This window comes from Eumetopias jubatus, unplaced genomic scaffold, assembly GCF_037043125.1.
Source record: "Eumetopias jubatus isolate StellerSeaLion01/CBP00866 unplaced genomic scaffold, mEumJub1_p1.0 scaffold_11, whole genome shotgun sequence".
In the NCBI taxonomy this organism is placed as follows: Eukaryota; Metazoa; Chordata; class Mammalia; order Carnivora; family Otariidae; genus Eumetopias; species Eumetopias jubatus.
The window spans coordinates 121,457,257-121,745,614 of record NW_028274817.1 but is presented as its reverse complement, the minus strand read 5'-3'; the positions used below and the strand labels follow the sequence as shown (position 1 = coordinate 121,745,614).

At 44.7% G+C, this 288,358-nt stretch overlaps 1 protein-coding gene, 1 non-coding gene and 1 pseudogene across 2 annotated transcripts; 1 reads left to right on the top strand and 2 right to left on the bottom strand.

Annotated features, from left to right (window-relative positions):
- Positions 1 to 70,536: 70,536 nt before the first annotated feature.
- ANOS1 (anosmin 1) lies at positions 70,537 to 258,360 on the bottom strand. Its single transcript, XM_028114947.2, has 14 exons — positions 258,154 to 258,360; positions 222,805 to 222,852; positions 155,223 to 155,285; positions 137,480 to 137,702; positions 129,045 to 129,229; positions 126,667 to 126,796; positions 115,610 to 115,815; positions 112,280 to 112,424; positions 103,100 to 103,246; positions 80,727 to 80,821; positions 78,112 to 78,283; positions 77,070 to 77,290; positions 75,142 to 75,283; positions 70,537 to 74,146 (listed from the first exon to the last, which is right to left on the bottom strand). The coding sequence occupies exons 1-14, from the start codon at positions 258,358 to 258,360 to the stop codon at positions 74,088 to 74,090; spliced, it is 2,043 nt and encodes a 680-aa protein (XP_027970748.1). The 3' UTR covers positions 70,537 to 74,087.
- On the top strand, positions 147,000 to 147,072 carry TRNAR-CCU (transfer RNA arginine (anticodon CCU)). The gene has a single exon. It is a non-coding gene; the product is annotated as a tRNA-Arg (tRNA).
- Positions 258,361 to 270,877: 12,517 nt separating the features above from the next.
- LOC114218055 (heat shock protein HSP 90-beta pseudogene) lies at positions 270,878 to 273,932 on the bottom strand (annotated as a pseudogene).
- Between the last annotated feature and the right edge of the window lie 14,426 nt (positions 273,933 to 288,358).

The window sequence follows — 288,358 nt, the reverse complement described above, 5'->3', positions numbered from 1 at the left end:
GCTGTGGGTACAAGGAGCAATGGGAGAGTGGAGAAGCCCGTGCTGTGGGTACAAGGATCAGCTGGGGAGAGTGGAGAAGCCTGTGCTCTGGGGTACAAGGAGCAGTTGGGAGAGTGTTGTGTACGTCAACCCCAGAGGGACCTGTGTGAGGCACGTGTGTCCTCAGGAGCATGGCGTCAACCATAGTCCTCACACGATGCCCCACTGTGGAATAACTGCCCTTCGTCCGTTGTGAAAGGTAGCCATTGTTTCGGAAGAGATTTTCCATGCCAGACCCCTTCCCGCGCCTCCCTGGATATCTCAGTAATGATGTAACAAGGAGTCTGACAGCTCAAAGCGCCATATCCAAACAAGAAAAGAAAACAAGGCAAGGCTTTTATAAATTATTTCAATAATGTGTTGAGTTCAAGAAAGAGAGCTCCATTTCATGGCGGAGACTGATCCATTCTAAACCTAGTGGTAAGTTGAGAATCTGCTTTGGGAAACCTCTTGTTGGAAACAGCCAGGGACCGTGGCAGCTAGATATCCAAAAAGCTACCCTCAGTTCACACCTCATCATGTTTGGGGGTTAGGGTCTGGAAGCAATGATGAGTCTAGCAGGTTCCTACACTGCGCTCAAGTGTTCTGTGTGGGCAGGAAAGTTGGATCCTATTATATGCATTTCTCTCAAAGGATGAATAAGCCACATTGAAAACAAGTCTAGTTAAAACGTGTGTTATGTCCTTCTTTGCTTCATAAAGCTTAGTGTATTAATAACAAATAGAGAAAGCTGGAAAAGGGAGGAATTGTAGGAAGAGCAAAGAGGAGGAAGATGTGTTGAAAGAACGAGAGTGTAAAACATTACATCTGAAGAAAAGAAAATTGTTAAGAAGAAGAAGAAGAATAGTGCTTTCATGGAAAACCTGGATGCGGATCTTAATTATGCCACTTTCTGGTTGGGTAGATTTTTATTAGTGTTTATTATAAATGCTTTCCGATCATAAGGTATTTTTTAAAGATTTACTTATTTGAGAGAGAGAGTGAGAGCTTGGGGTGGGAAGGGGCTGAGGAAGAGGGGGAGAAAAACCCAAGCGGACTCCACTCAGCACAGAGCCTGACACATGGCTCGATCTCATGACCCTGAGATCATGACCTGAGCCGAAATCTTGAGTCGGATGCTCAGCCGACGGTGCCAACCAGGTGTCCCATAGAATATTTTTTTAAACATACAGAAAAGTATAGAGAATGTTATAATGCACATTTTCGCACCTTGCATAACTTTTAATATTTTGCCTTATTTGGTTCTGATACTTTTTTTAACTCTTAGAATCATTGACCACATATATTGCTCCCCATTCCCTTTCTCTCCTGCCCATCCCAGATGTAGTTATTAATCCTTACTTGGTTTTTATTATCCTCATACAAACTCGTATACCTTTATTAGGCACCCCTGTGCATCTGTAAACAATATATGGTTATGTAAATGGCATCTTGTCTATATTCTTTTGTACTCTTTTTTTTTCATACAAAATTATGTGTTTGAACTTCAGTCATATTATATAGATGAATGGTATAATATATTTTAAGTGCAGGGCAGATTTCATGAAACTGTCCTGTACTTAAAATATATGTATATAGATATAGATATATAGGACATATTTATGCGTTCTCCTATCAGTAACTATCGAAGTCGCTTCTGGTAATTTGCTGTTACATCCAGTGCTGGAATTCGTTTATACATTACTCGGGGCTCAAAACCAGAGATACTGAATCGCAACCCGGGTGTCAAGATTTTCAAGACTTTTCACAGGAGAGCCTGAGGGGCAGCCCAGGCTCCTCATCAGACCTCTCCCAGACCAACTTAATCAGATATGGGCAGCAAGTAACAGGCATTTCTCTTTGTAAAGAACTTGTGAGATTCTCACGGGCACCTGGGATTGGGGGGAATCCCTCCTCGAGAGGAACTCTTGCATTTGATAGATAAGGAATGAGGCACAAGAGCATTTATTCTACTCTGTCCTGGAACAGGGATTCTAATGTGCAACCAGGAAGGAGAACTTCTGCTCCAGAATACACACCTGGAGGTGCAGTTCCCAGGTGGTCCTGGTGGAAGGAGTAAATGCATCTTTAACTTCGTTCAGTATTGCCAGTTGCCCACCAGAAGAATTAGATCAATTATATATGCTCTCATCGACACATAGTAATACCGCTCTGGGGACAGAAATGCATGCCTTTGTGATATTTTGTAACTTCTTTTGTAACCTCACGGTGAGGCCAAGCTCTTTCTGGTCATTGTCCATTTGGGTTTGCTTTTCAGTAGATTGCATGCCATTTAATTTGCACATTTTAAAATGTCTTGAGGAGGGATGCCTGGGTGGCTCAGTTGGTTAAGCGTCTGCCTTCGGCTCAGGTCATGTTCTCAGGGTCCTGGGATTGAGCCCCGCATCGGGCTCCCTGCTCTGCGGAGAGTCCGCTTCTCCCTCTCCCGCTCCCTCTGCTTGTGCTCCCTCCTTCTCTCTCTGTCAAATAAATAAAATCTTTAGAATGTCTTGAGGATTTTTTAATTAGTAATTTGTTGCTTTAAAAAAAAAAAAATCCAGAAACCACCTATGTCAGTAAAATGAATGGGCATATGTGTCCTCTTCTGTGTCTTGGGGTTGTTTTTTTTTTGTATTTTTTTTTGTTTAATCTCATTTATGGTATCTTTCCTTTTGCAAAATAAGAGAGAACAATGTCAAATTATCAATGTTTTTATAAGTTTCTTAATGATTTGCATAGTGTTACAGCTTGAGGAATTCTGTAAAACGCAGGCATCTTTGCAGAACGCACCCCTGTCCAAACAGAACATGCCATCACCTCGGAAAGTTCTCTGTGGAACGTCTGAGGGAAGCCTCATTTCTTTTTTAAGATTTGCAGATGTTTTGGGGCTCCTGGCTGGCTAAGTCAACTAAGCGTCTGCCTTCGGCTCAGGTCATGGTCCCAGGGTCCTGGGATGGAGCCCCGCATCAGGCTCCTTGCTCCGCGGGAAGCCTGCTTCTCCCCCTCCTTCTCTCTCTGTCTCTCTCAAATAAATAAATAAAATCTCTAAAAAAAAAAAAAAAAGGTTCGGAGATGCTTTAAGAACAGGATGGTAAGAACAAGGCGTGGTTCAGACAGTGTAACTGCAATTACTTTCCTCTCTTTGGTATTTTCACGTTCCACTTTCTTAAAAGTGTCTTTTGATGTGTAGAAGGTGGGTTTGTTGTTTTTTTTTTTAATTTTGAAAAGCTTAATGTATTAACTTTTACTTTATGCTGAATGTACTCTGTGTCGTGAGAAGTCTTTGGCTGCCTCAGGATCGTACATTCCGCTTTTCCTTTATTCTAGAAGTTGTTTATGGTTTCAGATTTTATGGTTTCATCTCGGGTGCATTCCCGTTTGATGTTCTTCCAGTTAGTTATCCACTTGTTCCATCACCATTTTGTAAATCTGTATTTTTCATTGGCAGAAAGTCAGTTAGGTTCAGATCCTACCTTCAGTCCCACTTTCTGTGGGTGCCAGTTCCCACATCACATGAGTTTTCAAAGCCTTTGTCGGCCGCGTGAGTGTGCCCGATGCGTGCGTGTGCCCGCTGTGTGAGTGTGCCCGCTGCATGCATCCTGGAAGCGGGTTAGAGAGTGGGAGGGCGCTCTGCTTCCTTGTGTCCGTTCCACGTGGTGCACGGTTTAGGAGGAAGACTTGAGACCGAGACTTGGGTCGGCTCACACACACAAGTAGGGGCTGCACTTCTCCAGCTCGCCCCCTCTGCGCTCAGCCCCATGTAGGCTCGCCAGGAAAAATACAGCATGCCCAGTTCCATATATGATGAATATTTTGTTTAGTATGGGCACATCCACATGCCTGTATTAAAAACATGTTCACTGTTTATCTAAAATGGTGATTTTAGTAAGAATCCTCTATTTTTATTTGCAATCTTGTTGTTAAATCTGCCAAACATACCCCACACTCTGTGTCTCCTAGGTGCCTCTTTACGTGATTCCCTTGGCCAGAAAGACAGGTCTCTATTGGGTTTCTAGCTGCACGCACGTGCGTGCACGCGCACACACACACGCACACACACACACACACACACCACTGTTGTGCGGTTCTGTGTGACCAGGCCTGCATTTGGGACGAAGCAGGGAGAGAGGAAAGGTCCTGATTCACCCACAGTGCACAGTCAGCGAGGGCTCCTTTTCCTCCTCTGTCTGGGCAGAAGAAGCCCGATGGGTCTCCTCTGGGGGCTTTCACTGCAGCCCTAGGGCCGCCTCCACAGTGGTGCAGTCATTCAGCCTGCACCAGTCCGGAGAGAGGAGAGAGAGAGAACCACCAAGCACAGAGACACAGGGATTCCCATCATGTTCCCCGGCACACAAGGCTCTTGCCCGGGTCTAGGGGCGAAAACCAGGGAGTTTCTCCGGCAGACGTGCTGTCCCTGCCCCCTGCCCGATTCTGACACCCATGCAGCCCTCTGGTCGAAGCTGGGAAACCAAGAAGGAAAAACCTGGGAAACTCAGTTCTGTTATGGGACTTGTTCAAGTCTGGATTTCAGTCCCCCAGATGCCTACTGTTCACTCTTTAGGGGTCCCATGTGATTGTGTTTGTGTGTTGTCCCCAGGTTTTAACTATGCTCAATGGAAGAAGGGTGTTTTAATTGTCTTACTCCATCTTGTGCCCATTATTATGCTCAGTGGAAGAAGGAGGCTTTAATTTTCCTATTCTGCCTTGTCCCCATTATTATAATTTGAAGTAGCTCTTCTTTCCCCCACAAAATTTCTTTGGCATAGTTCCTTCTCACCATAGATAAATATAGGTGTGTGTCTCTTTCCCATCACTGTTGTGACCCCCTGATCGATGTGTGTGTCTTCCTAGGACCATGCAGTCCTGATTTTTACTCTGACGTATGCTAGCTCCAGAAGAACTATCAAAAGCAAGCAATGAGAGGCCTGCAAAGTTGCTCATGTTTTTCAAGGTGGTTTTGGCTATTCTGAGTCCTTTGCAACCCCTTTAAATTTCAAGCATTGCTTGTCAACAAAGCTTGCTGGAAATAGAATTAGAACTGCATTCCATCTATAGATAATACGCCTGGAATTGAGATCTTAAGAAATGGAGTTTTCGAATCCATGAGCATGATTCCTGTGTTCATTAATCTAAGTCTACTTTAATTTCTCTCAGCAATGTTGTGTTGTTTCTGGGGAGAGGTCTTGCTCAGATTTTGCTAAATTTATCCCTGATCTTCTATATTTTATGATGTTGTTATAGATGGCATTTTGGTACAGAAAATTCCATTTTTTTTGTTATTACGATGTAAACATAGGACTAATGCATTTATATTAACCTCTTAATTCTATCCGCATGCGATATGCATCAGTTAGGTGAATTAGGATTAATAGTTGTTTGTATATTGCAGTATTTTCTACACACAAAACCATGATTCTGCAGTGACAGACTCTTGCCTCTACCTTCTTGATATCGTCACTTTAAATAACGCAATTTACAGTTGACCCATGAACAAAACTGGGGTTTGGGTGCCGACCCCCTGCAGAGTCAAAAACCTGCCTATAACGTCCGATTCCCCAAAAAGTTAACTAGTAATGGCCTACTGTCAACCGGAAGCCTTACCAAAAACAAGGAGTCGATTATCACATATTTTGTATGTTCTGTGTATTACATAGTCTGTTCCTACAATAAAGTAAGCTAGGAAAAAGAAGATGGGATTAAGAAAGTCCAGTCAAATACACGACACTACTGTCCTGTATTTATTGAAAAAGAAAACTCACGTGTAAGTGGACCATCCCAGTTCAAGCCCCGTGTGGTAATAACTGTATTGTTGGGCTTACTGTGACCTTCGGTACAATAGAGAATAAAATGAAACTAAATATTCTTTTTTTTTTTAAACTGCGTTTTAGTGGAAAGTGTTTAGTCTTTCACTATCAGACTCCCACAATGATAACTGGGACTTAAATTTTATCACGAGCCCTTTCTACTTCTACATTTACTGTATTTTTCTCTTATATTAATAAAAGGAGTTATACTGATTGGTTTTTTTACATGTTAATGCGGCCCTGCATTTACGGAATGAAGTTCCTTTGGCCATAAGGTATTATCTTTTTGTCCCTGATGAGAGCTGAATTTTATTTTGTTAAGGATTGTTGTGTTTATATTTTATTTCTTACACTATCCTTACTTGTTTTTGGTGTCTGGCTTTATCCAGTCATACATACTGTGCCTTCTGTTTTTTTCTGAAGGAGTTTGTGAAGTTTTCCTATTATTTCTTCCTTTAATGTTGCCTAGAATTCATCAATTGAGCTGTTTGACCTCAAATTTTCTTTGGAGAAAGGTATTAGTTATAAATTCAAAGTCAGGCCTATTCTGATTCTTTTTTTTTCCTGCATATGTGTGCTCTGGTAAATTATGGGGTTTTTTAGTGTCAGCTTTATTCAAGTGTTTAATTTTATTGGCATGAATTTTTTCATAGCTTCCCCCCATAACATCACATAACACGTGCAGTGATGCCCCTTACTTCCTTAGGAAGACCAGCAGTCACTCTGTACACCCCTTCTTCCTCCGCTGCCCCCGCACCACGTTGGATCAGGTTTACCCCTGCTCCTGACCTCTTTCAATGCACCGTATTGTGCTTTGGTTGACACTCGCTATTTCTTTCCTTTTTATTTCAGTGCTTTCAATGCTCTCTTTGATACTTCTTGTTGTTTGTTTGTTTACTTAATTTGGGATTCATTTGCATTTCCATTTCTAGTTTAAGTGGAAGCTCAATGTGTCAGATGGGAAACTTTCTTTTTTTTTTCTTTTTTTTTTTTTAAGATTTTATTTATTTATTTGACAGAGAGAGACACAGCGAGAGAGGGAACACAAGCAGGGGGAGTGAGAGGGGGAGAAGCAGGCTTTCCGCGGAGCAGGGAGCCCGATGCGGGGCTCGATCCCCGGACCCTGGGATCCTGACCTGAGCCGAAGGCTGACGCTTAGTGACTGAACCACCCAGGTGCCCCTAAACTTTCTTCTTTTCTAGGAAGAGCCTTGAGAGCCGTAAACTTTCTAGGACATACTGTTTTCCTTATCGTTGAGTTTTTCATGTTTTTTGACACTGTTGTCATTTCTTTCTTGTCCTATAAACACATTGCTTAATTTCCAAGTACATTTACTGGATTTTTATGTATATTTATTTCTATTTACATATTTATTGGGATTTCCTAGATATCTTTGTTCCTTATTTCTAATGGTCTTCTTATTGCTGAATACGTGTGTATGTTTTCCATCCTTTGGAAGTGAGGTGTTCTGTGACCCTGCAGATATCCTCTGTGTGGATAATTATTCCATGTGTCCCTGTAGAGGAACATGTACTCTGCTACTCTTGGGCAGAGGGTCCCATAAACGTCGATCAGTCAGGTCCCATCCTTGAGAGTGTTCAGAGCCTCCGTGTCCTTCATGACTTTTGTCTATGTTCCCTAAACATTCTGGAGAGAACAGATTTGTTGGTTATATATTTTTCCCTTTGGTACCTTCTGACCTGTTCTTACAGGTGAGAAATCTGCTGGCAGAGTAATTGGTACTCACTCCAACCAAGTTGTGCTTTTTGTTTGGGACATGCTGTCATTTTATCTCTATCCTGGAAAGGGTGCCATTTCCCTGGGATTGTCTAGGGTTTGCTGGTTTTACTGATCCTGCTTATTATTGGATTGCACTTTTGATTGGACTACTCCCTTGCCTTTCTTAATTTCCATAAGGGTCCGTAAAACTATTTTGTTCTTAAAATGTTTATTTCTTCTGGAACTTTAATTAAATGTATGTAGTAGATTCTCAGTCTATTTCCCAAACTGTTTAACTTCTTTCCTATTTCTTTCCTCTTTCTCTGTCTATGCTGACTCTGAATAAATTTGTAAATACTGCCTTCCCAGTTAGAAAATCTCTTTTTAGACTTCAAAGTCTGCTGTTTATCCTATCCCTTCAAGATTTTTTTTTTTTCATTTTGGAGAATATTTTTTCAGTCTTCAGTGTTTTCTTTCTTTTTTTTTTTTTTTCAATCTTCAGTGTTTTCAGTTGTCTCTTTTAAAATCCATTTTTGGTCTATATCTGGCTTTTTTTATTTCTCTTTATTAATATTTAGCTTTCACTTACTGTTTGGGGGGATCCAAAATAGTTATTTTTTAAAAGATTTTTATTTGAGAGAGAGAGAGAGAGCACCCAAGCAGGGAGAGTGCCAGTCAGAGGGAGAGGGAGAAGCAGGCTCCCCACTGAGCAGGGAGCCCCATGGGGGACTTGATCCCAGAACTCCGGGATCGTGACCTGAGCCCAAGGCAGACATGTAACTGACTGATCCACCCAGACATCCCCCAGAATAGTTACTTTAAAATCTTTGTCACGTCTCTATTTTGTTTGTTTTATGTGGACCAGACTTTCCTACAATCATTGGTTTCATGACTGTTCACCCCATTTCTCTGTACAGTCATTGGTTCCATGACTGTTCACCCCATTTCTCTGTATGGGTATGAGTTTGCATTGCATGTACATTCAGAGAAGGAGACGTGCTAGTCCACCTTGTGTCTTCCAGAGCGCCCCCCGGCCCTGCCCGCCCCGCGGGCTCCTTAGTACCTCCACCAGACCCTTGGCGGGTGTCCTCAGGGCAAAGGGCCATCATGCTTGGCAGTCCTGCCCTAGTGAGACTGGGCGTGTGGCTGATCCTCATGTCACTAAGCCCGTGCATGACATGGTTAATTTGCCTTTGAGTTACTTTGTAGCGTGTCTACCTTATCTGGGGCCCTAAGCCACAGCTTTACAATAAGCTAGAGCCTCCAGGCTGTCCACAAGATAGCTTCCTCTCCTGAGTCCCCAGTTTGACGGAGGTAAACCTGGCTCCAGTCTGCCAGCCCAGGTTGGGGAAATGCAGTCCTTGCCACTTCAGTGCAGACTCCCAGGGAGCCTCGAGCCCCGTCGGCAGACCCCCCGGCTTTATCCTTTGACACTGAAGTCTTCTGTTAATGACTGTCTGCACTGCTGCCTGTTTGAAACAGAGGGGGTTCCTCGTACAGAGCTATCTTAATTGGAAATCAACATTCTGTTTTGTTTTCATTTTTGTTTTGTTTTGCTCCAGTGAAAAGGCTTTCATGTGTCACCAGAAAGGAGCTGTCGCAGAGGCCCTAGCCCTTAGAGACTCTCGTCTTGCTCTTGAGTTAAGGAGTCCTTAGCTGCAGAGCGGTGGTGCCCCTCCCTGTAGAAGAGGGTGCAGTGCTTTCATTCCATTCTCTTCTCACTCCCCCCTCGGCTCACCCTGCCCCAGGGACGCACAACGTGGGCTCGTACACAGCAGCAGGAAGCAAGGACTGACCATTCCCATCCCACCACCTTGTCAGTGCACTGGCTGAGCCGTAAGCCCCTCCAGCTGTACAGATTATACTGACCCTCCGTCTGCTCTCCTTGGGGTCCAACAGGAACCATACAGGTTCTTGTTTGGGTCTTTAGCGAGAGGGGAGGGCTGCCACCCAAACTTTGGCTGCTACTGCTCTTCAATCTGGCCTTTTTCTAGCCATGGAAATGGACTGAACCACATCTCAGGAAGCCCTCACATGAGCGTGGTTGACCCTCCAATGAGAATAGTAATAGAAAGAGCAAGTATTACAGAGAAAGCTGGCTTGGTAGAACCCATCGAGGATTCTTTTGAGCTCTTACCGGAAGCCCTATTACAGGTGGGAGTGGGAAGGGGATTCCCTGTGCAGAATTACGACGTTATGGTTAATTGCTTACAGCCAAGGGCCGGGAAGCTCATTACGTGACAAGGCAGGATACTTCTCAGTGACCGTTCCTGTGTAAATAATCACATCGAGATCCTTTGAGCTTCTCTTAGGGGCCAGAAGCTACGAGCTTTACGTGTAGCATCACATGTAAGCCTCACTGCTCTCCAGTCAGGCAGGCACGTTGCTGATCCCTTGTACTAATTGTGCAGCAGAGTACACAGATGACGGGCAGCCCTGAGCTTGACCGAGGGTCAGCTCATCCCATTGCACTACGCTCCCTCCTCTGCAGGAAACAGGGCAGTTGTCTCTGCTGTGATAGTTCGCGCAGAGCAGGAAGGAGCGGGTATAAAGGCCCTGGCCCAAAGCACACATGCAAAAATTAGTTCACCAGCCATGTGGAGGTGACATCTAACAGGGTGAAACCCATTAAGAGACGTCCATCAAATTTTCCTGGGGTCTCCTCTTCTTGACATCTCCGGCTAACCCGACAGCCATATCATCCTTGGCACGGCTCCGCGCGTCTTGTTGTCTTCCTCTGCTGGTGGACAGTTTTGTAACACTGGCCGTTAGCTGATGGAAGGGTTCCGTTGAAAACCTTGAGCTCTTCAGAGGCAGTGTTTTCTTTTCAGACAGAATGTCGTGACTTACATCAGGGGTCACGGTGTGGCATCGGCAGGTTCCGGCGCACGTAATGCAGTCCAGGACCCTGCCTGAGGAAGGGGGAGGCGTTGGTCTCCTGGGTTGTTGAGAACATGATGCTTGGGACAGAAGGTAGGGAGACAGGGCTGAGGGGCATGCTACATGCCTACGGCAGGTGACAGAATACAATGAAATCGCATGCTGATTAGTGGGAGAGGCAGCTCTTCCTCTGGCCACAGCATAATCTCTACCAGCAGTGCCACCAAATCCAGGAATTAAGTACCACCACCCACCTCAAGGCGTCTGCCACCTCCTCATAGCTCCAGTACAATTACTGAATGAAAACATTTATTTAACACCTTTTACAGGGGCGCCTGGGTGGCTCAGTCGTTAAGCGTCTGCCTTCGGCTCGGGTCGTGGTCCCCGGGTCCTGGGATCGAGCCCCGCATCAGGCTCCCTGCTCGGCGGGAAGCCTGCTTCTCCCTCTGCCACTCCCCTTGCTTATGTTCTCTCTCACGCTGTGTCTCTCTCTGTCAAATAAATAAATAAAATCTTAAAAAAAAAAAAAGTAACACCTTTTACAGTTTAAATACCTCTCTCTGAAAGATAGACTTTATATCATGAGTGTAACTTCAATCCTGTTATCGTTTGTCATCGACAGAAGGTTCCACTGAAATACATCCACCACTGTTAAGAACCACGTGTCTGCAACCCGCACTCACATCAGGGACCACACGAAGGGAAATAGAAAGGAAAGAACCCTCCATGCCTGCTGATAGCACTGATCCCTATGCCCGACTAGAGCAAATCCATGTCGTTCCAATTACTGAGAGCTGCGTAAAAGATCAAAGATGTGGGAAGAAAGCCTGTAGCTCGCACTTTGTAATGCTAACAACCTTTACAATAATCATAGACGAGACCAAAGGACGTTTCCCCAAAAAATCATGTGGAGTTTGGAGTGAACCTCAAAATGAGAAAACCTGATAAACCTCCAGTGTCTTCTCAAAATTATTAGGAGCTCCCCTAATAGTTGCCAGCATGGGATTCTGTCACCGGTCCCTAGCGAGGAGCACAAAAACCAGAACAACTTCTGGTTGTTCCAGCTGCAGGTTTTGCCGCACTCAAAGGAAACAGTTACCTGGGCCAGACCACAAGGACATGCCCCTTTGTCTTCTGGCTATAGCCTCCAGTCCTGCTTCGCTTGGGGAGCTTCCTTATCTTCAGCTGTTCCCATCAGCTAAATCAAGCCTTTTACCTTGAGTCTCTTAAACTAGCGTCATCATGACGGTTGTAACCAGTGGCCTCAACGACACTGATGTGGGCTTGTAATCAGAGGGTCTAGGCACAGGAAGCACGTGTGTTCCCTCACCTTCTGACCTTTCCTCACCCCTCTCTGAGGTCCCCCACTCTACCATCTTCACCTTAGCAACTCTCCCAGCCTTCAAAACCCATCCACTGTTACAGACAGAATGTGTGTGTCCCCCCAGATTTCGTATGTTGAAGCCCTGACCCCCAGTGTGTTGGATTTTGGAGGTGAGGCCTCTGGGAGCGAGTAAGAGTTAGATGGAGATGGAGTCGTGAGGCTGGGGCCTCATGATGGCATCAGCACACTTACAAGACAGACCCCAGAGAGCAAGCACACACAGAGGCCATGTGAACACACGGCAAGACGGCGGCCACCTGCAACCCAAGAGAAGAGACCTTAGAATAAAACCCACCTTGCTGGCACCTTCATCTTGGACTTCCCCACCTCAGAACTGTGAAAAAATAAACGTTGCCTATGGCATTTTGTTATGGCAGCTATAGCTAACTAATACTAACTAATACTGCTCTATAGTTTAGATAATCCCCACAACAGGAAGTGGTAACCTCTTCTCTGAATTTAGTATGTTACTGCTATTGTCATAACCTGCTTCCAGATACAATCACACATGCACATGGGTGTTTACCCTTGTAGATAATAAGCTATGTAAGGGCAAGGACCATATCTCATCTCAGCATCTGCCGCTATGTCTTATCTACAGTAGGTGATCTATAAAGTGTATTTCTCATTGCTGAAATACACAGTTAATAATCAATGGGGTTTTTTTGGTGAAGACTTCCTCACTTACTATAATATTTCATTTCTGACTGTATTCATTTGAAATCCAAGGGAAACACAAAGTGAAGGATGTAACATCTCAGAGCAAATGTGAGGAAGGAACGACCAAGGGATCCATTTAAAAAAACAGTCTGTGATTAGAGTAACAAAATCGTTCCAAAATGTTTATCCGTGCAAAAGGCTGGCCTCCCTCTCTTTGACTTATGTTCTATGCATGCTTGCCTCTGCACTCTTGCCCCCACCATTCCAGACTTGGGTCTTCTCTCATTTTCCGTTGAATTCAATCCTTTTAAGCCCCATTGAAGCCCATTTCCTGGAAGGAAATTTCTGATCTCATACTGCGTGCAGTAGAGATCTCGTTTTTCCCTTCCTCTCAATTGAAATAGAGCGTAGCAGTGAGGCTCCCATATGCCCCATATTGCTTTTGTGCTTCTCATGGATAATAAATTCTGTATCTCCCACTGGTTGATTGTTAATTAAGGGCAGAGACTGAGCTCTCTTCTTTCCTCAGAACCCCCGTCGAACTGCGTACCGAGCCTTGTGCACAGTTTAGGGTCAATATTTTGCTATTGATTTTTCATTTGTTAACTTAATTTTAGGATAATGTGGTTCCTGGTTTCAGCCGTATATCCTTTCCAAAATTTTCATTAAACTATTTTGACGCATTCATGTTGCAGATTGGATACCAGAAGTAACAAAAGATCCATCCCCCATTGTCTTAAATATTAAATCTTTGATGTCACATAGACGTCTTTGTAGGCTGTCAGACAGAAAAATGAGGGCCCTGGATCCAGTTGTGTGCAATGCTGTTGGTTTTTCTGACCTTCATCCCCCTCATTCTGGCCTCCGTCCTTACCTCTTGCCTGTGTTGAAATCCATGTCCAGGAATTTCCAGCATAGGGACAGGCGTTGGTGTGCATGGTATCATCTGTGAGTCAATCTCAAGGCCAGGGGGAAAAGAGCTCCTGTTTTTCTCTATCTGGGGCACATCAGTCAGCCACTGAGGCGAAGAGACCAGGATTTGCCTGATTGGTGCTTGCTATGGAAATCAGGACCCACCCCCAAGCTGGGTTCGTGATATCCAGTGGGTAGGGTGAGGGTGGACTGCGCACTATGGGGGAATGAGGATGCAAGCATCGTGCTGACTACAGCGCTAACGTTACTTAGGGCATAATGCGTAATATTTAATTTGGCATTTATAAGAGGCCAGTTACCAAATTTAAAAAAGTAACAGTTCATCCATTTGAAACTCTTCAATGCACCTTATATCTCCCTAGAAATCTTAGGAAGATTTTGTCATTCTGGTTTGGACTTATTATTTGTATTACAATTTTAAGTATTATTTAAGATAAATAAAAGTAGGGCGCCTGCGTGGCTCAGTCGTTAAGCGCCTGCCTTTGGCTCCGGTCATGGTCCCGGGGTCCTGGGATCGAGCCCCGCATCGGGCTCCCTGCTCGGCGGGAAGCCTGCTTCTCCCTCTCCCGCTCCCCCTGCTTGTGTTCTCTCTCTCTCTTGCTGTCTGTCAAATAAATAAATAAAATCTTTAAAAAAAAAATAAAAGTAAAATTTTTTGTGTGTATGTACAAAATAAAAATTCATTTTGTAGAATCCCATTTAACTCAACCATTAAATTATTAGATATACCTCTTTATAATAAAAAAAATTTTATGATGCTGCGCAAGTGTTTATAATGCATCTTTAACACCTTCAAATAATAGTGTAACACCTTTAAATAATGTAAGAAACTCACACCAGTGTACTTATCCACCCTGTCTAGTGGTATTTTTTTTTTTAAGATTTTATTTATTTATTTGACAGAGAGGGCCAAGCAGGGGGAATGGAAGAGGGAGAAGCAGGCTCCCCGCTGAGCAGGGAGCCCAACGCGGGACTCGATCCCATGATCCTGGGATCCTGACCTGGGCTGAAGGCAGAGAAGCTTCACCAACTGAGCTCTCCAGTCTCCCCTAACCTCTTAATTATTTCTAAAAGACGTTTTAAAATGAGAACATAAAAGTCTTATGTTTGCCCACATACACTACCCTTTCACACTCTCCACTTTGTATAAATTCAGTTTTCCTTCTGATCATTTCCATTTTGCCTGCACAGCTGCATTAAGATTTCTTGCAAAGCATCTCTTGGAGACAAATTTCTCAGGTTTTGTGTGTCTTACAGTCTTTATTTCCCTCTCGTTTTTTAGTGATATTTTTACTATCCACAGAATTATAGATGGACAGTCTTGCGTTTTTCTGTTTTGTTTTTTCTTTTAGCCCTTTGTAGATGATAATCCATTACGTCCTGGTGAGCACAGTTTCCGTGGGCTCAGAGTGTGTGTGTCTCAGTTCACAAAAAGAAAAAAAAAGGCTGCAGAGCAGTTAACAGATTAACCCACGTTGATTTATACACTCCTCAGAATGGGAACCTCAGCCCATCAACTCCTACACAAGTTCACATCAGTGAGCTAGACCCCCATTACCCACCCGCCTGGGAGTTCGTCCACTGGGCACGTTTTGGGGGATGATGGACACCATTTCCTAGAGTACACTGGACCAGCTTTGAAGAAGGAAACTAAGAACTTAAATGGCTAATGCGTCCCAATAAACAGTGCAGGTGGCCCCAGAGAAATCACTGCCTCGTTAAATTACTGCTGCACGTTGTTGGCACTGGTGAGACAATAGCACTGTGTGGGTCCCGGTGTTTTCAGCCATGAAGACGTTTCTCCAGAACCCACTGGTCACAGTTTTGACTCATTTAACTAGTTCCACTCAAATCCTGTTGGTTAGTGAGCAATTGCTTAATGTTTTTCCTTTATGTATTTATTTTTAAAGATTTTTATTTATTTGACAGAAAGAGAGTGAGGGCGAGCACAAGCAGGGGGGAGTGGGAGAGGGAGAAGCAGACTCCCCCACTGAGCAGGGAGCCCGATGTGGGGCTCGATCCCAGGACCCCAGGATCATGACCTGAGCCGAAGGCAGACCCTTAATCGACTGAGTCACCCAGCCGCCCCTATTTCTACTTTATTTAAATGGGCAAACAACCAATTTGCTAGAATCAGCTGATTTTTTCTAACATTCTATGTACACACTCTAAAAAATAGCATTAAATGGAGTAAGTGTCATAGGTTTGTATTGCCAGTATTTGCAGTGAGGAGTTTCACGTTTTAACGGCAATTTTCACTTCTGGGAGTCACATTCAACAGGGTCAGTCAGAGGCAAACGTCAAAGTCTTCATTTTGTTTCCATTAAGTAACAAAGAATTGACTGGGGGCCTGTTGACCTGTTTGCGTCTGAGAGGAAAAGATGTGTATAATCAGGTTGCTTGGTTCTTTTTCTTTCTTTCTTTTTTTTTTTTTTTTAGCTTTTATTTCATAGTGAGCACTGCAGGTGAATAATGTGTGAAATTTATTTAAAGTGACAAATGAATTCCATACTAAACAGAAAGTCTTTGTCTTGGTTTTATTTCTCTTGCATTGTCATGTTAAAATCCTCCCTTGTTATCAAAGGTAATAGATAAAATTATAAATGATAATTTATACATTATGGAACATTAAATCTTAGAAGACAATGGGATGAAAAATAAAACCGTAAACAGTGGAGGCTGGTTGCTTATGAAGCAATGACAAATCCTTGGAACACAGAAATCATGTATTTCTCCCAGGGAAAAAAAGTGAGATGAAAAACACCCATAGCCCGTAAAATACCACTCACCGTGCCAAATTGCCTGCAAATGCGTTCCTCTGAGTACAGAATGGAACACGGTTTTGTTCCAGATTGACTTTGCAGTGTGCTTAAGGGCAAGTGCTAAGGAAGGTGCTGGTTAGTAAATAGTTATAAGCGGCCTGGGCTGCAGCCGACAGTGCAGCCTGCAGGTCGCAGGGGCTTCCAAGTGCCTGAGCCGAGGGCGGCCTCCCTGCTGATCCAGGGTGGGCCGGAGCATGGCATCTCTGTCCTCTCTCAGAGCTTCTAGCCACCACCAGCCTCTCTGCTGCGAGCTGTCACGGGCTTTAGAATTCCTGCAAGATGGTGCGATACCCAGTACGAGCTTTAAGGGAATTCAGTCAGCCATGCATGAAAATAATAAAAATGAAAGCAAAGGACGATAAGCTGAATTCACCTGGAAAACGTCACCTTTGTAAGCAGCCCGTATGATGTGAGTGATGACCTAGTCAGGCTATTACCAAAAATATCAGAAAGGCAGAAAAACACATAGAGTTTGCCGGAACCGTGCATTTTTTTATTGAGTAATGTTAACTGAGCATCCACTGTGTGGCAGGCCACGATCAATATGCTGTGGGTAAATAGAGATACGGAACACACGCTCCCCGTCCGGTGAGGGAACCAGATGCGCACATACAGGGACACTAGTAGGTACGGTCACTGACGTGCGTTCTCTGCAGCATGTTCTAAACACTTGGCAGATGGTGCAGTAGCACCATCAATTCCTGGGCGTAGATCAGGTTAACGGTAACACAGGGACTCTCGGTAGATAATTTTAAAAGAATTTATGTCTTGGAAGCTGGAATGACTTATTTGCAAACTGTTTGCATTATCCTAAACTGGAAGTTGTGCCTCTAATTTTTCAGGGAGGGTTATAACTCACAGTGTCTACGCTTTGTGACAAAGGGACGTCTACAGCGTGTAATTATGTAAAAAACTGACAAAAAAGAGCACAGACATTTTATTCTCAGAACCGTGTCCTTAATCTTACTGGTTTCTGAAAGCATTGTCATCATTTCAAACAAAAACGAAGGCTTGCAGAATATAGATTTCTTTCTTTTAAAAAAAAAAAAGATTTTATTTATTAGAGAGAGAGAGTACACGAGAGGGGGGAGGGTCAGAGGGAGAAGCAGACTCCCCGCCGAGCAGGGAGCCCGATGCGGGACTCGATCCGGGGACTCGAGGATCATGACCTGAGCCGAAGGCAGATGCTTAACCAACTGAGCCACCCAGGCACCCAATCTTACTGGTTTCTGAAAGCATTGTCATCATTTCAAACAAAAACGAATGCTTGCAGAATATAAATTTCACGTTGTCGTGATATTAACATCACCTTTCACAAGTTTGTATTTACGCATTTTTCCATTTCTAAAATTGTTCATCTCTCCTGCTCTCTGTTGTTCTAGCTCTAATCTATTCGTGTTATAGTACATAAAAATAAGCTTTCTTCGAAGACGCTATTCAGAATGATTTCTCCTGCTTGGTGTAATGCCAATGCTGGAATGTTAACCCGGAGATTGGTCCAGGCCAGTGCTTCTCAAACTTTGATGTGCCCGAAAAGTACGTGGGATCTTGTTACAATGCAGATGCTGATTGGGCAGGACTGGGTGGGGCCTGGGAATTTGCGTTTCTCACTGTCTGCCAGGTGATGTTGACATAGCTGGTCCATGGGCCACACTTGGGGCAAGTGATCTAAACCACCGTGTCTGATCCGTTTTGCTCACACCATCTCAGAACCGGTCCTGGGGACTTTCCCTGGAATATTCAATCACATGACCCTTAGAGTTTGCAGCACTGATGAGCTCACTGTCATAAGAAGCACAAGTCCCATTTTCTTACACCAGTTTGTCGTGAAGGGATTTCTTAATTTGATAAATCATAGGCAACTTGGAATGATTTGCCATGCGTTGTCATGATCTTTATGTCTGCCATTAAAAAAATAATCTATCCAAAATTAACGTTATTCCTGGAAATGGATTGGAATGTTCTGTTACTTGTTTTGTGTAATAATTGTTGTATGCTAATCAGGAAAGATGATGGGCACAAATTATTCTCATCCAGTTAGATTCAGACACAACGATCATGGTGAATGACCTGCATCACAGACTTATTTTTTCTAACAATTACATGATAGCAATCATGATATTGCCTACAACTTATTGGATACATGCTTTGTGTATTCACTGTGTAATTGCATCACATCCTACCATCGACCTTGAAACTTAGGTATTATTTGATCCCTGTTTTGCTGCAGGAAAGCTAATTTCTGAGAGGTTAATTCATTTATTCTTTATGTCATTTATAGCAAGTGAAAAGTGGAACCAACGATTCAGATGCATGCAGATTCTTTTTTTCTCTGTAGCTTAGCTCCCAAACCTGCATCATGCCCATCCGAAAGCTGCCTCTTTCTGGAGGTAAATTTGCCAGTGCATTTTCTGTCTTTTGAACTCCTTTCTCTAAGAAAAGTCTTCATTTCCAGGGGGTTACCTGTTCTTGTCAGCTGAATATTTAGAACCCTCTTGGGGCCTCACACCTCTTCGGTCCTAAAGCTCCCCTGTATGTCTCTGGGGCCCCCAGAGAGTCAGAAGAATGCCCCTATCCCTCTTTGTTATTCTCCCACAAGTATATATATATATATATATATATACATATATATATATATATATTTTTTTTTTTTTTTCCTTTTGGAGGAAGGGATTGCCTCTTGCAAGAGTTTCAGGTGGGGAAAGGATGTGTAAACCTATCTTGAGGTTTCATCTGCTTCTTGATACAAGGCAGCCATGAGCCCCGACCAACAGGCTAGTGCTGAGGCATCCATTTATCAGCTCCTTTCTCCCCGGACTCTGCTTTCCCTTTGCTTGGGGAGGTGCTCATCTCATGCTCTCACACCAGGGGGTTAAAGCCATACCCTTAAGGTTTTGAGATCTCCAAGGATCTGACTCTTGATATTTAAATGAGATATTTGGAATTTAAAAAAAAAAATTACCTTCTCAAGTAATAAATGCTTTGTTCTCAAGACCAGTACTTCTGCTGTGAACAGAGAGCTCAGGTTTGCTACTCAAAGCCACAAATTTGACTCGGACCTTCCTGCCTCCTTCTGTGCTCATCCTCTTGTGGGGCAATGAGCTTCAGCCCAATGGCTCATTTCAGGGGCAAGGATCTGCAAAAGATAAAAAATGACCAAGAAGAAAAAAATACAGCAGCTATTGCTTCCAAAAATTTTTAAAAAGTTACATTCATTTGGTTGGAAATAAGAGTACAAAATATGAGCAAGATGCTTTTGGACAGTGAGTATCCAGAGAATAATCAAGCGGCCAACACACATAATTTTCTTGTACACATGCCGCTCGCTGTCAAGGTTGAGTCAAGAAACTGCCCTTACCGGAAATACTTTGATTTCTGTGACTTTATGTGAAGTCAAAAAGAGAAGGGATTTGTCTGAGACTAAATTGTCACCAGTTTTATAGAAGTCCTGAATGAGTCTCTTGAAACACTTTGGAAGTGTGAATACAACGAATCAAAATTTTGTTTTGTTGGGTTTGGTTTTGGTTTCCATTGTCTTTCATTATAATCTTCCTATCTGCATAGAATCACCCAAATCTAGGATGAATCTCTTTTTTTTTTCTCCCCAACCCCCGTCTTTTTGAATTGCTGAAGAAGGAAAGTATCAATTCTTAAAAAACTGAAGTGTTTTCCAGACGTTCTCATAATCCCAAGGCAGGTAAACTGATACAGCTTATACTGATAGTGTAAACACTGACCCTCTTTTTTCCCCACAAAGTCAGTTTTTTTTCTTTGCCGAAGTTACAACTGATAAAAAACAGATATTTGGCTAAAATGGAGAGGAAAATGATACGCATACCTGAGCCCATGCTGACGTGCTTGCAGAAAGTGTAACAGGAAGCCAAGGGGACAGGCGGAACGGGGTCTCTGCTGAGTTGTCCTGGGGGAAAGCCGTATCCTGTGACTTGTAACACTCCTTGGACGCCAGTGTGAGCTATTGCGCGCACATGTCTGATGGAGCAAGCAGACCCCGAGAACGCCCGCCGCTCATGAGATCTCCACACGAGCCTTTGCAACTCGCTCGAGATTTATGGCTCCTGAATATCCAAAGACAGGCACACAACCCTTATTCCTCCAGATACTTGTGTAAGACAACACCAGGTCAGCCATGTTGTCTGGAGGCGCCGAAGGCTGCGGCCGGGCTCTCAGTGGTTTAAGTGCTTGCCTCTGCATTGGCGGGAAGGATGGAAAATCCCTTACCGGCCCCAGATGTCCAGGGTCCCCTAGGGATGTTTCCAGCCAATGCATGTGAGGAAACAGGACCCACATAAAGCAGTGGGCTGACAAAAGAGCACCTCCACTTGGGAGTTCTCCGTTCTTTATGCACTAGGAAATGCATACTGTTCACCTTGTCGAGCCATGTTTTCGGGGTTATGTAATGATGTAGGTCTCCTCATGGATAATTGCCTTAGGAATAAAACAACCTCCACTCTTCTGTTTTACCAAAGGGTACACCATTCAGTGAAGAATTCGGTGTGCGGTTCTTCATTTGCCCGTCTTTGCGTTATTCGCGCAAGAGACGAAAAAGTTTATCATAACCTAGAAAGAGCCAAGATGCAAATGACATCACGAATCATTTCTCAAGTTTTCAAGGAGCATAATACAGAATAGGCAGGCGGTGTCACCACTGGTCTTTGCGGAAAACGAAAAGTACTCTTAAGTCCAGATTCAGGGCACCTGGGTGGCTCAGTTGGTTAAGCGTCTGCCTTCGGCTCAGGTCATGATCCCGGGGTCCTGGGATCGAGTCCCACATTGGGATCCCTCAGGGAGCCTGCTTCTCCCTCTCCCCCTCCCCGCTGCTCGTGCTCTCTCTCAAATAAATCTCAAAAAAAAAAAAAAAAAAAGTCCAGATCCAGTGGGAATTTAGCGTCTCTGAAGGTTGTTCTGATGTTCCTCTTAAATGGATTAGATTTCTGGGATAATGAATTTAGTTGAAGACTGTACAGCATGAATGTGGTACGGCCTCCATAAACAAATGAGTTTCGTAACTGAAAAAAAAAAGTTATTTTATGCCCTGCTACTCTTAAAATCTGGCCCTACTTCACAGAATGGAGCATGGGTTTGCGGCAGTGATCAGGGAGTCGGACCAGGTGCAAAGATAAGGTGTTTGAGACCGCTTCGTATTACCCTTTACGTAAGACTGACACGTGGGCACCTGTCAGTCTCCAAGGCTGGATGGAGCGGGTCATGATGGAGGTGACCTTCACATGGGAGCCGCCACCGGTCGACGTCCACACGAATGCTCCACAGTGGACTGAGTGTTTTCTAGGATCAGGCTTTCATTCTAACTTGATGCCATGTGGATTCAAGAGGCCACCAGTAACTTGCTGGTGGGAGGAACAACCATTTCCTCCTTCCTCCGTCGCCACCCAAACTGAACTTGTAGAACACGTGCACTTGTTCTCCCTCCGGCTGTCCCTGGACACTGCTGTTTCCTTGAGAGCTGCCATCCAGCAGAGCTCGTCCACATGTGATTTTCCACCTCCAGGAGGCTCTGGTGCTAGGACTTCAAGCGCCAAAGAGGAATGCGGCCATAGTGCTTTACCTTAAATCCCCTCGGCCAAACGCTTTCTGATCATTTCCCATCTAAGACTCTGGGCTTCGTGTAGACAGGCTCTCTGCTTCTTTCCAGGAGAGAAGGAGAAACCATTTCAGACAAAGCTTCACCTACCACCGTGATTTGTCACGGAATATTTTGACATCTGTTCTTTTCAACGAATGGCTCAGAACTACTTATAATATTTTTAGATGTATAATAAACACAGCATGTTGTGTTAGTTTCAGGTGTTCAGTGTAGTGATTCAGCGGTTCTGTACACTACTCAGTGCTCATCATAAGTATACTCTTCATCTCCATCACCTATGTCCCCCATCCCCCCACCTCGCCTCTGGTCACCATCGGTGCGTTCCCTGGAGTTGAGAGTCGGCTGCTTGGTTTACATCTCTCTCTCTTTCCTTTACTCGTTTGTTTTGTTCCTTAAATTCCACATATGAGTGAAATCATGTAGTCTTTGTGTTTCTGGGACGGACTTATTTCGCTGAGCATGATACCCTCTCGATCCATTCCTGTCATTGCAAATGGCAAGACTTCACATTCTTTCTTATGCCTGAGTCATATTCCATTGTATATAAATACCACATACCTTGTTTACCCATTCATCTGTGAATGGACGCTTACTTATAATATCCTTAAAACGCATTCGAAATTCAAACAATGAAACTAATCACAGTTGATGATATTCAACCAATTTTCTCCCTCTACTCCTTCCGCAGACAAGGGAAACTAAACGATGACTTTTCCCCATAGATAATGGTCACTAAAGATTTCCGGCCTCAATTCCTCAAATATATACGTCGGGTTGATACTGTTCCTGAAAAATCACTGGTGGCCTTGAACTCCGTGAACAGTTCAAGCAAATTGTATACATATAATTAAACTTGGATTCTGTCACAGGAAGCTGTTTGGATTAATTCTTTTTTTCATATTTCATTTAATAATGTTACTTCTGAGAACATTTTACATAAAATTTGGAAAACCATGGGATGAAGCTTACACCGCATTATATTACAGTTCACCATATATAAATAAACACATTGTAAAATGTGTACTGTTAAATTCAAATCTAAAAAAGCATGATAGTTTCCAGCTTTCACATTTGGCATGAGGCTTTGCAGAAATTTTGCAATTGGTGTTAAGAAGTTCGGGCATCCCAGACGTTCCACAGGCTCAAATAGTGCTCTCCCAAACAGCGTAAGAAATCTAAATATTATTAGGTGTGTTTCTGGTTAAACATGTTAACTGCACTTGGTGTTACAAGGTATTCTGCTTAAAGAGAATATAAACAGGTATTCTTGTTAAAGTATACCGTAAGTGCTCATTCTCCCATTTCTGCTTTCCTGGAACCTGGTTTGTGTGCGTCAGATAGCTGATAAGACAGAGCAAACCTGCCAGAAAGCAAGACCCACCACGAAACTCAATTCATCCCACAGTTGAGTCAGAATGCACTGACTTGCCAAGTTATCAGTTACTCAGGGATGTATAATTATTTAGATTTTTACAAAATTTTATTACTGAGGCCAGTTGACATACGATTTGATTTATTTTTAATTCTGATTTTCATCCTTATTTATCTTTCTTGTCATTTTTTATTCTGATGGATTTTCAAACATACAGAAAATGTCTTAGTATAAAATTGACTAAAAGCTGTTACCCAATTCAGGGTAGGCTGTTTGCCACATTTTCTTTGCTATATTTTCCTTCTTTCTTTCTTTTCCTTTCTCTCTCTCTCTCTCTCTCTCTCTCTCTCATCTGTCTGTCCGTTTTCCTTTCCCCCCATGTCTTTCCTTTCCCAGGACCCAGTCCACAGTCATGAACGGCATTACTTTGTCACACATCTTTGATTTCTTTCCATCTAGAGCAGTCTCGTCTTGTGTTTCATGACAGTGATATTTCTGAAGATTGTAGGGCCATTCTTTTATGGAATGCATGAGTTTGTCTCACGATTCCTCATGATTAGCTCCAGTTTATTCACTGTGGGCAAGAACACCACGTAAGGGATGGGGCGCTCTCTGTAGCGCCTCGCGTCAGGGAGTGCGTGATACTGCTTTATCCTGTTACTGATGATGTTAAACTGCGTCACTTCGTTAAGGTGACGTCTCCTTGATTTTCTTCTCTGTGAAGTTGCTAATTTTCCCTTTGCAGTTCCTAACAAGTGTGTGGTAAAGATAAGAAATCAGTGAGGTATTTTGAGACTGTGTGTATATCATCTTGTTCATCAAACTCACTTTGGCATCCGTCAAAAAAAGATGAAATCTTGCCATTTGCAACGACATGGATGGAACAAGAGGGTATTATGCTAAGCGAAATAAGTCAGTCAGAGAAAGACAATTATATGATCTTACTCGTGTGGAATTTAAGAAACAAAACAGAGGATTGCTGGGCAAGGGAGGGTAAAATAAAACAAGATGAAATCAGAGAGGGAGACAAACCTTGAGAGACTCTTAACTCTAGGAAACCAACTGAGGGTTGCTCGAGGGGCAGGTGTGGGGATCGGGTAACCGGTTGACGGGCATTAAGGAGGGCACATGATGCAATGAGCCCTGGGTGTTATACACAACTGACGAATCACTGAACTCTACCTCTGAAACTAATACTACACTATATGTTCATTTATTGAATTTAAGTTTTTTAAAAACCCCTCCCTTGGGCATCTAATTGCCACGGATGCCAGTGTCATGGTTGTGAAATGGCGATCTCCTAACTCCATCTATTAGTTGGCATCTTCCTCTGCGGTTTCATCTGCCATCGGTATGGACCCATGGGTAATGCAAAAGCGTATTATTGACGTGAGCCCTTGCAGTCTGGCACCTCTGCCCTCATTCATTGTTTGTTAAATGTCAAAATGAAGAGAAAAATAAATCGCAGTCCCCACCTCTTAGTTCATTAAGAAAATGCATTGACTTACGTGATGATGAACACCTTTATCTCCAATGAATGCTTTCAGGTATTTGTAGCATCCAGAAGTGATATGCATAAATTATGCCTGCAAAACAAACTCAGCAAGCATGCCGTGCGGAAATTGAATGTAGTGAGGCAGAGTCTGCTGTGCATAGTAGCGGAATAATTATTTTCATGAAAATCTATGAGTGTTTTAATGTCATAATGTAGCCTTTGGATGCTAGTTGTTTCAGGCTCTTCTTCAATACTGATGCTTCAGCTAATTTTGAATAGTTCCAGTAGTTGAGAGGACCCGTTATCGGGACGCCTGGGTGGCTCAGTTGGTGAAGCGTCTGTCTTCAGCCCAGGTAATGATCCCAGGGTCCTGGGATCGAGTCCCACATCGGGCTCCTTGCTCAGCGGGGAGTCTGCTTCTCCCTCTGCCTGCCACTCCCCCTGCTTTTGCTCTCTGTCTCTCTGACAAATAAATAAATAAAATATTTTTTAAAAAGAGTACCCGTTATCTTTTTTTTTAATTCCAGAATAGTTAACATCCAGTAGACTGTCATGTAAATTTAGATGTACAGTATAGTGATTCAGAAACTCTGTGCCGTGGGGCACCTGGGTGACTCAGTGGGTTAAGCGTCGTCCGACTCTTGATTTCAGCTCAGGTCATGATCTGAGAGTCATGAGATCAAGTCCCACGGCTGGCTCCGTGCTGGGCTTGAAGCCCGCTTAAGATTCTGTTTCTCCCTCTCTCTCTGCGCCCGCCTCCTGCATGCACACGCACACACGCTCTCTCTAAAAATAATAATAATAATTCGGCACATTACTCAGTACTCATCATGATATGTGTACTCGTAATCCCCATCACCTATTTCACCCATCACCCTGCCCACCTCCCTTCTGGTAACCACCGCTTTGTTCTCTAGAGTTAAAAGTCTGATATTTTATTCATTCATTGCTTTTTTTCATCGTTCATTTGTTTTCTTTTTTAAACACCACCTATGAGTGAAATCATATGGTATTCGCTCTCTCTGACTGTCTTATCTCACTTAGCATTATACTCTCTAGCTCCATCCGTGCTGTTACAAATGACAAGATTTCACTCTTTTAAGCGAGTGAACAATATTCCATTGTGTGTACATACACACCACACCTGCTTTATCCATTCATCTACCAGTGGACACTTGGGCTGCCTCCGTATCTTGGCTGTTATAAACACTGCTGCAGTAAACATAGGGGGGGGATATAGCTTCTTGAATTAGTGTTTTCATATTCTTTGGGTAAATATCCTGTCATAAAATTACTGAATCATACAGTAATTATATTTTTAACGTTTTTTTTTTTTTTTAAAGAGTTTACTTACTTGACAGAGAGCACAAGTAGGGGGAGCGGCAAGCAGAGGGAAAGGGAGAAGCAGGGTCCCTGCTGAGCAGGGAGCCCAATGCGGGGCTCATTCCCAGGACCCCAGGATCACGACCCAAACTGAAGGCAGCCACTTAAACGACTGAGCCACGCAAGCGCCCCTATATTTTTAATGTTTCGAGGAACCCCGTATTCTTTTCCACAGTGGCTGCACCAGTTTGCATTCCCACCAACAGTTTGCATTCCCACCAACAGTGTGACATCCTTACCAACGCTTGTTTCTCGTGTTGTTGATTTTAGCCATTCTGACAGGTGTGACGTGATATCCCGTTGTGTTTTTGATTTGCATTTCTCTGATGATGAATGATAGCATTTTTTTCGTGCGTCTGTCTGTTGGCCGTCTGTAGGTCTTCTTTGGAGAAATGTCTGTTCATGTCTTCTGTCCATTTTTTAATTGCATTATTTGGGTTTGAGGTGTTGAGTTGTATAAGTTCTTTATATATTTTGAATACTGACCCCTTATTGGAAAAGTCATTTGGAAATATCTTCTCCCATTCAGTAAGCTGTCTTCTAATTTTGTTGATGGTTTTCTTTGCTGTGCAGAAACTTTTTATTTGCCTGTAGTCCCAAGAGATTATTTTTGCTTTTGTTTCCCTTGCCTCAGGTGACATATCTAGAGGCGATGTCAGAAATGTCTTCCTGTGCTCTCTTCTAGGATTTTTATGGTTTCAGGTCTCACATTTAGGTCTTAATCCATTTTGAGTTAATTTTTATGTATAGGTGTAGAAGAGAGGTCCTGTTTCATTCTTTTGTATGTTGTGGTCCACTTTTCCCAGAGCCATTTGTTGAAGAAACTCTCTTTTTCCCACGCATTTTCCTGCCTCCTTTGTTGAAGATTAACTGGCTATGTAATCATGGGTTTATTTCTGGGCTTTGTGTTCTGTCCTACCGATGTATGTGGCTGTTTTTGTGCCAGTACATTACTGTTTTGATTACTACAACTTTGTAATATTTCTTGAAATCTGAGACTGTGATACCTCCAGTTTTATTCTTGTTTTTCAAGATTGCTTTGGCTACTCAAGGTCTTTTGTGGTTCCATACAAATTTTAGGATTATTTGTTTTAGTTTCGTGAAAAATGCTGTTGGTATTTTGATAGGGATTGCATTAAATGTGTAGATTGCTTTGGGTGCCTATGGACATTTTAACAATATGTGTTTTCTTCTAGGGCGCCTGGCTGGCTCAGTTGGTTAAGCGACTGCCTTCGGCTCAGGTCATGAACCTGGAGTCCTGAGATCGAGTCCGGCATCGGGCTCCCTGCTCAGCGGGGAGTCTGCTTCTCCCTCTGACCCTCCCCCCTCTCATGCTTTCTCTATCTCATTCTCTCTCTCAAATAAATAAAAAAAAAATCTTAAAAAAAAACATGTGTTCTTCTAATCCATGAACATGGAATGTCTTTCCATGTGTTTGTGTCATCTTCGATTTCTTTCATCAGTGTTTTATAGTTTCCAGAGTACAGGTCTTTCACCTCTTTGGTTAAGTTTATTCCTAGGTATATTATTGTTTTTGGTGCAGTTATATATGGGATTGTTTTCTTAATTTCTCCTTCTGTTACTTCATTGTAACTGTATAGAAATGCAACAGATTTCTGTATACTGATTGGTATCCTGTGACCTTACTGAATTCCTTTATGAATTCTGGTAGTTTTTTGGTGGAGTCTTTCTGGTTTTTTTATATATAGTATCTTGTCATCTGCAAATAGATGTTTCCTTGAGAGCTGCCATCCAGCAGAGCTCGTCCACATGTGATTTTCCACCTCCAGGAGGCTCCGGTGCTAGGACCTCAAGCGCCAAAGAGGAATGAGGCCATAGTGCTTTAGCTTAAATCCCCTCGGCCAAACGCTTTCTGATCATTTCCCATCTAAGACTCTGGGCTTCGTGTAGACAGGCTCTCTGCTTCTTTCCAGGAGAGAAGGAGAAACCATTCCAGACAAAGCTTCACCTTTCTTGAGGGGTTTTATCCTTTCTCTTGTCCATGTGATTCGTGACTGATTTGATTGATTTGTGAATATTGAACCACCCTTGCAACCCAGAAATAAATCCCACTTGATCATGATGAATGATTATTTTTTAAATGTATTGTTGGATTTCTTTGCTGATTTTTTTGTTTGAGGATTTTTGCATCTGTGTTCATCAGAGATACTGATCTGCAGTTCTTTTCTGTAGTGTTTTTCTCTGATTTTGGTATCAGGACAATGCTGGCCTCATAGAGTGAATTGCGAAGCTTTCTTCCCTCTTCTGTGTTTTTGGAATAGCTTGAGAAGAATAGATATTAACTCTTCCTTAAATGTTTGGTAGAATTCACCTGCGAGGCTGTCTGGTCCTGGACTTTTGTTGAGAGTTTTTTGATTACTGATTCAATTCATTGCTGGTAATTGGTCTGTTCAGATTTTTTGTTTCTTTGATTCAGTTTTGGGAAGTTTTATGTTTCTAGGAATTTATCCATTTCTTCTAGGCTGACCAGTTTGTTGGCTTATAATTGTTCATAATATTCTTTTATAATTCTTTGTATTTCTGTGGTGTTAGTTGTTATTTCTTCTCTCTCGTTCGAATTTTGTTTATTTCAGTTCGTTCTTTCTCCCTCTCTCTCCCTCGCTCTCTCTCTCTCGATGTGTCTGACTAAAGACTTATCAATTTCATTGATCTTTTCAGAGAACCAGCTCCCAGTTTCATTGAGCTGTTCTATTATGTTTTTAGTTCCTATTTCATTTATTGCTGCTCTCATCTTTAATATTTCCTTCCTTCTACTGGTTTGGGATTTTGTTTGTTCTTTTTCTAGCTCCTGTTAGGTACAAGGTTAGGTCATTTATTTGATATTTTTCTTTCTCCTTGAGGTAGGCCTCTACTGTTATAAATTTCCCTCTTAGAACAGCTTTTGCTGCATCCCAAAGGTTTTAGATCATTGTGTTTCATTTTCATTTGTCTCGTTGATTTCTTGGTCGACCCATTCATTGTTTAGTAGCATGTTATTTAACCTCCATGTATTGGCGTTCTTTCCAGATTTTTTCTTGTGGGTGATTTCTAGTTCCATAGTGTTATGGTCAGAAAAAATGCATAGTATGGCTTCAGTCTTTTTTAATTTGTTGAGGCTTGTTTTGTGACCTAATAAGTGATTTATTTGGAGAATGCTCCATGTGCACTTGATAAGAATCTTGTATTCTGCTGTTTTAGGATGGAGTGTTCCGAATATACTTGTTCAATCCATCTGGCCCAGTGCGCCATTCAAAGCCACTGTTTCCTTGTTGATTTTCTGTTTGATGTAAGTGAGGTGTTCAAGTCCCCTGCTACTATTGTATTACTATCGATTACTTCCTTTCTGTTTGTTATTAACTGCTTTACGTATTTGTGTGGTCCCACGTGGATGCATAAATATTTACAATTGTTATATCTTCTTGTTGGATTGTTCCCATTATGATTATGTAGTGTCCTCCTTTGTCTCCTGTTACGGTCCTTGTTTTAAATCCAATTTGTCCCTTGCTACCCAGCTTTCATTTCAATTCCATTTGTATGATAAATGCTTTTCCATCCCTTCACTTGCAATCTGCAGGTGTCTTTAGGTCTGGAATGAGTCTCTTGTCGGCAGCATAGAGATGGGTCTTGCTTTTTTATACATTCTGTCACCCTGTGTCTTTTGATTGGGGCATTTAGTCCACTTACATTCAAATTTTTGATCGGTATGTATTTATTACTTAGTTTATGGTTGTTTTTGCAGTTCTTCTTTGATCCTTTCTCCTCTGGCTGTTTTCTTTCATGGTTTGCTGGCTTTCTTTAGTGATAAACTTGGGTTCATTTCCCTCTCTCTCTCTCTCTCTCTTTTTGTGTATCTGTTAGTGGTTTTTGATTTGTGGTGACCATTAGATTTATATACAATGCATATAGCAGTCCCAATATTAAATGGATGGTCACTTAAGTTTGAAACCATTCTAAAAGCACTAAATTTTTACTCCTCTCCCCCCACATTTTAGGTATATGGAATCATACTTACACATTTTTATTTTGTGAGTCCTTTGGCAGATTTTTATATATACTTAGTTTTATTGCTTTTATGCTTCCTACTTTTCTTACTCCTGCTTATGGTCTTCCTTTTCCACTCAAAAAGTCCCCTTTAATATTTCCTGTGAGGCTGGTTTAGTGGTGATGAATTCCTTTAGTTTTTGTTTGTCTGGGAAACTCTTTATCTCTCCTTCTATTCTGAATAATAGCCTTGCCAGATACAGTATTCTTGGCTCAGGGTTTTCTTTCAGCATTTTGATTAGATCATGCCAATTCCTTCTGGCCTGCAAAGTTTTGCTGGGAAAAGAAAAAAAAAAAAAAAAAAAACAGCTGACAGCCTTAAGGGGTTTCTCTCGTATGTAACTGTTTTCTTTTTCTTGCTGCTTTTAGAATTCTCTCTTTATCACCGCTTCTTGCCATTTTAATTACTGTGTATCTTGGTGTGGATCTCCATCGGTTGATTTTCTTGGGGACTCTCTGTGCCTTCTGGATCTGGATTTCTTTTTCTTCCCCAGATTCAGGAAGTTTTCAGCTGTTGTTTCTTTAAATACACTTCCTGCCCCCTCTTCTCTCTTCTTCTGGGATCCCCGTAACAAATGTTACTATACTTGATGATGTCACTGATTTCCTTTAATCGGCTTTCATTTATTATTTTTCTCTCAACTGCTCAGTTTGATTGCTTTCTATCACTCTGTCCTCCAGGTTGCTGATCCATTTTTTTTTAAGATTTTATTTATTTATTTGATAGAGACACAGCGAGAGAGGGAGCACAAGCAGGGGGAGTGGGAGAGGGAGAAGCAGGCTTCCCACAGAGCGGGGAGCCCAGTGAGGGACTCGATCCCAGGACCCTGGGATCATGACCTGAGCCAAAGGCAGACGATTAACGACTGAGCCACCCAGGCGCCCCTCGCTGATCCATTCTTTCTGCTTCCTCTACTCTACTGTTTATTCCATCCAGTGATTTTTTTTTTTTTTCAGTTATTGGGTTCTTCATCTCTGATTGGTTCTTTTTTAGGTTCTCTATCTTTGTTAAAGGTCCCACTGAGATGTTCCACTCTCTTCTCAAGGCCAGTGTCTTTATGAGATTACTTTAAATTCTGTATCGGACATATTACTTACCACCGTTCATTTATCGCTCTTGCTGTGACTTTGTCCTGTTCTTTCATTTGGGACATATTCCTCTATGTCCTCATTTTGTTGTGACTGGGTCCGTTTCTGTGAGTTAGGAAAATCAGCTACATCTCCTGCTCTTGAAGGTAGTGGCTTTATGAAGAAGAGGTCCTGTAGTGCCCTTGCTGTGCAGTGTCCCCTGTTCATGAGAACGTGGCCCTTCAGGATGACTCCTATGTGTGTTGCATGTGCCCTGCTATTTGGTTGAGACTCATGTGTCTTCAGGCCAGTCACCTGCAATCGCTCCCTTTGCCTGTTGTAGGCAGGGTTTGGTCCCTGTGTTGTTAGTGGGACAGCCTGGGGCTGCCTTGGGCTTGAGTTGAGTCAGACCAGGCATTTGCCAGAGCTGCATCAGCACCAGACTGCAGGGCATCCTCCCTGCTTATACCCTGAGGAACTTCCATTTGTGGGCAGAGACCACAATCAGACCAGATTTCTGCCTGCCACCCACTGCTGCGGCTGCAGTCAGACTGGTGTGTGTGGTTATCTTCCCCTCTCCCCGGGGCAGGAGTCACTTTGGAGTGGTGCTGGCCCATTTCAGAGCTGCCTGCACAATGCCTTGCTTGTGGCATCACTTTGGATGGACTCCTCCCAAGGGCATGTTTGGGGGTCAGTGACACAGGAGAACCACGGGGTTGATAGTAGCTGTTAGCAAGCCGGGTGGAGAGTGTTCACACTACTTGCCCATGTATCTAGGCAGGGGCATGGGGGGCAGGAAATGGTGCCCACCAGCACTTTTATCTTGAAGACATCTCCCAAAGATCCCTGCCCTTCCAGCTCTGAGATGAGTCCATAAGCCTCCTTTCCGTATAACCCAGGCAGTTTTTGCCCCCTTATGTCCCAGTATGGCCCAGGCATTTTCTGCCCCTGTGCTGTATCTCGGGGGTGGGGGGGTGGGGGGCTGTGTGTTATACTGTCTCTTCAGGGGCAGAGACTCTAGGTAGTCCTTTTACCCTCTGGCTCTCCCAGAGCCGAGCCTGCTGATTTTTTTGTTTTGTTTTGTTTTGTTTTTAAGATGTTATTTATTTGAGAGAGAGTGAGAGAGAGAGCATGAGCAAGAGAGGGGGCAGAAGGACAGGGAGCAGCAGACTCCCCGCTGAGCAGGGAGCCCGATGCAGGGCTCGATCCAGGACCCTGGCATCGTGACCTGAGCCGAAGGCAGATGCTTGACCGACTGAGCCACCTATGTCCCCTGAGCCCACTATTTTTTGAAGTTCCATGCGTTACATCCCACTGATTGTAAGAACTGGCAAAATTAAGCCCCTCTGGTTTTCAATGCCCGATGTTATAGGGGCTCCTTTTCCCAGTTAGATGCCTTAGGGTGCCCAGTGTGGGGTCAGCTCCTCTCCCTCCTCCGTGCTTGCAATGTCCCTCCCTCTCAAGGAGAGTCCTGCAGGTCTGCCTGGCTCCAGACCACGTCTCCACCTTCCCACCCTCTTCGATGTGGCTTCTTCTCTACACTTAACTGTGGAGAGTCTCTTCTGCCAGTCTTCAGGTCATTTTCTGGGCTATTTACTCTGATGTGGGTGTTTTCTCGGTACATCTGAGGGACAGGTTGAGCCGAGGATCCTCCTGCTTCGCCATCTTCCTTGGACATTCTCAAGAGTACCTATTATCTTTTAACAGTACTTATTTCACTAATTTCACTAGTTGGCATTTCCTGTGTATTATGAGCAGAGACCCTACCTGGAGTTCTCTACATTGTGCTTTGTTTTTATTTGAAGAAGTGTAACGGTGAGTCTCCTTCCTCTTCATACAGCAGCCCTTTAAGTCTTTGAAGGGAGTGCTCTTGCTCTCTTGGATCTGTCATTCCGGGCTAAACATTCCCTCTTCCCACCTCTGTTTTCGAAGATGCAGTTTCCCTATTGATTGGCTCTACTCAGCACAATCTGTGCAGTCTGTATTACAAAAGGTACCAATTCCGATTAATTATTACGACTACGTGGATCACTGTGCCTGAGGGAAAAATAAGAGATTGCACTCAGGCTCTTGAAGGAGCAATGCCAGTGACTGGAGTCTGCCAGGATCACACGAAGACCCTAGCCTTTATTTATTTCCCATCCTATATTATGAATAGTGGCTATGCTTTGGTAGGATATTTAGATGTGGTCTAACCTGGGTAGCATACTTGACATTCTACACGAAATGAAATTACTCTTCTAATATGCCAGTCTCTAAAAGTAGTTAAATTTTATCCCATTCCATCCTATATTATGAATAGTGGCTATGCTTTGGTAGGATATTTAGATGTGGTCTAACCTGGGTAGCATACTTGACATTCTACACGAAATGAAATTACTCTTCTAATATGCCAGTCTCTAAAAGTAGTTAAATTTTATCCCATTGTTAGCCTAGAACAAATTTGTAGTCGATGAAAGTGTCAGGGCTTTTATTTCCCCATAACATGGTTTTTGGATCATGGTTTATTATATAATGTACCTATTGCTGGAAGGCTTGGAAAATCTCCCGACGGGGCAAACTGAGAATAAATATAATGAGGTGAGATTAAGGATATAAATGTCAGCTTTCTATTTAGCTTTAACAGAATTACCAGGCAGCACTGAAGTATAGGTGAGAATTGAATTTGCTTTTGTTCATATGAAAATTATTTTGAGTGTGTTCAAATGCAGGAAAATATGTCAAGATTTTCAAGGGAGAAAGCTGTGTTTACATGTTTTATTTTCAGCTTGTGCTTACCTAGCGGAAAACATGAAACAATTGTATGCTAACATTTTTCATGAAATTTTGCTGTCCTGAAACACATATTTATTTTTCCTTCCATGTGCTTCTCCAGCCCATACTGCGAATGAAGGCAATTTCTAGGGAGAAATAGCAAACTGTAAACGTTTAACCGAATGGAAAAGATCTTTCAGGGGCTTATTCTTTGATTAAATAAGTGCTTGCTTCGGGTGTGACAGATGCTTGGAAGCCTTTCAAAATGTTTCAGAGAGCACAAGAAGCTGAAGCCATAGCAGCCCTGTGGTCTAAGATGGTAACTTTTGAAAAGAGAGAAGCTGCTACAAAGTAGAAAATCAAGGTGGACATTGCTGAGGGGCGGGGGAAGCAGAATAGCACTGGTTTCCACAGATCAAAACACTCTCTCATTTCAGTGCCTTCCAAGTCATTCCTATTCCATAAAGCATTTTGCTCAAGAGACCGTCATCATGCTCATCCCAAGAACACCGTCTTCTTAGAGATGGGAAATGAATACTTTGGACAGCTGGCCACAGATTTTTAATGAAAAATATTCATGTTGGGGGCACCTGGGTGGCGCTCAGTCGTTAAGCGCCTGCCTTCGGCTCAGGTCATGGTCCCAGGGTCCTGCGATCGAGTCCCGCACCGGGCTCCCTGCTCCGCGGGAAGCCTGCGTCTCCCTCTCCCTCTGCCTTCTGCTTCCGCTGCTTGTGCTCTCTCTCTCTCTGTGTGTCAAATAAATCGATAAAATCTTTAAAAAATATATTCATGATGATTTTAGAAAAACCATAAAAATGCCAATATTCTTTATAGAAGAGTGTCTGGGGATAGTTTGCCCAGGCTGCATCCATGCTGCAATAATGTGAATTCTACCGGAAAAGAACGAACGCTTGCCTACTCTCAGTGGCCCTCCCTCAAAGGAGTGGGCAATTAGAACTCTTCCTCACAACTTCCTGCAGTTCTGACGGAGGTGAGCAGACCGTAGCCAGCAGCAACACCAAGAAGAATGGAAGTTTCCATTCATGTAACAAACAGGAACAATAGCATGCCAAGGAATAGCATTCCTTTGAGGGCGCTTCCGGTGCATTCAGACCCCGAGGGATGACAAGACGGGCCAAGCATCTGAGTGACCCCACAATTCTGCTTTGCACCTTTTCCATCAGAAGACTCCAGGAAGAACCAGAGGCCTAGCCCTCCTCTTGCCAAGAGCCACGGGTTCTAAATGAGTTCCTTAGGAGCTGCATTGGTTCTCCTCAGTCTGTTGAAGAAGCTTGGTGTTCTTTCAGACATTGCAGTCCAGCTGCCAGACCAAAAGCAGAGACGAAGGTCCATCTTCCCACTATGTATGTGTCATGGGTTTAGGTGTAAATGCAAATATCTAGATATCTGTATTTTTGGAAGGAGCTAGAAGGTGAGGAACTCGGGCAGCCCAGTGAAGCTAAGTAAATACAGGTCAGTAAATGCTAATTGAACATTAAAACAAAGCACTTTGCAATTAGACATTTTTATGGGGTATTTTTATGGGGTCAGACACTTAACTGACTGGGCCACCCAGGTGCCCCAGGACGTTTTTAATTATTTAGATGAAGGAGTGATTGCTCCTTACCTTGTATTCTCGTTATGCATTGAATCTCCCTCTATTAAAACACATACCTTATTCTTCTATAATCATTTTTGCCTTCCTTATTAAATTAAGAGCTCTTTGGTGATTGGGGACATAAGAAGAAATATTTCTGTTGGATTAAGTCCCTTTCAATGTCATATCCTGGGGTGCCTGGGTGGCTCAGTCTGCCTTGGGCTCAGGTCATGATCCCAGGGTCCTGGGATCGAGCCCCGCATCGGGCTCCCTGCTCGGCGGGAGGCCTGCCTCTCCCTCTCCCAACCCCCCTGCTTGTGTTCCCTTTCTCGCTGTGTCTCTGTCAAATAAATAAATAAAATCTTTTTTTAAAAAAATAAAATAAATGCTACATCCTCCACACACATGATTTTAGCCTCACGAGAATGGTGCATGATAGGTTTTATCATTTCCATTTGGTTAATGAGACACAGACTTAAAAAGACCACATCACCTGCTCAAGATCATACCACAAATGCGTGGTGAATTTCAGACTCAAAACCAATTCTGCCAAAAATCACCAATGGAGACTTTTCCACCACCACCATCAATCATGTATATTCATCCTAGCAATATTTAGTAACTATCTAGTTAGTTTTTCAACATATGGAAGGATAGGACACAGCGCTTTCTATTTATTTACTCATAATTGATGTAGTCAAGGAGTTTTTATGAAGTTTCAGAGACGGTACCGTGATGCATTAGTTCTCTATGTCTGTGTAACAGATTGTCCCCACATGTAACGGCACTCGGGCAGCGTCACGGTTTCTGTGGCTCAGGAATCCTGGCATGGCTTCTTTGAGGTCGTCGGGCTTAGGCTTTCTCGCGAGGCCGCCCTCTCCCTGCACCTCAGGCCCAGACCGACCTTCCTTCTCATGGCTGTTGGAAGAATGGCGGGGTTCAGCTTCTCATGTGCCCTTTGACTGAAGATCTCAGTTCTTTGTCAGTGGCTGGCAGGAAGCTGCCCTCAGTTCCTGGTCATAGGGCAGTCTCCATAGGGCAGCTCCCAAATTACATCACTGGAACAAGCAAGTGAGAAGAGGCAGACAGAGAGGGTCCACGAAAGTGGAAGTCAGTCTTTTGTAACCGTCTCCAAAGTGTTACATTAACACCTGGCTGGTCTGTTCCTTAGTAGGGAGGAGTTCCTTCTCGCCCACACTCAGCAGGAGGGGGTCACATAGGCCTGAAGGGAGGAAGCAGGGATCACCGGTGGTCATCTCAGAAGGCTGCTTGCAACACTGAATCTGAGAAGAGAGGGTTTGGAACACGACAACTACAGTTCACCATACATGAAAGACTTGAATGAATTTTTTCAGATTGTCACTCCATCTGACACCCAACTGGCAACATTAAATGTTGCCTCTCAAGCAGAATTCTGTGAATTCCTTTAAAAAATACACAAGCATATTCCTTGCAAGGTCTTTTTTTTTTCTTAGACATTTACTATAAACCTGGACGTTATGCAAATTAAGGAGGCACTTTGATTGCCTGGCAGCGTTGAGAGGTCAGGAGTATGAAAGGGCTCGCTTTACGTCCTGGCCGGCAGCTCTGAGAACGTTAAATAAATGTGAGAAAAATGTGTGTGTGTGTGTGTGTGTGTGTGTGTGTGTGTGTCTGTAGAATATAATAGAAAATAAACCACCTCGTTTTATATTTTAACACTGCACATCTCAGACTTTTATGTTCAACTATGTGAACATTCACTTTTCATGAGTGACAAAGAATATTAGACTAGAAGGTTTTAAAATATGTCCCCCTGAGGTTTTCAATAAGATCAGCCTAGAAAGCACACACTAATGATGACAGAATCAAGCCTTAAAAGATCCATTTTAAAATAGTCTGACTTTTAGTCAAGTTACAAAGACAAGAGCCTCATTATCTTTTACCGTTTATGTTTCTGGAACCACTAATGTACGTATTACTTTTCTATACATTATTAAATTTCATTTTAAATGGAAAACGTTAATATTTTAACTCAACAGTTTAATGGTATTACTACTAATGCTGTGATTCTACCTTTTTAAAGGGCAAACTTTTCAAGTTCTATCTGAATCTTGTTAACTTTTATTTCTGCACTGTTGGGAAAGAATAGTTTGGGGGCATGGGTTATCCTAAAAGGCAGGTAACGAAAAGCTAACTTATGTCAAACTTCAGGGCGTTTGGGGATTTCTTTGAAGATGCATCCCGACTGTGTGAGAAATTCATGACAGTTCAGACACAGGTGTGACATGGAGCAGGGAACACTGCACTCCAGCAAGGCATCTGTTTTCCACCTTTCCTTGGCAGACACACCCTTCCTACTTTCCCTTCTTTGTTTTTTTCTCTGCAGCGGACACAAGGGTTTGTCATAAGAAGAGCACTTTGAACTCCTTCTGTGTGTTTTGCACTTCTGCGTATTCACCCTAAGAAAGCCAGTGTAAATGCACTAGGCTGAAGGAATGAATGAAACTTGGGTACTTTTTTTTTTTCTCTTTAATTCATAAAGAGAAGGTGCAAACCAGTTATTTAAACCTTGTGAATCCCAAGGAGCGGTTACTGCATCTTTCTTCACAGCTGCCTAATACGCAGTGTGTATTGCATATTATATACATAACGCGACGCACTAGCATTTAACACTCTTCGTGGGAGCTGTCCTGTGTGCCTGTGTGTCCAGCCAGACACCTGGGGGAAGAGGTTCAGCATCTTTGTGCCCCAGCACGTAACACAGGGCCTGCCACCGAGCAGATGCTCAAACACCGTAAACCACCCCACCACTGCCAACCATGCTTATGTCATTGACGATAACAATAATACCACCCATCATGCCTAGGTTTCCAGAGCCACTGGACTGATGTTTTGAGCTTGCGAGGAAGTTTTCTTTTTCTTTTCTTTCTTTTCAACTTTTTATTTAAATTCTAGTTAGTTAGCATACAGTGCCATATTGGTTTCAGGAGTAGAATTCAGTGATTCACTTTCATACAACACCCAGCGCTCATCACAAGTGCCCTTCTTAAAGCCCACCCCCCCTTTACCCCACCCCACCCCACCCCCCACCTCCCTCCCTCAGCCCTCAGTGTGTTCTCTGTCTTTAAGAGTCTCTTACGGTTTGTGCAAGGGAGGTATTTTCTGGCATTAACATTAATATAGGGAGAGCATTAGCAACGTGACAAAGCTACCTCCTCTTGGCAAGCATGCTAACTGGGTTTTCCCAGCTTTAAACACAGAAAGTCCCTCCATTTACTTCAAACAGTGAGAATACACGTGAGAGTGAAGAGCCTGCAGAATGTCCCTCAGGAGACCACCGTGCTGCAGAGGTACCCAGCTGGGATGGCCCGTGGAGATCCCCTGGAAGAACGAGACCCAAATGTAGCCAGAACTGTGGAGAAAAGAAAGAGTTAAATGCCGTTCTGACCAGCCCTGTCTCTGTTGTGCTCCTGGGTCTCCAGAGTTACTAGTTTTCACTACTTTTGTTTCTGGTCGCTCTGTTACATTTTCCCTTGTGTCCAGCACAATGGCTTTCTCCTTTGCCAAGACGTCCGTTTAAACTGTGGGTCGGGAATTTGTGTATAAGAAACTGCCTGAATTCTCTCTCTCTGTCAGGGCTATGGCTCTGTCAGGGCTATGGCTGAAGAAGCGTTCTTCACAAGGGGACGTGGCTGTGTGCTAACACCCAGAGTTTGGGCCAGATAATGATTTTGTTGGAACTCTTTCTTTAAGGCAAGTTGTAGTTATGCAGCCAAGCCATGGTTATGTCATCTGTTATGGAGCTATTGCCACAATAATGCTAAGCAAAAAAAGAGAGAGAGAAACAAATCGTCCAAAACCTAGCCATTGACAACAGCAAACACTTGAAAGCTCATGGTTCTGTAAATAAGAAACTATGTAAAATTATCAGGTCTATTCAGACAGATAGTTGATGCAGTCTCCATAACGTCAGACTGAGTTGGAAACTGTTCCGTTGAATAAGCAAAGTACTGTAAATATTTGAAACACCTGCATGACCCTAAAGAATAAGGCTAATTAGTAATTTTGACTAATTTTCATGGAACCAAGTAAATCCAGTGAGTAACTTTGTCATAGTGCATAGTTTGACATACGGGTGAACTCATGACCTCTGAAATCATTCTTGAATAAGAACTTTTGAAATCCTTGTGTATATACACTGGATGACTAGATTAGCCTGAAAGAGGCTTTGATGATTTAATGGAGAAATGCTTTTGTTATTCTTTCAAATGCCATTTGAGAAAGACCAGATAGAATAATGTGGGTTCCATCTCAGTTTGTATCTACTTCCTTTCTAAGCATTTAATCTCCGATAGCCCTTTGTGCATCACCGGATGTAGGGTCTGTGTGAGTAGATTCTGTGCAGCAGATAGAGGAATAATGTACCCATCCTCTCTTAAACCTTCTCTGGCTTCTTACAGCAGGACCCCAAACCATTATTTGACAACTTTAGAAAGGATTATAGTCCAGGAACCCCTCAGTTTACATCAGTTTGAACAGGACAGGGTGAAGAACCACTGATGGATGTTTGCCCACTTTAGCTGCATCTAGTGTGAAATGATTGCAGGACTGTAATTCAGCAGCACGTATCATATTGACATTCTCTGTTTTAGTCAGGTTTTTTTCTCAAACCAGCCACTGCATGTAGACTGCGACTAAGCATACCGCATACCATGGGATAGGCCAAACTTAATGCTAGGGTTTTTTTTTCCTCAAAACAGGTGTTGGTCAGGTACTGATCTGGGTTGTCCCAACTTGGGTTTCTGTTGTTGTTCAGGAAGAAGGTACTGAACTGAGATCAACTCAGCTTCCAGCCAGGTCTCGGTCGTCCTGCTCTTGAAGGTGTGGGTACCTAACACCTGCTGGCTATTGCTTGCATTACAGACAAAAAGTGACCCCGTCGGCAGCTACGTACTTCACAGACGGGGCCGAGCCTTTTTTGCCCATAGCATGCCAAGCTCGATGCCCCATCGCCTCATCAAAGATACTAGGTTGCAATCCACACTAGAATACAGATTCTAAATTCTGTAATATATGTATTACCCACCAAAGAATGTTACCAGAACATGCCACATCTTTCTGTTCTGGTCAAATTAAGTATTGAAATTAGCTGCCCCGTGTGTGTGAGTGTGGTGTGTGTGTGTGTGTGAGTGTGAGTGTGTGTGAGAGTGAATGTGGTGTGTGAGTGTGTCTGAGGTGTGTGTGTGTGGTGAGTGTGAGTGTGTGTGTGTGTGTGTCCATTACAGGAGCTGATGTTGAGAGATTCAAATGTGAGCAACTGATGTGGGATGTGATCTTGAGAAACATCAGGGAAAGAGAGGGGAAGTAAGATGAGGGAAGAAGCTAAGAAAGGGTGTTTTTTCCCAGCAGGTTCCCAGGTGGGGCAACTGAAGCGTAATTCTCCTAAGGGTGCCTGGGAGGTAGTGCTGAACAAAGCTTTGGAGCTCTCCCTCCCATGAAAAGCGGGGGCTGATGCCATGGGCTATCGGCGCCCGTCAGCCATTGGGTGGGGCCCATGTGGGAGGCATTAATCCCCTGGCCCCTTCCGGCACCGAGTGCTCAGCCAGACTAGCTCTGGTGGCCAGAGAAGGCCCTCGGCCAAGGAGACAGGTGCTGGGAGCTAGGACACGAAAACAGACCAGAGCAGGGTGGGTGAAAATCAGAAGGGCTCAGGGAATATGTGCAATTATCTGTTTACATCTCTATTTATATCTGTATTTATGTCTAGGGGCCCGTATCTCTTATCATCTGGATCAGTAGGTCTCTGTGTCTAGGAGTCTGTATCTCTATCGTCTGGATCAGTAGGTCTCTATGTCTAGGTGTCTGTATCTCTATCGTCTGGATCAGTAGGTCTCTGTGTCTAGGTGCCTGTATCTAGATCGTCTGAATCAGTAGGTCTCTGTCTAGGTGTCTGTATCTCTATCATCTGGATCAGTAGGTCTCTGTGTCTAGGTGTCTGTATCTCTATCATCTGGATCAGTAGGTCTCTGTGTCTAGGTGTCTGTATCTCTTTCGTCTGGATCAGTAGGTCTCTGTCTAGGTGTCTGTATCTAGATCGTCTGGATCAGTAGGTCTCTGTGTCTAGGTGCCTGTATCTAGATCGTCTGAATCAGTAGGTCTCTGTGTCTAGGAGTCTGTATCTCTATCATCTGGATCAGTAGGTCTCTGTGTCTAGGTACCTGTATTTCTATCCTCTGGATCAGTAGGTCTCTGTGTCTAGGTGTCTGTATCTCTATCATCTGGATCAGTAGGTCTCTGTGTCTAGGTGTCTGTATCTCTTTCGTCTGGATCAGTAGGTCTCTGTCTAGGTGTCTGTATCTCTTTCGTCTGGATCAGTAGGTCTCTGTGTCTAGGTGCCTGTATCTCGATCGTCTGGATCAGTAGGTCTCTGTGTCTAGGTGCCTGTATCTCGATCGTCTGGATCAGTAGGTCTCTGTGTCTAGGTGCCTGTATTTCTATCCTCTGGATCAGTAGGTCTCTGTGTCTAGGTGCCTGTATCTCTTTCGTCTGGATCAGTAGGTCTCTGTCTAGGTGTCTGTATCTCTTTCGTCTGGATCAGTAGGTCTCTGTGTCTAGGTGCCTGTATCTAGATCGTCTGGATCAGTAGGTCTCTGTGTCTAGGTGCCTGTATCTCGATCGTCTGGATCAGTAGGTCTCTGTGTCTAGGTGCCTGTATCTCGATCGTCTGGATCAGTAGGTCTCTATATCTCTGTATGTCTATCCATAGCCATATCTGTGTTTGCAGTTGGACCTGTATCTATAGAGTTATATGTATAGACACATGTGTATGCATATATTTATCTACATACTGATTGTGACTCTGTGAAACAAAAAATCCCAATTATATCTAAAACATCCAGTTTTGACAAAACATTTCCATCAACAAAGCTACGTATCCACAATACAAAATAAGCCCCACAACCTAATCACTTGTAAATTGATGGACTCATATGTGAACTGAACAACAACTAAAAACGTAATGTGTGAAACAATACCCAGACCAATGAGAAAATCACACCAGAGCTCTCAGTCATCTAGCAAGTAATGCGAAGGTGAACTCCGTATGCCAAAGCTCAGGACAGACTTATTTACATCCACCTAAGCTTTCATTGTTAAAATGAAAAAGACAATATAAATGAATTATCTCTTCAATATAAGAAACTAGAAAAAATACAATTAAAAAAGAAAAATAAAGGGCACCTGGTGGTTCAGTTGGTTAAGCATCGGACTCTTGATTTCAGCTCAAGTCCTGATCGCAGGTTGCTGAGACCGAGCCCTGCAGGGGGCGCCGTGTGCTGAGCATGGAACCTGCTTCAGAGTCTCTCTCTCCCTCTTCCTCCCCCCCACCCAGCCCCGCTTGCACACACACTCTCTCTCTCTCTGGGGGGGGGGGAAAAAGGAAAATAAGACTTCTGGTTTCTTGGATAAGGAGAAAAATCAACTCTTCTTAGATCCATAAGAGAATGCTGCCCCCACGACTGGAGGTACAGACAAGCAAATCCAGGAAGTCCTAGCCAACCAGAGCAGAAACACAACAGGAGGCTGCCAGGCAAACCCGTGTCGCAGTAGGAAAACCTGAGCTGTAACTGATGGAGACTCAGTGTAAACTACTCTGTGTGAACAAATCTGAGAGCTAAAAACACCAGGGGACTGGTGAATCCTAAACTTTTGGGTCTTTTGCCTCCAGGAGCACGACTAGGTTCTCACAGTAGATAGTGGAGGAAACTTCCCTCCTGATTCCAGCAGAAGGGGGAAGGGAGCTCAGCATCATGAGTCACCTGGGTATCACTGACATCTGTAGGCTGCTCTACCCAAAACACAGCAGAACACACATTCTTCTCAAGCTCACATGAAACATTCCCCAAGAGAGACCACATTCTGGGCCATAAAGCACACCTTTACAAATTTTTTAAAAAGTAGAAACCATACAGTGTCTTCTCTCAGACCATAACAGATTTATTAAACTAGAAATCAATAATTAAAAGACAGCTGGAGGGGAGGGGGGCGGGGGGACGGGTTAGCCTGGTGATGGGTATTAAAGAGGGCACGTACTGCATGGAGCACTGGGTGTTATACGCAAACAATGAATCATGGAACACTACATCAAAAACTAATGATGTAATGTATGCTGATCAACATAACATAATAAAATTAAATTAAAAAAATAAGATATCAGAAAAGGGTAACTGGAAAATTTCAGAGTATGTGGAGATTAAACAACACACTTCTAAATAACGCAATAGGTCAAAGAAATTACAAGATATTTTGACCTCAATAAAAATGAAAAGAATGTGTACAAAAAAGCAAAATAAAAGAATAAAGATCAAAATGAAAGTTGCTAAAATAGCATACATGATAAATCTATCTAAACATTTCCTTGAAATTAACGGTATATAGTTACAATTATATATATATACACACATTTACACTGATATTTGCATCTGTATATCAAACTATATATATGCATTTACAGTAATACATATTTATAATGATTGATATAAAATGAATTAAATGATTATATGTTATGTAGTTATTGTGATTGGTATATATGCATTTCTAGAAAAAATGGATTAGGGAAAATAAGAGGAAACAAAAAATGAGATTATGGAAAAAACAACAATGTGATCGCAGACACTAAAGGGATTAAAAGAATTACAAAAGCCTATTAGCAGAACAATACATATGAGAATTCTTAATGGATAGTTGATTTCCTGCAAAAAATCCAAACTTGCTTTCCAAAGAGGCAGAAAACTGAATCTACAAATAATTAAGGAGGGTGTTGAAAAGCTAATTTAAAGAGATGCTAGGTTACAAAATAATATACATCAGGCTTTACAGCTGAGGTTTAGTTGGGCTTTAAGGTACGAATCATTTCTATGAAATGAAAACTTTTCTAGGCTACAGAAAAAAGCTGGAAAACTGCCCACTTTCATGATGTTAGCATAATTTTGGTGCTGAAACTTGCTAAGGTACAAAATAATTGGCAAAATATAGAATAATTGTATATGATTATCATGCATAACTAGATGCAAAAATTCTAAATAGATTTTTAGTCAATAGAATCTAACATACTCAAGGTGACTATTTTTATTCCAGGATGCACAATGATTTAAGATACTTTGTTCTAACACATTGAAGGAGAAAACCATCTGTTTATATTCATGGTGGCTGATGATGGAAAGGCCTTGGATGAATTTGGCAGCTACTCCTAAAAAAGTCTAAGAACTAATATAAAATGATGTAATCATGAAATGGACTAGTTACTAGCAATTATCATGACAAAGAAGCGATAAACTATTTTTTTTAAGATTTTATTTATTCATTTGAGAGAGAGAGAGAGAGCAAGCATGAGTGGGGGGCGTGGGCAGAGGGAGACGGAGACTCCCTACTGAGCAGGGAGCCCGATGCAGGACTTGATCCCAGGACCCCAGAAATCATGACCTGAGCTGAAAGCAGGGACTTAACCCTGTGAGCCACCCAGGCGCCCCCCCCCCAGCCCGATGAACTATTTGTATTAAAATTAAGGAAAATACAGGAATACATACCATCCCCACTCATATTTAACATTGATTTGGAAGTTCTCATTAAAGCGCAAAGACCAAAGAAATTAAATAATCATTATACATTTTTTTTTAAAGTTACAGAAATGCTTAGTATGCAGATGCTAACACTATATATCTAAAAAATCTGGAAGTAGTTAAGAATTCACAAGATAGGGGCCCCTGGGGGGCTCAGTCGTCGAGCATCTGCCTTGGGCTCAGGTCACGATCCCAGGGTCCTGGGATCCAGCCCCGCGTCGGGCTCCCTGCTCGGCGGGAGCCTGCTTCTCCCTCTCCCGCTCCCCCTGCTTGTGTTCCCTCTCTCGCTGTGTCTCTCCCTGTCAAATAAATAAATAAAATCTTTAAAAAAAAGAAGGAATTCACAAGATAAATTAGTAAGGTAAACAATACAAGTCATAAAAAGTACAAGTCGTATATAATAATTTTCTCCATACTCTAGCCATATCCAGTAGGAAATTAGAAAAAATATGTTTATTTCTTAATAGCAGAAACTACAGGATGAAGAAAAATACATTATAATATATAGTATACAAATACATGTTTCTTTTTTTGTCGTTCTCTGTGTTATTTGTTCTATAATATATAGTGTGTGTATATAGTGGAGTCTGGCATTTCTATAGAACTATAGTTCTGTATATTCTGTATTTATACTTATATAGACGTAAAATATAAATTCAGGAGCTTTGTGTTCATATTGAAGGAAAAAGCCTCGTCCTTAATAAATATTCCTCATTGAGAGGATGGAAAAAAATGATGCTTCAAGATCAACATATGAATTTGATACAATTCCAAATAGCATATTTTTTAACAGAATAGAAAGAGAGTAGCTACGGAGGCCGGCAGCGTGGATGTGCTGTCTCCGTCCAGTCCTCTGTGAATGCCCACGGAAAACATAACCGTGTTTGCACGTCTGCTCCCCTCCCTGCCCAGTACTGGGAAACCTTCCTGTTTCCTTTCTTCCCAGGCACCAAGGGGAAGGGGAAGAGCAGGGTCACAGCAGACGAGGCAGGAGGGCACGTGGCCCTGAGAACACTCGGGTCGTCTGCTTTTCCCAAAATGAGCTCACTGGGACTCAACACGTCTCGATTTAAAACACTTGCAGGAAATCAATCGAAACACGGAATGTCGAGAAAACCGTGGCACCTGACCACATCATTCAAAGAGGGCCACCCTGTGAACCTCTAAAAGGTGGTATTAAGATGCTCTCACTCTTGTCGCGGCTTTGATGCACTCCTGTTTTGCGTTGTGTGGCCACAGCGTTGGTGCTTGGCGGCCCCATTTTCCTTTTCCTTCGGCAGTTGGTGGAAGAAAGCAGAAGGTGGCATCCGTAGTGACGGACGGTGAAATCGGCTGTGGTGGTCCACAGAGTTTCCTTTTGAACTTAGTAGACTGTGACTTCCTCTTCACTCCCTTTCCTCAATCCTGAGGAAGATTTGCACTTTTGGAGTTTCCTGTTTGTTTCTTTGTTTTTTAGGTAATGCTGTGATTGATCTCCTGTTGACAGGTCTACATGAGTATTTTTTAAGGAGAGATAGACTGCATCTGTTAATCATTTGGCATTGGGCACAAGACAGTGTGTTTCAGGAAAACCTGATGATAAACATTTCCCCCTGAAGCTCCATACTCTGTCTTCCTCATTCTAAACTGTGACGTTTTCCTCAATTCTTAGCAGCGTGATACATCTCCACAAGGTGAATACTAATCCCTTTGTATTGGAAATAACTGCAAATCAAATCCTTGATTTATTCTATCTTTTCAGTGCACATAAGTGTTTTCTTAAAATATCATTCTGGATTTTGTATATCAGCAAAGCCAGATATTTCCAACCCATTATTGTACATAAATTAAAAAATACACAAACATTGAAAGTTCTCAACAATCACTTTGATACTCTAGCTTGAACTAATATGAAATAAATGGATAAAATTTTTAAAACCACTATTTTTGTTTCTTTCATTTATTTTTTTTTAATTTTAATTCCAGTGTAGTTAACATACCGTGTTACGTTAGTTTCACGTGTACAGTATAGTGATTCAGCAATCCTATACATTACCCAGTGCTCATCATGATAACTGTACCCTTCATCCCCTTTACCTGTTTCACTCACCACCACCCCCCCCCAGCTGCCCTCTGGAAACAATTGGTTTGTTCTCTATAGTTAAGAGTCTGTTTCTTGGTTTGCCTCTGTTGTCCATTCTTCATTTGTTCTTAAATTGCACGTATGAGTGAAATCATGTTCTATGACTGACTTATTTCACTTAGTGTTATACCCTCTAGATCCATCCATGTTGTTGCAAGTGACAAGGTTTCATTCTTTTTTATGGCTGAGTAATATTCCATTGTATATATAAAATATTCCATTATATATGTGTGTGTATGTATATATATATATATATCACATCATATATGTGATGATGTCGTATGTGTATATGCTATCATAGGTGTGTATATATATGATGATACAGCTATGTGTACATATTTATATATACATATACACATATACACATACACACACACACATATATATATGTATATGGGGTATCACATCTTTTTCTTCTCCCTTCAAATGACTGTTGAATATATTTGTTTGATCAGTAATGGTCCTGGCAAAAATTAGTTAATGACACTGAGACAACTAATGAAATACTAATTCTATAAAAATCCATGACACCTTGAGGGGCACCTGGCTGGTTTAGCTAGAAGAGCATGCTACTCTTGATCTCAGGGTTGTGAGTTTGAGCCCCACATCGTGTGTAAAGATTGCAGTAAACATAGGGGTGCATACAGCCTTTCACATTAGTGATTTTGTATTCTTTGGGGTAAATACCCAGTGGTGCAATTGCTGGATTATAGAGTAGTTCTATTTTAACTTTTTGAGGACCCTCCATACTGTTTCCCACAGTGGCTGCACCAGCTCACATTCCCACCAGCAGTGCACAAGGGTTCCTTTTTCTCCACATCCTCACCAACACCTGTTGTTTCTCGTGTTTTTTTATTTTCGGCATTCTGGCAGGTGTGAGGTGGTATCCCATTGTGGTTTCGGTTTGCATTTCCCTGATGATGAGTGATAATGAGGATCTTTTCATGTGTCTGTTCGTCATCTGGATGTCTCCTTTGCAGAAATGTCTGTTCATGTCTTCTGCCCATTTTTTAATTGGGTAATTTGTTTTTTGGGTGTTCTGTTGTATAACCTCTTTATATATTTTGAATACTAACCATTATTGGATATGTCATTTGCAAATATCTTGTCTCATTCAGTCTTTAGTTTTGTTGATGGTTTCCTGTATCGCACAGGAATTTTTATTTTGATGTGGTCCTACTAGTTTATTTTTGCTTTTGTTTCCCTTGCCTCAGGAGATGTGTCTAGAAAAATGTAGCTCCAGCTGATAGCAGACCTAAAATTTATGCCAAAATCAGGACTGGAAAGACACTCAAGAAGGACGTCTCACTTTCCCACCATGTGGCCAGTGTTTGCTTTCAACAGGTTGTGTTTCTATGTGATTGATCAGTGGCTTGGGGTTGACCAAGGATTCAAAATGAAACTCACTGAAGTCATCAAGGGGAGTCATCAGAACATCAAGGGGCTTCCATCAACACAGCACTTAGATAGTGATCTGGCTCTTTTGGTGTTGCATATACCCGTTCAATGAATCTTAAATAAGACTGGTCGGACTGCAGAGGATTGCTTAAAATAGAACCATTGCAATCAGCAGGCTTTCTTCCAAGGCGGGATTCCGAGTCCCTCTCAGATGACACTCCTTAGGGCATGTCTCTGGGCTGCACCTGTTTGTACACGCCTGCCCGCCCCGTGCAAGCCCAAGCCGCCAGCGAACTGTGAGACTCTGCTGACATTGCTCTCGTGCGGAAACTCCCAAGAACTGAGCGCCAAAAGGAACATGGGTTCTATGTGCCGGGTTGGCAGTGATGCTGTTGTAATTCAACTAACTTTTGGAGAATAGCACCAATATTCAGCGTTCTCCTTACATAACAGCTAGCAAAGAGAAGTGGGGGCTTTTAATGCTGTGAATTCACTTGGCACATAATTCCAGTCTTTGTGTTTTGTTGGATAGCTTGTATCTGTATCTATGGTTGCTTCAGAAGTAAAACAAGTATATTTAAACAATAAAGCACTTGCAGGGAAAAGCTGGAGAGGATTTATTTCTACTCAAGACAAATTGTTCTGCCTGTAACAAGCATGTCCAAAGAACTTATGAAAGTGTCCTTGGTTTTACAGTGATAAATGAAAAACATTGAAGTCCTTCAGTCAAACAGGGTATCAACATTGTCTATAGTGGTTGCTTTCCGTGTTAACCAATGAATTGCAATATAAGTTACGGCAGTATCCAGATCTCACTGGAATAAACGTGCCACTAATGGAGAAAGGACATATTTTTCCAGAAACCAATGTTTTACTCCTGTTCATTTTTATCTAATGTTTATCAGAACAACCTTCTGGAAAATATTTTTTAAAGATTATTTATTTATTTGACAGAGAGAGACACAGCGAGAGAGGGAACACAAGCAGGGGGAGTGGGAGAGGAAGAAGCGGGCTTCCCGTGGAGCAGGGAGCCCGACGCGGGGCTCCATCGCAGGACCCTGGGCTCGTGACCTGAGCCGAAGGCAGATGCCCGACGACTGAGCCACGCAGGCCCCCACCCCCTTTCTGGAAAATTTAGTTTAAAAAAAGACTGTGTGTGTGAATAGATAGATATTTATAGATATATCTGCTATGTTATTAGCAGTAAAAGAATGGGAAGGTGGAAATCAGTCCTTGTCAAAACAGTCCTTTAGCAAACTTAGTTTTTTAAAAGACCATACAGATATATTTGTATACAGATAGGTAGGTATAGGGGTATAGATGTATAGAGAGGTAGAGATATCTAGAGATACATATACATACATAGATAAAGAGGTAAATACTATATATTTCTACAACTTTATGACCAATAAAAGAATGAGAAGACAGAAATCAAACCTTGTCTTTCACTATAAGCTTTCATTAGCTTTCCCTTGTAGTCTGTGTCCTGGTCTTTAACTGTACGTCAGAAACCTCCCGTGTCCACCTTCAAATTAGCATGGTCTTTGTTCTCGGTCTTTAATGCTTCCTCTGGTTTTCCTGGGCCACGGAGAAAAATCAGAGCTCCCTCAAATCTTGCTTGACACGTGCGGTACCAGGTCCACTCTGAACCAGAGGGCAGTGGTCTCTCTCATTCTTAATTCTTCACTGGTCTCCATAAGCGTCCCTAAGAAATATTTCCCCTTAGTTGGCACTCTGTAACAGTTCAGCGTAGAAGAAGGAACAGAAGAAAAAGACGACCAAGGGAACAGCTTTCTGCACACAACAGAGCTTTTTGCTGCTGTATCGCGTGTTTGAATATCCGATCGAGGAGACCCCTCAGTGCCCACCAGCACCAGGCTCAGCACTGACGAGTTACCATTTCCTGGAGTGGATGCTGGTGGCCGCCATCTTGGAGGTTGGAATCCCAGTATGGGTTATGTGACAATTCAGGCAAAATCTCTCTTATGTCCCCATGAATCCTGAATTCATTTTCACGTTTATTCATTCATTAAATAAACATTTCTTAAATGCTTATTTCCTTGCATAAGTGGCTGGAGGATTGTGTTAATGAGTAAGGCCCGCGCTAGATAACTCTCATGTCCGTGTACTGCAGTTGGTATAAACTGTGGAAATGAAAATGCTACTAAAATGTATTTCCTTTCTTGGTACCCCAAGAAGTGTCCTTCCGTCCACAGAGTGAATTGTAAAGTGTGGAAGAATTTAGGTTTTATTTTGTTTCTTGTGTTTTGCTTTGTTTTTTTTTTTTTTTCAATTCCCTCGTGGAGGTATTTTCACAGGCAGCCCCAGTCTGGCTGTATTCCAGTGGTTGTTGGCACATCTGATGATCTTCACCATAGGGTGGGATTCATAAAACAACCCATTTGGATGTAGGAAGAAAGTACGAGAGCTTATATTGATATTTATGACTACCTGAGTAATTAAGAGTGTGATTAAGATGTATTGATTCATGACAGTTGGCTTGGTGTTGGCTCCTCACATGACAGATGGGATGTGTCATGGGCTTGGAATGCAGGATCTCCTGAGGGTAGGTTGGGAGTTTGTACAGCGTGGAGGAGCCCAGAGCAAGCTGCTCCTTAACTGCCAACTTCTAGCATGATATGACATACGCACAGTTAAGTAGATTTGCTGATTATTTCCTGTACGTTGAACTAATCGGGCCCACACAAATTGACATGTAGGTTAAAACTGTCCTGTAAAAAAATTGTGGATTGAAAATATTTATGCATAAATCAAGTCCAGGAGAGCCCTCTTCTCCTGTCTAGTCCTAGTAGAATCTTCTCGTTATGAAGCCATATGATGAGGTCCACACAGTGACCATCTAATGATATCAGACAAGCCAGATCTGAAGTCATCAAGAGCATTATGTGAAATGTGAACTTACATACAATATTGTGAGCTACAAACCTTCCCCGAGTGTATATTACACATTGAAATAATCACTAATTGTATTACTAAACCATCTTAATGAGCAAGACAGTTGGCTATTAGAGATAGTATTTCTCTTAATGAGAAAAGTGAGTATGCATCATTTATACGTAAAAATACATGGAAAAATATTTTTACCTTATAACTTATATGACTCTCATCCTTTTTCTACTTCTGTGTTGGTTTTACCAAGAAATAGTATGTGAATACAATCATGAATGCCCGTAATTTGCAGAGTCATAAATAGCAACAAACTGAAGATTCGAGCTTTAGAAATCTCTACTTGTAGGAGTAAGTGAGCAACAAGTGACTGGAGGCCACAGTTGTGCTTGCTGGAGTAGGGGGTCTGCGCAAGTCAAGCCCGCCCCTGACCCCGGTGTTTCAGGTGACGTCATCTCTGACAGTCCCTCTCTGTGAAGCTACTGCATTACAGCTCAGAGGAGCCTCCCTTGGGTTCTTTGTAAAGTCTAAGAAACATTTCCTAACATCCTGCTCTGAGGTTTTCTAAACTTGTGAAAAGAACCGTCCCTAATGATGCCCTATTTCAGACACGAGGGGGGCCCCATCGCAGACGGGGAAGCTAGTCCAAACAGAGAGTTGTGTTCCCTTTTTATAAAAACAGGCCTTAGCTGTTTAAGAAGAGTCAGCACGTCCAGCCTGCCTCGTTTGAAACTGGGAAGGCTCTTTATAGACAGCAAGGCCTCTGTCTTCGAGATATTTCCAGATACATTTTCCAACCAAAAAAAACAAAAGGGGGCGGGGGATGCGTCTGGGTGGCTCAGTTGGTTGAGTGACTGCCTTTGGCTCAGGTCATGATCCCGGGGTCCTGGGATCGAGCCCCACATCGGGCTCCCTGCTCCGCGGCGAGTCTGCTTCTCCCTCCCCCACTCCCCTCACTTGTGCTGTCTCTCTCACTCTCTCTCAAATGAAAAATAAAATCTTAAAAAAGAACAACATAGGAACTCCCTCTGAGAGCTCCCCTCCACTCATGCTACAAAAATCCCCCCAAATCCTCAGTCCCGTTCCATCCCTTGCTCCTCCACCCCCATAGCTCCACCGTGAATGTGACCCGCACCCCCGTTCCAGTCCCTGGCACTTAGAAGGTGTTGGTCTCTTTGTAATCTGAGTACAGTTGGCACACGCTGTTACATTAGTTTTAGGTGAACGACTTAATGATTTGACAGATTTACACATCGTGCTGTGCCCACCACGGTAGAGCTTCTCTGTGTCCCCTTACGTCACTACTACGGAATCATCTCTTGTACTCCTCATGCTCTGCTTTTTATTCTCGCAACTTACTCATTTCACAAGCGGAGGCCTGTAACTTTCTCTCCCTTCCCTGATTTTGCCCAGCCGCCCACCACCCCTCCGCACCCGGTAACCATCAGTTCTCTGCACTCACAGCTCCGATCCTGCTTTTTGTTTCTCATTCTTTTTTTTAGATTCCATTTATGAATGAAATATCATAGTATTTGTCTTTCTCAGTCTGATTTGTGTCACTTAGCATAATGCCCTCTAGGTCCATCCGTGTTGTCTCAAACGCAACAATCTCATCCTTTTTTATAGCGGTGTAGTATTCCGTTGTGTGTATACACACCACAGTTTCCTTCTCCGTTCATCTACTGGTGGACATTTAGGTTGCTTCCCTGTCTTGGCTGTTGTAAATAATGCTGTGGTGAACACAGGGGGCATATAGCTTTTTGATTTAGAGTTTTTGTTTTCCCTGGGTAAATATCCAATAGTGGAATTACTGGATCATACGGTGTTTCTATCTTTAGTTTCTTCAGGAACCTCCATCCTGTTTTCCACAGTGCCTGGAGCAGTTTGCATTCCCACCAACAGTGCATGAGGGTTCCTTTTTCTCCACATCCTCGCCAACACTGGTTTCTTGTGTTGTTCATTTTAGCCATTCTGACAAGTATGAGAACTCGTTGTAGTTTTGCACTTCCCTGATGGTGAGTGATGTTGAGCGTCTTTCCGTGTGTCTGTTGGCCATCTGGATGTCTTCTTTGGAGAAATGTCTGTTCATGTCTTTTGCCCATTTTTCATAGGATTATTTGCTTTTTTGGTGTTGAGTTGCGTAAGTTCTCTATGTATTTTGGATACTAACCCTTTATCTGGTATGTCACTTGCAGATATCTTGTCCCATTCAGTAAGTTGTCTTTTAGTTTCATTGACTGTTTCCTTTGTTGTGCAGAAGCTTTTTATTTTGATGTAGTCCTGATAGTTTATTTTTGGTTTTGTTTCCCTTGCCTCAGGAGACATAGCTAGAAAAATGTAGCTCCAGCTGATAGCAGAGAAATCACTGCCTGGGCTCTCTTCTAGGATTTTTTATGGTTTCAGATCTTACATCTAGGTCTTTCATCCATTCTGAGTTTATTTTTGTGTAAGAAAGTGGTCCAGTTCATTCTTTGCCTGTAGCTGTTCTGTTTACCCAACACCATTTGTTGAAGAGACTCTCTTTTTCCTACTGGATATTCTTGCCTCCTTTGCTGAAGATTGATTGGCTGTATGCTCATGGGCTTATTTCGGGGCATTCTGTTCTGTGCCACTGATCTATGTATCTGCTTTTGTGTCCATAACATACCGTTTTGATGACTACAGCTTTGCAGTATATCTTCATATCTTGAATCTGGGATTGTGATCACCTCCGCTCTTGCTCTTCTTTCTCAGGATTACTTTGGCTCTTTGGGGTCTTTTGTGGTTTTGTAAAAATTGTGCGATTGTTTGTTCTAGGTCTGTGAAAAATGCTGTTGGAATTTTGATAGCGATATCATTAGAGCTGTAGATTGCTTTGGGTAGTATAGACATTTTAACAATATTTGTCCTCTCAATCCATGAGCATGGAATGTCTTTCCATGTGTTTGTGTCATCTTCAATATCTTCCATCAGTGTTTTATTGTTTCCAAATAGAGTTCTTTCTCCTGCTTGGTTAAGTTTATTCCTAGGTATTTTTATATTTTTGGTGTAATTGTAAATGGGAAAGAAATCGATAATTTCTCTTTCTGCTACTTCTTCATTAGTGTATAGAATTGGAAACAAATTGTTGTTATATATTGATTTTGTATCATGTGACCTTACTGAATCATGGATCAGGTCTAGTAATTCTTTGATGGAGTCTTTCAGGTTTTCCATATGGAGTATCATGTCATCTGCAGATAGTGGAAATTTTACTTCTTCTTTTACCAATGTGGATGCCTTTTACTTCTTTTTGTTGTCTCATTGCTGTGGCTAGGACTTTTAGTACTATGTTGAATAAAGGGGAATAGACATCCTTGTATTGTTCCTGATCTTAGGGGGAAAGGTCTTGGTTTTTCACCATTGAGGATGACATTAGTAGTTTTTCACCATTGAGGATGACATTAGCTTTTGGTTTATGACCTTATTATGTTGAAGTATGTTCCCTCTCAACCTACTTTGTTGAGGGTTTTTATCATGAATGGATATTGTACTTCGCCAAATGCTTCTCCTGCATCTATTGAAAGTGCATCTATCCTTTCTCTCATTGATGTGATGTATCATGTTGAGTGATTTGCAAACGTTGACCACCCTTGCATCCCAGGAATAAAATCCCACTTGATGGTGGCGAATGATTTTTTTCAGTGTCTTGTTGAATTCAGTTTGCTAATATTTTGTAGAGTATTTTTGCATTTATGTTTATCAGAGAGTATTGGCATGTGGTTCTCTTTTTTTGTAGTGTTTTTAACCTGGTTTTAGTATCAGGGTAATGCTGGCCTCAGAGAATGAATTTGGAAGCTTTCCTTCTTCTTCTATTTGCTTGAATAGTTTGAGAAGAATAGATATTAACTCTTCTTTAAATATTTGGTAGAATTCACCTGTGAAGTCATCTGGTCCAGGACTTTTGCTTATTGGGAGTTTTTGATGACTGATTCAATTTCCTTGTTGGCAGTTGATCTCTGATTCGAATTTCCTCTCTCTCCTTGAATCACTTTTAGGAGTTATATCTTTCTAAGGATTTATCCATTTCTTTTAGGTTGTCCAATTTGTTGCCAAAGTCATGCTAGACAGTGTTGACATGGAGGTGGGGAAATGGGATGTCACAGAAAATTGTGGAATGACTGTATCAACTTCTGAAATAAATTGCACATATTCTGGAATCTGTTTTAAATGTCCACTCCAAAAATACTCGCATGTCTACCTTCAGATATATATACAAGGAGAAATATATATATTCATATGTAAATATATGTTTAAATAAGGTTATAACTTAGAAGTACATTTATCTTTAAATATAAAGTAAATAGTAACATACACACACAAATTGTGGGGTGGGGATCTGCATGCACATGAACACAGATATATGTACAAGGTCATATATAGGAACAAGAACACAGAGACAAATTAGGGGAAAATCAACCCTCAGACTCCGTCCATAGGAACACGGTCATACAATTTATGGTTTTCCAATGTGACATTCTAATTACAAAGAACGGCTGGATTTATGTGCATGGATATGGAAAGATCAATAAGACCTTCATAGACCAGAAGGCAGGTTGGAGAATAATGCATGTGGTTTGACTGAATTTTCATACAACAAGAAGAGGCTTCCTCTGTAACTGTGTTTATTTTATGAATAGTATTCCTTATGGCTGCGAGTCTTACTTACTTTTAAGTACTCCTGAAGTTTAACCCTTTTAAAAACACATTGTTCAAACAAGATAAAGATTGCCATTACCTTTTTTTGAATTTTGTTTTTAAAAAGCATTGTATACCACCTTAGTTCATTCATGTATCCTGGTAAAGCATCTTAATCGGACTTATTTTTAATTAATGAACATTTCTTAGAAGTTTTGGGACAAATTTTATGTAATCTTTATAAAAAGTATGGTTTATGATGAAAAGCAAATGCATTAGTATGTTTGCCTTAAACTTGTAGACTAAACCAACTATTATCGAATAAACAGTGATAACAGTGAAAAAAAAAAATAAGAGGCTTCACTCAGGAGCATAGCGGGAAAGACACAGGGGTACACGGAAAATGTCAGTAACAAAGAGCTTCCGGTAGCTGAGGTAGGGAATTAAGAAATGGGAAGTTCTTATGTTGAGTTCGTGTTTTTCTCCTATGTGAATGGTTTCACCTGAGAACATTTTCCCGTACCAGGGAAGCAGATCAGTGGCCTCCCACACATGTCCACATCTGACTCCCTGGAGCCTGTGAATGTTACCTTACACAGGAGGGGAGAATTAAGATTACACCTGGGTGGCTCAGATGGTTAAGCATCTGCCTTTGGCTCGGGTCGTGATCTCCGGGTCCTGGGGTCGAGCCCCGTATCAGGCTCCCCTGCTCAGCGGGGAGCCTGCTTCTCCCTCTGCCACTCCCCCTGCTCACGCTCTCTCTCTGTATCTCTCTCTCTCAAGTGAATAAATAAAATCTTAAAAAAAAAAAAAAAAGATTGCAGATAGGATTGAGGTTGCTTATCAGCTGACTTGAGAATAGGACATTGTCCCGGATCACTAGGATGGTCCTGGTGTAAATACTGGACCCGTCAGTGGAACAGAAAGGGAGACGAGAAGACAGGAGTAATGTACTCTGAGAAGCAGTCAGTACCCCATGGCTGGCTTGGGCGCGGGAAGCGGGAGCCTCCCACCAAGAATGCAGGCGGCCCCAAGGAGGGGAGAAAACACATTCCCCATGACTGGCCTCCATTCCTCAGGTTTTCTGGGCCCCATGGGTCAAGGACACAGGCTGGTCTTTGCATGGAGTTTATGGCATGGCAAGCAACAAAGGTTTGGCTGCAGTTAGAGAGGATGGAATGGGGGTGGGGAGAGAGAGAGGGAGAAGTCACTCAGACTATTCTCCTCCAATTCCGTGCGTTGTATAGGAAGTTCTGGAAGACCACGGAATTGTGAGCACCGGTGTTTCAGCAAGTTAACAAGGAGTCCATACAAACTTCAGATGGAATGATGAAGTGTAGCCACTGAAGGTGACGCACAGACTTTGGCTTTCTCCAAAAAAAAAAAAAAAAAAAGTGTCGCTTGGGGAATGATTCCTGGATTAGTCACCGCGCTGAATTCTCAGACATCCCCTGGGTGGCCGCCAGAGCACACTGCTGGGCCATTTGCATGCGGCACCATGGCCTGCCTTCCCAAGTGGGCTCCAGCTTCAGACTGAATTGCTGTGTGTCTGTCAGCGGATATACCCCACTTACATCTCCCACCCCCACCCCCAGTTAGTGGCTCATCCCTGAACTGGGCCACCAGCCCGCACAGGCATCCCTAGGTTGACAAAGGTTTATTTATGGATGCAGATAAACTCTCTTCCTTTCTGTCAGAATTGACTGGAAGGCCCCCTCCCAGCTGCAAAGCCCAGCCTTTGTCTCTGTGACTAAAGATTTCTTGCCTTCACGGAATCTGGACAGACATCAAGAAATCTGCCTCCACCCAAGTCCTCAAAGTTCTGGGGGAAGAGGGGGAAATGGACAACGACTCCCCCAACAAAGAGCAGCCTTCTCAAATGATTCCTCATGGCGGTAAAACATTCGTGCAAAAGATGCACCTTTGCAAGACTTGCCAGAGACTTCACAGGTAGCGCCGTGCATCTTCCTAAAATACACATTTCAGGTTCTCGGCTGCACTTTGGTACAGTGCAAGGCATGCTGACTGAAGCTGATCTCACGTTACACGGTGGGGGGGAGGGGCGGGGAGGGGGGCGCAGGCTTCCCAGAGCCGCCACCGGCCCATTGGCAGGACACAGACTCTGCTCTCCGTGATTCCCCACCCACCCCCCAGCCCCGGTGCTTTCCTTTGCTTTTCACAGGTGCTGAGTTGTCATCAGCTGGAGAGATGTTTGGGCTTCGGGCCTTCCTTGAGGGAGATGGCGTTTGCCCAGGTGATAATACAGCACGTGTGAATGCTCAGCAAGGAAGGTACAAAGTTGCTTTTGTGCGCACAACGGCGGGGCGCTGACACCTGCACTTGGGGGGCAGCTGCAGGGCCCGCCCGCCTGCCCGCCCGTGCCTTTACTGGGTGTGAACAGAGTCTGGCCTGGGCTTCGGTTTGGTAACATTTCTGGGAACCTCTGTGAGGGTGCCAGGGGACAGTCTGATAGACGATGCCGGCAGGGCATGACAGCTCCTGGGCGTCTCCTCTCTAGCCTGGAACCAGAGTTATACCCGGCATTTTGGATGAAGGAGGTGTTGTAAGTGAACTTGATAATTAAGAAGGCATTAAAATGCTTTGCATCTCTGGTCCTGCAAATACAATGGCATCGTTTATCAACCGCTCCCTCTAGCATGACCACCTTTGGGAACAGTGTTCCAGTAAATACTTCCATGATTAAGTCTTAAGTCATTGCATGCAATATATTTGGAAAAGAAGTGTAATTATCTTTGTGTGGACAAACAATAATATGTGGTCTTCAATCGACTCATCAGTCAATAAACCTTTTATAAATTAAGGAGGGTAATTGCTTAATGATATTTACATTTACCATTTGACATAGTTCATCCAGTAACCACTAATTTCTATACAAATGTGTCAAAAAAACTGGGAAACATTTGCCCACGTAAGATATTCCCCAAAATGCATCTTCACTTTACAGTCTGATTCGACCTGGCAGATACTGAGTGCTTGGCAACGTGACCCAGAGCCAGACATGCAGACATCCCCACTAGTCTTGTCTTGCAAACCCAAACATTTCATGAGATCTAACCTGCACAAGGGGTTTCTTTTTAGTTCGCTTCTTAAGCCCTCCAGCCTAGACTTCCAGATTTACCATCCAACTGGCCTTTTGACCAAGAAGTAATGACAAGGGGGGACCATGCATATCTTGGCCAACCCCAGCATGGTGAATCATGGCAAACAAAACAGATGACTACATAAATACAGTACTTTTCTTTGAGTCTTGACTAAGTTGTCAAAAGTATGCCTCCCGAAGTTTCCCCAGTGTACTCCAAAAGTAAACAGTAAGGATCATGTCCTGCGTAAAATTACTAAACAATTAAGATTTCTGTCCTATCGGAATAAGGGCAGGATTTTGTAGAAGACTTAAAGTGTTCCCATATTGTGATTCGTATACATGCCAGTCGGCAAACCCAAGTCCTGTTTCGAGAACAGCCAGTTTGCAGGCAAATTGCAGAACGATTCAGTTCTGCACTGAGAATTTGGTTAACCCTGTATGGCAGGGGTGGTCTCTCTGTCTGCATATTAGAATCAATCCAGAATGTTCTGCCATCAAGATCTGATGGAATCAGTCAGGTGTAACTCCAAAAACAAAACACTATAAGCAGAGAAGACTCTTGTTTGTATCTAGTCACATTAACATTTAACTGGAGCTCCATCTGTACATAAATAAATGTACTTAGATACACTCAGAATCATATACATCTCACACATAGATACACACACACACACACACACACACATCTGTATGTGTATGTTTCACACACACACATACATATAACATCATGTGCTTACTTACAGGCTTACATAGTAGTACCTTTTTTTTTTTTTTTTTAGTTTCAATTCCAGTATAGTTAACATGCAGTGTTCTGTTAGTCTCAGCTATATCATACACTGGTCCAACAGTTCTGTACATGACTCAGTGCCCATCTTGATAAGTGTGCTCCTCATCCCCCGTCACCTGTTTCCCCCATCACCACCCTCCTCCCCTCTAGGAACCACCAGTGTGTTCTCTAGAGTTGAGAGTCTGTGTTTTGGTTTGTCTCTCTATTTCTTTGTTCATTCGTTATATTCTTCACACTCCACCTGTGAGTGAAATCCTATGATATTTGTCTTCTCTGACTGACTTATTTCACTTAGCATTACATCCTCAGGATCCATCCATGTCATTGGACATGGGAAGACTTCATTCTTTTTTATGGCTAATACTCCATTGTATATATATTCCACATACCTTTTTTATCCATTCACCCACTGAGAGACACTTGGGCTGCTTCCATAATTTGGCTATTGTAAATAATGCTTCATTAAACATAGAGGTGCACGTACCTTTTCAAATGAGTGTTTTTGTATTCTTTGGGTGGATACCCATTAGGGGAATTACTGGATCAGATGGTAGTTCTATTTTTAATTTTTTTTTTTTTTTAGGACCCTCCATACTGTTTTCCACAGTGGCTGCACCAGCTCACGTTCCCACCAACAGTGCACAAGGCTTCCTTTTTCTCCACATCCTCACCAACACCTGTTGTTTCCCGTGTTGTTGATTTAGCCATCCTGACAGGTGTGAGGTGATATCTCTTCATGGATTTGATTTGCATTTCACTGATGATGATGAGTGATGGTGCACATCTTTTCATGGGTCTGTTGGCCATCTGTATGTTTTCTTTGAGGAAATGTCTGTTCTTGTCTTCTGTTCATTTTTAATTGGATTATTTGGGGGGTTTTGATGTTCAGTTATATGTTATTTATATATTTTGGATACTAAGCCTTTATCAGATATGTCATTTGCAAATGTCTTCTCCCATTCCGTAGGTTGCCTTTTAGTTTTGTTGATAGTTTTCTTTGCTGTGTAGAAGCTTCTTATTTTGATGGAGTCCCAATAGTTTATTTTTGCTTTTGTTTCCCTTGCCTCAGGAGACCTACCTAGAAAAACGTTGCTACACCCAACGTCAGAGAGATTATTGCCTGTGCTCCCTTCTAGGATTTCTAATGGTTTCAGATCTTGCATTTAGATCCTTAATCCAATTTGAGTTTATTTTGTGTCTGGTATAAGACAGTGGTCCAGTTTTATTCTTCTGCATGTAGCTGTCCAGTTTTCCCAGCACAATGTGTTGAAGAGACTGTCTTTTCCCCATTGCACATTCTTGCCTCCTTTGTCGAAGGTGATGACTGTATAGTTGCGGGTTTATTTCTGGGCTCTCTGTTCTGTTCTACTGATCAGTATGTCTCTCTCTGTGCTAATATCACATTGTTTTGGTTACTACAGCTTTGCAGTATATCTTGCAATCTGGGATTGTGATACTGCCAGTTTTGTTCTTCTTTTTCAAGATTGCTTTGGCTATTTGGGGTCTTTTGTGGTTTCGTAAAAATCGTTGGATTGTTCTAACTGAAAAATACCGCTGGTATTTTAATAGGGATTGCATTAAATCTGCAGAATGCTGTGGGTAGTATGGATGTTTTAACAGTATTTGTTCTTCCAATCCATGGAATATCTTTCCATTGGTTTGTGCTGTCTGCAATTTCTTTTATCAAAGCTTTATAGTTTTCAGAGTACAGACTGTTCACTTCCATGCTTGTGTGTGTTTTTTGTTTTTTGTTTTTGGTGTTTAGTTTTGGTGCACTTGTAAATGGGACTGTGTTCTTCATTTCTCTTTGTGCTATTTCATTATTAACGTACAGAATTGAAAAGGATTTCTGTGTATTGATTTTGTATCCTGTGACCTTGCCAGATTCTTTATTAGTTCTAGTAGCTTTTTGGAGGATTCTTTAGCGTTTTTCTCTGTATAATATCATGTCATCTGCAAATGGTGAAAGTTTTACTTCTTCCTAGGGCACCTGGGTGGCTCAGTCGGTTAAGCGTCCCACTCTTGATTTTGGATCAGGTCATGATCTCAAGGTCATGAGATCAAGCCCTGCATCGGGCTCTGTGCTCAGTGGGGAGTCTGCTTGAGAGTCTCTCTTTCCCTCTCCCTCTCCCTCTGCCCCTCCCCCCAGGCTCTCCCTCTCTCTCTTTTTGTCTCTCTCTCTCTGAAATAAATGAATCTTTTTAAAAAAAGTTTTACTTCTTCCTTACCTATCTAGATACCTCTTATTTCTTTTTCTTGTCTGATTGCTATGGCTAGGACTTCCAGTACTATGTTGAATAAAAGTAGTGCGAGTGGACAGCCACGTATTCCTGATCTTAGGGGAAAAGCTCTCAGTTTTTCACCATTGAGTATAATGTTAGCTGTGTATTTTTCATAGATGGCCTTTATTATGTTCAGGTATGTTCCCTCTAAACCTGCTTTGTTGATGATTTCTGTAGTGGATGGATGTCGTACTTTGTCAAATGCTTTTTATACATCTACTGAAATGATCATATGGTTTTCATACTTTCTTTTGTTGATGTGATGTATCACATTGATTAATTTGTGAATATCAAACCACCTTTGCATCCCAGGAATAAATCCCACTTGGCCATGGTGAATAAATTTTTTAATGTATTGTTGGATTTTGTTGCTAATATTTTGTTGAGGACTTTTGCATCCTATGTTTATCAGAGATATTGGCCCGTGGTTCTTTTTTTGTAGTGTCTTTCTCTGGTTTTGGTATCAGGGTAATGCTGACCTCATAGAATGAATTTGGAAGTTCTCCTTCTTCTCTTTTTTGGAATAGTTGGTAAAGAATAGTTATTAACTCTTCTTTTTTATTATTTTTTTTCCTGTCATCCACTTCCCCAGCCCCCCACCCACCTCCCCTCCAGCAACCCTCAGTTTGTTCTCCATATTTGAGTCTCCAGTTGTTAACTCTTCTTTAAGTGTTATGGTAGAATTCCCCTGTGAAGCCACCTGGTCCTGGATTTTTGTTTATTGGGAGGTTTTTTTGTTTGTTCGTTTAATTCCAGTAGAGGTAACATACAGCGTTACATTAGGCTCATACTGAGAGTGTTTTGATTACTGATTCAGTTTCATTTCTGGTAATCAGCCTGTTCAAATTTTCTGTTTCTTTCTGAGTCACTTTTGGGAGGAGGTAGATGTTTCTAGGAATTTATCCATTTGTTGGTAGGTTGTCCAATTTTTTGGCATATAATATTTTATAATATTCTCTTGTAATCCTTTGTATTTCTATGGTGTTGGTTGTTATTTCTCATTTCTGATTTTGTTTGAGTCCTGTCTCTCTGTTTTTGTTTTTTTTTTTCTTTCCCTTTTTAAGGTATCTGGCTAAAGGTTTATCAGTTTTGTTGATCTGTTTTTTGTTGATCTGTTTTTGTTGATTTTCTTCCTTCTACTGGTTTTGGGTTTTCTTTGTTCTTCTTTGTCTAGATCCTTTAGTTTTAAGTTTAGGTTGTTTCTTTATGATTTTTCTTGCTTCTTGAAGTATATTGCTATAAGCTTCCCTCTTGGATCAGCTTTGGCTGCATCCCAAAGGTTTTGGACTGTTTTGTTTGTCTCCATTTTTTTTTAAATTTCCTCTTTAATTTCTTGGTTGATCCATTCATCATTTAGTAACATGTTACTTAGCCTCCATGTATCTGTGGTCTTTCCAGATTTTTTTCTTGTGGTTGATTTCTAGTTTCATAGCATTGTGGTCAGAAACAATGCATGACATGACTTCAGCTGTTTTTAATTTGTTGAGACTTGTTTTGTGGCCTAATAATGTAATCTATTCTGGAGAATGTCCCATGTGCACTTGAAAAGAATGTGTATTCTGCTGTTTTAGGATGGAGTGTTCTGAATATATTTGTTAGATCCATCTGGTCCAGTGTGTCACACAATGCCGCTGTTTACTTATTGATTTTCTGTTTAGATGATCTGTGCATTGATGTAAGTGGGGTATTAAAGTCCCCTACTATTATTGTGTTATTATCCATTTCTTCCTTTATGTTTGTTATTAGCTGCTTTATGTATTTGGGTGCTCCATGCTGCGTGCATAAATATTTGCAATTATTATATCTTCTTGTTGGATAGGCCCCTTTATGATTAGATAGTACCCTTCTTTGTCTCTTAAAACAGTCTTTGTTTTAAAGCCTATTTTGTTCGATGTAAGTATTGCTACCCAGGCTTTCTTATTACTTCTATTTGCATAAGAGATGTTTTTCCATCCCTTCATGTTCAATTTTCATGTGTCCTTAGGTCTGAAATGCGTCTCTTGTAGGCAGCATTTAGATGTGTTTGGTTTTGGGTTTTGTTTTGTTTGTGTTTTTTTTTTTTAATCCATTCCTCCATTCTATATCATTTGTTTGGAGTCCACTTACATTCAAAGTATTTATTGATAGGTATGTATTTATTGCCATTCTGTTACTTGCTTTATGGATTTCTTGTAGTTCTTTGTTCCTTTCTTGCTCTCTTCTGTCCCAGTTAGTTGGCTTTCTTTAGTGCCATACTTGGATTCCTTTCTTTTTGTTTTTTGCCTGTTACTGGTTTTTGATTTATGGTTACCCCTAGGTTTATAGATAACATCTTATGCATACATCAGTTTACATTATGTAGGCGGTTACTTATGTTTGCACCCATTCTTTAGTCCTACCCCACCATGTTACACTTTAAAATTTTATTTTTATTATTTATTTATTTTAGAGAGAGAGTATGAACAGGGGGAGGGAGAGACCGAGGGAGAGGGAAAGAGAGAATCCTAAGCAGGCTCCACGCCCAGCACAGAGCCCAATGTGGGGCTCAATCTCACGACCTTGAGATCATGACCTGAGTCAAAATCAATAATCAGACGCTCTACTGACTGAGCTGCCCAGGCTCCCCTCTGGTGTCACACTTTCCGTCCTTTCGTTTTGTGAATCCCTTGACTGATTTTTAAAGATATACTTAATTTTACGGCATCCCTGCTCCTACTTTTCTTACTCCTGCTGATGGCCTTTTCCTTTCCAGTCAAAGATACCCCTTTAACATTTCTTGTAGGGCCGGTTTAGTGGTGAGAATGGTGCCCTCCAGCTCTTTTGTTCTTGGAGAAGTCTCCCAAAAATCTTTGTCCTTCTGTGCTATGCTCCAAGAGTAAACAATCTCTCTCCCATATACTGCGGGTGTTTTTCAAACTGCTGCTTCTCGGTTGTATCTCAAGAGCGTTGTTTGCTGTGTTGCCTCTTCATGGGCAGAGACTGAGTTTCCTGTTGCCTCCTGGCTCTCCCAGAGCCAGGCCTGCTGATTTTTAAAGTCCCAGGTGTTAAGCTCCACTGATTGTAAGAACGTGGGAAGTCAAACCCCTCTGGGTTCCGGAGCCAAGTGTTACGGGGATTCGTTTTCCACATGTGGGTCCCCAGTGCTGGGGTGCCCGCTGTGGCTTCTGCTCCTTCTCCTTCTCTGTGTCTCAGTGTCCCTTCCCTCCATAGACAATCCTGCAGGTCAGCGTGGTTCCCAAACGCATCCCCACTCTCACTCCCCTTTTGGATGTGGCTTCTACTCTACATGTGGTTGTGGAGACTCTTTGGGTCATTTTCTGGGTTATGTACACTGCTGTGGTGTCATGTGGTTGAATCCCTGGGACACGGTGAGCCTAAGATCATCCTGTCTGCCATGTTCTACATCGTACCTTTTGTAACGTGAGTTTATGGAGAACAGGCTGGCCGGCAGAAGAGTCGCGGTTTGCCACAAGGATTCTGGCCTGATAGTCATTTTCAGACTTTGTCCCTGATCTTGGGCTGACTTAACAACTTCTCTCTCCCTCTCCTTAGCTCTAGGATGCTGCCATCGCATCTTGGGATGGTTGTAGAAATGAATGAACTCATGCAAATAGCCCACTTAGCCAAGTGCCTCACCGTGAGTTGGCCCTCAGGAAATGTTAGCTCCAGGGGTTAATTCTATTAGCTGTTCCCTAGCAAACTACAGAGAGGGCCTTGTGATCGACCCAGTGGATACCCAGAGGGTCCACTCAACAAAGGAATGAGGGATGGTTTCCATTATTCGTAATGATCCCAGTTGCATTTGATGAGCTGTTGTTTGAGATGAGGAAGGAGTTATCTGGGACAAAAGGGTCAATCAGCATCAGTTTTGGGTTGCACACAATCTGGTGCTGGAAGTCCACTGTCTTTGACTTCATCTAAATCACGCCAAGCTGCCTCTCTGAAAGCCATTTCACCAGGCCAGGAAAGACTCTAATTTCCACTAATAACACGCTAAAATATCCAAACTCGATTGGACTACCCATGTGTTTTCTCAGCTTGCCCCACAGTAAATTCCCAGTTACACCCCAGAGAGGACTGGGTGGGCGATGCGTGCGTGTACATGTGTCCCTTCAGGTATCCACATGTGTGCATTTGCCTGCACACCCACGTCTGCGTCTGAGCTTAGGGAGGCAGAGAGTACGCTGAGGACACCTCACTCTGCTGCACTCAGAATGTTAGGCTTCAGCAGGACGTGTCACGTCTTCAGCTCTGTGAGCGGGAACGTTTATGCCATTGATCATTCATTGGTATCTCCTTATCGTCTGGAAGAGGGGTTCTTCACACCAGGCACATACTAGAATTCGCTGGGGACGCTTGAAAACAGCCCTGCTGTCCACACTTCACTCCAGATCGGAAGGTGCCTGAGACACTGGTCTTCTTCAGCGCTCCCCAGGGCTTCTAGTCGGCAGCCAGTTTTGAGAGTGGCTGACCCAGGGTCATGCTGATCACCAGAGGCAATCATTCAAAACCCAGTGTTTAAGGGTTGCATTAATCTGAAACCGGAATCTCTTTCCTACGTTGGGCAGCGTTTACCGTTCTAAAGAATAAAGAAGTTCACCTTCCTTTTTTTCCTCCCTGAAATCCACTTCTAGACCATAGATATGCACCCAGATTACTGTTAGTCTGTAGAATGACTTTTCAAATCTATAGATTTTAATTAAACTTAAATGTAGTTTCATGAACACGACAGATTTTGGGGAGACAGACTTGTCAGACATGTAGCCCTTTCACAATACAGTTCATGGACTGAAACTCAAGACAGTATACAATGCATATTGAGTTGATCATTTCCATAACATTATAGTTAAAATCAGCATACGGCAAATGGCATTCGGTCTTAGTGAAATGTGCAAAAATATACAATACTTCCTTAAAATTGATTTAAGTCATTGCATCTTTTGAGATGTTCTGCTTCGCACACAGTGGCCCGTACACACATCATAGGATCACGTAGAATTCTACACACACATATGTGCAGAGACAGCCAGGGAGATTCGGGTCGGCACCGTGGCCGGGACTGACGGCATGTTCCGGGCTGTGCTGTCGGGCTGTGGACGGTGGGTGGAACTGGATGAAGGTCCAGGGTGATCGTGTCTCTCTGTTAAGTCTTACAATTGCATGCAAATCTACAGTTTACTCAAAACAAAAAGTAAAAGCCGATAGGACACGGTGAGAGCTGGGGAGCAGACCTCGCCCTTGCTCGGTCCCAGCTCTGCAGCCCGCTACATGCGCGACGTCACACGGTGTGCGCGTGACGTTCCGCAGCCTGTGGTGGCGTCTGAGTTGGACCTCGGAGCCGTGATTACGGTGCAGAAGGTCATTGTGGCCTCCAGCGATGGTGCCCTGGGCTGCACGCTCTGTCGTGCGTCCTCATGCCACACACACCACTCCCTCCCCAACCCCCGTCCTCGGCTTCTGCTCCTGGCGTCACGGCTCTCCTACAAGGTGAGCTTCTCAGTACCTCCTCACCTGCCAGTGACCTCTGAATTCTGTTTTCACTCTTGGTGTGTTTTGGTGAATTCCCGACTGTATTATCTGCAGATCAACACTTTTCATGATGGAGATCTGACATACGCTGTGTCCGTATGTTATTCGGCAGCTCCCACGGAGCTGATGTCACAGTGTTGGAACAAATACAGCCAAGCCGATTCCTGTTACTTGCACTACGTTGTCAGACAGATTGCAACCCCTGGTGACCTGACACACACACACACACAAGCACTCCTGCATAAAACAAACCCAACTTCCCAGTAACCGTGAAGTGGCGAAATCCTCGCTTTGAGTTGGCAGCCGAGGCGGGGAAGGGACGGGCGTGCTCCCCGTGCCACCCACGAGACAGGACCCAGTTCTTGCTGGTGTAGAGGTCTCTCCATCACCCACAGCTGCCCCTCCTTACGTGACATGTTCCATTAGGGGCTGCCGTGTGTACGAGTGTTGTGCACGTCCTAACCAAGACACCGCTGTGTGAAAACATCTCCCCAAGGGAAACAATACGGAAACGATTCGTTGGGTTAGGAGTCTCTGCCCTGGCATCCCGACCGCCCTGACCGCGTGCAGACCCCACAGTGTGGCTCGCCGACTGAAAGAGGGTGGCAGGAGTGGAGTGGGAAGTGCTTTGAAGGGGTGGATGGGAGGATGGAGGGTGAGGAGGGAGGAGTAGTTGGAGGTGTGGCCACACAGCTCACTGGGACGGGAAGCCTCAGGCCAGGGAGTGGACAAGGGCCCTGGGCAGTGTGAGCATCAAGGGCAGGAGGCATCTGGGGTGAGGTCGCGCCTGTGGTGACAGTGGCCCCGGCAGCTGGCCCCGTGGGAATTCTGGCCACCATGTTTAGGGATGGCGTCACCCGATGTTCTGCGCTGTGCTCAGGAGGCCCCTGACACCTCCTGTCCAAGGTCGAGACCAGTAGAGTTCTCTCTCGGGCACCAGGTTTGCTGACTTTGCACTACAAGCTCAGAGAGGCCGTTTGCCCCGCACGTAAGGACCCGGATCCCCCCCAACTGCTGTGGGCCAGGCCGTTGCGCTTATGTGACAATTCATAGGGTACATACCTGCGTTGCTCTTGGGAAATGAGGAGGTATTACTCATGTTTTTTGTGGAAGGCAGACTTGCGTAATAACACAGAACAAACCGTTTTCAATTGTGCAAGTCAGTGGCGCTTGGCACCCTGGCTATGTGTGGTTGCAGAGCCTGGCCATTAACTCCACAGGCACACGCCGCACCCGCGGAGCAGACACGCGCATCCCCAGCTCCCGGCTGCCCCCCCCCCCCCCGCGTTGGCTGCGTCCGCAGACTTGCCGAGGGCACATGTCGGGTAAAAATGCAGTCCCACCGTATGTGGCCTCAGGGGTCTGAATTCACCCATGGTATTGCTGATTGTGCCTAAAGACCCCGTCACCATCGTAACTGGAACATGACTGCGTGATTAGAACAGGTTTTTATTCCTGTCTTTGCTCACCTCCTAGTACAAGTCTTACCAATTCAACTTCCAAAACTTACCCCCCACCTGTTGGCCTCTCTGCACATCTGCTGTGGCCACAGCATTTTAATCTGCTGTCCTGGGTTCACCTGCACAAAGGCCTGATCTTCCGCTCCCGTGTTTGTGCGTCCACAGTCTCTTCTGCCCACGGCAGCCACACTGATGTTTAAGAACGTGCCTGAGCCCTGAACGTGGTTTCCTGGCCCCTCTCTGACCAGGGTTCACAGCCCCCGGGCTCCCTGCCTCTCAGTGTTTCCATTTATCACTTAACGATTCATTGGTTGTTACGTCTAATGGGTCACATCTCCACCTAGTAGAATGAGAACCCCTGCAAACAGGGAGCTTTCCTTCTGTCAGCGATGTCCCCCCTCCAGGACGGGACCAGGCACACAGCAGAACCTTAAGGAGCTGTTGCTTGAATAAATGTATAAATTAAGTAGGTGACTGTGGAGGAGAAAAAAGATCCAGGTTCCCCTGGATCACAGCATGTTATCCCTCACGCTTTCTGGGGCGCCGTTCTACTCATTCATCAGCAGATACGCTCCGGGCCCACTGATGTCCCAGCGGGAATGCAGGAAGCTCTCGAAACTCTTGGGCGGGGGGCTGGCGGGGGCAAGGCCTGGGTGGCTCAGTCTGTTAAACATCGGACTCTTGGTTTCGGCTCAGGTCGTGATCTCAGGGTCGTGGGATCGAGCCCCACATTGGGCTCTGCGCTCAGCAGGGAGTCTTCTTGAGATTCTGTCTCTACCTCTCGCCCCCCACCCCCGCTCACCTCTGTTCGAGTGTGCACACTCTCCATCTCTCTCTCAAATAAATCTTTAAAAAAACTCCACCAAAGCCATCAGCAATACGGTCCTAAGTGAATGTAATGGAAGAACTCTTAAGTGTTGATTTTCAAACCACAAAACACTTTCACTAGGATGAAGTGCTGTCTCGTTAACACCCACCACACCTCAAATTCCATTCATACTGACTTTTTCAGTCTCCCTGGGAATGTAGGAAAAAAATGGGAAAATGAAATTTTTTTTTTTTTTTTTTAATAAATGAGTCTAGTCCACTGGGCAGGTTTAAGGATGTTTTATTACTGAATCAGTATGTACAAACTCTAACATGAAAATAATGAGTCACAGAATATCAGACTATTTACAGTACTTCGTTTTTACAAAATTTTTTTACAAGATTACTTCTAACATGACAGACACACACAAAAATCACTGTTTTATTACATACATAAATAAATATTGACTTGAAGTGACCAGAAGAGATGTGATCTCTATAGGCCATTGGGATGAGAAGGTAGCTGTTCTGTTATCTGCATACTACAGTATAATTAAGGAAAGAAAGAATAATTACATACAGACCTCTGTTAATTACTCTGTAAATTGTGTAACTTGCTAAAATACTCAGTAGAGGTAAGAAACGGAGTCTGGCCATGCACAACCATAGGTAACAGTCACCATCTTTATGCATTTATTATTTTAAATGAATTATAAGAACATGCAACAGATATTCAGCCTTTGTGTGCTGGTTACAATGTGAGGGTTTGTGTAACAAGATTGAGAGCTATTTGCAGTCCTGGGAACGAGTGAATGTAATTAGTAAATCCATGGCCCAAGGTGTAAGAAAGGGCATTAAATAAATAAGTCATTATCACAAGTGATGCTGACCGATAGGAAGGAGAAAAATATCTGCACTCGGATGACAGAGACACACGTCAGAATTCAGTCTTCCCATCAGGTGTTTGAGTGACACAATGAAAGACACAATTCAGGGCTTTGCAGTCCAATTTCCCGGCTGTTGCTCGGCTCCTGCAGTTTCCCGGGTCCCGCAGACGAGGCAGATTCTCCCGTGTTTAGTAAAGATCACTCCCTCTCTGGTGCACGGATTCTCAACCAGGGGAGGCTTACTCCCCCAGGTGTGAGTGGGCAATGTGTGGAAGACTGTGGGCTGTCACAACTTGGGGGCACTGGCGTGTGGTGGGTGAGGCCAGGGCCGCCGCTGGGCTCCCTATGGTGCGTGGCTGGGGCACCCCTGCCAGCCACACAGACGTGGACAAAGCCCGCTCTGCGTGATTACTTAGAGGTTCGTTCAGGTTCCTAGCATGCAGACGTACCTTTACACTTGAACTTTGGGCTCAATTGGGAAAAGTATATATCACTGAATATATATTTTCTCCTATGAGAGACAATGCGTCTCCTATGAGAGAGAGACAATTTTAATGAGACATATTAGAGACTTAGCCACTAAAACAATGTTTAAAGAAAAAAAACCCATAGATTGTATCCCTTTATTAGGGCACTCAAATTTTTTAAATTAAAAAAAGTAATTATATCTTGGCTGATTTGCATATTATTGAAGGTCGTTGAAATTCATAAAAGAAAGTCCTGTTTCCTTAATCATCTAATTAACAGCATTTTTCTTCCAATGATGTGAATAAAATTTAAGTTTTGTTATTGCAGAATGAGATGCTCACAGGATCAGCTTTCGATTTTGTAAGGAAGGTGTAAGCTTCAGAACCTTCATCCAAACTAAAAATGTATTTGCTCATTGTCTATTGCCCAGACAAAAGACACATAACTAAACCTTATAAAATCAAACTTCCGTAATAATTTAATATTTCGTATCTATGTGTACACTCCTGCATTTTGAACTATACAACAGTATAAAAATTTGCTGGCACAAATACTGGATTTGTTTGTGACAAATTCAGGGTAAACTTGTAGCCAATATTAGACGTCTTCATTTGTGAAAATTTGAGAATTTGACATTCAGATGCAGCTCATGACACTGGTATAAATCCTAGTTTCCGCGGAGATATCTGTGGTGTTGGGTCAAGCTTGGGGCAGTTGGAAACGAGGGGTGCTTCCGGTCCTCTCCGTGAGAAACCAGGGGACCTCGGACCACATGGGGCTGAGTCTGTCCGGACGGCGTCAGGAGCCGCGGACAAGCATTTGGAAGCCCATGCACCCTCACGCTGGTCTTTCCCACGAGGGTCACTTGTACGAAGCTACAAAACATTGCCCGCATCATCATTGTAACTCTTTGCTACCCAGGAGACAGTTTTTACTGTTTCCACATATCCATGCGTACAGACCGCGTTTCCTAAAGATACGCATCCATCTGATAATAAAAATACTCTGTCTCCATTTTGTGGCACGTTTGCCTTCAGACACTCGTGAAGTGAAGGCGTTCGAGCTGTCTCTGCATCTGCACGCTTCCAGAAACCCACAACACGGCAGGTACCCAGTGCCACCATCGTGACCCAAGAAAATGGTCCCAGACGTTTCCCCGATTGAGTTAGCTGCACAATGAGAGGAGGAAGCCGTTCCTTTAAGATGTTGAAATGCTGATAAATTGCTCTTTCCTCACAGAATAAACACCGACGGGAAAAATACATGACCCTTCCCTTTACAAGAACCGGATCTTTCTGCACCACTGGTGAGCCGTGAAGAGAATTTCCGCAGTGAGTCACACTCAAGGTGTGTGTGTGCGTGCGCACATACGTACATAGACACACAAACATAGATGCCTATTCCAAACCACATCCGTGGCTATTCCCTCAAGAAGAACTTGGATGAAACTGAATGTTTCTGGGTTGAAGGCTGCCCCAGTGCTCGGCAGCACCATGGACTGATGATGGGTTCTGACCCGAGTCCATGCTAGGAAGGGTCGTTTGGACCCAAGCAGTCCTACAGAATAGATTTGAAAGAATAAAGGCAAGCATATAGCTGTCCTCTATCCGTCAAAGCCTCTTGTCCGACGTTACCGAGAATATTCTAGCATTCAGATAGCTTACTTTAAGAAAAGGCAAATCTTAGTGATTGGAAAATATTCAGCGGTTGGGATTCTCACTTTAAGCAAGAGGCTCTGTAAATTTTGAGATATGTGACGTGGTAGAACAAAGTGTACCAACAGCTCTTTTCTGCATGGAGGGAAAGAGGAAAATATAAATAAGAAAACGTGTCGGGAAGGTCTCTCATTTTGTAGGATGAAGCATGAAAACGTATCCCCAGAAAAGCCTTTTCATTTCTCCGAGGCAGACTGTGGATAGCAGCGGATTCGCTGAATGCCCCCTGCTTTGGGAGCCTTTCGTAAAGCACACCTCACACACGCGATGCTCGTTTGCTTTCGTGTGAACGGGGCTCAGGGGCTTCAGGTGTGGACAGTCATAGATGGAACTTAATTGCTATATGTTTGAGGTTAAGAATAAATCACACATTATATAAATCATCTTACGAAAGATTTGAATACACAGGGCTTACAAACTGCATCACCTTATTTGATTTTGCAAATCAAAGCAATTATTTAATTTAAAAATGTTTTATTGATATACGTTATGCTTGGTATGTGTATGCACTGCGTATTTGTTACACTGATTTGTTCTGAGAATTTGCTGCTCCGAATCCAGGGAGATCTCATCTGTGCAATCATTCAGTAGAGGTTCATTCGTGGATATTCCGATTTCGGGCTCGATGGGCCTCCATTCTGGGAAGTGGGTGCCCACCCCCACCAGCTGTGAGTCACTCCTTTCCAGCTGCGTTGAGATGGGCAGAGGGACCCAGAGCACAAGGTTACACGGGAGAGGGAGGTCACGCAGGGCACCTGCTGGCTTCGTAGCAGCACGTCCGCACCGTGAAGCTCAACCAGCTTGCTCGTTCTTCGATTCTCAGACATTGAGCTGTTTAGTATCTCTCTGGAGAAGGCTTGTAATGATGAGGATGCCGAGGTTTAAGATGGGGTCCTGAGGGGGGGACAGGACATGGGGTATCAGTCATGTTGCCCTATGGGAAGCCGGGGACTGGTGGTGAAAGCATCAGACCCACAGAGCGCTCCCTCCTACATCTGCGTCTTTCCTGCTCTGAACCCCCCTCCCCTCTTTTCCCTCCCTAAGTCCATAGAACCACCGGAGGACTAGGGCAAGCTCCTTTCCTGGGGCATACAGTTCGAGAAGCAAGCCAAGGCCTTCCTCTCTCCTGGGAACGTAAACACTTCAGTACGCATACGAAACCCAGTTTGAAAGGAGGAGCATCAGGAAAGCATTGACCCGACCCCGACGAAGGTAGGGGCCGCTGCGCTCTCCCATCCCGAGCGCTGTCTAAATTCTAGGCATGAAAACTGATTGGGGCAAATGTGCTTCTACAATTGTAAAGGTAAAACCAGGATTACTTCTCCATTTTCTTATCAACACACAAACCTTTAGGCACTGCTTTATACGTGTAAGCTGGAAAAAGATGAAGCACATAATTTAAAAATCAGCAAAAGCCTGACTATTCAGAAACAGTGGGTGACATTTAAAAAAAAAAAAACAACTAGTTGACTTAGCAGTAAATCCAGTAGATTGATTTGGGTCATGTTATGAAGCAAATTTATATAGTGTATTATAGCAAAATGTGTGTAATAAAATAATCCTTAGCAAACTACTTCCTATATCGTCATATTTGAAAATCTTAAATAATTTCAGACTGATAGGAAGTTACAGATTTTTTTCCCCCTCGTAGGTATTTATGGTGTAAAAGACGCGGGGAAAGCATGGTACCAACGATGGGAAGGAGAGCGAGGCCGGCAGGGGGCATTTAAGCGGCCACCGCGCACTCATGCTGACACGGCTGGAATACAATCCCGTCCGCAGATACTCGTGGCGAGGACGAATTTCAGACCCAGAGAACCTGGGGCACAGGGATCGGTGAGAAACTTAAGTGTTTCACGCGGACTGCTGCCTGTGTGCCCCACACTCACTGTCCGCTGAGGGCAGCATGAGGTCGGGCGTCCAGAAGGTTTTGATGGTGGCCGGCCCTTCGCCTCCCGCGGTCAGCACCTGCACTTCCAGTCGGTACAGCGTGGACGGCCTCAGGTTGGGCACCGTGAGGACGTAATGGTCCTGGGAGAGGAGATGCGCATCAGTGACCTTTCAAAAAGAAAAGGCACAGGGGGCACGCGTCCTCTGAGCGGCTTCTGCCCGGCGGAGAGCCGGTGTGACTGCACGCGGAGAGCGGCAGGGGTGCGTGCGCGGTAGGCGGGAGCGCGCGGAGAGCGGCAGGGGTGCGTGCGCGGCAGGCGGGAGCGCGCAGAGAGCGGCAGGCGTGCATGTGTGCGTCAGGCGGGAGCGCGCGGAGAGCGGCAGGGGTGCGTGCGCGGTAGGTGGGAGCGCGCAGAGAGCGGCAGGGGTGCGTGCGCGGCAGGCGGGAGCGTGCAGAGAGCGGCAGGCGTGCGTGCGCGGCAGGCGTGAGCACGCAGAGAGCGGCTGGGGCGAGCGTGTGGAGAGCTTCAGGGGTGCGTGCGCGGCAGGCACGAGCATGTGGAGAGGGAAGGGGTGCGTGCACGGCAGGCGGGAGCGCGCAGAGAGCGGCAGGGGTGCATTTGGAGAGTGGCAGGGGTGCGTGTGCAGCAGAGGGGAGCATGGGAGAGCAGCAGGGGTGAGCGGAGAGCGACAGGGCTGCGTGCACGGCAAGCGTGAGCACACGGAGAGTGGCAGGGGTGCGTGCATGGCACGGGTGAGGCAGGGGTGCGTCCACAGGAGGCAAGAGCGCGCGGAGAGCGGCAGGGGTGCGTGCACAGCAGGGAGGAGTGCGCGGAGAGCAGTAGGGGTGCGTGTGCAGCGGGGGGGGGGGGAGCATGGGAGAGCAGCAGGGGTGAGAGGAGTGCGACAGGGCGGCATGCACGGCAAGCGTTGAGCGCACGGAGAGCGGCAGGGGTGAGCGCAGGAGGGCAGCAGAAGCAGTGGCTGCCGGTACTCCGCGGGAGCCCCCTGCCGCGTCCTCTCCCCCTCCGCGCCCCGTCTGGGCAGGCCCAGACACTTGGCAGAGTAAGGCTGTGCCGAGGTGCCAGTTCTCAGGCTCACCCTTGGGATTTCATTTTTTACTCCCCAACCTAGAACTTTCCCATGGCTTAAAGTTTTCATCTGCACATCTTGTGATGTGAATTCTTGATCATCCCGATTTCAGTGAACGAGCCAACTGTCTCCCTTAAAACACAGTATCTGTCAATGCCCATAACTGAAAATGTTTATTTTTATGCCAACACATTCTTCTCAAAATTCAATAAAACCTAATACATTCATACTACTTTCTAATTCCAAGGAATTTTTCCTTCCGGACTTAAGGTTTTTTTCTTTCTTTCTCTCTTGCTTTCTTTTTAGAGCCAGGGTTGGATATCCTAAGGGCATTTTTAGAGAGGGTAAAAGCCCACACATGGGTTGTTTTTGTTTTTTTTGTTTTTTTTTTGTTTTTTCCCAAGCAAAGGAATTAAGTGGCCTGGAAGACAGGCCAACTCATTATGGGCTCTAGCCAAATTTGAATGGGGAAAAGGGAGAGAAACAACAAGCTTCTTTTAGCTATTTTCCCCCCAATTTAACACTTCAAACAGGGTACGTCCACTTGGACCAGAGGGACACGGGGTTAACAAACAAACTGTGAAATCACCTGCATGCAAGAAAGGACAGGGGCTGCTGGAGAATCAGGGTTTATCGAGCTGACCGTGTACCCTGCTCAGAGCAGCGCTTGTGATGGGTCATTAATCCCTGCAAACTCCTACGTGGAGAAGGAGAAACTGCCCCAGGAAGGCCCAGTAGTTAGCAGGCAGCCTGGCGGGAGGGCCCCCCTCTGGCGGCAGGCGGCCGTGTGCGATGCACACAGCCGCGGGCACGGAGGAGCTGAGCCGGCACCTACCGAAGGCAGAATCTGGGAGCGAGAGATGATGCTGTTGGGTAAACTGTTCTGTCTGCTCTCGGTCGTGACCTCAGCCCAGGTCACTTGAAAGCCCGTCATGGGCTGGTAGAGGTTGGCCTTGGCCATCTTCCAGGAGAAGTGGGCCGTGATGTTCACATCTTGGACGACGAACGAGGCAGAGAGGTTCTCGGGCTTGGCGAGCACTTTGACCGGCATGTGACCTGGAGCCAGGCAGACAGAAGCACCTGCTGAGGCTGCTGGGCAAGGAGTGGAAATGGGGCCTGTCTGCACGCATCATGGGTACTCCGGGCGGCCCCTGGGGGGTAGTGGGGGGAGGCACAGGCAGGCTGAGCTCGGTCTCCACACACGGCTCCCGGAAACCACCTCTTTGCCCTACGGGGACGGTCAGTGAGCAGTGAGCCAGAGTCTCTCTTGTCCCTGCAACTTGTTGCTGGGCGCTCTGGGGATTCTTTTCAGGACGCTGCTTTGGGGGTGGAAGACGGAGAGGGAATTCTGCAACGTGGCAAGACCCAGCGGCTGCTCCAAGAGCAGACATGACTGCCACGCCAAGGGCAGACAGTGAAGTGATCGGCCGTCACGCTCAGTCACTCGGAGGAGCTCAGGGGGCCGCGCCGACCAAGCCCTGGGTGGTCGTCCCGCTGCCCGACAGAGGCCTCGGCCAGGAGGGGGATGGGTGCGGACATGGGGTCTGCGGCACTGTTGTGCGAAGCGCATGAAGGTAGCTCGCATGGCAAAGGGCCGGGATAAAAATGAAAGGAGGTGCAGAGAGTGTGCCGAAGCACGAGCGGTGTATAAATCTTTGCTTCGTTTCCCAGGGGGTAATGCTGTGAGCAGAGGGCCTGCTTCCAAAGCGGTAACGCCTACAGCCGCACGCACATCACCGCCCCAACGGCGCCATCGGACTGCAGTTTAGAAGGAGGGCTACTTTAAGCTTCTCCGGCCTCGCGAAGTCCGGTTTGGACACGTTTTCAACGTGTCGCCAACGCCCTAGACGCGCACTTGGAAGTTGGGGTGAACGTACCTGCCTCGCCCGGGCAGCTCACGTGCTTGTAGCTTTTCCCCTTCAGGGCCGAGCACGGAGGCGTCGTAAAGAAAACGGTCTCTGCCTTCAGGCGGCCCGCGGGCCGGGCCGGCTGGACGGTCACCTTGTATTTGCAGGAAAACGATAGATCTTGAAGAATTATATAATTGTCCTGGAGCAAGAGAAAGAATAAGCTAGCAGTAAGTCTCATTAGGGATAAAAAAAAAGATTGGCAGGACTTGAAACCCTCGTGCCACAAGGGTATTTTCCTATATGTTCAGTGTGTGCAATATGGCTTTTATAAAAAGCACAAAGGAGACACGGTGCATGTTCTGAGCATTGACCATCGTGAGCCTCCCCCTCCCCCCGCGCTTCCGGATGCCGGCCGCACAGGTGCTGCCCAACTGTAAGCACAAATCTGTTTTTAAAACACAAGAGAAAAGGGAACTCGGGCTTCTCTGCGACACGGGCTTAGTAGCCCCTGTGTAAGTTTCCCTTTGGAAAAATGACAAGGCTCGGCAATATATTCTTTCCCCTTCTTGGAGGGCTGTTCTTGCTTCGTGCCACACCGGGTGTGGTCACACCCCGCGGGCGGAAGGAGGAAGAGGCTGAGAGCAGAACTGCGTGCTAACATGGAGCCATGAATTTGGGGCTGTCCTAAGTGTGCAACTCTGTTTCCTTTACATCTGCCTGCTCTGCTTCTCCAGCCTGGCCGGTGCGTGTCAGAGCCTGATGCCCTCGTGTAAAGGGTGCAGAAGGGACCTCTGTCCGCGGCGGTCTGGGTGCAGGATGGGGTCCCCGCCAGACAGCAGCGTGCGTGAGGTGGGAAGCACAGGCCGAGGAGAGCGGTAGAAGTACAAGCTCAGGCTCCGCCCATCCTGCCAGTCGCTGGAGTCGGCAGTGGGGGATGGGGGGGCGGGGGGATGCGCATGGTGCGGGGGGACGCACACCGCGGGAGGTACCCGGGCTGGGGGGTGCGCACCGGGCTGGAGGGGAAATGCGCATGGAGGATGCGCACCCGGGAGCCACGGGCCCTCTCCCCAGAGGTCACAGGCAGGCAGACAGAAGCAGGGCACCGTGCACACCAGAGAGTGAGCAGGGAGCCTCGCAGGCCTGCTGTGTCCCCTTGGGTGGCTGAAATGCTTCTCTGCAGGGGGGAATGTACGCTTTACACGGGAACACACTGCAAGCCCACGTGAGCCACCAAGGACACCTCTTGGCAGCTCTTTCAAGAACGCTTTCATGTGGCGTGGAACAAAGACATCTGTAGCAAGAGGTGAGTTAGCTGATGCTCCATCCTAACTTCAAAATAAGTGGGTCTAAAAGCTGTTTACAAATGCAAATAGGCTAGGTCCATGCCCTTAGCAGAGTGGTTTTTGATTCTTCTTTCTACCGGACACATTATACAGGTTCAGCTTCTTCTTACCTTTCAGAGTTTGCAGAGATGAGAAGTCAAGGGTTGGCTGGGCCCCTGAAAATAAGGCTGATTTCCTACCATTGCAAGGCATGCCTAAGTAAAACCACTAAAAGCCTCACCCCTGCCCACAAAAAAATTTAATAAACCCTGCTTCTGTTCATTTCTTTCTCTGATTTTCAAGTAGGTTTCCCTTTTTAAAAATGCTTCTTTTTCTTTCTTTTTCTTTACTGAAGGCCCCCAACTTTGGAGGCAGCTTAGGGAAAAATAAAAGGAACAGCGTTGGCGAGCATGCGTTGGGACAAGTCAAAGCCAGTAAAAAACTATTTCTGCAGACCCACTGACTTGTTTTATCTTACTATCTTAAAGTTAAGTGATCACATAGGATTCTAAAAATGCTGTACTTGTTGCTTTAGGAAATATTCAAAAGAAAAATGTTCTCCTTACAGATCACAGATCAGCACATTAGACAGCTGGGGCCATGCCTTTGGGTGTTTTAAAGTGTGCTGCTATATTATAGACATGTCACTGGCATCACCGCCGTGGACAGGTCACCACCGTCTTAACCATTCTTTGTTGCCACCACTCTGTAATTCACTCATTCGGCCTGTTTGGAAGAACGCGTGGAGGAGGGGACTGCCAGAGTTCCTACCCCCCAGGAGTTAATGTTCTTTCAGAATCAACAGGAAAGTGTCGGTGCCGTGAGTCGGGTAAGGAGTCGTAGCATGCACTGCACGAGGAGCTGCTAGTCAGGGACATGGCAACGCAAGGCACTAAAGGATCGCCAGGGGCGTATAGAAGTCGGCAGAGGAAACATTACGTCGTGGTGCCAAGATTCCGAAAATAATGCAAACCTGTCGTCCAGTTAAGATGAGACACACAGCAACTCGGAAGCATTTCTGACCTGGGAGTTGCCTACGAAGCACGTCTTTCATCTCTGCGTTCTGTGAGCTGCGTCGTGCGGACAAGGGACCGAGCTCCCAGGGAAGGTTGTGAGCGGAGGAAGGAACGAGTGAGCCGAAGGAGCATTCTGCTTTCCCAGGTATGTTGTTACTACTCAGTAGCCGGGGGGGGGGGGGGGGGGGGGGGGGCAAGCTCTGGGTGGGTCGTACACCTGGCCCACCTTCCCGTGTGTCTTGTGCGCGGGCCCAGTGGAGCCCGGGAGCAGCGAGACGCGGGCAGTGTGACGGCCGCCGCTCACCTGGGTGATGCCGGACGAGGTCTCGGCGCCGCTGCTTCTGTTGTGGGCACAGACCTCCGGGAGCCACCGCACGTGGTATCGGCTGACGCTGGGATCTGAAAGGTCAGAGAGAGCACAGGCTGGGGCCACAATGCACCTGGGCCGCTGCTCTGGGGGCGGGAGGGGGCACACTGCAGTTCCACGGGTGACAGGACGAAGGATGCAGGCCGGGCTGCAGGACCCTGGGCATCGTCAGGAGGACATTCTAGGAGAGAACCGGGTACGGTGCAAGAAAGTGCAGGAAAGTCACGGTAGAACGCCCGCAACGAGGTGTTGAGGGGAACCTCGTTCCTGGTTCTGGGCCGAGCGCGCCCCGACAGGAGAGGGTGGCCCTTGGCCAGGGAGTGTCCGTTCCCGCAACGGGGAGTCCTCACCGCAAGTGTGAGTCCTACAGTTTGCGGCGAAAGCTGAGAGAGCGTGCAACCCGTGCAAAATCGACAGCCTGTCCTCAGGCCAGGATGCACTCCCTTGTGCAGGGGAGCGTTCCTGCCGCACGAGGCCCGGAGCAGCCCCTGCCCTGGCGCCGAGGCCGCGTGTGTGATCCCCCCGAACCCTGACTTGCTGGGGAGCTCAGGCCAGAACGCTGACGCTGCAAGCCTGTCCTTCCCGGGCCGGGCAGCATATTCCCTGCACAGCGCTGGACTCTGGGCCATCCCTCAGATAAACGAGGAGGAGCACCTCGCCGAGTGTGGGAAGGGGGAGGGTCTGGCCAGTGTCAGGTTTATTCACCGACCCGCACGTCCAAGGGTGTGACAGGGCGCCACTCTGACACTAACATCTCATCCCCCGTGTTCCCACCAAGTGCTGGATGGAGCTTTGCTGACGGGAAGACGCTTTGATGCCATGGGTGGTTCTGGCGGGAACTTGCTTTGAGCACTTTGGAATGAGAAAAGAAGTTTGAATCCGAGAGGATGAGCGGTTATCAAGCAGGCCCCCTTGGTGTTTACTTAAAAGGGGAACCCCTTCCTGGAGGCTTTAAGATTTACACAGCAGGCATCGGGAAAGAAATGTACGTTATACGCAAGTATGAGGCTACTGAATGAATCCATCTGCTTGCATTCAAGTGGTGCTCTTCCCGGCATATAACAGAGTAACCACGCAGAAACAGCTGTTCCCGGGGATCTTAAAAACTAACAGGGCTATAGAAACAACAAACAATGTACATAAGCAGGGTCTGCGGTAGGCTAGAAGGTAATTTGGCTACAGATTAATACGGAACGTAAGGGGGCAGGTGTATTGCCAAAGGTTACAATTGTGCAACAGAGGCTGGCTCTGAAGATCTTTCTTTTTTTTTAAATATTTTTATTTATTTATTTGAGAAAGAGAGAGCACAAGCGGGGGTGGGGAGGTAGAAGTAGAGGGAGAGGGAGAAGCAGACTCCCCATTGAGCGGGGCTCCATCCCAGGACCCTGAGATCATGGCCTGAGCCACAGGCAGACGCTTGACCACCTGAGCCCCCGGTTGTCTCCAGGCAACCCCTGGAGATCTAACTTTCAAGCGAAGACGGGGATGATGCCTGGAGGTTGGCGTGGGCAGTGTAGATGGCTGTGGGCAGACCTGGCGGTGGCGTGGACAGAGTAGATGGCCGTGGGCAGTGTGGATGGCCATGGACAGTGTAAATGGCCGTGGGCAGGTCTGGTGGTTGGCATGGGCAGTGTAGATGGCCGTGAGCAGACCTGGTGGTGGCATGGACAGAGTAGATGGCCGTGGGCAGGCCTGGTGGTGGCATGGGCAGTGTAGATGACGGTGGGCAGTGTAGATGGCCGTGAGCAGACCTGGCAGTTGGTGTGGGCAGTGTAGATGGCCATAGGCAGGCCTGGTGGTTGGCGTGGGCGGTGTAGATGGCCGTGGGCAGGCCTGGTGGTGGCGTGGGTGGTGTAGATGGCCATGGGCGGTGTAGATGGCCATGGGCAGTGTAGATGGCCAAGGGCAGTGCAAATGGCCGTGGCAGGTCTGGTGGTTGGCATGGGTGGTGTAGATGGCCGTGAGCAGACCTGGCAGTGGCGTGGGCAGTGGAGAAGGCCGTGGACAGTGTAGATGGCTGTGGGCAGTGTAGATGGCCGTGGGCACACCTGGCAGTGGCGTGGGCAGTGGAGAAGGCCGTGGACAGTGTAGATGGCTGTGGGCAGTGTAGATGGCCGTGGGCAGACCTGGCAGTGGCGTGGGCAGTGTAGATGGCCATGGGCAGGCCTGGCGGTTGGCGTGGGTGGTGCAGATGGCCGTGGGCAGTGTAGATGGCCGTGGGCAGACCTGGCAGTGGCGTGGGCAGTGTAGATGGCCATGGGCAGGCTTGGCGGTTGGTGTGGGCGGTGTAGATGGCTGTGGGCAGACCTGGCGGTGGCATGGGCAGTATAGATGGCCGTGGGTGGTGTAGATGACTGTGGGCAGTGTAGATGGCCATGGGCAGACCTGGCGGTGGCATGGACAAAGTAAATGGGCGTGGGTGGTGTAGATGGCCGTGGGCGGTGTAGATGGCCGTGGGCGGTGTAGATGGCCATGGGCAGACCTGGCGGTGGCATGGACAGAGTAAATGGGCGTGGGCGGTGTAGATGGCCGTGGGCAGACCTGGTGGTGGCATGGACAGTGTAGATGGCCATGGGCAGTGTAGATGGCCATGGGCAGGCCTGGCAGTTGGTGTGGGAGGTGTAGATGGCCACGGGCAGTGCAGATGGCTATGGGCTGTGTAGATGGCCGTGGGCAGACCTGGTGGTGGCGTGGACAGTGTAGATGGCCGTGGGCAGTGTAGGTGGCCGTGAGCAGACCTGGTGGTGGCATGGATAGTATAGATGGCCGTGGGCAGTGTAGATGGCTGTGGGCCGTGTAGATGGCTGTGGGCAGACCTGGTGGTGGTGTGGACAGTGTAGATGGCCGTGGGCAGTGTAGATGGCTGTGGGCAGACCTGGCAGTGGTGTGGACAAAATACATGGCTGTGGACAGTGTAGATGGCCAAGGGCAGGCCTGGCAGTGGCGTGAACAGAGTACATGGCTGTGGGCAGTGTAGATGGCCATGGGCAGGCCTGGCGGTTGGCGTGGGCAGTGTAGATGGCTGTGGGCAGTTAGATGGCCATGAGCAGACCTGGCAGTGGCGTGGGCAGTGTAGACGGCCATGTGCAGGCCTGGTGGATGGCGTGGGTGGTGTAGATGACTGTGAGCAGGTCCTCTGGCCAGCACCGCCCATACAACTGTCTACGATGTTGAAAATATTCTACATGTGGTGGCCCCTAGTCACTCCTGCCTGTAAAGCAGCTGAAATATTGCTAGTGTGACTGAAGAATCAAATTCTTAGTTCACTGTAATCAATTTACATTCAGACAACTACAGGTTGCTAATGGCTACCATAAGGGATGGTGAGTTCTGGCTGCAGGGAAGCAGGTAAGAAAGCCATGAAGTAGGAACGGATTCTTGTCCACTGTGGGGCTGACGTTCCCTGTTCAGGGGATTGATTCCAGTTTGCTGTAAGACAGTGATATATGGTATACAGTTGATACCTGAGGACTCTAGGGACTCTAAGAATCCTACGCATTCTTTACAACATGGTCCTGTTTTCCTAAGAGGAGGCACTGTGACATTCGGTCACCTCCCTCAACTCCATCCGGTGACACCGGGTTACCCCCTTCAACTCCATGCAGTCACACTCAGTCACCCCCAACTCCATCCAGTAACACTTGGTCACCCCCTTCTACTCCATCCGGTGACACACGGTCACCCCTTCTACTCCATCCGGTGACACGTGGTCACCCCCAACTCCATCCGGTGACACTCGGTCACCCCCTTCTACTCAATCCGGTGACACACGGTCACCCCTTTTACTCCGGTGACATGTGGTCACCCCCCTTGACTCCGGTGACAGGCGGTCACCCCCCTTGATTCCATCCAGCGACAGGCGGTCACCCCCCCTTGACTCCGTCCGGTGACAGACGGCCACCCCCTTCTGCATCAGGTGACACGCGGTCACCCCCTTCTCCATCCGGTGGCATGCGGTCACCCCCCCTTGACTCCGGTGACAGGCGGTCACCCCCCTTGACTCCGACCGGTGACACACGGTCACCTCCTTCTACTCCACCTGGTGACACTCGGTCACCCCCTTGGCTCTGGTGACACGCGGTCACCTCCTTCACCTCTGTCCAGTGACATGCGGTCACTCCCTTCAACTCCACGCCCCGTCAGCTCTAGACGCTGCTTTGCCCAAGTTCATGGCCCTCCCATCTCTGTATACCCCACCTCTATGAACAATGTCATTTATCCCCACGGCGTCCAGTACCATTTCCTTGGACTTGCAGGGAAGATGGCAGAGTGGGAAGATCCGAGGCTCACATCACCACACAGATACAGCAGGACTCCCCCTGCAGTGTGTCAGCGTACGTAACCCAGAAAACCTCCTGAAGACCGGCAGGACAGACTATGCACAGCTACGTGCAGACAAGACGCCACTTCGAAGAGAGTATACGAAGGGTGGGGACACGGTTGGCAATGAACCCAACCTGCAGGAGTGTCCCCAGAGAGAGGGACTCCATGGGCGTGGAGACGGAAAGAAAGAGAGCCTCACCCCAGCCTCCCGAGGCACAGGGCACCCACGTAGGGAAGACAAAGCCCCATCGCATCTGGCTCTGAAAAGCAGAGGGATATAATTCCACAAATTCCTCCATCCGTAGGGCTGAACACCTGGAACTCTCAAACTGAGCGGGTATGACTGGAGAGCTGGAGGGTGAGAGGAAATGGGGTCCCCAGCCTTAAAGAGACCGCACAGAAGCAGCACTATGCAAAACACCCGGGCTACACAGCACAGAGATTTGTTTCCTAGTCTCAAAATGTGTGCTGCAGGGGCAGGGATCTTTGGGAAATTTCCCCAAGAACAAAAGAGGAGCAGGCACCATTTCCCTCCCCCCACCCCCACCTCGATACACAGACACCTGCTGGACCCATGCAGCACAAATACTGTCCTTGCTAACACAGCCCCGAAGCCGGAGCTCAGCTGCAAGCCCACCCCTACAGGAGGCCCTCAGGAACCTCGCCGATGGCACACACTCTGCCCCCACATGCTCCAGAGCTACCCACCCACTCCAGCACCGTTTTGGCCAGAGCCCATCAAAAGCGGTGTCACAAGCCTGGCACTGTGCAAACATCACCCCCAAAGTGACGCCTGCCCTGGGGACAAGGGAAGGGAGCCGACATGCTGTCTGACTGCAGCCTCATTAATGGGCTGGGGGCCCACATCGGGGCTGACTGCAGGCCGACCCACCAGCACACGCTTCTCAGAGGACGACACGGAGCGCGGAGAGCATGCCCTCTACTTGGGAGCTACTGCAGCTCTGGCAAATGCCAGGTCTCACCCACCTCAAGTCCCTCGTGGTCCCACACTGGCCCATCAGCACCACAGGGACCAGTCCCTGCCCAAGACGGGCAAGGAGAGCAGACGCCTGGCCTGAAGGCAAACGCAGCTCAGCCACAACAGTAGGGCTCATGCGACACACACAGGAGACACCTCTGAAGGCCAGGCCCTGGTGAACCAAGACACCGCACAGCAGGACATGACAACCCTTCATAAGGCCACTGCTTTCAAGAGCAGGAGACGTAGAAAAGAGGGGGAGAGAAGGAAAAAGAACTACAAAAACAACTGTAAAACAAGTAACCAAATGGCAGTAAGTACATACCTATCAAAAATTACTCTGACTGTAAATGGACTAAACACTCCAATCAAAAGACATCCATCATGCACAGGATAAAAAAAGCAAGCCCCGTCTACGTGCTGCCTGCAAGAGACTCATTTCAGGCCTAAGGACACATGCAGACTGAAAGTGAGGGGATAGAAAAACATTCGTCATACAAAGGGAAGTGATAAGGAAGCCTGCGTAGCAATACTTAAATCAGAAGAGTCTTTAAAACAAAGACTGTAACAAAAAACAAAGGACGCTACATAATCATAATGGGAACAATTCAACAAAGATACAACAATTGTAAATATTTATGCACCCATATGGGAGCACACAACGACATAAACCAGTTAATAAAAAGGAAGTAATTGATAATAATACAATAATAGCAGGGGACTTTAAATAACACCCCACTCACATCAGTGGATAGGTCAACTAAGCAGCAAATCAACAAGGAAACAGTGGCTTCGAATGACACACTGGACCAGTTGGATCCAACAGATATATTCAGAACATTCCATCCTCAAACGGCAGCACACACATTCTTTTCAAGTGCACATGGGACATTCTCCAGAGTAGATCACATATTGGGCTACAAAACAAGTCTCGACAAATTCAAAAAGACTGAATCCTGCTATAGGTATCTTTCCCAACCACAGCACTATGAAACTAGAAATCAACCAAGCACAAGAAAAAAATCTAGAAAGAACACAAATACATGCAGGTTACATAACATGCTACTAAATAATGATGGGATCACCCATGAAATCAAAGAGGAAATCAAAAGTACATGAAGACAAATGAAAATGAAAACACATGCTTCAAAATCTTTGGGATGCATTAAACCTGTTCTAAGAGGAAAGCTTAGAGCAATACAGGCCTACCTCAAGAAGCAAGAAAAATCTCAAACTAACCTTACACCTAAAGAAGCTGGAACAAGAAGAACAAAACCCAAACCAGTAAAAGGAAGGAAATAGTAAAGAATAGAGTGGAAATAAATGAAACAAACAAACAAACAAAAACAACAGATCAGTGAAACCAGGAGCTGGTTCTTTGAAAATAGCAACAAAATTGATACACCTTTAGCCAGATTCATTAAAAAAGAAAGAAAAAGAAAGAGAGAGGACTCAAATAAACAAAGTCGTGGGGCGCCTGGGTGGCTTAGTCAGTTAAGTGACTGCCTTCAGCTCAGGTCAGGGTAACAGGGTCCTGGGATCGAGCCCCATGTTGGGCTCCCTGCTCAGCTGCTTCTCCCTCTCCCCTTCCTCCCCGCTCGTGCTCTCTCTGTCAAATAAATAGATAAAATCTTAAAAAACAAAAACAAAATCAGAACTGAAAGAGGAGAAATAACAACCAACACCACAAAGGATTAACAGAGAATATTATGAACAATTATACGCCAACAAACTGGACAACCTACAAGAAATGGGTAAGTTCCTAGAAACATATACCTCCCAAAATTAAATCAGGAAGAAATAGAAACTTTGAACAGACTGATTATCAGAAAGGAAATTGAATCAGTAATAATAATAATTTAAAAACTCCCAACAAACACAAGTCTAGGACCAGACAGCTTCACAGTCAAATTCTACCATTTAAAGAAGAGTTAATACCTATTCTTCTCAAACTATTCCAAAAAACAGAAGGAAAGCTTCCAAATTCATTGTATAATGCCAGCATTACCCTGATACCAAAACCAGATAAAGACCAAAAAAAAAAAAAAAAAAAAAGGAACTACAGGCCAATATTGTTGATGAAGATAGATGCAAAAGTCCTCAGCAAAATATCAGCAAATAAAATCCAACAATACATTAACAAAATCATTCTCCACCATCAAGTAGGATTTATTCCTGGGACACAAGGGTGGTTCAATATTTGCAAGCCAATCAATGTGATATATCATATCAACACGAGAAAGGACAAAAACCATATCATTTCAAGAGATGCAAAAAAAAAAAGCATTTGACAGAGTACAACATCCACCCATGATAACCCTGAACAAAGTAGGTTTAGAGGGAACATACCTGAACATAATAAAGGCCACCTATGAAAAACACACAGCTAACATTATACTCAATGGTGAAAACCTGAGAGCTTTTCTCCTAAGGTCAGAAATAAGACAAGGACGTCCACTCTCACCACTTTTATTCAAAATAATAGTGAAAGGCAAAGCCACAGCAGTCATACAGGAAAAAGAAATAAAATGCATCCACATTGGTAAGGAAAAGGTAAAACTTTCACTATTTGCAGGTGACACGATACTATATATAGATAAGCCTAAAATTCCCCCCCCAAAACTAATAGAACTGATCAGTTAATACAGTAAAATTGCAGGATATGAAACCAATATCCAGAAATCTGTTGCATTTCTATATACTGATACCAACATAGCAGAAAAATTAACAATCCTTTACAATTGCACCAAAAATAATAAAGTACCTAGGAATAAACTTAATCAAGGAAGTAAAAGACCTGTACTCTGAAAGCTATAAAACATTGATGAGAGAAACTGAAGAGCCTGGATGGCTCAGCTGGTAGAGCATGTGACTCCTGAATTTTAGGGTCAAGCCCTATGTTGGGCATGGAGCCTACTCGAAAGAAAGAAAGAAAAAAACTGGAGATGACACAAACAGATGGAAGGAAATTCCATGCTCTTGGATTTTGGAGGAACAAATATTCTTAAAATGCTCATACTATCCAAAGCAATCTACACACTTAATGCAATCAAAATACCAAGAGCATTTTTCACACAGCTAGAACAATCCTAAAATTTATATGGGACTACAGAAGACTCTGAATAGGCAAAGTAATCTTGAAAAAGAACAAAACTGGAGGTATCACAATCTCAGATATCAAGATACAGTACAAAGCTGTAGTCATCAAAACCGAATGGTACTGCCATAAAAACAGACACGTAGATCAGTGGAACAGAATGGAGAGAACCCAGAAATAAACCTATAATTATATGTTCATTAGTCTTTCACCAAGGAGGCAAGAATATGCAATGGGAAAATGTCTCTTCAACACATGGTTTTGGGAGAACTGAACAGATACACACAAAAGAATGAAACTGGACCACTTTCTTACATCATACACAAATATAAGTTCAAAATGGATTAAAGACCTAAATGTGAGACCTGAAACCATAAACATCCTCCAAGAGAGCACAGGCAGTAATGTCTCTGACATCAGCCCTAGCAACATTTTTCTAGATATATCTCAGGAGGCAAATAGCAAAAATAAATTATTGGGACTTCATTAAAATTAAAACCTTGTGCACAGTGAAGGAAACAACAGAACTAAAAGCCAACTAAATGGGAGAAGATACTTACAAATGACATATCCAATAAAGGGTTAGTATCCAAAATATATAAAGAACTGATACAACTCAACACCAAAACCCCAAATAACCCAATTAAAAAATGGGCAGAACAAATGAACAGACCTTTCCCTAAAGAAGACATACAGATGGCCAACAGACCCATGAGAAGATGCTCAACACCAGGGAAATGCAAATCAAAACTATGGGATACCACCTCACACCTGTCAGAATGGCTCAAATAAAAAACCCAGAGGAAACCAGTGTTGGCAAGGATGTGGTGAAAAGGGAACTCTCATGCACTGTTGGTGGGAATGCAAACTGGTGCAACCACTCTGGAAAACAGTATGGGAGTACCTCAAGTAATTAAAAACAGAATTACCACATGATCCAGTAATTCTGCTACTGGGTATTTACCCCAAAATACAAAAACACTAATTCAGAAAGCTATATGCACCCCTATGTTTATAGCAGCATTATTTACAACAGCCAAATTATGAAAGCAGCCCAAGTGTCCATCAGTTGATGGATAAAGATGTGGTGTGTACACACACACACACACACACACACACACACACACACACACACACACACGGAATATTATTCAGGCATAGAAAAGAATGAAGTCTTACCATTTGTAACACCATCGATGGATCTAGAGAGTATAATGCTAAGTGCAATCAGTCAGAGGAAGTCAGAGAAAGACAAATACCATATGATTTCACTCATATGTGGGATTTAAGAAACAAGCAGCAGGAAAAAGAGACAAACCATGAAACAGACTCTTAACTCTAGACAACTGGTGGTTACCAGAGGAGGGGATGGGCCAGTCAGTAAAACAGGTGAAAGGGATGAAGAATACACTCATCATGATGAGCACTGAGTAATATACAGAAGTGCTGGATTAAATATTAAATATTAAATACAGTGGCATCTGTATTGGCATCAGAGGCTAATAAGACACTGTATGTTAACTGCACTGGAATGAAAATAAAATATAAAAACTAATTAAAAAGGATACATCCACCCCCTAAAGAACTGCTGAATCACTAAATTGTAGACCTAAAAGTACAGACCATTGTATGTTAATTATACTGGGATTTTTTTCAAAATGTAGACCATAAAATACTCAACGCCTGTATGTTAGCCAGGTTGTATCCATGTAACTCATTTATACAAATATCTTGTCTTTAGTTTCATCCTGGCAGTTATGAAAATCCTGCAAGTGTGTATTTAGGATATGACTTCAGGACCCAATCTAGAACTAGAATATTAAAAACAGCACCATCAAATCAAATGTTTCCTAAGGGGATACATGTGAAAATTCTATGCCAAATGCCTTGTGTTGCTCTGGTTCTTGAAATTAAGTTCTTCCACAAATAAATTATAAAGTACTTGAGAGTATTTTTAAATTCTGAAATTTACTTTCAGTGTGCTTCAACTGCGCTTCAAAAAGTAGATGTATCTAATTTGTTTCTAAAATGTACTTAACTCACAGTGTCTGGCATAAGTTAAAGGATGCAAAAAAAATTTTTTTAGGATTATTTTAGAGAGCGAGCGAGCGAGCAAGTGAGCAAACATAAGCAGAAGGGCAGAGGGAGAGAGAGAATCCCAAGCAGACTCCCCACTGAGCGTGGAGCCCGACATGGGACTCAATCCCAGGACCCTGAGATCATGACTGGACCCCAAACCAAGAGTCAGACACTCAACGGACTGCACCACCCAGGCGCCCCAATGCCGCAAAATTTTTAATTAAATGTTAATCTCTAAATTCCAAAAGTCTAATGATCAAGAGTGCTGGGGTGACTGAAATCAGAGCTCTGAGAAAGAGGCCATCTTGGAGTGCCACGGGACAGCCACCGTCACCAAGAACGGGAAGTCACAACACTGGCGGCCGGGCACAAACACTTGGAAACGCATCAGAAAATGCCAGTTCCCCAGGGCAGGAATTTCTGTTCTTTGCAGCATCTCCGACACCAGAAATAGCACCTGGTATGTACTAGGTGCTCAATCAATGTTAGTTGAATGACATCCTTTCACGAACTAATGCTTTGTTGCCTTTATATTTGTAAAAATGCTTTTGTCAGACAGACTTTCTGACTTTGTACAATTTTGTAAAAGAAAAATTTTTAACATCTACTACGCAGAAGGCATTTCTACTCAACGTAGATGTATGAATGTTTTCTGTCTCTTTCTGAGCTAATTTTTCATATTTTTGGAGTGCAAACACTAAGTCTAAACCAAAAAGCCTAAAAGAATCAATTGTGGATTCTGTTGTCACACAGGAAAACCAAACTGTTGTCTGTAGAATAAAATTACTAATTAATAAAAGTAGCTCAGTGAACTGTTCCTTTTAGAACTACAAATTCACTGTTGAGGATATTTATTTCCTTCCAGAGCATTCACTATTATAACCCAGCTACCATAGGCACTCAGTTGGGCTAACATGATGTTTGAGTCATTCCCCTACAAAATCATATGCTGTGTCATCATAAATAATACAAAAAAAAAAATGGAAGTTCTCTCTTTGGTAAACTTCAGGGGAAGTGAACAGATTTGTGCTTTTGAGTTCCTAGCTCCAAGTCCAAAACCAACATGCTGGCCACCCTCACTTTTAGGAAATGTGACAGATATCCAGAAACCAATTTCTACTTAGAATTTTGTGTCAGTTAGTGAACAAGATTCTCGTCTACTCCGATTTGTCACAAGCATTCAGTTTTTTTGAGGTTTTCAACTCAGTGTATCCACTGGTGGAAATTAGTTACGATTCAAGAATATACAATTCAGGTACTTGTGTCAGACTGTAAAACCACTCGAGATAGGTCTATCGAGCTGCATACGATGCACACAACATATGATTCTACAGTCAGAAAGTCCAGAAAAACCAGCCAAAGTGTCCTTTTCCAGGACAGAGAAAGATCTCATATTCACATTCTACACAGAATTTGTAGAAGAGCAGGACTCTGGGTTGACTTAAAAGGTGTCTCGTTTCCTACACTTGTGATAGTTATGAAGAGCACATGCTTCATCAATGTCTGGAGAAACTCTGGTTTGGGATTCTGTAGGTCCCGTGGTGTCTGCCTAACGGGCTTCTGGAAGGAGAACAAATGTGGGATGAGTTTGGACCACATGCTCTGCACCCTGGTGAGCGCTAGACCAACCCAAAGTTTCCACAGTCTCCTTCTACGGAGCACACAGGGACGCTCCACTGAGTTTTAGATGTTAATTTGGCTTTCAAATTTAAAATCAAAAGGGAAATGGGATGGATATATTTTAAGGTAAAGGGCTTTTATGGAAAAAAGACAAAACTCTAGTTAGAGCATGACTTGTTCTTGGTCCCTAAGTGGCCATGTGATGTGGTGGAAATCAACCTCTATGCGCAGACTCCAACAGCAAAGCAACTACCTCACTGCGCCGTGCTTCCAGTTCAATCCGCATTCTGACCACATAACTAAATCCTGAGCTCCAGGGTTATGTACAGAAAGGAATGTGTAGATACAGTGCATGTACGTACACACAACCACACACACACACACACATCATGCACACACACCACACGTGCACACACACACGCACAATCTTTGAGAAAAACAACTCCTTGGCTGTCATGCACTCCAGTCATTGCTGTATGGGATTACTGACCATTTCCTGCTACTGACAGAGGCAGTGATGGTTGACCCCGTTTCATCTGCCAAACTGAATGCTTAGAATTATCGCATTTGGACTGCAAATTCAATCTAGAACATTTGTGAAGTATCACACTCTGCTGTCTGCAGAGGAGGAAAACAGAGTTGGTCCTAAAGGCACAAGAAGCCTCTAGCTCAGAGGCACTCACCCTCCTTCCTGAAGTCCTGTCTCCCCTCTGCCCTTGGGCCACTCCAGGGCTCCACCTACAGGAAACCCCATAAGAACCCTGACATTTATGGGGTGATTAACTTTGTGCTGGGCACTGTCCCCAAGCATTTGGTACGTATACTCTCATTTAATCCCCACAACAAACCTATGAGGTAGTCTATCATTATCCCTTTAGTTCATCATGTTAATAGAATAAAGGAGAAGAAGTCACTGATCTTGTCATTACTTTCAGGAAGAATATTTGATAAAAATCAATATGCATCCATGATAAAAACATTGTAGATAAGAGCAGGAGGGGATGGGATGCCTGGGTGGCTCAGTGGGTTCAGTGTCTCCCTTTCGCTCAGGTCATGATCTCAGGGTCCTGGGATCGAGCCCCACGCTGGGCTCCCTGCTCAGCGGGGAGTCTGCTTCTTCCTCTCCCTCTACCCCTCCCCCTGCTCGTGCACACTCTGTCTCTCTTTTTCTCTCCCTCTAAAATTAATAAAATCTCAAAAAAAAAAAAGCAGTAGGGGATGTTCTTCATCTGGTAAAGGGTATCTGCAGAAATTACAGTTAGACATCATGCCTGGGGTTAAGGTGCTCAATAACCGTATTGTGCAAATCATATCACGGTAGAAATGTACATCAAACCATCACATAGTGCACCTTCAATATGCACAATGTTCTAGGTCAAGTCTGTCTCCATAAAGCTGGGAAAAATAGCAGCACAGAAATTTTCATATAAAATCCGTTATGTATTGCACACACTTGTAGTCATACACACATGCACACAGATCCCATTACATCACCCACTGCCCCTCTGAGATGGGCACTGTTATTCCCATCTTATACATGAGAAACTGATGTGCTGAGTGGTGAGTGATTTGCAGGACATCACATGGTGAGTGGTTCACCTGGGCTTTTAAACAAAATACATCTCATTTTAAAGACTTAAACTCTGTGTTATTGTGGTTCAAACAGTAGTTTACAAGCATGCAATGTTTTACATATAATAATTCCCTACAGATGTTTAGTACAGTGACTTTTCTCAGCAATCAGTACTGTTAACTTGTTTCCATATAATTAGTCAGAATCACTAGTACATCATCAACCAAGTAACCAAGAAGAAGGAAAGAAAGCGGCGGTTCTGTTTAATCTCTACTTTGAATAAACAGAAATGAAGGAGTCAAAAATAAAAAAATAAACATCACGTCTGCAGTGATCACCCCTACTCCACCCTGTACTGAATGTCGCAGCTAGCGTTAAAGAAAGGGAGAGAAGGAAAACGTCAAAGGTGTGGAAAGGAAAATATAACAATCTCATTATGTACATGCTACACGATTGCTTTCATAGACAAATGGGAAAGGATCATCATATGAAATACTGTAATGAGCAAGGGAATATAACAATATAGTCAGATTTGCCATCAAGGCATAAAGAGAAGATGTAAATATATGACAGCCAAAGTTAGAAAATAAAACTGAAGAGATTCCTTACATACAGAAACATCAGAATAACGTCAGACCTGTCCACAGAGACCTGGCAAGCCAGAAGGGCCTGGCAAGACATATTCAGGATACTGAACGAGAAGAACATGCAGCCAAGAACACTTTATCTGGCAAGGCTGTCATTTAGAATGGATGGAGAGATGCAGAGCTTCCAAGACCGGCAGAAACTGAAAGAATATGTGACCACTAAGCCGGCCCTGCAAGAAATATTAAGGGGGGTTCTATAAAAGGAGAAAGACCCTAAGAGTGATATACAACAGAAATTTACAGGGACACTCTATAAAAACAACATCTTCACAGGCAACATGATGACAATTAATTCATATCTTTCAATAATCACTCTTCAGTGTGAACGGCCTAAATGCTCCCATAAAATGGCACAGGGTTGCAGACTGGATAAAAAGACAGGACCCATCCATATGCTGCCTACAAGAGACTCATTTTGAACCTAAAGATACATCCAGACTGAAAGTGAAGAGATGGAGATCCATCTTCCATGCCAATGGGCCTCAAAAGAAAGCTGGGGTAGCAATTCTTATATCAGACAAATTAGATTTTAAGCTAAAGACTGTAGCTGGAGACACAGAAGGACACTATATCATTCTTAAAGGATCTATCCAACAAGAAGATCTAATAATTGTAAATATCTACGCCCCCAACATGGGAGCAGCCATCTACATAAGCCAACTGTTAACCAAAATAAAGAGTCATATTGATAACAATACGTTAATTGTAGGAGACCTCAATACTCCACTCTCAGCAATAGACAGATCATCTAGGCAGAAAATCAACAAAGAAACAAGAGCTTTGAATGATACACTGGACCAGATGGACCTCATAGATATATACAGAACAGTCCACCCTGAAACAACAGAATACTCATTCTTCTCGAGCACACACGGAACTTTCTCCAGAACAGACCTCATACTGGGTCACAAATCAGGTCTCAACCGATACCAAAAGACTGAGATTATTCCCTGCATCTTCTCAGACCATAATGCTTTAAAACTGGAACTCAAGCGCAAGAAAAAATTTGGAAGAAATTCAAACACTTGGAAGCTAAAGGCTACCCTGCTCAGGAATGTTTGGGTCAACCAGGAAATCAAAGAAGAACTTAAAGAATTCATGGAAACCAATGAGAACGAAAACACATCAGTCCAAAACCTATGGGATACTGCAAAGGTGGTCCTAAGGGGGGAAATACATAGCCATCCAAGTCTCACTCAAAAAAATAGAAAAATCCCGAATTCACCAACTAAGTTTACACCTTAAAGAACTAGAGAAAAAGCAACAAACGATGCCTAAGCCATGCATTAGAAGAGAAATAATTAAGATTAGAGCAGAGATCAATGAATTAGAAACCAGAAACACAGCAGATCAGATCAACAAAACTAGAAGCTGGTTCTTTGAAAGAATTAATAAGATCGATAAACCACTGGCCAGACTTATCCAAAAGAAAAGAGAAAGGACCCAAATTAATAAAACTATGAATGAAAGGGGAGAGATCACGACTAACACGGAGGAAAAAGAAACAATTATTAGACATTACCATCAACAACTACAGGCCAATAAATTGAGCAACGTGGAAGAAATGGATGCCTTCCTGGAAACCTATAAATTGCCAAGACTGAAACAGGAAGAAATTGACAACCTGAATAGGCCAATAACCAGTAACGAGATTGAAGCAGAGATCAAAAACCTCCCGAAAAACAAGAGTCCAGGGCCTGATGGATTCCCTGGGGAATTCTACCAAACATTCAAAGAAGAAATAATACCTATTCTCCTGAAGCTGTTTCAAAAAACAGAAACAGAAGGAACACTTCCAGACTCCATTCTATGAGGCCAGCATTACCTTAACCCCCAAACCAGGCAAAGGCCCCCTCAAAAAGGAGAATTTCAGACCAATATCCCTGATGAATATGGATTCCAAAATTCTCAACAAAATCCTAGCTAATAGGATCCAACAATACATTAAAAGGATCATCCACCATGACCAAGTGGGATGCAAGGGTGGTTCAACATTCGCAAATCAATGTGAGAGAACACATTAATAAGAGGAGAGAAAAGAACCATATGGTCCTTTCAATGGATGCAGAAAAAGCATTTGACAAAATACAGCATCCTTTCCTGATTAACACTCTTCAGAGTATAGGGATGGAGGGGACATTCCTCAAATTCATAAAATCCAATCTGTGAAAAACCCTCAGTGAATATCCTCCTCACTGGGGAAAAGCTGAGAGCCTTTCCCTTAAGATCAGGAACACAACAAGGATGCCCACTCTCGCCACTATTGTCCAATATAGTACTAGAAGTCCTAGCAACAGCAATCAGACAACAAAAAGAATTAAAAGGTACTCACATTGGCAAAGAGGAAGTCAAACTCTCTCTCTTCGCAGATGACATGATATCTTATGTGGAAAATCCAAGACTCCACCCCCAAATTACTAGAACTCATACAGCAATTCAGTAATGTGGCAGGATACAAAATCAATGCACAGAAATCAGTTGCTTTTTTAAACACTAATAATACAACTGTAGACAAAGAAATTAGAGAAACGATTCCATTTACAATAGCACCAAAAACCATAAGATACCTTGGAATAAACCTAACCAAAGAGGTAAAGGATCTATACTCTAGGAACTACAGAACACTCATGAAAGAAATTGAAGAAGACACAAAAAGATGGAAAAATATTCCATGCCCATGGATCGGAAGAATAAATATTGTTAAAATGTCTATGTTACCCAGAGCCATCCATACCTTCAATGCCATCCCGATCAAAATTCCAATGACTCTTTTCAAAGTGCTGGAACAAACAATCCTAAAATTTGTATGGAGTCAGGAAAGACCCTGAATCGCCAAGGAAATGTTGAAAAAGAAAAACAAAGCTAGGGGTATCATGTTGCCTGATTTCAAGCTATATTACAAAGCAGTGATCACCAAGACGGCATGGTACTGGCACAAAAACAGACATAAAGACCAATGGAACAGAATAGAGAACCCAGATATGGACCCTCAACTCTGTGGTCAAATAATCTTCGACAAAGCAGGAAAAAATAATGCAATGGAAAAAAGACAGTCTCTTCAATAAATGGTGCTGGGAAAACTGGACAGCCACGTGCAGAAGAACGAAACTCGACCATTCTCTAACACCATACACAAAGATAAACTCAAAATGGATGAAAGACCTCAACGTGAGACAGGACTCCATCAAAATCCTAGAGGAGAACATAGGCAGTAACCTCTTTGACATCGCCCACAGCAACTTCTTTCAAGATACATCTCCAACGGCTAGTGAAACAAAAGCAAAAATGAACTTTTGGGACTTCATCAAGATAAAAAGCTTCTGCACAGCAAAGGAAACAGTCAACAAAACAAAGAGGCAACCCACAGAATGGGAGAAGATATTTGCAAATGACATATTATCAGGTAAAGGGCTGATATCCAAGATCTATAAAGGACTTCTCAAACTCAACACCCACAAAACAAATAATCAAGTCAAAAAATGGGCATGAACAGACACTTCTCCAAAGAAGACATGCAAATGGCTAACAGACACATGAAAAAGTGTTCATCATCTTTAGCCATCAGGGAAATTCAAATCAAAATCACACTGAGAAGATGTGGTGTATATATATATATATATACAATGGAATATTATGCAGCCATCAAAAGGAAGGAAATCTTGCCATCTGCAACGACGTGGATGGAACTGGAGGGTGTTATGCTGAGCGAAATAAGTCAATCAGAGAAAGACATGTATCATATGACCTCACTGATATGAGGAATTCTTAATCTCAGGAAACAAACTGACGGTTGCTGGAGTGGTGGGGGGTGGGAGGGATGGGGTGGCTGGGTGATAGACATTGGGGAGGGTACGTGCTATGGTGAGCGCTGTGAATTGTGCAAGACTGTTGAATCATAGACCTGTACCTCTGAAACAAATAATATATGTTAAAAAACAGAAGAAGATAGTAGGAAGGGTAAAATGATGGGGGGGAACCGGAGGGGGAGACGAACCATGAGAGACGATGGACTCTGAGAAACAAACTGAGGGTTCTAGAGGGGAGGGGGGTGGGGGGATGGGTTAGCCTGGTGATGGATATTAAAGAGGGCACGTATTGAATGGAGCGCTGGGTGTTATACGCAAACAATGAATCATGGAACACTACATCAAAAACTAATGATGTAATGTATGGTGATTAACATAATAAAATTAAAAAAAAATCACATTGAGATACCACCTTACACCAGTTAGGATCGCAAAAATTGACAAGGCAAGAAACAACAAATGTTGGCGAGGTTGTGGAGAAAGGGGAACCCTCTTACACTGTTGGTGGGAATGCAAGTTGGTACAGCCACTTTGGAAAACAGTGTGGAGGTGCCTCAAAAAATTAAAAATAGAGCTACCCTATGACCCAGCAATTGCACTCCTGGGTATTTACCCCAAAGACACAGAGGTAGTGAAAAGAAGGGCCATATGCACCCCAATGTTCACGGCAGCAATGTCCGTAATAGCCAAACTGTGGAAAGAGCCGAGATGCCCTTCAACAGATGAATGGATAAAGAAGATGTGGTCCATATATACGATGGAATATTACTCAGCCATCAGAAAGGATGAATACCCAACTTTTACATCCACATGGAGGGGACTGGAGGAGATGATGCTAAGTGAAATAAGTCAAGCAGAGAAAGTCAATTATCATATGGTTTCACTTATTTGTGGAACATAAGGAACAGCAGGGAGGACGTTAGGAGAAGGAAGGGACAAATGAAGGGGGTAAGTCGGAGGGGGAGACGAACCATGAGAGACTATGGACTCTGAGAAACAAACTGAGGGTTTTAGAGGGGAGGGGTGCGGGGGGGTGGGTTCGCCTGGTGATGGGTATTAAAGAGGGCACGTACTGCATGAAGCACTGGGTGTTATATGAAAACAATGAATTGTGGATCACTACATCAAAAACTAATGATGCATGGTGACTAACATAATAAAATAAAATTAAAAAAAAAGAAAACTGAGGAAAAGTATACATGTATGTAAAGGGATCAAAATAAACACAAACGCCTTAGAATAATCATAATAAAAGTATTATAACCTCTGCATTATATATTATAAATCACTGTTCAGAGAAAATTTGAAAAACCTGAATAAAGTTATACGTCAAGTGGAGATTTTTAAGATGTGAATTTTGCAGTCATTACCATATAGATTGATTGTAATTTCAACAAAGATCTTACAAAGGTTTTGTGGAGATTGGCAAATTGATGCAAATACTGATATAAAAATACAAAGGGCCAAGAAGAGTCAAGACAATCTGAAAATGAAGTAAAAAAAAAAAACAAGAACTATGATTAAAAATATTTACAAATCGGGCACCTGGGTGGCTCAGTTGGTTAAGCGACTGCCTTTGGCTCAGGTCATGATCCCAGGCTCCTGGGATCGAGTCCCGCATCGGGCTCCCTGCTCAGCGGGGAGCCTGCTTCTCCCTCTGACCCTCCCCTCCTCATGTACTCTCTGTCTCTCTCTCTCTCATTCTTGCTCTCTCAAATAAATAAATAAATCTTTAAAAAAAAATCCAAGCTCAGACAACACGGAGTTATCAAGACGCAGGTGCCAGAAGAGCTCAAGTCAAAAAGATGGGAATTCCACATGGCAGAGAGAGTGGGGCGCACTGGGACAATCGTGCCCTGCAAGTGGGAATGGCCGGTGCAACCACTGTGGGAAACTGTCGGTGTCTTCCAAAGCTCCGCATGCTCGAATCACCCAAGAGTCCCCCCTCGTCCGGGAGAATATGTATATCAAAGGCCTGTGTTCACAGCAGCACTGTGCTGCAGAGCCCATCAGCAGGACAAACCAAATCCCCCAGCACCGGCTGAAAAGAGCCATCAGTGGAGCTCTACCAGGGGCTAGGAGCAGCACTAGACATGGATGAATTAGTGCGTCCTGCAACAGAATGCGTCCATTTCCCATTTCCTATATCGTGTTCACTGCAAGAAGCCCAGTACACACTGTATGGGTTCAAGTTGTACACATTTCAAATATCGGCAAAACCAACCTTCACGTTTAGAAGTCATGATGGCAGTGCTTGCTCTTGTATGCTTAAGATGTATTCTCAATGTTTATATTTCTATTTCATTATAAAAGATGTTTATATTTTCAATATTATGGCAATGTTTTACTATTGATATATCAATGATATACAGTTCTAATCTAAAATTGGTAAATAGAATAAACTTTGTAATTTAATATTTATTCTAAAATCTATTAAACTTAGGAATAGGAATATATATTAATAATTTTTAATTTAATAAATAACACTGAATAAATACAAGTTAGTTTTAATTAATATATGAGAGTAATAAAACATTAATATTCATTGTAATATTATTTTAGCTGCAGAATGCATGTTGGCAGCTTGGAAGAAAATTCTGGAACAAGAACTCCAACACCAATATTCCTTTTTTTTTTTTTTATACACGTAAGTTCCATGCCCAGCATGGATCCCACGATGGGGCCTGAATTCACAACCCTGAGATCAAGACCTGAACTAAGATCAAGAGTCAGATGCTCAACCGATTGAGTCATCCAGGCGCCCTTCTAACTCCGATATTCTGTGTGGCACACGGGCTGATATCCTGAGTAACACTGCACTTCAGAAGAACTGGAAGAACTGTTAAAACCCAACTCTTAAAACAATCTATTTTTCTTTTGTTTTCAAAAGGCATACGAGTGATAAACATGGAAATGTAGATCAGATAATTCCAAAAATACTATTTCAATAACGCAAAAAAAATCTTAATAAAGAAAACCAAAGGAAATGAATTTATCCTAAAGACAACTATTCAAACAAATACTCAAACAGAATTAATTCTAAGGGTAAATCTTCCTTGCAGTATTAACTGTAAAATGGAAACTCTGAAGGCCTCCAAGAGTTTGGCTGTAGTGGAATGATGGTGTTTTAGGATATTATTGTGTGTCCCTACACAGCAGCGAGTTAAACACGGCACCACAAATACAGGATAATGCAGAATGCTCCCATGTTATATGAAAGTGCGTATGTTCTACATAAAAATATTATATATCTGTGTGAATAAAAACAAATAAGGGAAGAACAGAAGTGTAGGAAACTTTCAAAAGGACATCTGCCAAAATGCTGTTTCTAAGAGATAGTACTGAAGTAAGTGACTTCTTTCTCTATTTTCCAAGTTATTGGGGTTGTGCATCTTTTTTTAAAAGATTTTATTTACTTATTTATTTGAGAGAGAGAGAGAGAGAGCACAAGCAGGGGGAGCGGCAGGCAGAGGGAGAGGGAGAAGCAGGCTTCCCGATGAGCAGGGAGCCCAATGCAGGGCTCAATTCCAGGACCCTGGGACCATGACCTGAGCCGAAGGCAGACGCTTAACGACTGAGCCACCCAGGCGCTCCTGTGCATCTTTTTTTAAACAAAAAACTAATTTAGAACAAAAATTTACAGTGTAGAATAATGAGTATCTTGATTGTTTGGGAGGCAAGACTGGCCTTCTGGGAAAGCAGTAAAGACAGGCTAACATCCCTGAGACGATAAAATGCAACTGGCTGACCAATGCTGATTTCCAAACATGATGCGGATTCCTGGCAAAGAAGGGGCAGCTCACTCAGACTTCACAACAGCAAGGCATTTAAAAAAAAAGGATCTAAATGTTTTGTTCGGGCTCTATTTTCCTTAATATCAACATGGTGGTGGGAGCGCCTGGGTGGCTAGTCGGTTAAGCGTCTGCCTCTTGGTTTCAGCTCAGGTCATGATCTCACGGTCATGAGATCGATCCCCACATTGGGCTCTGTGCTGATCATTGAGTCTGCTTAGATTCTCCCTCTCCCTCTGCCCCTCCCCTCGCTCATGTTCTCTCTCTCTAAAATAAATAAATCTTTAAAAAAAAAACTGTCAACACCATGGCTCAACCTTGACTTTTTCACTAGCCACCTGATGTCGCTGGGCTACTCGATGCAGATAACAAATCATCAGAGAATGTTTGCGCACCTTCAGTCTTTTTCCAGTAGACCTTCACCTGCAGTTGGTTGTCTTGATAGAAGGGGGCTCCGATTTCCAGGAGGCGCGTGGGCCGTCGTTGCTGGAAAGGAGGCTGCATGTGCATCACGCTCTTTCTGGTTTTCCCAGGCTGCTCTTCTGCAACAAAGTACAACATTGTGATTTCCTGGTCAGAAAGAATCGGTAATCAGTACACGTTCGCTGGGCGGGAAAGCTGCTCTGATTTAAAAGAGGTATGGCTGGTATTTTTCATTATATATGTATTTTTTGTAGCTGTGAAGAAAGTAAGTGAAATACTATGAAAATACCAACTGGCCTGGGAACAACACAGAGAGCTTTTCATAGATGTACCAGCATTAGACATCAATGCCCGGAGCGAGGCCCTAAATGTTCAGTCGACTTTGTACATGAAATACTAGGAGTCGGCAAATGCAGTGCAATGATACATTAGATTGGGAATGGAGTTGAAGGGTGCATTGATTCACTCATTCATGCTTTCCCGTCAGTACTTAGTGACCACTTCCTAAGTGTCAGGCAGTGAGCCAGAGGCCGTACATACAAAGCTCAGGTACCCGGGGCTCCTGCAAGACCACCAGGCAGGTGTGCACGTGATCCCACACACAGTGCAGAGTGCTCCCAAAGGCTCGCTCACAGGACATCGTCGAGGAGAGAACACACAGGGAGGAGGGAAGGAGTTGTTTGCGTCTCACAAGCTGCTGCTGCCTATTCTTTGGAAAAGTAGCCAAAGCGTGTCTTGGGAACAAGAGTTATAACAATGGGACGGGACGGTTGCCGTAGGAGAGGGGATGCTTTAGGAAAGACGAGACTGAGTACGTGTGCATAGTCACTGCTATTTCTTAACATGATCTTCCCCCGTGGTCAGTGTCAACACTGCATTCACCGCGTACTTACTGCAAAGCAAGGACAGTGTAAACGTGGTTCAGAATGATCCCAAGCCTCAGATGTCCCACACGCAGTGGCACTCAGAGAAAGTCTCTAATCGAACAGAACACCAGGAAACATCCTTCCGAATCAGGTAATTCAAACTTTGATTTCCACCACCCTAGGCTAGGCTGTTTCTTCTCCGTCGCTGTGCTGTGGCACGATCTGGCTCTGGTTTTAGTGTTCTTTCTATGTTGCTGTTTTAATGTAGCTGCATCTTTCCCATTTGTGCCCTTCTTAATTCCTACAATCTGTCGGGCTCCTTCGTCAGTACGTTTCAGACCCCGTTAGCTCAGAATGCACCAGCCCACGCTCCTTGTCCGTGCCGGGTACAACCCTTTGTCCTCCCAAAGTCCCCACCTGCCATCCTCAGAGATGATTTCCCACGATGTATGGAAACAAACCGTCCTCAGCATATCCATATTCTCCCAGCTTTCAATCACTTTTCCGCCCTTCAATTTGTTCCTCCAGCTGAATCTTGAACCCCGGGAGCGGCAGACCCTATTCGAACCTCCCTGGATTTCCACTGTTCCATATGCTTGTTTCTCCAGGGCACATTTCCCTCTGCTGCAGCAAGACCAATCCACCTAATGTTTTCTCCAGGTGTACACCTGGTGCTCTTTGGTGTGCTTGACGAGCTTCCTCACCATTCTATTTCTATTCATACAGCTGTCCTATGTTCAGTTAATTTGCTAGAGTGGCTCACAATCAACTGTTTAGTCGAGGGCTGGGCAGCAAATAGTTTTGGCTTCGGGGCCCGCACGGCCTCACCCAAGTACTGAGCTCTCATGATGACACAAAAGCAGCCACAGGTGATCTGTGAACAAGGGAGTGTGGCCGTGGGCCAATACCGTTTTATTTACAAAAACCGGCGGTGGGCCGGATGTGGCCTCTGGGCCATCGTTTGCAGACCCCCGAGGAAGTGACGTTAGCCTGCACATATTAAACACAAAAACCGCGAGGTTCAAAAATACTAAGCACAGTGTCCGGTTTCACGCAATTCAAGCAGTAGTGAGGTTGAGCTGTAATCCCAGGGCCGTCTCATGTCAAGCTCATGCTCCCCCATCACCACCCACCCCCTCCTTTTAGAGAGCAAGGTGATTATCTACGTGGTTTAGTAATAAGGATCTCAGAACGTTCCACTGGCCTCAAATCTCTCCTTTACCCAACCCCTAGTTTTGGAAGTGGCGTGGTCAGAAATTCCACAGGACTTTCCTGCTTTCTGATTCCCAGTAGCCTTGTGGAGAACAGTGTGAGCTGCACCGATTGTCTACCGATAAGAACCCTTCCCGACAGTTCTGTGAGGTTCGTGGGCTTGGGAAGACAAGAGCACGGGGGAATGATGCCGGTGGGGGAGAAGACTCCTGACCTGTGGTGAGGCCGCATTAGGAGGGGAAAGCTGAGGACCACGGGAGGAAACCTGCATCGACCACCCGCTGGTCCTCACACCAGCACACGCCCTGAATCATCTACACAACGATTCAAAGGAAAGCGACACACGTGACCCAGGTTCTAAGGTACAATGTTGTACTTTAAACAGTTCAAATAAACGTTTGGATCCCCAAGAACATTTATGAGGTTCCAGTCTTCTGCACCCAAATCCAGTGTGTGTACTGGGGGTTTATCACACTGCCGGCTGACCTCAAACACCACCAGGGTGTCCTACAATTCAGCTCAGTTCGGACACCATCTACCCTAAGACGGCATCGGATCCCCTAGGGACACCATCCACGTCAGGGGGGGCATCCCCTCTGACACCGTCTACACCATGTCCCTGCAGACGGTATTGGATCCCCTACGGACACCATCCATGTGGGGGGGTGCATCTCCCTCTGACACCGTCTACACCATGTCCCTGCAGATGGTATTGGACCCCCTAGGGACACCGTCCACGTCAGGGGGACATCCCCCTCTCACACCGTCTACACCATCTCCTTGGAGATGGTATCGGATCCTCTACGGACACCATCCATGTCAGGGGGACCATCCCCTCTGACACCGTCTACACCATGTCCCTACAGATGGCATCAGATCCCCTACAGACACCATCCACGTCGGGGAGGAGGGTGTCCCACTCTGACACCATCTACACCATCTCCCTGCAGAGCGTTGGATCTTCTAGGGTAAGGGCTCAGTCCTATAGGGCTGCCCCCCCCCCCACTTCAGAGACCAATCACAAATCCAGGCTGTCACCTGTGACTCTCGCTACCTGCTATAAAGCGGAGGTTCCAACCACCAACTCCTTGGGTTCAGGTGGTTTGCTAGAGTGGCTCACAGAACTCAGAAACATTTACTCACTAAATTACCTACCGGTTTATTATAAAAGGCTGTAAGTCAGGATGAGGCAGATGAAGAGATGCTCAGAGTCAGGTCCGGGAGAAGGGATACAGAGCTTCCGCACCCTCCCCAGGCGCGCCACTCTCCCCCAGACCTCCCTGTTCAGCCTCCTGTTTGCACGGTTATGGAGTCTCGATGCCAGGAATGAAGACCGAATCCATGCTGCTGATTATAAATCACAGCATCCCAGCTACTTTCTGAGAGGCGCTGGGTCACCGCCCAGGGAGAGCCAGTGTGCCCAGCAGCACAGAGAGCTCAGAGCACACAGAAGCTGGGCCAGGACACAGAACCCACAGGCCTCTCGGGCAAAACTCATCCCTTTCCTGATTGCCGGGGACGTCGAGAATCCTGCTGGTCACACCTAAAGTATCTGTTAACTCAAAAACTAAGGATTGAAGATCTTCACAAGCCCATTTATGCTTCTAATTATAATCTGTGACTTCGAGAATTTGCCATGGATGAGCAAAAGTTTAGATACTATGTTTAATCTCTATGTGAATTTTATCTTCCTACTTTATTATGTCCTACACACACTTTTATTTTTCATTACATATACGCAAGGACATAGTTTTCTGTATCTCAAGATGGAAATGCCGTTGCTTTATTGAAGTGCATCCACGCTAGCGTTGCCGAGCCACCCCACATGGGAAGGACAGAGAGACGCGGGCCTCTGTCCTAGGAGCGTGGCCCTAACTCTAAGGGGGAGTCCTGCACTGTCAGTAATAAACCAAAATGCAATAAAATCATTTCTACGTGTTGTGAAAAGATATGAGGTATGACTGATACTCTTTAATAGCCCCAAAGGTAAGAAAACTGAATGAATACTATTTTTTCAAATGTCAAAGTTCTGAATAATTTTACAGATCAAGAGATTCAGCATATTTCCTCCTCTCGGCTCCATTTGTAAGAGCTAGAAGAATACCCCAGTTGCCTGATGCAACTATAAAACCTTTGCAATCTGTCAACCCTGGAAATGATCCTCCTGCCTCCAAAAAAGCAAGCTGCATTTCCATTCAAGAGTGTTACATCTTTCTTCCTTCAAGGGGCCCTTTTATAACACAGCACGAACACTCAGCTTTTGCTTACGTACAGATTTTTGTCATCGAAACACCTAGTAGCCTGCAGACCTGGGAAAACGTAATTCAAAAAGTAATTTATATGCTGGCATTTACTACCCTCTTTCGTATAAAATGCAATTTCCCTGGCTTATACTATAAAGTTGTAATTATTCTTTACTTCTCGTTGGTCCATGATGAAATATACAGTGTTCTTGTAAAAGTCATATATTAGGGGCGCCTGGGTGTCTCAGTCGATTAAGCGTCTGCCTTCGGCTCAGGCCATGATCCCGGGGTCCTGGGATGGAGCCCCACATCAGGCTCCCCGCTCATTGGGGAACCTGCTTCTCCCTCTGCCTCTGCAGCTCCCTCTGCTTATTCTCTCATTCCCTCTCTATCTCTATGTCAAATAAATAAAATCTTTTTTGAAAAGTCATATACTAGCCTTCATGAGATCACACATCAACACCGGTATATGAAATCCTGACAAATATTCACCTACGTCCTGCATACTCCTTTGTAAAGCCCGTCTCTTCCACAGGACACCCTGAGACTAAACAATATGCATTATGACAGGGACTTTGCACTGTTCATTTTTTACTTTTCCTCTATCACCTTTCTGAAGCCACATGAGAGGCATCAGCTAATTCTGAGAATAAAGTGGCCTTTGAAGGGGTTAACTGTTTTAACTCCTTATTGATCGGGTAAAACATTACTTAATTTCAAAAGATGATGAGAAAGTGACATTAGCACTCAGAATCAACCTGTCCAGTGGAAACCTGAGTGCGGTTGCAGGTAAGAGAGGGCTTCCTGACGAATCCTGTTTCACAAATACTTCGGAGCAATGCCTGTGCACGTTGCAGATGCACGTGGAGCACAACAATGAAAGATAATCCTCGTTCCGTGACCTAGATGAGATTTTGGTTTGGTGGATGTTCTTTGCCAAGTCGGAAAGCGGTGGGTCTCAACCCCACATGGTGGAGTCTGCCATATGCAAAGGGAAGGACGTTTCTGCCTTGCGTTACAGAGGACAGGGGAAGAGAGGCATGATGTGTTGATATTTATGGGGAACCGAGTGCCTTTCCGAGAGGGAGGAAGCTGGACTCTATTGTGCAACAGGGCTTAAGGTGTGAGAGAGACACGTTTGCAATCATCCTGGAGAGGGTGGGAGACGAAGCTAGTCAACGAGGGTCTCACTGACCCGATGGGCCAGGAAGAGTGAGAAAGCCCGAGATGTGCGACTGCAGAGCCCCCAGAGCGCCCTCGCAGCTCGGTCCGGGCACGACCATGATGGGGCGCTCCACGATGAGCTCTCTGCAAGGGCACGGCTGAGCTCGGATTCTTTTCCTCCTTGTTCTCGGTTGTGGGAACGCACACAAATTATGGGAGCCTGCAATCCCACGCCAGTTTCTAATGGGGAAGGAATGCTGTTTACCGGAAAAACCAGGACACTAAAAGGCAAACTTACTTTACAGGACAGATGAAATCCCCACGAGCAGGAACAAAAGGTCTGAAGAACTTGGGTCTGAGGAGGAAGCTGGGGAGGGACGAAGGGGAAAGGACGGAAGGACGAACTTTGGGGACAAGATGAAGAGGTGACACTCTCAGAACTCAGAAGAAGGACAGATCTGTTACGTGGCGAATATTTTCTAAAGCACGTGTTGGCTGCCATCTACAAAATGGATAGTGAAGAAAGACTGGAGACAGATACTAATTAGGAAAGTATTTTAATTCTAAGAAAGAGGTGGGAACGGCCTGAACATGGCAAAGAATTTGACAGATCCCACCTAGCATCTGACATCAGAGACAGAAGGAGTTTTTAAAGAATTGCATTTCTGGAGAAAAAGGAGACGTCCTGAAGACGGCCTCTGGGGCTCTGGTGTGAACAGAAGGGTGAAGGGTGCAGCTGTGTGCCGCAGGAGAGCCTGGGAGAGCCTCCCACTCCCCCTTCCTTCCTTCTCCCCGGGCACTGACCTCTCTGCACCCTCGGGGCTCTTTCCGGTCTCTGCACTTGCACGCACTCCACACTCGTGTGGGCTGATGCCTGTGCCTCATGGGCCCATGGCGGCCCTCCCTGCTCTTCAGGGCTCTCCTTTTCCACTGCCACCTTAGCATCTTCTACTTCCACGGTGCCTTACGGCTCCGTGTGCAATGGACTGATGCTCGTGTGATCTTGTGTACATGCTTATCTTCCAAACTCAACATTAGGCAGAGATCAGAATGCATCTAGTGCTGCAATAATGTGTGCGTGCACATGTGTGCGTGCATGCGTGTGCATGTATCTCTCTGTGTGTGCGTGTGTGCACGTGTGTGCATGGGTATGCATGTATCTGTGTATGTGTGTGTTTTGTATGTGTGCACGTGTATACGTGTGTGCATGTGTATGTGTGTGCACGTGTGCGTACATGTGTATGCATGTATCTGTGTGTGCGTGTGCATTTTGTGTGTACACACGCATGTGTGTGCGCATGTGTGCGTGTGCACGTGTGCGTGGATGCGTATGGACGTGTCTGTGTGTGCGTGTGGGTTTTGTATGTGTGCACGGGTATGTGTGTGTGCGTGCGCACATGTGTGCGTGGATGCATATGCATGTATCTGTGTGTACATGTGCGTTTTGTATGTGTGCACATGTATATGTGTATGCTTGTGTGCATGTGCATGTGTGCACGTGTGCGTGCATGTATGTGTGTGCGTGTGCGTTTTGTATATCTGCGTATTTCTGTGTGCACATGTGTGCGTGCATGCGTATGCATGTGTGCGTCCGTGTGTTTTGTATGTGTGTACGTGAACATGTGTATGTGTGTGTGCGTGTGCATGTGTATGCATGTATATGTGTGCTTGTGCGTTCTGTATGTGTGTATGTGTATGCGTGCGTGCGCGTGCATGCGTATGCATATATCTGTGTGTGCGTGTGCGTTTTGTATGTCTGCGTATTTCTATGTGTGCGTGCATGCGTATGCATGTATCTCTGTGTGCATGTGCATTTTGTATGCGCGCACGTGTATATGTATATGCGTGTGCACGTGTGCGTGCATGCATATGCATGTATGTGTGTGCGTGTGCATTTTGTATGTGCACGTGTATGTGTATGCGTGCGTGCGTATGTGTGCGTGCATGCATATGCATGTATCTGTGTGTGCATGTGCATTTTGTATGTGTGCACGTGTGCGTGCATGCATATGCATGTATCTCTGTGTGTGCGTGTGCGTTTTGTATGTGCACGTGTATGCGTATGCATGTGTGCGTGTGTTTTGTATCTGTGTACGTGAACATGTGTATGTGTGTGTGCACGTGTGTGTGCATGTGTATGCATGTATATCTGTGCGTTCTGTATGTGTGCACGTGTATGTGTATGCGTGTGCACGTGTGCGTGCATGCATATGCATGTATCTGTGTGCATGTGCGTTTTGTATGGGTGCACGTGTATATGTGTGTGCGTGTGTGCATGCATATGCATGCATCTGTGTGTGTGTGTGTGTGTGTTTTGCATGTGCACGTGTATATGTATGCATGTGTGCGTGCGTGTGCATGTGTGTGCATGTATGTGTGCGTTTTGTATGCGTGCACGTGTATGTGTGTGTGTGCATGTGTATGTGTGCATGTGCGCATGCATGCGTATGCATGTATCTGTGTGCGTGTGTGGATATGTGTATGTGTCTGGATTTTTGGGACATGCGCGCACAAGCACATATACACAAATACATGGCACATGTACACTAGATCGTGTACACTTGGTCTATGCGGTATACACACTATGTAGTGCACCTGTGTTTATCATACAGTAGAGTCTAACACAGTAAGTATCCCCATCATTTGACACAGTCATGTCATAATTCACAGCCCTACATTTCAGGTTGAGGAGTGGCTAGATGACAGGATTGAAAAATCAGTATAAGTTGCTAAACATATAGAAAAGTTTCCATGAGAAGTTTTAGGTAAAAGCTGTGTTCTACCCAGACTCATACAAAGATATCGTCGACTGTTTCAAATACATTTAATCTCCAAAGAGACGGTTTCTCAAGCAGGTAAGGAAGCTCTGTTTCTAGGACTTTTTTGAAAGCATCATTTCAAACAGACCTGCTCATTCTGATCCGATGTTTCTCAGGTGGTAGAAGATAATTACAAACAATGACTGCATCTAATTCTGCACAGCAAGGCTCGCCTTTCCGAAATTCAGACAAGGTTTTAGCCCATTCTTCTAACCTCTGCACCAGACCCATGATGAAAGGCAGACACCACGGGGCTCGACTCGAAGGGAATCGACATCACACGCCCCTTTCATCTGCCCCTTTCCCGGAAAGCTTGCCAGGCACTTCTCCACTGTGGCTCTAACCTGTCCCCTCTTGTGAGCAAAGCCAGCAACAAGAAAGGGACTTATTTTCTGGCTCAGATAGGAGTGCCATGTAAGACTCTCCTTTTGCTTTGCACAGTTTGTGGCAAACATACTAGTTTAGGAAAACTGGAAACTAGGAAAATCAATATGGGAATAACTTACTACCTGGAATATGAAGAGATGGTGAGCGCTGGGGAATACCCGTGAAAATGGGTGTGTCACCTGTCACGTTTTTAGGAGACCTAAGTTTTCTTGTTATATTTCCATTATGACACCAACATATTACATAGTCAGTGGATAAAAATCAAAAGAGAAACTTCAAAGGGGAAAGTGTCTGACACACGGTCGTTCTAGAGGTCATCTAGCTCGGCATTGTAGGTTTACCGCCCGCAAGATTTACGGGGTCACGATTCCAGGTGAGACCCCCCCCCCCCCCGCCGCCACCCCTCTCTCGGGCGAGTGCTGGCTTTCGTGCTCACCCGACCACAAGCACGAAGCACTTACTGCGGCTGGTGGCGTGCATGGGCGTGAAGTGCAGGGAGGCCTTGGCCCCCTTCAGGCGCGTCTGCCCCCAGTATGCGATGGCCTGCAGCTCCACGGTGTAGCCATAGTCCGGCTGGAGTCTGTCCAGAAGCACGGAATTCTGGGACTGCAGAGGAAGACAAGATGCGCCAAGCCCGTTACAAGCGTGCCCTGCCTGTCCCTCCTTCATCCCAAAGCCAGATGGTCCTCGTGAAGCACACATCCACCTCTACCCGACGTATGCCTTCATTTTCTAAGGTCACACAATTCTCCTCAGCTTGAGCATCTGAAAATGCAGTTTTACTCTGCATCCAGATACATTTTATAGAATGGCCAAACATATTTTTTTTGGAAACGGTTCCTTATCCTAATTACTGGATCCTCTCCGATACTATAGACATGAGTAATTCTGTCGCCTCCCATCCTAGACACCACTTCACGGAGAAAAGAGACGGGTTTGTCATAACCTGACAGAAGCTCATGTTGGCATATACCTGGAAAAATTATGAATTGACATTCACTATTTCTTTACTATTTCTTTTAAATCTTCTCTGAGTGACTTTCAATCAAAAGTAGTAAGAAAAATCATCCTAAGAAAATGCTTTAAGATTTTTTTTGTCATCATTACTGTTAATACCAAGCACTCATCCAAGTGTGTGTGTGTGTGTGTGTGTGTGTGTGTGTGTGTGTGTGTGTGTGTGTGTGATTTGCAGCATTAAGCAAAGCTGGAGGCCGGACAGGAATTCTACTAAACACTGAGAGACCCAGTGACACATCGGAGCAAACCAGGTGTCTGATCGAGGCTCCGAGACATGAGCACAAGTCTGATAACTCTGAGTCTGGTGCTTTTTCAAGGGTTACAGGAATACAGGATAGGAAACACCCTTGCAAGAACTCGTAACGAAGAAAAATCAGGTCGTGTGTCTTACCATGCAAACATTTGTCAAACTATCATGCGTGTGGTGAGATTCAAGAGCTCCATGACTATAAGGCTCGCCAAGAAACAGTCTAGGTGGTGGTATTGACATTTACGAAGGACAGGAAGTATCCACCGGTAACACAACTCCAAACGGCAGGCCACCGGCAACACGCACTTCCCAGTAGAGAGTATTCCCAGTTTTCTGTGTGCAGTGTCCTTGCTGCGGGAAGGGTATCATCTGGAATCATCAAACACTGAGTCACATAAGTAACTCCTGTGTTTAAGTTCCACAGTCACCTGGTAACATTCTGATCGTCATTTCAGGTCTTGTGAGATCTCTTTTCAGCAAGAGAACAGGCTTTTCGGGCGCCTGGGTGGCTCAGGTGGTTAAGCAACTGCCTTCGGCTCAGGTCATGATCCTGGAGTCCTGGGATCGAGTCCCACATCGGGCTCCCTGCTTGGCGGGGAGTCTGCTTCTCCCTCTAACTCTCCCCGCTCTCATGTACTCTCTCTCTCTCTCTCATTCTCACTCTCTCAAAATAAATCAATCTTAAAAAAAAAAGAGAGAGAGAGAGAACAGGCTTTTCATGGGCATGTCAGAAGCGTGAGCATTAACGCTCACTGTAAATTATAGATGGTTTCGCTTTATGATTCGGGCGTTTGAGGGGTGAATGATCAGACCTCGGCCATCGTCATCTGTTTGGCTCTGGAAGGCTGATGGCAGAGCTGGAAGTCTGAGCGTCAGACGCCAGGCCGTGGCTACCTCTCCACAGGGAGGCAGGGCCCGAGCTCTGCCCCTGGTACCGCCACAGAAAAACCCTCTCGGGGCCTCGTGGTGGACCGTCTACCTCTCTGATAGTGTGTCTGCATAAACTACCAATTCTCACTTTCTTCTCCTGGGGGTTACCTGTCGGGTGGCTTATCACTCTCCTCAAACTGTTACCTCCTGAGTAAAAGAAAATGCACTTTTGAAAGAGCATCCCCTTGAAAAATCCCCCTCTCTTCTTATTTACCAAGGATATTAGAGTGGTATCTTAGGGAATGGGAACGTATTGATCGCCAAAAAGGAAATTTCATAATTTCCCATGTTCTTTTGGATTTCTCCAGTTCCTAATCCTAATCTCAATTGGTCAGATTTTAACATTGAGAACTTAGGGGTCCGCAGGACCTATACCTTGCCTACAGTGGATCCAAAAATGTAAGTCACTCATAAGACAGTGACCTACAGTTTTGGCTCATCTGGCCTATTAATGACTTCAAGAAAATCTGCAGTTCAAGTTTTATTTATCTAATTGATATAGAATAGAAATACACTGCAAAGTTTCCTAGTAACCCGTGACGCTGCCTGCTGACTGATAGCATCCATGCGTGTGTGCACCTGTATGTGTGTGTGCGTGCGTGCAGACCCTGTAACCACTGCACACGTCACATTTTGCTTCCAACCCCTATGATCCCACAACCTGAGCTCCTTTAAATCTTCCTATGACATAACCGGGCATTGCCAATTACCGCTTATTGTGAAGTCCATGAAAATAAAGAACGGGACTGTCAGAAAGTTTCTTAAAAATAAAACCAAAATAGGCATCAGCTAAATATCGAGGATATGGCCTTTTTGACACGTTTTAGAATTCTAAATGGCACAGAAATCGGAATCTTCACCGCCCCCCCCCAAAAAGTCTTGTTATCCTTTTTAAAAAAATATTTTCAAACATGTATTTTTTATGGAATTCAGCTTTATAAGTTAGGGGGAAGTTGTTTATGTAAGTTTTCTAACAATAAAGGAAACCAAGGAACTCCTTTTTCTGCACTAAAAATTTCATACGATGCCAAATGTTCACTCTCATAGAAATCTCATTTCAGAAAATGGTTCAGTGGAGACTTTATTTCTTGGCATCTGGAAAATAAACAATCCCAAGTTCTTTTAATCAATGAGAACAATATATTGTCAAACATGCATTTTCTAAGCTGATTAGCTTACAGAGGAAAATCCCCTGTGACAGGAAAGACACGGACATTTGCGCGTCGATTTATAAGGATCTCAAACAAAAGCAAAGAAGATGTAAATGTAAAAGACATTTTGAGTTCTATTATTTTCTATGACTGGACAGTCAAGACAAAATGATTTCTGTTCCTCTCCTGGAGTTGTGGCTGCCATTTGGATAGGAGTACGTCGATGGGCTACATTCAGCTTTTTTTTCACCTAAAATGCCAAAGGCACAACTTGTGGAATGGCCCTCCATTCTCTGTACTTCCTCAGCCCAAAAAGAGGGATGGGAAGCTTTCTTTCACCCGTTCCTTCTCTGAGCTCAGCAGAGGCCACCCTCCGATCTGTCGCCTTGAGTTCAAGTACACCGTGTAAGAAGACGCCACTCTTTCTTCTCACGCCCACTTACCCCATCCGTGGTCTTTCTCCGCTTCTTTTTTGTGGGGACAAGGGATTTGCTGCTGACCGTCCAACTCCAAAACACCTTGTAGTGGTGCACAGGGATGTCTGGTTCCTCGGGGAGATCCCAAACCACAGCCACGGTCACGGTGTTGTCACTGTTTACGGTAGAATTTGCAAGCCGGAGGTTGGCCGGTGCGGGCGGTGCAGATGGATCTGAAATCCAGGAGAAAGACAAACCACATACTCAAGTACCAAGGTGACAACAAGACCCAGATCCTTGTATGGCTAATGACTACATGGTCAACACGTGAGCACTGCCCTTTACGTGTAGAAAAGCTGAAAACAAATACAACCCCCCTCCGCCCCCCCCCCCCCCCCCGTAAGCCTCAAATGAAAATACGGACTACAAAACAGTAAGATACATTTGTTTGGGCTGTATCTGTAATCCAGAAGGCTCCTGGTAGGCATTTACATAACCACGATAACCCAGCTAAATTTTCACTGTACAGAAATGGATAAGTTTGTATAAAACATGGTAAAATTTGGGGCACCTGGGTGGGTCAGTCGGTTAAGCATCGGACTCTTGGTTTTGGCTCAGGTCACGGTCCCACAGTCATGAGATCCAGCCCGTGCCGGGCTCTGCGCTCAGCACAGAGTCTGCCTGGGATGCTTTCTCCCTGTCCCTCTCCCTCTGCCCTTCCCCGCTCGCATGCTATCAAATAAATAAAATCTTTAAAAAAAACAAAAAAAGAAAGAAAACAAAACATGGTAAAATTCCTTTTAGGCTGGTTGACATTAAATAGGTCGGTAAAGGAGACCTGCCTTTGAAAACTCTGGAAAGAAAAAGATAGAAATCCCGCTCTCACAAGTAACTGCTTTCATCTTAGTGGCCCTGTAGCTTTTGATCCTTGCTTCAGCAAGAGCAACAAGGGAGATCAGCAAAAATAAAGCATTTTTTCTTAATCTACATTACAAATTAGATGACATACGGATAACATCCATTTTTGTAATTTCACCATTTCTGGCTTGTCACATAAACCAAAACCTTCTCAACTGTCAAGAGACAGACTAGGCTCTGGAATTATTACCCTACAAATCTCCATTTTAAATATATATAACAAAGATGACTACATACGCACAAGCTAGACGGTCTTTCCTTCATTCTCTGCCATGAAGTGAGCAAGTGTAGATGCCGCTCACCACAAATTATTTACAGATGGTTTTGTTTGAAGATGTCTTCCCAGAAAAATGCTGTCAAGAATTCGAATTATAATACCATCTGCATGAGAAGTGCAAAGAAGTTACATCTAACTTGATATAAATGAAGAAGACCGAGGGAAAAATACCTGTGTTTTTACTGTCAGGACCGTTTGTGATTTGGGAATGATGAAAACATGAATTATTTTTAAAGATATCTTGTTTTCTCTGAGATATATAGGGAAGGATGGGAGGTTTGGTTGACTGCTTAGTTTTTTAAAAACGAGAACATTTCGTAGTTGCTTTTTCAGGTAAGTGCCTAATCCAGAGCACGTTTCGTGATACTGTCGATAGGGTGGTTCTGCAACAGTCAACTTCAGGAACCTTCTGGGAGCGCCCAAGACATACACTGGGATGTGCTGATGCGGTGAGTCCCAGTGGGGCCCCTGTATGTATATGTTTTGTGTATTTATATAAATATGTATTTATAGGTTTTATGTAAGCTATTTTCGATGTAAAATGCACACGTAATTCTGAAGCAGATGGTCTATGTGCAGGCTACAACTTGAAAAGGATTGCACCCGATGGCCAGAAAGCAGGAGGTGTGCACATGGCTCCCTTGTGCGTAAGCTGGAAGACGCTGGTTTCCCTCAGCCTGGGCAGGGGAAGCACCGGGTTCCTTGTGGTGCTGGCTCAGCAGAGCCGCCGAGAAGCCCCACTCCCATCATCCACACGGAGTGACACCGCTCATCAGCACCCTCTCTCTGAGTCATAGTCTCCACCTGACACCACCCTGCCAAATTTCCCTTTGGTCCCGCAGGACACGGATTCTCTTCTTGCGCTCCGCCCCCGCCCACCCCACCCCACCCCCGCCCGGTTTGTCCCCATGCCACCATCTCTAAACAGGACAGCACCCAGCCCCTGAACTCGGGGACCTCCCTCTTCTCTCTCGTGTACTCGCACTTGCTAGGGATCTCATCCGGTCCCAACTTTACCTAAAGTCTTTGTGCCGCTGACTCTCAGCTGTATGTCTCCAAGAGAGATTCTGCCCCAAACGGAGAGTCCAACATTCGATGGTTTTCCTGTCAGCTCCACGTGGAGGTCTCAGAGCCAACTCGAAAGTAATGTGTCCAGCACTCAAATCATCATCGTTGTCACAGCCCACCACGTGGGCTACCATTTCAGTAAATGGAAACCCCTTCCTTCCGCCTAACCAGACTGAAAACCCTGAGGTCACACACTTCTGGTGCTCTCATGTCCCTTCAGCAACACCTGGGAGCACTGACTTCAAAATACATCCAGAGTGGACGGCTTTTCCCCACTGCCTGCACCGAGGCACCACCATCTTTCCCCCGTTATTGCAGAGACCTCCTATCAACACTCGCTCGTGCTGAGACCACCTCTCTGTAGGTCTCCTCACCACAGCACTCGGGGGATTCTTTACTGCACAGACCACGTCTCATTGCTACTGTGCTGCAGGCTTCCTGGCTCAGTGAGAGGCAAAGTGTTGCGGTCTCCCAAACATCCTGGCCTCACATTCGCTCCCAGATCCTTCCCCAGCCCCACCAGACCCCTCTGCTCTAGCCACGTGGCTCCCATGCGATTTCTCAGAGAGGACAACCACGAGGCTGAGGCTTTCCCCCTGGCTTTGCCTGTATGCCTTCCCCCACGTCTCCCCACGGCGGGCCCCTCACCCACCCACTGCGGGTCTGCCAGAAGCCACCCTGTTCAAAACAGCTAGCTACTCTTTCCTCCTGCCACCGAGAAAGCGTTCACCGTGACCTCCTCCTGCTTTCTTGTTCTCCCACAGCCCTTGTTACCAACTGACTTATTACGCACTCTGCTGTCTGCCTCCACTCACGAGAACGGAAGCTCCATGAGGGGAGGATCATTTTTATCTGTTTGGTTCCCTTCTCTATTCCCGGCATTGAGAAGAGGGCCTAGCACGTAGCAGGCACTCGGGAAATCGTCGCTAAATGAGTAGATGGATGGATAACAAACACATTTCCTAACTGTTGGCTTTAATTTGTAAGGTGGTATTTCAGTGCCCGTTTTAAACCCCGTCAACCGGAATGGGTGAATCCCAACAAGACCGTGAAGTGAACTACAAAATCAAAGGGGAGGCTCTTTCCGGCTTGAAATAAGAGACTCCGAGCAATCCCCCTTCCTCTGCGGTAGGACTCCGACTGTTACCTAGAAAAAGGAGCTATAGACTTTTCCGAGAGGGAAACTAGTTTGCAAGCTCATCGTCACTTCAAGGCCAGGAACAATCTCAGTATGTAAAGATGATCGTTGCAGTACATGTCTTCAGCGATGCACCTGAATGTCTGTATGCTGAAAATAAGTAGTTATGTGAATTCTCCACTTATTCTAGGTGCACAGGAAGAGCTCAAAATCATCTCCTCTTCTCAAGAAATCCAAGTGTAATGTTGGGTATTTTGCCCGTGTCCTCAGCTACTCCATTCGGTACATACTCACTTACTGCCCTGGAAAACCTGATCACACCCTGGATGTGATCATAATGACCCAGAATCACGTCATCTCGTGGATGAAACATTATGAAACATGCAACAACGTAATTCCTAAGAATGACCTATGAGGAAATCATGCTTTCCAATATGTGAATTTGTATTTGCTTGACATTATCTGAAACGTAAAGCCCTTTCCGACAATTTACACTGTCAAGATGGTGGACTTCCATTAGCAAGATGAGACACCCCTAAAATAATCACAGTTCAATTATGAAGCAAAAGGCAGTTGCAGAGATTGTCTGGTTACTGCCCTGATTCTCCTCTGTAAACCAAATATTCATTTCTCCACTTATTCCCTGTAGATGTCAGGTGAGAGGCAGCCTGTCCCATTTCTCTAACCTGAAGGATTTCGTTTGCAGTCCAAAAGTTCCCATAGTCAAGCCATTCCCTGCCTTGTGTGATGGCTCCCCACATGACGAAGGAAAATATATTCCCTTTGCTGAATCACAGAATCTTTTCTTTCGGTTTGCACAATGTCTTAATTGCATTCAAATTTTGAAATGTCTCCTTGGAAGGAAGTCCGCATGTGAAAAAAAATATAAAGACTCTACATTTTAATAAAGCCCTAAGGGATTCTGCGATTTATTTACTTGGCACGTTTTTTTAGAAACTGGTGGAGGTCTTCAGGTTACAGAGGGAAAGTGACTTGTCCAAGGTCATTCAAGGAATGGGTGGCAGCAGAGTCAGGAGACTGAAGAGGAGGGCAGAAAGAGGAAGCTGAGGCTCTAAAATACACACCTACACATGCCACACTTCTAGCTGTGTCATACGTCACCATCATGACCATGGGCCGCTGTGCCGACAGAAAGAAAATACAGAAAGCCCTTTCGTGGGCAAAGTGTCCATCATAATAGTCTATAGAGTTCAGGGACTGACTGACTTTTCTGGCCAGGGAGCTGAGTAAACTTAACTTCAGGATTTGCAGACCACACGGTCTCTGTGGCAACTACCGAACTTTGCTACTGTAGCTCAAAAGCAGCCATGGAAAAGATGTCAACAAATGAGCCGTGTGCCGATAAAACTTTATCTGTAAAAGCAAGCAGCAAGGCAAATTCGGACCGCAGGCCACAGACTGCCAATCCCTGCGCTAGTCTTTCAAAAGCAGTGATAGCATTAGCTCTTGAAACTTGACACGAGCACCAGCTCTAACGTTAGAAATGTAGGGCTGTATTTTGTTGAGTAAATGTTGGACTTTTGTTCCCATTTTGCAGGTGGGGAAATTGAACGTGGGAGATTTATGCTCTAGAGCATAAAGTGGGGGGTGGGAGGGGGGTCAGAGTCATCACAAGAGCAATGCTCTCCAAGCCCTCCCTCTGAAGCTTAAGTCCGAGCACTTCTCCCCCACCTCGAAGTCCTTTCCGCTGCTTTGCACTCCCTCTGTGTGATCGCCCCAATTATCTGCAGAAACACATCTCAGGAAGCAGAAAGGAAGCATGCTTCCAAAGATAACTGACCTAGGGAGGCTGTGCTAGCTTTTTTCGACTTATCTACAACTTCAAGCAAGTGCAAGCTGCATCAATCATTTAGCATGAACATCCAGTGTTAGAGTTGGACAAGAATAGTTCCCTTTATTAACGATCATATGTGGTGCTTCCAGCCACGGAAGACGGAACATTAGGGTTTCCTCTTGGGAGGTGAAGGTTTCATTCTTTCTTTAACTTTTGGTGGACAATGCCACAAGTGAAAGGTAGTATGCAACCAGCAAGGAAGAGATGATAAATAAATAACCATCTACACATACACAAATATATTCAGACATGTGCATATAGAGGAACAACATATGTTCTAAGAAAATGAGTGTTAATTTTATTACTTACTTGATTTCCTCATATGGTATCCAGAGATCAAGCCTCCCACTGAAACGCATTATAGGAATCTCTCTCTCGAGGTACGTCATCGTGATTGAGTGGAGTTACATTTTTAAAGCAATGGTAGGACTACTCACACATTCTGCAACTGAATTAGAAGGTTGGTTCTAAAATTTAGCTTTTCTTTTCCTGTCCAGACTCAGCAGTTGGGACCGTTTTCCTTCCCTCATTAAAAAAAAAAAAAAAAAAAAAAAACAGGAATCACCCTGCAGTATCTAGACACAAAACTCATAAGCCTTTGAAAAGCTGCAGAAGCTACACTGCAGGCAGGTTTCCAACTGCTCGATGGTTTCAAGATACAGGCACCCGGGAGTCTCGCCCAGTGGAAAGGGCGCTCACGGAGGAGCCGTGCAGAGGCATAAAGAGTCTCGAGGGTCCGCACGGAGCATCAGGGAGCGTTATGACCCCAGTGATGCCTGTGCTCGGCTCACCGACACTCCGGAACGTATGCACGGAATAACAGCCAGCGCGCTACCTCTGAGCTCAGAAAACAATGCTCTCTGCTGCTTTTCCTTGGTAATGTATCCTGTACACGTGGGAAAACAGAGAAGGAAGGTGGAGGAGAAACCTTGAATTTGGAGGGAGTGAGTAGTCAAAGATGGTGGATGTATTAGCTGAATGAGCTAATACAGAAGGTGGATTTTAACATTTTTCCTTCTACATTTCCCTTTAACATTTGCTATTTCAGAATGCTAAACGGATATTGACTAATTGCAAACATCCAAACAAATGTTGGCCTGCTTTTGGCAACATGCAAAAACAAAACAAAACAAAACAAAAAAACCCACAAAAAAATCAGACTTTGTTTTGTACCACCTAGAAAATTGGAAGTCTTCCTTCTGTCACTCTACCCATGTTGACACCCAGAAGTCATGCCGAAAGGCAGACGCACTCTTTCCCAAATTCGGCAGTCTACTTGTAAAGAGTGTTTTGGCGCAGGTACGAGGACTTAGCCATATTTATTTCCAATACTGCGCATGCAACACATACACATTTTTTGCTGATAAATATCGACATGATCAAGGAAAGGTGAAACACCGATCTGCTGAAAAAGAGAAGGAAATGTGCACTGGAAGCCAAAAAGTACGTTTTGTGTAGGCACGACCGCCACTCTGGGTGGTTCACTCGCATGTCTCGGGGCTCTGCTCGCTCGAAATCCCACAGACGTCACAGGAAGCTTGCCAGCTTCTGGGACAGGGTGAGAGCAGGCGAGAGGCCACGAGAGAGGCTAGAAAGGCTGCGTTGTCTGCAGGGACTACCGCCGTCCAACACGGGAAGCAGCCCGGGAACCTAGTGATGGGGGCATTCCTTTCACGGAACTGTTCATTCGTTGATTTTAAACCACGACTGAAAATGTCCTAACAAACAGGAATGCTATGGGTGTGGAGTAAAACCACTGCGGACCCCCCCCCTCCCGCCCCCGCCACCAGGGACCCAAATCTTCGCCCCTGCCCTGTACTGTTTCAGGACACACACAGCTCAGCTTCTAAATGCGCCTTCGCCCCGGGCCCCCAGCAGGCTCTGCCCACCTGCAGGACAGATGTGCTGGGAGACAGCCTGCATCCGCTGCCCGAGTCCCCACTCGTAATTTGAATTTTTAACGTTGAAGACAATTTTCCTTCTTAAGTACCGGGGAAAGGTAGTAGAAAATTTAAATAAGGAAATACAGAAATTACCCCAACCTCTATTTTGGGCTTTCTGCTGCCAGCAGGAATGGCTGATTGTCCCCAATTCATAATCATTCATGTCTTCTGGGGGCTGACAACAAAAATCGCATTCACCGGGAGGAGGAAAACATGAAACTGAGTTACCAATCCATGTACAACTCTGAATTTTCTGTAAAAATCAGCATTCTAAGGGGTTAGGATGAAGTTATGGGAAAATACACAACTTAAAAGGAAATTAACTTAGTTAATAGCCAATCCATTCTGGCAAACCACAGACTAATTTTGTATTTAAACAGAACCATTAAGAAGAGAATGACAAGAATTTTGGCTTTTCCACGAAAATCAGGATTATGGCCAATGAATACCAGGCAGAAAGCATAAACGAAATGAAACCCATCTTATCAATTTTTTTTCTTTCTCTATTTAATTTTCCTTTTATTTTCAGAAGTGTTTACTGTAGATGGAAAAAAAAAATCACTTCCCTTTTCCCTTGACCCAGACTTAAATTACCAAGGCTGGCCCTCCACCCAACTCAAATACACTTACCCTTTGCACAGACTATTATTTGAGAAGCAATCATTCTTTCTCAAAGCCATTTTAAGGCACTAGAGGACTTAACAAGGGTACAGTTTCAGTTCTGGGGCACAGCAGGAATAAATGGGCTTTTATTAAATGAAAATGCACCATTTTTGGAATCAGGGCAGCCTCTGGTGCAATGTTCTATTTCCTGGTTTTACAAATACGCCCCGTATCCATACTTCCGTGCATCTCACTGTGAGGAACATTCTAGACTGTCGCTTTGCCACTCTAGCAAACCGCAAGTGCTGGTGCAGAATTCGTAAGAGGTTCTACTGCGGGTTCAGCGAACAGGCACGGTGGAATGATGGGAGTGCCATAATTCCGCCAGACGGTCGAAGATTTCCTGCGGGACTTGTCTAAAGGATACGTAACCATCTGCAAGATGGCACCGTTATCTTTCCCCATTTACTCAATCTCTTCAAGCGGAGAAAGGGGGCTTACTGGGGAAAAACTGTTTAAATGACTTTATGGGAACTTAACTTCCATTCCATAAAACTCGCTCACGTTAAATGAACAGTGCAATGACTTTTAGACTTTTCTGAGTTGGGCAACACGCATCACCCACTTTTAGAAGGGTTCCATCACCCCACCTCCCTCCTTCCTCTCAGGCTTCACCTCCAGCTCCCCTGCCCTGTTCCACAGCTCAACCCTCGGGCTCCTGTGCTGTTCCACGAACACGGCAAGCTCACTCCTGCCTCAGGACCTTTGCACCGACTGCTTCCAGGAACTGGAATGCTCGCCTTTCAAATTGGTGCAAGGCTGACTCTTTCACCTCCTTTAGACAAACATCTCTTTCTCGGCAAAACCTTGGTCTACCCTCCTGAAAACTGACAACAAAATATGCCCCCCGCCAACATCTCCTCTGTTCTAATCTTTATTTTTATCATCAGTTGTCACCACCTACCCTACTATACAACAGTATTTTACTTATTAATCTTGTTGACTGTTTCCTCATACCCGCAACTGGCATAAGTGTGTGTGTCCACAAAAGCAGACATTTTTGTCCTTTCGTTCATTTATTATCCCCTGTGCCTGGACACACATAGGAGCTTAACAACTATTTAATACAAAAGGGAATGAAACATGAGTGATGAGAAGGTGAAGACTCAAAACTAACTTTGTCTCTACTCTAAAGTTTCCCCAGGAAGCCATGAAGGCTCTTGGTGGATTCTACAAGTGGACGATGGTGATGCACAAGCCTGTCAATAGCACAAATCACTGGACTGTACACGTAAGAGGAATGAGTCTAATGGTATGATAATTGTATTTCAGTACAGTTGTTAAACACAGTTTTCCCATTAAGGCCCATTTCTCCGTTTGATGAGATCTGAATAAGGTGCGGAAGGATGTGGTGCCATCTTGTCAATGGTCAGGCTTCCTTTAGACAAATCCTAGAGGAGATGTCCTCAGCCGTTTAGCGGATCTATTCCATTTCCATAATTCCGTGATCCATCTTCACTGGAAAAAGAGTAGAATCTACTGTGTATTCCTTGCAGACATTTTTGGTTTGCAAGAACTGCAAGGACTAGAGTCTGGAATGCTCGGTGTTGGGTGTGTTTGGAAAATCAGGAAATAGAACAGCAGCGCAATGGTGAATGCTATGCTTCCCCAACACGGTGCATTCTCATTCAGCAAAAGCCCATTTAAATTTGAGCGGTGCAGCTCTAGTTCTAGACTATTCAGGTGCTCAGATATACTGGGGGCATCCCGCGACAGCAAGGCCTCGCGAGTTGCTCAGAATGGATATGCCTCCCAGGCAGTTGGCAGCCACATGACCGGCCCTGGGAACTGTCAGTGGAGCTCTGCCCAGATCCCACCCAACCCCTAAAGGTATTCCACATCTGTCTCCAAAGGGCTGGCAACGGCTTCTGTCTGCTGTCTGTTTCTGCAGCCATGACCTGAAAACACCAGACCAGGCAACCGAACAGATGGTAACACATTTGACCACATCATGCCCGCATCGCATGTGAACCATGAAACCAAGGTGAAGACTTCTCAAGCCTCTTATGGATCCTCGCCTCTGAACCCACTGTTAATGATTTATTTCCCTGGCCTCTCTAAATCATCAGACCAATTGGAGACACAGTCTCAAGACAAGGTTTGATGTCTGCGATTGCACTTTTAAATTTGCTTCGTGTGTTTGCCTCCATGGAGGGGGGAAAAAAAAGGCACATTTCCTTTCCTAAAAGGTCTTTTAAAAAAAAAAGTTAAAAGTGTACAACATAAGGTGTAACAGAATCCTAATATTAAATGATTTCGGTTGCAAGCTTTCCACTTCTGAGACCAACAATGACATCGACAAAGGGGTTGCAATATGACGTAGTGAGAAACGGACAGACTGGCATCAACAGATACATTTCCCCAATCACGCAACAGAAATGGGAAGTGATAGCAGCCAGCTCAGACCCTCCCTCCATGAAAGACATAGGACTGATGGGACCCGTCTTACATCCTTCATTAACATCACAAAGCATTTTGTTTAAAATCAATCTAAATTAGCGTCCTGTACCAGGAGAACTGTCGGGGAGTACGCGCATGAGCTCACCAGCCCCTAGCTGTGACATGGGTTCTTGCAGCAGACGTGGAGTGCACAGAGAAGGCACAGCCCACTAAGCACAACTGGAGAAAATACACATGGATGTATTGTTTGTTATCGAGTCCAGGGACGTCCTTCCCCTAGTTCCATTAGCACACACGAAACTCACCAGAGATGTCACAGCATTAGCAGTCACGGGATGCCAGAGGCTTTCCAGTAGCAACGAGATAAGAACCGAACAGAATTAATAGCAGTGACACAGGGGAACCCGGAGGTCAAACTCTGGGTGGTATGAAGCAAAAGAGATTAATTCACACTCAACATAACCATCGTTTCAAGAAAAGCTGCACAGTCTCCAGGAGCTCAAACCAAACTCTTCTCTCCAGAAATTAACTGTAAGGTGACTAAGGCAGAACATCGCGAGGCAAAGACTGAACACAAGTTGGTAACGGAAAACCACCCCTTCCGAATTGAGAAGACCCCATTCTGTTATCTGGCGTGATGTTGTGAAGGTAAAAGGCGGGTGACGTTCTGAACCAGACACTCACACACACGTGGTCCCGTCGGCGAAGAACAGCAAACCACCTGCTGACCAACCATACATACGGACAGGGCGACACCACGGCTCCGCACCGCAGGTGTGCCCGGCAGGGAGGTGAGCGTGGGGTCAGGAACGCAACACCGACCTTTGGAGGAGCGGAAGTGTTTGCTGGGGGCCGTGAAGCCTCGGGTCCCATGCACGTTGACAGCCGCCACTCGGAACTGGTACCACCTGCTGGGTCGTACGTCAGTCAGCTGGACCCGCTCATCTGTGGTCTGCAGAGAAATGTCACAGAGCACAGAGAACCCTTTCACCCAGACGTGCCAGTCGGGTGTGTCTGAAAAGCACAGCACCTCGTCGGCCAGCACAATGCCGCCCCGACCTCCCTGTGCCCTTGTGGGTAAGTGCGGTCGTCGTGCTCAGTTATGAGAAGAGCTGTCGGGGGTCAGGGAATTTCTAGGGCATTTCAGGTGTCTAATTCCACTCCTAGGGACTGCACCCCAAAGAGTTAAGGATCTCTGGAGCCAATGCTAGGAACATGCCGGGGCTACTTACGTCGGGTGACTTAATGTAGCATTAAACCCACGAGGGGTTTCATCACTCAATTACACATCTGAGCAAATGTATACGTGAGCTCATTCCGTGATAGGCACGAATATGAAATCATCTGCCAGTTACAGAAAGGAAATGCCTCTCGAACGTGCTTGCCAAACAGGGTCTTGGAAGTCGGTATGAGGACCCACACTCTTTAAAGAGTGCTAACGATTTCTGGAAGTATATTGCAACCCAAGCCTTTCTTCCTTGTTTGAGTAAACCGGGTAAGATCTGCAAGGACCCGGTCGTGTTCCTCCAAGGTGAGGTGTGCAGACATCTGTCTGTCCAAGAAAATGCCCACAGGAATAAAACTGGACACCAGGGAAGGTGCCTAGTTTGGCTGCCACTCCTGCTGGAGTCGCAAGGCCGCACTCAGGGCATGAACGTCGTCAAGTGAAATTGAACCCAAACCCTCCCAAACCCTACGCTGAAATAACCTCTTGAGAGGGGCTGTCACCTTTGCTTTAGTATCTAAAAGGGAAGGCTCTGAACTCTTCAAGGGGGCTTTCTACCTCGTTTGGCGGAATGTGAGGCGACTATTTCACGGACCTCAACATTTACTCTTCGTGGCCTGGAGGTTAAAACACTGAAGTCACCGTGATCCCCACAGCATTTAGCAGACAAAGAAAGGAAGGTGGAAGGAAGACAAAGGAAGGCATGAACCAGTGAAAATAATAAAAATAAGTAAAGGCCTTTCCTCTCTCCAAAATAGAAGGGATATAAGAGCTGATCTTATTGTCATTTACCTTCATAAATCTTAAATAATTTGGAAAATTTATAAGTGAGATCATACCATTAAGGAAGCATACCGTGTAAATCAAATAGACTTTTAGGCTGTATGCCAGACATCTTTAGGTTTTATTAAAGCGAATTTTTTAACAAAATACGTATGAAATAGAATCACTAAATTTATTTGACCAGTGGTTGGGTTTTTGTTGTTTTGTTTTTTTTTTTTTTGCCACGAATTTGTTTCTTGTACATCAAATTGCCCCTTCTTTTGGGGGTCTCTAAATTATTTTAGTGTTTATCCTCTTTGAGATACTCCTACTACTAGAAAAGAACCAAATTCCTCCTGCCAACACCTGTATACTGAACTGTATTTCGTATTTACTGAAAAGGAATTAATGGGAATCTCTCAAGCAAAATGACCCGATCCCCGCCAGGTCAGGGTTTCTGCCCACAGACACACGTGGAGAACGCACTGCAGTTGCTGAGGGCATGAGGTGGTTTCACATTGAGAATCTGTTCTTTCTCTAAAACCGTGTAGGTTTCTTGCAGCTGGTAGTCCATTTAGCAGCTCTTAAAAAGAAAGAAAATATTTTGCTTTTCTCATTGGCAAGACAGAAAAGGAAGCCGCAGTGCTAAGATAAACCCCAGGACTGCTACCATGCAGGTGGGGTGTCAGTGTGTGAGCTGCCCGGGACACAGCAAGCACTTAGCAAGGACTGAGGACTGGCTGGGTCCCTCCCACCAACTAGTTGGGTGATAGGAATCGTACCCCATGCTACTCAAGTCCTCGTGTAGAACGAAGGCTTCCATGCAGAAGAAAACTAGAAGTCATTCAGATGATCCAAGATCACATGAACTCGTCCTAATGCTGTTGCATTTCTCTTACTGGGGTCGGTTTTAAGTTTATCTCAAGGAAATACACTTCTTGGAGGAAATAAATGTGAACACTCAGAAAATGATCTCCCTTGCACATGTATTTTGAGCAAAGGAATCCAAGAGTCAAGCTCCTCGTTGCACCGGGTTGTAGCTACAGAGCTCATCCTGTGTTCTGTAGATGCGTGGGCCATGACGTCCACGTCTGACTAAGTCATTTGGGTAGTCGGGCTATTTTGGCCGAGGCACAGCAAGTTAACTTTCTACCTGCGGGTGTGCTAGACCTTTACCTCAAGGGGGAGGGGAGGGAGTCCATGAACCACTTACCTGGGCTACCGTCTGCCACTGTGTGGCATCGTCTTCGCTAGGATGGATTCCATAATTCCATCTTCTTTGTACCACGTAGATCACGGGCTCGATGGAAATATTGAATTTCGAGGACCACTTAATCTCCAGCTGTCCAGACTGCAGTTCTGTAAATCGTAACTCTTTTCTGGGCTTCAGGGGGACCCCTGAAACAGGAGCACGGCAATGAAAACAATCGGCAGGTGACGCCAGGGCCGGTCAAGCTGAGGAAGAAAACCTTTAGAATTCTACGGCCCATCTCAGGTCACGACCACTGATCCTCACTTCCCTCCAGAAAAGGGGTTCCTCCCTGGCAGGGTTCAAGTTTGAAACCTTCTGACGCGGAGGTCAGCCCGCCGCATTTCAAGAGCATCACCTCCTTTCCTTCTAGTTTCCCATTTTTTAAAGAGGCTCTACATCGGGTCCTGTTTCGGGACAACTATTTTTTTCTCCCCAGTCACCTCGACAGCAATTCTTTCATGCGCGTTCTTTGGAATAAACAAAGTTACTGAGCTACATCACTGGAGGTTAACAAGGAATGCACATGAGGCCACAGTCACAGAGGCTTTGAAGCCCCTGTCCCCATTTACCACGCTCTGTTTCTACTGGTAGAGTCTAAGGTCATTATAACGTGCTCCCCCGGTTTGCTCGCCTCTCCTGCCTCCGAAAGTTTGCCTTTTAAGGGAAAAAATTATAAGGCTAAATGCTCTCATGTGGTCAGACCTTACGAGCATGATTTCCAGAGCATAGATCTTTTGCATTCCCCAACTGATTGCAGGGCTCTCTCCTATAGACTTAGGGTTTAAAATTGGAAAATGATGAATTTATACTGTTTGGTTTTGGCACGAGTGACCGCCTTGCTTCAAAAGTCCCTCACAGGTGTCTCATTTTCAAGTAGTTAATCATTCTGATTTCTTCTCCCCCCCCCCCCCCCCCCCCCCCGCCTACGGTGCATGCAAGTGGTCTGGCCACTGACAGACTGAAGAACCAGAGTTCAAAATCATAGCCATTACGGAAAGGGAAGTTTAGAACAAAGTTCTATACTTCTATGTATGTAAAACTAACTGGATTAGGTAGAGTCCCATGGTACTGTGATGTTCGATGCCATCAGAACCTTGAATGCCAGCTGCTATTAATATCAGTTTCTCCTGAGAATGAGCATCTGCCCAACACACTGACCACTCATTTGAACATGGTATTTGATAACGCTCTACTTCTTTTTCTGTTTCTTCCATTTAAGCAGAAAAGACATTGAAAAACATGCAAATACAAAATGTAGGTACTATCTGATGTATGTTAGCGATGTCACCAAGTACCAACTCTGATTTTCACTTGGATCTTAATTCATGCTAAGTCTTGTTGGCGGGAGGGGGCGGATTCTCAAGTCTTTACACGTTTAGGTGGGGGGAGTTGCACAGTCTTAAAGGAGCAGCAAATAAATCTGGTCAAAGGTCAGTGAGTTCTACAGAATACCTCCTAGAAAACGCATTCCCCATGCCACTGCAGTCTCTGCTTTGATGTGCTGATGGGTTGCCTCTGTTCGTTGCCCTTCACTGTAACAACTGGTGCCTCAACGGGTCCTCACTGTGAGTTTGTGCTGTGGGTGAGGGGTTAATGATCTACATGGGGACTATCAAGTAACTGAGTCTGGGGAAGATTAAGTTGCCAGGAGCAACGAACCTGGTCTCAGGTTCCTGAGTTTTCGGCTTCTTTCTACATTTTGAATTTTACAAAAGGAGGGAAAAGGGGCAGTTTTTACAGCTCTGCACAATCCTGAAAGATTCTGATTGAAATGTCCCTGATGTCCCTGCTTGGTGTGGAACAGGTCTCCCCTTCTGCCGCAGCATGAGGGTTTTTTCTAAGTTCGAGTCGTAAACTTTTCTTTGCAGTGCACAACCTTACATTAGGAGTCCCGTTTACTTTTGTGCCTGGAGTACTTCTGCTAAGCAAGGGACTCACAAATCTGTGCCCAGTCCCCCGTCTGCGCTGCAGGCCCCACTACCGAAAGAACTTCTCGACACAAGTCCCGACTCAAATGCCCCTCCTGAGGGTGTCCCCTCCCCCAGTGATAGCTTCATGACCACTCCATGCTTTTGGATAGCTAAGAGAACCTTTCCACTCGTTCTTGGACCCACCGACATCTCTTTGTGGGACTGCAGAGTGTCACTTCAGGAAGCCTCCCATCCCATGTCCCCGCAAGCCCATCCTTTTCTCTAATGCCCTCTTCACGGTATTTTGTGATGATTATTTTCCTAAAGTAGAGGACAGAGGGTCTCCTCCACCTTCTCCAACTATTCAGCTGCATCCCATTTTCTGTGGAATGAACACATGTCACGCCCTCCACATCACGTCAGATCTTTCCACTTACCTCGTGGCACATTTCCCATATTGGTCACACAACGTGCTTTTAAACCCAGCTTTTTGAGAAACACACTGCCAGGCACTTCCTACTACTACTAGATACTTTCAGTCTGGAATGTCTTTCCTCCTACTTTCTGACTACGGATACGTGAATACTTCCAGGCTCAGAGTGAATGCCACTGCTCAGACCTACTTACCCTAAAACCTCCCAGGTGGAAACAAAGCTTGCATTCTTCTGCCCCCTCTTCAAAGCTCAGCCTGTAACTGTCCAAGTGTGCGCTGAACTGCCTCTTACTACAGAAGCTCCTCGGATGATGTCTGTCTTCCCCCCGAAGCTACAGACCCCAGCCCTCAAGGAACAGGTCTCCTTCGTTCCCACACCTCACAGTGGCCCAGGAGAGCACATTCCGCAAAAGCAAATGCTCAGGAAATGTCTGCCGAAGAACAGCCAACCTACTGTCCCATTCCGCACTCAAGAACGTAAGCGCGGAGATAAGAGGATACAGAAACAGTGACCCAGTCTTCGCACCAATGGCCAACCCCTCTCTGCTGGAGGGCACTCACCTTCGGGAAAGGAGAAACCTTAACACAGGTATTCGCTTACCCTTACGTTTTTAAAAACGCAAATACTAAATAATAATACAATAAAACTCTATTAGTAAGTTTAGAAGACGGAATGAATAGTTTTATTGCATTGACAGAACTTTCCCGGTTTAAAAAAAGACCAATTCCTGACAATTCCTGATAGGATGGAAATCCCAAAGTGTGCTGATGAGTTTTAAATCCAGAAGTAGCTCTCTAAAGACTTAGGTCAAGAAAAAAAAGCTACCGGGCGCCTGGGTGGCTCAGTTGGTTGAGCGACTGCCTTCGGCTCAGGCCATGATCCTGGAGTCCCGGGATCGAGTCCCGCATCGGGCTCCCTGCTCGGCAGGGAGTCTGCTTCTCCCTCTGACCCTCTTCCCTCTCGTGCTCTCTCTCATTCTCTCTCTCTCAAATAAATAAATAAAATCTTGAAAAAAAGAAAAAAAAGCTACCAAGGCTCGACAAAATGATTGCTTTGTATCAGGTTTGCATTCCAGGCGGGTCCTAGACACACTTTCTACCGAGGGGGTGTGTGAAGAGAGGGTGGCCTCTGAGAACATTTTGTGATTCACGTAGTTTCTCGGTGCACAGAGAAGAGAAGATGGCTGCTTAGTGCTTTAAACTCATAAAGCCCGTTGTCTGAGATTTCCAATGCAAGTTTCTCCTTGGCTGTGTCCTATGCATAATCCTCTAGTGTAAATGCACCCCCGGTACATACTCCAGCTGCTGAAGTAACCTGAACTCATCAGCAGCAAAGCAAGCGTCTGAATCCCCTTGCTGCAAGGTTTTAATCTTGAATATCCTTCAACTACCTAGAGCCTTAATCGAACATAATGACCATCAGAGCCACGTCAGTTTGCATTTCTTCATTTAACAGTCTCGTCGATTATTATGTACAACAATCTTACCATTTGCATGTTGAGAAATGGTCCATCTGCTTTGCATTAGGGTCAGCTGGCTCCCTTGATTGGAAGTAACTCCAGCACTCGGCTGTAATTGTGTGCAGATGGGGCTTGGCCCCCCAGCCCCCGGGACCCCAAGCCCCCACTGCCAGACCTTCTGCACAGTGCTTGGGAGCTCACCCAGCACCCTAGTTGTGTAACCAGATGTGCAGAATGCATGTGTCCTCGGCGTGTTATTATGCAAATGACTAGACTTTTCCTTCTTCCAATTATTTTTGAACAAACGAGTCATCTGAAATGCACACTATTCTGTCAAAAATGTGGTCATCCCACAATATGTGGTAATATCGGTGCATTGTCTTTAAAGCATCACAAGTATTGTGGTGAAACTCAATGACTTAAAAAAAATGGGAAAACATAATGATAGAAAACTCAATGATCAGAATCAGCAGTTGCAAATCATGACATCTGATTATTCCTATAAAAACGTTTCTGTCAGGAGTCTAAATGCTATGCAAATGTAGCTAGACATAGTGTTCCAATGATTCAATAATTAACCCTCAGTCGGTATCTCTCCTAGAGGTCATCAGTACTCATGGAAATTGTGTTCACATACTATTAAGGTACTGAGTCACCGTATTCAAAATGGCTAAAAAACTCATTTGTGAATAGTGGGATTAGTCCATGTCTAAAGACCTGAGGTTTCAATATTTCAAATATGAAGCAATTCATAGAAATATTAGGTCCACACCCTCATCAGATCTTCCAGTTTGTTTGGAAACAAACTGATATGTGATTCACTTTAGTTTACGCACAGGGCAAAGAGAGAGGACGGAGAGCCACAGATTAATCTCAGTCTTTACACGTGGAAAACAACTGCAGCTTTTCCTCTGCCCTACCCTAACCAAATGCCATAGCGGGGGTCAGGAGAAGCAGAAGTTTGGGCAGTAAAATAATAGATCATCTTTGGGAGGGAGGAGAGTTGAACTCTGCTGTAAATCGGCCTTCAGATAGGCCAGGGGGGAGCATCAAAGGGAAAACAAGGATATATGCAATCGTTTCATGTTGTACACCTGTGGAGAACCAGCCTCTTAAACTCTCCGCGATGAGGCTAAGGCTTGCGTTGCAGGGAACCGTCAGCTCGGGTGCCATTTACCACCCTGAACACTGGCCCGTCTTGCAGGAAGCTGCTAACAATTTTATTTGGAGGGCAAAGTGAAAACGCTGTGTTGCTTTCCTCTGTTTTAAACTCGAACATCGAGTAAGGTTAACTTACTCAGAGGCCTCAGCTAAGGCTAATTCTCACAGCATACGCCAAATTAAATGCTCAGATAGAATGCATTCCGTTGAACATCTTTTCCAAATATGCATAGTTTTTAAAAAGCTCAAGTCTGGGGCGCCTGGGTGGCTCAGTCGGTGAGGTGTCCAACTCTTGATCTCAGCTCAGGTCACGATCTCAGGGCTGTGAGATCGAGCCCCGTGTCAGGCTCCGCGCTCAGCATGGAGTCTGCTTGGAACTCTGTCTCCCTCTGCCCCTCCCTTCCACTCTCTCCTCTCTTTCTCCTTTCTCTCGCTCTCAAATAAATAAATCTTAAAAAAAAAAAGCTCAAGTTTGCAGCATCTAAAGTTTTAGAAGCTATAACATCAAGTATGTCTGCCATCTTCCCTACCACAAACACAGGAGGCCAAACACAAGCATTGTTTCTGTACTTTAAAAATTTTTAACTAACCCTATAAGCAATCAAAGAAAAAAATAGGATAGAGGCTGGTACAAATCAATTTATTGCAAAAGTTGAGATAATTATTTGTGCGCAAATGGGCGTTACGTGTATGACTACCTTGCTAAGGACGTCCTGGACCGGGAAGGGGATGGTATCAGATTGATGTTGTACCCTAACCACTGACACGTCGGTGATTTTATCAGAGTAAAATGTTTGACACTGATACATCTTTGGATTGACCTAAACTGTATTAATACCATGATTGAGGGCCCAGTATGAGAGTTGGATAGACTCAAAAGGGAAATAAGACGACAGCTGGCCCAGCCGGGAGCCAGGGTCACACGTTATTTCCGCTACCCACAATCAGATCACCTGAGCAACGGCTTGCAACCTCCGCTTCAGCCCTTGTGGCCTGGCAGCAGGACCAGCCCATCCCAACCAGTGATGGGGCGCCCCTTCTACGGAAAAAGATGGCACAGGCCTACAGCACGAGCAGAGACAGGAGGGCAAGCTGATCTCCCATGCTTGGCTCGGGGCAGTAAGAAGGCAACGTGCAGGCAAGCGGGACGGTGATGGCTGGTACTCGACAGACTGCCGAGGGTGTTTCGTGTGCAGACTGGCTGGCTGGGTGAGTGTGTTTGTCCCTGCGAGGCCAAGGACCGTCTGCCTGAGACACACGGGCAGTCAGCACCACCATCCTCTTCTGAGAGTGATCGCGCACTGTGAGTCCCGGGCAGGAACGTGCTGAGACGCTCCAGGTGGCTCGGCAGCTCGGACTGTGGCAGGGAGCCCCACAGCAGCTGTGTGGGGACCCCTGTGGCTCACACACGCCCACTCGGTGGCGCTGTCAGACACCCCCCCACCCGGACGTGGAAACCAGCCTTCCTTCAGGGACTGTTCAACAGAGCGAGGGCGATATACCTACATGTACCCATGTATATTTTCAAAATAACAGTATTATTATCCTAAGCTCCCTAGGCAAAAGTCATCATCAGGTCAAGAGTCTGTTTATTCTATTTCTAGTTAGTTCTCCATGAATGACCCGTCTCCGCAAAAAAAAAAAAACAAAAAAACAAAAAAACCCAAGAGCTACTTTATAGAAGAGGAACTTCAGGACTTAAAAAAAAAAAAAAAATCCATCATATTTAGTTAAGCGTAGGTTTAAATGGCAAGTCTCTTTTAATAATTAATCATTTATGCTGGCCCTTTGTAGATTATTTCCCTTATTCCTGGTGAACCACACATATTTGAAATTCATACTGACTCTTCAATGCTTTTAAAATAAAAAGCATCTTTTAATTTACATTGCCTCTTTCGAATACCCCACTTTAAAACACTAAGGGTTTTACAAATGGCTTTTCAACAATCATTCTAAAAGCATTCTATTTTTATGGTAAATGCTAATACTTAAATAGTAAATGATCTATAATAACAGAAAAGGCTTCCTAATAATAGACTTTAGAAAAATTAAATGGTGTTGGGTTTTGCAAAAGTGATTTTATGTAGTTTATGGTGAGAGGCATGAACACGATAAAACTTTAAATCCATTAAAGAAACATCACCTGGTAAGAAGGGGAAAGCGGTGATTATTCTGAATTGGAGAGGTAATATTTATGCCAGGTTTCCCAAGGTCTTATGCAAAAACAAGGAAAACGGGATGGATGACACAGATTTGAGGCCAGAGTTAATTCCACGGGAGTGCGCCAGAGGCAGGGGGCAGGGACAGAGAGATCTGGGAGATGAGGGCCGTTGTGATAGTGAGACCAGACTTCTGTCAACAATTTAGCCAGCACATGATTCAACGCCAGCCCTGCTAGCAATGCCGTTTCATGCAGTTTAAAAATAACTGACCTATATTTGGAAATCATATACATTTGGTGTGAGTGGATGAGAGAAGGAGGGACAGAGACATCACTCTTTCTGCTGGCAGTGAAGAATGCCTAGTGATGAATTCTATTTGATTCTTCATAGGAGACCCTAAAAAGCAGCAAAATTTTGTCTCCTAGGATACTCTGAGGGTATCCCAAACTGGGCATAATACAACAGAATCGGTTTGGCATAAAAGAACGGGGTCACAATTACGGAAAGAGGCAAGTTAACGCTTAGGATCAAGGAGTTAAGGGCTCTAGAAACTGCCTATGAATGTAAACTCTTACATCTGCTAAATTGTTTGGTAAACTGAATCCCCACCTTCGGAAGAGAGCTATTCTTCCATCTGGGTCCTCAAGACGCTAATCAAAATATTGAAAGTCCGCACAATGACACTTCTGTTCTTGGATTATGCCAAGAGGAAAACCACGACACCCGTGCATTTGTTATGCATTTTTCAAGGGTGCCCCCTCCCCAGCCTATTTTCCAGGGATTTAAATCGATTTGCTCCCATGTCCCCAGCGCCGCTTAATTGATTGACTCTTCGTGGACAAAAGCACAAGGAAGTTCCTGAAGTGATGTTTCCTTCCTACACGGTACATTTAGTAAGAATGATTTGCCCTGCCCCAGAAGGAGTTCGTCATGGCTGATCTGTACGGCCCAGGGATAGTTCCAGACGTGTCTGTGTGGCACAAGGTGCATTTTCTTACCGTTCTTCTTCTCTTGCAAGGATACCTTCTTTGACTGACACCCTTCCCCACGCACACAACCCCCCCATCTTTGACTGACACCCTTCCCCACGCACACAACCCCCCCATCTTTGACTGACACCCTTCCCCACGCACACAACCCCATCTTTGACTGACACCCTTCCCCACGCACACAACCCCCCCATCTCTGACTGACACCCTTCCCCACGCGTACACCACTCGCCCCCCCCATGAGTTGGTGAATTTCCGTTCACACGGCCTCTGCGCCTTACCTTTGTACAGTGTCTTGGGCACCTGGCAGGTGTGTCCACATCCGTTCGAACAACATTTCTTCACCCCAGAGCACTCACTGTCAGCTTCACAACTTTCTACACAGGCGGCGGCAAATCCGCTGGCTTTCTCAGGAGCCGGGCAGTCGCCCTGCTTCACCGACAGGATGTACTTGAGGAACTCACAGCTAGTCAAGCATTCGTAGTTCTTCTTGGGGAACAGAGGCTGAAGACAGAATAGGAAAAATTCTCTTTTCTAAGAATTTTATTCTTTTAAGCGATCTCGACACTCAACGTGGGGCTCAAACTTACACCCCCAAGATCAAGAGTCACATGCTACATGGACTGAGCCAGCCAGGAGCCCTGAGAAGAAAACTTCTCTTATTAAAGACACAGGATGCCCGATTTCCAAGACATCAGAAAGGAAGGTAAAAATTCTTACTTGGTCAAAATTTCCCTGGAATGTCTTACAAAATAAATGGATTTGTTTTCTTTTCCCCCTAAAGAAGTAATATTTTATGCTAATTTCTGAAAGGAACCGGACCCATGAGTTATAACTTTGTACTGCATGCAACAGATACACATCAATCATACGTACGCACGTTCACAGGGTATTACGTACTCAGTGAAATGCAGTTGTGAAATAATTGATAACGTTCAGAAAGCATCTCAGTACAATTTGAGGGCCCCTTCTGGACTACTGTACACATACACAGATTTTCATTCTCTACGGAGGTCATTTTGGTTTGCGTGGTAAATGGTAACCACAATGGCCTTTAGCTGTGGCCCTACAGAAACCTGGTAATTCTCACAGCAGTAACATTGGCTGATAGCTTATGAAAAAGGAGCCTAACCCTCAGTTCATTGAACCTATTTTAAAATACTATCCAGCTTCTATAGCTTATGTGCGCATGGGCCCTCTTATCAACATGCAATTATCAATAAATGATGAGATGAAAGAATGTGAATCCGTGTTACCCGTGTGACACAGTCAGGTTCTGAGCAGCATCTGGCTGATGGCATTTCAGTGGAGCCCAGAATCAATCACACACTAGTGACAACAGGTATTCCCGGATTTATTGAGAGACTCGCATTATGGAAAAGGTGTGAGGCATGGAAAGAACCAGTCACCAAATGCATCTTTCTCCTTCGGAAAAATGGTTCAGGACAGCATTTGGTTATCGCTCCAACGTGAGAAGCAGTCGGAGGATAAGGGCTTCTTTCTGCCGCTCAGGTGGGGAGCTGCTGAGGGTCCCTAAAAGCAGCCCCACCACCAGGGACACACAGAGGAATGACCTCCCGGGATGGCCCTCCTTTTGTTGATGGACGACGGCTGACAAGGCAGTCGCTGGCATCCTAATGAGCGTACCCCTCCTTTTGCCTTGATAGCTGCTTGCCGAGATTGCTACCCTAATCCTAAGCCAGTCTCTCTAAGCCCGTGTTCATCTGCAGCACACCTGTCCAGCCAGGCAAAAACCCCAGCCCTCCGTCTGTCCCCTCTATGTAGGGTGCCACGTCGCCACTAAAGCAAGTTTCCAGGCGGTGGCTGCGGCACTCCCACACCCTCCTTCTCCTCACCGGCGGGACGCGGGCAACGCCACAGGCCTATCCGAGGCCAGAGTCCCGAGACTGGCATGCCGAGTGACACCTGGAGGGGGTGCATGGAGGCCTGCCTTGGACGGCCCCCGCCGTGCGCACAGAGTCGGAACTCGCGTGAGGCCGCGCTCGGTTGGCGGTGACAACGCAGTCCTCCCGGAGCCGTGCAAACAGCGGCACCTGGCGCTCCAGTGAAGCCCGCGCTTTCTCCACACCGGACGGAGGAGATCGTCAAGGAGGGTACATTGTTTACCGTCGGATGTCAAATCCAAGTCGGGACAGAAGAAATCCGTATGGCAGCACGGGCGAGCACAGACCAGGGGTGGAATGTGAGCATCGGGCGGCTACAAGCCAGGACATGCATGAGCCCCCGGCACTCATGACTGCCAGCACCCAGCCCCACCTGGGATACACCTGCATAACACCTGGTAACACCTGCTGCCGGACGGCTGCCTGTGGCTCTCCACCATCCTGTGACACCTGGTTAAGGCCTGCCAGCCCGCGGCCTGCGCCTTCTCACCAATGAACTCTGACCCTCCAGCCAGATCGCTGATCCCCAGGGCACCCGGTGGGAGGACGTCAGTGAAGGGTGAGGGCTACTGGCCAGAGCGCATCTCACACAAAGGGAGAGGTGTGTTAACACGGGGTTCAAAAGGAAAGGAAAAAAATCTCACCATCGTCCAAGTCCCTGGTTTAAGGAGTGGGGAGGACAGAAAGGAAGGTCTCTGCCTCGTTTCCAAAAAGACGGTTAATTACAGGCTTGTTACTTTGCATGCTGATGGTGACCAGAAATCTCACTGAAAAGCCCAAACATGGTGACTTCAGCACGAGGACCTATCCCAGGGACTCTGGGTAACTCCATCACCAACGCAAATTGTTCTATTGTGCTTCTCCTGCTTCGTTTCCCAAACCATGTTGCATTAAATCTGCCTATGGGGGCACCTGGGTGGTTCAGTCAGTTAAGCGCCTGACTCCTGGTTTCGGCTCAGGTCATGATCTCAGGGTCCTGGGATCGAGCCCCGAGTCAGACTCTGTGCTCAGCTTGGAGTCAGCTTGAAGATTCTCTTCTCCCTCTCCCTCTGCCCCTCCCCCTGCTCATGTGCGCTCTCTCTCTCTCTCTAAAATAAATAAATCTTAAAAAAAAATTAAAAATCTCTACATGAATTATGATGGTAAATGCTACATTATGTGTATTTTATCACAATTAAACAAGAATCTGTGTCAGAGCGAGACACGTGTGTATCCCGTGCCGTTTCAGACAGTGGTGCTTCCCTAATAGACACAAGGTCTTTCTGATAGTGTCAAATTAATGTTCTTCGAGGTGTCAATTCCATACGACCATTAAATACAAGGGAAGAGCTCGCACTCTAACAAAAGGTGGAAAACTGGAAACGCTGGCTAGAAAAAGTACAACCCCAAAGTTTAAATGACAATCACGGACGTCAAATAAATTATTCCCTCTCAGTCAGAAGAGTGTCTCAATCTAAGAACTTTCCAGGTAAAACTTACGAGGAAGGCCATGGCTTCAGTACTGAAGTACCACACCCTTGTAGCTAATTTTTTAAAAATGCTGTAACGTCGAGAGCATCCATTCTTTACGCTTTTTTCCCTGACTCGATTTCACAGTTCATTTTTCTGTGAGCTGCTAGATGTGTTTTACCTCGTTGACTTTTGAATCTCTAAATTTAGGTCCAACCCTAACTTTGGAATCAAAGAAGTATGTGAAGGGAGCTATATAACAAGTACAATGCAGCGTCTGCTAGTGTTCCTCTTTCAACAAAATGTGTATATTACAACGCGCTGCAAGTACTTAGTCACCCAAATCACTTGGCCCACATGGGCTGAAATTTCCAAGGAGAAATACTTCTATTAAATCTGGCAAGTGTTTACTGCTTGCTCACTAGGAAATCACCACGACTTAGTTTGCGCCATGGTATAATCAGATCAGCTCCATTCAAACTTCCCATGTGAACACAGGGTAGGACTCGAGATTCAGATAACAAAGTATGGGCTGTCTGCTCATGTGATTCTAATGATCTGTGTGCTACCCACCCCACCCTTGAACCGTGAGGGACAGGAACGCAGAGACGGTATCTCCTCATCTTAATAATTTACGGACGGAGCTAATGGGGCAGAATTAAAAACAAATAAACAAAAACAGCGGCCGACCCAGATCGGAAACATTTGTTCCTAATGAACATAAGAATGATCATAATTAGCACGATAATTCAGATTTCCCAGTTGATGTAGGAGGTGTTCCGTACATTTATTCAATATTTCTCCTTTTTGGTATGTATTCGAAAATGGCGTTTTTTTTTTTTTTTTTTCCTGTGCGTGTGATTGTTTTGAGAACCATGGAAACAAATGTGGGAACAAAAAAAGTTCATCTTTGCACCAGAGCTTTCTAGACTGGTCTATGAGCCTGAAATAGTACAAACAGCGTTATGAATATTACATGAGACGGTGCACACAAAGGACTAAGCGCTATTATGCAGAGTTGGCCCACAATGGGTGCTCAATAAGACTGGAGTAATTGGTGTCTCTTTTCTTTTCCCATGCTACAAGTTTACTGTTTAACATTTCCAAATTCTTCTGTTATTCTGACAAAAATGTTTTAAGATCCAAAGACAGAAATTTGGCCCTGCTTCCTCGACGGTGACCATCCACAAGTTTCCAACGCACTACTGCCAATTTCAGCACGGAAATCTGCACGCGGGCATGTTGCCCTGCTGGCGTTTATAAGAAAGAAAATGTCTAAGTTTTGAAGATCATCTTACAAGTACATGGATTTGGTACAACGATCTTAACAGAAGACGTCTACTCAACTGTTCCATTGTTTATGTCTACTGAAGGCAAATTTTGATGTTCTCTATCAATTATCTTGGATCATTATCTTGGATTAGGTTGAAAAACTATTAATCGTCTGAATATAAATTGGAGAATATATGGTAGCTGTAAGCAGGTCTCTCACTATGCCTTTAAACATAAATTATTGAGAATGTACTAGTGGAATGGAGTCAGGACCAAAAGGAGGGCAAGTCAGTGAAAATGATGTGTGAATATTAATACTCAATCTAAAGAAAATGTGTAAATTGGTCTACTAATGGCCAGTTGCACGTCCTGCGAACAAAAGTCATTCAGTGTCAGTAAAGACACTTCTAACCAATAAGCACCTACTATTTCTTGTGATATTACTAGTTAGTTACTGGTAGACTTGTCAAGAAGGATATGAAAAATGTAGGAAAGGTGCGAGTTATCCAAATCATTAGGAGTATGATGCCCATCGACTTCACGGTGAATGAAAACATTTGTGGTAACACAGACGTATGTGCTAAACGTTGTACTTCTTCATAAAATTATATCAAGCTATTAAGGCAAATTGTTCATTGTAAAATTACAACTCCTCTATAAAACTATTCATATGAATCATTGCACAAATCACACAAATGGCAATCTTTGGCCAGGTCACTGACTCCAATTTAAAATTTGGAAAAGTCATGGTTATCATGCTTATTAATTTTTGTTCATTATTTTTTTCTGCTCTTACCCTGTGCAAAACTAAGAACAGAATGCTCTTCAAAGATCATGCATTTTTCGAGAGTAGTCAGTATGTCATGGATGTCATCATGCTCCCAAAGAGGAGTTGGATAAAGCAAAGTACTAGAGTAAATGAAAATACTCTGGGGTACATGGGATCAAGTGAAAAATCCTTCATATTTTATGGGATATTATATATTAGTTAATTCTTATAAATCTCTCCTACATCCCATACCTCAGGTTAAAAACCAAAATGTGTTTCTTAGTGCCATATCGGGGCAACATGCTAATCTCAACTTGCCTGGCAAATGATAAAAATAAAGTGAAATCCTAGCAATAAATAGTAGGTTATAATAGTTGTTGGATGCTTTTGTGAAAGATACCATTATCTTTGTTTTGTTTGGTATAAAATGCAAGATACCATACCATAAAATAGTTTGTGCAGTAATCATGGAATGATGAACGTGAAACCATTAAGTTTATAAATTATCTTCATACCTTAGAAATCATATACATATATGAGGCCTCAGACGTGGAGAGAACTTTGCACTTGGTATTTAATTCAGTTCCACAGAACCGTATCATGTATCCAATGGAGCAGCTTTTGCAAAAAGCCAGGGCCTTGGGTGGGTTTTTTTCCTGCTCCAGCCACAAAGCGCATGCAACCTTGAATACAGAATCCCTCCGTCAGATGCTCTGCTTGCTCATCTCACTTACTCTTCCCCAATCCCCCAAGCCAGTATTATTTCCATTTTACAAATGAGGAAACAGAAGCTCGGGGAGATTCTAATTTATCCCAAATCACAAAACAAGTAAGCGTGTGGGCCAGTATTACAGCCAATGGCTTTCTAAAGACCACACCATACCTCAGGGTAAACTAAGAAGAGAGCTAAGCCCGTGGCTCTCAACTTGTGTTCCTATTAGCATCACCCGGGAGCTTGTAACTCTTGAAATACCCAGGAACAGAGGGAACACATTGCAGACAGATTCTTATATACATGCACATATGGAAACCTTATGTACATATATATATATATACACACACACGTACACAGACACACATACACATATATATGTAAATTAGATATACGTAAATCAAAAGGGCAGGAATTTTATCCAGGAATACTGAGAAAACAAGAATACTGAAATACAGCTTGTGCTATTGAACTTCAAGGATAAAAATATAATTTTTCAGGCATCCAGGTAGAAACAGCCCGTGGATTACGATGGAGAAAATGGGGTTTCCTCCAAATCGATTTCTCTACAAAATTTAACATGTGAAGCCAATCCAGCAATGGCTATGTAGCAATAAGTGAACTACATACACATGTGTGTATAGTTTTATACATGTATCAAAGTCATATATTTACATATATAAAAAAATCAGCTGTTAGTCAAATGTACATGTGACAGAAACATTCTCAAAGACAGAAAAAACTCATAGAATATAGCGCCCACGAGCTTTTCTTGCTAAACAATGCCAAATTCAGCCATTCTACAGATAAGCAGGAAGCAAGAATGGGCCAGTACAATACTCAATACCCAAAGAAAATAATGCATATTCTTACATGTTATGTGAGGAAAAGTTTGTGCAATCCAATTTGGACTTCATGTATAATGGTAGGCAAAGTCTGTTGTGAACGGTTCTCAAATCTATGCACTCCCTTTTAAAAACAAACTAAGATATGACCAAACTTTTTTTAAAGATTTTATTTTTAAGCCATCTCTACACCCAACGTGAGGCTTGAACTCACAACCCTAAGATCAAGAGTCACACGCTTCACCGGCTGAGTCAGCCAGGCACCCAAAGACATGATCGAATTTGGAAGCCCGGTATAAAGAAATTAGCATAAAAGACTCAATCGTTTTATCATCCACATAAATATAAAACTAAAATTAAATAAAGTAGGAATTATGGCCAAGGAAGAATATCTGATAGAGTAAAACTAAAAATTAGGAAATACTAATGCCAGAAAAAATTGGTGGGTAGGAGTGCTATGAGGAACGTGTAAGTAACTTACGTTGAACTTAACTTTAGGGCATCAGTAAATAATGAAGCAAATATAAAATTTTTAAAATAATGCTTTCGATCTCATAATAGTTTTCATAATCTTTTTCTCCCTGAAACTTGGGGGTTTCTGTTTCTTCTGTTATACTCCAATAATATTAAACTTCAAGCATTATTAAAAGCCAGCATGCTCAGAGATGCCAGGTACGTACGGTGTCTGCTTAAGGGTAATGTATCGGGGTACCCAAGACCACCACCAGGTTTGCTAACTCACCGGGGGAACTAAGAGAACTCAGCAGAGAGGCATACTGTGGGCTCTGATTTGCTACAGCACAATCAGGAACGGGGAAAACGTGCACGGGGTGAGGTCCGGAGAGAACCAGGGACTAGCTCCCAGGAGTCCTTTCATGGGGCCGTCAGACAAGATGAGCTCAGTGCCTCCAGCCGGGACTTGTGACAACACGTGGGAAGTGCTGTCGCCAGAGAGGTTCAGGAGGGACGCCGCGTCCAGAGTTTTTCCTGAGGCTGGGCACACAAGCACCTGCTGCCTAGCATGTCCCCAAAAATCCAGACTCCCAGGAGGAAGCAGGTGTCCATCACAAACCACATGGCTTGTACTAATAGTTTAAGAACAGGGAGCACCTCCTAGGGGATGATGGGAACCCTCCCCAAATCTAAGTTCCCACATGCTGGCCAAGGGCCAACCTTTTAATTAGGAATTTCTAAAGAGAGCAGTCTTAGGTTTCCTACGGTAACTCTCTTGCACAGGAAACAACGGCCGTTCTGGATGGCAGAATTTGGAGTAACGGTTTGGTTTTCCTCTCCTGCGTAGTTGTTACAGTAAGTGTTTAGTGTGCATATATAATTTCTATAAAATAATAAAAACGTTGTAGCGTTAAAAGAAACAATCAAAACTTGCAGTTGTATCCTTCAGAGAAGGAACGTAAATACTAAGCATATGCATGAAATAGGCAAAGGCATTCTCAATTCAAACGTTTCTAATTTATTCTTGAAAATGCAATCATAATTTCCCGGGAAACTCAATGATACACACTAAATTATTAGATGGGATTACAATTAATTTGGTTCCGGGCAAATTATACACCTTGGCCGTGAATAATATAAAATAGGGAGAAAATCAGAAACATGCATATTAGGGAAGTCCCTTCCAGTGAGGACATGTCCCTTTTGTCAAATTACAGTCATCTTTACTCATGTGGATCTGAACTTCGTCTTCTTGGCCCTGCTTTTCTATTTGTTTTGAAGGTAAGTGTGCCACCTTGTATGGGGATATCAACGGTCAGGTCTTCCACTGGGAGCAACACTCCAGAATCTTGCTGGAAGATCTCTGGAAGATCACTAGGCACATGTATGATCCCAGAAATTCCAAAAACTCCTACAGAGTCAGGGACAGCGAGGGCCCTCCGGTTAAACTATCAGTTCCTTCTCTCCCTTTCTGCCTGTATTTTGTTACCTGGAATTACCAGGCATGCCTATGAAATACGTCAGCCCACGGAAGGATTTAGATACTAACTCGTAAGCCACACTGCCATTCTAGGTGCTAGGCATCGGACGATGAGCAAAAGAAAGTATGAAAATTCTGCTCTGCTATGCTTATAGTTTATATGTTTAGTAGCAAGCAAGTCAGTCATTAAACAGTTTAATTTGTATTGAAATAAGGCAGACACAGAAAGTAATGGAAGTACACATGAGGTCAACGAAGGATCAGACTAATGGAATGAACAGTCACGGGGGTAAAAGATACAGCACCGGGAATAGAGTCAGTGGTATTACAGTCATGTTGTATGCTGACAGATGGGAGCTAGCTACACTTGTGGGGGGAGCACAACCTGAGGTACACAGAAGCTGAATCACTATGGTATACTCCTGAAACTTAATGTAACACTGTGTCAACTATACTTCAGAAAAAAAAAAAAAAAAAAAGGCAATGCTAAATAAACCTTTGAAAAGGACCAAAGAGAAAGCTCTTAAAAAAGATAAGCCATCAATATTTAGAATGAGCTACATGCTATGAAGGACAGAGAAATATTCTAGAAAGAAGGAACAGCAAATACATCAGTCTGGTAGGAGCTATATGATTTGGAGGCAAAATTAATTCTACAAGTCTCAGTATTTTCAAATACAAAAGGGGGATAATTATGATTATTCTGTACTCTTATCCTAAGTATGTAAAAAATTAGCACAGATTTCGGCACATAAAAAAGTTAAAATTAGTGTTAACCACTATATGAGTATCAGAATTTTTAAAACATAGTTCTAGAAATCCTACAAAAAACAATGGAAAATAGTACAGCTTAATTACGAATTGCCTGAAATCCCCATATAAATAATTTCTCTTAAAGAGGAACGAATTCTAGGAGTGCCCAGCTGGCTCAGTTGGTAGAACATGAAACTCCTGATCTCAGGGTCGTGAGTTCAAGCCCCACGTTGGGCACAGAGCCTCCTTAAAATTAAAAAAAAAAAAAAAAAAAAAAGAGGAACAAATTCTGAAGTTGTGAAATGTGGTTGTTTATTCTTTGACTTATATTTTTAAGTTTCTAAAAGGCTTCCATCTCAAAGAATTTTGCAAACACTGGCCAACTCTGCAAAACCATCACAGCCATCCAAGGTACCAGTCGAATCACACTTTAGGAAAGATACACGCTTTACCTTCCTACAAATTGAAAAGTTCTACACCCCCAGTTTCCATGCTGGTAGGGCAGTTCCCCACACCAGCTGGGTGTCCTACAATTCAACCCAAATTCTTACACGATCTACCTGCAGACAGCTTCAGATCCCACAGGGAAGGGCTCAGTTCCATAAGACTGCATCCTCTCCCTTCAGATACCACTCACAAGTCCAAAAGGAAAAAGAGAAAAAAGAAATCTAAAGAAACAAAACCAGACACGACAGAGGTGATGGAGTGAGCAGAAAAGGACGTTTTAAAAGTCATTATAAATATGTCCTGTCTGCCCAGGAATGTGGGAGAAAGACAGAGAGAGACCTGCATGGAACCTCCAGAAGTGAACATGAAGAAATGAAAACTACGCCTGATGGCATCTTAAAAATGTTAGACACTATAAAAGAAAAAGATCACTTGAAGGGAACTTGAAGACGCAGTGATGAAAATTAGAGCAAAATAAAGCGGGGGCGGGGGAATGAAGAAAAAAACATGATCAGAGACTCAGTGACTCAGGTCAAAATACAAGGTCTATCATGTATAATTAGAGTCCCGGAAGGATAGGAAGCAGGGAATGGAACAGAAAAAAATATTGGCTCCTATGCAGGGGCACCTAGGTGCTCGGTCAGTTAAGCATCCAACTCTTGATTTTGGCTCTGTGCTGGGCGTGAAGCCTGCTTGAGGGGCTCTCTCCCCGTCTCTCTGCCCCCCCCACCCCCGATCACACACAGTCTCTCCCTCAAAAAGAGAGAGAGAGAGAGAGAGAGAGAGGACCCAAGCAGAAGAACTATAAAGGCTACCCAGGCAAAATTTACCATAATTATATGGCTTAAAACCAGATATAGAAAGAAAACCTTCAGAGCAGACAGGGAAATAAAAAGATACTTTATACACAACAAAGAAAATGAGAAATGTCGGTGATTTTTCTGAAAACATACAAGACAGAAGAAAATAGAGATTTTTAAACGACTAATTTAAAAAAATGTTAACCTAGAATTCTATATGTGGTGAAATACCTTTCACGTGGGGATGGAGACAAACCAAGAATTAAAATTCTGCAATTTGAGCGATTAAAAAAGTAGGGGTTTTCCTTTTAAACACCATTTTCATCTGTTTATTTTCAGTCCGTACCAGCAATTTCATCGTTTCTCTTTACAGAACATCACAGAAGAAAACACAAAAGACTGTGCAGAATTAGCAGGCAAGTCCCAGTGAGCACTTGACAGGGAACCCTGACGTCGTAGAGGGAGCTCCACAGTCTTGCTGTGCCGGGGCAGCCCCTGGTCCCTTGGCCTCCGCACTGCCTGTTGGAAAGGCAGGCTCTGGGTGCCCACGGCACGCACCTACTGAATCAGAACGTGCCCTTCTACGAGATGCCCAGGTGATCTGTGTGCACAGCAGAGTCTGGGCCATCCTGGATGCTGGACTAGGCATCCGCAGGTGTGAGTGGGTCTTCACGTTGACTCATCCCTGGTTTCATACTCCGGAACTCTGGGCTTCTGACCCATGCGTCTCCAACTTCACACCCCTCACAAGACTCATTTCCGCGAGCACGTGAACGTAATCAAGTCTTCCCAAAGGACAGGTACACGAAAATCACGTCCTCAGACCCCGAGCCCCTGGCCACAGCCCCTCTCTCCCCTTCTCCCACATACACGGTCTTAGAGAAGGAACCTAAATGTACACAAACGGTTGTGTGTATTCGGTCTGCACTTCCTCCCGTACTTCCTATTCGACAAACCCAGAGTTGTAGAGATTGACAACGACTCCTCCACGGAAACCCTCTGACGGATTTCCAGTCACCTCCTCACAACAAAATTCCTCATCAATCTGTACCTCACTGACCTATCACGGAATTCCCCAAAAGTGTTAACCTTGCCCTCCCCTGGAGAGTAAAAATGGCTAATATTCACTCAGTATTTCCCACGTTCAGACACTGGTTAAGTGCTGTATATGCATCTTTCATATTTTACTTAAATTTGATGCTCTTACAATTTCCAGCATATTTTCCCTTAACTCCTTCTACCTGCTCTGTCCCTCTTTTCCAACAGGATAGGTCTTTAAGTCATTCAGAATAATCTCCAATCTCAGCTTTTTATTAACTTTCAAAACTCATCAAGTGTCCTCTAATTGAATCTCATATAATTCTATATTCCCCCAACATCATATAAAAATTCGATGAAAATGGAGTCTATTTCAAAAAGATAAGGGGAAAAAGCCTACACTCCACGGAGAACATGTCCCATCTAGCCAATAAACTACTGAACCACCCTAAAAAGTCACTGAATATGCTTGACTCTCTCATTTTCCAGGGCTATAAAATTTGATATAATGAGGATAACTTCCTTTATAAGATGACAGGTAAAGGAAATCTCACAACAATTGTAAAACTACATAAGCGTGCCTTGAAATGTTTCCATTCCATGACTCCCACTCTCCCCTAAACTGAAAGGGAAACCGGGATGGAGTCTGCACTTTCCACCAGCGCCCAGAGATCACGATCCAGAATTATAAGGAACACTTCCATGCGTTTACGAAAACGTAAAAGGTAAAGGCTTATCATTTCCTAAAAATAAAAGTTTACTACGTATAATACAAAAAACTAGCATTTTTTGAAAATGTGCTCTGTTGCCAGTCACCCCAGGCTCCACCCCGTGTCACGATCACTGCTGGCCACTCACGGGATTTCAGTGTGGAAAGTGAAGCTTTCAGAAGAAACCTTCCACAGATTCCACCTTGACACCGTCCAACACACCTCTGCTGATTCTTCTGTTTCCCGCCCCCCCCCCCGCCTCCCCCCCCCCCCCCGACAACCCCCGACACACACACCTGGGCATATGACATCATTTTCTCGTTCAGCACTCATCAACTTATTTCCGTACCTTTAACCCTTTTACAGATGTGCCCCAGACACCAGAAGATGCAGCTTCCATTTTTGAAGGGCTGCATTTACCGCATGCCCCCTGGACTGTAAGACTAACTGGATTTTGGAGCACTGGAAGGTTAACAAGTTTGAGTGCAAGAAAAGCCCCTGTAAGAGCGTGATAAATCCTAACAGCTTCAGTTTCTGACGTGTTTTCAGTACCACTGGAACATTCCATGGCCCAGGGCACCCAAAGTGGTAAGGAGCTTTGTTCTTCCTTCAATTCCTTGAAGTGCCCTTAATTAACTAGGATTTTGCATAATCAAAACTCCCTTCTTATTCAAGGGTGCTGAAGCGCAGATGGTTGGCCAACAAACGTTACATTAGAAACAGGCTCTGATTTATTTCCTGCTGGGGGGGGGAAGTACAACTTCATCCTCCCTTCTGTACGGGACACAGAGTAGAGTTAGGAGGGGGTGCCTGGGGCAGCGTACAGTGGAAAAGAGATGGACCACCACCTGGATTCCAGATCTTCTTCATCTACCTATTAAACATGGACTCTTGGGCAGATAAAACCATTTCCTCTTGGTGAGTCAGTCTTGTAGCCCATCAAGTTCACCGAGTAAAATTCAGGCTTAACTTCTAAGAACTGTTGTGAAAATCCAATATAGTAAGCTTGGAAAACATTTTGAAAAGCAAAAAACACAAAGAAATGAGTCAGTAATCCTATCTGCGGTTGAGTGAAAAATCTTCTTCCTCTTCCTTTGTTCACACTGACAAGAACAGGCTCTGTCAGAATCCAAGAACAGCTTTCCTGTAAGTCCTGGACACCTGTCTCATTAGTGGGTCCCTGACCCAGATGGGGTCTCAGCTTCTCCACGACCCTAACGTATACTTCACATTGCCAGTGTGGACATCCCCCAGTGAGTTCCTGCTAGGGTGGGGATATTGTGAAATCAGAAGTATCATTATTAAAGATGAGAGGTGTGTCCTCCAGCAAGAAGGTCAAACTACCGTGTATCACGTTTCATCAAAACTAAGACAACAGCAATTGTAATAGACGTAATGATTTTATACCATTAAGAAAGAAAAAGAATATTTTCCTTGATAATTTAGATGCTTACCATTGTAAGAAAGGAACATTTAAACGTGAAGAAATGTGCATTTTATGATCAGGAAGAAAAATGGTTTACTATGATTTTTAAATCTTTAAAAAAATAATAAGATGGAGATAATGTTTAATTAATAAACTAAAACAATAAAGCATGACCTGTCTATGTATCTGTCATGACCCAACATGCTCCAAAAACTGACACGGGAAAAATTCTCCCATGTGATCCATAGAAGGAATCCTGCAAGATTCCTGCTCTAACACGTTTAACTTTTCCATTTAAGGAACAACATCGTTAACTCTGACAGCAGTTTGAAAGGAGCAAAAGCAGAACTGTATAAATAATCAAATGAGAAGTTAAAGAGATCAATGTGTGAGGCAGCCACGAACCAGTTCTAGGTATGTGATTATGAACATGCCTCCAAAAACCTCTTCCATAGAGGAAAATTGATTTTATGACTAAAATACCAAGAACAATAAAGCTTTGTTCAAGAAACAGGTGCTGGTCACACAGATCAGGAAGTAACAACATTCTGAAGGGTCAGACAGGTTTTGTGACAGGATTAGGACTGCTGTTTTTCTTAGGGCAGGAGCTTGAAAACTTCTTCTGGAAAGGGCCATGTGGTAAGCAGTCTCAGCTTCACAGACCTCAGGATCCATCACAGGTACTCAGCTCTCCTGCTATAGCCCCAAACCTGCTTCCGACAGTACGCGAGCAAACGGTGTGGCCGTGTTCCTACACAACTTGACTTATAAAAATGGGAGGCAAACCATGCCTTAAAGCTCAGAGTGTCTTGCGAATCAACACACGGGGTCAAACCTATCGAACGGTTTAGCTGTTCCACTTGGAGGACAATAAACTCGAGAGTCCTCGTGGGTGTAAATGTTCACAAAGGGAAAGCTCCGTAGGTTCGTGGGGACAGGGATCTTGTAGGCGCTCGTTGCAAGTCACGTGATAAGTGAGAGGAAGAAGACGATCGTCTTAGGGCTGCCTCAATGAATGATCAGCCTCCAAAATGCTGAAATGGGGATCAGTCTTGCAGGATTCGGTCTTGGTCAACGTCACAGGCAGACGTTACCGCAACAAAGAAAGAAACAAGACACAGAGATGAAGAATGCTGAAAGGAACTAAAATGGAACGGGGGGGGGGGGCTCGAGCGGTGGGACCACTGGGCTGAGGTCTGCCCACGAAGGGCTCGCATGACCTGGCTTCTACTTGTCCTGCCTTTCCAGTTTCAATTCACCCCTCCCACCACAGCAGGAATCACAGTTGGTACATGAGTCCCATTTTAATCAACTGGATTTGGTTCAGAAGACCTCACAGTTGTTTCAGGGGGAAGAGGCATTGCAGAAGTGTGCTATCACATTTGGAATTTCCCGGGACAGAGGCTTCAGATGACCTTCAATGACATCTTCCTTCTCAGGGATCAGATGTCACAACGTCAACCCAGCGTCACTGATGTTAAGGGATTGTGTGTTTATGACGCAAACATGGTACGTCTCGTTCCACAAGATCCCACGACAGCATATTTTAATTTACGTGGATGTATGGTTTGTGTACAGCATAGAACGCAAACTATGAGTAGGAGGGCAAGTTATAGAACATACAAGACACTGCATCAATTCATCCGTTTTGTTGTATTTCTGATGAATCTGCTCTGTTCAGTGCCTCAAGGGGCCTGAACCACCTCTTTTTATTTGCTTTTTACTAAAAAGCGAGCTGCGGTGAGTCAAGACATCCCTTGACGTCATCACCTCTCTTTGCGCGCATGAGTGCGTGCGTGTGTGCGTATTGGGCGGGACCTGTGACTTGCTAACCAGTAGAATATGACAAAGGGGAAGAGGTGTCACACCTGAGCATATGTTGCATTATAGAGACTGGGTCTCAGCAGACTGCACATCAAGACTCTCCTGCTGGCCTTGAAAAAGTAAATAGCCATCTCGTGACCGGCCTGGGGGGCCACGTGGTGAGGAAGTGGAGGCAACTTCCAACAGCCATCGAGAGAACGGGACCTCAGTCCTATAACCGTAAGGAAATGAGTTCTGCCAACAACTAAACTGCAATGAGCTTGGAGGCAGACCGTCAGCAGAAGCAGCTGAGCCCCCAGACGAGAACGCAAGCCCAGCCAACACCCTGATTACGGCATCGTGGGACCCTGAAGCAAAGAATGCGTTTAAGTCATGTCCAAACTCCTGACCCACAGAAACTGTGAGATAATAGATGTGTGTTGTTTTAAGCCACTAAGCTTCGGGGTCATTTGTTAGGCAGCAAGAGATAACTCATACAAAGATATATTAAACTGAATGCCAGGTCAGCATATGCTTTCTGGAAAAGTTTGGATGGAATCCCTGAAGAAGCCAAAATGTTTTGGGGAAAATGGATGGATAATATGTCAGCTCCCTTGAGGGAGGACAGAAAACCATGACTGATGCTCTTCTGTATCACCCCCACCACCCAGAAAAGGGCTGGATACAAAGATGTAGGAAGGTTCTTCTTCTATGGGAGTTCACACTCAATCCTTAGCTTAGGGGTGAGTGTCCTTGCAGAGCAACTGGGCTACAGAACTTCGACTATCTGCCAGTCCTGTGTATTATTTGAGGCATTTTCATGTTCACAATTACAAAATGCTTCCAAAGACTTCAGTGACAGAAATCCTCAGGTCCGAAGCGCTTCCAACAACACAGACATCATTATGTAAGAGTTTGAGAATCACCCATATTCCAGCAGCCTGTCACAAAATGCTGAGTCCAACTTCCAAAGCAAAAAGTGAGATTAGGAAAGTCACATATTATCACGTCTGTGCTGAGAAACATTTCCTCCACTGCACTCTGCTAAAGCCATACTGAACACTTTTCCACAAGAGCCCAACAACACTATGACCCCTCATCACCGTCCACGGGAAGTCGAGCCAAAGCAGCACTCGGATGCAGGGAAGAGGTGTGAGGCTCAGGGCTTTTGCTTTAGGATGGGTCTTTCTACCTAGAGTGGGGGAACCATCGGACCTGATGAGCTCCAACTTCCCAGTCCTCCGTGCCTTCCCAACGTAACTCTTACGCATTTACTACAAATGCCTTTGTTTATCTCCACGCATATGGGGAAGGTCTGTGGGCAGGAGCTTGGAAGGGTTGCCTGTCAGCCTCCAGTTCCCTTCAGGGAAGCCCCGGACCATGATTTTAGTCCGGTGCCACAGGGCCTCCCTTCTGGGCCGCTCCCCACAACCCTCGATGGAGCTGCTTTGATTGCTTTGATTGAGAGGCCAGCAGTCAGCAGGCAGGCTGGCTCCACGTCGTCCCGGCTGCACCCAAGCGGACCCCAGGCTGCGTCAGAGCCTGGACCCCCGACTTGCTCTGGAGGAGACGGTCCAGCAAACCGGCTCTTCCCCCTCTGCAGCACGACTGAGGGTTTCAGACAGCAGGTGTCCGGGACAGTAACACCCTTTATTCTCTACCTGAAACCACCGGCCAAGTAAGAGCCTCGCACCCGGTTAAAGGCGGGCAAGCGCCCTGGCCAGGATATGGGGGCCCAAAGGGTGAATGATGAGATGAAAATGTTGAGAACCCCGCTACTAATAAAACGGCTGGCTTCTCCCAAACAGCATGAGAATGTCAACATCGTGCTGACAATTACTCGTACAACAGCCGTGCTGGAAAGCAGAAGGACAGCAGTAGCTTCTACCTTGGAAAAGGTTCTCGTCTCTAAGCATGTGTAATAAAATGGATTCCAATAATGGAAGCGGTGGGCAGCTAGGTTTTAAGAAAGCTCAATAATGTTTTTTTCCTTTTACATGAATTCACAACACACACACACACAGACACCCCTCCCTGCAGTAAACTGAACTCCCCAACCTGCAGCAGAATGCAGGGGCCCTTCACGCCAGTGATCCGCGCGGAGCACCGTCAGGCTGACGCGGCGTCCTGGGTACCTCCGGGCGCGCGGCGGGGCGGCCTTACCTCACAGAAGGTCTGGCACTGCTGCTTCCTCAGGTCCCAGGACTCTTTGCAGGGCTCCAGACACTGGGGGGGGGGGGGGGGGGGGGGAGGGGCGGGGAGTAACAGTAAAAGGAAAGAAAGAAATGGATGAGAAACAGGGCCAAAGGAAAATCACCTGCACTCCTTACTTTTCCACTCCTGCTTCCGTTCCTTAGTTCAGGAAAGCCCGCTACTCAGTGCATCACTTGAATGGTGTATAACGGGCATCTGAGCGAGAGCATCACGACAGAACAGAAACTGTAGAAGATGTCTATTTCAACACACATGGAGGAAATGTAGTGCTAGTCACCATCGGGCAGAACCGTTTAGATGGGAGATACTTGTATTCAGTAAGAAATGTTTTCTGGGGGCGCCTGGCTGGCTGGGTTGGTGGAGCACACAGCTCTTGATCTCGGGGCTGTGAGTTCGAGCCCCACATTGGGTGTAGAGATGGCTTAAAAATAAAATCTTAAAAAAAAAAATGTTTTCTAAAGGTTGTTGTCATAGGTGAATTTTGTTTTTTTCAGAAACGTTAACATGAACTTGCTTTACAATTGGCAACATAGGACTATTGTCTATATACTGTCCTGCAGGTGATCGGGTGAAGCTGCACTGTATTAAATATCTATACATAACACATAATTGTTAACTAATGTCTTTAGCCCAATGGATCTAACAGCATTAACATGCATCCACTTTAATCACTCTATTAAAATATACTGAATACACTTTAACATAAATATTTACCAAATAAATATCAGAACATATTGAATCAACCTAAATATATTGAATCAACTGACATGAGAGTTTCAGAATAAAGTCTGAATATATGTTTAAAATGTATTACCATATATATTAACAAATCAAAGATAATAACTAGGCTCCATTATCCAATGACAATCATAATAATAATGTTAATAGAAAGAATAATGTATAGTACATAAACTATATATACATGTATTACATATATTTACATATGTAATAATAAAGAGCAATGTTGAATAAAGTATATATACATGTATAATAGCTTATAACTATATACAACATACAGTAACAAATAAGAGATCACAGCCAGTCTTCACGGTTGACATTAAAGCGTTACATTAATATGAATAGAGACCTGATTCTCAATTTTATGTCTTAATGCAAGTTTTAATTAGCAAAAATGAAGAGTCTCATATAGTTAAATGTCAGTTCTCTAAACATTGGCTTACCCCGGCTCCATCAGGTCATATATTATTTTATCTATATGATTTTTATTTCATTATTGATAAATTTTCCAATTAGGATCAAAGTTCTCAGTTCAATTCCAGATAAGTATACTCTAGAATTATGGAGATATATATATATATATCTCCATATATCCATGGACATATATATCCATATTCAGGATACACACACACACACACACACACACACACACACACGCACCCATATATACCGATACTGTTTTCCACTCCACTTGGTAGTCACCTCCCCCTCTGTTTTAAAATAACACAGTTTAAACTCTAAGACTCTCTACTGTCCATGTGTCAACTGCCCATCTGTCATAGCAACGCTGCTCACAGTGTGATCAATGACTGATAATATGAACACCTTGCAGTTTATCAGAAATGCACCTAGAGTCAGAATCTCTGGGAACGGGGCCCAGGAATCTCTGTTAGCAAATTCTCCAAGAAATCCTGATGCTTACTAAACTTGGAAAAGACCTGCCTTATTGTGGTAAACATTTCCCAACATACACGTGCATCAAATCACGACATCGTACAACTTAAAGTTATACAAGGTTGTGAATCACATCTCCATAAAGCTGGGGCAGCAGAAAGAACTGCTATAGAATTTGATGGGGGGAAAAAGGGTCCATAGGGCCGCCTGGGTGGCTCTGTCGGTTCAGTGACTGTTGATTTTGGGTCAGGTCATGATCACAGGGTTGTGAGATCAAGTCCCACATCAGGCTCCACACTGAACATGGAGCCTGCTTAAGATTCTCTTTCTCCCAGGGTACCTGGGTGGCTCAGATGGTTAAGCATCTGCCCTCAGCTCAGGTCATGATCCCAGTGTCCTGGGATCGAGCCCCATATCGGGCTCCTGGCTCAGCGGGGAATCTGCTTCTCCCCCTCTCTCTGCTTCTCCCCCTGCTCATGCTCTCTCTATCTCTGTGTCTCAGATGAATAAATAAAATCTTTAAAAAAAAAAAAAACTCTCTCGCTCCCTCTCCAAAAAAAGAACAGTCCATATTGTCCCTTTGTTTTAGTTTTCATTAAAAACCCATCTATTTCTTGTAAGAATATTTTAGATTGTATATTCTTTAATGCTGCATGTGAACAATTCATTTTTTAGTTATTTTAGTTTTACAAACTGAGCTCTTCCACGATACTCTTCCAAGACCTACACAAGCTTGTCCCGAGTTTCCTGGTGTCCACCTCTCCCAAGCATGTTAAAACCGATGCACAGTTTTTTGCCAATATAACAATTGTAAAAGAACACCATTTTTCTAACAGCAATGAAGTCACTTAAAAACTTGTCTCCCGAGGCGCCTGGGTGGCTCAGTCAGTTAAGCATGTACCTTCAGCTCAGGTCATGATCTTCGGGTCCTGGGATCAAGTTCTGCATCAGGCTCCTGAGCAGGGAGTCTGCTTTTCCCTCTCCCTCTGCCCCTCCTCCCTGCTTGTGCACAGGTACACAATCTCAAATAAATAAATAAAATCTTAAAAAAAAAAAACTTGTCTCCCTTACATATTTTATGAGTTCTTTCAAGAGTTAGTTTTGTTTCTTAAAGGTATGTCTGATTCCTTATCCTCAGACCTCTCTATTTGTTTTAAGACACTGGCTCCTAGCCAAAAAAGTTTAATGGTCACTTAATAAGTATATCTAGACCTAATTCCTTCTCAAGACCATCTGAAGTGAATAAACGGCATTCCTCAGAATACCTTGAGATTTTTGTTTGGTTGGAGACACGTCCTTTGATGCGGGAGAACCCCTCCATAAGATCTGGGGATTTTGCACGGACACGAGTTCAGCGACTCACAAATTAAGTCTTTATCATTTTATTCAGAAAACATCCAACAAACATCCATTCCATAGGAAACTGCTCAATGCAATGTAGCTAACAATGTCTCAACATAATTATGTCAATCTTGCTTCGGATTATTGCTGAGAACGTAAATTGTGAACACAGGTCAGCTACACATGTGCTCAGTTGCATTGTCACAACTACAGACATCAGTGCATTAAAAAGTTTCAATCCTTGGAGGACTCCACAATTCCACCTAATCCTACTCCTGACAGACTCTGGAACAAATACCTTATATAAAACAAGTACCATTTACAAAGAGAGGCATACTTTTGAAATGCTAATGGAAGCAATACATAACATACTTGTCTTCTTGTTAATCCGGCATTGCTATCTGCCAAGTCCAGCATCAGTATATGCAATTCATTTAAAGTTGTATTTCAATTGCATGCTTGCTTCATTTCCAATAACCAGTAATCATCAGTGTCTAAAGATACATCACAAAATGTTATTAATGACAGCCAACATTTTCTTTTAATAATCCTCTGTGAAAACTATCTGGCAAGAAAAGCCTGGATATGGAAATCTGAGTAAATCTCTGCAGGATCCATCTGCCAAAGCTCTATTTCTTTATAGTGCTCTTAGCCAGGTAAGATGATGGCAATAAAAGCCAGAGTGGGGTAAAAAAAGCGCAACCATTTCTCTCATACTTCAAACAAGAGGAAAAAGCATCCTGTTTCTGGGGGGAGTGGGGGGAGGAAAGAGGGCAGACTCAAATCTCATTTCCATGAGAAAAATAATACTACAAGCAGACAATTGCTTTGGAACATACTACATATCACAACAATAAGTGCCCTAGTCAAATTCAAAAAAAAAAACAAACAAAAAACAAAAAAACCCCAGTAACTGAATTTACTATTTTAGCAAGCGTTTTAAGCTTTCACACTTTAGGATGATCAACAATTTGAAATTATTTCTTCCCACGTTACTGTCTCAAGCCAAACGAAGCAAAACTTAAAATTTCAGGGAAAATTTTAAAAAACCAGCTGACAGAACTAATCACGTAGATCATCATTTGGAATGTAGACACCAATTATTTTTCACTTAATCTAGAAAGATACATTTGCAATATCACTTCCTTAGCTTATAATTCTGTATTATATTTATACTTAAAAATACACAGTAATATAAAACATGTACATATAATATTCTATTAAAATGTAAGACACACGAGCACTGAAACTGTTACATTTACTACGATATTCTTAACATGTAGTAGCAGCTCAATAAACATCTGTTAAATAAATTTATTGATAAGTTTCAATGTTTTTATAGGCAGTTCCTGGAGTTGGCACATTCGTATTTGAGCGTGGAAGTATTTCTCCAGGGACCAAGCAGATACTGAGTTAAGAGCGAAGGAGGGTAAGTTATGAATGATGGGAGTGGCAGGAAGAACAGAAAGCTGGAGAGGTCAGCCAGTGACCAGGAGACAACTGCTCCTCACTGCCTTCTGGTTCTTGTCCAGGACCGCCTGGCACTCCAAACTTTGCAGAGAAGCCAACGACACTGACTTTATGTAAACCTTTCCAACTTCTACATATACTGCGCAATGCTGTGTAGGTAATTTTATTGGTATTTATTTAGGGCAGAAGATATTAGATACATTATTTTAATTGCTCTAAGTAAGTGGTTTTGAAATGGGAGTGAGTTTGCCCTCTCGGGGAACACTGGGTGATGTCTGGAGATGGTTTTGTTTGTAGCAACTGAGGAGAGATGTACTGGCTTCTAGCAGGCAGAGGCCAGGGACGCGGCTTAAACATCATACAGTGCACAGGCTAGCCCCCAACGTGATAAAAAAATTATCTGGCTCCAAATGTTCATAGTGCTGAGGTTGAAAAATTTCTTTAAAAAAAAAAAAGCAACATAAATGCAGTGGATTAGTCATAATAACAGAGTTGATCCTGAGAAAGAACTTGCCTGGGAGAGAGGAGTAAAGGCTAAGTCAAAACTGTCACCTCTAATTATGCCACAATTCTCCATGTTTTGGTCACATTCATCCTTCTAAGACATGGTTTTGATAATGTGAGTTCTGTGATAAAATCAGACAGTAATTACCAAATTAAGCCCAAAGTATATGGTTCACATTCAAAACATCTGGTCAACCAGCAAATCCTTCATAAACAGCTTCTTCAACCCCTCATGAATTACTTTCTATGAAGCTGGTCTCTTTTCTCTTCCCCAAATACAAGGTCCCTCGACTTCCACTGGGTTACTGAATTTCTTCCTTAAAGAAAGCCCATTCTGTCCTTCACTCCAGTCAACAACTGCTTCAAACCACCTGTTTTGACCACTGCTATCCACACGGCATGCGCTGATTCCTTCTCCGCAAAGCATGCAGCTTTTCCCCAAGAATGCTCACGTTATATTTTTGAGTTATTCGCAGAGGCTATGTTGTACTGAAGTTACACTATCTCCAGGTGACTATAAACTCATCTTTGGGAGCGCCTGTGTCTGCTAACCGTTCATAATCCTTCACAAGTCATGTGGGGGTGAGCGTGCGAACGACAGGACAGATTCTCAGGAACATCCCATGGGCTGTGGCAACGCAGCTGGTGCAGAGTGGAGGCACAGAAAGCCTGCCTGGGTTTGAGCCCCATCTCTGCCATGTGTCTAAGCTACAACTGTTAAAAAAAAAATTGCATAACTATTTAGCCTCCATTTGCTAATTCAAATATGAGAATACAATCATTCATATTAACTTGTGGAAAGTTTTACTGAACGCCAAAGACTGCCAGAACCTTTATGGATATATAAAGCACCCTGAAAATTATTCGTTCAACGGGGTCCCATAATAACAGATCTACGGAGGTATGTAACGTTAAGTACTATTATTCTTACATTTTAGACAGAGGAAACTGCCGTGCAGAGAGGTTAACTAAACAAAGCAAGTGACTATAGTCGAGACTTCAGGAACTGGAAGTTGTACCCATGCTCTGGCACACTCAAAGGAATGTTCTTTCCGTTACAGAATGCTGCCCTGTTTATGCCACGTGCTGCAAAGGCTTAATGAGGTGATATATGTGAAAGGGATTTGGAAACTGAAAAGTACCTTGCAAATCTTTAAGATTCTTAAATTATGATGATCTCGGAAAGGATTCAACTCCAAAATGCCCTAGGTAGGTGTTACAAATTCCAAGGTACTTATGAAATCACAACCAGTAAGACTGAGTATTTCAGATCACAGACAAAGGGATCCAACTCTTAGGAGCCAAAGTACTGACAAAGAGGGAAAGTATTGATATCACTTTGGTGAACTACCATCTGGACAGATGAGCACAAAAGTCCATACCTTACATTTAACCAAACACTTCCATAAAAGGAAATTATATTACCTTATATTGCATTACCAGCAAAGGAAATTCTATTACCTAAATAGCAATTACAATAAATTCTGAGGCATAAAAGGTTCCTATAAAATTCAAATTTTCACACATGTCCAATAATCAAGGAAACAGAACCCATAATTACATTTTATTAAATAAACAGAACCCGTTAAAACAAAGCCACCAGCATTCTGTACATCCCTACCTGTTCAAATTAACATCTGCTAAATCGACAAACTAGGATTAGTATTTCCTACGTGCGATGTATTCATCTAGTCTCCAAGATGGGGAGAAACTGGCAGTATTTCTACCCTAAAGCAGTATCTAACCTCCATGGGAGATGGCCTGCGATTAAGTCTAAAGTGATGAAGCATAAAATAACCAAGAGAAGAATAAGGTGCCATAAGACACTGCAGAAGGGATAGGTACTTCCATCTGGGATAACTAGAGAGGAATGTAGAGAATTGAGGACTCCTGGATTAATTTAGGAGGAGGAATGGGGCCTGGATGATATACGTGGGGGAGGGGGACATGAGGCAGGACAGCTAAAAGAGAAAACGCAGTAAACTACAAGGCCGGAAACACAGCCCTTGGAATTCATTGAGGAGCCACTCACTGTCCTAGAACAGAGAGGTGCTTGCCTCACTTTGTGTTTAAGATGACTTGAGTGTTGCTGCAATAGAATGATTTAAAAATAGATATATATTTGGTCATTCCGATGATCGAAATATATTTCTCAAATATATTTAATCTTTGTTCACCGCTCCTGAAAATGCTTCAGAGCCATAAACGTGAAATGGGTGTCTTGTTATTAAGGAAGGTGACTTCAGGCCCACCCCTACCCCCACCAAAGGGCAGGGGCTGATTGACAGGAGGACCAATCAAGTGATCAGAGGGTTGGAACTTTCAGTCCCACCCCCTGACTTCTGGGGAGGAGAGAGGGGCTGGAGATTGAATCAGCTAATACTTAGTCAATCATGGCTAGGTAATAAAGTCTTCATAAAAACACAATAGGACCAGAACACCTGGCTGGCTCAGTTGGAAGTACCTGCGGTTCTTGATCTCGGGGTCGTTGAGCCCAAGCCCCATGTTGGGTGTAGAGATTACTTTATTAATATGTATACACTATATGTACACACACACACTTATATAGATTACTTTATAATATATATATACACACACATTACTTTATATATATCTATATATAATATAGATATTTATATTTATTTCATATATATAATATATATTACTTTATATATCTCTCATATATATACTTTATATATATATTACTTTATATGCATAGTATATATACACTACATATATGTAAAGTGTGTATATATAAATATATATATATACGCATATATATATATATATATATATATGCGTGTGTGTGTGTGTGTGTGCGCGCGCGCGCGCGTATGCTTTGAAGAAAAACCCACAGGGGACTGTTCTTTTTATCCTTTGCAGACATTTTTCATGCTTGGGCAACCAGAACACTTCCATGTGCCACAGAGCTGGGTCCCAAGCACCACATGGACAGAAGCTCCTTTGTTGGGGAGCCCACCCTACGTATCTCTTCACCTGCCTGTTGATTTGTATGCTGTATCATGTCTTTTAATAAACGGGTTAATGTGTTCCCCTGAGTTCTGTGAGCTGCTCTAGGAAATTAATCGAATCCTAGGAGGGAGCCGTGGGAACTTCCCATCTATCTCTGGCCTGGATTTGACTCTGGCCTATGAAGCTGGGGGCGAGGTGGACAGTCTTACAGGTTCTGTGGTATCTGATGCTATCTCCCTGTAGATAGTGTCAGAATTGAGTTGAATTCTCAAACACGCCGCTGGAGTCTGGGAATTGCTTGGTGGTGTGGAAGGGGGGAACCGCCACATTGGAAGTGGCTCCAGGAGCCCTAAGAGAATTGGAATAGGAGTTGGATTACTCCTATTAATTACTCCTACTACTCCTCACCTAGAGGTGAGGTTGTAGCAAATGAAACCAGAGCAGAAGTTTTTGCAACGTCTTCCAAAGCTTCTGTCTGCCATTTATGGTGTCGATATGCCATCGAGATGGCAGAGGGCACTGGATGAAAGGAAAAGGAACATGAGCCTAGGAAAGGCAACGTGGGGCTGCAAGCTCATGGACACAGTTACTGGTCTGCTGTAAAAGACAGGAATGAGGGAGAAATGAGAAAAGGAAAACACACCAAAATGTCTAACCTCGATCTGAAAGGAACCCATGGCGTCCCTAAGGTGGAGTGTGGGGGAGAAACAAACATAGGGAAACCTGTGCAACTGAGACTCTAACATGGTGAGTTCAAGGCATCCAGTGGACACACATATGCAGGGATGCCCAACAAGCCACTGGAACTGTGGACATGGAGTTCTGGAGAAAGGCTGAAGAAATGATGAGCATTTATAAACTTCTCTGCTCTTTCTTTCTATGTCATTCATTCATTCATTCGTTCCTTTCATAAATATTTGCAGAATTCAATTACCGCAGTGTCATGCTAAGTAAACGGGTCTGCTAAATCTATGAACTACACAAAAACACTGCCTCCAAGTTCTATACCATCTAGAAAGGTTAAAAAAAATAAGTCATGTTTCTTTATAAGCAAAAGCCCCGGCTACATGTGAAAAAGGAAACAGAAAATAGGAAGATTAGAGTGTCAAAAACTGGGGGGGAGCTGGGCTATTCAAGAGCTAGAATGGCAACGCTGAGGAGATCTCCCATCGCTCAGCAAAAAATGTTTTTGTTTCCCCTTTTTGTGTTTGTGCCCAGGACACTGGAACGCAGGGAGACACAAACGTGGAACATGGTGGTGAAGACAAGGAAGGGATCAGGTGGATGGGGTCTGACCAAAGATGGAGGAGAACAGGAAATAATCGGTCGATCTGAGGTCCCAGAGAATGTTGCAGGGGCTACAACATGGAAACACAGAATCTTAGAGAGGCAAGGAATCTCTGATGGCATCTATCCCAACCCTACACCCTCCAGACTCGGGAACTAAAACATCTCCATAGAGGCAACGGCTGGTTAGCAGGATTTCGGACCACAGCTCCGTCTATAATTGGACACAGGCCATTGAATTTCACTGTTCAACTTAGAGGATGTAAGAATTTGGATGTGGAGATACAAGACAATGACCAGGAGAAGCACGGCTCTTCTAGTCAGAGTTTTCCCATTCGGTGAGAAGGTGATCAGATGCACGTTCCTTTCTACGTGTAGTTCTGGTGGTTGAGCTTGAGAGGTCTTCGGTCGATGGATAAGACTGACGAGGGCACAGAAGTGGATGATTCCTGCCAGGTCTGAGGACGAGGGACAGACCCTGGATCCTTGGAGTCGGATCAACCTGGAGGACAATTCCTCATCTACCACCTGCTAAATGGTTTCTCCCCACTCTAACTGTATTTTAACCTCTCTGAACCATAGGCTTCTGCCACATAAAAGAATGGAATAATATTTGCCAAAGAAGATCATTTTGAAATAAATTTTATAAAGACAACCTTTTAAAATACCTATAACAAAAGTACCTACACAAAAGTAGGTGCTCAATGAATCTGGTTCCCTTCCATTTCTAAAGGACCAATAAAAAGAATTTATTTTAGTTCTTTCCTATTTCCCTGATACGTACCCTTTTTCTTTTAACCAAAGAAGACAAAATTTCTTTCCATTCCAGTCTCTCAAACATGTTCCAATAATTGTTTTAGAAGTACCATTTTTTTTTTTTTTTGCCAAAATTCCAACAGCTATGTTTGGTTGGGGTGGCGTTATTCTCGTGTGTGTCCAGAAGGTGGGATCAGAAGGGAAAATTGGAGACGAGGGCACTGTGCATTTTGTAGGACATACGGTATATGCTTTCACAAAAAACAATTTCTGTTGAATAATAAGAAAGCAAATAATGGTTTAATTTTTTTGTCTTCACTGTCGCCTGGGTATATAAGGAATAAGCTTTGGGTTTCACCAAAAAAAAAAAAAAAAATCCATCTTCTCATTTCATACAGGTATATATTCATAGCATATAATAATGCTATCAACAAAAGTTTCCAAAGACCATTTCTGTTTTCTAAATTAATGGCAGCAATTTCTCTGGGAAACTATAGATCTGGTTTTTAGATGGAAGTGGATTTTTTTTTCAATACATTTCCTAAAATATGTGCACCCTACTGCCTCTAGAAGTATTCATGGACTCCCTCCAGCTCTAAATTGGTATAGAAATTGTTACAATCCTGTGTGTCGAAAAGTGCGCTGTGTCTTGCCAAAATAATGAAATCTTTTGGCAGACATCCTATGGAAGTACAGTTGAACAATCATCAGAGCCTAAACCACAGAGGATTAGCATGCCAACCCAGCACAACAACGTTATGCCTTAGACATTTCATAGCGCAAATCAACTTTCTCTGAACCGATCAAAGGATAATTCCTTTCCCACCATGATGTTTATCTACAAATCCGGGCCTCCTTTTCTCACGGCTATTTCTCACAATAAAGGAAACTCTGACTTCAGGAGCTCTTTGAATTTCAGCGAAGGTGTTTAGAAATAAAGAGAAAACAACTGAAGTGGAAAAACGAGATTAATCAAGGTAGTTATTACCGGAAAACCACTCTCTTGTTGTAGTTCTTCCTCACCTAAACTATGTCCTTGTGCATATCATGAAGTCTCCTGAGACAGGTCATGGAATTCGGTTTCACTGAAGACCACACATGCTTTCTTAGCATCCAGATTTTCTGCCCAGTCTTCTGCTATGGAATTTTAGCATACCACTGCAGTTTCAAATAATATCCTCACAGTTATTTCTCAAATTAAAAAGATATTAATTACAAAGGGAAAGTCACAACTTTACAGTGGAGAAACCGTACAAAGAATGAGATGTGATAAAGTCGCCTCTCCAGAAATGGGAGAAGCACAGCATCCCCAAGGCAGGAGTCCTGCCCAAAAGGCAGAACCTGAACTGAACCCCAAGGAAATAGCAAACAAATCCAGAATGAGTCTCCTTCTATGAAGCAACAAGCCTCTAGTCTTAAAAAATACCAATGTTGTAAAAGACCAAGAACGAATGACGAATGCTTCCAAACTCAAGGGGACTAAAGATATGCAGCAATCAAATGCAGAGCATGATGGTGGGCCGGACCCCGAATCAGGAGGAAACAAGGCTATGGAGGGCATTACTGGCACGATGGGGAACATTTAAATGTAGACTACATATGGAATAAAAGTGTTACATCAGTGCTAATTTCCCTGAATTTGGTAATTCCACAGTAGTCATGTAAGAGACACATGCTAAAACCTTTAGGGGTAAAAGAATCATGATGCCCGCAACTCATTCCTAAACGGTTGGAAACAAAATAACAACTGTTAACGGCATGCATACACCCATTCTTCTTCTACGTATACGTAGAGAGAATGTGATAAAGCAAATATGGCATGCACAAAAAAGTTAACAATCTGTAAATCTAGACTGGGGTCGGCAACTAGAAACCAGAGACCAAATCTGGCCCACCATCTGTTTTGGTAAAGAAAATTTATAGGAACACAGCCACGCCCATTTAGGCCGCCACTTCCATGCTACAATAGTTGAGCTGGCTAGTTGTGACAGACCTTAGGTCCAAGAAACCAAAAAATATTTACTCGTCTTTCATAGAAAGTTTGCTGTACCCTGATTAAGATAAATGGTAGATGGAAGTCCTCTGTACTCATAATTTTTTTGAATTTTTAATCATCAAGGTAAACATTAAAAATACATAAAGCAGTGGCACCTGGGCGGCTCAGTTGGTTGAGCATCTGATTCTTGGTTTCGGCTCAGGTAGTGATCTCGTGCGTCATGGGATTGAGCCCAGCAGTGGGGAGTCTTCTTCAAGATTCTCTCCCTCTGCCCCTCCCCCTGCTCACTCTCTCTCTCTCTCTCTGAAATAAATAAATCTTAAAGAAAAACATTTAAAAAATACATAAAGTCATCTTAAAATTACTTGAAATCTCAAAATCACCAATGTTCTTCCCCTGGCATCATTAAAAAGCTATTATGGACATAGATCTATGAGCAAAAGAGGATGGAAAATCATAAAGTGGCCCTCGGTGGGCTTATTTAAATAAGGAAGAGTGGAAATTTACAGACAAATGCTTCAGGTCCGAAACCTGTAGTGACTGCATGGCACGTCTTCCCACAGAATCTTGTGGGCTTTGTCAAGTTAGACCCAATAGGTACTATCAACAGGTGGCTTCACCACAGCCTCAGAAACCCTACAGTAAGGGGGACACAGGGATGGCGGACTCACCCTGGAGGCTGACATTCATTCAGGTGGTCGTGTGACGAACCCTGTCATCCTCACTTTGTCTTGGTTTTTAATTACAAAACACGGGAAACAAGTTCACGCCCCGAAAGTGTCCCTCCCTCCTTTGTACTAAATAAACCGTTCTTACAACATCAAAGCAAAAGATTCCTTGCAATGAAAATAGGAAATGAGTACAACCTACTTCTTTTGCAGTTGTGGACCACTCCATGACACGTTCTGAGTAATTTTGAGCTTCCAGTAGTATTTGCACTTCCTGCCTAGATGCGTACATACATTCCAAAATCAGTCCAAGTCATATTTATTACAAGTCCGATGTTGGTGTCTGGCCAAGGCAGGGAAGTAAGGAGGGGTGGGTGGCCTTTCCTCAAGCGAGGAAGCTGACATCCGAACACGAACGTTTTCCTGAAGATACTTAAGAACTGACCCTCGGTAGGAAACGTATTTACTGAAGAAGCAGATGGCCCAATCAAAGATGCACCTGCCAAGTCAGCCTTTCCGCTGGGAAAAATAAAAGATTTATATGTAATCAGAGTTCTCAAAAATTCAAGAGCTAGAAAATATTCTCTCTATGCGTCTGTCATTCCAAACCCAGAAAGTGTAAACATACACACATATACACAACATCTTTTAAATTATAGCTTCATCACAGGCATCTGTGTCCTTCGGCAGACCATCCAATCAACCACTCGTCTTTCTCCAGTACTGACCCCCAGTAGTCAAAATAACTCAAGAAACCTATCCCAGCCATTAGTCGGATCTTGGAGGCTGAATTAAGAACCACCACCTTGTGCAACCAGAGTCTCAAGCTCTCACTAGATCGGATTTTACATAGCCTGGAATCACCAGTCACAGCATCCTGCAGGCTTAAATAGCCAGACCCCATCTCCTGAGTGAAAGCCAGAATTTAATCTGCACAGCACGCTTTTGACACCACTGAGCCCCCAGGTTAAAGAACGCCTCCTTGACATGCTTCAAGTTGAATGGAGATTAGGATTTCCCTCACTTCATGCTACATTTAAAAGCTTATGCAAGTCTAGCGTTGATCCTTATCTTCCTATGTATTTTTTCTGCACATTTTCTTAACAACACACAATTCCTAAGAAATCATGTAATTGGTAGCGTTGGAGAACCGTGTCAATCGTATTCCCAAGCTGGGTGGCCTGGTGTCCTTCTTCCCTGGGCCACTGGCCTTGTAAAATGTTGCACATGTCACGGGAGGAATTAGATTTTTCTATCTGCTCCTATGTTAAATCTCACAGAGCTACTTCTCAATAGCTTCTACGTGCTGTGGGTCAGTAAGACCGTTTCTACCAGCAGTATATAAGAATGGCATAGGTCCATATACACTTGTCAGCGTATGATTTCCGAGAAATTAAATCTGTTTGTCTGAGAGGTGAGCGATCGTAGTAGCTTCCGAGAGACAACCTAAAAATGAAGCAAGTGCTTAGCTGGACAGATCAGCAAGAGTGTCAACACTAATCCTTTTCAGATAGAAGCAGTCTGTAACATTGACAGCTTAATATCTTATCTGTGTGGTTTGGCTGTCTGACATGTCAAGCTCAAGGAAGGCATGGTGCGCTCTTGAAAGGACTAGGGAACCGAAACTCATAAGGACTTTCATGCTTCCTGTCTCCCTTGCCAGATCAAATCACCCCAGCTTTGTCAACATAAAAGCGCCTCTAAGACATTAGTGCATCCCTGAACAAACCCATTCAACTTGGCATTATGTGGTAGGTCTGCTCAAAATTAACGAGTGAGTCACAATATTCATAACTTTCCAGAAGCTGAGAAGAAAACATTGTCACTGAGGGTTTCTATTAGTTATGGGTGGAAAGCCCTATTTATATAGAACCTACCTGACCTTTAACCCAAACTCAGAACTCACACAATCTCATGGGGGTCTTTAATTTTGTTCTTCCCTTACCCCCCAAAGACTGATATTGAGTTTCCTGTGTCCAGTGGAATGCCATTATAATAAGATGACAATTAAAGCTACTTGTGAACCCAATCACAACTAGCAGCGAGTGCAAACTCAGTAAGTATGGGTCACAGCGAAGGTTTGTTTCATGCTCCTAGTCTTTCAGGAAATTTTGCACCGGGTCTCGAATGGCCTTCTCTACACTGTGTGCAATGTGCATATGGGTTTCTCATGCTACTTTCCGTCATAACTCCCTTGACCTGCAACACATAGTTAAGAATCCAACCACAGACGTCTCATTTTGTTGTTTTGCACTTAATTCTGCGAATTCAACACTGTTTAACTCTATGCTTGCTCTCTTGACTCCTTTACCCACTCATTCATCTGCGGAACCAAAAAATCTAGGAAAAAAAAAAAGGGCAGCTCGAATCGTGTGGCACAGTGCCGTCCAACGTAATGCAATGGTGGAAACGCTCTCTATGCACACCGTCCAATATTGCAGCCGTCAGCCATATAAGACTACTGAGTGCTGGAAATGTGGCCGGTGTGACTAAAAACCAAACACTTAATTTTTATTCATATAAGTGTGCAGAGCCATTTGTGGCCAGTGGCCACCATATTGGGGATGACAAACTAAGTGTTAGGAAAGTACAAAGGTGTGCATTCAGCATCCATTACTCTCTCTTTCTACTGGGAGAGGAAATAAAAACTGCATTTCCCAGATGACCTTGCCACTGAGATGCTGAATCAATTAGGCCATGCTAATTAATGCACTCATGCACCAATGAGAGGCAGAAACGAAGCAGAAGATATTTTCTTGCCTCTCCCCTTCCCCTGTTCACTATTTCTACTGTCATTTTCGACTTCTTTCTTCAGCTTCTTGTATGTCTGGAGAGGCTTCATCAGGGGAGGATTCTTAACTCTGAGGTAGATGTTCTGGAGAATCCTCCACGTGAGCAAGACGGTCACCTCTGCCCGGCTCTGGAGTCCTTTCTGGACATTGGGCGTACAGCCCATCATTCCTTCGACGCTTCCAATCATTTGTGAAGCACCTCATCCCCTGTGTAAATGCCTTCCAGTGTATGCACCTAGAGTGGTTTATTTTCTTCATTTTCACTGCCCAATACAAGAGACGAAGATGCTAGCCATGCACTCGGATTTAACACCCACAACGATCACAAATGCAAAGAGCAGACACAGCTTCTGATGGTCTACTGTGTCAGCAACGTTCATCCTTAATCCTAGGATCCCTTCACTTTGGAGTAAACAAAAGTAAGTAAGCAAAGTAGTACTCTCCCTCCGCTTAGTTCCTTCCCCCACCCCACCCTCGCTCTCCTGCATATACATTCGCTGAGCTACATCTATGTGTCCGGCACTCCGAGAGACACGGGGAGGCCACGTACACATCGATATTCTGTCAGCTTCAACCTTAAGTACAACAGAGGACAAAATTAATGACACCACTACAACACAGCGGGTCAATGCTACGGAAGAAGAGTGGAGAGATGCACAGCTGGAACTGGACAAAGCTCTCTGGGTGAAGCCACGCACAGGCAGAAAAGAGAGGGCTGAGCAAGAAAAGAACGAGGAGCAAAAGAAGGTGGGATAGAAGAAGATTATGCTCCTGTCACATTTGATCTTCGGAAGCATGAAAATAAAGCTGTAAGTTTCAGCAACGTAGACCCACCTGAAAGGTCTCTGCTGTGCTGAGATGAGAGACATACATGATTCAGGACACACGGGCTACTGAGGGTAAACTTTAGCTCGTGGGCAAATGGAAGCTGGGATCTCTGCGATCCTTAGAGTAATTGCTGAATGTGTTTCCAGAAGCATACCAGGCATGATGTCAAAATGTAGAACAGAAGAAAGAAAATGACTCTGTTACTGAAGAAATTTATGTTCCCTTTATCAGAGACAAGTGATCTGGCTTCCGTTTCTCCAAATACCCGGCGCCATTTGTAGAACCAATCCTTTAATTACCTCATAAAGACAGCATAGAGGGGTCTGCTTGAGGAAATGGTAAAATTCCCTGAGTAAGACTTCATGCCCTTGAAAACGACACGGACACGGACATAATGGTATTATAACAGCCGTGTGTGGTACTCACAACGTAGCTAATGTAGTTACGGACTACTTTCTTCCGTTTGGGGAAGACTTAAAAACAGTCTTAAAACTTAAAAACAGGAGCTTAAAAACAGTCTCACTCACACATAAAATGAATGAAGAAATTTAGGCGACATGAACAAACCCCCTAAATCTGAATCGGCAGCTTCACGTAATTCAGGACCGCCGCATTTAACAGTCTAACGGGCCAATGACGCACAGAACAAAAAGTAAAGGGTATTTCACACATTTCATTACTCGCTTCCCAATTCGGTCTGTTCAGTCCACGTGTCAATTCATGAGAATGATCTTAGACACCCTGAATCCGCACAATCATGGAGCAGCCAAACTCAGCCAAGACACTGCTCCCTGATCATAATGCAGCCACATCGCTGACCGCCAGGCACACGTGCTTTGTTCCTAGGGGCACTTAGCGCACTTTCATATGCCGCACCATGCTGTTCTTCTATTTCTTTTTTTAAAGATTTTATTTATTTGACAGAGAGAGACACAGCGAGAGAGGGAACACGAGCAGCGGGAGTGGGAGAGGGAGAAGCAGGCTTCCCGCCGAGCAGGGAGCCCGACGCGGAGCTCCATCCCGGGACCCCGGGATCACGACCTGAGCCGAAGGCGGACGCCTCATGACTGAGCCACCCAGGCGCCCCTGTTCTTCTGTTTCTTAATATACTACCAAGTCTCTATGTGTTTATTCAAAACATGAGAACTCGTACCCAGTGTACTGACTTCAAATAGGAAATGTGATTGACTCATGCCAAAACTGTATCACGAAGAGAAGAAAAAGGAAAGCATCAGACTGGAGTCTTCTGTAGGAAACAGTCCTACGAAATATTTTTAGAGATTCAAGACTTGTCCAACAAGGCCAGTCAGTCCTTCCTATGAAGCGATGGGCTCCTCTCTCTCTTATTTATTTTGGACAGGAAGGTGCTGCTGCTGTTTGTTGAAGGAGCGACAGCAGGGGCACCCAGAGGACTCCCTCCCGTTCGCTTCCTGCAGCCCATCCCCACCTAGAAGGCCAGCGCCATGGTGACGACAAAATGCTCTTGTGCCCGGGTCGACTACTCCTGAGGAGTTTTATAGACCACCTAACAATCAAAGAAGGGGGTAAAGGCCGCCTTTGTGCCCGCGGTTACTTTGTCTTCCCTCACCCCGCTCCCCAGGCCCTCCCAGCCCCAGCACCACAGCCGCGCATGGCTAAGCTGCCAGAGGCATGGGGCTTTTCACTCCGAATTTCACGGCGGGATAAAATGCAGGGGCTGTTTCCCTGGGGACCTAAAAGCCCTCCTTTGTGAGCCCAGTGGAGGGTCAGGTTAAGTCCTGCATTTTGGCAGCCGGCATCTGTTTGTCTTCATGCTGGGGTCCTCTAACGGGAGGGAGGGAGAGGAAGGGAAGCGCAAATAGGAGCCAGTTTCAGAAAGTGCTCTTCTGGGAGGCACGTCCCCACTCTGCCACTCAGCAGAAATCAGGCGAATGTGAATCCACTGCCCACCGCAAGGACAGCCCTACCAAATCAATTCGATGAAGCTGCGAGGGACAGAGCTTTCTCTTTCTTGCAGGCTGAGTTCACTTGTTGCTTAAAGGGGGGGGCAGGGGGGGAAGGAAAGCACAGCCTTTTGCTCAGACGTTTTAATCAACAAAAAGAACCTGCCAAAAATGGTATTGGAAATACTGAGGATCTATTTCCTCAGGTCTTTCTTTTCCCCCACTTGCAATAAAATCAGAGAACTTTGAAATTAATGCTTCTCGATACGGGAAACCTGTTGCACTATTAGCAGACATTGCTATTCAAGCTTGATAAAGGGCTCATTCTGTCTAAGACGGTCTCCACGAGGAAAAGCTTCACAGCACATGATTAATGTCAATCATTTCTGTAAGCTACCAGGACAATTCCTGCTCCAGAAGGAAACCAACGGATAGACATGGCCCCTAAAAACCTCAACCATTGAATATGACGCACATCAGCAGTTGGAAAACAGAGAGGGTTTTCTAATGTCATTATAATTGACACAACAATGCTTTTCCTCATCATCACAGGATTAACTTTCTTCTCTGCCGGTGTTCTAAGATTAGATATTTACTTCAGAAGCTCAGCCCATACGCAGAAGCAACAGCATTTTAAAATTATGAAAATAAGTAGGACAGTCACACAGGTGGAATGCCCAAGAAGTAAGGAATTTTTCAGGGGATGAAGCAATCAGAAAAAAATTTGTGAATTTTGCGGAGTCACTGCAAACATAATCAGACAGAGACACACATATGCATACACATGCGTGCGCGCGCACGCGCACACACACACACACACACACACACACACACCCTCCCCCCAAAATAAAAGCAATACACTGCCAACTAAACAGTTCATCTTTGGTAAGTGAGGGAATAATCGGATGTTTGGAATGAAGAAAAAAGAGGCTCTCAGCAAAGTGTCCAATGAAATAAAATAGCAATCCTTACATTCATCTTCTCATTAAACTTATTTCTTGTGATCCTTTTGTTTTCCCTTCAGCAAGATGGATGCAATTAAACCATCAATCTTCTTAAAATAAATTCTGGACATACCAGTGCAAGAGTTGGCACTTCCATTTATGGATTCCCAACGTGCTTATGTGACCCACAAAAGGTCTTTCCACTGCGGAGGAGGGGAAGGTGTGTTTGCAACTTGGAACCGTGGACCTTCATCTAAAATGAGTCAATTTGGCAAAATGATGTGTCAACCCAAGATACCGGTGGCTACAATTTTAAGCTTAAATCAGACACTGCACGAATGAACTGCACCCTCTTGTTCTAAGTTATATTATCATTCCGTTCTGCTTCTGTTTAAGACTTAGGTTGACAAGAATCGTGCTACGTAGAGTACCTTTTGGCCTCAACATTATATTAGACGAGTTTCCCACATGTAATTTTGAAATGAAAGGCTTTTACCACAAAAGGATCTCAATTTCAAATGCATGCTCCTCCACGTGCAAGTCAAGGTTGCCCCCTAAGTGCAACGAGACAGAGTAGGAAGCGGGAGCTGCGTGCAACGTCCCGTCGATGGAGGGGAGTCCACGTGTCCAGCTGTCCCGCAGCAGGAGGGATGTCCGCGCCTGCCTGAAGCTGAAGGGCGAACCAAACAAGCTCTCTGCACGTGTGGGCAAGGCATGAGTTGTCTAAGATTTCGACTGTTGGTCCTCCTGAAGAAAGACTTCCTGTGTGGACCCTCAGATTCCACATGCAAGGCACCTGGAGTTCTTCAGTTAGCTTTACGTTAATCGATGGCCTTGCCTAACCAACAGGGTGGTAGATTTGTGGGATTGCACTTTGTGTTTTTACTACTGCCTCCTTTTTTTTGTATTTCTCCACTCACCTTTTGATTGTGTTATCCTTAAGCTCTTTTGTTTCTTCTATTTATTTTGCAGTCTGTCTTACCTTTCACTTGTAAGTGAAGAATCATAAGCTCAACCTCCGTCTGATTTCGGAAAGTCGGGTCGGCCTGTTATGTGTAAGTCTTGTGGTGTGAGTTTTTTCTTCTTATACAAGAAGATTGGGGGTGGGGGGGGCTGTATAGAGACATACAGATAGTCTCTGATTCTGGAAAATAGGTAGTTTTAAAACTCTCCATAATTCACTTTTTCAAAAGAGGAAAGAATATCTCTAGCTATATCTAGGCATTTAGCCCGAGGAGAATCTTTTCTTGGGGAAGAAGAGCAAAATGACCATGTCTACATCACAGATACTATTTTTTTTTTTTTTTGTTTAAGTTAATAAAGAGCAAAGGAATTGCTGGTGAGTTCGGGAACCACAGTTAAGAAGCGTGGGACAATCAAGGAAGACATCTTCAGGCCAGTGAATGTGAATTTTGTAGGCCTAGTGATTTTGGGAGCCGCTGCTAGGGTTCTCAAATACTTTGGTATGCTGAAAGCATGCACACAAATATAAGCACTGAAACCCACTTCCCATCTATACTTGGCTACAAGGGAAAGCTTTCTATCTTTTGTAGGTTGCCAATTATTAGTAAAGTCTACCCCTGCCTGCCAAAAAAAGGGAGGCTGGAGAACAGAGTCAGACTTTTAAGAGAATATTTCATACAGCGTCTGCAGGCTCTAATGAGATCAAGGTTGAGGGCTTGATCCCCATGTGGCACAACTGGCCATACGCAGAGAAAACCATTCCACCTCGAAAGGCATTCCGAGCAGGCCACCGGTAAGAAACGCACCATTCATCTTGTGGAAACAGGCAGGGTTTCTCAGCCTCAGCACTAGTGACATCTGGGGTTGGATAAATCTTTGTTCAGGGAGGCTGTCCCGTGCATTGTACACTCTTAGCAATATCCTCACAGCCTCTGCCCGCTAAATGCCAGTAGCATCTCCATCCTCACCTGTGAATGGGGATGTCTCAAAACATTGCCAAATGTCCCCAGGGGCGGGGGGAGGGCAAACGTGCCCCTAGTTAAGAACCGGCGTGACAGGGTAAGACCCTAAATAAGATAAATTGGCTCAAAACCATCACCAGCAGGGAAAAAGGACTCGGGGCAGCTCTACGATGCGGCATCAGAACCCCTGTCTCCACGACATGTGGATTTCTCAATAACAGGATCCAGACTGAAAATCTGCCATGAGGCTAAAATGAGTAGGTTGGAACAGAAGTAATTCATTACAACAGTTCAAAGGATGAGAGAAAAGAAAAAGTAAAACAAGTAACAATCCTAACACTTGAAAATTAGTTTAGGGTTTCCAAAGTATTTCCACAAATCAACATTGCTTTGAATATTCCTTAGGGACTTTTGCAATATTCACGCAAAAACGAGTCAAATCTGTTAGCTTTTTAGTGAACAGGATGTTTCTAGCTAGAAGCTATTTTAGAGGTACTTTCTCTCTTAGCTACAAGCAGTCAGCAAATAGAATTACTGCGCTCAACCTCCTGGAGAAAAGACCTAAGACTTCCACGAAGATGAATGACAGAGGAAAGAAATTCGAAATTCTCTCATTATACTCTTTTGAGCCAAACAGGCACCTTCAACGCATACATTTTGATTTTACCGCATTTCAAACACTGTGACCTGTTCTGTTCAGCTCAGCCATCTAATTGGGAGCAACAAATCCCAAAACTTCCCACAGAGCATCTGAAACCCAGGGAAGTTCATCAGGTCGTAAAAAAAGGTTACCAACTGATAGACGGGCCAATTAAAATGGTTCTCCGACTAACCTTCATAGTGAAAAATGCTTTGTATGCCTCTAAAGTGGACCAAATAGTATATGAAAATATGGACCAAATAGTATGAAATAGTATGAAAGTGGACCAAATTCTATGAAAATAGAATAATTATATAAAGATCACCTTATAACAAAGAAAACAAATTTAATCAGATCACCTGCTAAAAAGCATCCAATAAACATTCAAAATAAGTAATTTGGCCATAATTCTGGAGTCTAAAATAAGCAAAATAATTCAAAATAGGCAAATTTTTTTTCAAAATAAGTTTTCTCAAAAACTTTTAACAATTTTGCTATACCTAAGCCAAGCTGAAGAATGAAAATTCATTAATACATAACTATATTCTTTGCATTTTGACCAAATATTGTCACTTCATAAAACTAAGGAACCAGAGAAATTCGTTACTCTACTTATAGTAAGTAACGACATTATTTTTAAAATACTCCAGTGAATCTCCTCAAAGTCCAGATACGTTAGTAGATAGTTTTAACATATATAAACTCATTTCCTTTTTAATTTCTTGTATGTCTCTTCTTTCTCTCAAAGTGATGGTAGAGATATGTGGACATACAACATCTGAAGGGACACCACACGGAAGAGGGCACTCGAGATGTTCAGTAAATAAAAATGGGACCGCTTGGTATTTTATCTTTAAGCGTAAAGAAGCAACCAAGAGACGGCACTCTCCCAAGTCGGCGTCTGCTGCATCACCAGCCCCTCTGTTACAACGGCTCCCTCAGAGAAAGGTTTCAGGACTTGAAGATCCACTAGACAAATGCTACCCTGCCCTAGTCTACCTCCCTTCCAGGAATGACCCCTGAATTCCTTCCGCACCCAGAGAGTCCACCAAGGGGTTCGCCCTCAACTCCAAGACATTCCATAAAGTACAAAACCAAAACTACCCCCACATCTCTCGTGGTAAGAGGCAGACCCAGATGGAATGGCTGGGACCGGGTGTGAGACAGAGGAAACCAAACGCAAGTACTGAGAAGCCAGAAGAAAGAGGCGGAAGAGCCCAAAGAATCCCATTCTCTGCTGAGGACTCTGTGGCCCAGGGAGTTGACATGTGTGATGAACTCAAGGCAACACAGCTCACTGAAGACACATCTCTGCACCTCGCCGCGAGCGCTCTGTCGAGCCCCACGCGTTCGCCCACCAGTCACGGTACCTTCCTGACGCACCGAGAAGGCACCTGCCACAGACCCACATCACCTCCTTCACCTTACTTTTTGCCAAAGTCCTACCACCGTCTTCTCTTACACTCATGAGGCCAAGACTTTCTTGTCTTTGTTCACAGCGATATCCTCAGGGAAACTCTGCATGAGAAGGGGGTCCTCGATGAATGAACACAGCAGTAACATTCCATCCCCCCCCCCCCGCCCATCTTCACAAGAGCAGGTCCCAAGGTTTCAAATTTCTCACTAACAGGAATGGTCCTCTCAAGTTTTGCCAGCACAAGATGGCGCCCCAACCAGCACCACCACTTGTGGGGTACCTCTCCTCGGTGCAGCAGGTTGCAGAGGGTCCTCTCCATAGGGGTTGACGTAGATTTCCCAGGGAGCTGATCAAGCGGAAAGTTCAGGGCTCCTCACTCCCTATGAGCCCCTCCAAGGCCCTGGAGGATGCCCTTGCAATAATTTCATGTATAAAATTGGCAAACTTCATATTTTCGTTCGTTTTTGGTAATTACGTAAGTTTCCGTTCTACACACCTCAGCCACATGTTGGCAACAGGCTTTATTTTTGGCGAAGTGTCGGCCAGTGTTAGTTTTAGCTGCTGCCTGGGGCAGCTGCGATCGCCTTGTGCAGACTCGCCCCTTTTCCCAGAGGCTCCAGGTGTGCGGGGTCTCTCCTGGGAGTTGCCTGGGCGGCTGCAGGAGACCACGGCATCCCGGTACTCTGCTACGTTAACAGCCTCACAACGTGCTCACGCTGTGTCTGCTGATGGACTTCCCATGTGCCCTTTAAGAGCACACTCCCAAAGGCTTCTGGGATAATCAGGAAGAGGCAAGTAAGAATCCGACAGTGTCAAACCATAGTCTATTTGCATTTGCGGGAAAAGCACGGTCAGAATTTAGAGATACAAGACGGGGCAAACAGAACCAGTGTAGGAATAACAAAAAAGAGATAGCAAAAAACAGAGGGTCAAAGATGCACTCCCATACAACAGGCCAATGATGATGATGAATATCACCCTCAGGAGGCTGTCCTTTTAATAACCATGCTTAAGCACGCTGTGGAATCAAAGGCATAGGGGAGGTGTGGACGGGGGAGAAATCCAATTTGTAGTCACAGAGGGAGTACTGGGTGAAAACCATTTGAAAAGGAGTCAAGGCTTAACAGAACTAGTTTATCAATGAAAGACATTTCAAAGCCTTAAAGAAAAATTACTAATGCCCATTGCTAATTAATCATCCTGCAGATTATCATGCAAATGTTCTTTGGGTGCCTTTGATCCGCACTGACACCTGAAAGAAAGCACACAGTGTCTGCAGACTGGAGAGATACTGGGAAGGAGTGGGGCGCGGGAGGACACAGAGCCCTGTGCCCTGGGAACTCCGGAGCCCCACGCGCCGGGGCGGCCGAGCAGTAGAAAGCAAGGCTCCATCCCGGCCTGCCCCGGGAACTCAGAGATGGCTCCTCAGTGGCCCTACACCTCTCAAGCCACAAAACGCATGCCCTCATCAAAAAAGCAGATGGCCTTCCCATGCCCTCCTTCTTAAAACCAATGCAAATAGCCTCCTGGGACTCTAATACCACCGCAAGCATGAAAAGGAGGAGAACAGAATCTGTTAAGGCCCCGAAGCACTGGGTAGAAAATGTTAAAGTAGCCACAGAGTGGCAAAGTAATGGAGGTGTCGCCTCATGGATGCGGAAAAGAAAAGATTATCTGAGGAAAATTAAAGAGAAGCCCCATTTCAGAGCAATATTCTCATCTGACGGGCAGCCAAACTCGACATCGTCACCTGATTTAGAACAGGAGCGCCTCTGCTTTACGGAATTCTCAGGCAAATGCTCTAACAACCATTTAAGATGATGTTAAATCAAGAAACAATTCCCCAGATTGCGATTTCTCCACTGGCTTCCACAAAGTCACACAATAAAACACAAGTGGGAAACCATGCATACAAAACGAGGCCGACCGCCGGCTTTCCATGTCTCTGTGAGGCAACGCCTGTCGACCTAGTAGGTTAGCTGGAGTTCCACGTATATTCCTGCAGCTCCCATCAGCACTAGTGATCACAGGGATCAGAGGTCCTGTCGCAGGGTGAAATTTCCCCACTGGACATGCCGTCTGCACAGCAGCTCAAGAGAAGGGGAGATCACTGGCACTAGCCTCGTGTGCATTCAGTCTTCGGTTTACTTGTTTAGGAAGGATTTAAAATGATACGCATATTTATAAAAACATAGAAAAATAACCTGAATTGGAAGTTCATGAGAAGAAATAAGACAAATCAATAAAGTGTCTGCTACCCAATTATACTCTCCAGAGGCCTTCCCACTCACTGAAAGGAGACCACGAATGCTGGTCTGAGCTTTCTACTACCCAGCAGAAGAGCGTGATCCGTCCACACAATTCAAGCACACGTTAGTTAAAAGCAAGGAAGCAGTCTGGGGAAACGATGCTTCCTAACACAAAATACCAAAAACGATTTTCTTCTCAAGGTCAGAAAAACCACATTCTAATAACGGAACGGACTCAAGAGAGTTGAGGGGTTCATAGGGCTCTTTCTCGAGGCATGTTTCTACTCAAGGGTAGCATCTCACCAAAGCAAACTCAACACCCTCAATTCTGAAGGCCCCACAAACTCTGAGTACATAACCAGTCCTTTGCCCAAGTGGATTCAGCCAGTCTTTGTCCCATTTAGAACACCGGGTGTAATTCATGCTAATTTGTTCCTTTCCATGCTCATTTTTCTCACGTGCTCATCTTTGCCTTGTACCTCTCGTGAGTTCGGTGATTTTGAGGTGGAAGACAGAAGAAACAGAGCTCAACTGATGGCTACATGAATGGGTGTCCATGAACCCGCTGTCAGGCTGCTGGGATGCTCTCCGGGATGGAAAGGAAGTGCCCACGTAAATTCTGTCTACCCCGGGAAATGAAGTGGCAGATCTTACTGGCACCACCTTCAAAATACTTCCCAACATACCTCCATTGTCTCCCTCACTCCCTCCAGATCACTACTCTACAGGTACAAATACGCAAGACGTTGGACAGTGGCCTTTTGCAAAAAAAAAGAAAAAACCACTCTTTTTCCCAACTCCATCCCCCCCTTATCTGCCTTATTTTTCCCCCTTGTTCTCCTTGCCAACCAGCACATTTAAATTTGCTTCTAGTGGGGCCCCTGGGTGGCTCAGCAGGTTAAGCACTGGCCTTCGGCTCAGGTCATGATCCCGCTATGGAGCCTGCTTCTCCCTTTCCCAAATCTGCTGCTCCCCCTGCTTGTGCTTTCTCTTGCTCTCTGTCAAATAAAGAAATAAATAAAATCGCAAAAAAAAATTTTGCCTGTGTTTTTGTGCATTGCCCACACCAGAAGGTAGCTCCACGAGGACCTGGAATGGGTCTACTTTTTCATTTTGGCATCCCTGGAGTCCGTAACAGGCTTTGGCACCCAGTAGGCATTCAATAAACGTTCCATGCACTTGTAAAGAATGAGCTGGAGAACTGGGTAGAAAATCTACACGTGGCTGTAGATAGGAGATGAACATCTCTGTTTTCCAGCTGAATTCTACTGAGTAACAAGCATGGTGCCAGGTGCTAAGGATTCAGAGGTGACCAAAACAGACGTGGCTGTAGCCCTCAGGGAATTCTGCAGCTGTTTTTGGCACTGATCCTGAATGGGATGACATTCATGGCTTTACACTTCAGCTTCAGCCTCAGACTTTGTCCCTGACCTAACTTCCATCTCCCAGCCATGCAGCTTCCGCCAGAGCTCATAGCTCTGGGGCCCACACCATGCCCCTAGTCCTTGGAGCTGGACCCTGTGTCTTGTCTTCCCTTGGTCTTCATCGCTGACTGTATTCACAGACCGTATTTCTATCAAAGGGCATTCCATGAAATTAAACACAGCCCCCTTCCCTCCTCAAAATAAATGTGTGCTCTACGACTAGGAATTATAATACCATAAAAAATAGATAAACCGTGGTCTTGTTGAAGGTCTATTTTTATTCCATTTATACAAAGAGATACGTAGCAACAAAAAGTATTTCTGATGTTTTGCTAAGAACTCACCATGGTGAGGACTAAAAAAGAAAAAGTCCTTTTTCAGCAAACAAACAAGATTTTACATTCCCGAATGCCTGCTTTTATCTACACCCAATTCACCAAGGATAGGAACTGGAGGAGATTTTTAGGAATTAAACCTCGCACACATGTCCAGTAGCAAACTGAGCCCCGGGCCTGCTCTGTGATCTCTACGCCAGGACTACAGGTCTAACTTTACCGCTGGTGACATGACTTGCCCATCCATTTATCCTTCTAGAACAGTCCATTAGCTTCTTCAAATCAGGAGCTGTGTGTGTGCCAAGCCAAAGTCACCAAACCAGCCTGACACCTGCTCTTATAGCTGTTCATTTAAAAATGGTTGAAAACAATCAAAAGAAGAATACGATTTTTGTGCTATGTGACAATCCCGTGAGAGTCAAGCATCCGTATCCCAAACCACGACTTTACGGGCACGCACACTGCCGCTCATTTATATAGTGTCTCTCAGCAAGCAGGGTGAGCAGAAGCAACACGCTCGCTACATCCCACAAAGCCCCAAATCCCTGTTGGCTGGACACTTTGAGAGAGAATCTGCCAAGCCCTGGTCTCATTCATCACCTCCTCCCCCACATTACCGCGGGAACCTGGAACAGAGAGGGCACCGGGTGCTCGTCAACTGTTTAGGACAATGAACGGAAACCGTCAGCAGAATTCGGACCTTTGGAAAAGAGTCTCAGACCTCAAAATTGTTTTTCTTTGATCGCACAAAGCACTTTCAATGCCATCAGCAAAACAGGGGTCTGGCAGTTACAGAGCAAGTTCATCTCTCGGAGGAAGTCCGCCGGCGACGATAAAGTCGAAAAGATGCTTTATCTGCGGGGATGTCATTCAGTCCAACTCCAGGAATATCAGTGGCATAAGCGGAACTGCGACGTAGAGCCTCTGGGTCCCAGAACCCTAGAATCGATACCGGACTCCATTATCAGAGGCGTCAGCACACGCCTTGCCAGGAGTAGCTCTCGATGCATATCGGTGAAGGAGAAGGGAAGAGAATCAAGGCTCGGAAGATTCAAGGGGCCCTCCCGGGTTTCTGCCTGCCACACCCGCCCCCACTCCCCTGCTTGCATTTTTCCAGAAGCTGCACAGGACCTCTCGTTGCATGACTGTAGATGCCTCAGACCAGGGGAAAAGCCTTCTTTGTCCATAGCAAGGCTATAACCCTGCCACCTCTGCACTGGGATCCAGCAGCACCCGTGGAGAACACTGGCTGAGGACACAGAAAGCCCTGTGGTCAAAATGCCACACGGAGCCTTTCTCTGCCTCCTTTTTCCCATCAGTGGCAACGGGGAGACGGCTCGCCCACCCAAGCGACAGGGAAGCCACGGTACTTATCCAGATTTGCACCTGCTGGCCATCAGGGCTTGGGGGCTGCCTCCAGGGCCCACTTGCCAGCACCTGCAGCCTGACCCTCACTGGGCAGAAGGCAGGTTCCTCACTCTGCCCAGGTTCTCAGGCAGAGAGTGACAGGTGCACCAGGAGAAGCCACGGGTGTGGCAGGGATCGGCCAGCACCACACACAGGGGATACAGGAGACTCCCATCTGTATCTGGCCCCACCAGTTCTTCGCCCTCAAATGTGTCCTGGGCCACTGTGCTTTCTAATACCTTGCTGTCCACCCTGCTAGAACACTGACAAACCCCTCCACCTCCCACCGCGTCACTGAGCTAACTCATCTTTGGGCATCAACGCCAAGGTTGTCCCGGGCTTTGGGGTCCTTCTGTCATTGGCCCCGTCCATTCACTCACGGCAATTTTCCAGTTCTAATTTCCTCCCTCTTTTCTGTTTTCCACCCATAAGACTGGGCACTGCTTCAAGGTTGTCTGGTGTATCCCCAGAGCCTAACACATTTAGTAAATCATTCAATGAATTTCTGTTAGATGGATGAAGGGATTTAGTCTAGGAATACACGTATGAATTGATTTAATACTTGCGCTCAGGAGCATTCTCACTTGAGAAGGGACCCCCAAGAAACTCTAATGGAATGACTGTGCACATGACCCCACCTCCATGAACGAGTCAGTTCGGGGAGTATCTTCACAAGCCCTAAGAGAATGCCAGGGGATAGCTCCCTCCTCCATGTTTGTTTTGTGGGTAAAAAGGCATGCACCAGAATACTGTGGAAAACAGTTCCCTGTATATACCTTAACCCACAGTTATATTCCAGTCTTGTCGAGTACACAAATCGCGTTTTCACTCCATACTCCATACGTACACACGCCCTAGCAGAGGCGGAGGGTGGCTCTTCAATTGTAGGCCCTCACCATATATTTATCAAAACCACAGAACTTTAATGGCCCGGCGAGTGATACGTGCCAGAGCAGACAGAGGAGACGTGAGATATGCTGAGGTGCAAATTAAAAGCATTTTAATTTTTTCAAAGATTATTGATTTATTTGAGAGAGAGAGAGAGAGAGAGAGAGAGAATGAGCCAGAGGGGCAGGAAGAGAGAGAGAGAGAATCTCAAGCAGACTCCACACTGAGCAGGGAGCCTGACTTGGGCTCAATCTCACAACTCTGACATCACGACCGGAGCATAAACCAAGAGGCGGATGCTTCACTGACTGCACCACCCAGGCACCCCCCACATTAAAAGCATCTTTAAAGAATCTGTGACAGGTCAAAGCACTGAAGAACTAGGTATCTTATTTCCTAGGGCTGCCCTGACAAAGAACCACAGACCAGACCGCTGAAACAACAGAAATGTACTCCGTCTCAGCCCCGGAGGCTGGAAGTACAGGATCAGGGGCTGGGCAGCGTTGGTTCTTCCCGAGGTCCACGGGGGAAGGATCTATTCCGGGCCTCCCTCCTTGGTGGGGAGACACTGTCTTCTCCCCGTGTCCTCCCGTGGTCACCCCTCTGTGCGTGTCTGTGCCTTCACCTGGTCTTCGTATCGAGGACAGCATTCATGCAAAGCTTTATGAAACACATAACCAGCTCAAGGGCAATGGGGATCTCTGGGAGACTGCAGCAGTCCTATGGGATCAGGGCCCATCCTAATGACCCGATGCTACCTTAGTTACCCATTGAGTGACCCGGAGTCCAAAGAGTCACATTCTGAGCTGCGGAGGGTTGGGGCTTCAGATTATAAACCAAAGGGAGGGCACGATTCAGCCTAAGCAGTAGAATTTTGGGATTTCTATTTCTCATTTGATTTTAATAAAGGATTGGCTCCGACTGAAACCACTTAAACAGCATGAAGTTGAACAAAAATCAAAATGGTTGCATTCATCCTTCAGCAAAGCTTGATTTTAAAGTAACCTTTCAGGGGTGTCTGGCTGTCTCCGGTGGTACGGCATGCAATTCTTGATCTCGGGGCTGCAAGTTCGAGCTCCACACTGGAGGTAGAGATTACTTAAAAATAAAATCTTAGGGGCGCCTGGGTGGCTCAGTCAGTTAACTGTCTGCCTTCAGCTCAGGTCAGGATCCCGGGGTCCTTGGGACTGAGTCCTGAGTTGGGCTCCTTGCTCAGCGGGGAGTCTGCTTCTCCCTCTGCTACTCCCCCTGCTCGTGTGCTCTAACAAATAAATAAATAAAATCTTTAAAAAAGTTTTTTTAAATAAAAAATATGAAATCTCAGAGTAACCTTTACGTCTCTTCCACAAACCTCTCTCTTCCCTCTTAGTCTTTTGTCTCAGGAACCCAGGAGCACCCTGAAAACATGATGAAGGAGGCTGGCAGCACACGTGATTCCTGTCGAAATGGGCAGGCTCCTGTATCTCCCTATAAAATGCCTCCGCCCCTTCAAAAACCTCCTGCAGGTTTTTGAAGGCCATAGGCTGCTGCAGCCTCCTTTGCTGGGCACAGCAATAAAGCGATTGTTCCTCATTATGCCAAACTCTGTCTTTGCGTTGTATTTTGGCTCCGAAGCATAGAAGTCCGTTTTCGACAACATGACCAAAAGTTGAACCAGCAATGCCTGGTGCCACAGTGAAGATAATAAAGAGCCACCGTGCCCCTGCCCACCGCGTGGCCAGCGTTCCCGGTCACACGGGATTGCTCCGGCTTGGACACACCTGGCCACATCCACACCCTCAGCAGTGCTGCTTCAGAGAGGACAAACAAGAGCACCCAGGCTTCAAGCTGCCCTCTGCAGCGGAGAGGCAAGGACCACCACATTCTGTGGGGCCACGCATCAGAAAAGGGGAAGACGCTCTTGGAAAAGCTACACGACAGTTGAAAGCGGTCGTCAGAAATGCAGCAGAGGGAAGGCAACGTAAAAGGCATGCTGAGCAAAGAAAAATCAATGAAGGCGAAACAAAGAAGAAGCGTTAAACCAACCTCGGTTTTTGGTGAATCACAGGAAACTTGCGTGCCCGTGGCTTTTGATCATGTTTCAAGGCAGATGCGTCCTTGTTGCTGTGGTGGGCAGAGGCCCCCAAAGCCCGAGACCCATTGCCCGCTCTGCAGCTAAAGCCGGGACCACAGGACTCGTTTCTGTAAACCGTCAGTCAATATTTTCGGCAGGGGTGGCTTCCTGAGTGTGCAGTCTCTGCAGTCAACACAGGGCCCCAGGTTCGGAAGGCACCACCTGTGGTTTAATGCTTTGCCGGCACCATCTTGGAGTGGTTTGTTTTTAAAAAGGCCTCTTCATTCTCGTTTTGCACCAAGCCCTACTATAATCCTAAGTGAGGGGTTCTCCTTTTTATGTTAAAAAATAAGTCCAGGGGGCGCCTGAGTGGCTCAGTTGGTTGAGCGTCTGCTTGTGACGCAGGTCATGATCCCGGGGTCCTGGGGATCGAGCCCCGCATCGGGCCCCTTCCTCATAGGGGAGTCTGCTTCTCCCTCTGCCTCTCCACCCGCCACCACATCCCCCCGGCTTGTGTTCTCTCTCTCACTCACCCTCTCTCTCTCAAATAAATAAATAAAATCTTTAAAAAAATAAAAAAATAAATAAATCCAGTATGCTACTTCCCGATGCAAAGCATGGTGAGAAATTTTTAAAAATACTTGCATTGTTCAAACATGTTTATATCCACATTACTGATGGGTTATTTAACTTGGACTTTTCCCCCATACAATTGGCAATTTGTATGTATGTGTATAAGGCATTTAAATCTATCAATATTTGCATGAGTTTAGGGCCATAAACTAGCACAATGACTTGGAATTCCAATTTCACATGAGAAATACAGGGATGCGAGACCACCAAATACAGAACGATGTCACTCGGGAAACAAGTCACACAGAGCTCTGGTTTGGGGAAGGAGAATACCCACGGCGTTATCAGGTATTTCTGTACCCACAGTGGGATTCGTGGGCCAGTTTCCCAGCAAACATTCTGCTGTGATCTTTTTTAAAAGTAGTTATTAGTAATCTCCCAGACAAAAATACACAAATTGTAGCCACTGAGAAATACACTTGTGTGCATGAATGCATGCACACCCACACCCATTTACGTTGTCAATTGGGCTTCATTCACAGAGTCACCCTACCCCAATTCCCCTCATTTACAACCTCAAAACCAATTAAGGTGTAAGCCGAATGTAAAGCCTACTGCCACCAGAGATATCTCGTGGTGTCTGCGGAGAAGCTGTCCCGAACGGTAAATTCGGCTCAGGTCAGAGCACCACAAGGAAAGCAGGTACTGGTCTCCATCCGTCTCTGATGCTCTCTCAGGCTTGTTCACATCCTGTTCTCCAGCACCGTCTCTCTTTGCACAGAACTCAACTTCTATCACTCCGGGGACACGTTTTCACAAGACTACGTAGGCAAACATTTTTAGGTATGTTGTCTCACATTGCACTTTCTTGTAAATACCACACCAGTGACAACACGAACTGAAGAAGGGCACGTTCCCAGGGCTCCTTGGAGAGATGCCCAGTTGCAGATAGGAGGCAAACCTATAAGGAGATGTGACCGCAACATCGTGCTGTGCCAGAAATTTCACAAGGGCTCAAAAATTAACAGCACAAGTCAAAAGGATACAAGAGTGCTGTTGAAGATGCTGTTGCTAGACAAAGCAGTGACAAACTGAGGGTCAGTACAAATGATGCGGTGATGGGTGACAGTCCAGTGAGGCAAACCAAGACTCTCTACTGGGGCCAAACCCTGGACAGGCTCCTCTGAGCTCTTGCTTGACGATGTCCCGTCCTTGGGCCTGTCCTCAAGAGCCCTGTCTTAGCAAGATGATCCTGCTGAGGTAGTTTAGCAGAATCCCCACCCTGGCCATCTGGTCACCTTCAGTAACTGATCCAATCCCCCAGCCTCCCCCAGGAGATGTCCAGTCATCTGGCCTCTGCCTTCGGCAAGAATCCTGTCAAGTGGGTGTAGCCAGGATCCCCCTTCAGGGCTGTTGTTTGCTCTCGGTCATTGTCCTTCCACTGACCCCCATCGCACTCCTTGGCTGTAAACCCCCACTCACCCCTGCTGGATTCAGAATTGAGCCTTGATCTATGCTGAGGTCTCTTTCCCCCCTATTGCAACAGTTACCGAAAAATCGGTTTTTCCAATGCTACATCAGGCTCCAGTGTTCTCTGTAAAATAAGTAAGACTCCATGAGTCCACACCCATACTACAAATATGAACATGACGATAAAGCTCTTCCTTAAGCCAGAGTGCAGATTAACAAATGCAGAAGGAGGAAGGTGCTGGCTCCCAGAGCTGGCCCCGCACAGGAACTATTCCCAGCCCCACAAGTACCTCGAGCACCGCTAAGTTCTCCTCATAACGAAGAGTTTCCCATTCCTAGGAAAATATTGGAAGGGATGCCACCCAATGTCAACACTGGAATAGTGCAACTAGGGGCTACAGTTTTTCTATTTCCATTCTGTACATATTTTTTTAAAGATTTTATTTTTCAGTAATCTGTACCCAACATGGGGCTGGAACTCACAACCCTGAGATCAGGAGTCCCACGTTCCACTGACTGAGCCAGCCAGGCACTCCCCTTACATATTTTTGAAGGGGTGTGTATTGCCTTTATCGTGGAAGCAGCATTCTTTTTAATATATTCATTTGAGAGAGAGAGAGAGAGAAACAGAGAGAGCACAAGCAGGGGGAGCGGCAGGCAGAGGGAGAAGCAGGCTCCCCGCTGAGCAGGGAGCCCGACGTGGGACTCGATCCCAGGACCCCGGGATCATGACCCGAGCCGAAGGCAGACGCTTCACCGACTGAGCCACCCAGGCGCCCCAGAAGCAGCATTTTTTTATACTATGCACTCATTAGGACAACTACTGAAGTTTAAAACACCACATTATTCCTTCTTAAACCTACCCAAAAAGGATGTGGCTATTTTTAGATACTGAAATGTTGGGGAGCCAATTCATGTAAATGTTTAAAAAAACATTATCCTCTTATATGAGTTACCAGTATTAGAAAATGAAGTGGCCACTCAATTTTACCCTCAAAATATTAAAGCAGGTAATTGTGGCAAATATTTACCGTGCTCATTCTGGCAACGCTGATGGTTTTGATGATATTCCTTAAAATCGGAAACACTGACATTCCTTTCATCCAACTCATACACACTCCACAAAAAGTGACAAAGATAGAGAAAGACACAAAGAGAGAAACACAAAGAGACAGAGAAATGAGGGAAGGAAGGATGTAAGGGAGGGAGGGGGAGAGGGAGGGGGGCAGGTAGGCAGGCAGGCACAAAGGAAAAAGATCCCAAAATTCAAACTCAATGTATACTCTGAGACATACTTAGCAGTATTTGTTCATATTTAACAAATTTTATTTTTTAAAGGATATTTTAAGTCCTCTCTACACCCAACGTGGGGCTGGAAATCAAAACCCCAAGATTGAGAGGTGTATGCTCCACCAACTGAGCCAGCCAGGCACCCTCATATTTAACAAATTTTAAAGATTAAAATGTAGATATGGTGATGCAAAGGAAATCGGGAAAGGTTGAGAGTGTTCATTTTTCAGGGATTCTCCAAACAGTATTAGGTGATTTTGCCTATCATACATGTTTTAATAAAAAATCAGGGGCACCGGTGTGGCTCAGTTGGGTAAGCATCTGCCTTCGGCTCAGGTCATGATCCCAGGGGCCCTGGGATGGAGCCCCGTGTCAGGCTCCCTGCTCAGTGGGGAGTCTGCTCCTCCCTCTGCCACTCCCCTGCTCGTGCTCTCCATCTCTCTCAAATGAAGAAACAAAATTTTTTTTTAAAAAAAATTAATGTTGCTACTGTGACCCAAGGGGAAATTCCTTCTCTCTCTCTCTCTCTCTCTCACACACGCACGCGTCAAAAAATTTTCAAATTTTAACTTTTTTGTTTCCTCATTATAGTTGGTCACAGTGGAATTTAGGAAGGCTGAATTTCTGTATTCTAAATGCATAAGATAGTGTCTATGACAGGGTAAGACCCTTAAGAGGAAACACTCAACATTCTCCAAAGTCCAAGAAGCAAAAGATGAAAAACTGGTTTTGTGCTGAATGGAGTGATGGTATGTAACCAGAACAGGAGATTTACATCACTTGTGGAAAGTTTGTATTTCCTCCCAGTCTGCAGACTTCTTGATAGCTGGAAAATTCGACTCTCGCCCCACTCAATTCACCTTATGTGCCCTGGGATGAGGTCCAGAGATGCCCGACAGCTGACAGCATCACGTCATGCCAGCAAAGCACCCTCGCGCTCCCCACCCCAAACAAACATGCCAAGTGCCAACAGTAGGAGCCATCTGGGACAAAACACCTCCTACTCTAGGCCAGCTAGACTCGTGAAACGAACAGAGAGCCCAGCCATCATCGATGGCCTCGGGCTGAATAGTGCAGATCTTGGTGTACTTGGGAAATTATAAACCGTGTCCACAGCCTTTCACCCCGCCCTACCCCATCCCGTGCTCAGTGCTGCTGAAACTCACCCTTAAAATTCTAGCACGTAGCGAACAAATTTCGAGTCTACAGTAAGAAGAAAAATGAGTTCACACTTACTTTACAAGAGATTCAAGCCTTCCCGATATTGCATGAATGAAACCCCTCTCTAATGTCATGCAGGTTTTAGAACGGCATCCTTCATCTGAGAGAAAAACCTGGGAGAGCGTCTCATCCAATCACTTCACTTTTCGAACAGAAAATGAGAGTTCTGGAGAACGGACAGGGCTGTGGGACCGGGCTTACACAGCAAGCAGGGGACAAAGAGTTGATGGGAACATAGGTCACCACGCTCATCCACGTCACTGCACTGAGGTCAGGCTGACACAGAACGTAATTGGGGATACGCTGGGTTTCTTTGGGGGAGGGGGCAGAGCAATTTAGGGGATTTAGTTGCCAAAGACCAGAAAGGACCAGCCACTTTCTTGAAGGCACTCCCCTGAATCTGGTCTGGGTAGGAAGGGCAAGATGGAGGTATGAAAGAGCAGGGCAGGGTGGAAGGTCAGAGCATGGACTGTAGAGACTGGGCTCCTGGGTTCAGATTGTCTCTCCTAGATTCTCTGTATACAGAACGAGGAAAAGAACAGTAACTACTTCACTGGACTGTAATGGGGTCCCAGTGAGTTAATCCCTGCAAAGTGCTTACAACTGCCAGGAGTACCATCAGGTCTACTGAGTTACAGCAACAATAACAATGAAAACCTCCATGTCCTTAGTAGCAGAATCGGTATTATCGGCAAAACTGCAGGGTGTCAGGTTCTAGAACAACACCAGCCCAGGAAAGGTGAATCAACTTTGTGGGAACTTTCCACTGTCCTCTCTAAAACCAAATCGTTTGATTCAACAACTTTCATCCAAGAGCTTTGGGCTGAGGCAAGAACGGCAGAGCGTTAAAAAGACGTAGCTGGGGTTGGTTGGGGCGGGGGGCGCTCGGGTGGCTCAGTCGGTTAAGTATCTGACTCTCGATCTTGGTTCAGGTCTTGATCTCAGGGTCCTGGGGTCGGGCCCGGGGTTGGGCTCCGTGCTGGGCATGGAGACTACTTAAAAAAAAAAAAAAAAAAAAAATCTAGCTGGGGTAAAGCGTAAGAAGGGGACATGCGGAAAGGTGGTCCAAGGGTACATACTTCCAGTTATAAGACAAGAAAGTTGTGAGGATTCAGCATGATGACTATCGTTAATAATAATGTATCGCCTACCTGAAGGCTGCTAACATAACAGATCCTAAATGTCCTCACCACACACACACAAATGGTAACTATGTGTTAACTCATCTTACTGCGGTAAACATTTCACAATATATATTCTATGTATCAAATCATCACACTATACACTTAATACACTTAAACTTATACAATGTTACATGTCAATTACATCTCCATGAAGCTGGGGGTGGGGGGAAAAATCTAGTCTTTTTGGACCCATAAGAAGTCACATGTCACTGTCTTTTCCATTCTTCCCCTTGCTTATCCGTGCGTTTTCCCGGTCTCCTGACAGCCTTGTACCCTGGAGGTCAGAGGAGGAAAAGCCGCCTCTCAGTAATTGGAGATGTGTGAATCCGTGTGTGGGAAGTTAAGAAGGGGCGCTCGGCAGCGCCTACGTCCCTCAAAGGTATAACAGCAAGTTCTTTCATGGGGGCTACACAGACCACTAACCACAAAAAGCAAAATGAGGGTGAAAATCCAGAGCCTGTTACGGGGACAGTAAAAAGATCAGTGGTTGTCAGGAGTTTGCAGGGAGGGAGAGAGAAGTAGGTGGAGGGCGGGGGTTTTAGGGCAGAGAACTGTGGTGTATGATACTGTAATGGTGGACACATGATGTTATACATTCGTTCAAATCCATGGAATGTACAGCTCCAAGAGTCCAGCCCAAGGTAAAGCAATAATGTATTAATACTGGCTCATCATTTGTAACAAACGGACCACACAAAAGCAAGATGTTAATGACAGGGACACTGTGCCGCGGAAGGAAGTATACGGGATATCTCAGTGTATTTCCTGCTCCATTTTTCTGCCAACTTAAAGCTAATGAAAAAAAAAAACACCAAAAGGTCGATTAATTTAAAAAAATCAAGATCTCTGACTAGTCCCATACATACGGCACTGAATTAAAGATAATACCTCCAGAAAGACACCTATCATAAGTACAAAAACTATGTTGAAATTGATGTCCACTCGAAGTAGGAAGGTAGAACCATCATTTTAATGATTTTACCAGTAAACCGGTAAAAATGCCAGTTGCATATATTACTAAGTATCTCTCATAAAAATACATGGGACATAAAGGTAGCTTATCAAATAGATAATCAAATGAAAGAAGTGAAGAGATCACACACACACACACACACACACACACACACACACACACCATTTCTCTTTTCTGGATCCAGAAATGTCCTCCAGAAATGTCCTCCAGAAATAGGTACTGCAACTATGTTTCCATGACTCGGCTAAAAGTAGTATATTCATCCTCTGTGTAAACCAGGGAGTGACAGTGGGGCTGCCATGTGGAAATCACATGATTTCACATGTGGTTGACACTTCACGAAGCTGCAAAGTGACACTTGATTTTCACGGTCTTCATTTTGGGGATGAAAAAGGCAGGAGAGGAAAGGGAGTGTCTGTGGTCACACAGTGGGTGCGAAGAAGAGCAGTCCTAACCGGATTCTGCACTGCCCTGGCTTCTGCTTCTGGCGGCTGGCTGCCCCACTCTGTGCGCCATTTTGGCTTCTTACCTTGACCAATGTTCCAGTCAATGCCAATCCTCATCGACGTAACAATGCTCGTTAAATTACCCCGGAGGGAAGCCATTACAAATACTCTCAACAAATACTGGCGTCACCCAAGCGTTGGGTGGCCGCAAACATCATGCAACCATGGACCACTCAAATTCCTATCTCTAGTTCTGACTGTGTTTCTGAAACAGAGACCCCAGTTACTGGGGCTCCCCTTCACCCTGCCTTCACCGTAGTGTCACATTTCTGCCTGAATTTGCACACATGCTTCTGAATGGGTCCCCAATTTCCATTTTCAGCCCTACTGATCTTCCGCAAATGTCACTTGTGCCATATCACAGCCCCACACCTAGGACTCCTCAGTGGCTTCTTCTGTTACACCTCATACAGAGAACAGAATTCTTGTTCCTCTGACACCCTGCAGAGGTCAGGCCCATGCCTACTTTTCCAGGTCTCGGCCACCAAGGAACAGCTTCTTAAAATTCTCTACAGATAACGAATTCTTTCCTGCCCCAGTGCCTTTGTACACAGTCTTAAGCCTACTCTTTCAAATTTCAGAGAAATTTCATCCTCAGAAAGCAATCACTGTCTTATCTTTCCTGTTGCAGTACCCTATCTTTTTTCAAAACATTTGATGCAATGTCTATTCATTTTTAAAATCGTGGCCTTGCTTTCTTCCTTCTGGGTCTATAATACCAATTCTGCTCCATCGAGGTACCCGTTACATCACGAGAGAACCTCACTTCCAGAAGAGAGACGTGAACCACGAGGTTCTCACGACCACTGCCATTTTTCATCTCATTGAGGTACTTACAAAAGGTCAGATGATTTACTTTTAGGAAAGATGTGTTCATCTCCATGAAGGAAAACTGCTTTATTTAAATATTCAACATTCAAATATATTTTTCCAGAAAAGTGGGTCAAGACATGTGAAGAATCAGATAAGAGGGTATTTGTAGAAAGGTGCAAATTACATTTCCTTTCTGGTTGTTGCTGAGGGACACAGTGCTAAATTCATCTTCTGAATAGTAATTTCCTGCTGATTTCAAAAGAAGGAGAGAGAAAGAGAGAGAGAAAGAACATCATTCTGAAGCCTCAGTGCTGAGCAGGAATGTAAACTTGACCAAATGTCCAGACCCATCACGAGTCACGCGTGTTTTATGCCTTAGGAAATACTTGTCCACGCTTATTAAAAACCAAGCTTTTGTCAAATCAAGCAACGCTAATTTATATTTTGTATTGTGAAGCTACATATTTTGTATATAAAACTCTATGGGTATACAGAATACATTGACAAAACAATTCATTGACAGAAATCAATTTTCTTAAATTACACTCAAAAATCACTTCCCCAGAGAAATCAGACATAGGCTGCCCCCCCGCCACACACACACACACACACACACACACACAGACACACAGACACACACACGCAGCTCTGTTTTCTTCACATGGTTCCCTTGACATTAGAAAGAATGAAAACTTGAGCCTGCCGCGTCATGCCAATGAGAGTTTACAAACCTACTTTTATACTAGGAAAATGTCAGTTCTCAATGGTCACTTCTGTGGAAGACATCCTGCTGCTCGTGCCCCTATCTGTGCATATAAATTTCCTAATCTGTCTGCCCCATTCTCTGTGAACAGTCTATTTAGGCTTGTCTGGAAGCAGTGGGACGTCAAGCCACGCCAGAGAGTTCCCTTGTCGAGTGACCGGAGGTCAGTGTCATAATCTCTGTCGGGGGCAGGGGTGCTTCTGCTCCCAGCGTGAGTCATTCACGGCCAACAAGCTCCGCTACATCTGAGAGAGCCAGGAGCGCTGGGCACGGGGGCTTATCTCCTGTCCCCTGGATGAAGAACTGCACCACCATCGATTCACCTTTTTGACGTTAACTCGGTAAACGCTACCCAAAGCTTTGCGCCTGGAGAACTCCCACCAATCTACCGTATTTCTAAAACTGGTGTGTAGCACCAAATTTGGCTCTCTGCTCTATTCACTGATGTCATCAGGAGTGATGCTTTGCTGTTCTTTCCCAGAGCGAGAAGACCTTTCGTACGGCCCGCTGATGCTTCTAAACCGTTCATGACAATGAAACTTGGCAGCTCTATCCGTTTCTGTTCACCATTATTACAGACTGCATGCAAAAGGGGAGTCTCTCAGAGCTGGAGAGAGTTTCCAAATGCTGTCAGAAACAGCACCCTGGTTCTTTCAAGGGCTCAGGACGGCCTGCTGACACCTAAGCCCCTGGCACCCAGGCTGACACTGGCTCTGAAGGACACATACAACTCCTCCCGCCAAACTGTCCTCGCCCCGCTACTGTGAGTTTTAAGAAACGGGTAGTGAGTTCCGTTATGCCTTGACATGTAAAGCAAAGCGAACTTGTATTTTTAAATGATCGCCAGTCATTGGGTGAGTTTCCCCGAATGGCTACAGAATCAACGCTTGATTCACGTCCCAGGCTGAGTGCACTCAACGTTCAGTAAAGATGGAAGGACCAAATGTGCAGATGTGTGGAGAAGCGACCAGCAGGGGTAAAGACAGAGTGGAGGGGGTTGCAGTGAGCTTGACACCTTCCGGGCAGGCCGGCCTCAACAAGCAGCAACTCCCCACCCACACCAGGTTCTTCCTTCCAGACCGGTCCTGCCGCCTCTCTCTGCCCAAGGTGTCAACCTGCTTCCCATGCTTACTTTGTCTTCATGTTCCAAACGCCAGCAGGAGAGGAAACTTCACAAGCTTTCCAAGAACGGCCCCATAAACCAAATGTAAGGACCTTTTGGCTCATCTCTTTACTTCCTAACGAGAAACTCATGGTCTGGATTTATTTTCTTTTTTAAAATGGGAAGAATCTGTAAGGCCCTTTGGCTTCTCCGTGACAGAAAAGCAAGACACAGAATCGACGCGCAAATCCATTGTAAGGGTTCAGGAAGCACACCCTCAAAGCCTCAACCAATCTATGTTCCAAAAAGAAAATTATTCTTCTTAGTTTTTTGTTTGTTTGTTTAGAAATAGGAAAAAAAAATGCCACTTGGTCTGCTCTGTTAGGTTAGCATTTCTGTGATCCAGCAAAATCAGACTTATAAAATCAACAAGTTTCACAAGTAAAAGCAGAATCATGCCTTAAACGAACCAGTATTACTCGCTGAGCGGTGGTGGGGCCCCGTGTACTTTTGAAGGTCTTAAAGACCTAGAGAGGTCAAATGAGGAGCATGACACTCTAAGCCTGAGGAGTTTATAATAAAATGCACATGCCCCATTCACGTGAAACTCACAATGCACACATGGAAATCCCCGCCCCGCCCCGCCCCTGAAATGCCAAATAGATTTTCTCAGGCCAACTGCAGTATCTGTACAGTTTACCCCTCTCTCTCTCTCTCTCTCAGCCAGGCCACCCCTGCCCTGTCAGCTCCACGGAACGGGAGAGCAAATCCTCATTTCCCTCAGCCCCTTCTTGATCGCGGAGTCATTCTTCCCGAAACTGATCTGAAATGCCTATGTGGGCCGCAGAAGGAAGGGCAGACACGGAGGCTGGCATGCTGGGACTGCCATCCCTCCGAGTCAAGGAAGGAACTTTTCAAAACCCCAAAGCTGTGAACTTGGCACCTCTTGACTCGCACAAGTTTCCTTTTCCAAAGTTGAGAGAGAAAGAGAAGCTCCCAAGTATTTTGTAGCATAATGTATTCCACATTTTCACAGGCATCATTTTTAGGCCAAAACATGTGGTGATACATAAATACATAAGTGGATCATATGTTGCCTGCAAGTCTCAAAGCAGAGACGCAGGCTCTCCCAAAAAGGCACGGGCACCACTTCGGCAGAAATCTTTCCCTCTGGGGTGCTGTGCAGACAGCCCACCCATACGCCCAAGAGTCTCGAGAAATTAACGACAACAGCAGTCTCTGTCTGAAGGTAGAGCTGAAAATAGCCAAGCCTTCTTGGCCTTTGGCAGAATGCAACCCTCAAGATGCTTAAATACAGCAAGCCCGTCCCTTGGTCTCTACAATCAGACATTTCTAGCTCCACAATCCCATTCAGAAACAATTAAGAGGAGTCTGTCCTTAGGTATCCTAATGGATATTCCTTGCTGTTGTAACCAAAATGCTGTTTTGACTGGTTTTTTTATTTAACTCCAATGGCAAAGTAGCTAAAGTTGAGTACTGAGTTCCACGTATGTGGCTTAATATGATACACTTTGATTTCCTCTCCAAAATCGTTCCTTCGGTTGAGATAGCCTAACTGTAACTGTTTAAAGACAGGCACAATTTTTCTTTTGGAAAATGCAAGCTACCAGAAGGTACATGTGTTATCTTTATTTGCATTGAATTAGTTTGGAGAAATGGCCTTTCCAAATATGAAAAATAAGATGAGCAGATACTCTTTGTAAAATGTTGCACCACTTGTCCATAAATCCTGTTGAAGCAGGGCAGCGGAGGGAGGAGGAGGTCCTCTCTTCTTTAAAGAGATCTTCCAGGAAAAAGGTATTTAAGGGAAACATGATCTGTCCACTCGGGAAGACCCATAACTGTCTCAGCCTTGCTCAACGAGGGACAAAGAATCCCATTTTCTTCCTCTCTTGCTTTCCCATAGAGAGTGGCATGGAAAGCTGAGATGAAATAACCATTTTGGGTTCTGAGAGTTGGCCTATTTCTACTGCTGTACACGGACTGCTTCAGTCCTTAAAAACTTTGCCAAAGAAAGCAGTGAGGACAGAGTGGAATGGGCACGCTCTCCCGAGTGGGGAGCCCCGGGCTCCAGTCCTGCAGCAGGGGCTTCGGGACGTCGGCTTGCTTTTGGAATCCATTAGTTCCCTCCCATCGTGAGCAGGCCAAGTAAATCAGCTCCCCTCTCATTCTCACAAGTCTGTCAAATGGAGAGCTCACACGTTTCCAAGGTTGTGCAGAAATTCAGTGAGGTAACTGATGGTAAACTGTGTGTCCATCACGGAGTTCTACACCCACACTGAGCACCAGTCCTAACACGGCCAGTAGTGTGACTTCAGCGAGAACGGTGGTGGCCGGGCCACCAGGCCCCAGGCGTTCCTGACCAAACCCGGCCCCAGACGTGGCTGAATGTCACCTGGGAGCAGCCAAATTATTTCTGGTAGAAAACCACTGGACTGGCGTGACTGAGGAACTGAATTTGTAATTTTATCCGATGTAAATTAACTTTAAAAAAGCAAATGTGGTGAGTGAACAGTAGATTGGGCAGCGTTGCCTTACAGCTTCTGAGATGATTCGAAAAATCTACTGTTGACAAATCTGTTGGGAAGTTCGGACTATTTTTTTCTGCAAGGGCTAAGGATGGGTTCAACAATTAAGTTTTCGATTTATTTACACACAATTACATATTTGCTGTCTTCAACTCAGAGCAGTGAGGGCGATCCTAACCCGGCAATGTGTAAAAAGGTACAAATTAATAATAAAGGGAAACAACAACTACCAAAAAAAAAAAAAAAAAAAAAAAACCCCAAAAAACAAAAACCCCACTACAGGGGTTTTCTATCCATACCTGCCACCCAGGGAGAGAATAATGAGACAGACAGATACGAACCCACAGCAGGTCCAGAAGCAAAGGAAAAAGTAACAGCCGTAACCACCCCAAGCTGTTCATGCTGTTGCAGGCCTCTCCCCACTGAGCACGCACACCGCGCAGGAGCAGGTCCGATTGTCCTCGGGCAGCAGGAGGAGGTCCGGATTGTTCTGAGGCAGCAGCAGGGACCTGACCTCACAAGTTCTCCTGCTGACCTGCAGTGGTCACCCCTCAGGTCTATCGCTAGACTCTGAGCCAACCCCAGGCCCTTGAAGAAGGTGTGTTTCCAAGGGTTTATTGGATACTCTGAAAAGGTCAGGAACTATCCCCCACTCTGAGGAGTGAAAACCACTCTCTCAAAATGAGGTAACTGTGGTAGGTTAGGGAATCCTGCAAACGACGTGAGAGTTCCAAAATGAGCCCAAGTTCAAAGGGAATATTGCATAAAACAAACGGTCTTTCTGGAACCGCAAAGGCGACGGAACCCCAAGAGCCTAGAGACACAGATGTCTGACTTTCCAGATCTACGTTTCAAGAAATGGACAGATACTGCTGGAAAGAAACAAGATTCGGGATGGTGAAATATACTAAAATTTTCTATTTCCCCTCCAACTTCTTGGGCGGTGAATCTACTAACAGACTCTGATGCCAGGAACAGTCATTTAAAGTACAAAGAAAGAACGTGGGCTCCAGAGACAGAGTCCTGCCATTTTCCCACAACCAGCCAATTTCAGGAAACTCGGACAAGCCTCATTCCATCCCAACCCAGCTTTCTAAACTGTAAAATGAGAAAAATCATAGCCACTTCCTTGGGTTATGGCAAAAACTGAAAGGACATCTTTCAGAGTGTACCAACCCATCTGTGTTTCCCACTGAATATCCTCTAAGCTTCAACCCTGGTTTATTAAGTGGCCGATCTCGGTGCGTGAAGATACAGAAAGGAGCTCCCGGGAGCCCGAGAGGTTGTAACCACAATCAATCTTCTCAAGGAGACGCCCATCTATCTAAGGAGACAGACACATAAACACCGAAGGAGATGAAAGTGCACGTCGGAAATACACCACTTACTGTGGGAGCAACTGGGACTCCATGGGTCATATAATCTGGAGAGAAAAGGCCCCTTTGAGTGAACAGTGACCAAAAGAGCAAAATAAACAACTCTCTTTAGTTGTGAAACAAAAACTTTCAGGCATCTGTTAGGTTCAAGGGCTTTTCCAATGGACAAAGTGTTCAAAAAACACTGATTCACGGAGTACGTATTCAACTCAAGAGTCCTAGAGATTACATGACGACACTGTCCCACCAGCCTTTAGTTCAACAACTGAGAGTAAAAATAATAATTAACTGAATAAAAACTTGGCTTTAAAAGATGTGCACAGTGCTGGGGCGCCTGGGTGGCTCAGTCAGCTAAGCATCTGCCTTCAGCTCAGGTCATGATCCCAGGGTCCTGGGATCGAGCCCCACATCCGGCTCCTTGCTCAGCAGGGAGTCTGCTTCTCCCTCTCTCTCTGCCTCCCCCACCCCGCTCACGTTCTCTCTCTCTGTCTCTCAAATAAATGAATAAAATCTTAAAAAAAAAAAAAAAGATGTGCACCTTAAGTGAAATAAGCCAGACACAAAAGGACAAAACCTGTATGATCGCACTTACATAAAGGACCTAGAGTAGAAAAGTGCTACTTTTCTAGGAGGATGGGGAGGGAGAGGAGTTTGTGTGCAATGGGGACAGAGTTTTTGTCTGGGATGATGAGAATGTTTCACAATATGGAGCTCAAACTCATGACCCTGAGATCAAGAGTCGCATGCTCTACCAACTGAGCCAACCAGGCGCCCCTAAAACAGTAACTTTTTAATCATCTGTGCAGTTTATCACGATAAAAAGAAAAGATGAACAGCATGGTTATGCAGCTCTGCTAGCCACGAGGCATGCCCACACTTACACAAGCACACTTCACACCGATGGTCACCTTTGCATCAAGACAAGAGGAGCAGCAGGGCAACACCCTGATTTCACCTCACTGTGCACCCCACTCACAGCAAACAAGCAGCCCTAGAAACTGACCCGGTGTCACACGTCTCTGTGTAGGCGGAACTGTAGAAGCAACGCTAAGGAAAAAACACGAGCCAAGAGCTGACACTTCCCTCCCTGTGGATAGCTGTGGATATTATGCTAAAACTCACTCCCTTCTCCTGCCCTGTGCTCACATCCTATGGCGTAAAGTGTTGCATTTGCCTTGTAGTCACGTCAAAGAAGCTTTTCTGGTCAATGAGCAGACGGCTAACAATGAGACACTTTTTCCCTCAACATAAAAGGAACTCGTCTCTTAGACACAGTATCTCCTTTTTAAAATAATGGCAATAAAAGTTCCTGGAACTCAGCTTGTCTGAATGAATTTTAGTCTGTGGTGAAATAAAATTAACTAATGGCTTGGGGCACAGAATAATTTCCATTAGGACCCCCCCCCCAAAAAGAATAAATAAAAAGCATAGTAACACGTAGTAAAATGGAAAGTTCATTCAACCACGTGTAGTAAACCGTTGCCACTAATTACCAAAATTATTCTAGATGAGATGCTGCCCCCATGGGCTTCAGTATTCCCAGTTTAGTGGGTTAGACACTTGCTATGCAAAACACGGTCCATGGACCAGCAATATCAGCATCACCCAGGAACTTGGAAATGCAAAACCCTGAGCTGCACCCGGACCTGCTGAATGTTAATCTACATTTGGACAAGATCTCCAGGCGATGCACTTTAAAATTTGAAAAATCCTGGTCTAAATGAGTGGCCCCCAAAGCTGGGGTCTTGACACAAGTGCACATTGTAACAGGTCGCATGACATGGCACCAGTATACTCTGTAGTCTCTCATGGCAAAAATAGTCATTAAGTGTCAAATAAATAAATGTGGGCAGATCCTAGAGTATTCATCTAAGATGAAAATCTCACATGTTTGCACCTTGATAAGATTCCTTGACTGGAAAAGGAAGTGGGGTAAAGGACAGAAGATACGGTCCAAGCCAGAGGGTTGCCTGGCGGCACCCCTGGGATCATGTCAAAACAATAAGCAGAATAACATGTAAAATAATTTAAAATTGTAACCGACAGAAAAATAATTTCCGGCAGAGCATTATGCAAATGTGCGTATTAAATAAACATGGGCTGAAATTTCACACATTAAAAAATTTACATTATTTCACCCAGTTGAGTTGCACTAAAAGCTCCCTTCTCATGGTAGTTTCACCACCGTGAAAGTGCAAGAGGGCACTGTTTTCCCTGATAGCTAAATATCCGAGGGTTCAGGTGTGATGCTAAAATCACTTTTCCTACCTGCTCATTTTCATTTTAGATTTTGAAGACACAAATGAGTTAAAGCATTTCCTATTCCTGCCATTCTGCGCAGATCTGAAAAGGGCCTAATGACTTAAACCAATATTTCATCATTCTCAGGGGCTCTTGGCCGATGGGCTGTGAAGTGAGAAGTGGCAAGTGCCACTGGAGCAGAAGTTTTGAGAGCCATCCCAAGGGTCTCCCCTTTTTTTTTTTTTTCTTAAACCCCTGCCCCAAACCTAGCATACCTGTCAGGTTAACCCCTGCCTCAAAACCAGCATAAATACCAAGTGCTAGCCAGCAGGCCAAGCTAGAGAACCTAAGAGGGTAGAGGAAAACGTTTCCCTGCCTAGACAAGTCTACTCACCCAGCAATTCTATATGGGGCAATGAAAACCAGTATCCATACAAACTAGAAATGACATGAAGAGGGATATTTATTTATTACGCACTTAATAAATAATTACAGCAAAAATCTATTGTTTGAGAGATTACCCAGCTTCTCAAAATCTTGACCTCCCTCTTCATTCCCTTCTCTTGACAGCCAAACTACCACAAGCAGGGGTTGCCACAACCTCAGCCAAATTTCTCTCTTTCCACATTTTCTTCAACGAACGTGAAGTCAGGCTCCTGCCCTCCAGGGTCCCCCACACCACCTCCTTCAAAGTTACCACAGACACTGGGGTCCATTTCACTGTCCTCACATCTCAGTAGCCACGGGACTTTCAAAAGGCTACTCTCTACATCACATCTTGCACAACAGCCAAAGAAAGTTAATACTTGCCCTTTCCTTCTCAGAAAGATGCTTTGAAAAGCAAATGGTATTAACTAATGTGACGATGTCTGCAAACGATAAATCTTAAGCAAATGAAAGATATTAACTTCATAACTGAAGATCAAGCCAACAGTGCTATCAACACATTTCAGAAGGAATCTAGAAGTAATAAAAATGTCAAATTACCACTCATGTAAGTTAAGGACATGAGGGACTCCTACTGATCACAGGGTCCTTCGGAGAGCCCAGAACTTCGGAAATGTGATTCAGACTAGTAAATTTTTATCCAACCCATATCCCATCCCCTCACCCTACTGAAGTCTCCACAAGCAGCAGGTCAGGCACACGGATGGGACATAATTAACGCCTAACACGTGTCAACTGAGCTAAGAAACATAAACAAAGTACAATAAAGGGGGATGCCAGGAACGAGGTTCCAGAGGCAAACACACAGCAACAAAAACCTACAAGACAGACGATGCACGTGAACATAAACACAGCATCCTGTTAGCACACAGGACAGACTGATGAATTGGTCCTGGGACTAAAGAAATACAGAGGTCGGGGAAGGCTGCAGAGAAGACAGACATTAAATCTGGCCAGTAGAGGAAAAGACTTTCACAGCAGACACATACGCAACGGATACACCCAGCTTCCAGCTCAACCCGTAAGGACCGTGAAAGTCACCACCCTATCTTAACCACAAATAAAAAGCTGAAGAGAGTGCAAAACAAGTGTTTTCAGATCCGTGACAGAAGGGAGAACACAGAAGGAAGCACTGCTCCCGAGACTGGAGAGGAAGACAGGTGAATACAGAGTCGTGGCTTATCAAGGGTAGAAACCATCTCAGGAACCGGTGCCCGTGGACGAAAACCTGAACTGTGACTGACAAATTGCTGCAGGCTCAGGGTGATGAGTCCAGGGGTGAAAAACGCCAGGGGGACCCAGCGATAAGGGAGCCCCACAATATTGTGAAATGTACCTCCAAGAGCTCAACCAGATTACCGCGGCAAATATGGAGAGAAATCCCACCAAGAGTCTGGTAGGTGGAGAGGAATATGAGCCGCTTTGAAATAGGCCAGAGCAGTGTGTTCTCGTGGGCAGAGCCTACCTTCTGGGAACCCAGGAAAGCAGACCCTCCCCTGCTGGAGGGTTATCATGGCCTCACGACGGCGCGGGGGTGGGGGTGGGGGGAACACCCAGCGCTAGCTGGCTTTAGCCCTTCTGTCCCACCTCACGGAGGAGAACGCTTTTGAAGTTCACAGCCCAGAGCCCGGGCTCACTAAAAGACTGAGACCTCATCATAAGCTATAGAACACTTAAGCCTCCTCCCATACCTCACCACCACATTACTAAAAGCCAATTTACAGCAGTTCCTTTCACCGGGTGGATCAGATCCTGCCATCCAGAAAAAATTACAAGGCATACGGAAAGGCAAAAAACACAATCTGAATAGGAAAAGCAAGCGTCAGAACCGGACATGGCAGGGATGCGGGAATTAGCAGACCAACTAGGATTCACACACTAATGGCTCCGATGGAAAAAGTAGACAACACGCAAGAACCAAGAGATGGGCAATGTCGGGAGAGAGATGAAAATCCCAAGAAAGAACCAAAAGAAATCCTGCTAGAGATACAACAAAAACAACAACAACAAAAACAAGCCACACACACACACACACAAACAAAACCCTGGGAACAGAGAGGAAGAACACCCTTGTGATGGACTTGGTAGTCGACAAGGGGACGCAGCTGAGGAAAGAATCCTATCAGACACCAAACTACAGATCCAGGGAGCTCGCTGAACAACAGGCCGGATAAAAAACTGTACCTTGGCATATCACTTTCAAAGTACAGAAAATCAAAGATTTTTATAAAATCCTGAAAATACCGAGAGGGGGGAAAGAACTACTTTACCTATAGAGTGACAAAGATAAGAATTACATCCAACTTCTCCTCAGAAACCGTGCCAGCAAGAACAGTGGACAGAACTGTTTAAACTATGGAGGGCAAAAAAAAAAAAAAAACCCACCAACTAGAATTCTGTACCTGTGAAATTATCTTTCAAAAGTGAAGGAGAAATAAAGGCTTTCTCAGACAAACAAAAATGGAGGGAATTTGTTGCTAATAGACCTGCCTTGCAAGAAATGTTAAAAAGTTCTTTAAAGAAAATTAACATAGGTCAGGAGCTCAGATCTACATAAAGAAGGGAAGAACGTCAGGGACACCTGGGTGGCTCAGTCAGTTAAGTGTCTGCCTTCGGCTCAGGTCATGACCCTGGAGTCCTGGGATCGAGCCCCGCATCGGGCTCCCTGCTCCGCGAGGAGTCTGCTTCTACCCTCTCCTCTGCCCCTCCCCTCGGCTCCTGCTCGCTCGCTCTCTCTCTCAAATAAATAAAATCTTAAAGAAGGGAAGAACATCAAAGAAGGAACACGTGAAGATAAAATAAAAATTTTTATTTTTCTTGTCCTCAATTGATAAGCGTGTTCACAGTGTATTTCTGGGACAATGCATGCTTGAGCTACAGCAGAAGGGATGGCAAAACAGTCTTGAGAGATGCATGTGAAAGCTTTACAGAAGGATGGACATGAAGGTGAAGGAGAAGAAGGCTTTTAGCTCACGTGATTGAGGGAATATTCATGTTCTTAATTAAGATTGAGAATCCAGGGAGAGAGATGGGTTTGCCGAGGGCAAATAAGCAACTCAGTCCAGGCCACAGAGCTCGTGAGTCCCACTGTCAGGCCTGGAACCCAAAGACCAGACTCTGCACCACGCCGCTCACCGCCTCTCATGCCAACGGCAGAAGAAACGTGTTTGAATGAAGACGCCGTAACTGCAAGAGCTTCTACAGGACCGTCAACCAGAAATGGCCAGTATAGAGCTGTATCCACAGCTCAGGACAGACATATTGCAGGGCTTTGCGTCTGTACAGATGAAGGAACAGCAACGAGAACAAAGCAGGGAAAGAAGAGACACGTTGGTGGCCGAGGAAGGACTTCTCCCTCTGCCTTCCAAATATCGGAGAGCAGACGCCATGGACCCATTGCCGTTAGATTCTGGTGAGTCAGAAAGAGAGGCTTCAATCCTATTCTTTGAGTGTCTTAATACTGGATTTATGTGATTATAAACGCATCGCCGACGTTATCCTGCAAGCCAAGGAGAATTCAGGCAGACTAGAAGGGCCTGAGTCCCAATCAAGACACGCCTCTCTGCAGAATGACCGCTACCGTTAGAACATGGGGGCATTTCAGCAGAGAGTGGTCCACACGCGTGCAGACAGGACTCTCCCAGCCGAGACGATGTTTCCTGCCAGAGACTGTATCGGGTGGGGCAGAAAATGGTTTAGAAGCCACCCAGAAAAGCTTCCCCGTGTATGCAATTTCACACGCCATCAGAGTTCACGCCTCCTTATATATTCTCCATTACCACTTGGAAAACAGAAGTTCTAAGGGGTCTCACTGCCTTTTTGTCTGAAAATGAGAAAGAAACGAAAGAGGGAAACATACCCAGAGTGCACAGGACAAAATTGGGGATGCGGTCAGGGGGGAGCAGAGCAGCATGCTGGAGCTTTAAAATATAGCAAGTAAGTGCATCTGCCTCGAACGTGTCCTGGGTCTTGGGAGGACGGTCTGTGTTTAAAAGAGACTGAGCAACAGGGCCTTCTGGTGATCAGAACACTTTTCGATGCTACTTCATGCAACACTTTTCGAGTTGGCCACGATTTACAGTTGATTAGCCTGCATAGTTGAGTTGCTTTCTCAAAAGATCCTAGGAAGGGATTATTTCTGTGCCCAAAGAGCCCCAGAGAATGGGGAGGGCCGCTCTCGGCCGTAATGTGAATTCCGCGGACTCGGTACACTGTGCTCATTGAAGCAGATAAAGCAAAGTTAAAGAAGCATTTAGTTCTTCAGAATACCAGCCTTAATAAGTATCTTTTTGTGGAAGGATTTAGGAGGAGGGGAGGGTTATCCTTAGTGCAGGCATTATTTCCTCGTACAAAAAGGGAAAATGTGCATACAGTTGGACGTAAAAAGCCAAAGCTCACATGCCCCCCCTCCCCTCCCCAAGGAAAAGTTGCTGAACACACACTCCCAAACGCGAAGGCATGAATCTTCACAGCTTAATAGTCCCGGAGCCATTGTGCAGTTTCTCTTGGGAAACGCAGCTCATTGATCTGCAACCGCCCAAGTTCAACCTTTCAGCTGTGAGAACGGGGAGCTGTACGGGCATCAAAGCCCTACCTTCATCAGCAAGCAGAGCCCAAGACGGGCTGTGTCCCCAGGCGGCGCTGGGCAGCTCCCCTTGTCCTCTCTCAACAATGCTGCCATCAAGGCACATGAGAAAAGTCTGCGAAAGGCTGAATCGGGCCACATCTGCGGGCGGCCGAGACTCTTAAAGTGATCTTTGCTTGCACAGTGCAAGGCTTGTCCTGGCCCCAGCAGCTTTCAGAGGTTCCTCCTGCAAACAGTGTTCCTTATGTGCAACTTGACGCAGAATCAGTCACTTGTAATCACTCGAAATGCATATTGTTTAATAAGGCGATGCCATGTGATCCCACTTTTTCTAACCACCAGCAAACTTCTCCCGTTCCTCTCTGCCTTATCCCCAACCTGTCTTCCACCAGGAAGAGATGCGCGGACAGGCGTGCGTGGAGCTCTTGCTAAGATGAAAATCAACGTTGTGATTCCCACGGTCACTTGACTGGAGTTTCCCCTGTAGCTCGAGAAGCTGAAAACCCAGTTTATCTACACGTATTTCTCCATGCTTAAAATTTTCAGTATGGACTCCCAGGGCCTAAGGCAGACCGAGGACGTTCGTCACAGAAATCAACATAAATAATTACTACTACTACTAATGGAAAGAAGAGAGAGAAAGAAAGACATCTTTACAAAGTACACACTTTAAGTCATTTTTTTCCTCCACACAAATGGAAAATGAACTCACCCACATTGGGAGCTATGCTCTGAAAGGAGCCAGTTGAGAGAAGTCCTTTCTTTATTGTGTAGTTTTAAAGACTATTCTTTGACCTCTGCTATTTATGACTTAAGATCTGTGAAGACAGGGCCAAAGCCCTTTGGTTCCAAAGGGTGCACACACACAAAAGCCTTCCACCTTTGCTCCACTTACCTCATTTCCCATCAGAACATGTTTATACTGCACTCCCCCTGGGTTCATCATTCAAACGGCTTTTTCTTGTTTCTTTTGCCCAGTGACAGCCATTACCTAGTTGACAAGTGGCAAAAGCACCGCTCCTTCCCAAGTACGATGCCGTAATCGTCACTGCCCAGTGGCAAGACTGCAGCCCTCAATACAGATGTCTTGTCACCTCAGCTTGGCTAACCATGAAATTATGGATGAAATGGTCCAGGAAGCCAAAGGCCTCCTCAGGCACGGTGCAACCACAACATGGCAACTTTCTAGTTACTTCTTGTTTCGTGGGCTTATGAATTCATCGACAGCCCTTTTCATTCTTAAAGGCGCTCAAAAACCATTGACCAAGATCCACAGGATTCAGCCAAAACACACATCTTAAGTGTGTGGGGAAAAACAAGATGAAGGGAGATTAAAAACAGACACAATAAACAAACAGATGGAGTCAGGATAAAGCTACTTTCCAAAAGACATGGGATTAAGTTCAGTACCCCTGTTAAAAATAGAGTGTTTTATTTATCTTTTAGCTTTCTAACAGCCAACACAAGGGGAAAACACTCTTGGATAAGGTACACAGTAGCCACAGGAGGGGAGAAGAAAAAAAGGCCTGCCAACTTCTAGGGGAAACGTAATTAGTACTGATAATGCCGACACCGTGCGTGCTCTCGCAAGCTTCCTGCTAAGGATGGCACGGAGTAACAGACCAACGTCCCCAGGCTCCTCAGCGTAGTCCCAGCGGCTGGGTCCGTGAGACAGTTTCGGAGAACACCGCACATGTGCATCGTAGCGTCGCATAAAAGCCATTTGTTAAAGGACAGTCTTGAGACGGGAAAGGTAGAAAGGTTAGTTCTGTAATGAAGGCACAGACCGCAGGGCATCTGGAAATGATGTATCGACCGGGTATGTCTAAAGATTGTTTCTCCCCGCTGACTTCTGGTGGCACGAGGCTTACAGCGCATTAGATAGCCTGCTGCTGGGCGAGTATCAGGAGTACGGCGGCTTTGTGAACATGGCACTGTCATTTCATAGCCAGCAGAACTTTTGTCAGCCCAACAGCCACTGTGGAAATTGAAGATCCTAACTAAGATGTCTGAGTAAGAAGGCAATGCAACCTCTGTGCAGACATGCATCAAAGGTAAGGGGAGTACTCGACAAAGACCTTCCTTAAAAAAAAATTTATTTTCGGGTGCCTGGGTGGCTCAGTTGGTTAAGCAACTGCCTTCGGCTCGGGTCATGATCCTGGAGTCCCGGGATCGAGTCCCGCATCGGGTTCCCAGCTCAGCAGGGAGTCTGCATCTCCCTCTGACCTTCCCCCCTCTCATGTACTCTCTCTGTCTCATTCTCTCTCTCAAATAAATAAATATTTTAAAAAAAAATTTATTTTCCCTTCAATCCAGAAGAAAATAGAAGGTAGACCTCAGGAGTATATCTCATACAGTACAGCCAGAGTAATTTAATTTTAGGCTAAAAAAGAATTTAAAACAAATGTCCAGCTTAGCCGCCACACACACACACACACACACACACACACACACACACACACACTCACTCACTCTTCAAATCACCCAAAGAACATCATGCTTTGAGCAAAGAATCCTACAATCTTGCTCCCTGACCTAAACTCGTTGCAAAATGAATATACCAAGGCAGCTACATGTCATTATTTATAGGGTGACGGAAATTCTTCTGAATCAAACAGGTCAAAGATAAAAACTTTTGAGAAGGGATAATTAGTTTGCGACAATTAGCGTATATTTTTTTTCAGGCAAGATAGACAGCAAGAGTGTGTCCCTGTTCACTCAGCTAGTAAAAAAACAGAGTTGAAATTAAAACCTAGATTTCAGTCGCCCGGCTGGCTCAGTCAGTTGAACACGTGACTCTTGATCTTGGGGTCGTGAGTTCGAGCCCTACACTGGGTGTAGAGATTACTAAAAAGTAAAGAGATAAAGAAATAAAATAAAACCTAGATTTATTTTCTTGTAATGATTGTTCTCTTAAAACCATGAAGACATCATGTTTCCAAGGCAGATGATGCACCAGCACAAATCAGATTTCTAAGAGGAAATCCTGTGTATGGAATAGGTAAAGCAACTCGACTTGACTCTCATGTCAAGGATTACCTACCGGATGGGGTCCAAATTATGAACATAGCTAAGCAAATGCTGATGGGCTAAACCCCAGTGGGAGTTTTTGCTTCGCCCCTCTATCACCAAGAATATTTTGGCAAGGGCTCTTCTTGGGGGAAGTAGGCCAACAAAGGACAATCACGGGTGTGATGCCCACAGATTTGCCCACCCAGCCACTGAAAGCCAACGCCGTTTCCTTGCTAAAGCCTGACAGTCCCCAACGCTGGTGCTTTCTACCAGCTGCCGGATCAAACCCCAACATCTTCAAGCGATCGCCAATCATCCACCCTCCGAGTGCCTCCTGATGAATACATTACAACTCCAACACATCTGTCAGACCATAATCACCATGTCATGCATCATGACTGAGCTGTTTTTCATATGTTCCAACAGATTCCCTTTCTAAAGCCAGCTTTCAGGAGCCCTTGTTCAATTGTGAACCAAGTAAGAGACAAGTAAGAGATTTTGTTGGCATCTTCTTTCATCGGACAGGAGGAGAAAAAGAGCGTAGGCAAGAGCGCAAATAAAGACTTCCATGGAGGTGGCCTTTTCCCTCCCGCAGGTCTTTTGCTTTGAAGTTTACAGCAGGTGGACGCGTCTTTCACACCCGGAAAAATTGATATGGAAAATCGGAAGCACGTCGGGCCATGAACATGTCACATGTTGGATTTAAACCTAAATAAGAACCTGTTCTTTTCCTTACATGTTGATTGTGCTCTGAGTGTAGCAGGAGGCTTTGCATGTTCTTTCAGGCTAGTTTCTAGGTTAAAAAAGCCTGGAATGTTCCAGCTACTGCAGGCTAATGATCACCCAAAAGCACACTAATATGTTTGATAAAAGTTCCCAGCATGAGAGCAGAAAACACTTACCATAAGAATGACATGTGAGGAGAAGCAAATCGGAGACACCAGCTCAGGCCGCCTTCCACGCTGTAGGCAGCAATTAGAACTGGGAGCGCGCATTCCAGGAGGCTGGGGCCAACCGAAGGGGGCACAAATCTCTTAAATTGTTTCAACCATTAACTCCTCGACCTACCTGCATTATCGCTACAAGGCACGGGGCTGGAAGCCTTCAGCCTTTCTCACACAGCTCAACTCTGCTTCCTCACCATTTAAGAAATGAAGTTTTCCAAGTCCCGGCCACGCAGAGACGCTAATCACGCATTTTGACTCTGGATACTTCCTGACCCCGTTTATAAGTTATTTTTGGTTTTGTCTGCTTCATATTCTCTCCTTTCTCTCTCTCTCTTCACCCCCCCCATCTCTGCCTTTACATCAGAGATGATATCCTTTTGCACGTTCTTCAGAGCAACACTGGAGAGAGTACTTAAGAAGGATGATGCATAAGTAGACCTAACTCATGCTTGTTGGTCAATAGATTGTCATCTGCATTTAGACTGTGAAGTTCAAGGACTCAGCTCGCTTTTAAATTCTTCTCATATGCATTCCATGCAAATTTTAATTCCACCACTGGTTTAAGGAAATGGTAGAATAGTCCTCTCTTCTCAGATATGATATCCTATTGATTTTCTCCTGAGAAATAATGTCATCATTTTCACTTATGGAAATAGCATTGGTACCACAATAAAGGCAATTAATCATACCACTTGGGAAGTTTTCTAGAAGAAGCTATCTCTTCCAGTGGTACAAATCTATACTTCTTTGACAATCACTGTCCATAGTGGCTTTGCCTATGTTAGATAAGAGACATTCGACATACATCAACTTTGTCCTTGAAGTTGATTGTATAAAGTCAGGGAAAACTACAGAAACATCAGTAAGCATTACCATAGGCTTTAAATGTTTTTAAACTATATAAAACATCTGAAATTTTTCATCCACTGTTTATTAGAGTTGCAAAGAAGTGAAGGGTGTTCTTGGATATTCGGACACAGCGCATTTCCATGCGGGCCCAAGTTTTTCATTTTCCTCCTTAAGATGTGTTTTCCTCCGGCTCTATGGCGTCACCACATACATGATAGAAAGCATCTCACACAAAACAAAAGCCTTCAACAGCCGCATTCTGCTGTGTTTCAGAGGTTTGACCCTTATCCAATAAATTTCACAGATGTCAAATGAAGCCATCCGGATGTTCAGATGTTCATACAAGCAAAACCAATATTCCTCACCTCTAAATTCGGCTCTGAATAAACCTGGAACATGACTAAGAATTTGGAGTTGCAGCCCTTATAAGAACTGAACTCCCACTGAGATCAAAGCAGCATGCCAAGGCAAGGAGACTGGGCCCTAAATAACTGCCTTTCAACACATATCCTCAGAACCAAATGGGAAACGAGTCAAGGGAGTGAGTTACAACACCCATAAGGAGAAGAAGGATGAGCACCACGCTTCCCACAGATAAGTGGCTCGTCACCAAGAGCGAGGGGCCTAGGTACAAGGTAACAGAGCATAATGTGAAAGGATAAATCTTTTATAAAGTGAGCGCATGACTCTAGTGCAAACGTAAAATGAACATGTGTCAATGATTAGATTTCACCCATGAAACAGGGCAAGGACCAAGAATAGGTTACATTTGGCTCAAAGGAGAAATCCAGGAAATATAAATATATTCACATACAACAAGACGTGCTGGACCGGATTTACCAGATAGAGGCAAAACGCTCTATTCACGGGGTGAGCATCAATTGCATTCCAATGGCCACGATTCATTTGCATTTCCATGGACAAGCATCATCTGCATTATTATCAGCTCTCTACCATTTGCAGACTAAGAAAATAGCTCAAAGACAATGAACAATGGAGATAACCTGGAAAGGTCTACCAGAGGACATCCATTCTGAAGTCGCTTTTGTTTTGCTCAATTTGAAGTCCTTCACAATTTTTGCTGGCTCTAATAATCCCATTTCAACAATGAATTTTCAAAAACTGTGATTTTTTTTTCTTTGACATTTTCTTACTACTATTGTTTATCATGCATTCACTCAAAATTCTTCACACAATGTTCCATAAATGATGTTAGAAACTGTCCGTTTTTGTTTGAATACATCAAGATATGTCTTTGTATCGAGAGAAGAAAGCATTTTATTGTTTTGTTTAAGTTTGGTTTTGCATACGTGAATGCCACGGCATAGAACAGACTGGCAAACTATCACAAATGGCCAAATCCAGCCTGGCACCTGTTTTTGTACAGCTGGTGAGCTAAGAATTGTTTTTACATTTTTAAATGGTTGGGAAGAAATAAAATTTCATGACATGTGAAAATGACATGAAATTCAAATTTCAGTGTCCATAAATAAAGTTTTATTGGAACACAGCCACACTCTTTTGTTGATGTATCATCGGTCACTGATTTCCTGTTACAATGGCAGAGTTGATCGTTGCCGCAGAAAGCTTATGAGCTGCAAAAGATGGAAACAGTTACTATCCGGCCTCTACTGCTGACCCCTGGCATAAAGGACGAGACACGAATTACAATGTGTGTGTGGAGAATGAGCTTCCCTACACCAACAAGCCCTTCGGCTCCGTTCCGACACCATCTATCTGGGGATGGCATGGGGTCCCACAGCGAAGGGCTCAGTCCGGGACGACTGTGTTCCTCCTACCAGCTCAGCTCGTCATCTCTGCTTCTGACCAGGAGATTCCCACAACCCCCTCCTGGAGTTCAAGGGATCTCCTAGAGTGGCGCACAGAACTCAGAGAAATACGTCACTTACCAGATCGCCAGCTTATGAGAAGGGATGTCAGTCAGGAAGAGCTAGACAGAGGAGGTTCACGGGGCCAGGCATGGGGAAAGAGCGCGAGGCTTCCGTGTCCTCTCCAGCGACACCGCTCCTCCCGGCACCACTGTCCCAGCGCACGTTCATCAGCCTGGAGGCCCTCCTAAACCCTCCTCTTGTGTTTCTACAGAGGCTTCATTGCCTAGGCACACGATGAAATCACTGGCCGTCGAAGACCGAACTCCCGCCCTTCTCCCCTCCCCGGAGGTCTGGGGGTGAGATCAGAAGTCCTAACGTTCTAGGCCCGTCGTTGGCTCCACTGGCGACCGGCCTCCATTCTTGAGGTGCTTTCCAAACGTCACCTCATTACTATAACAAAAGACATCTTTACCGTTCTCTCCATTTAGGGAATTTCAAGGGTTTTAGGAGTTCTGTGCCAGAAATGGGGACAAAGACCAAATACGTATGTATTACAAATCACAGTATCACAGTACTGTGCTTAATACAATGTCCCATTGAGGGAACGCCTGGGCGGCTCCGTTGGTTAAGCATCGGCCTTCAGCTCAGGTCATGATCTCAGGGTCCCTGGGATCGAGCCCCGGCTCAGCAGCGAGCCTGCTTCGCCCTTTCCCTCTACACCACTCCCACTGATGCTCTCACTCTCACTCTCTCGAATAAATAAAATCTTTAAAATAGAATGAAACTCAAAAAGAAAAGATAATCTTGACATGATAGAATGGCTCATGAAAACAGTCTTGACTTCTCCACTGAGACAAAATACCAGAATATCTTGCCCACCAATTCAAATCTCCTGGCAAATGCTCCAAAATCACCCCTAAACTGGTCTTCAGAGAAATTACACCCAGAGGAAAATAGGTTCTGAGAATAAGGCCTTCCACTGAGGTGGAGGTTGCCTTTGGCAGGATACATCCGTGCCTTAGGGTTAGATTCCCCAACTGCACTTCAGAAGAATCCCTAAAGTCCTCCTAGCTTCAGAATTCTTCTGTCCATCCTTCCTATAAAGAGTGACCCCAATGGTGGGCGTCCCTCACCTTCCCTCACCACCACACATCTAACTCCTACCACAATCCTAACATCCAGAAGTCAGGGGCTCATTCCAACAGTTCTGCCCTTTGTAGCTAAATACTGCCATCCAGGTGAGTCCTGAGTTGCGGGCTGTGAAAACCCCCAAGGAGTGGGCAGAATCTAAGAGGAACACCCTCACTTGCATATAATAACCAATTAATGCATGAGTTCAGAGGGAAATCCGAGTGGTAGAAAGGGGAGAGAGCTAGAACAGGGAAAGAATTATGGGATCAGCAGAGAGCAAAAGAAGGATGGATCCTAAAAATGCACAAATACCCTAGCTGGTGAGATAAGGAGAAGGTGGGCTGGGGGCTACGGGCCTGTCGACACAATCCTGGGGACTCTTAAGGGATCCTGTGCCAGTTTTTTTTTAAAAAGGAATGAAGATTTTTAAAAGGGGGATTTGCTCAGCAAGCTAAAAAGGTAAAAAGTAAGAGCAAAGACCAAATGTGATGTTATATTAAGCACGAGGGCCTGGGATATAGGACATGGTCAATGAGTATTTGTTGAAATTGAAATAATCAAACTCTATTGGAACTAAATGAACTGTATTTCAAGCAAATGTTAAAATAAAAGCATAAATGAACGGCCTGAACAGCCATCCCATTGCAATATATGGGGCAAAATTAGGAAATTTACACTATATTTGGTATAGAAAAATGTGTTAAGAGACAAATTAAAAGTTCTTAAAATAATGTACATTGTCAAAATTGAACTTTTTTTTTTTTATTATTTATTTGAGAGAGAGAGACACAGCGAGAGAGGGAACACAAGCCGGGGGAGCGGGAGAGGGAGAAGCGGGCTTCCCGCGGAGCAGGGAGCCCGACGCGGGGCTCGATCCCAGGACCCCGGGACCGTGACCCGAGCCGAAGGCAGACGCTTAACCAACGGAGCCACCCAGGCGCCCCCCAAACTGAACTTTTTACTTGGATATCTTTTTAGGTTTTTATAGCACCACAATAATATCTCATCCCCAAAAGTATTTGGGACTGCTTGGATGAAAACATTAAGACTAAAATGGATCACAAAGATTAGTTACATAGAATAGAAAAATGCCTCTTTTATGCCAAAGGCATATGTTTAGGGTCTTAATTAGAAACAGATAATCTTATTTTTTTTTTTAGATTTTATTTAAATTCAAGTTAGTTAACATATAGCACATTATTAGTTTCAGGGGTAGAACTTAATGCTTCGTCAGTTGCATAGAACACCCAGTGCTCATCATATCCCGTGCCCCCCTTAATGCCCATCACCCAGCTACCCCATCCCCCCACCCACCTCCCCTCCAGGAACCCTCAGTGTGTTCCCTAGAGTTAGAGTTTCCTATGGTTTGCCTCCCAGATGATCTTACTATTTAGTTACTACTAAAAGTGAAGTTCTAAGAGTAAGTTATTCTAAAAGGTATCGTTTTTTGGTAGATTTGGCATATTTAGAAAGTTTGCCCCAAATCGTCCTAGACTGACACTGAGCTCAGATGTGAACTTCGCCAACAGTTTATTTTGGAGTGCCCCGTAGCAAACCACGTTCCCCCGACCCATGTGTTCCTCTCAAAGTGAGCAATCGCCTCATGCAGGAATTTCTAAGGCATCTGTTTCCCCAGGCATCTGCTGTGATCCCCGAATGAAGCTGAAACAGGAGGGGTGGGGGGGGGCGGCGGGGTCATCTTTAGACAACATCTTGTTACCTTCGCACTGGACAATGCAGATGGGAAAGCAAGGAGAAGACAAGATTCTTTCTTTCCCTAGAGTTGGGTCACAATGTTTTCAGGAAGTTCTACACTTCACAGTAGCCCTAAGAGTGTTTTGGGACAAACCCAGAGCACCAGAAGAATCCACTGCTACATTGAGCAGAAGATCTTTCATACTATTCTTACGGTTCTATGATGCTTCAAATGTGTAGGGTGTATAATGGGAAAACCACAGGCTTCGGATTCCATCAGAACTCAGTTCAAATTCCATCTCTGGTACTTGCTAGTACTTAGCAGCCAAGTGACATCGTACAAAGGTCATCAAACCCTCCTAAGCATCTGTGAAACAGAGATGGGCATGCCAATTACAAAGTCAAGATTAGGTTCAGTGGCACACAAGTGCATCTTCATACAACAAAAATTAAAAAAAAAAGTTACTTTAAGTAACACAAAAAGTTATCTGTCTTTGACGTTCAAATAATGTGAGAAGTCCAAGACTTGTAATGGGGGCTCCCCAGGATCAAAGACCCAAACACCTTCTATCTTTCTTATTGGTTATTCTCAGACTTGCCTCCATCGTCAAGGCTAACTCATGGACCAAGACAGCTGCTGGAGCCCCTGCCATTGGTCTGCCTCCTAAACAGCAGAGGACAGAAAAGGGGAAGAGCCAACGAGAACATTTTGTAGCTAAATCAGTTCCTTTTAGAGAGGCACTTCAAAAGTCCTTCACAATTATTCCAATTGCATTTAATGGGCTTGAAGTACTTTAGATGGCCATATTTAACAGCAAATAAGCTTTGGGAAATGTAGATGCTTAATTCTAGATGGCAATGTGCTCAGGTGAGGAACTAGGTTTTGGTTAGAACAGAGACTGGATTAGAAGGCAGAGAGCAATCCACCCACCTACATTAGTGAGCATATGGGGAGAATTAGAATTCCTACAGGCACCAAGCCCCTACAGCACTCCACACATACCACATGCCCAGTAAATTATACCTTTATTTTCTGTCATATAAAAAAGTTAAACTGCTGAAAATAGACCCGTGTTCTTAATTTCTTTTATAACTGCCAAAATGCACGGACCAGGGTTCTCAACCTTGGCAATACCGACACTTAGACCAGACAACTCTTGCGGTGCAGGGCTGTCCTGGGGGCTTTGTGGGTTGTTTGTCAGCATCCTGACCTCCACCCACCTGATGCCTGTGACCCTCCAACACCACTTGTGACAACCAAAAATGTCTCCAGCCATTGCTAAACGTCCCCTTGGGAGCAAAATCACCCCAGGCTGAGAACCACTGCCTAAACCTACGCTGGACAATAGGTCACTGCTCTATGTGATCTACGAGTTGAATGGTGCTAAAGACCCTTGAGTTTGTAATGCTGACTTCATTATGGAAAACTGAGTATAGGACAAAGATGTACATTTTCCAAATGAGTAATAAATAATCTTGCTAAGTTACATAGATATAAAATGGATTATGTATTACTTTTTTTGGAAAGGTAATGCAGTAAAGATGTGCTTTGCGGGAGGAAAAAATGTAATGCACAGGCTTTATTCATTCACTCCTTCATCACGAATATTTGTTGAGCAACTAGTATGTGCCAAACAGCATTCTAAGCTACAAGAGGAGAGGACACCACAGTCGACAAAGAAGGAAGAGTCAGTGCCCTCAAAGAGCTTACTTTCTGGTGAAGGAGACAGAGTCTGAGAGAGAAAGCAAGAACTCTATAACGTCACGTGTCAGGGTGCAAACGAAGCATGTAATGGCGGGGAGGGGGTGATCTGGGAACGCAAGGTTGAGAAGGTGCACGTGTGCTGAGGTGTGAATGAGGGGAGGGGGGACCTGGGTGTCTCTCTGAGAAAGGGGAGCTCCGGGTGGGGGTAAAAGTAGGAGGAGATGAGGTAGGGGAGACAGAGTGATGGAGACACAGGGCCAGTGTCTGGGTCTGAGCAAGACGGAGAGATACCAAAGGTGTAAGGTGGAGAGCCGCATGACTCAGCTTAGATGGCTAGAGGGTCTTTCCAGGAGCCCTGTGGAGATGACATTGTTTGGGGCAGAAGCAGCAGCTTGGAGACACAACAGGACGCTTGTGGATGGGCCGGGCAGGAGGTGACAGCACACTGGACAAGGGGCAGGGGGTGGGGGCACTTAGATGGGAGGAACAGATCATATTTGTAGATGGCAGCCAGACAGGATGAGCGCGTGTGGTTTCTACACAACATTATGTAATCCTTATCTTTTAAAACATATTCAGAAAGTTATATCATTATTACTTCCAGGTTTTATTTGTTACTTGTCTGTCCCAATATTTGCTCAAAACGGGTTTTCAAGTTGTTGATCTCCGGGCAGCAGGATGGAGAAGGCAGCGTTCCAAACTCTGGCACGCACACCTCCCCACCCCCCCCAACCCCTTTGCTGAGGGATTCCAGAACTATTATCAAATAGGTATGTGCCTGAATGTCCCCATCTGTAAAATGGAGTTACCATCACTCACGCTTCATCTCATCAACCTAAAGAAGAAGAGCCAAAGACTCTATAGGTTCCCCAAATCTCGAAAGAAATGCAAACCGTACTTAGCTGCAAACGTATCCGCGGTGATCATACCCAAAGGAGACAAATTTTGATTAGCATGTAAGATTCATTCCCGAAGATTCAGACTAAAGACAACCCTTAAACTTAGGTCAGCTTTGTACTGTACTCCAAAGTTTCTGTTGGGGTTAGCTGTGACTTATTAATGCATTCTTTGCTTCCAGGCAAAAGGAACGGATTTCTTTTCTTGTGAAATGCAGTCTCTCATGTCAGCCTTGATCACTGAGAAGATATGGTGTAACAACCTGCAGTCCTGGTGGGGGACCGGGGGGGGGGTCCTTTAAGGAGGACACTTAAAAACATAGTTCACATGAAACTTTTCCATGCAAATTTCTTTTAAATGGATAAAAAAGAATTTCTTAATGGAAGGAGGAGGAAAGGGGCTGCTTAAATGAGACAGAATACTGGTAATTCATGTAATTCATTTCCCCCCAAGATTTAGTAAGTCGGAGCTAAGCCAAGCTTACTTTCATCACATTATTTCACATTTCACCTAAGAATTCTGTTCCATTTTTTAATAATATGCCTGCGTATTAAATGACATAATGTGTGCATGGATGTTGGAATGGATCGTTATAATCAAGTTTTTGGTTTAGGAATATTATTCTACAATCATGGACTGTGAGATAATGTGTTTTAAAGACCTTTCAAAACAATAATGTTCTTCATAAATATGCAATTTCAGCAGTATGTGTTGCTCACAAAAATCTTAGTTATGAAATAAAGGACTGTATCGATTTTAAGTCTAATAGTCATGTTTTTGTTTTGTTTTAACGATTTTATTTATTTATTTGACAGGGAGAGACACAGCGAGAGAGGGAACACAAGCAGGGGGAGCGGGAGAGGGAGAAGCAGGCCTCCCCGCTGCTCCGAGCAGGGAGCCCGATGCGGGGCTCGATCCCAGGACCCTGGGACCATGACCTGAGCCGAAGGCAGACGCTTAACGACTGAGCCACCCAGGCGCCCCTAATAGTCATGTTGATGAAATGAATCTCATCAAACACTATTAGGATCCCAAAGTTGCCAATATTTCCAGCCAGTAGTAAACTTTAGTTATTTATATACCACATATTACAAACACACACACACACACACACGTATACATATTACATATATTCTTTTTTAAAAAGTTGCAATGTTTTGGGATTGCGGTAAAATGTACACTATTACATGTATGAATGAATATAATGACAACTTCAGAGTGTGTGTGGACAGCGAGGAATACTCAAAAATAGAAAAGAGACTTTTTAATTTAAAGAGTCAAATGATTTAACCAGCAATTCTAAAAGTTCTGCAAGCAGTTCCAACTTGCGCGTGGATGGGTGGGCGCAGTTTCTGCAAACATCCACCTAGTTCTCCAACATCGGCTGAGTGTCCTACAAATTAACTCACTTCTGACTCTACCTGGTGACCGTGTCAGATCCCATGGGTTAAGGGCTTGGTCCCACAGGCTGCCCCCCACCCCTCTGCCGTGCCCTCCCCCACCCCCACTTCAATGCCAATCACAAGTCCCAGATGTCACCTGTGCTTTTTGCCTAACCTGCTGTAGATGGGAGGGTCCCAATGACCCCCTCGTCGGCTTCCATTCATTTGCTAGGGTGGCTCAGCAGAACACGCAAGCAACACTTTACTTACCAGATCACTTTAGATGGGTTTATTCTTTAGGGATATTAGCTCAGGAGCAGGCAGATGGAAGAGATGCACAGGGCCAGGCACGGGGAAATGGCAGGGAGCTTCCAGGGACACCACCTGTCCCCAGATCTGCATCTGCACTTGTTTCATACGTGGGAGCCCTCCGAACCCCCTCCTTTTTTGTTTCGCTTTAAATGGAGGCCTCACTATCTAGGCATGATCGATTAAATCATTGGCCATTGGTGACTGAATCAACCTCTAGCTCTCTCCCCTCCCTGGAAATCAGGGAGTGGTCCTGAAAGGTCCAACCCTCTATTCAGGGTTGGTTCTGCCTAGCAACCAGCCCCCATCCTTAGCTGTGTTCCAAAAGTCACCTCATTCACCTAAACCCCACTGTGGTGGAAAGGGGCTTGTTATGAGTAACAAGACACTCATTCACCCCTGAGGCTCCAGTGGGATTTTAGAAGCTGAGGGACAAGACACCAAATATAACAAAAGATGGTCCCCTTGCTCTTATTGCTCAGAAAGTCGCAAGGGGGGAGGGGGGGCGCCTGGGTGGCTCAGTTATTAAGCGTCTGCCTTCGGCTCAGGTCACGGTCCCGGGGTCCTGGGATCGAGCCCCGCGTCGGGCTCCCTGCTCCACGGGAAGCCTGCTTCTCCCTCTCCCCCTCCCCCTGCTTGTGTTCCTGCTCTCACTGTCTCTCTCTGTCAAATAAATAAATAAAATCTTAGGGAAAAAAAAAAGAAAGTCCCAAGGGTTTGGGGAGCTGTGAGCCAGGAACCGTGGAAAAAGATCAAATATATGAAGAGTATATTCTCATCATCTGAATGAATATGTACATGTCTTATAAATCACAATATCACAAATTCCTACAAACAAAACTACATACAAAATAGCTTAAGTGTAAGTAGAATGCAGTAAATCTTCTGGTCTAACCAAAAGATGTTTTCTCCTTAAAATGTTTTTGGATTAAAAAATTAGAGAGAGAGAAATAAGGCAATATATAGAAAAACTGATATGTGTATCTTGATTGCAGTGGTGGGTAAACTAATTGAATCTACAAGTGATAAAATGTCATAGGATGATACACGTACATTGTACCAATGTCAATTTCCTGCTTTTGACATTGTCCTACAAATCTGGGAAGTGTAACTTTTGGTGGAAACTGGATGAAGAATATGTGTAATTTCTCTGCAACTTCCTCTGACTCTAGAATTATTCCAAAATTAAAGGTTTTTAGAAATATTGATACAGTTGTAGGGAACATACCTTAGAACATTGCTTGTGATTCTGGCACCAAATCAGGGAACCATTGTTCTGCAAAAAGAAAAAGAAATATTGGCTCATTGAGTAATTTTCTAACTGATAACTAAATACTGTATCATTTTTCAATATCGTCCTTAACAAAAGACCAATTTTGCCACCCTGATGTTCTCTCTTCCCAAAATAGAAAATGGGTTTCTAATGTAAGTCCAATTTCATCCTTGACTTCATGATAGAAACAGAAACATATGAAATAAAGATTTCAAGCTGCCTAAAAGGAAAAGTGTCTGAGCCACCTCTCCTGGTGTGCTGAGCTATGAGATGCAGACCAGCAGGAAAATGAACGCTAGACATTTCTCCCGCAGTAAGCAGTTTTGGTAAATTTACAAGTCAGAGGCTTTTCATCTCAACCCATTCACAGTAGTAAGAGTTTGAGCCTGGGAGTCAGCTTTTACCGAAAAGCCTTCTCTTTCCCTATCACCGGATGTGTGACTGTGGACAAGGGACTTGCTATCCCTGTAGCTCAGTTTATCCATCTGTAAAATGTAACACTATCTCATGCATGAGGTCACTGGCATAAGGAAACAATACACATACACCACTTAGCATGGCTCGATAATTCACTCAGTATGGAAGAAATATCAGAACTATGGTTCATTGTATCTAACACCCACATTTCTGCGGGGAAGCCTGTCATTCCCCATGACTAACACCTTGGTCATGACTTCTCCTTTGGCTGGGATTTGTTATGTCACAGTGTGTGAGGCTGGGGTGGTTGGTCTCTTACTATCTCTTACTGGAGATCTCTTACTGGTATCTCTTACCGGAGAGAGTAAGAGCCATCAACCCGTATGGTTTATTGTGAATTTTGAGAACATCATCTTCTATCCAGAGAACAGGAGTGTTACATCTGTCCTCTGTTCATCAGAGAAAAGAAAATTAAACCAATATATCTTTTTAAAAATATTTTTATAACAAGTCCCCGGAGATAGAATTCATACATGTGAAGCGCACTTCATTTAAAGTATACACACCAATGGTTTGTACTAAGAAGTATATTCTAAATACTGAGAAGTGTATTCACAAGGCCGTGCAACCATCACCACTATCTAATTGTTGAACACTGTCACCAACCCCAGAAAGAAACTTGGATCCATCAGTAGTCAGTCACTCTCCCAACTCCCTCCCTCTACCCCTTGGCAACCACTGATTTACTCTCCTTCTCTGTAGAGTTGACCGATTCTGGAAATTTCGTGTAAATGGAATTGTAGAGCACGTGGCCTTTTGTGTCTAGATTCTTCCACGTGGCATCACGGTTCACATCTGGCTAAACGGTACCGTGTTCTGCTTTGCCTATATTGCCGCGAAAATCAATACTTCCTTCCTTTTTGTCTGATTTCATCGTATGGATAGATCACATTTCTCTCTTCTACTCCCAAGAATCTATCTTAATATATCCCACTTCCAGTAATGTATCTTCATAATGTAGGATTCCCACTGAATCCATCTCAACTGCATAGGATCAGAAAGTTTCCTCCGCTGGGCTCAGATCGTCGGGCTAAAAGCCCGCAGCCCCGTGTGAAAGCTTCAGCTATGAAACCTACCATATGGCCCTAACTCTCCTTTGCAGCCTTGCATCCCCAAAACCACAACTCAGACCTACAATTTCAGCTAATCTGGCATTAACCTTCCAGTCCCCCGACTGACCTCTGCACATCCTCAGTGCACCCTCAGCTCTCGCTACATCTCAAGGTTCACTGGACGGACAAAAAGGACCAAAGCTGGGGAGGTATATGAACAGCCTGGGAGGAGGTGAAGTATGATTTTTGGCAGGGTTTATATCAGAGAAATAAGTAGACTGGGTAGACGCCAAAGCCGGACAAATAGTGGCCATGGTTTAATGACTGGGAATGAAGGGTTAGCAGAAACGGTGCGAGAAAGCAAGCATTATGTGCAGATCAAGACGCTTCAAGGGAGCCCCTGGCTTGGCGACAAACTCAAAGTGCACAGGGCGATCAGGCAGGCTCAGGTGTGATCATCCAGACATGGTGACAACAGCAAAAGGCTGAGGTCAGACACTTAGAGGTTCATTACGGAAAAGCTGAGAGCGGCGTCCCAGGCAGCTCTGGAGAGCTTCCTACGTGAGGCCCACCTCCCCATCTCCCCGGCGAGGGTCCTGTGCAAGGCGGGCTCTTGCTGGCACTTCCCAGGACCACAGCCATCGGAGCACGTCTGGGCCCCAACCCGAGTGCTCCGTGCTCATCGCCCAGGGACGGAGGGCAGGGAGGTACCTTCCAAAGAGACTCCGGGCTGAAATGAGTGAACGTGGATCTTGGAGACTGGGTCAAGGCCAGTTTCTAAACCAACACAACCTCTTTACCAGGGCCATGGTCTGAGGACCGTCACCGTCCTGGCGCCAGGTTAGAAGGCCCCGCCCCTGGTGCGGGGAAGCTTGACACAGCCCAGCTTCTGCCTCTTTCCCTCCCAATCTTTTCTTGTCTTGGACAGAAGACAGGAAAGGGGCCTCCTGGCCCCTCCAGGGCCTCTGGAGGACATACATGACATGGGGAGGTGGGCCCCACGTAGGAAGCTCTCCAAAGCTGCGTGGGACGCTGCTCCCAGCTTTTCCGTAATGCACCTCTAACTGCCTCTGCACTTGCCCCACGGCTCTTGAGACATGCACCCCACCCTCTCTTGCCTTAGGATAGATTTATTTAAGCCAGCTCCTCAACAGGAGCTCCTTTTTCCTCTTTGCCGGAAGGCTTCACACGAGCCAGTGGACCAGCCTCTGGCTCTCACAGAGATGGTTTCCATCCCAGGCCACGTGAGGCAGACAGGGGCTGCAGGGTAGACATGGCAGTTGCTGCCGGCCCCGAGGGAGTGGCAGAGGAAGTATTACTAGTGGGGAGAGATACGTCTTTGCCAGGATTGTCATCGATCGAAATTACGGTTATACTATCGACCACACCTTCGTAGCAGGCCCTTGCTCTGGCGTTCGCCATATTCAGCCCACGTGCACATCCCACGCGATGACATCAACTTCATCTACCCATTTTACAGTTGAGAAACGGGGACTCACAGAAGCCAAGTAAAACATCCACAGCCATGAAGCAAATGGTTACGCACCGCGGGGACACCACAATGAGGAAGGGTTCCGTGAAACAAGGGGTGAGCTTTACGGTGGGTTTTGCAGGAATCTCCAGAGTCGGAATCTTGGGAGGACGGGTAAGGATTGCTTAGGATGGTCCTGAGTATCATAGGTTCAGCAAGCAGCAGATCAGATTGATGAGTTGGAACGGAACAGGAGAGGAGGGTGGGTCCATAGATAGAAAGCGGATTACAGTGGATTTGGACTTATTGCTAGAAATAAAATTTGTTATGGACTAAATCTCAGAGAATTAAAAAAAAAAATAGAGGATAGGAGAAGTCACGTATCTGGCACACCTCGATTCAGTTCCCTTTTGTTTCCTTTGACTGTAGGTAAAATGGCCAAACCTCAACAACAAAACACCAAGAATGGAGCAGAGCCTGCCTTCCGGCTGCACCTGTCAAACCAGTAACTGTAGAGCCTCTCTGCTTAAGCTGTTTACATTGGGGGGGGGGGGCGGAATTAACATCAGTGCATTTCCTCAACCAAAGCATTTTTGTTTGAAGCAAAATTTCCCACTAATCATAAAATGAGAAGCCCCAAATATGTGGGGCAATAGGAAGCAAGCATGAAAGATTATTATGGTGGTAATCGTTTTTTTGTTGTTTTTCTCACTGAAGATAGTATGACCTAGAATGCTTGGAAGGATCAAAAACATAATCCACGTAAAGTATTTAGCAAAATGTTTGCAACAGAGTTAGATGTCAGAAAGAAAGTCCATTACGTTTGCCGTTATGATTGTTTTCAGGAGTGGGGGAGTAAATTCTGTACTTAAAATCTCCCAGTTCCTCTGTATAACACAGTCCAATCTTATTAGTGAGGCTCAGAAGAAGGGAGCCCATCATGTTTTTCTCCTTGGATGGTAACCATCTTGCCACGTTTGCCAGTGAGTGGGGAAAGGTATTATTTTCGGTTTAATTTCCTTCCGCCATGTGTATTTCCTTCAGCGTGAACTGTCTGTGTATTTTACCATGTCTATTTTAGATTGTTTAACCTTATCAACTGCAGCAGTGCCAATTAGATTTAATACTCATTTGTCTATAATAGGTGCTGTAAACATTTTCCAGTGATCATTTGTCTTTTGAATTTACTCATGTTTTCACTCCATGCAGAAAATTTCTATCCACAGACACACACACACACACACACACACACACACACACGTGCGCGTACATAGATATGTCTGTCTACAATTTCCTTTTTGGGTTTTAGGTTTCCTGTCTTTCTTAAAACATTCCTACCCCCCGCCCCGCCCCCGTCAAGGTTTTGCAGCTGTACTTTGCTTTTGCCTTTATCAATCAGCATTTGCCATACTATTTATCTCAACAAAGAACTTCTAAGAACCCTGCCTAATGGCATCAAGGATGTTGGTAAACCCCTGATTAACTCCAGCTACTGTGTTTCAGCCAGGTGCACATACACTGAACCATCCAACTACACTGCTCACCTGTAACGCTCTCTGAGCAGAAGAGCAATGGAAAAATACAAGAATCCAGTACATTTCAACATCTTGCCCCGGGGGGACGTTCTTAGATTACAATAGCCTTCACCAGTTAAGCCACTTGACAACAAAAATAAAATACAGTATTTGCAATCAAGTCTTGTTCTGGCTTAAAGCCAGCAAAGATAAAGAGTCAAAGTACATCAGACAAGAAAGGCGTTTGCCTTTTGAATCATTACTGTAACCTCCAGGTAGGATCAGACAGTGGGACTTTTGTAATTATATAAAGATTACATCCTGTATTTTATTGGTTTAACTAGATCAAACATGAATGCTAGTCAATCCAACTTTCAAAGAGTTTATGTAAGTTCAATCAGCTGCACCCAGACATTATTTCAATGACATTTTCAAAGTCTCTCCATTTCTAGCTTTTTGCTTTTTTCCCCTTACAGAAAAATAATTCTTCAAAAGCTTCAAGTAAAGAAAACAAACACTTCATTCACTGAAAGCCAACCCATAAGGAAAGGATAAAGATAAATGAAAACTAGCTATCTAGATACAATCATTTGAAAAAAGGAAAGAGAGCTAGAACAGATTCCACATTTTCTTTAACATAACCAGGTGTAGGCGTGGAACAAGGACTAATCGGCAGTTTTGCAAACACAACACTAAACGATTGTCCAACTGCAGGATAGAACATTTGGAAACCGAAACTATCCCAGAAAACCCACCATAGACCAAATGTTTACCATTCAACCCTATGAAACGACAAATAATCAGCTTTGACTTTCAGTTGACAATTTTGATCTCCTATTAAACGTAAGTTTCTTGGGACGCCTGAGTGGCGCAGACGGTTAAGCATCTGCCTTCGGCTCAGGTCATGGTCCCGGGGTCCTGGGATCCAGCCCCGCATCGGGCTCCCTGCTCCGCGGGAAGCCCGCCTCTCCCTCTCCCGCTCCCACTGCTTGTGTTCCCTCTCTCGCTGTCTCTCTCTCTGTCAAATAAATAAAATCTTTTTAGAAATAAAAAATAAAAATAAATGTAAGGTTTTTTTTGTTTGGTTTTTTTTTGTTGTTGTTTTTTAAATGAAGGCATGGAGGGGCGCCCGGCTGGCTCGGCTGAAGAGCGTGCAACTCTTGATCTCAGGGTGGTGAGTTCAAGCCCCATTACTTAAATAAACAGAACTTAAATAAAAAATTTAAAAAGGTAAAATAAAGCTATGGATTAAAATTTATGAACTCATTTTCATCCAGAATATTTTCCTATTAATTTGGAACCATGGAATAATATACTTAATAGAGAGTGGAAGAGAAGGGCATTGGGAGGAGGCATTTCTGTGGCTTGAAATGTGTTTTTGTTGTTTTTTTTTTTTAAATGAATCCTTGCTAGTGATCATCTCGACTATAGATTTCATTCAAAATATTTCTCAGGACGCCTCCATGTATATCACTAAGTGAGAAAAGCTAATCTGGAAAGGCTCCATGCTGTAGGATTCCAAGTATATAACCTTCCCCAAAAGGCAAACCTAAGGAGATGGTAGAAGGATCATTGGCAGGCAGGGCAGAGGTAGGGTGAGGATAAAAGATGGAGCAGAAAGGATTTCGAAGGCAGGGAAAATACTCTGACATCATAATGGCGGATCCATGTCTATCCATTTGTCACAACCCACAGGACGTACACCACCAGGAGGGAACCCTAACGTGAACTATGGACTACGGGGAGAACCGTGTGTCACTGGAGGTTCACGGACGTAGCAAACGGACCACGAGGGAGGGATGCTCATCACAGGGCAGGGCTATGCATGTGTGGGGACAGGCAGTCTCCACCACGGTGTACTTTCTATTCAGTTTCGCTGGGAACCTGAAACTACTCTAAAAAATAAAATCTACTTCAAAGGAGAAGGAAAGAAAACAAGCTTTGTGTTTATATTTGTTGTTCCTAAGTAGGACTTCTTTCAAATGTTATGGATCACCCTCCGTAAACAAATGGCCTTTCACCTCCCCCCCCCCCCGCGCCCCCCCACTGTGTGTCAGAAAATTCTCTCTGGATTCTACCAGAGTCACATTGAACTGAATTCTCTAGAACTGTCGGCCATCCAACACGTGTCTCTCCGCAGACGCCCAGCCCTTCCCTATGCCCAGTGCTTGGAATGCACGCCTGGCCACACTGTCTTTGTTTCACTTCTTCACGCCCAGCAGCTTGCGAATAACAACCTTTGAAAGTCCCGTCCTTTCACCCAGAACGTGTGCCCCCACCAGGGCAGGCCCCATGCATCCTTTGGGTCACTGAAAACGCCACTTCTTTCGGGAAGCCTTCCACGACCCCTACACCCTTTCCCAGATCCCCTGTGACACACACTCTTGCCAGCTCCTTGCACTTCCCTTCCAAAATGCTCTACCACGGTGGACACGTATAAGTGTGTTATTTTTAATGATCATCTGCCTGAAAACATGTTAAAGACAGAGTCTGTCCGTATCTCCTGCTTACCATTGGCTCCCTGACCACCTTAACAAATACTATTGATTAAATAAATGAATGGACTAGGGAGTCATACAAGAAGTTTACACTTGAATCATTAGGTCGTAAGGACCTGAAAAGAATGAAATTAAGTAGACTGAGCTGTGCAAATTTTGTTCACCTTCTCTGAGGAGGAGCTTTTAGGTTCATTATTTTGTTTCCTATAGAGTTCAAGAGACCCAGCATTGCAATATCAAAAATGGAACAAAAAACTTGCGTTCAGAATCAAATACAAATTATTTTAGAAATAATCATGCTAATTATCTTTTTACAGATGCACATAATTAAAGTTATCTAAAGAAAATTTATAGCACAGCAAGTGCCAGACTATGCCATATGGGAAAACATTTTATTAACATGTTACTATGAATTTTGACAAGGAATATTCTAATGAGTTCTATATGTGGGAGAGCATTAGATCAAGACAGAAGTTTTACTCCTTAGTGTCCCTATGAGAAAGAAGGGTGGGACCCACCACCGGATCAGAAGTACTGGCTTCTCTTAGGACATCTCGGGCAACGGTCCACTCGCTTCAGTGCCCTCCATGAGGGCATGCTAATTACGGGATGCACTCTTGCCAGCTAGGATTTCAGACAGGTACTCCCTAAGCCATATTTGGTATTACAATGTGTATTTTCAGGAGACAATTCTAGAAAGGTGGGCCATCTCCACGGCATCACATAAAACCCCGGAAGGTTTCAAGACGGAATAAATGATTTGTGCCGAAACAAATCCAGCCTTAAGTAGGTTTAGAGGGAGCATTAAAGGTAATAACCAGAATTTAGTAAATGACTCGCTTTACAAAGTAAGGGAAGCATGAGAAGAGTACCTCCTACAAATCGAACAGCTAAAGTACTGTTGATAGGAAACCTGAACAATAAAGAAACGTCTCTATAAATGTCACTCTCCTTCACTGCTTCCTAGTCATTACTCTGAAATGTTTACTTCATGTGTCAATTGTGTGTGAGTTCTTCCCATCCCAGGAACCTCTCCACCAATCGCCACACTGACTTGTCCGGAAAAGAAACACATGCTTGTGGAATAAAGCGGCGAGTCCCGCGGGGCAGAGGCTTTGGGTTCGTTGTGTAGGAAGGACCACCCCCTTCCCCAACGTGCATGTTGTAGGCGGCCACACCTACGTCGGTTCCCAAGCCTTTCCTTGAAGCCTTCCCGACTTTAATAATTTGTTTGTGTCTGAGTGATGTTGAGAAAGACCAGACTGGGAAGAGGAGAGGAGGAGGAGCAGTGTAGGGGAAGAAGTGGACGGAACAGGGAAGAAAGGAAGAGTCCGCAAAGTCTGGAGTAAGTAGCGTGTTGGGTCTTTGGGCATAAACAGGAGATTTGAAGACTCTTTTAAATATAAAATGATGTAAGAACAGATTTCAATGTAAAAGCAGATTTTGTTTTTGACATCAAGAGGCACAGGCAAATCTGCACTGTTTCAGATCATCGCAGGCCAAGCTCACAGAAAGCCGCTGGCAGGAGGAATGCCACTAGCTCAGTGGGCTGCACATCAGTGGGCCCTCCAGCAGGTGTCTGAATGCAGAGACGGCAGTGTCTGAACCTCGGATGCCATGTTTGCTCATGTAGCTTCGGCTCAGTCTCCACGGCAACCACCGGGACTGTCCAGTCTGGGATGGGGGTCCCCGCTAACACTGGAGAACCCCAGCCACACCTGCTATAACCCACAGTAATTAGAGACAAAGCACAGAAAGAAAAGATTGGCGGCAATGAGAGGAGCGATGAGCTCTGGAGAAAAGATTAATGCCCAGGATCCACTTTTTGGGACATAGAACACGTCCTTCCAACAACCTTAGGCAAAACTGTGAGACGCTGTGCTTCACTGAGACACACAACCTGACCGTCGTCTTTCCCCAACTGTGCTGAATGTGATACCGTGACTGCTGACCAGTCACAGGGGTCAACATCTCACACACGAGAACCTGGTCACAGCTGCGCATGCTGTCATCTGTTCAACTAACTTTTGTACGTTGCTGCTTCTACACACGTTGGCTTTAACTGCCATTTAAAATGTGACTGATAGAGAGGCGCCTGGGTGACTCAGTTGGTCGGGCATCTGCCCTCGGCTCAGGTCATGATCTCAGAGTCCTGGGATCGAGGCCCGCGTCAGGATCCCTGCTCAGCGGGGAGACTGCTTCTCCCTCTCCCCCTGCCCCTGCTCCTTCTCTCTCTCTGTCTCTAATGAATAAATAAAACCTTTAAAAAATATTTTTAAAAAATAAAATGTGATTAACATAATTAGACAAGCATTTGTCATTGAAAGGGAAAACTGTGGTATATGCAAAAACGCAAACGAAGGAACGAAGAAGAGTGCCTGGGTGGCTCAGTTGATTAAGCGCCTGCCTTCGGCTCAGGTCCATGATCCCAGGGTCCTGGAATCGAGTCCCACATCCGGCTCCCTGCTCGGCGGGGAGCCTGCTTCTCCCTCTCCCTCTGCCTGCCACTTTCCCTGCTTGTGCTGTCAAATAAATAAATAAAATCATAAAAAAAAAAAGAAAAGAAAATGAAGAAGTGTCGCAAATACACACTGCCACAAGACTGAACTTTCCTATTTTCTTGCAGCTAATAACTAATACCTTACAGGATTCAAGCAAGCAATACAACACAGATGAAGCTGTGTCACGTGATTACTGGTAAGTGAACAAAAGGAGGCACAAAATGCAGGTGAACACAAAAGAAATCACCAAAACTCCTGGACAAAAGAAAAGGTATTATGAAACAACAAGATAGTAGTGGGACCAAATGAGGTTTCTTTTTTTTTTTTTTTAAGATTTTATTTATTTATCTGACTAACAGAGAGAGAGAGAGAGAGCACAAGCAGCGGGAGCAGGAGAGAGAGAGGCAGGCTTTCCGCTGAGCAGGGAGCCTGATACAGGACTTGATCCCAGGACCCTGAGATCATGGCCTGAGCTGAAGGCAGATGCTTAACCTACCGAGCCGCCCAGGTGCCTCCAAACGATGCTTCTTTTATGAAAGACCATCATTGAGCCTGTGTCATGATTTTAATTTTTTTTTTATTTATTTCTTAGGGTTGCATAAAAATGGATTTTCCACCCATGGTTTCTTAGGTTCATTAAAATCTCTTCTATAAATTCATGCTGGCCCTCTACAAACCCCCTTTCTTCTCCATACTGACACATCTTGATAGTTACTTTTGGAGGCGGCCCCCGCGTTCCCTAACCTGCATTCAAGAAATGATTAGTGACTTCTTAAACTGATCCACACGTTACAGAAAGTGAGCCTGTGATTATAAAGAATGAAGTATTTATTATCAGTGGCTATATGGAGGTCTGCCCAGACCACAAAAAGATAAACTCAATGTGACTTTCGATTACCTCTAACATCAAACGTGCATACAGAACTTCTACAGACATGAATTGGGACGGAAGAAGCTTCTGTGCTATTTGTTTTTCTCAATGAAATCAGAACCGAGGTAATTTTCCAAAAGAACTGAGTTGGAGGAGGGGCTGGACGAGAGTGATGAACCTTGGGATTAGCGGCTGAAGGAACATGGGAGCTGAAGTAAGTAGAAGTATCCTGGCAGGACTGGTGGGTGGTGTAGATGTTTACCTGAGGTTGAGAGCTATGGGGATTCACAGGAACACCAGTCTACATGATTGTGTGATTTTTTTTTTAATATTTCATTTATTTATTTGAGCAAGAGACAGCACGAGCAGGGGGAACGGCAGAGGACAAGCGGACTTCCCACCAAGCACAGAGCCGGATCCCAGGACTCGGGGATCATGACCTGAGCCAAACTCAGACACCCAACTGACTGGGCCACCCAGGCGCCCCAGACTGTGTGATTTTCTCCAGCAGTACCCACCACTGAAATGACACGTCCAAGTAGGCAGCTTTAGGGCTTGATGGACGCAGAGTTAGAAATCTGCAGCCAGAGACTAGCCAAAGGGTAAAAAAAAAATAAAGCTATTGACCAAAAAACAAAAACAAAAAACAAAATTTAGGGACACCTGGGTGGCTCAGTCATTAAGCATCTGCCTTCGGCTCAGGTCATGAGCCCAGGGTCCTGGGATCGAGCCCCGCATCGGGCTCCCTGCTCGGCAGGAAGCCTGCTTCTCCCTCTCCCGCTCCCGCTCCCGCTCCCCCTGCTTGTGCTCCTGCTCTCGCTATCTATCTCTCTGTCAAATAAAAAAAAAAAAATCTTAAAAAAAAAAAACCACCAAAATTAAAATGATACATCATGGGTTGTAGACAGGACTCCACAAGAAATTAAAAGAGGGAGGGCCAGTGCAACCGTGCTTCCAACATTGGGGGTTCAAAGAACCACCTGCGGAATCTCTTAGACATTGAGGTTCTCTGGGACAGACTCAGTGGATCTAGGTGTGACCCTGGAATCTGTAGATCGACAGATGCCCCAAATGTTTCTTAGAATGTGACACTTGTGGTAAACTCTAGGACAACAGATTGTCTGAATCTTGACGGATTACGGAGTGAAAGTCTGGTGATGAGAGATACAGAGCAGGTGTAGAGCAGACCAGTTGTAGAAAGCAAATAAAAGCATGAAAATGGTAAGTGTCTTACGGTCAGAGTGGAAAAGTGTGGCTTAAAATGTGTAAGGGAGAAGAGTTCCTGCGGACGATAGGTCCCTGGTGTGCCAACAGTTGGAACCGTTTCGACCCCAAAGGGAGAATTTTATTACACAAAAGAGTAAATTGTCGGTAGCGAATCCCGTCCTGCACCACCCAGACGTCCCCACGCCTCCACGGCAGAAATGAACATTCCTCCTGAGAGTGCTGAGTGTGGACAGTTCATAGCCAAACTCCACCTTTCCCCACCTGGAAACCGTACTCGGTGGAAGAGACGTTACCTAACCCACGCCACACTCCAGGGAGAAGCTCACATCGAGTGACTGGTCTGGTCGATGCTGTGGTACAAAGGACCAGCCTCCTTGTCGCAGTCAGGAAAACTTCCAAGACATGCCCAGCTCCAGATCATGCTGTGATGTCCATGCCAGCCCAACTCCTGCCCTGTGCGGCGTCTGATCCTGGGAACATCACCCGGTAAAGTTCTGAGCTCACATCTCCAAAGCTTAGAACATGCCTCATGAATAACACAACCTATGAGAATCAATCGCCTTCCCATATACGTCCAGGAGGAAAGAACGAATTTTCTCTAATTGGAGAGGCTTTTGGAAAAAGCCAAGTTACAATAAAGCCAAGTAGGTAGGAAGCATAGCTCTTGAAAAGGGTGAGGGTGTTGAAGGAATTAACCAAGTGGTAGCAGGTAGAAGTGAGCCCTTGCGGTGCAGAAGATGGAGGTGGAACCACGGGAACAGCAGGTGAGCTGGCGAACATTCTCAGAGCCCAAGGACAGATCTCGTTAAGTCCCCACAAGCTCTGTCTCAGTGGCCCGAGCTAGCTGAGGATGCATGACAACTTCGCTTCCTGAAACTAAGAGAACTGTATTCTCTTGAAAGTGCTCACCAAAGAAAAACCTAGCGTCGTTTCGATAGGTTTCAACTTGTTTTGGGGTGGTTATTTTTCATTTGTGCATTTTAAAAGCAACTTTGTGGTGAGGCTGTGTACCAAACATTTGAAAGAACAAGAGAAATCCTTTTCTTAAAACACATGTCAGCACCATTCCAAAGCTCCTGTGAGGAGTTAAAGTCATTATCAAAGCAGAAAAAAAATGCAAGAGCAACGTGGAAAAACAATTTAAACACACAACAATTCTTAATTACGTCCTTTGCTGGAGTTCTCTGGAGAGGCCAGGCTGGGATGCAAATTTACAAGTCGCTGAAGTGTACTTTAACCCTTAATGACTAGCAATATTTAGGAGGCTTCTTTGGTCTTTTCTTTCCCTAATTCTTGTTGCTGCTGCTGCTGCTGTGTCTTTACTGTAGGATGTTTTAAACATGAACAAAACAGAAAAATTCATCAAGAGAAATTCTGGCAAAATCTGAAAGCACGCAGCCGGCCGCTAGAACCATGATGTCATCAGCTCTCTTCGTTACATCAGCATTCAACTCTGCCCTACCTGGCAGTGTGCAAATGCTGCCCTTACTCACAGCAACTGGAAACCACTTTATGAGTAGATCAAAATGTTGCGAGGGCGTTTAGAATTCTGACTTCTCCACAGGTAATCAGCTGAGCAGCATAGGATTCCAGACCTCTCTGAGACCTTCTACATATGACTAACATCACCTCTGTGCAAAGCATTTGCTCCAGTGGGCATTTCAGTCAAGCCCTCTCAAAGTGTAAGGTCTATCCAAATACGGCCAAGCTGTTCTCTAAACACAACCAGGACAAGAAAAGGGACTCAAAATGTGTTTCTAAATACCCACTCAAAATTTGTGTAAACTGTAGAATTCTGACTCACATGATACCATTAACATTACAAATCACTGAAGACCTTCTGAGGGTCCTTTAACCCATCTTCTTGCTGAAAACAAGACAAATCTAACTCGTTAATGACCTGTAATCGTCTTATAGTATAAGGAACTTTCCAAGGGAAAGAGTTTCAGCATCTCGGAAATATGCTACCCTGTTCTGAGTTTTCCATCCCCGAATCCCCACTGAAACCTCTCAAAAGCACACAGAGCAAAGGAGTGCCGAGTTATTAAAGTTCAGACTTTCCGCATGCTAATAGCCTCTCCTCTAAGCATCCCATGATAGCACTAAACCTCAAAACCACCCCGCCTAGGACTCTCTGGACACACGGGGTTACTCATTGCTGTGGATTTGAATCACATGTGAAAGCCATCAGCAATACTGGTAACACAAGACTCTAAGGAACATTCTAGATCATTGTGAGAATTGCGAGAGTTAAGAGAGACTCAAGCCCAACGTTCTCCCTGTGTACATGAAGACACCGGAGCCCAGGAAGGCTAAAAATGTGCAACCCATTGCTGATTCAAACAAAAAGAGTATTCTGATAGAAAGCATGCCTAACTTGGAGTCACAAGAACCTATTGCACATTCCAGGTCCCTTATAAAATGCAAGCTTTTGAAAAGAAATCAATTTCTTCTTTTCTAAAATGACAAGAAGAGTGTTTCTGTAAGATGGACACAGAGATATTTATGAAGACCATCTGTGATCATCTCCAGTCAAAGTGGTAGTCTAGCTGGCAAGATGCAAAATCCATCAATATGAATGATTTGCACATAAGAGGTGACTGTTAATAATTTAGAAGGTCTCAGAGAGGTCTGGAGTCCTGGGTGGCTCATGTAATTAACTATGGAGATGTCAGAATTCCAAGAGCCCTTAAGAAGTTTTGATATAATCAGGAAAAAAATGGTTTTCCATTGCTTATGAGTAAGATCAATCTTATGAATCTCTACATTATTTGGTTGTTTCAAGTCTTTCCAAAGGCACAATAGCCATGTAAAGCATAAAATCAGTACAGTTCTTCAACGCAGTGCTGCACTAAATTAAATTCATAACCCATAACCCCCTTTTGGAAAACATGAAAACCCAGTAACATCGAACACTATTTCTTTCGGGTTCCTGCACCCAATTCCAACGTGGGATGAGCTGTGGGATTCCCACCCCACCAAGAAGCTCTCAGACATCAGCAGGGTGTGGGACAACTTAACTCAATTCTGACACTGTCCACTCAGAGCTAGCATCAGATTCCACAGGCAGAGGGCTCAGGTCTCCACGACTGCCCCCCGCCTCCTCTTCAGAGGCCAATCGTCAAGTGCAGATTATTACCTGTGCTTCTGAGCACCATGCTGAAGACCCAAGCTTCCAACAACCCCCTCCTTGGGTTTGACTGATTTTCTAGAGCAGCTCACAGAAAGAGGAACGTTTTACTAGGTGACTGTTTTTTAATAAAAGGTGGTACCTCAGGAACAACCAGATAGAAGAGAAACTTCGGGCAAGGCATGGGGAAAGGGGGTGGAGCCTTCAGGCCCTCTCCAGGCTCCAGGTTCCTCACCTCCGTGTGTTCACCAGCCCAGGAGCTCTCTAGACCCTCCTCTGTTGGGTTTTTCCGGACATAGGCATGATTGATCAAATCGTTGGCCACTGGTGACTGATTCAACCTGCAGCACCTCTCCCCTTCCCGGATTTGGGGGAGGGTTGAAAGTTCCAACCCTCCATTCACAGGCTGGTGCCACTAGCAACCGGCCCCCATCCTTAGGTTTCTTAGGGGCTTTCCAAAAGTCATCTCATTAACGTAACAGAAGACACCTCCATCACTCCTGTCACGGGAAATTTCAAGGGGTTTGAGCCAGGAACCGGTGGATGAAGACCAAATACTTGAGAAATATATTTTGGTCACCTCAATTACCACATATATATTCCTTATAAATCACAGTGTCACAGTATTCTTAATATTATTTAAAATTCCAAAGGAAATGTACTAAGTCTCCTAGGGCTGCTATAACAAAGCACCACAAACCAGGTGGTTTAGACAACAGAAAGTGACTGTCATAATTCTAGAGGCTAGAGGTCTTACTTAGACGAAGGTGTCAATACGGCCATGCTCTCGCTGGGAGCTCCAGCGGAGGATCCATTCCATGCCTTTCTCTTAACTTCCCGTTTCCTTGGCTTTTGGCAGCCAGTCTACCCTTCACATGGCCGCCTACTCGTGTTCTCACATCTATGAGCATCTGTGTCCAAATTTCCCCTTTTCATAAGGACCCAGTCATATTGCATCAAGGGCTCACCCTGCTCACATATGAACTCATCGTAACTAATTCCATCCCCAGCAACTGCTTCCTAATCAGGTCATGTCCCGAGGTACTGAAGGTTAGGCCATCAACTTACGGATTTGGGAAATGGGGGACACAATTCAACCCATAACAGTGACAAAAATAAAATTAAAGCCATGGGGCAAATGCTATGTTGTTTGAACCACACCCCAACCTGCACCCCAGTTGAGGACCCCTGCCTTACTATTTTCATGCATGTTTCCCATTGGCTTCAAAAATCACTGTCAGTGTGTATTCCTTAACTCCTTGCCACCTCCAGGCATATGGCAGAGCACAGTGTCTCACTCTGACCCATCTGTCTCTCCGTCTTGCTGACAACAACTTGTCCCTTGCCTGTCTTTACCTAAAGTACCTAATTCTTAGAGCATGTGTTTGCATCATAAGGCGGCATTTGTTAACCATAATGTAGACTGTTCCGGATCAAAGAGTCCAGCATTTGGTGAAAACGGACCCCTTAAGTAAGTGTGGAACAGCCACATATTCACAATAAGACGGTCCTCGTCCAAGGTAATAAGTCTATTCCTACCATGTTCTTTCTACCCTGTGTCCATACCCTCAACTTGATGTTCTTTCCTTTCCTTTCATAACTGGACCTTAACTACCTATGAACTATCCTCTTGAAAGTTCCCCTTAAGGATCCTTCATCCTAGACCTCCATCGCTGAACACATATGGTCAGAGGAGGCACTCGTGGGCTCCTTCCCCTATCAAGCTGGAACCATAACCTAGGTTTCAAGAGACAAAGCAGCCAACAGCCATTCCAATCCTCTCCCCCTGACAAATGAATACAGTAAATCTGAGTGCGTCCTCAGGCACATTTCTGCCATGGGAGCCACCGCTGACTCCTCTTTCATAAGCTAGACCTTGATAAATTCTACATAACCGTGAATGAAGGCAGGCTGGTTAGGAGAAGAATGCAGGAGCCAAGAGGCAGAGAACAGAGGACCGAGCGCGAGAACCGGTTTTGGTCACCTCAATTACCACATATATATCTCGCACTCGGTGCAAGAACCGAGTGCAAGAACCGAGCACATCGTACCGAGCAGACAGAAGCACCAGAGAGAAACCCAGCACATAGAGAAGTCAACAGCAGCGGTTCTCAAAGTGGGGCCCTGAGACCAGAACCACTGGCTGGATGCTTGTTGGACATGCAAATGCTTGGGGTCTCGCTCCAGACCCGCCGCATCAGAAATTCTGGGGGTGGGTGCAGTAAGCTGTGTTTTGATAGGCCTGGTGGGTGATGCTGACCTTCGCTATAGCCGCAGAACCTCACTGGGAAGGGAGAACAATTCGTCTTACTTTGCTATCCCCGACTCCACCAAGTATCACTCCAAATGGTTCTTTCTTCTCTCTCGCCAAGTTTACCAAGTAAACGGAGTCCTCCATCCAGCTTGCAGGTGTCTCCTAGCATTCCAGGGACTGAAACAGACAACGTTCTGCATCCAGCAAGAAACTGATCTCTGGAGGTGTGCGCGCACACGCACGTGGTCAACTCTGTGTCTGCACAGACCGCTCAAGGCCAGGACATCTGGCCCAGACCAGGCCAAGTGACCTCCACTCTAACTTGGCCTCACCTCCGTCTACGGGCATCTCCGTAAGAAACAACTCTGGGAAGATGTTATTTATTGCTCAGGATAACAGTGAGGACAAAAGGAAAGAGTTTAAAGGCACTCTCAAATCTCCCTCCTATTTTCCACAATAGATGCTTCACAGCTGTAAGGCTTGACAGGTGTGATCTGTTGTTCTTAATAAGCAGTTCCCACAAAGCACATTACTGCCTGGCCTCTGGCATGCTGACCGTCAGAGGATTAATTTTAAGTTATGGAGCTAATTACTCACAAGCATTAACAGTAGCCAGAGAGCAGTTGTTTCTAGATAGCAGGAGCTGAATTCTATTGCTATTATGGCGAGAACCATCTGAAAATTTCTACTTGCACAAACATACAATGCCTCATAAAGGAGAATGATTTTTTTCCATTTGCATTCCTACAGAATATTTTAGTAACACGTTTTATAATACATTAAGTCCTAGAAGTAGTTATTCTAACACTAAAGCAAAATCTACTGCCTTGATACACACTGACAGGCCAGAAGTTTCAGGATTTAGTTTAGTTGAACTTGTAGTGGGGAAAATCTAAGCAGAAAAAAAAAAAAAAATACCAGAACTACATGTTTTTCCCATTCTAACTGACTTGAATTCAGATTGTTGTCACATTGTTTGCTTGTGATATATGCACTTTCATGGCGCTAAGTTATGTGTTATTCATTAGAGAGTGCAGAATAATTAATCAAACTAAAATCAAGCACCTTGTAGTCAATTATACCCTGACTTATGTGATAATCTAGCCCATTCATCACGATTCTGGGTTATTTTAATATGAACTTCAAAAGATAGCATGCTTTAATGAGAGACCACTTGAGAAAACGTGATGAATTAAATGTGATACAAGACAAAGAGAAATAACCCCAAGAAAAGACTGCACTTCGCAAAAAAATCAATTCCAAGAAAAATGTATTATCTGCAGAATTATAAGCACCCAGCGTCTGGGAAGTCAGGTATGTTTTCATAATAGAACAGATGACCTAGAATTCAGTGCCCTTTTCTCCTTACACAATACTCATCCAGGATTTCAAATTTCAATCAAAAATTCTACTGAATCTATTCTTATGCATCATAAGGGAATAGAAAATCCCTAAGTGACGAATGCATATAAGACATGTGAATTTCGGGGCACCTGGGTGGCTCAGTCGTTAAGCGACTGCCTTCGGCTCAGGTCACGATCCCAGGGTCCTGGGATCGAGCCCCGCCTCGGGCTCCCTGCTCGGCGGGAAGCCTGCTTCTCCCTCTCCCGCTCCCCCTGCTTGTGTTCCCTCTCTCGCTCTCTCTCTCTGTCAAATAAATAAATAAAATCTTAAAAAAAAAAAAGACATGTGAATTTCATTCTCTATCCACAGAACAAAGCACTGTCAAAGAAATTTCAGAGGGTAAGTTTTTGAAATTAAAGAATTAAATTTAAAAATTTTTAAATTTTTAATTACTTTTTTCGGAAGAAATTTTAATTTTTAGAGCCTTTTTAGGTTTGTACCAGAATTACAAGAAAGGTGCAGAGATTTCCCATACATCCTCTGCCCCCACACCTGCACAGCCTCCCCCGTTATCAACACCCCCCCCCACCAGAGGGTACGTTTGTTAAAACTGATGAGCCTATGCTGACACATCCTGTTTCACCCAAAGTCCATAGCTTACACTAGGGTTCACTCCTGGTGTTGTGCGTTCTATGGGTTTGAACAGATGTATGAAGACATGGATCCACCGTCACAATATCAACTAAGTAGTCTGACCGCCCTGAAAATCCTCTGAGCTCACCCTATTCAATCATCCGTCTCCCAGCCCAAACCGGCAAACACTTATCTGTTCACTCTCTCCCGTTTTGCTTTTTCAAGAATGTCATATATTTAGAATCACTGTATTGAGCCTTTTCAGATTGGCTTCTGTCACTTAATAATATGCATTTAAGTCTATGCCATGTCTTTTTATGGCTTGATACCTCACTCCTCTTTAGCATTGAATAATATTCCATGTCTGGATGGCCCATAGTTTATTTATCCATTCACCTATTGAACGCATCCTGGTTGCTTCCAAATTTTGGTAATTACGAATAAAGGTGCATAAATATCCATGCCAAGTTTTTTATAAACATAAATCTTCAATTCCTTTGGGTAAATACCAAATGGCGCAACTGTTGGATTGTATGACAAGAGTATGTTTAGTGTTGTGTTAAAAAACAAAATTTGACAGAGTAAATTTAAGATCTAATTGGCTTCATTAAGCAATTCATGAACCCAGGCAGCATCCCATCTGGTAAGAGAGATGCTCTGAGGTACTGCACAAAACGGAAGGTTTTCATAGCAAAGGGTAGAGCAGGAAGTTCTTATGGAAGGAGAGGTAAGGATCATTACACTTTCTTTTTGTGGGGAAAGGAATAGGAGGGTTTTTATCATGTAGATTACATCACTAGAGCTGATCAGGAAATTTCAGGTCCACGGTTAAAAGCTCACATTCCTGAGATAGGCTGAAACTGTAATTAAGCCTTGGTTTGCTGTCCAGGAGGGCCCATGACTCCCATTTGGGGCTTGCTGTTTCTTACTGTTTGTTTCTTTTAACATAAATGGCCAAGCTGTCTTCCAAAGTGGCTGGACCATTCTGCATTTCCTTCCAGCAGTGAATGAGAGTTCCTGTTGCTCCACATCCTCCCCAGCGTTTGCTGCTGTCCAAATTCCAGATCTGGGCCACTCTGACAGGCGTGTAGTGGTATCTCATCATTGTTTTAATGTGCATTTTCCCAAGGACCTCTCACATGGAGCGTCTTTTCACATGCTTGTTTGCCACCTGTATACTTTCTCTGCTGAGCTGTCTGCTGAGGTCTTTGGCCTCAGGTTGTTTAAATTAGTTTTTTTTTTTTTTTTTTGCCCCCCTTGGGCTTTCAGACCAGACTGTGAAGCACCAAGGATCAAAGGTATACACTATTCATTTTTGAACCCCCAGATTCTTCAGCACCAGGCATTCATTCGGTGCCCAACTCATCTTAACAACAACAGCCAATACTGCTAGGGAGACAAAACTTCTTCAAAAGGAAAAGCGGTTTACTTGCAAAGAAATTCCCAGAGAATCAGACTTTAGGAGCTGCTCACAAAATTAAAAAACAAACAAAACAAACAAACAAAAAAAAACTAAAATTTTTTAAATTAGGTTATTTGAAGGAAAAGATGCAGCATAACTAACTTAGTCTGCTCATAACTGAAAAAAAAAAACAAACCTGTATTTTCTTTAAGGATCACATCCACAAATGCTAGGACATAACCTCGGAATCAGCATTATTTTTTTTAATTTAAATTTGGGGTAGTTAACATCCAGTGCAATATTGGTTTCTGGAGTGATATCCAGTGTGGAATCAGCATTATTATTAAAGACACAGACACAGTTGTTTCCTTTCAGGAGAATGTCTGCCATAGAATGGAAGCAAAGCTTTTTCCTTCTTCTAATTGCATGTCATAAAAACAAGTGCTTTTTTTCTTTTCTAAATTCTCAAATGGAGGCATAAATGAGCACCTTTCCAACTCTCACATTGTAAGTGAAACAGAACGTGGTTCATGCAATCAACTCGTTCGTTGCGGCCTCGGAGTTTATTCCTTCACACAGGATACATGAATATGGAATCAAAGACTCATGTATACGTATCTATAAATGTGTTCAGATATAGATACATATATCTAAATACAGATACGGAACTAGAGACACACACAGATCCAGGGAACTGTAAAGTAGGAAGAGACAGAAGTACCCTAGTGCTTTTCAGCACGGGTGATTTTGCCGCATGGCAGGTATCGATTCCAGTGTTTGGAGATATACCTCTATAGCCAGATATAGATTTTGTTTATCATGACTGCGGTGGGAGGGATATTGGCATCCAGTGTGTAAAGACCAGAGATGGTACTAAACATCCTAAAATGCACAGGGCAGCCCCACAACGCAGAATCATCTGGCCCAAAACGTCAATAGCGTCAAGATTGACAAACCCTGAACTAGGCGCGTATGGATAAGTACACAGACATGTATATGCAAATAAAAACTTTTTTTTTTTTTTTTTAAGAGTTTATTTGCTTGTCACAGAGAGAGAGGGCACATGCAGGGGGAGCAGCAGAGAGAGAAGCAGGCTCCCTGCCGAGCAAGAAGCCCGACTCCGGACTCGATCCCGGGACCCTGGATCATGATCCGAGCAAAAGGCAGCCGCCCAACCGACGGAGCCACCCAGGCGCCCCGCAAATAAAAACTTTTTTAAAAAGCTTTTGTTTTAAGTAATCTCTATACCCAGCGTGGGGCTACACCTTACAACCCCGAGATCAAGAGTCGCACACTCTACCTAATGAGCCAGCCAGGAGCCCCATAGGCATATAAAACTTTAGCCCTAATTTCATAGGGTTGTTCAAAAAAGGAGTCTTTTTTTTTTTTCTGAAATTGTGGAGTAAATAATGGGACTAGACTATACAAATCTTTGCCTCCTAAAAATAGGTTTAAAATATTATACAAGTCCACGGCTCTTGATTAATAGATCAAAATACAAATGGATATCTGCTGTAAGGCAGTCTCACCTCTAAATATGTTTTCCTATGGTCAGTGTAATACTTAACAAGTGAATACATTCCATCCAGAATTTTTTTAATTTCTCTGCAGCTGTGGAGGACATGATCTCATAATCCCGGATACAAAAAATGTACACACAACAACAACACAGGAAAGATGTTCCCTTTCTTTTAGATTCTGGCCCAATGGGAAAATAACTTCCCAGATGTACGCCATTTCTGGAATGATCGGCAAACGGGTTTGGCTGTGCTGCTTTCAAAACGGTACAGCCAAGTGTCAAAATAAAAAGAGGCCCGGGGGGCGGGGGGGGCGGGAGGGGGGAGAACAGAAAGGGAGAATGAATTTCTACTCAAAGATGTGCTGCAGAACTCCACCAAACCTTCGCAGAGGGCCCACTATGGCCCAGGAAATAAGAAAGGAATTGTAGGTTACATACGTTAGATTGTAAAGGCACAGTTCTTGTCCCAAGGGGTTGCGATAGCCCAAAACACAGAAGAGAAAATGGGAAACAAAATGCCCACCTTCCAACAATGACCGCTTCTAATGGTGGACATGGTCTTAGGTTATTGCTCTGCACTTCCTTGCCACTGAAGAAATGTAAAGGCATCACAGTTACCAAAACACAGCAGAGCAACCCACCTCCAAGGTTTTTCTCCTTCTTTCAGAAAGTAATCAGGAGTGCCTGGGTGAGGCAGTCGGTTAGGCATCCAACTCCTGGTTTCGGCTCGGGTAGTGGGATTGAGCCCTGCATCGGGATCCGAATTAAGCAGAGTCTATTTGAGATTCTTTCTCCCTCTCCCTCGACCCCTCCCCCACCACAACTGTGCTCTCACTCTCTCAAATAAATAAATCTTTTTTAAAAAAAAGTAATCAGTAACTTCTGTATAAACTTGGCATTCTTATAATTAACAGGCTTCATTTCAACTCTAGGAAGCGAGCCCCAAGTTTGTGCTATGACGCAATCCGTAACTTTCCCTTTTCTTGAATCACCCATATAGCAGGCCTGTCGGGCAACCCTGGTTCAACCGCGGGGCCTGAATACCACTGGATCTCCATATAGCTGGGGGTGGTCTTCTGCTCACTTCATAAAAGGTTGTGCGCAAAGCACTGCTCACTAGGGGTTAATAGCCCATCAGCGAGGGATCCCTGTTGAAAATAAGTAGCTTGCCGTGAAGGACGGGCGGTGGAAATCAGAGTTATCGCAAAAGAAACTGCTTGCGTGCAAGTTTGTTGGGAAACATTTCTACATTTCCAAATGCGGGGGATATTATTATTATTATTATTATTCCCTCATGAGGGTAAAGGGGCTTGGTATTTGCATCGTACAGGGATCTGCTCATCAGTTGGAAAGCAAGCTAACGGCCCTGAAATGCCAAGCTCCTTGGCCTATTTGGTTTCTTACAACAGCACTTGGGAAACCTGTCCTGGGCACAGGACGACGTATTAATATAAGGTGCGTACCCTCTTTTAAATCTCTCCTGGCATTTTGCGTTTGCACGTCTCTTTGTCAATTTTCTTTGCAGTCCACGAAGTGTCACACTTCAAAAGACTGTCCTTCCTTGCTGTGGTGTGGGCACTTAGAGACAGGAGCTGAGACATTTATTTAAGCCTAAAAAAGAGCTGTCTCACCAAACGGCCAACAGACACATGAAAAAGTGCTCCACATCGCTCGGCATCAGGGAAATCCAAATCCAAACCTCAATCAGATACCACCTCACACCCGTCAGAATGGCTAAAATTAACAAGTCAGGAAACGACAGATGTTGGCGGGGAAGCGGAGCAAGGGGAACCCTCCTACACTGTTGGTGGGAATGCAAGCTGGTGCAACCACTCTGGAAAACAGTATGGAGGTTCCTCAAACAGTTGAAAATAGAGCTACCATACGACCCAGCAATTGCCCTACTGGGTATTTACCCCAAAGATACAAATGTAGGGATCCAAAGGGGTACGTGCACCCCAATGTTTATAGCAGCAGTGTCCACAATAGCCAAACTGTGGAAAGAGCCAAGATGTCCATCGACAGACGAATGGATAAAGAAGAGGTGGTATATGTACACAATGGAATATTATGCAGCCATCAAAGGGAATGAGATCTTGCCATTCGCAACGACGTGGATGGAACTGGAGGGTGTTATGCTGAGTGAAATAAGTCAATCAGAGAAAGACATGTATCATATGACCTCACGGATATGAGGAATTCTTCATCTCGGGAAACAAACTGAGGGTTGCTGGAGTGGTGGGGGGTGGGAGGGATGGGGTGGCTGGGTGATAGACATTGGGGAGGGTATGTGCTATGGTGAGCGCTGCGAATTGTGCAAGACTGTTGAATCACAGATCTGTACCTCTGGAACAAATAATGCATTATATGTTAAGAAAAAAAAAAGAAGAAGATAGCAGGAGGGGAAGGAAGAATGAAGGGGGGGAAATCAGAGGGGGAGACGAACCATGAGAGACGATGGACTTTGAAGAACAAACTGAGGGTTCTAGAGGGGAGGGGGGTGGGGGATGGGTTAGCCTGGTGATGGGTATTGGCACGTTCTGCGTGAAGCACTGGGTGTTATGCACAAACAATGAATCATGGCACTCTACGTCAAAAACTAATGATGCAATGTATGGTGATTAACATAACAATAAAAAATTTAAAGAAAAAAAGAGCTGTCTCTCTCAACTATGTGTTACTAGAAAAACTAAACAAGAGTCGATGCACGCACATGGCATGAACCACTTACACTAACCCAGTAGGAACACAGTGAATAGGTAAAACCACCTTGAACCTGAAAGCTTTATTCTTGTTTGCATTTAGACTTTCTCAACTGTCTCAGCCTTTCTTTCAGAAAAGCTGTCAGTAAGTCACCTCCCAACTAAAAATGTAACCCATCTGGTTTGTTTTTAGATAAGTACGTCACTTGCATTACAGGGAGTAAGGAACACCAAAAATAATTCTATGTGTTTCAAACATATGAATTATTAATGCATTATAAAATTATAGTGGATTGAAAAATGGTGTAAAAAATAAGGGGAAAAAAATCTCTGAGGTTCATAAGTAAATGAATTCCCAATATTTCTCTGGTCCCACATGCCGGTAGGATTAATGACATTTTTGGAAAGTGATGAATTGCTTTGCAAAATTAGTGTTTCTTGTTTCATTAAAGGGACCCTTATATTTTTATTTCTGGGCTCATACAATCATCACTTCTTTGGACATAGCAGACATTAACTATGAAACTTTAAAAACCATCAGTGATAATTAGATGCTAAATTAAGGGAAACCAGCATTTTTGTTGTCTGGAGGTAACCTGAGATCCTGCGCATACCGAGCAGGAAAATGCACTTCCCCAAGATAAAGATTCGGATCACCATACATCATACAATTTAAGTGGTGACACCTTACCCACCTGACCTCTCAAAGAAGGCAATATGAAAAACAAAATTATGTATTTTTGAGGTCACTGTCATAGAGTATTTTCTCAAGTTGGTGGGATATTAGTAACTCAGAGAGTAAAAAGCTTATTAAGTGACAAGTGTTACAGTTTAAAACAAAAAGGTAAGTACAATGTGAATTTAAAGTTTCCCCCTCTTGATAGGCTATTGTTTCTCAGATTCCCCTCAGGACAGATTTGAGCCCTTGGGGTATGAAAGAACCCTAATTTGTCACCACGATCTTTTCATGTGCAGCCCTCCTCACTGTCCAATTTTTGTATCTTACAGAGAGGCTGGAAAGAATCATAAAGTATAAACACACTCCCAGAAGCAAAACAAAAACAGAGCCCGTGCAGAAGGCACAGTGAGTTCTTGAAAATAGCTGTCATGTACAGACGAGCTACAATCACCACTTGCAAATACTCCAAATATGTCCCACCACCATACAGAAGGGCAATGGCAGCCAAGAAGCAAGAACAAGGCTGAAGTCCCCAGACCGCTGTTCCTCCCAAACTCAGACTCTGTGACATCAAGGAGCCCAGCTATTTCCAAAACATTTCTGCAAGGATCACAGTAACACTCTGCTATTTTGCTAGACGAGTCAAAGTGGTGGTGGACAGAAACAAAATCCACTTACAGGAGAAAAACAACTCTTCATCTATGAAATTATGATTGTGCATTAAACCATCACGTAGGAGGATTTTAAATGATACATGATTCTTATAGTTTCTTTCTTCACTTCAAAACTCTTTGCAACTTTTTGCTTCAACGTCTGTGTTGGTCTCTCTCTCTCTCTCTCTAGCAGAAAATAAAGCTTTGGAGGGCAGGAAGTACATCTCGCTTATGCTGGGTTCCCTAGAACCTAAGATACTTGAATAGGAATACCTCCCTCAAAAACGCCATGATTCTCAATTACATGACAGTTGGTATTGCCACTCGGTCTTCTCTCACTGGTAACACCCTGAGCAGGGTCATTTTATATAAATATGTGGGAATATGACAATCAGTGCTTGAGTTTTTGCTATAAAGCCTTGGTTACCTTGCTTCCAGACCTTCAGTTTCCTTATCTGTAAAAGAAAAATAACACTTGTGACCTCACAGAGTTGCGGAGGAGGTCAAACAGATACTTAATGTGAAACTACTTTGTCAACACCAAGACACTGTAAGATGCAATGCCAAATACGTTCTAACCTGTGGCTCAGTAACTGAGGAGAGTTTCTTAGTTTGGGTCCGCCCCCGCAAGTTCAGACTGGGGTCCTGTTGTAGGCACAATGGCGAGGCGATGGAACGGGCAGCCTCCTTCTTACGCTCATCTGGGGCTCGCTCTTAGGGGCGCTGCAAGAGCTCCATGAAGATCAGGTGAAGAGCATTAGACCTGCCACAGTGTAGCCTATGGTTCAACCAGAGCAGCAAGAACCAGGAAGAAGAGCTGGACACACACCTCCAAGTGGTAATGGCCTGGGCATGTTCTTAATCTGATCTGCAGAGCAAGGGACGTGAGCTTTGTTACAGCTCCCAGGGACAAGTTCCCAAACGCTGGCTGCTAGCCGAGGGACTGATACTCTATCCTGTCCGTGAGGAGGACTCAGAGTCCCCAACAGACAGACCAAACTGTTGCAAGACTCTGCACTCACTCACGCCGGTCGCTCTGGGCTGGAGTAACCCAAAGTTTGCGGTTCAGCTCAAGTGTCATCTCCTTTAGGACGCTTTCCCTAAACGGATATAGGCTCCTTCCTCAGAGAGCTCACACAAATAACTATCCTTGCAGTCGCGTGCGAAACAAAGCTGCTTACAAGTCTCAGCCCCCACTAGACTCTAAGATCCCCATGAGCAGGGATCTTAACAGTCTATCTTTGAAACGGCTGCAACCTATCCATATTAGCTGAAATAAATGGAATGGATTAAAGCAGTGTTGTTGCTTTCTTTTTTTTTTTTTAAAGGGAGAAACAGAATGAGCATCTACAGTCTGTGATGTACATTAAAATGAGCCATAAACACTGCTCCCATATTCCTTTCTTTACTTATTGGCTATCAAGGGTAACTACTTTTATCCAACTTCCTTTACCACCAGGGAAAGTGCCTCCACTCACCATTTGGAACCAATGTGTGAACTCTAAGGATAGAGAGCCAATTCTAGGTCCTGGGGGAACGTGGCTCCCTGGCTGCTTGCTGAATAAATCCCAAGCTGGTTAATACCTGAACTAACTGCTTCTCTTTCTCATCTTCCCAGACCTGCAGAGGTACCGCAGTTAATGCTGTCCCCTCACCCCATCAACTGTCCACCAGCCATACAACTATTTCAAGCTTGCTTTAACAGTACATACATTTCACACGGACAGTGAAGGAGCATGATGTGCTTATTATATCAGGCTCAAAATTTGAAACCTTTTTCTTCTTTTTTTTTTTCACTGAAATCATCGGGAGATATAAACTAAATCCAAATAAAATGTTCTGCCTCTAAGTGCTTCTTCATTTAGAAGTTGGTTTGTTTTTTTTTTAATTTGTATAAAATCTCAGGATTTCTTTTTAAAGGGACAGCGGGAAAAAGTCTGAGCTGAGAGTTCTGAAAGCTGGTTCTTTCTCTGCTTCTATCTACTATCTGTATGTGCTTGAACGAGTCATTTCTAAAAGCATCAGGTTGTCCAATCTGAAAAACAACCGTGTTGAGTTAGATCAGGAATCTCTTAAGGTACGTAGGTGTCTGAGACTGGGTTTCCTAGAAGCAGAGGCTGAAAAGGGTCTTCCTGCATATGTGATATATTAAGGGAAGCCCTCCGTGGAAACAGAGAAAGAAGCAGGAGAATGAGCTAAGCAGGGAAGGGATCTCAGCCGGAGACCTGCAGAAGCCTGGTCCCATGCAATGCTCTGGAGCACAGATTGCACCGAAGAGTTATTCCCACAGGGAGCTGGCCTCCTGTGGCCTCCAGCAGGGAGCCGATGGCGAGCTTTGCCCTCACCAAGGGAGGAGGAGACACTGCTTTGCTGGCAAGAGGGCGCCCACCGGCAGAAGGTTAGTCTCTAAGGGCGAGCAGCTGTAAGCCATTAGCAGCTGATACAGGAGCTGGGGGTTAAAGAGGTGAGGGACAGAAGGTCAGCAACAGCATCCACCGAGAAGGAATAGGTGTCTATGACCTATGTTCAATATTTCAGAGAATCCAAAAGAAATTACACGTTTTCCTAAGATGATGGTCCACAGGTAACTAAAAGGTCAGGAAGACGTCTTTATCGGTCCGCTCTGTGATGCGGGCGACCTCCTGCTGATCTGAAGCTTGAAAGAGTTAGGGGTATCTTTGATTAATGTCAAGAGGAAAAACTAGGTCACACTTAACAAATGCCATATGTTGATAGACTACACACTTCCACACTCTGGGGTCCAGAGTACGTGAAACAGTAATGTGCAAGGCAGCCGACGCTGGAACTCGAAAGGTCTGTGAGCTCAGACAAACCTTCCAAAGGGTAAAGTTATGCAGCAATTTGCACAAGGGCACTGCGATGGGGGCATTTGCAAGTTTCCCGGTCCTGTTTTTCATATATAAAATGCATTCTGATCATATCAATATGCTGTTCTGATTGTAGTCCAAGCCGCCACCCTCAAAATTGTGTGAGAGGAAAATCCTGTAAAGCACTGCCAAGTTATGCAAAGGAACCTCTCCATGCCTGAATTAATACAAGCAGAGCCCACTAACCCTTTCATAAGCTTCTCCATCCCTACAGTTTTGCTGTTTAGAGGTTTTGTGTTTTTTTTGTTTTTGTTTTTGTTTTTTTTATGTAATCTCTACACCGAACGTAGGGCTTGAACTCAACCCTGGGATCGAGAGTCGCAGGCTCCACCCACTGAGCCAGGCAGGCGCCCCCTAACCCTACAGTTTAATACCCATTTCGCAGACATATAGGAGGATAAGTTATACCGTACGATCTGGGGAATCCATTTCAAAGAATAACAACCTCCTAATTTATGATTAAGCTTTTTTATGTGGAAACACACCAACATTAACTTTTAACTCTTTTAAATTAGGCCTTCAGACACACATATATGCATGTAGGGTATCATATGTAAATACATACAGATGTATATGAATATATACAATATTAAAACATATACAGAAGTATTTATTTCCTAATGATACGGTGCCCAAAGAAATGAACAAGTCAGTGTTTTTTAATGTGTTTTTTAAAATGTTCTATAATAGTGACAATAACACAGACTTTTAAATCGCATTCAAGGAGAAACACACTACAAACCAAAGATATGCCATGAATAGCCTAGTGTTTAGTTTTGGTTCAATTCAGAAATTCTTAGAAACACAGCCAGAGATCCAGGGAAGCCAGACCAGGAATTATCAAGGCCAAAGCTGAGGAGGGCCCTTCTTCCAGGGACTCTCTAAACGCCTGGCCATTCTGGCCTGTCACTTAAACTCACTGCAGGGCAATGGGACATGCCAGGGCTGGGTAAATTCACCACAAAAGTGCGCCTCCAAAAGTCTCTGAGCCTAGGGGCTGATCTGTGGCTGCTAAGGGTTTTTGATGTGATAATTGTTTATTTACTTTTCCTTGGACGAGAGGCTGGTCTTCTAAGTAGAATGAGCTAATCACCAGCTTAGTTCTTCCCTTTTGCCAAAACAAACAGCTTCCCCTTACTGCTGGGAAAAGCCTCTGATCTCTCTCATCAGCTACCTAAGCGGGCCTATCCATGGTACTTTATAGGGTGAATAATGTCCCATTAAGCAAGAATCTCTTACCACTAATAAAATTCTAGACCCATAGGGCCCAGGCTGCCAGCAACCTGCTACTTATCTTCCAACACGAAGATCCCGAGCAGTGCCGAATTCTGGCAAAAGCAGCAGACACACTCGCCCCTGCTCTGTTGCACATTGGCTACGATTTGTTCTCAAGTCCTATCCTCTCGAGCCTCCTTGGAGAAAACACAGGCCTAGAAAGAGCAGGTTCCAGGTCTCCTAATACTCAGTGCACTGACTCTGTCTTTAAGGCTCTGACACTGAGCTGCATGGTGGTCTCTGCTAGGCATATCCCAACTAGCCTAAGAGAGGGAGTCACTCTTAAGTTAAATGAGATTCGCTGAGAAAGAGTTTATTTCAGACAATATTCCCTCCTTTCCCTCTTTGACATCCTAGTGAAGCTGAAAAAATTAGGGTAGAGGTTATTCCCAAGTGAACATTTCTCAGCATCGTAAGCTTGAACGCTGTGGAAAACCCTATGAGGAACCCCCAGGGCAAGTGGGCTTAAGCCCTCCCAAGGGTTCTGCACCCTTGAGGTACAAAAATCCACACCAGGGCCGCTTCATGGACATACGACCAATGCATGTGGTCCATGCGCAGGGGGACCAATGCCTGGGGTCACCATATTGGAATCTCAATGATTGTATCCTGAGTTGGTGTTTCCTACGGGCAGTCTGATGGAATACCAGAGCTTGTTCTGGAGGCTTGGAGCCTCGGATCACGCATGATCCTGCCTCGCACTGCTCCTTCACCTCCCCCAGGAAAGGTTCTCGGCTCCCCACTCCCTTGTCCCTGGCACCCCAGTCTTCACCCAGCCTCTCCCTCCCCACTCCTTTGCCCTAAAATGACTGTCACACTCCGGCCCCTGAAGGGACCTGGACAAGGGTCTAAGGAGGGTTTGATGCATGCCTGAGGCAAAGTGTTCCAGAACACAGTGATGGCTGTCTCATCTCATGCGGGAAGCACCACCCTGCGTTTGGTGGGTGGGCAGCCAGAGTCCCAGACTCCCAGGGACGAAACCCATCCCTGGAGCAGGTTATCTACTTGCATCCCGTGAGGAGGCTGCAGTGGACTTGGGGGTTGCCCATTTGCTGTCGTCTGAACAGGAGGAGGGGGAGATCCCTGGCTCGACTTCCTGAGGACAACATCTGGAACAAAGTGGTCTAGAAGCTTGCAGAAGAGGGTACCAAGCACGTGTTATGTCTGAGCAAGCATGTATGCACCTGGCAGACCGCAAGTTCCCGTGAAGGTCTATTAACATCCTGCAAGATCTTCTTGTGGGACTGGGCACGCCACACAGTGTGCCCCCTGGCGGGGGGTGGGGGGAGCTCTCTCTTCCCTGTTCTCACCTCCCTGAGTCTTGCTTGCCCCTCCAGCTATCTCAAAGCACGCTCCAGGACAGGAAATAGAAATTGTGAAATGCCGGTGATTCTGCATACAAGTGAAATGCTCTGACATTTGCGCGTTAACACTGGCACCGAATAATATGAAGACGAAGAATAAAATCCATACTAATCACTTAATTTTTAAATTTTTCTTTACTGAGAACAGCACTGAGTAGCAAATCTGAAACACCGATGGCAAATTGCAAGAGCGACAGAAGAAAGAAAAAGCGTTTCATATTTTAGTTCCTTTAACAACACTCTTTTTTCTTGCTATTTGAAATACTGGACCACACATTTTCATTTTGCCCTGAGTCCCAAAAATTAGGTAGTCATTCTTGAAGTAAATTAACCAGTTAACCAATAAAGTCCTAAAAATAAGAACAAAACCTAAAACTGACAGCCACCCTCATTCGGAACCCAGCTCCACTGTCCATAAGCTTTGTGAGTAACCTACCTTCTCAGCACCTGTTTGCTTATCAGTTGGGGAACAAATGGTACCTTCCTTATGTGGCTGCTGTGCAGATTAAATCAACTAGGACTTGCAGGACACCTAGAACAGAGGCGGGTACTTATTAATCTTCCCGTTAGCATTAGCTCCGTTGCCACCGTCACTTTCATTATCCCCAACATGGGCTAGCATCTCCACCTTGCTGGGCAGGTACTTATCTCCCATGGGACACGCACGAGAGGCTGGAAGTTCAGGAAGGTGATCTGCCCAAGCCCCCCATCTGCAGAGTGGCCGATGCAGAGCAGGTCTGCCTCGTTCCAAAGCTCACGTCCAGACTCCACAGCCCAGATCTCCTGTCCATTTCACGGACAGAAGGACGTCCTTCCCAACCACCTCTGTTAGTGGGATTTGAAGGACGTTGTGCATATGGTATGTGCAAACTTGAAATGGCAACGTGCCCAATGCCCTGCACACGGGGCTGGGAATGGATATCCTGCGAGGTGTTAACTTGCACTGTTTCTTTTCATGAATGGGGCCAGCATTTAGTAGGGATGTGATGCCGTTCAGCCATCCGTCTCCCTTTCAGTATGAAATTCTGAACTCTTCCATGTCAGGGGCTGTGCCAGATAATTCAGGAATCTCCGCCCCCCCCCCCCCCCCCCGTCACCATTCCCCTCCCCATGCATCAGTACTGAGTCGCTTGGGCGTTCAGGCTGGTTGAGGGCTGCAGGGCTGACAGCTGAAGCCCACCCGCACCGCCGAAACAAAGACACCAGGTGAGCACCATCTACCTGCCGCCCTACAGCCTCGCTGCTGCAGGGCTGGGCGGCTGGAAAGCGTGGGCAATTAGGGTTAGAGACCGTTAGATTCCAGCCTCCTCTGCAGGCCTGCCACTCCAGGGCACTGCCCCCCCCCCCTCGCCCCCGCAGCTCCGAGTCTCTGTCTACACCGCGAGCGCATAGGTTCGGGTCTCCATAGGCGAGCCCTGGCGGCGTCACCTCTAAGAGTCCACACGCTTGGCTGGCCTCAAGGGAGGAGACAAGCCTTCTTCCATCCTTTAAAAGATGCCTAGAACTGTGCGAGAGAAGTTGAAAATGGCCACCTGCTCAAGAAACAGCCTTCTGCTGGGGCTTCTTTGCACAAGTGGGTGGGGTGGCCCTGAGAGAAGGGGCTCATGCACAAGCTTGGTCTCGCCCCACCTTTCCTGCCTGTTAATAAATTCCACGTGCCCCATAAGGAGCCGGCATCAGCCTGACTCCTCCGTAGTCCTCTCCCAATTATTTAACAAGGGGGAGGGACAGGGAAGCTTGAGGGTTTATAAGGAGAGTGTGTTGCTGCCTTTTCAAATCTTAAGAAAGCATAATCCCTGCAATTTAGGTAAATCAGATAGGCATTACCAGGTTAGGGTTAACCCGCCACGAATGGCTTGGCAACTGATGGCAAAAACAGCAGTTATTAAGTCCTAACAGTAATTTGCAGCTTATTCCAGCCCAGCTAATTAAAATGTAATCAGGATTGTGTGGCAATGTGTATTCTGTCAGCAGTTTTTCTTCCGAAGAGAAATCATGCCAGGAGACCACAAGAAAAGCCTTTCACGGGAATTGGCTTGATCTAAACTGCTTCTTTAGCCGCTTAAACTGCTAAACAAATAAATTACAGCAACTGACAATTCAATAAGAAAAGAAAGAAAGAAAGAAGGAAAGAAAGAAAGAAAGAAAGATACTCTTTCTCTCCAGGAATGGGTCACTCTGTTTTGTTTTCTGTTGATGAAACAGCAGTGGAGCATCTTCTCAGGAGAGGGACTGACAGAGCAGGGCAGAGGGCGGATTTGAAACCAGGTGGCTGGGGAGGAGCCCTCTCCAGGATGTCCGCGTAATTTCAGCGCAGGACGCGAGCACTCGGGTTTCCCTTTCCCTAAACAATCAGGAGGCACGCAGAGTGTGCCAGCTTCTCGGAAAGCCACTACAGGTTGCTTCCTTAAGAACGCGCACTCCCGCACACGCAAACTTCGCGAGCTAGTGCAATCTCTGAAGATCCCAACCGTGAGTGCTTGTGCCATTGGGCGCCAGCTTTCATTAGCTCCCAGGCCGGGACGAACACCCTTAAGGGTACAGAGATACGTCCCAAACTCCACCGTCATTACAATCACCTGCTTTCACAGCTGAAAACCCAGGGCCCCTTGGAAAGCTCCCTTTACCCTGACCAGGCGGGAGGGGCGCCCAGTTTATTTCCTAAGATCAAAAACCTGCCAAAGAGTCCCGAGTCTGGCCTCCGCAGTCCTGCCCTGCGGCAAGAAGGAACTTAGAGTCTTGGAACAGGTGAGCCGCTTAGAGGCGAGAAGGCCAAGTGGAGAACGACGGCCCTCGAGAGAAATAAGGCGTCTGCGTGAATGATTTCAGACTGCGCGCACTCGGATCGGCTGGGAAAGGCAACCCAGCGCGCCTCCGCAGAGTCCTCAAGCGGCGCAAACGCGCCCCCAGCATCCCGGGTTCCCACGCACGACCTGCGGGGGCCCTCAGCGCTGTCGCTCCCCCCCCAACACCAAGGGTCCCGCAGTCCACAGGCAACAAGCGTGCGTCCCCCTGAGCCCCCAACATTCACATTCACACACACGCTCTTCCACACTCCAGCTGAAAGGACCTACGAGGGCTGGGGTAAGACACCGACCCCAGGACGCTTCTCAGGGCACCCATACGCGGCCCTCTAAGTCCCGTAAGCCGCCCCCCCTCCCCGAGTCTCTTCCCTTACTCTCCACACTCCCCACCGACTAGACCTAGAAGCTCCGGGGCTCCGAACTGGGGAGCGCACAGCTACCACCACCACCACCCCCTCCCCAACACACACATTCTGGAAACACACGACTGACCGGGAAACCCCTGGGGCTCCAAGGGTGGGCTGCGAGCTCCGGGCCCGCCGAAGGGGAAAGCACCGCTCAGTAGAGACAAAAGTGTCGACGCGCGGGCACCTGCGGGGCTGGGCGAGTCGCGCGGGTCCCCGGGCGCAGCCGGGCGCGCCTCCCGGCCTCGCTCACAAGGGCTGGCGGCACCGAGGGCCCCCGAGCGCCCGGGAGTTTGCGGGACTCGCCACCAGCCCGGAGTCCCGCGCGCGGAAGTCCTGGGAAACTAACGAACGCTCACAGCCACGCTCGGCATCTGCAAAGCCGCTCTCCCTCCCCACAGAGAGCGCCTCGCGCTTTCCGCGGGCAAGAGGGGAGTTGGGGGAAGATGCTGCACGTTTCTCTTTCCTCTCGGGAGCAAGGAGGAGGCCGGAAAGGAGGGTTCGACCACCTCGACTTGGGAGATTCACGCCGAAGGAAAGCGGGATCTGCCGGCCGAGCCCGGCGAGAAGTTTGGGCGCCGAGGCTGGGAGGCAGGCGCCGCGCGCGCCCCCCGCCCCGGTCGGCAGCGGCGGTTTCCGTACCTGGAAATGCTGGAAGAAGGCGGAGATGCGCGTGATCTGCAAGCTGAGGCACCTGGAGGAGCAGCGGGCGCGCTGGACGCTCACGGCCGACAGGGACTCGTCCAGCCGCCGAGCAGCCGCGGCGCCGGGGCCGCCAGCCAGGCAGCCCCCGGAGGCCGCCAGCCAGAGGCAGAGGGTCAGGGCCGCGCCGGGCGCCCCGGGCACCATGGCTGCGGGTCGGGGGCGCGGGCGCCGGGCGCTGGCCGAGGCTCCCAGCTCCGCGCCGGGGCCGCACTGCCGGGAACCTCGCGGCCGCGGCAACTCCGCCGCAAAGTTCAATCATTCAACTCCAGCCCCGCGCCCTCCCCGCCAACCTCCTCCCTGCTCTGCCTCCAGGGGTGGGGAGAGGGTGACAGGCGGCCGCGCCATTGGCTGGAAGGAAAGTGAGTGACAGGGGGGCCGGGCGGAGGGCCGTGGGCAGGTCTAAGGGGCAGCGAGCCCCCGCGCTCAAAGGCAGGGCGGCGCCGGCCGGGTCTTCCCGGTGCGCCCCACTCTGGGCGGTCGGGCTCCCACGCAGGCTCCCCCACAGTCCGCATTCTCCCCAGCCCCCACCCACCCCCACCATCCAGCCAAACGTCAGGTGTGAGCGAGCCCGGGCCTGGGATGCAGGTTGCCCTCTTGCAAAGGAGGGCCTCGGGACCCCCAGGGGCGACCAACCTGCCTAAGGAAGGACGCGGCGCCTCAAAGTTGTTTCCTCCCCAGGTTCTACCCCGGGTCCAAGCTTCGCTCCTACTTTCACATATTTGAATTTCCTTTCATTCCCAAGGAGCAACTGATACGGATGTAAGAGGAGGCAGAAGCCAGGCAAGGTCATTTGACTGACATTTCCCCCCCTCCCCCCTCCCCCGCATTTCTTCCTTTGTTCTTGCTCCCTTCTTTCCTAATTACTACGCGGAAACCGATCTGAGTGCATAGCAAGTGCCATTTGTGAAACAGACACACACCACTTGCTTCCTGGGCTGTCTGTTTTTCTGGTAAAAGCACTACTCTCTCCCAAGGCGAGTGCCTCAAAACAGAAATCTTTCCCAAACTCTCGCCCTTGAATGTGGCCCCCAAGACTCTTGATTCGGCCTCAGCGTCTCTTGCGATCTTTTCCCAGGCTCTTTGGCTACACGCGCTCTCAGTCCCCAGAGAGGGCCGTGCCCCGTGAAGAGCTCTGGCAGCATTTATAAACCCAGCACCTGTTACAAGGTTCACGCTGCCCTGAGTTGCCCTGGCAAGTGTGAGAGGACGGCCTAGAGAGCGAGCTGGGGTGTGATCATGAAGGCTGCGCCTGACGCACGGGGATATGTGCATATAACACAGTTGAGTCAGAGACCCGTGCACACGCATACTCAGGGGCAGACCACCGGGCTGACGGGCCTGTGCCCGGACCTGCCCGCATCCTCATGCAGAACGGAACTTCCGGCTTCCAAAACCCAGCGCCTCCGTAAGCGCACGGCGACGCACAGCTATAGCGTGTCGATGCGCTCCACCTGCCCAAAGATTCATCACAGAGTGGGATTCCTCTTCCCATACACCTTAGGCTCTTTCCGCAGTTTCCAACGTCTCCCCACCCCCACTTCCCCCACCCCCCCCCGCACATTTTCCACTCTGTGAGTCTGAGCTCTTCCTGTTAAACTATAGCGACAACCATCTACAAGTTATCCTGTTATACCTGTGATTCTCTTTCAAGTACCTCATCTTCTGTGTCTATTTCTTCACACGGTTCAGTCAGCAAGGCCAAATGGAATTCACTGCTTAGCGTGTTTCCCAATGAATCTTTTAAAAACCAGAGTGGACTCTTTCAAAAGGTTCTGTAGGAAGCACCGGCTGCGTGGAGCTCCCTCCTAGAAAGATCACACTTGGTTTAATGTTCTCCTGTCACCGTCTTGATTTTCATTCTGAACAAGGTTTGAGTTACGCAGGCAGCCCTATGTGTAGGTTTCAGCAACACAACACTGCCCTTGAGCGGGAAACATAAAAAATTTAGGCATGAGCTCAGTAACTTAAAAGACGCTCAGAATTGTGAATGGAAATCTTTTTAAAGTCTGTTAAACACTTAATAATGACCAGAGCAGAGAAGCTAACCATGGTGACCCCAAGCTGGTAGGTGTAGACGGCCTCATGGCAGTGAATGGAGGAGTGACATCTGAATAGAGGAATTGTCTTCGAATTCACTGGGAATTACTAAAAACATTTCCAAAAGCTATAGCAGAGGCTTCCACTGCATTTAACTTTTGAAGTCAAGCAAATACCTGGTCTTGGTGAAAGCAAGGATATTATGCATGCCTACATTTTCTTAGGGTATCTTTGATTTATACCTTTGCGTGTCATATCATGAAATTTATATTCTAGAAAATGATATCATACGGACAAGAATGCTGAGCTTTTAAAAAAACAGCTTTTAAATGTTCAAAGGGATCACTGTATTTTTTTAAAAAGCAGTGTCTGTGCTACTTTTATGGGTTCCACAGCATATTCATTTCCATGAGGAAATGCATTTTATAATAAACCACAGAAGAGAACATCTAGTCCGTTGAACAGAAAGCTTGAGATTAAACATATAGGGCCACCTTACGCACATGTTAAAATTATACTTGCGATAATATTGCTTTCTTGTTTTAGAATTATCTCGGACATCTTCCGTGACTATGCTGGCCTTTTATATGTTATCTATTTTAATTTTAGTTTAAAGTAACTTGTAAGAGGAAAACATTTTGGTAAAGTCGGAATAACAGTTAAAATCTGAGTTTTTTATTCTGCTTATAGGTGCCCAATTTATTTTGCGGCTCACGGAAGCTAACTTTTGACAGGACTGGTTAAGTTCATGAAGATCTCTAAGTTTATGAACATCCACCACACGGGAGGAGAACCATAGTGTACAGAAGGGATGGTGGATAAAGGGATGGGTGAAAATTGCCCAGGCACATTGGTAAGAAAGAGCTTAGCAAGGCTTGGCTCAAAGTCATATTTTTAGGATATGAGTACCTTCCTTCCTTCCTTCCTCCCCCCCACCTCCTTTTTTTTTTTTTTTTTAAGCATAGAATAAGAACCCTCTGAGAAGCTTCCTAAAGGTATACTCCAGAACTCCACGTTCAGAGATTCTGGCTCAGCACATGTGGGTAGGGCACTGGAATCTCAACTTTTAAACAACACCTGGTGTTCCTATAGCCACTGAACCGGGGACAGGTTTGACAGATAATGGGTTTAGAAAACAACCCACTAAAGATGGATTTCAGTAGCATTTATGGCTTTTTTGTTGTTTAATTTTTTAGGTATACATGTTGATAGGGATTGGACACAGCAATCTGTTTCCTAATAATCATATTGCTATACTCTTTCCAGTACATTCCAGTCTAACAACATAGTGTTAGACTTATTTTTTCAGACTAGCAGTTTATCTTTTCAAAAGCTTCCCAGCTGCGTTTGGTAAGAATAAACTATGAAGGAAACAAGCATAATCTTTCTCTAGATACACCCCTCTTGGAAAAGCAAATTGAGAACTCACTCTAAAATTGCGGAAGACCAATACTTAAACTTGGTGGCATTTAGGAGATCCCCTGTCATTAGCGATAGGGGACCGTGAAGTGAGGGGAGGGAACTCACCTGAGTTTAATTGCCTTCATTTGATGATGTAATAACATGCACTTAGTCTCAGAAACTGCAGTTGACCTCTGGAAAAGAAAATGTGAGAAAACCAAGAAATGTCTCCCTGCTACAGCCTTGAGCCATTCTCACAACTACATTTGCAGGCTAAGTTCTCAGAATCTTGGTAAGAAGACTCTTCTAGATTCTTCTTTAACTGCGCTTTCCTTCTTTCTCCAGACTTTATCCCTTCTGCTTAGCTTGGAATTACATGATCCAGGGAATTCCAAGCGCTCTTAAGAGGAAAAAGTAGTGAAATGGGGAGCACGGGATGCAGTTAACAACTGAATGGATACATACCAGATTTCCATCTTCTGTAACATGATTTCAGGCAAGAACGGCGTGAACCTCTCTGGCACGGCTTACTGCTCTGGTCTCTGACAGCCAATTTCACCCTTCTGCAAATGAAAATGGTAACTTTATGCAATAGGGCCACTGAATATGCTGTGCTTTGTAGAAAAGGACACACACATTCATCGGCAATCATCTGCTTTTTTTTTTCTTTTTAATCACCGTGTACTGTAGATACCCTATTTGGGGATAAGTTAAGCATACGACGTATTTTCCTCTTCAGTGAGATTATAAAAAACTCAGAGTTGCTGCATTTACATGTTTAAAGGTATACATTTTATTAATCACCTTGCTATTCACTAAGATTTTTACTAGGAGGCCTCAGAAAACTGCTATTTCTTTTGTGCACTAAAGAACAGCTTAATGAAATTTTAAATTTTTCTGGGCAAAATACACAAAGGATGGTTAAATAACATGATTTCAAGCTACTCCTTTTCATGAGCTCGTCTCCCTGTGCTTCTGCCTCTCCTCCCCCAAAGTCACCATCAATCTATCAATTAGTATTAAATTTGGCACCTGTTCTGCAGGCATGCTAAGAGCCTATTCTAGATTAAGTCATCACTAAAATTTTATTCTGTCACTGCAATAATTACTAAAATTAAAAGAACTACTAAAAAATAAAATGTGTCAATATGCATGTTCATGTTCCAAGGATCCACTGTATGGTGATCATTATATTCAACTGTGAATGCTTCTTCCCTCCCAGCACCTCCCGCCAGAAATTTTTAGCTTTAGCACATTTAATGGCCTCTGCTGATTTTAGCGCCTTCCTGAGCATAGCGGCTGATGGACCATGCCAAGAACATATTGGGTTTTGGAAACCCAATACATATAGCCACATGATAAGTACTTAATAGTCAAATGTAGGGAACTATTTAAAATACAAAAAGTAACTTGTGTATTTCCGGTTCTTGACATGACCAAAATATCACTGGTTTGACCCCAACATATATTTTGAGAATCATAAGCACATTAAAGGAAACTGAAATTATACCATTTTTACTAAATCTTTAATAATATAACTTTAAAAACCTCATTTCCCTCTTCTGACTGGCCTAGTTTTCATGTGAAATAAATAACGAATTTTTCAGTGAAGTTCATATTTAAAAATTCTGTGGAATCACACTTTTTAAAGCTTTTTAAAAAGGAAGTTCTAATAAACAACCATACTTCTGTTCATTCCTAAACATGAAAAGAAATCTACAGGTGCTCTTCAGAAATACTGAAATTCTATTCTGTTTAAAGACTGAAGTGGGTTTTCCTTCTTTGATGTTTGGAGCCCATTGAAATTTACATTGAGCCACTGTAAATACCCTAGATTTGGAGAGCTCTGACAATTTACAAAGGCAGCTTTTAACGGGAAACAGCGCCACATGCTGGCCACACCGATAAAATGCGGCCACAGAGCCCTTCACCTGTGATAACCTAATTTTAGGACTAAATTGTCAGCTCTAAAGCATGAATCTGACTAGGATGATCATGCAGTGTTCTCCATAAATAGTAACTCGATTAATGCCAGTGTGGATTTAAACACAGAAAGGCTTTCCTGTGTAAATGCAGTCACACTAAATTACAGAAATGAGCACAGTAGTCTTCAAATGAATTTTTTTCTTAGCTTTTAAACACTTTTTTTTTTAAGATTTTTTATTGATTTACTTGAGAAAGCGAGAGCATGAGCGGGGGGAGGGTCAGAGGGAGAGGGAGAAGCAGACTCCCCGCTGAGCAGGGAGCCCGATGACACGGGATTCGATCCCAGGACCCCAGGATCATGACCTGAGCTGAAGGCAGCCGTTTAACCCCAGGCGCCCCTTTAATCACTTTTCAACCTATTCACTACAACACTGAATGACAAAGGCCAACTGGGTGTGAGTTTTATTCGAAGAAGCTTCTGTTCAGAACACCTTTGCAGCCTACACATCGCTTGCTTCCGGTGTTAGGCACAAACAATGAATCATGGAACACTGCATCACAAACTAATGACGTAATGCATGGTGATTAACCTAACAATAAAAAAATTAAAGAAAAAAAAAGATTCACCAAAATATGAGAATATATGAATAAAATTCACCACCAGGGGATAATAATGCACAAAAAGGTGGCAGGTTTTATCTACAGTGTTAGCAGGGGAAAAAAGAAGGGCCTTTCAACACTCATGGGTCACTTTACACAAGATGAACCTAGAGTCAAGAGATTAAGATAAACACATTTAAGACCGAGAAGGAAGCACCATGATACCTGGACACCGTGTGAATAGACCAATGAATGCAACTAAGACATGAGTTTATATTCCTCTTCTGAATCCACGGGGGGCTTGTGTGGGGGCGGGGGGGAAGCATCCTGTAAGACCGAGACAGAACAAAAACAAAAAAAGTCTGGGTCTATTTGCGGGATTTTCTGCAGTGGCTAGCTAGCCCCAGCTGGAGAATATTCTGCCCTCTCATCGAATTTGGGGGCATTTCGACGAGTCAGCCATCAAGGTCATTCCCTTCCCTTCTCCATCCAGGTGCTTCTGTACTTCGTAATGCCTTTGAGTTCCAGAGAAGGAATGCCAACGCCAGGGGCTCACTTTGCTGTGTTTCCGCAGCGATCTGTGTTTCCCTGGGACATGGACGGACAACAGTTAGATGTCAAAGATGGTAAATGAGATTGTCCTGTTGCTTAAGTGGGATTTCCGAGTGGGAATATTTTTCTTATGGTCCTTCTGGATATTGTACCATGTCGAGAAACTACCCAGTGACATTATAACAACTTCTTGGCTCAAAAAAGAACTTAAGTGGAGGAACCCACATGTATTCAACCCTTTCTTTTTCTTCTGCAAATAATGAGAAGCTACCATTGGCTAGCATTCATCTATGAGAAGTTTATTTTCAACATCTTGATATTCGTAACGTGAGGGCGGTGCTAGGAGAAATGTGCAGTTGAGAGCAATCATACAGACTGACGTGCACCTGCCTCCCTGATAGAAAATAAGCCAGTGAATCACGACGAGAGCTGGTTAACTCTTTCACATTAGCAGAGCATCACTACTTGAATCACTGTTTCCTGGCATTATGCACCATGGAAGAAATGAAAAGAAGTTAGTTCTTCCCTGTTTTCAAAGAACTAAGTGCACGTTTTTATTATTAATTTGATACCGAAGACTTTTTGCCGTAGAGTTTTTATCCACCCCCACCCAAAAAATCAAGTGAAATTATAATTATGTCTGCAAACTTTTTTCAGTTAGAACTTTATCATAATTGCCTGCTGAGATAGGAAGGGATTATGAGAAATGATATTGTCTGAAGACTAGAAAGGGTGAAGAATATCTGTTTGGAATCAACCGAGTATGGAAATCTGAGTTGCAGGAGCAAGGGATGTGTCTCTCTTTTTTTTTTGAAGATTAATTTATTTGAGAGAGAGAGAAAGAGAGAATGAGCAGGAAGGACAGAGGGAGAGAATCTCAAGCAGACTCCACCCTGAGCACGGAACCCAAAACAGAGCCTGACTGGGGCTCGATCTCATCACCCTGAGATCACGCCCTGAGCCGAAATAAGGAGTCAGACGCTTAAGCGACTGAGCCATCCAGGCGCCCCAGGGGGATGTGCCTCCTATGCAGATTCCTTCACTTCTTTACATCTCTTTATCTTCCCCTTGTAAAAATAGAGATCTTAATAGAAACCAACTCCCCAGATTATTTTGAGATAATATTTCAAAAGGACTAGGTACAGCCCTTCAATAAGTAACAAGTCCTCAAACTAGGCAAGGTAGATAAGCACTTACAGGGTTAACCAGTGAATTTATAAGTTTTGTTTTGGTTTTCAACTACTCTTCTATTTTTTTATTTTATTTTAGGATTTTATTTATTTATTTGAGAGAGAGAGAGAGAGACAGAGAGCGAACATGAGCAGGGAGGAAGGACAGAGGGAGAAGCTCCCTGCTGAGCAAGAAGCCCAATGCGGAGCTCGATCCCAGGACCCCGGGATCATGACCTGAGCCAAAGGCAGATGCTTAACCAACTGGGCCACCCAGGCGCCCCGTTTTTATTTAGTATAAACTTTATACCAGGGTCTCTCCACCTCAGCACTACTGACATTTTGGGCTGGGGATTTGCACTTGGGGAGCTATCCTGTGCCAGGGGGAGCTTAGCTGCCTTCCAACCCTCTGAAAGTCCGCAGCAACCCACCCACCCCAACAATCTGTTGTATCTCCAGATAGACCCCTGTGTCCCCTGGGTGGGGGAGCAATCCCAGTGGAGAACCACTGCATTTGAGCAGTCATCCTGTAGTTCAGAAGAGGCTATTCCCATTAATGGAAAGGTGAGAATGATTTTTAAGTGACTTCTGAAGTAGACGTTAGCTTCTGAACATTGAAAACCAAGTCCACTTTCCAAAATGATTTATCAAAACAGCTTGTGAGACAGAAATGGTATTGGTGATATATAAATGATGACAGAGGAAAATGCCCAGGGCAACACCATCTGCTTCTCCAGAGTATTCACGATAAGCATTTCCACCTAGAGTATTATGCAAAAAGAACTCACACAGCAGGTGTGAACACTAGAGTCATTTTGGACACCTGGTCAAACACTCTACCTGATTTTAAACATCTTCCTTAAGACTCAGTGTTTGCTACATAAAATTACACCGTGGGGAATTAAATTATACGTGTTTTTTCTTATTTAACTCTTTTTTAGTCAGCTTTCAGGTAAATATACATAAAATAGAATTAAGTGACATAAAATAAAATTCACAAACTTTAAAGGGACAGTCGATGAGTCTTAACAAAGTATGCAGTTGTGCAACCACCAATACGCTTGTGACATATAATATTTGTTACCATAGACAGTTTTCTCAGGCCTGCATTAACTTCCCACCCTCACCCCAGCCTCCGGCAACTGGTGATCTGAATTTTTGTCCTTCCGTTTTTGTCTCTTCCACAATGTTCTATAAATGGAATAGCATGGGATGAAGCTTTGGGTCTGGCTTTTTTGCATTTAGCGTAATGCTTCTGAGGTTCAACGTATTTTGTGCAGGAATAATTTGTTCCTTTATTTATGTGATGTTTTTGAAGGTATGATGTGGAAGTTTACTAACAGCAAAAGAGTTATCTGAAATTATGGAAACCGGAAACAAATGGAAATTCTTCACACCACACTTGGCTCTCTGCTTCCCAGCATGCAATCTGCCTGACTGAATGCAGCAAGCCGGGTTACAGCTGCCTACAAGGGCCAGCCAAGGTCCGGGAGGCAGCACCAACATTTGCCCCCAGACTCAAGACAGCTGGAACTAGACCTGAAGTTCAGTCCCAGGTGAAGCAACGTCAAGCTCAAAGCCTCAGAAGGCAATACTGATTTGCTCCCCCGCCCCCAAGGAAAATCTGAGTTAGGCCCAGGGAAGTGAGGAAGGAAAGGGCTCAAACCATTATCTAACAAGAGAGGACACATCTGGGGCGCCTGGGTGGTTCAGTCGGTTAAGCATCTGCTTTCGGCTCAGGTCCTGGAATGCAGCCCTGCATCGGGCTCCCTGCTCAGCTGGGAGCCTGCTTCTTTCTCTGCCACCCCCGCGGCCCGGTTCTCGCTCTCTCTGAAATAAATAAATAAAATCTTAAAAAAAGAGAGAGAGAGAGAGAACAAATCACGAGTCAGATCAAAGATGAACCCAGGACTAGAGAAAGATTTCTTAAATAAAAAAATAAATAAATAAAACGCATTAACTAAACACAAAAACAAAACATTGATCTATTCAGTTAGATTAAAATTAAGACCTATTGTCCATCGGAAACATCTTAAAAAAAGAAAAGAGACTCATTACAGAGTAGAAGAAAATATTTTCACGGTACGCACAACTGACAAAATATTAGGATGAAGACTAGAGCATGAATTCCTACAAATCAGTAGGAAAACATGGCACAAAGAGATGAGCAGGAAAAAAAAGCAAAAGCTTTTACTAGGCCTGGACAGATGAGGACACACATATTTCTAAAAGATGTATGAAGAAAAGTTAAGCATCATTGGTGGTCAGAAAAAGAATACCTAAAATAAGAGCAGGGTGGATGCTCTTTTACGCCCTTTCTCTTGGCTACAGTGAAAAATCTGACTATGGTACAACTTGCAGAGAAGGAGACTCCAGAGCGGCTTTTTTACATTTGCTGGTGGGGGCAGAAACTGATGCCCTGACTCTGGAAAAGGGCCAGGCATCATGTCTAGACAGCTGACCGATCCCATGGCCAGTGATTCCTCAATCCCACTTCCACGCGACCCAAGGGACGCTACTGCAAGTGCATCGTACACACCGCGGACAAGCACATTCATAACAGGACAGCCCATGTTAGCAAGACCTTGAAGCCCACAAAACGTCCATCGGGGGGAGGGCAGAACGCATGGACTCTGATGTATTCACATAAGAAATAGTATCCAGTTGCCAGAATAAATTAACTGCCGAGACGTATGTGTTAAAGATCAACCTTAGTAACAGAACAGGAAGTGAAAACAGTTGCCAACAGAATACGTATGGTGTGTGTCAGGAGGTAAAGGATGACTAGAATAACAAATGTATTTATTCGTGAGCGTATATATGCAATAAATATATTTTAAAAAGAAAAGGAAATAGTTGACATAGATTGCAGAGTCATGGTAGACAAAGCAGGAGGACTGGTTGATTATAAAAACCTAGCTTTTGTTGCCAGTAATGGGGTTTGCTGGTGTCCGTTACACTATTAACAATAACAAATTAAATAGCTAGTTGAACACGTAAAACGGGCCATATTTGGAACAACAGTGAAAACGTGATGAACCAGGAATTATAATTTATCCAACTTTAGGTTCCCGAAATTTAATTAAAAATATAATGAAGTAAAAATGACAGTGCTGGACGCGACGTGTTCCATCTGAGCAACAATTCAGGGTCCAAGGCTTCTACAGCAATATGAAATGAATTATTTGTTGAAAGAAGGAGTCAAAAAGCAATTCTTTTTTCTGGGTGTGAAGTCAGAGAAGAATAGGGTTTAGTCATTGAGTGTTATTCTCGGGGAATTATAAGGAACAGAAGGGGGTGTTCCAATGCTGAGGCTGAGAATGAACTGTTTCGAATCCCTAGTAAAACAACAGGTCACTGTCAAAAAGACTAGAACGTAAAACGTAGGAGAGAAAGGGGATGCCGGCTCACTGGGAAAACAGGAGAACTCCATGGTTTAAAGAACCAGCCCGTGCAATCCACTGTCAGTAATATGGTCTTCTGTGGGTCCGTGGCCGCCTACTGATAGGGGACATGTTGCTTGTCAGCTCTTCACACTCCCGGTAGATAAAGATTTGAGGATCAGCGCATACAGATGATATTCAGACCCATGGGCTTGATGAGATCACATGGGGAGCAAGCATGAATATAACTGGAGGGGTGAAAAGAGCATCACAAGCCTGAAAATCAGTTACTAGAGTGATGTGGCCTTCCGCAGATCCATGGATTTGGGGCAAGTTTTAAGCAATGTAATATCAGGGAAACCTATGTTCCAAACCTGTATCTACACCAGGTAACACCTAACCTCGTCTCAATCTTTAGCTCCCTCTGCCATCGGAGGTCTTTGTGCTACCGTTACATGATTGAATTATTTTCTCTATGTCTGTTAGACTTACCTACCTTTTCAATTCCTTGGGTGAGTTTTAGAAAAGATTCATTTTAGGGAAGACTCCTGGGCGGGTTAAGGGAAAAAATGATCGTTTTCATGCTACTGGAAGACCAATTATGAATATGATAAATGAACTGTGACGGTTAATTTGATGTGTCAACGTGACTGGGCTAAGGGATACCCAGAAAGCTGGCCAAATGTTGTTTCTGGGTGTATCTGCCACAACGTTTCCGGAAGAGAGTAGCATTTGAAAGAGTAGACTGAGTAAAGATGGCTCTCACCAACATGGGCGGACGTCGTCCAATCCGTTGAGAGCCTGATTAGAACAAAAAGGCAGAGGAAGGGCATTTTCTCTGTCTCTGCTTGAGCTGTCTCCTGCTCTCAGGCATGAGCACTCCTGGTTCTTGGGTTTTCATATTCAGACCAGGAATTCCACCACCTACCCTCCAACTCTTATGTCTCTGTACTTGGACCTAATTGCACCGCTGGCTTTCCAGCTGGTTCTCCAGCTTCCTGATGGCACATGGTGGCACTTCCCAGTGTCCATTACTACATGAGTCAACTCCTATCAGAAACCTCCTGTTCTGTCTGTTTATCGATCTGTCTGTTTTCTACTGGTTCTGTTTCTCCGGAGAACCCTAACACATGAACTTCTGCTTCTTTCTCTAACCTCATAACAAAAAAAGAAACACAACATTTGCACACTTTCACTAAGTTAGTGGAAAAGGAAGTAAATAAACTAATAAGCCAATCAAAAATCAGAATGTTTAAATCTAAACCGCAGCTAACTACCCTAGAAGTTATTTTTAAATCATTCATCCATAGGATCTTTTTTTGGATAAAACTGTATCTTCTTTATTTTGCATACTTTAATCTCAGAACAAAATAAACAACAACAACAACAAAAACCCCACAATACACATCCAAACCCCGTCAAATATTGGAAGGGATAGGGCTTGAGGGGCTTCTTTCCTGCCTCAAAGACAGGAGAAAAAAAAAGAAAAAACCACTGGACATCAGCAGAGGGAACCAGGTGAACCGGGGTCACTCAGGGCTGCTGGGGAGCCTTGGGGACACAATACAGAGGGCACAAGGTCTGCAGGTAGAACTAATCTACTTCTTCCACGCGAGAGGCATCCTCATCACCCTCAAGGGGCGGGGGGATCTCACCAGGAACAGCAGCACTGGGTTCCTCTGCGGTCACTTCATCTTCATCAATGCCCAGGCCTAGCTTGATCATGCGGTAGATGCGGTTGGAGTGAGCCTGGGGATCCTCGAGTGAGAAGCCGGAGGAGAGCGGAGCTGTTTCAAACAGCACTACCACCAGGTCCTTGACCGCCTTGTCGTTCTTGTCCGCCTCGGCCTCCTGCCGCAGCGTTTCCACGATGGGGTGGTCAGGGTTGATCTGCCGGTGCTTCTTGGCCATCATATAGCCCATCTTAGAGTTGTCCCGAAGGGCCTGGGCGTTCATGATCCGCTCCATGTTGGCCGTCCAGCCATAGGTGCTAGTCACAATGCAGCAGGGTGAAGATACTAGCCTGTTGGAGACTGTCACCTTCTCAACCTTCTTATCCAAGATTTCTTTCGTGAGTTTGCAGAGGTTCTCGAACTTGGCCTTGCTCTCCTCCATTTTCTTCTTCTCCTCTTCATCCTCAGGCAGCTCCAGGCCCTCCTTGGTAATGGAGACCAGACTCTTCCCGTCAAACTCCTCGAGCTGTGGCACGCAGTACTCATTGATAGGCTCTGTCATATACACTACCTCGAAGCCCCGCTTCCGTGCTCGCTCCACAAAAGCGGAGTTGGCAACCTGCTCCTTGCTCTCACCAGTGTTGTCATAGATGGACTTCTGGGTCTCTTTCATGCAGGACACATATTCTGAAAGAGAAGTCATCGCATCCCCAGACTGGGAGGTGTGGTTAACGCAGCAGCTCAGAAAGGTGGCGCCCGTTAGTAGAGTCCTCAGGGATTCCAAGCTTTAGGTGTTTAGGGAACGCCTCATAGAATTTCTTATAGTTCTCCTTGTCTTCTGCCAGTTCAGAGAAGAGCCCAAGGCACTTCTTCACCATATTTTTGTGAATGACCTTCAAGATTTTGCTCTGCTGGAGCATTTCTCGGGAGATATTCAAGGGCAGGTCCTCGGAGTCAACCACACCACGGATGAAGTTGAGATACTCTGGTATCAGTTCATCCCAGCTGTCCAGGATGAACACACGGCGAACGTAGAGTTGGATGTTGTTCTTCTTCTTCTTGCTCTCAAAGAGGTCAAAAGGAGCCCGACGGGGGATAAACAGCAATGCCCTGAATTCCAGCTGACCTTCTACAGGGAAATGCTTGACTGCCAAGTAGTCTTCCCAGTCATTAGTAAGACTCTTGTAAAACTCTCCCTATTCCTCCTGGGTAATGTCCTCAGGGTCTCTGGTCCAAATGGGCTTGGTCTTGTTCAGTTCTTCCTGATCGATGCATTTCCCCTTAATCTTCTTTGTTTCCCTTTTCTTGTCCTTCCCACTATCATGCTCCTCATCTGAGCCCACATCTTCAATCTGGTGCCTTGGCACCAGACATCTTCGTTTAATTGGTCTGGGGTGGCTTAGGAATCAGTATTTTTTTTTTTTAAGATTTTATTTATTTGTCAGAGAGAGAGGGCACAACCAGGGGGAGCAGCAGGTAGAGGGAGAAACAGACTCCCCGCTGAGCAGAGAGCCTACTGCAGAACTCGATCCCAGGACCCTGGGATCATGACCTGAGCGAAAGGCAGATGCTTCACCGACTGAGCCACCCAGGCGTCCCAGGAATCACTATTTTTTTAAAGCATCTAGGTGATTCAGATGCCACCACAGTTGAGAATCAAGAAGGCTATTTGTCCGTAAATTCAAAACTATGTTTTTGAGAAAAATAATGGGAATTTGATGAAAATGGTGAGAAATGCACAATTTCTGAACATCAGCACCCCTGACATTTTGGACAGATCATTCTTTGCTGTAGAAGCTGTCCTGTGCGCCACAGATGTCCAGCAGCATGCCAGTGGGAGAACCCAAAATGTCTCCAGTCATGGCTTAGTGTTCCCTTAGGGACAAAAATGCTCCCCTTGAAAACCACTTAGATGTAACCAACTGTCATGTTACAAGATCTAAGTAGTACTTCAGTTCTAAGGAAAACCAAATTAATAAACATGTTCTTGAGTTAAAGCAGCAATTCATCTATGATGCCGCAAAAAGGAGCAAGAGACAGTATTTTTAAATGATGCTCTAGATGACGTTTTTAATTAAAAATTAACGAATATGAGAGTTTTTCATCTCTTCTAGTTTGCACTTCTGGATCTGCACCCTACCCCGTCTTCACTCTACTCCCTTTTCAAATGGCCTCAGTGAGACTTTTTGTCAAGATAAAAACCTCCCCCCTCCCTCCCTCTCCCAGGAAGGTTGGAAATCGCTCCCATACTACAGCCTCACTCCAGCTAAGGCTTCCTCAGCCCCCTTCCAACAAACTCTAATTTACTGGCCTCTTCACGTGAATCAGTTACCAGGAGAAGCCCACCCAGGGGGGAGGAATGAAGATAGCATCGCTTCTCCATCCACTTGCCTTCTCTCTGCCAGGCAGAAGGGAAGTAAAGTTCAATAGATTTCTTTCTTTTTCATTTCCTTCCCTCCCCTGGCCCATGATTTTGTGCTTTACCCCCCTAGCAACAAGTTAAATAATATCCATCCATTCAGTGTTTCCTTCCTATGTTTCAAGCAATGTTCTAGACACTGTGACCCAGTAATGGACAAAATGAAGTCTCCACCATCTTGGAGTTTACACATTAATAGGCAGGAATGTCCACATTGTTCTAGATAATGATATTTGGCCCTACAGTTTGCATTTTCCTATTGCTTGAGCTCCTCTTTTAAACAAATATTCAACTGATGAACTTTTCTAGTTCCAAAGAGCATTAAGAATGAGCTTTTTAAATGTTGAACTTGCCTACCCAGGTACCTGAATGGAAGTGGACACCATTACTCGTCTGCTGGGATCAGTTTGTTAACATCCATGTTTTTGCACTTCCTCTTGAGAGGCTGACAAGCATTCCTGATGTCATGTTGAATAAGTTCAAAAGCAATGAATGGTTTGGCAGCAATCGAGGGGCACTCAGCAGCCCTGATGGGGAGCCGCAGGTCCGGTGTCATCGATCTCTAGGTGGCACCGGGGCCCATCTACTCTGGGGCACTGGTGCAGCTCACAGAAGAGGGGGCCTTGGTTGGGGTCGCCCACATTGGTGAGCCGTGTGACTCAATCACAGCTCAATGTTGTTAGGTGTCTGAATGGCAACCCTCCAAGGGTGAGTCCAAGAGAACAGCAGTCATCCTGGTGAGTCTTGGCCAAAGCTGTGGGAACGGCCTTGAGTTCTGCCCACTTTGGGATCTCTCTGGCTGGGACTCAGACTGCACATACGCAGCAGCCCAGGGGACACTGCTGGGCTTCATCTTGGCCAACCATTTGTGAACCAGGCCCTGGCATTTAGGAGAACCTCTGGGAACCAAGGGCACTACTGAACCAGAGGCTTCAGGTGGGAGATAAAATTTCCCACAAGGGAGGAGTTGCCACTGTGGAAACCAGAGATGCCCCAGAGCCACATCAGCCGCCTTCCTGAACCCCCCATTTCATTCAGACAGCTAAGACTTGGTGGGTCCTCCCCACCCTGTTAGTCATTGAGTCAGAGCTGACCCACCTTGGAATGGGACTATTGGGCAGAAACGTCACAAAGCCTCTAGAGATCAGTGTTCCGCTTTGACAAGAGCCCAGCAGCCTGTGGTAGTTGTGCCCGGGTGGAGGTTACCTTCTTTCGCCAGAGGCTCCAACTGGCAAATCATCAGACATAGAGATCATACCTCAAAAGGGGTGCTGGTGTCCTGGGCCCCCAAAATACCGGCAGTTCTCTGCATATGGCTCTTCAAGGTGGGGAGACTTGCCCCTGGCGCTAAGGGATCCGGGAGGTACAAGCAACAAATACATCAACTCCTGCTCTGTGTTCAGATATAGAAGCACTGAAAGCCGTGCATGGATTGGCCCCACAAGGCCCCACCGACAGAAGGTCGCTCCACATGCCACTAGACACCTCACCCAGAAAACATTAGATGGATTTGGGTGCTCCCTCACCACAAGGAGCAGAGAGGATAGTCACCTGGGAGCCGGCATTCAACACAGCTCTAACAGTGTGACTTCCTCCCTTGTGCAGAGCTCCTCAGCCCAGCGGGACAGGTGCCCATGGTCTTCAGTTCTGCTTGGGGACAGGGAGACCTTGGTCCCAATCCTCACGATGTTCCTGTTCCGGCCGCAAGGCTGAGGGATGGAGGGGATTATCTGTCTCAGACTAGACTTGCTGCAGGAGGTAAAGCACATTTACTCCTGTTTTCAAGTGCCTGCTAGATGCTCACCTCTTTAACACGTGGTGTATTTTTCCTTTTTTCTTTCCTCATCGGCTGAATTACATACACTTGGAAGTCAAGAAACTTTTGTGAAAATTCAGCCCGAAGTTCCTTAGAAATTGCAGTCCGAAGCCTGCATGGGAGTCCAGTGAGATGTGCAGAGTCTGAGGGAGCTGGCAGTTTCCCCAGCTGTCAGGCAGAGCCAACCTACGTGGTAACAACAATTCAGAAAACTCACCCAAAGTGACTAATGGCCCCGACCATGCTCAGGGGAACATCACGGTCTCCTGCCCGCTCTGTGCTTTATTCTGTGGGCCAGCTTAATTTGCCTATTGTCTGGCACCTTCCACAGAGACAGGAGAAAATATAAAAAAGGAGCCCACATTTGTCAGGAGAGGCTAAAATGCTGTTTACGATGAAGGATGTAATGAATAGCTCTATAAAATAAAGCAAGTCAAGAGATTCATTCTCTTTGAAATCCTTATACTGGGGCTTTCTAACTTGACTAGTGTCCTCACTAACACTTTCTAACTTGACATTCAAATACTCCTCAGTTCTACTCTGTGGACAGGTAGGACCACTGCAGCCACCTGGTTACAACGCAGATGGATTTTTCTGTCTCTTGGCTGAATGTGTTGCCGTTATTTATTTCCAATCTTACAAGATATTTCCAGAAGATATTTCAAAAGTAATTCTGGAACCATCATCCCAGACTTTACAATTACATTGACTGACTGTATTGATTTTTATTTTTTGTGCTAAATGACTAGCCTAGCAAATGTGAAATTTAAGTAAAAAAAAAATTTGTTGGTTCAAAATAAAGTAATGAAACTGAGGCCATAAAGATGTTGAGGGATCATTATTAGCTGTGTTTGTAGGACTTGTATGTCCATTAACATGACCCACTAGGAAAGCATAAAATAAAATGCATGGTGCTTTTTATGAGATTATTATAATGGTTATAGCTGCAAAATGCAAGATCTGTCTTTATATCTATTTATGAAGTGACAGGAGATGGCTTAAAATGTTTTGAGTTTGGAAATGATACCTATTTTGTTGTATTAAAAATCTCTGTCTTTCTGAAAAACAAACTGAGGGTTCTAGAGGGGAAGGGGTGGGGGGATGGGTTAGCCTGGTGATGGGTATTAAAGAGGGCACATTCTGCGTGGAGCACTGGGTGTTATGCACAAACAATGAATCATGGAACACTACATCACAAACTAATGATGTAATGTATGGTGATTAACATAACAATAAAAAATTTTAAAGGAAAAAAAAACTCTCTGTCTTGGGAAACCTGGGTGGCTCAACTGGTTGAGCGACCAACTCTTGGTTTTGGCTCAGGTCATTATCTCGGGTCATGAGATCTAGCCCCAGACCAGGTTCCCAGACTCAGTGTGGAATCTGCTTGTGCCTCCCCTCCCCCTCTGCCCCTCCCCTGGCGCACTCTCTCTCTTTCTCTCTAAAATAAATAAGTAATAAAATAAATAAATAAAATTTAAAAAAAATAAAAATCTCTGTCCATACAGAGCTATTCACTTTTTCTGTAGTCCCCATAAATTGGTATGATTTTTTTTTTTTTTTTGAGAGCACGCAAGTGGTGGCTGGGGTGTAGGATGGGGAGGAGCACAGGAAGAGGAAGAGAGAAAATCCCAAGCAGGCTCCATGCCCAGCGTGGGGCTCGATCCCACGACCCTGAGATTATGACTCAAGTTTGTTGGACACCCAACAAACTGAGCCACCCAGGTGCCCCAAATTGGTATGACTTTTTGAAAAAAAAAAAGATTTTATTTATTTACTCATGAGAGAAGAGAGAGGGAAACAGAGGGAGAGGGAAAAGCAGACTCCCCACTGAGCAGGGAGCCCGATGCGGGGCTCGATCCCAGGACCCTGAGATCATGACCTGAGCTGAAGGCAGACACCCAACCACCTGAGCCACCCAGGTGCCCCTGGTATGACATTTTTAAAAAGATTTATTTATCTATTTATTTATTTGAGAGTGTGTGTGCACACGCGCACGTGCAGGGCAGAGGGGTGGAGGGAGAGAGGATCCTAAGCAGACTTTATGCTGAGCAAGGAGTCAGATCCATGACCCTGAGATCACAACCTGAGCTGGAACGAAGAGTCAGATGCTCAACTGACAGCATCACCCAGGCACCCTCAGTATGACATTTGAAGAAAAATTTAGAAGATGTGGTTTTCCTGCTCTGTCTGTTGTACTCCCTAAGAATAATCAAGTAGTTCATTATCTTTTCTAAATATATACTACTATTCTATTTGTTTTATTTGCATAATGTTCAAATACAGTTAAGTTAAAAAGCCACTGAAACTTGATGAAAATATACAGCAGTAAAGCCTTAATTGGAGGTTTCACAAATCTTAGCATTTTCCATAGGGTTCATCACCCTTTCATTTGACTTCATTTTTGTTAAGAAAGAAGTCCTAAGTTGTTTTATTCCCTGGTACTTTAGGATTATCATTTAATATTAATTAGACTGCAACAGAAATATTCTTCTCTGAGTCTTACAGATGAAGAAGTGAAGGCTCAGAGAAATTCAGCAATTTGTCCAATGCACACAGTGGTTAAGTGTGGAGTTGTTCTCCAAACCCAGGGCCAGCTACTCCAAAGTCCACGCATTTTACATTAGACCATACTTCCAGACACCAAAAATGAACAGAAGGATTTAGTGGAAGGATGAAATAAATGGAAAGGCAGGATAAATTTACCCATGGCATTCTTTGTAATGGCATGAAGTTAAAGGCTAGCATTAAAATCTTACACAGAAGTAAAAGATTTGTAAGTAAGAAGTAAGCACTGAGAAAAATGATATTAACCCAGTGAACTACTCAAAAGGATCATATTAGTCAGAAGATTAAGTGACTACAGGTCAGAAGTCAAGAGCAGAGGTTGCTGACCAGCTTAAAATGTCTAGACGCATGGATCCCCAGACAGGCAGATGGCCAGTGCATATGGCCCCAATCTCATCTATGGAGTAGAGGTCAGGAAATTTTACAGGTGATCCAGGGGTCTAAAACAGCGGTCAGCAAATTATACCCCAAGGGCCAAATATCCTGCCTGCTCCCCGTTTCCGTAAATAAAGTTTTATTGGAACACAGTCACTACCATACATCTGCATATTATCTACGGCTCTGCCTTCACACTACAGGACACACTTGAGTAGTGGTAACAGAAACTTTATGATCCAACAGAAACCTTATGATCCACCAAGCTTAACATATGCACTCCCTGGGCCTTTTGCCAACCCCTGGTATGAAACACAGACCAATTATTGGGCAAATAACACTCTCCTTCTCGTCCTCCTCCTTCTTCATCTTCTTGTTCTGCCTGTTTGTTTTATATTTTTTTTAAAGGTTATAATTTTAATTCCAGTATACTTAACGTTGCAGGGTTATATTACTTTCAGGTATACAGTATAGTGATTCAACAATTCCGTACATTACTCAGTGTTAGTCACAAGTGCACTCTCTAATCCCCATCACCTATTTCATCCATCCCACCACCTCCCCTCTAGGAACCATCAGTTTGTTCTCTATAGTTAAGAGTCAGCTTCTTGGTTTATATCTCTCTCTCTTTCCTTTGCTCGTTTGTTTTGTTTCTTAAATTCCACATATGAGTGAAATCATATGGTATCTGTCTTTCTCTGACGGACTTATTCTGCTTAGCATCATACTCTCTAGCTCCAACCACGTCATTGCAAATGGCAAGATTTCATTCTTTTTTTATGGCTGAGTAATATTCCATTGTATATATACAATCTTTACCCATTCATCAATTGACGAACACTTGGGCTGCTTCCATATCTTGGCTATTGTAAATAATGCTGTAATAAACATCGGGGCACATGTATCCCTTTGTGTTTTTTGTTTGTTTGTTTTTTAAGGTTTTATTTATTTGAGAGAGTGAGCTTGCACAAACAGGGGGGAGAAGGGCAGAGGAAGAGGGAGAAGTAGACCCCCACTGAGCAAGGAGCCCAGTGCAGGACTCGATCCCAGGATCCTGAGACCATGACCTGAGCTGAAGTCAGCCACTTAACTGACTGAGCCACCCGGCGCCTCGCATATATCCCTTTGAATTAGAGTTTTTACTCTTTGGATAAATACCTACTAGTGCAATTGATGGATGATAGGGTGGTTCTATTTTTAACTTTTTGATAAACCTCCATACTGTTTTCCACAGTGGCTGCACCGGTTTGCATTCCCACCAATAGTGCACGAGGGTTCCCTTTTCTCCACATGCTCAACAACACTTGTTGATTCTTGTGTTAATGATTTTAGCCATTCTGACAGGTGTGAGGTGATATCTCATCGTAGTTTTGATTTGCATTTCTCTGATAATGAATTTCACGGAGACCCCAGCTCCAAATACCCTCACGCTGGGAGTCAAGTTTCAATGTATGGATTCTGGGGGGACACAGTCAGTCTATGGTACGTACCATCTTCCCTCATGACTCCCGGGGCCAATCCCTGCAAGCTGGTCCCAGGTTCTCCTATGGGCAGGCTTTCAGCTGGGTTTGGCCAATGGGAGGGACTCACAAGTGCCTGCAGATCCTAGTGCCTTTTATAGGGTTCTAGAGCCTCTGGATATGCCGGCTGTGGCTCCAGCTTCCAGCACGTTTCCAAGACCCTGCATCTGGAGATCACTGCCTCCTCCTTCGTCCCTTCCACTAGGAGTGACAGTGGCTTGTAGAGGGCATTCTCTGCTTTGCTTGACCAGCCCATATTAGCTGTTTAGTACTTCCATCACCTTCTAACCCCTCCCTGAGTTAAATTCCCACTGGTTTAAACACCCAGAGTAGTTTCTGTTTCCTAGCAGATCTAGAAATATACAATTCTATTTCTTCTGCTTTTTAGCAGATGCCTTGGAAGTCAGGTCACTCAGAGAAAGTGAAGCAATGCAGTGGACAGTGACATGCTCATGACTAACCACATAATAAAACCAAGTGACTTAGCAGTTCAATAGGCGTAGCCGATATGCTCTAGTTTTATAGGTTTTCTTCATTAGCATGTGAGAGATGCACTATAAATCACCCACTGTGGACAAGAGCTATAATCGGATGTACAGTAGAACCACAGTCACATATGGCAAAGTAATTTATCATGAGATTTAATTATATAAAGAGACTCATTAAATTTATCTCTGTGTCCTCATCATCCAGCTCAATGCCTGGAATGTAATAGTTACCTGATAAATGCTCATTTAATGATGAAATGAATGAACTGAATATATGAAAAATTATGCACACTGCGCTTTCCACATTACAATATAAAGCAGCACAAGAATTCTGGCAACCCATGAGTCTATAAATGAAGAAAAACCCCCTGGTTGGTAACACAGAAAAGCTGAAGCTGCACAGCCTCATGGAAATCCCAAAAGGAGGGAGCTTCTGGTGGGATCTCAGGGCACCTGGTCGACCAAACCTCCAGAAACTGCATCTCTCATCATTGCCTTCTCCTCATTCTCGGGCATCTTGCAACAGGCAACAGTGATGGATGGATGTTCACAAGGGAGAGAGAAGTACTCAGAACTCAGGTCTCTGTGGGGAAGGTCATTCCCCTGAGGTGCTCGTGTTCAGTGTCCCCTGAGATTCCAGGCATGGTTCAGGATGCTGGTGTTCAATGGGCAAACAGGGAAATAGATACAGGATAACAGAACAGGAGAGGGAGGGGGAAGAAGACAAAGGAACTATTCTATCCTATCATCTAGGCTGTTATCATTGCCAGGCTTGAATGAATAGCCAAGAGAGATAACCAAGATTCCATGAGTTCTGGCCCCAGCTTTCACGAGCAAAGATCGCCATGCAAACCTAACACCCCATGCTGGCTTCAGATGCTCCTTGTAGAATTACTACTGCAAATGCTTCTGGTAGATGAAAAAGGACCCACACTGTGCAGCATGGGTTGTGGAGGCATAGATCCCCTCCTCTGACACTGATGAATTATCTGTAGGGAAAGCCTCCACTCTGGTGTCCTGGCACTTTGCATGTCTCCCCATGGGCCACACAGGCGAAGTTTGACCACACCCTGACCTGCGGCTCGGTGGGATAGCCTATGATTCCTTCTGGAGCCAGGGGAGATAAGTCTGGTGGGGAGCTGGTGTCAGGCATTTCCCAGCCCCACTTTATGGTCATCTCTCCTCCATCTCCCTACTCACGGTCACCCACAGCTCGTGGCGTCTGTCACCTGACCCTTTTGGTTCTGTGTTGTCCTATATGACGAGAGTCGTGGACAGCTGCCACCATGCTGACCTTCCTCTGGCTACCCATCCCTGTCTGAATCCATGTGGGCTCCTGTCTGCTTGCTGGCCAATCCGTGGAAGAGTGGCAAGCCACACTGATATGCTCTGCTGCTTGGTGAGCGTGTGACCATATGGTGTGGTTTATTCTGCACATCAGCATCTGCGCCTGTGAATGGACTCCAGCGCCCCATACGGGGATATCGACGCCTTGCAGTATGGGTCAGTGTGATTTGTCACGATTGTATAGCACTTCCTTGTGGTGATGTGGTCACAAGTACTTTCTGCTGTCTTAACAGTGGTTTAGACACTTCCCCGCCGTGTCTGCAGGTCGGGGTTCTCCCGTGTGCAGCCCCAGGACTGCTGCACAGCATCCGTGAGGAAGTTATCGGGTGAAAGAGTTGATGCTATTACATCCTCACACGGCTCCAAGTTTATGAGGTTATTCTAATTGTCCTCAAATATATAAAATTCACAAATAGTTCCTTAAAGAAAGAAGGGAGTTCCTGAAGTTTTTTTGCAGGCCACTAATACGCTGTATTTCATCATAGAGTGCATTTTTCTTAAGATTTTTTTTTTTTTTTAAGTAATCTCTACACTCAACGTAGGGCTCAAACCCACAGCCCCGAGATCAAGAGTCACATGCTCCACTGAGTGGGCCAGCCGGGCACTCCCAAGAGTGCGCATCTTACTCATCTACAGAATAGGAACCTCTCCTCCCCTCAAGATACTCGGAAAGCCGTCTGAACAGACCAGGGGCAAGAACAGCATTAAGGAAAAGTATCTGATTCTAACTGCAGAGTATTTTACTGTGGCTACAAGCCTTTTTCTTATGATAGTTTTAAAATAAATAAAACTGCTAGCTTTTTCAGTGAACTGTCGCTCTCATCTGTTTTTAATCACGGCTCTTGTTAGTTTTGAATTCTGAAAGAACTCAAATTCATTCTTAATTATAACATTACTATACTTTGACAAAGTATAATCCAGATGCGATACATTTAGAATAAAAAGCACATTTCTTCATCATTGCCTAAATATGCTTCTCTCATAAAACTTATCTGATCCTCAATGTCTCGGGCTGTGCAGTGATTGATTGCAACCAACCTTTTTATGCTCTGCCAAAACAAAGAATAGGCACACAGGTGTTGGAGCTGCTGGGTTCTCATGACAGAGCAAGGGGGACCCACCCGGGTCTTCGTCAGGATTGTGCCCAAGGACATTTTCTCCAATCACACTATGTCAAGGAGTTTTAGTGCAAACACTTTTAATTTCCTGGTGCCTCTTTTCAGAATTATGAGTTCCAATAGGAAGGGAAGAAGGAAGGAAGGAAGGAAGGAAGGAAGGAAGGAAGTAGGGAGGGAGGAAAGGAAGGAGAGAAGGAAGGAAGGAAGGAAAGAAGGAAGGAAGGAAGGAAAAAAAATGCCCCATTCTCCAGTCTGTAACAGCATAATATTCAGAAAAGAATATAAACTATGATCTACTGTAGACACCAATGAGGCTGGAAGTAAAATGTGATTGTCAGTATCATGACTCAAGGATTTCCTTAAAGTCCCAGACTCAGCAGCGCATGGTGAAAATTTATGGATTGTTTGAACAGACAGTGCCCCAATATCAACGTGAGATTTAAAGGCAGGGCCTTTGAAGTTATTTTAATCCCGAATATGAGTTCTGCAGAAACTCCAGGATAGAGCCTCCCTTTGCCCTTGGGAAGGGCCTGCTTGTGTTTGTGTAAGGGGACATAGAAGCAGAGACTCCCCAAGTTCCTGGGGGCCTTCAATAGCAAGCAGTCCCAAATCTACAGAGATGGAAAGCAGAACCGTGGTTGCCAGGGGCTTTCAGGGAGGCATGAGGAGTGACTGCTCAGGGGTGTGGGGTTTCCTTTTGGCACCTCTTGGGGTGCCAAAATAACCGTGGCATTATAGAGGTGATGGTCATATGCCTCTGTGAGTACCCTAAAACTCAGTAAAATGGATACTTCACCCTGGTGAATTTCATGGTATGTAACTTCTTTCTCAATTTTTTTTTAAGATTTTATTTTTTTAAGTAATCTCTACAGCCAATATGGTGCTTGAATTCATGACCCTGAGATCAAGAGTTGCATGTTCTTTGGACTAGGGCAGCCAGAAACCCCAAGTTCTCTCTCAATTAAAACAAATAAATAAAAGGTAGCAGTAGCTAAGTATCTTTTGTGTGCACATGCACACCACGCATTGTGCATGGGACATATTTACACTAAGAAGGTGATTGTTGTGTATCCGAAATTCACATTTAATTAGGTTCCCCATATTTTTGTTTCAGTAGACTTTGTTTTTTGGAATTGTTTTAGGGTAGCAGCAAAATTGAGTGGAAATTACATCGAGTCCTAATACGCCCATACCCCCTCCCCCAACACATGCCCAGCCTTTTCTATCAGCATCCCCCACCAGAGTGGCACATATGTTACCATGTATGCGCTCTATGGGTTTGGGCAAAATTATAATGAAGTATCCACCATTATAGTATCGTATAGAGTGGCTTCACTGCCCTAAAAATCCTACGAGCTCTGCTGATTCATCCCTCTCCTCCCTATAACCTTACCCCTGGCAACGACTGTCTGGATGGACCACAGTTTATCCCTTCATCCATTGAAGGACAGTGTGGTTGCTTCCAAACTTGGCCAATTACGAATAAAGCCGCTTCAACATTTGCGTACAGGTTTTTGTGTGAACACAACTTACCAGTTCATTTAGGTAAATACCAAGGAGCACTGCTGCTGGATCATATGGTAAAAGACTTTTAGTTTTGCTAAATCTGGGAATCGTATTCTCAGTGAACTTGCACTTCTTTGGAAGAGACACAAAACAAGGATGTACTTCAATGAGAGAAGGCACTAAAGGATATCTGATCTTTATCCGCTCATTCACCTGCTCGTTCATTGGTATTTATTGGACAAAACTGTGCTAGACCCTGGGAAGGCAAACAGACACACGAAATGGAAAAAGCACGTGTTGTTAAACACAGCAAAGCAGAATAACAAGGGCGTTAAGAAAGGTTTCCAACATGCAAGCTAGAGAGCAAAGAAAAGATGGAGAGATTTTCCCCATGGAGGCTCCAAGGGAGGCTCCGAGAGTGTACCCCGGGGAAAGAAAGCCTTCTTCTTGAAGCATGTAGACAGATGATCCCGCAGGGGTACTGATGAGAGATCCACGCGGGAAAGAATGATCCTAGGCGGAGGTGCAAAAGGTACGAACTAGCAATGGAATACATTTAATCAATAAATATTTAATACCCTGCCATTATGCTGGGCCTTAGGACACAGCTTACACCACGCAGGCAGCCTTGACAAGTAGTCGACAGGAAAATACTTAACACAGGTTTGTGCAACTCAGAAAGGCAAGCTTTCCTCATGGCTGGGACAATAGGTGTGTTCAAAGAGTGAGCGCTCCTTTTTCTCCCGGGTATGCCTTCCCCTTCTATCACTGGGGAACTCTCCCCTTCTACCCTAAGATGAAGACTTACATCAGTGGGTGTATAAATAGTGCTTACCACCTATTAGAATTGCAAGGCTTGGTTTGGGGACTTTCCCCACCTAACTATTGGAGTTGCCTAAGTTGAGTTATCATTCCAAACTTTAGTTACTATTGTCCTATGTGAGATCTTTGTATCTCGTGTCCAATGCGCTAGTTAGGACATTTCTTTATAGGCGTTTTAAGATTTACAGGTACACTTGATAAAATAGCTGGGCATTTTCAAGATGTTTTTCATTGGATAATTTATTCCATATGTACCCAACAGCCAAGCATTTGGCAAGTGACCAACAGATACGATTTAGAAAGCCTGACGAGCTCATGCAGGAAATAAGTAGCTGACAGATAAAGAAAAATGGCAACTTCGTGCTTTAATGGCAACGTGAACTGTCTAGAAGGGACATTTATCAGTTCAACAAGAATCGATTTTCTTCACTCTCAACTCATATAACAAATCCCTTTCTAAAAGGTCGGAGCATTTGCTCTGGTAATTTATTTGTTTATGTATAACTAGCCCACCTCGAGACTCTCTAGGAAACATCTTTCTCTGGCACATGTTTTATCTTGATCCTGGGTGGAAGATAATCACCGAGTAAACCTGTTGAATCGGGCACACTTGGAGGCAAGGGAAGGAGATTTCACCGACTGTGCACTTGCAGACACTGATGTAAGTGTGTGAGGAGTGAGACAGGCAGTTGGGTGAGCTTCACGCCTCACACAGATGTCAACTGCCTGCTCTGTCTGATTTTTGTTCCACTCCATATTTTGAAATGATATAACTCAAAAGGGACGTCACTTGTTAATTAGTGAAAATCTAAGGCAAAGGGTTTCTGGTTAATTCATAGAAAATGGGGAGTTTGAATAAATTTCAAGGCAAGGTTTTAACTAGGTAAACTTTAATTCTAGTATTTGCATCAAAACAGGGAATGGAGAATTCATGTTCATTCAACATGTATTCCTTTAATTGATCACCTTTTGTTTAGTACATGGATATTGAGCACCTCCTATATGCCCGGGAGTATGCCAGGTTCCAGGAATAAAACCATGAATATGAACAGAACGTCTCCTCTGAGGGTAACCGTTAAGTAAATAGCCATCATATGTGGTGTGAGAGGGATGGAACCAGGAGAGAGAGGAGAACAAGTGTGTTTGAGAACCAAAAGACGATGCATTCTAGAAAAGGTGAAGTATACATCTTTGACCTAGTCTTAAATGAATGAGTAGGTGTTTGCCAGAAAGAGATGAAAGAAAGTGTAGTAGAGACAGATGATAGACCAGTCATGGTGATTAAATATTAACCATGTCCATCTTTTTTTTTTTTAAGATTTTATTTATTTATTTGGGAGGGAGAGAGAGAGGGAGAGGGAGATAGTGAGTAAGAGAGCAAGAGCGGGGGAAAGAGAAGCAGACGCCCCGCTGAGCAGGGAGCCAGACACAGGGCTCGATCCCAGGACCCCGAGGTCATGACCTGAGCCAAAAGCAGACACTTAACCGACTGAGCCACCCAGGCGCCCCCCAACCATGTCCATCTTTACTAATGACTCGCTCTTCATCCCAGGCAAAATACTTAGCGCTCTATCCAGCTGTTTTCACACCTGTAAAGTAGATACTAATAATATTTAATTTGCAGGCTATCAGAAGGATCAACCGAGACAACAGACCTTAAGCGCACAGCCTGTGGCCATTAAATGCTGATCCTATGGAACATTCCAATGAGGTGGGAACCCACGCCTTCCTCTACTATAACTGGTAGACAAATGGTGTCCAGCTCTCCCCATCTTCTCCCCAAAACAGTGCAAGGAACGCCGTAAGCAACTCGGAGCAAGAAATGAAAGTTCTGTTCTTGTTATTTATGTGAAGCAATCCAAAGCTGTGTGCAGTGACTGTCCAGAATGTACATGTATCTCATCTTTAATGTTTCTCTCCTAGAATTTCTTACCATTTTAGAATCATGTTTTACTTTGTCTTTTACGATAAAGGGTTTCATGGGAGGAGGAACTATGATCAAATCCCATCCCTGATAGGTTGACTTACGCTTTGATTCAGATTTCTTTTGAAGTATTCCCAAATTCCCGAGTAATTCATGTTTTCTGGGCGTTTTGGCCATTGATTTACAATCTTATGGGATTATAATGGATAAACGTGGACCATACAGTTGCGAGGTTTTTACAATTCCTATTCCTGTCACCCACGCATGGCTTCACTCTTGGGGTCAAGTGAAACTGTGAGATCTTAGAGCAGTAGAACGAAAGGAAGGGGAGGTCCCTGATCATCTGCTTCGGGGAACCAGGATGCATCCACTGACCAGATGGAGGGCCCCCTCTGGTGCACTAGCAGACGCCTCCATAATTAAGAGTTCCTTTGTGTGCCTTATTCAACCTCCTATTCCTGGAGTCCGACAGATGGTAGGTATTTAGTAATTTTCCTTAAGTAGATGAATAAATATTTCTTCTGACTTTCCTGTAACGAATATGCGTAATTTTATAACATGTTAACAAAAATAGAAACCCCCCCCAAAAAAGGATCTTTTAAAGCCTGTCATCATTTTTGGACATTTATTCTACCAGTACTCCGTTCATACATTCAAGGTATTCTACCTGATCCCTGTTTTTGGTGAAGTAGTTTGTTGCAATTTTACCTGATCAAATAGCACAGTACAAAAGATAAAGCAGATTGCAAGCATGCAGTGTAAATAAAGTAAAAAAATTTTAAAAAGCACAAACATGGAAAAATATGAAGGTATGATTCTATTTCTTCAAATAGCATAAACACTGAGGAAGTAGCCTCATGGTCTAACAACATCATCAAACGTGAAAAAGCAGTAACTGGAAATGCAATTTTAACTATGGCTTTCCTTAAAGTAATTCCTCTTTCTGAGCAATTGTTTTTGGCTCGATCACAAGCTACCAAAGCTAGCAAGAGTGAAAAATGTTGGAGCATTTCAGTTGAGTGTAAGGAGAAAGACATGAGCTTTTCACATACATCATCATTCACATTTTTTACTTTTATTGGTGGAATGATAGGGGAAAGTGAGAATTTCCAAATGCCTTCAATATGTCTTTGCCTCCTGCTACTCATGCGTCTGTGAGAAAATCTGCGATATTTCAAAGCAGACCGAAGACTCACATGAAGAAAGCTTTTTACTTTATCAGGATCACTAACTGTATATCACCATGCGTTATTAGCTGTGACTGGGGACTCTGACAATGGAAATACTAATTGCTGAATCCAACGATTCTTCAAACAATCACGTGACTGTTGAATTAAGTGGGGTTGACATTGGTTCCCAGTTCTCATTTCTCTTTAAAATTTTCATTAGGTCCCCTGTTGTAAAGTTCTTTAAAGTGCTTCACAGAGAAACTTAAAACAGTTTTTACTTTATCTTCAAATGAAAATTCATGATTTGATTTTTTCCCCACTTTTCGAGA

Coding starts and splice junctions, on each gene's coding strand:
- ANOS1 (XM_028114947.2), bottom strand. CDS start 258,360: ATGGTGCCCGGGGCGCCCGGCGCGGCCCTGACCCTCTGCCTCTGGCTG. Junction 222,853..258,153: donor CCTTCTTCCAGCATTTCCAG/GTACGGAAACCG, acceptor TTCTTTTTGCAG/AACAATGGTTCCCTGATTTG. Junction 126,797..129,044: donor AGTGGCAGACGGTAGCCCAG/GTAAGTGGTTCA, acceptor ATTTCTCTGCAG/ACCACAGATGAGCGGGTCCA.